This window comes from Semicossyphus pulcher, unplaced genomic scaffold (assembly GCF_022749685.1).
Source record: "Semicossyphus pulcher isolate SPU_LCO1_2020_fin unplaced genomic scaffold, fSemPul1.0.p SCAF_18, whole genome shotgun sequence".
NCBI classification, from domain to species: Eukaryota; Metazoa; Chordata; class Actinopteri; order Labriformes; family Labridae; genus Semicossyphus; species Semicossyphus pulcher.
Window position 1 is genome coordinate 10,322,154 of NW_027211691.1, and position 205,841 is coordinate 10,527,994.

The 205,841-nt window shown below is 43.3% G+C and overlaps 1 protein-coding gene across 2 annotated transcripts; it reads left to right on the plus strand.

Moving 5' to 3' along the window:
* Window positions 1-17,484: 17,484 nt before the first annotated feature.
* On the plus strand, window positions 17,485-163,383 carry sema5a (sema domain, seven thrombospondin repeats (type 1 and type 1-like), transmembrane domain (TM) and short cytoplasmic domain, (semaphorin) 5A). 2 transcript variants are annotated; one of them, XR_011308562.1, is made up of 23 exons: window positions 17,485-17,558; window positions 56,381-56,593; window positions 68,126-68,225; window positions 72,463-72,508; window positions 82,151-82,213; window positions 86,792-86,890; window positions 95,112-95,325; window positions 96,464-96,749; window positions 99,574-99,709; window positions 104,831-105,035; window positions 109,348-109,555; window positions 111,229-111,346; window positions 114,602-114,783; window positions 116,894-117,037; window positions 121,701-121,848; window positions 134,028-134,253; window positions 147,234-147,443; window positions 150,646-150,816; window positions 151,024-151,179; window positions 155,785-155,829; window positions 157,499-157,710; window positions 160,607-160,838; window positions 162,006-162,090. XR_011308562.1 is itself a non-coding variant. In XM_069667533.1 (22 exons), exons 2-22 carry the CDS (start codon window positions 56,446-56,448, stop codon window positions 162,123-162,125), a joined length of 3,237 nt encoding a protein of 1,078 aa, XP_069523634.1. In that variant the 5' UTR covers window positions 17,485-17,558; window positions 56,381-56,445; the 3' UTR covers window positions 162,126-163,383. The 2 variants fall into 2 exon arrangements, 1 of the variants encoding a protein (XP_069523634.1); XM_069667533.1 differs by lacking the exon at window positions 160,607-160,838 and having other exon boundaries at window positions 162,006-163,383.
* Window positions 163,384-205,841: the final 42,458 nt, after the last annotated feature.

Genomic DNA, 205,841 nt, shown 5'->3' on the forward strand with positions numbered 1-205,841 from the left:
ACGGGTAATTTTTTTTTTTTTTTATGAAAAACACACCAATATATGTAGATTTTGCACACTTATAGGCCGACAAGCTCTTTGATAGTAAGTGTGGTTGAAATAAAATCCACAAAAAAATCGCTCAATAACATTACACAGGAAAAAGATAAAGCGAAAATATGATATTGTACAATTATTTCACAAAAGCCATCCTTCAAAATCACTTAATATCACCAAATATTACACAGAAATGTGATTCCTTCCCAGTTTTTTGAGACAATGTAGAGATATAAAAGTTTTTCCTCTCTTGTCCTCTGACTTTAGAAGTTTCCTATATGTATGAGATGTGGATTGCTGTATAGATTTCCAGACTGGCCTTTGTAAGATGCTTCATACGGAAACCCTAAGCGGGCATGCGTCCGTACATTTTGTTTACTCTGTTTTCCGCTGCACCACCGTAACATCAGATGATCATAACTTGTTTTCCCAGAGTTGCAAAAGCACAAAACAAACATAGAAATAGACTTAGCTTACGATGTCAGCATGGCATGTCTTGGTCTGAAATATCACAGTGACCAGCCTGTTGTTTTGTTTTCTAGATCACCAGAAAATTGTCCCGTTATCACAAGCTTTGTTATCTCGAGATAACGAGAAAACTGAGTCGAGATCTTGAAAAAAACCCCTGAAATCAACTCGTTATTTTGCGTGAAAACGTAGAAATAAAATGTGTGGATTCATGTCCGCTTAGGGCTTCCGTAGGTTGACCAGACCTGTTGCCAGAGAGTTTGTCAGCCTATTGGTGTTCAAAGTTTACATAAATAGGTGTGGTCTCCATTTTTTTTACCAAGTTGTAAGAAACGGATGTGATGTAGTATGAAGCAAGTGTTCAAGTGGAAACTTTTCAGGCAAGCTGCTGCACAGTGGTGCAGTGGTTAGCGCTGTCGCCTCACAGCTAAAAGGTCAGGATCCCAGTTTAGACGTTGTGGGCCTGTCTGTGTGGAGTTTGCATGTTCTCCCTGGCATGCGTGGGTTCCCTCTGGGTACTCCGGCTTCCTCCCACAGTCCAAAGACGTGCTCGTTGGTGACTTAATCGCCTGTCTCTCTCTCATTTCAGGGGCTGCATACTTCGAAAGACGTATTTTAAGGCCGATTGCGTCACAATGGTGTGTCGAAGGCTTGTTCTGTTTAGGAGGATCCATCGGGTGCATCCTGCATTATCACAAGATTTATTGCACGGCAATTCAAACGAGATGGCGGGCTCTCAAGCGGCCCAGAAATACACTTTTGATTGTAAAAGTTTAGCTCGAATAGCTCGAAGCTAGCGACACAAATATTAAAAAAACAAAAGGGGCCTTGAAACTTAAAATTATCTACAAATGACGCATCCTTTCAGACGCATCAGCCCTGTGATTGACATGCGACCTGTCCCGGGTGTACCCCGCCTCTCGCCCAATGACAGCTGGGATCAGCTCCCACATCCCCGCAACCCTGAACAGGATAAGCAGTTTACATAATGGATGAATGGAACTTGCTCATCCTGAATGATAAACGGGGAAAGTAGAAATTCAGCCTGTCTCTGCATTTGCCTCAGAAACAAACAACCTCTAACCAACTGCTGTTCCTTCGAAAATCACCTGAGAATTGGTGCAGAAAAAGTTAGAAATATCAACATTTCTTGCGAAAATGTAGTAATTCTTATGTGGAGTCAGTGTTCCAAAGTGTTGCATTTGCCCTTCAGGGTATTGGGTTTGACGTGACTTTTCCTGAATCTGCCACGAGTTGTAGAAGTGTGTCAGCTCCCTGCAAACAACTTCTCTCAGCTTGTACAGTTTGTAGAAAAAACTTCAAAGGTGCAGGTGCAGACCAGATTGAGTTTTTGTGGGAGCTGTCAATATGCCAGACAAAGACGTGCAATAACAGAAGATACGTGATGTGCAGGAAGAGAGAAGTTAGAAAGACTGAAAATCCCTTTGAATGGCCTGAATCCTGCCGACCTCCGACCTTATGTTAATTCCTCCCTCTGCCTGCCGGGCCTCGTCGCTCACCTGCTGTCCGACACAACAACTTCCAAGGCTTTCTGCAGAAAGACGCCTCCTGCCTGGCGCCCCAGGAACTGAGAGCACTGTTGTTCCCCGTTTATCAGCTTAGCGAGAATTTACATTTTAATTGAATCCTGACGTTTGAGCCAAACTATTCTTGCTGAGCAACTGGAGCCCCTTCAGAGAAAACAACTTACAGGCTTGAAGTGTGAGTCCACTGAAGATGACAGGCAGTCAGAGCCGTTCATTGACTATGCAGAATTTAACTTTGTGTGCCAAGATTGCTCATGCTGCCATCACCAGGAATATCCGTCGATTTGTGTGCGTGAAGGGATGTCACACAACTACAGCTGGGCTTTGTGTGTGTGCGTGTTTACACTTCAGCTTCTATGTGTTTTAATGAGTTTTAACGTGCCAACGTTTTTCATGCTGCCATTGCCAGGGAGAAACTTGGAACTTGTGTGTAAATACAGCAGGGAATTACACTCCGGCTCAAGGTGTGTGTGTGCGCGTGCATGTTCTTTTGTCGCGTGTGTTTCCTGTGTTCTTAGATCACACACAGATCAGCGCTCTATCATACTAATTAGGATGGACGCGTCCGCTCCGACACTCTCTTTGATGTGGCATGTTGGCCGACTCTGCTGATGTGAGAGATTTTGTCTAATAAGATGTGAGATAAAAAGAGCTGATTCGTCAGCACCTGTCATTGTTTGGCCGTCCTTTTACATCTATTTAGAATATTACAGCCGACAATATGGGGGCGCATGATCGTTGATTTTGCAATACCTGGTGGATTAGTGGTGTTTACATAATTATCTAGTTCTGTATAAACAGATCTGGTGGGTTAAAACTGAGTTTCGGTGGAGTTAATTAAATTTTGTCAAATGTTGGCGTGTGTTTGTCTTTCATTACTGTCTGAATCTAGAAAAATATCACCTTTAACACACTGAAATATGAAATGCAGTATGCACATCTCCAGCTCCTAATTTCCACACTAAGCTGACAGGCTCAAACAATGATTATTTTCGTTTTATTCTCCTGCAAGTATTTTAGTCGAGAAAATTACAGAGCGTACGGTTTAATCTCCAAATTTCTTTTGTCGTTTCACAACAGACCAAAAGCAAAAATTAATCAGACATTTTTAATTAATCTTCAATTTATGTTCATACGTGACAGGGAGGGGCTGCACAGTGGCGCAGTGGTTAGCGCTGTTGGCTCACAGCTAGAAGGTTCTCAGTTCGAGTCCCGGCTTGGACGAATTGTGGCCTTTCTGTGTGGAGTTTGCATGTTCTCCCCGTGTGTCCATTAGGCGTTCCCTCCGAGTACTTCGGCTTCCTCCCACAGTCCAAAGACATGCTCGTTAGGTTTACTGGTGACTCTAAATTGCCGGTAGGTGTGGATGTGAGCGTGAAAGGTTGTCTGTCTATGTGTCAGCCCTGTGATTGACTGGCGATCAGTCAAGTGTGTACTCTGCCTCTCGCCCAATGACAGCTGAAATGAACACAAAGTACAGTTGAGGCTGACTGTAGTGACTTCTACAGGTATTACCAACAGCTTATTACCCATGGTATTACCCAGTAAATGTCTAGAGTGCTAAATGTCTGCAGAGATTCCAACAAGATTTGAGCTAAATGCTAACCCTACATGCTAACATGCTCAAAATGGCAATGCTAACATTCTAATGTTTGGCAGGTATCATTTTTATGTTCACCATTTTCGTTAAGCTTGTTAGCATGCTGAGGCGCCGGTTTAGGTCAGTGGTTAAAATCGGCAGCCCACGTGCAGAGGCTACAGTCCTCCGTGTGGTGGCCCTGGCTTCGACTCCCACCCTCAGCCCTCTGCCACGTCATCCCCACTCTCTCTTCCCCTGTTTCCGACACTATCCACTGTCTTTATTCTCTGTCAATTAAGGCATAAAAGGCAAAAATAAATGAATTAAAGAGAAGAAAATGTTCTTGTTAGCATGCTTACGCTTGCTAATTAGCACTATACGGTATACTAAGTACCACTGAGGCTTATAGGAATCTTTGGTTATGACCAACTACCTGCAATACGAAACTATTTTGACCAAATGAAGGTGCTAGAGAAAAGGTTTCAGTATCATCACCAGATTGCAACTTTTCCTTGACAAAGTGAGCAAAAGTCAACTTCATGGGAGAATCACATGACAAGTAAGGCGTTTATCTTCCTGTAACCATCAATGTTTGTCTATCCAACCAGCAGACCAACATCCACAAAGCCATGCCTCTTAAAAATGTTTACACTATACAATTTTCTTTTTTTACATTTTCTGTTGATCAACTCATGAATTAATGAATGAATGGCCTTTACTAAGGCTATTATCAAAGGTCAAGTAAAAGAAAGTATGGTCCTTTCTTTGCTCTCTGCTCTGTCTCTTTAAGTCCCCTGGTCTTGCGAGGCCTAACATCAACTGATTTCACAGTCATGAAACAAGTTAATGGTTGGTTTAAAGCTGCTTGAAACTCTCTCAGTTCTTAGATTAAATCAAGCCTGAGTCTTCTGCCTGAAAACGTAAGCTCTTCCCATTTTCTCATTACTATCTCAAAGGGTTTATTCTGTCCCTTCGTCACACAAAGACCCCGGTACTACACCTTCACTATATCTCATTTACCCCGGTATGGACGGAAGCCCAACGCAATTAAAATGCATTAAAATGCTAATTTAACTTGTTATTATTACATAATTTCCACACTGACGCATCTGCAGCTTCCATCCCAGTGCTGTACACTGTAACGAGATAGTGATTAAGTCCTGCAGTATCACACTGATAAAGAGCAACTGAAAAGTCAAGAGCATAAATTGAGCGACAGACTGGCGGCGAAAGAAGTCATTAGGATTCTGACTAATTACATCCAGCCTGACCTTCCACTCTCATTGCTTCAATCCGAACAAATAGACGTTCTTCTCTCTGCTTTTATTTCGTGCATACGGAAACAGAAATAACGTTGGGGTAAAAGATGGTCGTGGCGACATTGTGACTTTAGCAGATTATGTTCAGTGTGTCACAGGAAAGTGTTATTGTCACAGTAAAGCAGATAAGAGTTAATTAACTGATAATGGAGCTCTATTCATGGAGATGAAAGTCTGTGAATGGAAATAAAGGGTAGAAGTCAAAGAGAAAAATGGACATTCTTTAGATCTGAAAGAAAGCAGATAATTTTATTCCTCCTGATTAAGCTTCACGTTTGGATGACGTGAAGTGCTGAGTAATCTTCATCCCAGCTGCCACGTCATCGACCCGAACCGAGGACTTTCATCACGTCTACCTCGATACAAATTGCTCAAAAAAGTTTCGTAGAGGAAACACCACACCTGTCACATCCCAGGCTTTGATCTCTTCATGATGACCTCTTTTCTTCACTCCTGCTCTACTTCCAAGACGCGGCGTAAGACAGCAGAGCAAATCAATACTAACAGCGCCGAGAAACCCAAAGATGTTCTGTTCAGGAGGAAGTAAAAGTTAACAAGAGGGCAAGAAAAACACAATCCTTCCTTCCTGTATGCGCAGCTTTTGATCAACTTTCCAGCCGGGCGAGTCGGGTGGGGTTTATCGGCTCTATCCTCCTCTCTCACAGATGAGAAACAATGTGCTTTATTCCATTACGCTGTAAATCCAATCTCATGCTTCACGCTCTGTAGAAGAGTAGCAGAAAGAGGGAATGAATGAGCCGGCACTGGGAAATGTTGACACAAGTCGCACAATCCCTTCGGCGACACGGGTCGGTCACTGGGGTTCAGTTGAGGGATTCTGAGCAATTAACCAATCAATCAAGGGGTTGATTGAGCCCCATGTAGCTATTACAGTAACACATGTGTTGCTGAAGTGAGACGTGAGCACATGGCTTCACACGACAAATGCCAGCTGTTTATTCGTTTCGTTGCTTTTTCCCACCAAGAGGTCACACTTGGGAAATCAGTTCCCATCCTTCAGGACAGCATTCGAGCACACAATTAAGAAATAATTACAGTTTTTCTGCCTAAAATGTAGATTCAACTCTCCTCTTATCACCATAAAGGGCAATAAAACACATTCTGTCTCATGAAAGCAAATTAAAATCTCCGAACATGATCCGCCTGAAAATGAATGTCTCTACGAGCCCTGCGTTACTGCTGTTGACTCGCTCAGACATCTGACGAATGTCTAAATTAATAATGCATCAGGAGGAAATAAATATTTAATTCTTTAAATCTGTTGCAAACAGCTTGTAATACTCACCGCTCTCTTCTCCTGCATGATTCACGCAGCTCTATAATACCTTTAAAAAGCCCGGAAGCTATATTTCCTTTACCGCTCCTGAAGACCAGAACAGAATTCACCTGCTGGCACCCGTTAACAAAATGTCTCACATATGGAGCCGTCTCCATTAGGTGTTGAGTGCTGAGGAAGCTGAAGGGTGACTAATTGCTGTAGAAGCTGTTATTGCTGAGGAAAAAAAAATCTCGAGATCCAATATTGAATATTATAACAAACAGATCTATTTATTTCAAGGTACAAATAGCATCTCATATAATCGACTTCTCAGGCTTCGCTCCGTGGTTTAAACCAACTTTAAAAAAGGTGTATACTGTGGGATGAAAAGTCGCTATTCTGATGAATCAGAACACTCAATATAAAGTTTGTTTGTCCTTTATTTATTCTGGAAGTCTTGTTGAGTTCAAGATCTTTGAATCCAAGTAGGCGCCAGTGGAGTCGCTCTGTGGCTGCTTGGTCGTCCACGACTTTGGTCCAGACTGAAACATCTCTAACACTTTTTCTTCTCTTACTAATGAAATTTCTTGACACCTTCTGGAATTATTGACACTAAACAGACGTTCATGGTTCCCGGATGATGAATCACAATGAATTTAATTCTACCCTGACTTGTCTTTAGGCTCTACTTTGAGTTTCCATTTTGCGATTTTCCGTGAAATGTCTCAACAAATTGGCATAAAATTTGGTAGAGATGTTCATGCTCCCCTGAGGGTGAATTCTAATAACTAGCGCCAATGTTTGGCCTTAATTTACATTTGCTCAAAACCTTTGTCTTGTTGAGATCAAGATCTTTGAATCTAAGTAGGAGCTAATGAAGTCGCTCTATGGAAGGCAGTCATTCAATTGGTTGGTCGTCCACTACTTGGGTCCTGACTGAAACATCCCAAACAATTATTCTTCTCTTGCCAATAATATATCTTGACATCTTGTGGAATGATTGGCACTAAATCTTGTTAAGACGTTCATGGTTCCCACACGAGTTTTATTATACCCTGACTTTTCCTTAGGCGCGACTTAAAGTTTGACTTTTCCGTGAAATATCTCAACAACTCTTTGATAGATTGGCATAAAATTTGGTAGCGGCGTTCATGCTTCCCTGAGGAGAAATTCCTTTAACTCTAAGGGTTTCTTCACTTTTCATCTCGCGCCAGTGTTTCAGTCTAAATTTGCATTTGCTCAAAACCTTTATCTATGAATAATCAGAATCAGGAATCTGCTTTATTGTCAAGTCCTGGGGGGTTCATTAATGAGGCTTGCAGCAGAGAGGAAGAAACTGTTCTGTTCTTGTTTTGTTTCTGACCACAGCATCTTGCCAAAGGGGAGGGTCTCAAAGAGTCTATGCCCAGGATGGGAAGGGTTGGCCAGAATCTAACCTGCACACCTCAGGGTCCTGGAGGTGTACAGGACCTGCAGAGATGGCACATTACAGCCAATCACCCTCTCTGCAGAGCGGATGATACACTGCAGCCTTCCCTTGTCCTTGGCAGTGACAGCAACATACCATGCCTGGTAAGGATGGACTCAGTGATGGAGGTGTTGAAGTGCACCATCATTATCTTTGGCAGGTTTAATTTTTTCAGCTCCTGCAGGAAGTACATCCTCGGCTGTCCCATTTGGATGAGGACTTGAGGTCCTGGGTGATGATTGTCCCCAGAAGGCGGAAGGACTCTAAATTGGAAACAATGGAGTCACAACCATCTGCACTGTCTTTATAGCATTAAGCTAAGTTGTTGTCATGGCACCAGGTCACCAGATGGTAAACCTCCCACCTGTAGGCGGACTCATCCCCGCCAGAGATGAGTCAGATGAGGGTGGTGTCGTCAGCAAACTTCAGGAGTTGGATGGAATAATGACTGGAGGTGCAGCTGTTGGTAATATACCTTTAGAAGTCATTACAGTCAGCCTCAACTGTACTTACTGTGGTCAGTAAGTGCTAATTAGCAAATGTTAGCATGCTGACATTAGCATTTAGTTCATTGAACCAATACTTGACAACCGTGCCTTCATAAAGTCTGAGTGAGGATTGGGATTCCAGTCTTAGAGACAGAATAATAAGTCTTATGGTTTATCGGTTGGAAAAACACTGAACAACAATTTAAAATGCTTTTGGAGCTACAAAAGTTTTCACAGCGGCTAAAATTTGCATGTGATTAGCCAGTGTTGTGAATGGTTAGATCCTCTTTCTCTGGCTCCCTACCAAGGCCACAGTGGCTCCATGAAAATACATGTGAACAAAGGGACGGAGATGGTGTGAAAGCAGCTTTACAGAGCTGCTAGTATAATTGAAGACGTTACATTTATAGCAAGGCCAAAACGGGTTTTCACTAAAGTCCTATTTATTGATAATTTGGTACAGTATTAATTGGTTTTTTTAAAAGGTTTAACTTTGAGAAAAGGATTTTGAAAAGACTTCACATCTCACAAAGGCTAAATAGTTTGACTACCTTAAAGTATTATCAGTTACCAAAATTGATTAATTACGTGACAATCATGAAGCAGCGCATATTTCTCACTTAACACATCAAACCTGTCTCCTCGCCACAGCATGTTACTTTCAGAAAACCTTCCACCGTCTGATTATACTTTCAATCTAGTGCAGAAGCAGTCCGACCGATACCATTAAACCATTATAAACTGTCGGTAGTCTCTTGTTCTCCTTTGAATTCTTGCTTTTAGAGGCACTTTACTTCACATGAGCTGTCTCCGTATGTAGCGTACCCTGACTGAAGTGTTCAGACGTTTGCTTTCATCTTGTCCAAAGGCTCAGAGATGGGAAAAGGTGAGGAAAAGTGACTTAGGGAGGTGGGTAGAAAAAAGCAAAAATGTTCAAAGCCGAAGCAAAAGTGTTTCTTCCTTTTTTGCCGAGTGGCCTAAATTCCCTGAAAACAAGCAGGTACTTCCATCTCATAATGCTGTTTTGACGGATCCTGTTCCACTCTGTCAAGACAGCTGGACTCTCTCAAACAGCAGGCAGAATATCTCTTAAGACAACTTCAGAGGAAAGTCTGTCTAAATATACTCACAGGTAATTCGTCACCCCAACATGGCCCGCAGTTATGTCTTCTTTGATGCATGGAAGATAAATATCAGACTCTGCTTCCGCCACACAGCCGGGCCCAGCTTTGACTTCTAACCTCCATGGAGAGCGGCAGTAATTGAAATTAATTTGCATGTCCAAAGTGGGGCAAAAACAATTACCTAAGAACCCCCGTGCTTGTCAACAAAGCTTGTTTTTGTGAAAAGAATGGGCTGGGTGTTACAGTTTTTTGCAGTTGGCCCCTGCAGGAGATGTGCAGGGATGATGGATGTCTGTATTTCCAATGGCGCCTTCTTTCTAATGAGTTTCTGTACCATATTGCAGCCTCATTACAAAACAGGACCTGCATTGCTGGGAATAAAAACGATAATATCCCTGTGATGACTATGATTATTATCAGTTGTTGTTTGGTGGCTGCTGCCCGCCTTGCTGGTTATTTTCCTTTCTTCAATGTGCCAGTTTATGAAAGCTACCTAACGGAAGAAAGAAAAATCACCTCCGTGATTTACAAGAACAGCAGTGTGATGCTTTTACAGAGAGCATTCAAATGTAAGTTAAACTTTTCCCCTAAAGCTGTTCGATTTCCTCCGAATGTGTGTATCCGTTAGACTAGCAAGCTGTGAAAGCCCCTCAGATTTTTGACATTTTTCGTGTCCTCTGCGGACTTGAAGAGCAGGCATAAATCAAAGTTTTCAAAACTCTGGAGATAGAAATGCAACGTAGCGAAAAGACCAATCTTGATTTCCTGTGCACACCTGCTTAGAGTGCATCACGGTTCACGAAAATAGGAACTCCCTCTGCGTCAACCGGTCTGCAGATTCAGCTCCGTTTTGGGTTTACAGTTACATGTCGTGCATATCTGAAAATGTATGCATGGTTGTGGATGGCTGCATTTATAAATCTTGTGTATGTGGCCTCCGTCAGTGAGGGCACACACTCGTGCGTGTGTATTGAGAGAGGCGTCGGTAGCGTGTGGCGAGAGGCCAGTGAAGTCACCCTGACACACAGGATGGTGTTGAAAGAAACAAATTGCTTTTGCTGAGTTCGAAATTGGAGGATTTATTCCTGTTTCCTGTCGGACAGCGCAGGCAGAGTTGGTGAAAAATCACTTTGGTCCCTTGTGGCCACGAGGAGCAACGTACGGTTTATTTGTCTACTTAACCTGGGATGTAAACCTCCTCTGAGAGTGAGGAGGGATTGAGACCGCCGTTTAGAAATGCAGGATGATTTTTTTGCAAGTAAGGTTATATTTTAAGGTAAGTACAACTTTTCTTTCCCATTCAAGCACACATAAAATACAAAAAAGGTGGCATCTGTGGTTCATTTGTTTGACAGGACAGTTACAAGCTTCATAAATGAAATATACATGTGTTAATTGAGTGGTATCACCCCTCTAACTAAGGGTCTGCCTATTAGAAGATTACAATGCACTGGAGTCACTAGTGGTTTCTCCACTGTGGCTTCTCCGGATTATTCGTGCCTTGAGCACTTGCATAAGTGGCTTTATTTTTCTATCCATTTAGCCATGGGTAGCTTTTGCCTACTTTATCTCGATTAAATTGCTTCAGGCTTCTCAAACTTACCAACTGGGAATAAAATATCTTCTTAACACAGTGTAAAAATCAGTAGACTGCTCTCTTTACTATGAATGGCAAACACCATGCCCAGCAGTCACATATATAATTGTCCTCCGCAGCCTCACCCTCTCTTCGTTTTTTGACGTTAATTAATCTGAAGCAATCTCCAAACTGCCCATGGGGCCAAGACCTAACGCCTCCGAACCTTCAATTCCCATGATTGAATTTCACAGAGTTCATCTCTCCAGCCCTTAACTTTGCCACTTCGCTAATGGTGATCGAAAAAAAAGAGAGAAGACCCTAAAAAAGAAGAAAAAACTCTCACTATCAGCCTTATTCTTTTTACTATCCATCATGGCCCATAGAGGGGAGGACAAAGACAAATACAGCCAGCCAGAATCTGGGCAGAAAGCAAGAAAGATGAGCCTATTGGACTCTTGTGCTGCATTTCATTATCTCACTCTGTCCATTCGTTCACTACCTATGGACAGACTGTGTCTCAGAAACACTCTATCATACCTCTGCACTGCATTGTAGCTCAGCTGGACCAACAAGAATAAGCCGAAGATGGAGTAAACTTCAGTAATGATCTTTTAAATAGAGAACAGGAAGTTCCAATAAGCGGAGTTCTAATGTTTAATACGTGTTTAAGCAGGAGTGCGACAAGCTAACGGCACGTGAGGCTGTAATCAGACACAGCTAAAAGCTAACAGGCTCATGATCTAACTGCTAACATGATGCTAAGATGATTAGCAGGTTAAATGTAAGCCATGTTCGTCATCTTAGTTGAGCTTAATAGCATGCTAACGTGAGCTACTTGGTACTAAACACAGAGTACAGTTCAGGGCTAATGAAACCTTTGACTAGCATTGTTGCTAAATGAAAGGGGGATTCATCCTGAGAGGAACGATAGTTGTTTAAGTATTTCATTAAAAAGATGTTGCTAGAGGATAAGTCCAGGGATCACCAAAGTCATAAGGGTTCTTCATCTGGGAACCATGAATAGCTTAACAGAAATTATTTGCTAATCCATCTTTTAAATGCTAAAATATTTTACATAGAAAGTGAAGCCTTTAATCACCTGGGGGTGCTACAGGAAACGTTGGGAGATCACCAACGTTGTTACGATTTGTCACACTCTGACCTAGAGTGAGGGTAGTAGGTCGAAAGGCTTACTGAAAAAGGTGTAATTTAACCTCCAAATGTTCAAAAAGGGTAGCAAGACAAAGTCCAATTGATGCAAAAAATTAAGTGGTTTATTGCTCTTCAAAAACAGTCAAGGGACAGCTGAGCAAATGAGACAAAAATGCAGCAGAAAAATGTTTACATCCACAGGCCAGAACCTCCATACAGCACCACAGTCCTTCTCTGACTGCTGAGGCAGTGTAGGTTCCCTCCATTTAAAGGCTAAGCCCCTCCCACTGGACCATACCATCTTTAATTGAACTCAATTAAGTAATCAATTTAACCATACCTGTTATTTTCAACATCAGAACCCATCACAAAGTCTATTTACATTCATTTACCACAAATTAAAGGAGTCATCAAAGCTTTCACATGATATCCAAGCTAAGAATTAATTCACAACTCAATCAAACACTCCCATCAGTTGGTATGGTGCAGTAAGATGGACTGAGCATGCTCCATACTTTTACTCAGGCACTATAAAAGACACCCTCAAACTATGCTCAGGTCCTTTGTCACTGCCCAGCACCAGGAAGCACTGTGGTAAGAAAAGAAAAACATAATTAGATACAAACTCATGATACACCAACTTTGAACAATAAAGATTAAACTCAAAACCCCAACAATGTGTTTAAATTGGTTTCTGTGAAACTTTATGGGGGAAATAGCACAGGCAACTTACTGTGATGTTAAACGTAGTTCAGTGTGTGCACCCACTAAACTATCAGTAGCATGCTACCTGGCTAACATGTGGCATGTGAAATGAGTGATGGTGTGGTGTGCTGGTGTGGTGTGTTACCAGTGGCAGGGGAAACTGCCACACGATTCATCCTCAGAACGATGGTGGCTATCTACAACAAATGTTATGGAAACCCATGGAGATATTTCAGCCTGAACCAAAGTGGTGGACCGACATTGCCGTGAGCCCTGGAGAAAACTGAATGGGGTCAAAGTACAAGTAAGTATCTTTAGCTGCTAATTTGGCACCAACAGAAACTTCACCCTCAATAATTTTGCTGAGCCCATCACCTCCAGAACTGCTGTTCGCCGCTGTCGCAGACATTACTTCCTCTGACTCTGTGACAGTTATAGCATCATTGTCCAATCCTTCCTCCTGTGGTGCGTGGCAGTGAAAGTAGACTTTGTGGAGTCCTGGCTCTACAAGGCCCCTGGATGCTGCTGCTGCTGCTGCATGGGGCACAGCAAGGCTGAGTAAGCCTGAGAAATCGCACGGCGTTGGCCCTGCTGCAGCGTGGGACGGCTCATTGAGTCTGCAGGTATGGAGCTGAGGGTGAGGAATGACTGCAGTCTTTCACAGATGGCCGGCTTTTCTCTCTCTCTTTCTAACCCTTTCTATCTTTTCAAACACTTCCTCCCTCTATCTATATGTGTCTTCTTCTCTTGGGAAATGACCCCTCCTTGTTCTCACTCACCTGTTCTCTCTCACCTTTCTTAGTCACTCAGATATACAGTCATCCTTGCTTGCGTGCGAGCATCAGAGCGTGCACGTATCTCTACCCTTCTGCATGTGAAAATGTTGCATATGCGTGTCAGTGAGCCCTGTGTGTACTTTGCACACCCCGGTGGCTGTCTGTGTTTGCAAGGTGCGAGCTGACCTGGAGGTTGAAACGGCAGAGAAACTGCATGACAGATGGCCTGTTTGAGAGAATGATTCGGGGGCTCGGCTACGGTCAACTGCGGTTTGGCACTGAAGAAAGGGTCTGGCCTGCTGTTAGCATCTCCTCTCTTTTTATCACCGTAGTCTAAACAGGAACAAGCCGTTGCAGAAGCGGCGTTCATAAGCAGAAAACACAACAAAGAAGACATGCCAAGGAGAAACTATTTAATATTTTGTCGCCCCTTGTATTCTCCACATAAAAGTTGCCCTTCAGTTTCTTTCATTTTGACATTACTTTGAAAATATTGTATCGTTGAATAGCAAAGTAGAGGAATAAAAGCCCCATTTTTTCAAATAGCAGCGCGATGAAATGCCACACACACACAAATGCACCCTGCTGAGATCTTATACGACCAGGTGAAATATAGGAGGCTCTGGCTAAAACTGAATTTTTGGCGGTTGCCTGGCAACTTGAGTCCGTTTGCCTGACATCAAAACAGGAATGCTGAGCAACAAAGGTGGCCAGATACACACACACACACACGCACAAGAGGAGATTTGAATGCCAGCCAGAGTGGGTTTGATTCATCTGTCTCCGGCCTCCCATCATGAACTAATGTACTCTAAATCATCCATCATTGAGTGTGGCGGCTCATTCGTAGACGGCGCATTGTTTTTTTTCCCCCTGATGAAACTTGTTCGCTCGGTGCGGCTCAGACAGCCGAAGCCTCGCTCTGAAGTTTATCTTGAGCTCTGTGGGTTTCACTTTTTTGGCCGTGAGCAAGTAAAACATCCATTGTAAGAGAGAGCGAGTAACTCATGCAGAGTTTAAGAGAGTCTGAAGTTCCTGAAGCGCAGAGAAAGAGTTCTTGAGGTCACGGCACTTTCAGTCGATGAAACCGTTTTTTGATGGGCTGATTTTTTAACTAACTTTTTGAAAATGAGTGCAAAGAGAGTTTGTTGGTTGATTGTTTTTTTAGTTCCTTCATTATATTTGTCACCGCCTTTGGCATTTTCTTCAATCTCCAATCTGTTCTGATATTTTTAAGACGGCAGATCTGCTCCCTTTGTCGTCTCCCCGCGCGGGAAGAGAAAGGAAGAGGTTACCCACGCGTTTCTCAGAGTTGCACGGAGGCCACTTGAAATGTAAATCTCAGCTTTACTTCCTCTCCAACGTGGGTAGCTACATTTTTATGAAAATTACCTGATTTGAATTTAGATGTGGGTCTACGGGAGCCGAGGCTTTCACTGGGGGCACGTTCCTGTCGAATGAGGAGGCGTATTAACAGGCTGTTGTTGACTAGGCTTCGTGTCTGTCAAAAAGACAGACACACGCTTGCTGTCAGAGCCCTAAAGCTGTGTACGACACTGTTTGGGCTGTAGGAGCTTGATAGAGGCTGTGTTCATTCACAGGGGGGATAAATAGGTAATTGAACTGGGGATGTCAGTATTAAAACACACAAAGGAACAGAGCCCTGCCACTCTTCTCTCGCTCCCACACAGGCACAATCATATAACGCATTACATAAATTTACTTTCCAAAAAGTTCAATTTTCTCTTTTTAAAAACAGACCTGAAGGAAGCCTTCATTTTTTACTCATTTTCTCTGTTAAAAACTCTTCTTTGCTCTTACTTAACACTTAATCCACTTTATAGGACGGCTGGATCCCAGAAGTTAAAGATATGCATGACAGGGTTCAAGCCCCTCTTTTAGTAAGCGTCCTCTCTGCTGAAGTGTCCTTGAAACTGAATCCTCACCAGCTCTGTCACAGCCAGCTTGGTTTTAAGGATTTGCAGGTGAAAATACTTTAAATGTGAGTATTTAAGAGTCTATGCAAAAGGGTCATATGTACCTTTATCGCTTACTGTCATAAATTTACACAAAATCTACCTGCCAACACTTTAAATGCAGTGGTGGTCAAAGTACTCCTGGTCAAATATTACTCCAAGACAAGTGAAAATTGCTGGAGTACTAGCTTTCAAAAATAAGTAGTAAAACAACTGTTTTGTAGGCTGTGATGAAGTTTGTGCGTGCTAAACAGAGCGAACATTTAAAACGATACGAATCATTCTTCATTTCAAAAACCTCAAACATGGCCTTAAGACATGGAGACTCGTAATCCTTCTCTGCCGTAGCCATCATTACCACCACGTAAATGAACGTTCAACCATGGAGATGCGCGAGGCACAAGTACGGCAACACCACTTAGACAAACCACACGCAGAACTACGCGAACACAGTTTATTGTCTTTCTGATTTTTGAAAAGAAAATTCATCAGCGGACTTCAGAGCAGAAGTAGCGAGAACATTCATAGAAATGTAGTGGAGTCAAAAGTACGACATTTGTCTTTCAAATGTAGTTGAGTAAAAGTTATAAGTTTCCCCCAAAAATAATTCTCAAAAATGTACTTAAGTACAGTACTCAAGTAAATTTACTTAGTTACCCTGCACTTCTTTGTATATGTGATTGGGAGGACCTTCAAACTCTGTGCCCTTCTTTCCTTGATTCCTTCTTCTCTGGCATATTCTATATCCACCTTTTGCCCCGCCCCCTTTTGGATGATTTCCCTGTAGGAGAGCTGTGTTGTTTATTTTGACTAATATATTATCCTAATCCATCCCTTAATAATCATAATTAATATTTTTATTTTCCTCATGTCTACCCAACCTGTCAATATTTCAATGAGCGGACATTGAAAAGTTGTTGTTTTAGGAGCCATTGCTGCTAGCCTAAAGTTATGGCAAACTAAGCTAATATACGGTGTTTTGTATGTGTAGGAGCTGGAGCGGAAGTAGTATTAACATGGAGGTTCTGTTTGACCATTTCTTTAATCAGGTCACTTTCCTGTTGGGAGAGGAGCTCGAGCGGGCAGTCGTATTAACATTCTTTACTTTCTGTTTTAATGTGTGTGTGTTCCAGAATAAAACGGTTGTCAATGGTCAAGACATTCCAATAGGCGATAATGGCGTCGTTACTCTTTAACTAACGCAACGCAGAAGCCGACAGGTTACAACAAGAATTGAGTCCATATGTAGCTAAAAGCGTGATTCACGATGGCGAATATGCACTGTTCAAAAGGTGACTGTTTTTCTAAGGGGGCTGTTCACCTCTGACCTTCCTGTAAGAGTCAAATGGAGAACCATATTGCACTGAGGTGAAGATGTCAAATAGGTCCCACTGTCCAAATCTCAGTCATCCCACTTGTAGCTCCAGCGGTTAGTGGTTTACCATCCTCTCCTCCTCCTCCCACTACTACTCCACCTGCAGGACAGCTGTGCGCCGCTGCCACGTCTCTCCTTGCTGCTGCTGCTGCTGCTGGAGTGGACGCACAAAGTGGGGGCGCACTCCTCAGCCATCAAAACCCAGGCTCGTGCGATACGCAGCTGTGACTGAGAGCAGCATCGCACTGAACCACTCCGCCTGGCTCCTGCATGCTGTAGTTAAAGGACATTATTGTTTTGGTTTTTTTCCACCGCCGTTGCTTTTTGGCACCCGTGTCTCCCCCCCCCGCGCTCAAGAGCGGAGGCGCATTGTCTGTGGCGCAGCGCGACAGTGCGGTGTCCGATTACAACCCCGTGCGCCGAGGAGCCACCGGCACAGAGCGCTTCTCTGAGGGGGCAGAAATAGCTCACTGTGCTCCGGAGGGACGAGAGAGAGCGCTGAGGAATCTGTGCAGACAGAGAGAGAGAAGGAGTTTAACCTGCCGAGGACGATTTCTGACACAGCAGAACTGAGGATTTATCTTCAGCTCATCTTAATTTCTTGTTTCAGCCTGACACTCTTCTCACCGGGACAAGACACGCAGCTCCGCTCTCTGCTAGATGAACGGGAGTTGGGCACCTCACTTGGTAAGTGAAGCGTTTTCTATGACAGATCGTGCACCGGCTTTTGTTATTTAGGTATAACACAGGCTTTTGCAGCCAGTCCGTTTTCAGAACCAAGGTTATGTTTTTCTTCTGGAAATATACCCATCATTTCTACTGCTTGTTTTGAACATTATATTGCAGTCAAATTCCAATTTAAAATATGTTGAAATATGTTGCAGAACTGGAATATGGCAGCGTCTTACACGAGTTATCCAAAAAAAAAATCCAGGACCACGTAACGTAAATAATCAGTTTTAGAAGTTTTGTGTTTTGCTTTGCGGTGTCTGACCACTTGGTGGTGCTGGCAGAGTGCAACCACCACCAGATACCTGAGAGCTCTCATTGTAATCTCATTCTATTGTACCGATTAGGATTAATATTTCAACACATATGACAGTTAAGTTAAGTCATAGGCAGACGATTCAGGTGCAAGTATTCTTATTATTATTTTGGGTGAAGCATGAAAAATATGTAGTTTTAGAAAAAGAACATAGCTGCACAGAAGTCCTGAAAATCAGTGCCTTTGGGAAATGTGCACACTCAGTAATTTCCTGGTTAATTGCGTTCAGTGTAGTAGTTTAATAACAGCAGTGCTTCTTCAGTGGCTGTAGAGTGCTTGTCTCTGCTTTTACATTTGCTGCTATGCTTAGGTAAGTCTAAAAATGTTCATCCTGGTTGCCTTTAATGAAATAACGTCAGAATGTGTGACCTTTATGAGACATGCTGATTGTGTACAGTCTCAAACTTTTATATGACATTTAATGAGAGTTTCTAGAGGTGCACGGTTTCTTTTATTCTGCACATCCCTTTGTTGAGGTTCTCTGACCTTCCAGCCATACTCTTTAAAACTTCAGTTTTTCCACACAATGGTGCTGCCGAGAAAGTGCTGAGTCCTTGAAGTTCTCCGAGTATGCTTTTGTATTATTGAACAGAAAAGTTATTGTACGAGTGGAGAAAGAGCCATTTGAACTTTTCTAAACAAATTTCAGATTCCACGAAGCCTTCATCTCTTCGAAAAGCAGTCCAAAGACGGTGTCTACTATTTGTTAAAGAGGAGCTCACGTTAAAGATGTGAAAAAAACGTGATTGATGCTGTGCAGGAGATAAAATATGTGCTTGAGAGGAGCACTCCTCAGTGAGCCCACAGCTCTGTCCTTGGCTCTATCCGGCCCTGCAGCAGGTTCGGATGAATGTTCATCTCCCAACACTGATTGTGCTGATTAGTCTACAATTAACCGGATATAATTGCTAACTAAGTCGCTTATTCACCAATGTTTCCTCAAGCCTAACAAGGATAACATGCTAATTCGTCTCTCAGCTGTTGGGTCCAGAGTTTAAAGCACCGAGCAGATCGTCTCTTTTTGTTTTCATTTGTATTCACACGGGTTCTTCTGTGGTTGTTTTGGTCGTGCAAGCTTTCGGGACTTGAAAGCAGCAGTTCTGATAAACACAGTCAGCCTCTGATCTTATGGCCTCAGACCCATGAGGATACCGCGGCTCATCCGTCCTGTCACACTGTGCTTACCAATATTAATAAAAAAAAAACGGACCCAAATCCAGATGGTAGAAAATACTTTGGAATCACAACATCCAGGCATTTATTAGATGCCGAATGCTGGAAATCCCTGCAGGAAAGGAGAGGAATAAGATATGAAAAAGATAGAGAGACAGCGAGGGAGAGGGATGATGTGAAAGTGCTGAATCAAGGAATCATGTCACATGATGCCTTTTGGCTAAAGTTGCCAGTTTAGATTGGAGCTGAAGTGCTCGAAAAACCCAACAGAGAGGCAAACACAACAAAAGGGTTGCAAGCATTGGGTGATTTATCAATTTGGACTGAAAATTGGCAAAACAATTTGATTAATGGTATTTATAAAGCTAAGATATTTTCTGGTAGCAGCTTGTCTGTTGTCTTTGGGTTTCAGGCTGCGGTCGCATGAAACAAGAACTAAATATTCCAATGGGGTTAGAGGTTTCTGAGACCCTAAATTGAATGTTAATGGGGAAAATTGTTGGCGGATCAAATGATGAAGAAATAATAGCGTTAACATTTACTCTCCAGTCCTGTGGAGTCGTAACAGAGCTGATGTGCACCAGATACAGCTGTGGTATAAAAACCAGCCACACATTCCAGCTCTTAACAAAGAGCAGCATATGATTAGCATGATTGATATTTGCACCGTTTTGGGAATTTGCCTGCGCGCTGACACGGAACGCCGGCGCAAACACGGCAATTAGTCCCAGCCAGGAGAATTCCATGATGAAAATGACCCCGACGGCCTCGGCGGGCTGTGTGGTCTCCATGGAAACCCTTTGAATGACAGGGCCATTGTCGTCGACCTTTGTGATCCGGCAGCCCCCCCTCTTGGGTCGAGCGCCCTGTTGGGAGTGAAAGTGAAAGGCATTATCATGCACGTGTAAACCAAACAGCCATTACCCTCTGGCCTCTTTGGTTACTTATTTATCTGACAGCGGCACGATGGAGCTTTGAGATGGTTTGTTTGGTACACACTGACACACAAAAGATCCAGGGTTTTATTGGCTGTGAATCCCTGACTTTACAAACTCTCATCTGTGGGTGATTTATTGCTCTTATGCAAGTAAACTTAGAGACGCTAACAGTAGTTGAAGTGGTTTGCTGTTCTTCCCCGCTGTGCTTTGTCCTCTCACCACCGCAGGCTATTTTTACATCACAACCACTTTTGCCATTATCTCATCCCGCCCTTGTTCTTCCTGCTTCTGCTGATTGCAAAAGTGTAGCTCCAGAGAATCATCCCACATGTGAGGAGACACTGACTCAAAATATTTATACTCCTTTTTTTTTTTTTGCCAGAGCTTATTTATTTGTCCTCACAGCACATCCAGATACTTCTCTGACCTGTTCCTGCATAACAAACTAAGTTGCCATGGCGTGAGTAAACATTTTTCCTCCCATCATTCTCGGTTTATGAGATGGTCAGTGTTGCTATGGTTGCTGGAAGGTTGGCTGCAGGGGGATTTGAGCGCCCCGTCAGCCACAAAGGAAATGAAAACATTGGCAGAATGAAAGTTTATCATCCGCACAGCTTCTCTTAAAAGGCCAAAGTGTCACAACGGTTGGCATAGAGATCGTGAGGGAGCTATCAAGTGGTACACAAAATCCCACCTCACAGCATCTGTTGTTTATCCTCGCTAAAGGATGCACGGTAATACATCGCTGCCATGCAGATAGAGCGGCCAAGGTCATATCTGAGAAGAATTGACATGGTGGCATAATTTCATAACGCACACTGTGACTTTATTTTCAGGCTGGAATATTATTCTGAAAAGCCACACAGCTGGAGTCAAAGTGAAGAAACAGACTCAAAGAACTACAGCACAATCAGTGGAGAGAAAAACAGGCACGGTGCGTTAACAGAGACGTTCAGACATACAGAAAAAACACTTATATGATTAACGCAATCACAATTTTGGCCTGTGTCGAAAGTCAAAGTAATTTTCTCCACTCAGCGAAAACAGTTGATGATGTTGATAACGACTTTATAAACCAGTATTTATCTTAAGGCAAAAGTCTTAAGGCAAAGGTTTGCGTCGCTTCTACTGAGACCTTAAGGGACATTTCCAAGTTACAAAACGGTGAAGAGCCAATACGTCATAGTCCAAACTAATGGGGGTAAAAATAAGAATGAATCAGAAGATTTCCGCTGGAAGAGAGCTGAAAATTAAGTGATAAAAAGTGGATGCGCTGCTCGTGCAGAAACACAAACACAGCAGTTTTCTAATGGGACAGACTCTTGTAAAGCAGGAAGTGAGCGGCGTGATAATTTCACTCTGCATGCTAAACAGCAGAAACGGCACAGGGGCAGGTGTACGGAGTAACTTACAGTGCAGTCCTCAAAGCGCTATTATTTCTGCTGCTTGGATCCAAGAGCGAATGTCTGTGGTCTGAGTAACAACATCCAGCCTCATGTCCACGCGTCAAAGGGAATTAGCGCCGCTAATGCATCCTTCACTCTCCGGCACGGCTGCACTACATTAGCTGTGTCCCTCTCAACCTCAAACCCCCGCTCAAATAGCAAAGAGGTCTTTTTTAACCACGATGCCGTTACAGGAGGAAGAGGGAGACTCTATTTGGGTCACGATTAAATAATCCCCAAAGCCTCTTTTTCACTGGGGATCAAGCCGAGAGGATGTTTGAAAGGTTAAAGAGAGACTGATCCAAACTTCGGTGACAACAGGAGAGGCGATTATTGTGAACTCGTTTAAGTTTGTTGTATTGCTAGAGAGAGAAGTGGAGGGAGGGGAGGAGGAAGAAGACGGGGAGTGGAGGAGGAAGAAGACGGGGAGTGGGGGAGAAAGAAGAGGTGTAATGAGTCGGGGAAAAGGAGAAATCGAGGAAGAGTCGTTTTCTGGTCTTTGTTTATTGACTGATTAAGCGCCATAGGGCCTTTCGAAGGGTGAAATGAGTCATGAGTTGTCACCAAACACACACTCTTTTTTTCCCCCACTCTCTGGGCTGTCACCCAGCTGTATTTCTCTGGAAGATGAATGACTTTGAAGCATGAATGAGAGGATCATTTGATAGCGGCGCACCGCTCGTATATTTCTCTTTTACTGGAGTTTCCTTTTCCTCTCTCAGGCTGCGGCTTGTACCTCGGAGGTGAGAGCAGAACTGGACTGCCTCCTGCGAGACTTTGAAACTATGTATAGTTAGTGCTAAATTAGCAGCGCGCACCTATAACTAAAGCAGGTGCTTGTGCGTGCTGGCTGCGTGTGTTTACCATATGTTTTTCATATCAGCAGGAGGTAACGCAGCTGAAGTCTTTCGTGGGTTTGATTTTTGTAACCCCCATGGGAAGTGCGTCCGTCTTATCTTAATAGAACATATCATTAGACGGATAAGGAGCTGTTTTGATGTGATGTGTTTAGAACTATCTGATCTTCATCTATCGCAGCGGCGCAAACAGCCAGAGAAGCTTTAATTTGATCACTGAAAGGATATAAATACAGAAGAGCCTTTAATCTTCTGCAAATGAAAACATTTATCTCTACTTTGAAATCATTACGAGGGGCTAATCAGAGCAATATCCTCGAAAAAAGAAAATATTCGAGTTGCAAAGAGGGATGCTATCCTCAGCAGATGAGAAGGAATTTACAGAGCGCGCTATATTCTTTTTAATCCGACCTTATATGAAAGTTTGCGATAACATCGGAAAAGATAAAGCGTCCCTCTGCTTGTGGCTCGGCCACGCAGGGAAAAACGCGAGCGGAGGAGAGATACAGCGGGAGATTAGAAGAGAGATATAAAGAGAGAGAGGGAGATTGGACGGCGCAGATAGAGTTGAAAAGATAAGAACTTAAGTTAAGCAGACAAAGGAGGGAGGCGTCTGCTTTGTGAGTGGAAAAAGAAAGGGCAAAAGAAAAAGGAGTTATGGAGAGATAGAAGGGGTGATACAAGGATTGACAACCAGACAGGCAGGCGGGCGGGCGGGTTGGGCTGCAGGGAAATTGTTAAATATACAGACTACAGTACAAGGAGGAGTTCCTCTCAAGAGGCGGCGGTCTAGTCGGTCCCGGGAAGCATCAGTCTGCTGGATTCATCTGTCAGCGCGAGACGTCCTGAGAGAAGGACGGACAGAGAGACACACGACAACAGAGAGAGAACAACCAGGCACTGCAGGCAGAAAGAGAAGGGAAGGGGAGATGAAGGGAAGACAGGAGAGGAGAGAGAAGTGACAGAAAACAAGATGAAGAGAGAGAAAATGAAGAGAAGGCGTTCTCTCCGCTGGGCATGAAGGGGACACGTCTCCCTCACTTTTCACAATCCTTAAAATCCTCTCATTTTTCGTTTGCAGTTTCTCTGTTTGCTCACTAAAGCCTGTTTCCAAACAGAGTGGTCTTACTCTCAGCAAACTCCAATTCAAATGTTTTTGCCCACAAAGTCACTTGAGTCACTCTCAATTATCACCTTGCATGCACTGCAGGCACTTTGTTTCCCTGGGTTTCACCTGTCAGGCTCCACACAGAGGTGGAAAGTACATTTCTGTTTGAGAAAAGTTGTACGGTCCTGCTTTTTTTTCTTTACAGCTCATTATCAGTAAAGTTTCAGGTATAAAAAAGGTGAGCTTTGAATATGCAATGCTATATGAAGGACTAAAACAGTGCTTGCCAATCTCTTTACCTTGTGACTACTTAAAAAGAAGCAGCGTCTCGTCGAGGCTCCCTGTCATGTTTAAACGTCTAGCTGTTCCATCAAAGACACATTTCCCCTCAAAGCGATGCTTTCATTTAAATAATTGATCCAGGCACAAAGACGTAGTGCAAATATTTCTCAAAAACAGCAGAGATTAGTAAGAAGGACAAAAATTATATCCATTTTATTCAGCAGAAAACATGTTTTTTTCTTATTTCCTGCCCCATTAAAACCTCTGCAGATTTATTATTTGAAGCTCGACTTCTAGTTCAGAACAAAATGTTATCCAAGTTTTAATTCTCAATTAAAGTGGCAGTGAGCAACGTGAACGTTCCATTGGAAAAAACCCTCCTGTATCACTCCGCTAAGCCCCTCCCACCAAATAACATACCAAACATGTGCGTGCATTTTGCACGCACATGTGTGTGCCACGCAGCCGTTGTGCGGTGCGTCTCTCTGCACCACCAAGGCAAAGAGAGAGAGAGAGTACACTTTATTACTGGCAAGATGTTCAAATACTTCTAAAGTTATCATCATAGTTATGTTTCTTGGTGTGGACCGCCTTTTTACCTCTTGGTGTTGGAGCTTAGTGCTACCGTTAGCTGTTACCGTAAAAGCTACCGCTACCCGACAAGAAGGAACAGGGCAACCTCTGCTTTGCTCTTCAGCCCCTTACACTCCCACTCGTCTGATCCCTCTTTTTATTTTCTCCTTGTAGCTTTTTTCTCCTCCATGCTCTTCCTTCTTTTTGTTTCTTTAGCGGTATATGTCGTTGTCGGCAAAGGAGGGTACAGGAAATTTACACTATGACACAAGTCACATGGAAGCTGGATGGCGCTTGTTTGTTCAGAGTTGCTGTGATTGGCTAGTTACGTGGAAAGCTAAACCCAATTGGTTGTTTGATTCAGGCCATGTCCACATGTACATGGGTATTTGCCTAAAAAGAGTTTTTCCCTCCTTCGTTTCCAAAAAAAACGCGTTCACATATGCACGGTTATAAAAAAAATCCCAGTCTAAACAAAAATGCAAAAACACAACAGAAACGCCGTCATGAGAATGCCACACCAACAGGCAGCGATATAACCCGGTCATGCAAAGAAGAAAAAGAAAATTGCTGCCAATCAAAAGTCTGTAAAAGTCTATTGCCGGAAGACTACCCGTCGGGCGCATAAAGGAAGGGGGACGATATATCAATATAGTGGACAAGTAACCGCACACATATGTGTAAACATGTAAAACGTCCTGTTAGCAAGGTTAGAAGCATCACTGTTTTTGTCACGTCCGTCATTTTGCGAGGAATGACGCCTCATTTGTGACGCCAAAGGAGATAATGGCGCACAGCCTGACGCCAAAAAAACGCTGTTTACCCTGCCAACACGTCTCCGTGGAAACTGAGTTGCTAAAAGTCTTCACCCTGGCTAGAGCTTTACTAAAGATACATTTTCAGTGACCTAAAGTTTTTTTGAGTAAATGAACGGCCAAACGCAGAGAAAAGGCTACGTTTTGAAAAATACCTGTGTACGTGTGGACACGGCTGCAGACTGGATGCAAAGGGGCGGGTGCTCTCAGTTGCAGATCAGCAATCAACATCATTTCAATGTAATATTGGTAGTGAAAATCAATCATCAATCAAATCAAATTGGTTATTTTAAGCAAATTCTTATAAAAAAAAGTTGCCTACTGTAGCTTTAAAATCCCCCTTAAAACATGCGCAAATTGGACATAAATAAAAATAGAGCTGCAAATACCATATTTTTATCAGAAAGTATGAAGTCTCTATCAAGGAAACTAAAAGTGTTCTCAGTCGGGTTGCTGCATTAATAATGCAGTAATTTACATATTTCACTGAAGGACCTCTTACTTCCCTGTGTGCTGAAACCGAACCAGCGCCCTTGAAACGAGAAGTGGGAAAAGAATGTAAGAAAACACAGTAGCGTGATCTTGACCGTAGAGCACTCCTTCACACCCCACTAACTACTGTATTGTTTTCTAAATCCGTGCCTGCAAACGCTGCACACTCTCCACACACTCCAGACATGAGACTCTCATGAGTCATGCCCTTTACCAGTCTGAATGTGTAGTCCGACCCGGCGCAGACACAAAGCTGCCTCAGTTGTGAAGGTGAAACCACGGTGCAGAGGATGTGTGGTCTGATCTAAACCACCAGCAGTGAATAACAAACCACTTATTATTCCTGCTGAATAACATCTCATTCTTCCTTGAATAAACCATCAGTAAGAAAGAGCCCTCAGTTTGCCAGTGGTGAACACACTACTTTGTTGATTGCACACTTACAGAACTCTAAGCTCACTTGACTTTGATTTTTTTTAAAGCTCTTTGCACGAGAGGAAGTCGACATTTGGAGTTTAATTCTGGTGGGAGTTTGGTTACGAGGGGTATTTTGTCATGGAACATTAAGTCTATTAAGAGTCTAGCCAGGTTCTGGGCTGTGGTGATAAGGGTATCAGTTACTGTAAGAGACAATGGAGTAATTCAAGAGGTATTGCCTGGAGTGTCCTTATTTTCATAGACAGTGTTGGTTAGCTAATACAGTGGTCTGATTATGCTGCTCATGAAACAAGAGAGTGTTTCTATTCTCCTGCCCCGGCTCCATTGTGTTACTGGATTCCCCCGAGAGGTGAGCTGCGTTCAAGAGTTGTGCTGACTCGCTGCCTGTGCTTCGCCTGCCCTGTTGGGTTTGAAGTGAGTTGTTTAAAGATTCCACGGGATGAGATGTGTATTTTGTCCCCTTCTTCTTTCTAGGATTGAAAGAGGAAGCTGGAATTAGAAATAAATAACACATTTTCACCCACTTAAAATATGACCATCAAGGTACCCCTCTGAACAGGAATTTCAAAATAAAGCAATCAGTTAAAGTAATATTCTTGAAGATTTTCAAATAAATAAATGTTAAGTTAGTATCGATCGCCGAATGAGGTAACACTACGGTGATTGAGCCTATGGCCCACTGATGAAAGCCTTTGCATTTGCAGCATTACAGACTGGGTGTCTGGTGCAACTTTAGCGGAGAAAAGCAGCGTCCAGTTAGTGGTTGGTCTGCCAGAGAGGGTAGGCGGAGCTAAGTGGCTCCTTTTTCGGTCTCAAACAGTAATCTACTATGGCTGAACAAACAAAGAAAAGATCGATGACTTCAGATACAACTTCAAAAATAAGTGAAAATCCAAAGAAAAAGAAACAAACTCGACGCTCAGATGAAGGCAAACAGTCTGAAAAGGAAAGCGACCATCAGCGAGGAAAATCAAGAGTTACAACGGGAGCCAACCGTGGACGTCATACACGAGACACTGTCTGGATATCTGCGAAGTGTGCTCCCGCAATTACTGTTTATCGCCATAGGTGCCGCCAAAGAGAACGAAACTGAGATCTTCGAGGCGTGCAACCAAATCTACTTAGTTAGGTTTAGGGAAAGACCATGACTTGCCTTAAAATAAGTACTGTACGCCAAGTATGTTCGCTTTATTATGTATCATTATTTTATTTTTTATATAAATTATCGTAGAATCGCTGTATCGTGATATTATCATTAGCGTGGGCTGCGTATTGTATTGTGAGTTACCCTGCGATTCCCACCTCTAAGCTTTAACGTATCTAGTTTTAACTTCACGTTATTTTCCATTTATTTCTCATGTGGATTGAACCTCAGCCTCCTGGGTGAAAGTCATATGTCCCAAGAGAAGATTTGCTCTCTGCAGGCTACATCAACTGCAACAATGCTATATCAAACCACTAAGAAGCAGGACTGGCTCCAGTAAATATGCGAAAGGGGAAACTGCAGCGTCATTACTGAAGTGTCGGGCCACTGACCAAGCTGCCATATTTGATGACCTGGATTTAACAGCAGCTGAAATAGACACCTAAACACATCCCTGTGTCCACACACTTTAAGGAGGCTTAGTTGAGCTTTAATCCCTGCGCAGTCGCATAATGAAGACTGAGATTGGACACAGTCAGACAGACAAAAAGAAAGATGATATCAACAAATAAATCCCCGAGAATAAGCGCACCAGAACGGGTCAGGGCAGGAACAGAAATATCCCAGTGTACAAATCTGAAGAATATTATTAGTTCTGCTGTTAGTTTCACATGCGGCTCAGCTCTCAGGTGCATGTGTCGGGCATGCTCGAGGTCAGCAGGGCGACTGAAAGTGACTGGAAGGAAAGGCTCTGGTTTCACTTTCTCAGAGACCCCACTGGTTGACCTCAGCTTGACCAGAGCCGACCCCGGCACTGACCTCGACCTCACGGCTGCCTTCCAAAGCCCGTGTAAAGACGATGCACAGCTGCTCAAAAACACACACTTTAACACCGCTTAATTGCCTGTTTTCCTGTAATGAGGATAAACGGAGATAAGCTCCATCTAATCATTATAAATGAAGGATGAAATGGAGTTTGTTGCAGGAAACCTTCACAGTTGTTTTTGACTCAAGCTGTTGCAGAACTCTTAGGCCTCCTACGGTACTCCTACGCAGAGGATACATTTCCTCAGGACTCGCCCTGGCAAAACACTTTGTTGCAGCGCTCTTGTTGTCATTAAAAATAGACCTCTGCCCTTCTGAAGCGATGGCCCCCGTAGCATCCTGATCCATTTTATGCTCCATGTTGTTCCCTTAAGGCTTTCTGGTTAGAAAAGTGCTCCCTTCTCTGCAGCAGTTAAGGGCAAAGGGGGATTCTTTCCTGCAGGGTGGACGTCTTTTTATTGACTTTAGAAAAGCTCACAAAAAGGAGTTATATCACACAATGAGAAGAGGAAACTGTTGCTAGAGACCGTCAGGCGGTTGATACTCAGGAGGTAATTGTGCAAGGAAATATAGTAGAATTTTCTCTGCTGTTTAATGTCTCCGCTGCTGTCTGAGAACTACAAATTTGTAGCTGGGGATCTGCAAACAATTCGAATTATTCTAAGAGAAAAGAATGTTTTCCGACTACCCCTGATCCCCATTAAAGCTCCCTACTACCTTTTACTTTGTAAGAAAATCTACCTTTAATGTTTTACTTTGTTCCTTCAGAAATGGAAATAATCTCCTCGCCCGTCCCCCCCCCTCCCGATGCGTGAAGGTCAGAGTGCAGGGTCAGACGGCTCTGGGAGGCATGCAGTAACTTACTGAAGGACACAAACAGCCCTCGTGTTCTGCTTTATGGCCGACGTTGTGTTTTAATAAGCGTGAAACAACAGCACTTTCTGCTTCCTGGAACCAATTCAGCCCCAAAAACAGCCACAGGCGGTGGCAGGTCTCTGTGCACACAAAGGGAAACACTGTAACATGTCACTGTCATCGGTAGAGCTCCGCGGCCTCTCCGCCTCCCCCTCTCTCTCACTCCTTTGGGTACCATATATCATAATTAACACTTTCCAAATAGTTTTTTAGATGACTGCTAATGCAGGTGTGATTTCTCACACTCTTAGATATTCCGGGTTCATCAGTTTTAGCTAAAGCAATTACAGTAATTGTCAGGTTTCAGTCACTTTATTTCATCATTCATTCTCAGCCTTTAGTGCTTCTCCTGCTGTGTTAATCATTGACATTCAGAGTCAAACTTGCTGCTTTTCACTGCCTGCAAACAGCAATTGTACGTGCTGGCATAATAATTAAAAATATCTAAAGCAGCAAAGATTTCTAACACAAATCGTCTGCGTCCATGTTTAGCCGCAGAGAACGATTACCGTGGAGTTAAAGGATGTTAATTGCAGTGTACAGTCACATGATTTACTGGAAGGAGAACACACCTAAAGAAACAATTACACCAATCACTGTTGTTTCTGCCTCCGTGGCTGGACTATAATTTAGCCGCACGTCTGACTTTGCGTCAGGTCCCACACATTGTGTCAATCAGAATTACCCGTTTCCCTCCCTTATTCTCTCCTTCTCTTCCACATTCACACAAATCCACCTCCGTATAAACTCCACTGTGTGCAGAAGAATGCAACCTGACAGGTTGATTTATGCAGATCATCCAGCTGTGCGATTCCCCTCAAGAACAGAACGTTATTGTTCGTATTTGATACATATTTCTGCAGTGGAAGCAACATGACAGAAAGGGTAGAAAAAGATGGACAATGTAAAAGTATTTTTTGCAAGTTGGGAGGTGAAGAAGTAACAGAGATGGAGTTGAGAGCACCTGGAGGCCACATGTGTATAACCCTGCCAGCCCCCAAGCAGGAAAACTCCACCGTCATCATTATAGCAAAAAAAAGGGTGGAGGGGATCATTAAGTCATTATTTATGTGCTTTCTGCTGTTTTATCACCTCCAGACACAGTCTCCCAACGCAGACACCCACACTCGCAGCCCCCTGAAGAATAACATAATTGTATGAGGCAGCCAGGGGGTCCGGTCTAATAGAAAAAGTGCAGACATTAACAGTCTGGGCCAGCTGTGGAGACGACGATCCCACCTTTTTTTTTTTTTTAATCCTTGTTAGGCTCGTTTACACCTCGTGTTGTTTATGTTTATTTACACGCTGCTCCCGCAATGAACCTCCACATCCAGATTTTCTTCGCTTTGAGGGATGAGGAAGTTTTTACAGGCAATTTCCCCCTTTACAAAAGCGGTAGTTTGCAAAAGACGCATGGCAAACAGAGCTCTTTAAGCTCCCTCTCACCTTATTTTTGCTCCTTACAGGGCAACATTTGTAGCCTGTAAAAGCAGCCAGGTTGTTGGAGGTATTTTCTGGTGTAAACTAGATTATTTCTACTTCTTTTATAGCAAATCTGACGTTGGGAAACCTGATCCAAATCACATAAAAATTTGAGTCATTAAAGCCGCTTTCCTACAGGTCAAAAAACCTGCTAACACCTGGGTTTTTTGCTTAGGTCTGAATGCCGATTGTAGCCTTTCCCACTGAGTTTAATGACTCTGCAGTAGACCCGGGTAATCGTCTCAGCTCCAATCGGCAGTGATGGGAACACAAAACTCGTGTCGACACGCTAATCTCCGCCCCCTTTCTGCCGCGATGCCAGCAGAAAAGAGACTGACAGGAGTATACTTCACTGGCAATGGGAAAAGAGACAATCAGCATGTTGAAGTGGGTCTTCCCGGGTCTGAAAAATCTGCGCCAACGCGCATTTCGGTGGGAAACAGGTATAAGTGATGTTTACAGCATGACTTCATAGTAAGTGCAGAAAAAGAACCAGATAGGCTACGTGTTGTTTGAAAGAATTGAGGTACATTTCAAAATAAGAGCCTAGAGGAGCATTTGAAGTTAATGGTTGTTTGTGTATTTTTTTAACAGGTTCTTTTCAGTCAACCTTTCCTTGTCAGGAGTGTTTGAATCTATTTCCCTCATTTTGTCACCAAATCCAACCACAATGGATTATATAAACGCAGCTGACATAAATCGACACCAAAGAGACCCTGGTGTTCTCGTGAAAGCTGGCACACACGGTGTCAAGGAGGGCTAAAGAAATAGAAGACATGGTGAATTGGAGTCGAATTGGATGTTAAAAGGACCTGCACTGTGTTGCACCTGGAGCCGTGTCTCCTGTGAAAGGCCATGCGGAGTCAGCTCTCCAGGCGCCGCGGTCCCACAGACTCCGTCCCCCCCCCCTCCGTGTTTCCTTTTCCTTTCACTTTAAAAGGGGGCGACTGCTGCTTTTCCAGCTGCGTCTGACCACCTCACCCCGAGTCTGTTCCCCTGTTGTTTTCACGTCCTGATTCAATTACCTCTGTGGGACCGGCGCTCCTGACACATGACATACACACCCAGCGCTGGAGAGAAGTGAGGAGTTGCATTTTTACGGCATGTGGTGTTACTTATGGAGATCCCAGGAACTCATCATAGCGAGGCTGCACTTTCCAGCCTTCCTTTCCTTATCTGAAGTGCCTCCAAACTCCAAAGTCCTTTACTTTCTCTCCATCTAAACCCATCTCCTTTAATCCTCTCCCCTTCTCCTCACTCAGCGCCCCTTTTGTTCCTTCCTAACCCTTCCTCCTCTTTCTTTCAACCTCCTCCATCCACCCTTAATTTCATCTCATCCAACCTCTACTCCTCATCTGCTCCTGCATCTCCTTCATCCTTTGTTCCTCTATTCCTCTCATTATTACCCTCCTCTCTCCGGTAATCTACCACAAGTGACCCTAAACGACTTTCTCGCCTCCTCACCCTCTCCAGTCTTGCGTCTCCTCCACTTTACACGTTGTGAAGAGCAGGTCAGCGTGAGTCTGAAAGCCATTTCTACGCTGTGTTTGGAGTCTTTGCAGGCAGCCGAGCAGATCGGTGCCTCCGGGAATTCACCGGCGGACACCGAGATACATTCACTCACATGTTCATATTCACGGGCATGCGTGTATACAATAATATGCACTGCAAGTATAATGCAGGTGTCCAGACGAGCTCGCTGGAGCATAAAGTGGAGCAAAGGTATCAGGCATGGTCACGCACGTACACACTTAAATTTGCTCTGACTTTGAACCTGAGCAATAGAATCATGAGAAAATGCACCTGACACTTTTGAAGCCACCACTAGACTTAAATAAGAAAATCTCCAGACTTCCATCGGCTTGTCTGCGAATATTTTAATGCAAAATGGTATAAAAAATATGGGGGGTAAACAAAGAAGCAGATCTGTGTTACAAGCTTGTAGCTGCTGCTAATCTGCAACTTATGTTAACGTGAAAGAGGGATTCAACAAGCTATAAATTAGGCACACAAGATACTAAAGAGCCTGATTATAATGACTAGCTGGGAGGTTGTTGCCATACACTCAGATGAGCTTGATCTAATTTGTCGTTTTCTTCAACATTAACATAACAGAGATAACAAAACAGAAGTAATGTAGTCAAATCAAAATATCTGCAAGTCACGCAAGGCGATCTGTTGATTCAACATCCTGTGTGGAAGTTTTCTCTTTCACAGTTTAAGACTTCAGCTAACAGCAAGTGATCTTTTAACAAAGCATAGATTTGAATAAATTCCTTTGTTTTGTTGCCCATCTTGTCACTTTATTCATGTTTATAAATGACATCTTTTTCACATTTGTTTACCAAAAGGTATTGATTTGTTTGTGCTGTCACTGGTTGGTAAATGGTTTCTGTTTTCTTTTACATTTTGTCAAATCGTCACTACAATTGATTGAATGCATCCAAGTGGACACATGTATTGCGCACGCATTTTGGCTACCCACAATTAAATAAACATGATTGATGACGATATCCGCTAACCATATGCTTATTAACATTTGCACTCTTAGATGCCATTTGAACCATTTGTATTGTAAAACTTATCAAATACTTCAGACCTGTTTCAAAGGGATAAACAGAAAAACATGTAAATTAGAGTCATGTTAATACCACTTATAGACTTTAAAACATTTTATTCAAAGTGCTTATGGACTTGAAAAGTATAAATGCTACTCCTCGAAAATGTTCAGCAGCAAGACAGTTGCATGAACAGTTCGTTGCGACCTGAGTTAGGTGAGTGATTCATGACAGATGGATGTGATGTGTCACAGCCATATCAGTTTCTATTGGTCCAGACGTGGGTGGGAGTAATGGACACAATATGCTTGTATCATTGGCGCAAACAGTCCTCATCTTCAGACACGCGGTTTTTAATGATAAAGCATAATTTTATAATTTATTATAAATTTATTATAACTATTTCGCAGACCCCACTCCCCCAGGGGGCGATAGAGAGGTTTTGGTTTTAAATTTGAGGGAGCTGGCACGTCATGTCATGAGCGCATACCTTGTTTGTAATTAGAGAGAAGAGTAAACCGATGGGGAGAAACAAAAGTCAAATGTGTGGAACAGAAGACGAAGAGCTGGTCCCCCAGAAACGGTTCGTCATCGCCTGTATTTCAGGTTTAGCGCAAGTGATGTTAGGTAGGAGAAATCATGAGTGTTCAAAGAGTGCATGAAACCTGTGTCTGCACTGCAAAGCAACACAACCAACTGGTTCAACCACCAGAAAAAACACTACAAAGTGCAGTATGATGAGTGTATGAGGGCCAAGAGGGGTAGCGTTGCGTCAAGTCAGACATCCATAACAGCGACGCTGTGCAGCGCGACACCCTGTTCACCCAACTCCCAAAGAGACACACTGAAATTACCAATAATGCACCAATGTAAAGATGCACCAAATTCAGGGAGATAACTTAATTTTATTTATTTATTTTGGCCTTTTATGCCTTTACTAGAGAGAGCATTGGATAGTGTCAGAAACAAGGAGGAGAGATTGGGGATGACACGCGCCAAATAGCCGAGGGTGGGAGTCAAACCTGGGGCCGCTGCATCGAGGACGTGCAGCCTCTGTATATGGGCCGCGTGATTTAACACCTGAGCTAAACCGGCGCCCCGAGAGATCGTAATTTTTAATCTTAGTTTGATGCAAACATTTTTACATGAGCCGAAATGTAGCACAAAATGGAACTAAAAACATTGCTCTGTTTATTTAAATGTGATAGTATAATTAAAAAATGTTCCTAAAATGAATGAATAATTGTCTATACAAGAAGCCTGGAGAAGAAGAAAAACACAACACTGAAGTACGTCAGAACTTACAGATCTCGATCCAAACATATTATGTAATGTAGTGATATGAAAGAGAAGAAGCAGCAAATCATCTCCCCCTCGCATCCCCGGCCCTCGCTCAGAAGTTTAATCTCAGAACATCAAATTGTTTCAGCTCTACAAAACGCTCACACACTCTTTCCTCGGGGATTTAGAAGAATTTGCAAGTGTATTGAAAAAAAACACACAAACAGCACATCCTAAGTCACATACCACGTTTACACTGTTAGGAAACACCAATAAATAGGACCCTGTAAGCGGCTTGTAACAGTGCTCTTAAAAGGGTAATAAAATATCACAAAAATAAACAAAAGGAGGCACAGATACAAACTCTTGCTCACAGAGGAACGCGCAAGTAAACATAAACTGATACAAGTGGGTCAGGTACGCTCACACTGACAAAGAGGCATTTCAGCAGTAATAGATACATCTGGGTCAGGTAGACAGCTGTGTACACACACACACACACACACACACACACACACACACACACACGCTTTTAAAGGTAGTGGAGAAACCATGCACACACAAACACGCATAACCAGGCAGGAACATCTGTTTTTGGCCTACAATCAGGCCCAGATGGACCCCAGGGCTGGTGCGTCAACACCGGTGGAGACCACACATTAAATAGTCCCTGCGTTCTTGCGACTGACTCCTGGGGATTAAGAGCACTGAAGGGGTATTAACCACGACCGCAACCTGTAATTTTTTATTATAATGACACAGGAAGGTATTTCCAAATTAATACACGCTATTGCTTCTGGCAAATCCGACCAAAAGCGCTCGAACGTGGAACTTAGTACGGCTGGAGACTCTAAGGTGTCTTGCACGCTTGCATGAATATGCATAGCGAGGGCAAGTTCACTTTTCATCTTCGCAGCAAAATAGAGGCCTAAACATAGAAAGTGAATTAATATATTGGAGTTAAAAGTGGTGGTATGCAGCTTTGATGTCGAGCCATCAAAGGCATCGCGAATGCATGGTTCAGAGGGGCAGCGTTGCACCGTACTGTATATTTAGCTGTGAGCTTAAATTAGAGCTGCCACAGCTATAGACACATGCCATACGGGGCTCGCGTGTCTCTTCATCTGTAGGGAGGGAGCCTTTGCGGATCACATGGTATTGTTTCCGCCCCTTGGTGGCTGTTTTGAGAGGGGTTTTGGCTGCATTTAAATGTTAAAAGAAAGACTGTGTTTGTGCTTTTGTGTTTTAATGTGTGTGGTATCGACTTGTCCTTGTTGACCCATACCTGCCTAATCAAGTTAGAAGACAAGCCTGCAGCTGCTAAGACTCTAGGATTTAATGCTGCCCCAAATAGAGACTATAACTTTTAACTTTTATCCCGGAAACCTTGGAGTTTCCCCACACAAAACTCATTAAATCTGCACACACACCTACACACCTGCACTATACCTGCTGACACATGCATTCTTCTCCCAATTATACCCCCCTCCACCCGCCTCCTAGCAAGACAGAGGGGTGACTTCTTCTGTATAGTTCTATCTTTGTAGTTTTACCCAGACGAAAAAATGTTTATGAGCCCGTTTGATATGTGATTTGTCCCGACAGAAAGTATCTGCGCACTCACACGCGCTCGCAGACAGACAGGATCTGTTGTCTTACACACTGTAGCCTCTAATCCCTGTCGCTCTGTCTGAGGGAAGTGATGACACATCATCAAAGTGATTTCTGTTTGTTACATGGCTCATTTGGGTCAATTAGAGGTAACTTGTTTTATGTTGTCACTGTTTCGGGGCACGTTGGCGCCGTACCCCAAAGACTTGCAATTAGTTGTCTCACTGTGACGTCCTCGAATGTTCTCAACGAGGCAGATATGACGGGAGCTGGAAGGGTATTGTTGTTTTGAAGACTGCATGCGTTAATGTGTGTCCAGTGTGTGCGCATATGCACTTTACAATAACAGAGGGAATTATTGTTGACATCATTTCGTTCATTAAAGCCATTACCCTAACTTTGCAGTGTCAGGCTTTGGGAATTGTTGTTGCTTTCAGTCATCTTGGTGACAGAATAATTGGATTTATGGTCCTTGTTGGACAGCGTAGACTTCTTATGTGGTCCCCTGAATTAGTCGATGGATTGTCATGAAATTAAGTACAAAAATTCCCTCAACCCTCGAGATGAATTAGGATCACTTTGTTTATCCCCTTCCATTTCATCAGATTTAACAGTTTTTAAATCCTTTGAAATTACTGCTAACTAGCAAAACGGTCTCGGCTCGGATCTCGTCACGCCTTGCCGATATCTCTAAATGGATGAAAGAACGCCACCTTCAGCTCAATACTGAGCTCCTTGTTGTCCCACCCAGTCCCTCGATGCAACCACAGATCAATATCCAGCTTGGACCAGCTGGAATCATGCCGACAAAGACTGACCGGAATCTGATTGACGACCAGGTCCACGTGGCCTCGATTGCTCGGTCATGTCGATTTGCCCTGTACAACATCAGGAAGAACACAACTCCCGGTGAAGACTCTCACAATCTCGGATCCCATCCGGATATATCCTCTGGGGACACGAGTGAACGTCCCGGGCGGTAAGCGATAAATGACTTCCCTCTAAGACTTCCTTCTTCGCATGCTGCATTGTTACAGAAAGAAAAAACGTTTTCTTGTGATTGGCTTGTTATTAACAGGCCTTACCTTTGCCGAAATTTCAACATCACGATGCAGATTTGTAAGAAGTAAAAATTCAAGCTTTGTCAGCTCTGTCATCAAGAGGAGAAGAAAACTTTTAAAATGCTCGTTTGTTGAACGGAGGTCGGATCGATCTGAAGCATTCGAGGAAGTCGGGAAATCTGAAGGCTTGAACGGCTTTTGTGACACAGCGTCAAAGGAATTCATCTGAAGTTAAATTTTAGATCTAGAACAGATTGTTAGCTGAACTTACTTCAGATGTCTGTTTATAGAGATTAATAAGAAGGTAAATCGTCGTCAGATGACGCTTATGGGAGCCGGGATGTCCGCCTGCTTTTGCTCTCCACACGGACTGTTTTTCCCGCGTACGCCGCAGCCTGCTGATACGTGATTGGTCAATATTGGAATAACGGAAACCAGAACACTTGCCTTCCTGGAAATCCACGTCCCTGCCTACAGAGATTAAGACTCACGCATTGACTACAGCAACCCCCTACTGGCAGGCCTTCCTGCATGCACATTCAAACCTCTGGGGTTGGTCGAAGACCAGTCGCACTACTGCGTCCTGGATCATCTGCAAACAGCACACGTCACTCCACTGTTCATATCCCTCCTCTGGCTCCCAGCTGCCGCTCGCATCAAGTTTAAAACCCTTTTGCTCACTTACAAGAACAAAAACAGCTCCTGCCTACCTGAATGCCCTCATCCAGATCTACACTCCGTCCAGCCCACTACGCTCTGCCAATGAAAGGCACTCCCATCACAACAGGGCCCTAAGTCGCTAGCTTCTCCTCTGTAGTCCCTGTAGCTCTGTAATGAGTTACCAAACTCTACGATACAGCTAAAGACCCAGCTCTCTGAACACCTCTGCACTTAGTTCACACCTGGCTGTAGACTCCAAAACCAGCTACAGATTCAAATATGGTACACATCATACCATTAGCTAACCACTAAACGTCAAAACCATTGACATCTCCTTTATTTTTACATTGAAGGGCCACGGTTATTTCAACATTTAGGAAATATAATTTAGTAGTTTCATTTTTTTTCAATAGCTCGCCAATGCAAAAAGATTGAGCGGAATCAAACACTGCATTCTCAACTGTAATTAAACGGATCAGACCGGTGCGTCCCTAGTCTCTTAACACATAGCCGCTTGTGTGTCTCTCTTTAACCTGCACATCTATGATCTAATATTTGCCTGCTTGACATTTCTCCCTCCCGCTCTGTCCATCTAAAGTGGCATGTTGACGATTTGGCAGCACACCACAGGAATGGATTAACTGTGCGGTTCACGCTTTCCGTCTGAAGTTTCATGCTTTTAAAGCAGGGCAGAGTGTCATTGATCAGAGAGAGAGAGAGACAGTGTGGAAACATTATAGTGAGACCTGATTAGTAAGAGTGTAGCGTGACGCGCCGAGGGATCAGCATCAATAATGACACCCGGAGAAAATCTGCTTGAGCCTGAGTTTTCTATTTCCCTTAGAAGTTTGATGTCTCCCCTTCTGTCCTTGTCTACAAAGTGTGGCAGCTTCTCAAACGCATCACCCCGCCACCCCCCGTGCTGCTATGAAAGTGTGTCATTTAATAGGAACTTTATGGATTCCTGTGTAAATGCCACAAAGAGAAATTTCTATTTGACAGCTTTACAGGGATGTTGAAGTTCACCTTCAGGTTGGTTAACTTGTGGGCCATTTTCTGTCTCACCATATATGAGGGCAGAACCCTCATTTAACCAGCTGGTTCCTTCTTGGCTCTTTGTCAACTCTTTGTCTAATTCACTGCTTCTAGTGACCTTCCAATTGGCATTTACAGAGGAAATCTACCTGCACAAAAGCCTTTGTCACAGTGGTTAATGAGCACATGGTGAAGGACAACCTGATCATTAAGCCTTTGGACCTGAGCATGAAGATAATGTCGTCTATTGATGCAGCTGAAATAATGATGGGGCCATTGCAGTGTGGTCTTAAGCCTTTTATGTGCGACATCGGTGCAGTTGTGTTGACTTAAGTGAGCGTTCGTGTTAGATGTTAAATACGGGTGGTTAAAGACGTCACCTATCAGTGCTTTGTAAATAGAGTGTGAGTGGTGAATATTCATGCCGAACTGTCGCGGGTGGTATGAAGGTTCATTTAAACTCTTAAAAGGAACTAACAATGAAGAGGAGAAGTGAGCTGGAGCTATGAGAAAGAATTCGCATTCTGCAGAGGTTATGACAAATACAATGTGTTTGATTGTAGTTTTGTGTGCTATCATTATGGACTGTTAAAGCAGCAATTCAACCCCGGAAAAAGCCACTGTCAGTCAAAGCTGGTGTTCTCTGCAATCGATAGAAACAGTAATATTTGAAATTGGCGCCAAAGCTGTGGAGAAAATTGTACAAACAGCTCGTGGTTTCGCCCATTCTACATTCCTACAACACCCAGCGTGCATTGCTGCAGGCAACGGCTCAGAGCGGTGCAGAATCTGAAATACGACGAGAATATACCAGTGGATCGTCTAAAAAATCTTCAGGTCTGTAGTCTACATTTCAAGCTAATGTCGTCTACCCAGTCTGCCCTGTTTTTGGCCAATTGGTCTTATAAGTCTTACTCTCCTCTGCCACTTACATTTCACAAAGCTACTTTCATTTAGCCTTTATGTAACAAGACTTAGACTTAGACTTAGACTCAACTTTATTGATCCCTTTGGGATGACTCCCTCTGGGAAATTCAGTCTCCAGCAGCTTATACAGTACAATACAATAGGAAAGAATCAGCACACAGAGGGTAAAAAATAAAGATCAAAATATATATATCTATCGATATATATATATATATATATAAAAAAAGTACAAAATTAGATAACAAGGTTTGTCCTTTAAAGTTTGTTCTCTGTAATTGATAAAAGCAATAATATTTGAAATTGGCGCCATAGCTGTGGAGAAATTTGTAGAAACAGCTTGTGGTTTCGTCCATTCTACATACAACACCCAGCTTGCATTGCGCCCCTCCCTCTGAAAGGAATGGTCCAGGGAGAGATGCTGGAGTCAAATACTACCGTTTTCCAGTCACGGACATTGATCACTGCAGGGTTTCATGACTTTATTGCGAGTGCTGACGTCTTTTGTGCTTACTGTGTTATCTTCGAGTTGGCAGCAATATACCTTTTGTAGTTTTTGAGTTGAGCGCGCCAGCTTTCTTCTTAGTTTTGCCATTGATCGCTGCAGGCAATGGCTCAGAGCGGTACAGAATCCGAAATACGATGAAAATATACCGACTCAAAAATCTTTGAGTCTGCAGTCTACTTTTCAAACCTGACGATTCTGAACAAGACATCGGAGGCGGGCGTCCTAGATTGAGGACGTGTAGTTTAGCAAGCTCCTAAAACCTCCGCCAGACTACGTAAAACGCGTCATCTGGTGGAAGTTTTCCAGGGCCCATTGGAGAAGCGGATAGCGTCCTCCAAAGGCACAGAGCCAAATTGCCTTTTTTCTACCATAATGGTATTAGCTCCCCATGATAGCATGATAGGACTGAGGTTGCAAATCAGCAAGCTGGCCATTTAAAGCAGGCTACAGTTATCATCTAATATATTAATATTTGTGATTGTTGCCCCCCGCTCCTCCTCGCTTTCTCTGTTTTTTTACCCCTCCGAGAGCTGTGTTCTGAGATCTGTATGTTGTTGTGCTTCATCAAAAAACAGCCTGGCCCCGACTCTCAGGGGGGAAATACGCTGGATCACACAGAAGGAGATGCAATTACCGCCTCCCAGCAGAATCCTAATCACTGAGCCCTGATGCTAAAAGTTATCCTCTTTAATGTGTTGAATTTCAAAGACGCAGCACAAATCATTTGATTTACTCACTCCCATCTTCGCAGCATGTAAATAAGCCTATTAAGCGGCCATTTTCAATATGGGCATGCCATGACCTCGAGAGGAGCTGCTGACTTTATTCACTGGTGAAATTAAAATGTTTGCAGGGAATATTTTATAACACTAACACTCTTTAAACATTGACTCTAAATATTTGATCAAGAGCAGGTGTTTGAAATATACCATTATCTGTTAGTATGCAAATATGAGCACTGCCTGTAATATATACACTAATGCAGAATCAATAAGTTTCAACTTAACTGCCTCCTAATTGAACCACTGACTAATAAAGTCGTCTTCGGGACTCCAACTGGGAATCAAATGCCCAATTAGAGCCGGTACCCTAAGGCCCTGCTCCAGAAGAAGTGAACGGAAATAAGGAGGAAGAAGAAGAAGAGTTAGTGAAGTAGTACATCCCGTAGTTAGGCTGAACTTTTCGCCTTTACATGGCCTTAATAGATCCGGAGACACAATCTGCCTGGGGCTAAGGTGTGCAGGATGGTTGTAAAAGTGGCTGCAAGTCTCAGGCGTCTCTATTTTTGAGGAGGCTGCCTGTCAGAGTGGACTTCTCTGTGACACACGATCCTTCAGGCTTCTTTCTAGCGCGCAGAAAAAGAAAGAAAGAAAGGAAAGGACAGACAGACAGAGAGAGAGAGAGAGGGAGAGAGAGAGAGAGAGAGAGAGAAAAGATCCAGGCGAGAATAGGCCTACATGTGTTTGCTTGGTCTAGCTGAGACACGATCACATCGCTTGCCTGCAGGCTCCGTCTACGACTCTGCTCCTCTGTTGTTCCACTTCACCCTCAGGAGACATGTTTGGGGAGACGGTAGACTCAGGCAGGCACACACATGCACACACAAATACAGACCGCTTCTGCTTCATCCTCTCTGTGTTGAAACAGCTGCCGTTAACCCAACCCGTCTCTCCCTCTCATTAACGCTATAACTTTCTGCTATTGTGCCTCTCTCTGGTGCTAACGGGACAAATTACAAAGGCCAGGCCACTCAGCAGACACACACAGACACGCACACGCCTGCGTAATTAATTGGTTCCAGTGGAGCCAAGAGCTAATTTACTATCCCTCCTGCCACATTTCTTCAGATACAGTAAGGCAGCGTCCTCATGGCTCCCTCCCCATCTGCAGGTCCTTTTTGTGTGTCGAAGTGCAGAACGTGGGGATTATTTTTTTTACAGCCAAAGAGGTGGTTGTTGTTGTTTTTCAGGCATATAATTACTGAGCTGTAGGAGTTGGCAGCCTGTTAGGCTTGTTATCTTTGAGATGTTGATTGCAAGAAACATGTGGGTAGTACACTTCTCCCTGCCCCCTGCCTCCCTCTGGGTTCGACCGACTGAGACTTTTACCAGAGAAGGGCCGAAATTTTGACAAAATAATAACTGATGACTTCAGCTGTTCGTGTTGCCATGCAGATTATGCCACATGATTCGCCAACTCGGTTACAGCTGGCCAATTAGCTGAAAAAGTTATCAGTGAGCTTGTTTTGTAAAGTAAAACAAGAGAACACACTTTTAACTATCTTAGCCAAAAATGTGCTACATGAAGAGAGGTTTGGTTTTCTTTCTATGGAAGTGCAAGGCTACAGTCAAGTAATGATTAAAGACACAGAACAAGTTCAGCAGAAAGAGAGCGAGAGCTTGTGCACAAGACTAATGATTCATAAATTCAGGGAAAAACTCATCTTTTGAGCAAAAATGTGATCCGTCACATTTTAACCAAAAGTCAAACGCACATACTGCAAAATTTGGTGTGTTAAGCGCACCAGTAAAGGACGCAGCCCACTTTTTAGATTAAAAATAGCATTAAAAGTGTGTCTAATATACCAGTATAAAATGCAGAGGTATTTTACCCTATAATCCAGCTAAAGCTTCGTCACGGACATGCAGCGTTAAGATCGCCAGTGTAGCCGCCATCCTCACAACAATCAACGTTACCGTAGGCTGAACTCAACTACACCGGTAGCTAACAAGACTGCAGACTTGACATGATAATTTGTGTGTTTTGAATGCGTTTCAAATGAAAATAAATTGAAATAGTTGTATACACGTTTTTATTATTAAATATAGAAAACCTTTTGTCTTTTGGGAAACCCCCCAAAAAAGACTGCTACTTCTAGTCCATATTTTAAAGAAGGTGTTCGTTACCTATCTCTAACATTAAAACCCTTCATTCTGCAATAACTGATTTAACTGTGTCACTGTTTTTGGCCACCAGGAATGAGCTGTAACCACAACACTGACGTCGCCTGTAGAGGTGATAATGTACACTTGTAAGCAAACAGTTGTGAATGTACACATCCAGCAACTTCTAGTAATTTGAGGAGAAAAAAAAGAAGATACACTTTAGGCGTATCTTCTTTACTGTTCGTACAAACGTGCTTCACACACAAAGGCCTGAATTACACACATGAACAAACAGGACTCTTTGGACGTGCACTAATGGAGAGATGTCAGAGTGAGGGGGCTGCACATGGACATGTGCCCCGAGCAGAGGGGGGATTCAGTGCCTTGCTCAAGGACACCTCAACAGTGGCACCTCTCCAGCAGTCAGCCCCAATTCCATGGATGGTCCGTACTGGGACTTGAACCGGCCACCCTCTGGTCACTACAAGTCCCTACAGACTGAGCTACCGTCTACCCAGTCTGCTCTAATTGTGGCCAAATGTTCTTATAGTCTTATATATTTACTCTCCTCTCCCCCACTCACATCTCACAAAGCTATTTTCACTTAACCTTTATTGAACCAGGTTTGTCCTTTAGAGGTCAGAGGTCTTTCATACGGGGATACCTGGCCAGGAATAGCAGCAACATAGTATGTCAACCTGAAATCTTTCTTACCCAAACACGTTCATACTTTGGGAACAACACATTTTAGCAATGGTAGGTCTTGCAGTTTTTATAGTATGGGATATATAAAGTAAGTACACAGGAGAAATCGGTACAATTTTTCCACCTTAAATGTAGTAAAGGCCAATGAATTAGTATGAATGTTTCAGGATTGTTCTAAAGTTCAATAACTGAAGGTTCTGTTACAGCTTCTAAAGGAGATGTGGAACGTTAGAAAGTACATTTTTATGCAAAGCTCTGTGCGGCTCCGTAAATGTAAAGTGTAACCAAAGACGCTCGACCTCCCCTGCAGTGGAATCTATCTGAGAGAGATTTCATCCATCACTCCCCCAGTCATCTCCTGTCAGCGCTAAAGCTGATATGATTGATTGCGATATTAGTAATTGGATGATTCAAAACTGCAGTGAGTGCTGTGCAGAACCAAATGAAGAGAAGTCTCCACTCGCTGATTTCACATTTTCAGCCCAATGAGAGGAATTTACCCTTGCATGACTGTCATTTTCTTTTCATTTAGAGACTGGTTAGCATCAAGGTAGCATTTCATTCATCTGTGAGGCGCGTCCGTGCCCTTTAGAAAAGTAACGATCAATGAGCTGCATGGTCCTGTTGTTAGTAGTGGCCCTTAATATTGGCAGAGCAGCAAGTGCCCTCACTTTGCTTCTTCACCTCCGAGGTGCAGAGAGCAGGTGTTTTTGTGTGAATGGCAAGACGGTTTTACACTTGCGTGTGAGCACAGCTGTAGACTGTGATAGTGTAATTTTGCGCCCAGTGAGACAGTCGGCTACCCGTTAGCCATGCATGTAATTAAAGCTTTAAAAATGTCACCATTCCTCCGAGGTGGGTTTTATGCCCCTTATCGTGCAGCCTCAGGTGAGGTGTTAATGTGCAGGGTATAGCCAGGAGTTTAATGTTTGCATTTCCTACACGTGGGGTGGGTTATTATTTAAGTCTTGTGTCCATCTCCGCACTCTTGCCTTGATCAGGCGTCAGATGACACCGCTGCTCTTTAGCGGATTGGCCCTGCTAAAACATCTCACAGAGGATAACGGAGGCTTTGAAGTGCAAGAAATCTTTGAAGCCCGTGAATCACCCAAGAAGTAAAACGTCGAGAAAATGACAGAAAATTCTTCAAACATCCATTAGGGGATTGTTTTGATCATCTCTGGAGTGAAAAAGAACACGATTCCATGCTTACAAATCAGTTTAGGGTTTTGGCACTGTGTTATTCGTCAGTTCTCGCTGTTAAGTCAAAGTCACGGATGACACAGGCATTGAAGAAGTGCCTCCAAACTTTGTACGAGGGACCAAACACTTTGCTTTCCTGTCACAGAGGTAACTTTGTAGTACCTTGCTGCAGCTCTTATGGAAATATTTACTCTCAGTGAGATGTAGTTTTGGGACAGCGCTGACAAACTCTGTTTCTTCTCTGAGATTTAAGACACTCCAGAGCTGCAAGGTTGTTGTGACAATTTTCTCCCTGTGAACAGTGCTCTCTCTCGACGCTGAGATCGGCTCAGACAGTAGCCCGAGGGTCCGGGCTGTGTGTCAGAGCCGCTGTCTTAACAGACGATCAGTGCCTGGGTCGGCCACTGGATCTTTTTTTTCACAAGCTGACAATGTGTTATACAGACATCTCTCAGCACAGCAGGCTGGCGGTAGGACTTGTGGAATAACGTTAATTGGCACTGACAGGCAGAATATGTGCTGTCCACTGATCCTAATGAAGATGATAGTTTCATTCCTCTCTCTACGCTTCACGTAGCTTTGTTTATTTTTTAAAGTCTTTCTGGCTCTTTTTCTTTAAGAAAACTTTAGTTTAACATTTTGAAAAAAAATGTTTGACTTATGCAGAGAATTGGATAAGATTGTCTGAACGCTACATATAAAGGTACAGCCCTGAGGAAAGGCTAAGTTAGCTTAGCATAAAGCATAGAAACAGAAGGAAACAGAAAGCCTGGACCGTCCAAGAACTGTGCTCCAGTTTTTCTTGTGTGAGAACTCTAGCATCCTGGGTATTGATGCCTGCGCTAACCATACCTTTCTTCTTATGTTTACTACTTACTAGCTAGCTAATGAATAAGCCTGGAAAAAATCGATTATTTAGCTTTGAAAGCATTTGCTAAGCCCTTTGTCCTCTACAGCTCCACCCTATTGTCCAAATATGGTCACTTCTTGCTAAAAAATGATACTGATGAAATGCCAAACTCTGGTGGGGTAAGGTAGCTATGTCTTCTAAGGCTTTGAACAGTCCCAGGCTTTCTGTTTCTCACTGTGTCCCAATTCAGGGGCTGCGTCCATCGAAGGATGTATTTCAAAGGCCAATTGCGTCACAGCGGCTTGTTGAAGGCTGTCCCATTTCAAAGGCTCCTTCAGATGGGGCCGACAAATGCGCCCTCCTTTCCCCTGTCCACAAAGGATCCATCGGGTGCGTCCTTCGTGGCCCGACGTATCTTGAGATTCATTGTGCACCAATACAAACCAGATGATGAACTCTCAAGTGGCAGAGGATACATTTCAATGGAATAGCTCACGATACAAATGTAAAGAACACGAAAAGGGGCCTCAAAACTTCAAATTATCTTTAAAATAAAACGTTAAGTTATGTGACATAAGCTATGTTAGCAAGTTAGCCAGCTAGCTACTAGGGCTATCAGTTTACAATCACAACTCGATATATTGTTCTGGTGAAGAAATAGTTTGAACTGTAATGAAGCGATTGAATTGAGCACAGCAGACAGGCTAACGCTTGTCCGCGAACAAACTAGTAATATGCTATCCAGAGTCCCAGAATGCATCAGGTTTACAGTAGCCTTGTATTCCAGCAGATGCCGATAATACGCTGCCTGCTACAAACCAATGGAGGAAATTATGAGCCAAGCCGTGTTGATTTTACTGTTCGATATCATTCACACAAATTCCACATCACATTGAATTCGTTCGTACTTGACTTTGGGGGAAAGTGACAGCCCTACTAGCTACCTCTTGCTAGGCTACAGGAGCAGCGTTTGGTGATGCAAGGGTAAGGGCAGGAACAGCAGATAGACCAGACCGTCTCATTTCAGTTCAGCCTCAGTGGTTGACACAGGCTACGAAGGATGCAGTCCCTGAATTGAGACACACAGCTTCTGTGCTAAGCTAAGTTAGCCAGCTGTGATAGCTAAATATTTAGCTTACAGTTATGGCAGATGCATGAATCCTCTTATCTAACAAGACACAACGACAAGAAAGCTGATCAAACTATTTCCAAGAATGAGGAGAGAGAACTGAGTGCATTTTCTGAAAGAAATTAATAAAAATTAAAAGCTTCCTCAGTGTGTATTATTTTAGTAACCTCTTAAAAGAGAAGAAGCCGAGCAAACTGGCTCCTGGCTCTGCCTTACCTTGACCTAAATTTGGACGTTAACAGTTTGCTCTGTATTCAAAGACATATCCTGCAAGCTTTTCAGTGATAGCTACTTACTGAACTACTTCCAGCAATCATGGAGGCAGCAAGACAGGACCACACTGCTAATCAAGTGGCGTGCGAGAGCATTCACACGGATGTTTCTCTCAGCCTTTCCTCGGCTGCATATTGCATGTTTTTGAAGCCTCTCGTCGTCTAGAAATGATGTTGTGTAGACACACTGGCAGACCGCATTCACACACGTGGTGATGCATCAGCATGAGTGCTATAGGCTAAGCTAGCTGAGTAAAAATAACAGCAGGATTCGGGAACCTCTGGAGAGTTAGGGCGGGACTCGAATGAAATTGCTGGGTGTGTTTTTTTACCAAGACAGTGGAGAGAGTGAGTGTGTGTGTGTTTCTGTGGCAAATGTGTGTGATGTACGTCCCAGATTTAACCGGACCAAAGCTATGGTTGTGGTCGTCAGGGCTCAAGACAGCACAGTGCACAGCCTTTGGTATGTTAAAGATTCATTGTGTTTTTCAGTATGTTCAAGAAAAACAAAAAGAGCAGAAGAAAGCGGAGGTGTTTACAACCATTACTCAAGAGCAGAGGAGGGTGACATTTTCGTAAATTGACCCGAGACTGTTTACTGTAAAAAGTTTCAGCAGAAGTTTCTGGAAACAAACTTTAAACCAAGTTAAGAAGCTGCAATGCGAGTTTCTTGCTGTTTCTTGTCCCCAGCGCCTGCGTTTCATCAGCTGTGTGCCTTCTCTCCATATGCCGAAGGCAGAACATACACAGTAAATCACAGATCTGTTTTTCCAAATCCTTCACGCAATCACAAACCTTACAACAGATTGGAGCGTCAAGGAACGTCATTGCGACAGGGGGGAAACTGAGCCAGTGTTTGTTTGAGTTACTGTTTATTCCAGTATAGAGCTGCTTGTGAAACATACTGGATTTCAGACTCTCAGTCAGATTATGTGAACGCAAATATGTTGTATTTCACTAGAATATGTGTCTACAATGCAAATCCAAACAGTGATTTCTAGAAGACGAAGGAAGCTTTTCTTAGTAACAAACAAACACATCCGCTGGGCCAAGAAGTTCAACTGAAATTCAAAACTTTTAGTGCTACAGTTTTTCAAATTAAGGACAAATACAATAAAATCAGAAACAACTATAAAGACAGTTAAGATTTTTATGGTCTTGCATGCCTCTATTTGAGCGGGAGGACAGTGGATAGTGTGGGAAACATGGGAGGAGGGAGTGTGGACGATGCGTGGCAGTAGACACGCGGTTGAACCCGGGGCCGCCGCATCAAGGACTGTACCTCTATACATGTAAGTGTGATTTAACCGCTAAGCTAAACCAGCGCAAATTTCAAGCTTAACCTCCACAGGTATCACTCGTAGCTTAGCATAATTTACAGTTAAAAAAAGTCCTCTTGTTTCTCACACTGGTGCTCTGTGCAGTGCCCTTATACAGCCTGAAACGTCCCTTTAAGAAACCCCGCACCTACAAGCCCACTTTCTTCTGATTGGCCAGCTTTCAAAAGCCTGCTGAGGCTGCACTTTGTGACGTCACAGTGTGAAACCTGGCGTTCACAGTAGCCTGCAGACTGATCTGAGAAGCCTGGTGATTACTCCAACATACTTTTACCTACAGATTTGAAACTTCACCCACGTTTAATCTGGACATCCAACATTGTAACATTGTATGTCTTATAATGTGAAATAGCATCATACCCCCTCTTTAAGTTTCCTTTCCAATGGGAAAAAGAAGCTAACTAGCTAGGCTAACTTGCTTCTATTCAAATGGTGAAACCTAAAGGCTTAGCTCACAAATAACTTGTCACTAGTTGTTACGCTCTGCCTTCGTAAATGTGGGAAGGGAAGAATGGATGCCCATGTAGGGGATGCTGTCACTGCCGAAGTGAGACTTAAATTTCTTCTTTTTTGTCAGTTTCATTGTGCGGTTTTACTTCACAAAGGAATCCTTAAACCACAGAAAAATGCCAGACTTGTTTAGAGATATGAAAGATAACAATAAGAAAGAGTAATACGAAAGAGGATGTAGCTCAGATAATGTGGTTTAAAGTGCTTTATAATGAAGGAAAACAAGAAATGGATGAGCACTAAGTAAACTCTTTTACAACACCATATAGTAAATATTTCATCTAATACTTAACATGCTCACGTAGGCCTCAGTTTGAGTCTGATTCTGTCTCACACGAACACAAACTGAATGACTAATTCGATCTAATTGCACAGAAGTATTGGTAGAGAGTAAGGAGGCTCGAGTGTGAAATGCATTCAGCAACGTGTTTGTTTGCGTGTAAAGTCTGAGGGGTTGAAAAACAACGTGAAGTAGCGACAAAGACAAACTGCACACTTGCACGTTTGATTTGCGCTTCAGAGGCCTCTCTGTGCATCCCAGATAAGGTTTCGAAACAAACAAGCCGTCGGATCCAAGCGCGCTTTTCAATCCCACTCTTGGGGAGACACAAACATTTCTCCGCGAGGAATTAATCTGCTCGCTGATCCGGGGGTCGTCAGGTGGAAAGGACCCTGCTGTGCCGCGATGAGCCTTTGATGGCGATATCATCGCTCCCTCTCTCCGTCTGTCATCCTCTGCTGAGCCCCCATGAGACGCCCAGCGGACTGAGGTGGACTGGAACAGGGAGGGAAAAGGTCACTGCGAGGTACGAACAGAAAAGGGGATAGATGGCGATAGAAGTTTGAGAAATCTGACACATGGCAGTGAAAAAAAAGATCCTCCTGACAGCCCGAGAGAAAAAAATTCAGTCACTTGGCCACTGGAAGTGTCAATCATGCTGTTTTTTACACCGCAGTCATTCAGTCACTGCGGCGCATCATCAGTCTCTCTGTCAGTCGGTCGTCTGGTTCCTTATTTTGTCGGATCATTTGTCACACAGCCAGACAGTCAGGCGGTCACCTAGTTTGATATTCTGTGAATCAAAAGTTCATTCAGCAACTCTTGAAGTCGGGTTCTGACTTATTTATAAATCAAAAATTTGGTTCAATCAGGAGCGAATCAATCAATCTGACATTCACAAAATGAAGACAGTCAGCTGTCCTTTTCAGACAGTGAAGTAAAGAGCAAACATCGCTGTGTATGCTTCGGTCTAAACACGAGACGCCAGAATCAACAAAAACTGGCAATAACCCGTCTGATAGAACAAGTGATAAACACTCACACACAAACAGGCGTTTAAGTGATCTGCCTGACAGACATGCGGCTATAAAAAGCAGCTCTGTTTTGTCTTTGTGTGTTTTTGTCTAAAGCAAAGTCTGGGTTGGTTTTACTGACGTGTGTGTGTGCGCGTCCTGCCTGAGAGCGAAGTGTGTTGTGACCCCAAACTCCTGCGTCTGTGTTTGGACAGATGGATCATCACGGCACCGCTCAACGTGTTTATATGTAACCTGTGTGTGCGTGTCAGTGTGATGAATACAGAGCTACTCTTATTCAGGAGTGTATTCATTATGTCTGCTGTAATTCAACCATCCTGAAGTCAGACAAAATCAATAGCGGTGTTAAAATGATCCTCTCTACAGTCGTTACTGCAGGAAGACTTCAATTGATTAGCTAGCTGACACTTCGAGTGCCAAAATGCAAAGATGCAGAGGAGTGTGTGTGTGTAATAAAGTCATTATGTAACTCTCCAAAAGCTGTCCGAGCCAAAACATTATTCAACCCGATACGTTTTCCTGCGAGTGGACTTCTGTTCTGCATTAATATTCGTGTGCTTTTTTTGTGGAGGTTCACAAATAACATGCTGTCTTTATTTGGTTTAAAGAGGACACCAGACCACCAGAGCTGCACAGTATCTCAGAGGAATAATAATAATAGGCTTTTGTGCCTCTCTGATGTCCATCTGCTTCATATTCACTCGCCCCTGTTGTTCATCTGTTGTGATTTTTTGATTGCTTAAATTGATGTCAGATGTCTTCAATAATTTGCATGTGATGATTTGATGAACACGTCAGAGAGTCGCTGTTGAGTTCCCCGAAGATGGTCGGGGGATGAGGGGAGTGACAATAAAACAAAACCCAGGACAAAGACGGGAAATTATAAGCAAAAATAATGACTGTTAACAAACTAAGTTAAACTTAATTTAACAGTGAAAACAAGCAACTGTCACAAAAAGAACAAAAGACGATCTATGTGTCCTAAAAGTACAACAATAACGAAACACTAAGGGCGCAGAGGAAAAACCATAAGACTGTATAAAAAGATGGACGGCATGACAGCTCCCTGAAAGTGAAGCCAAACCCTCTCTAGCGCCCCCTGCTGACTAGCTGCAGTATAGGTCATAAAGCCTGCCTTCTCCATGTTAACAGATGGGACGTGAGTCAAACTATAAAATCAAAATACACCTAAAATAAATGTTTCACAAACATGGTTTCTGTCAGTATAGTTAGTTTTTATCATGCTGATTTATGTCCACGTGTTAATTTTTCTAACAAGTTTAGTTTTAATTAGTTATTTAGTGCCGTAAAAAGGATGATTGACAGCTCTGTTGACCAATACGGCTCCTGTTCCCGATTAGCAGAGAAGAGGACGATTGGCGAGAGGAAACGTAACTAAAACAATCACTACAGTCATTGAAGTTTCTGTGAACGTCTGCTTCAGACCAACACATGAAGCTGTTCTGCTGTTAAACACGCTGACATGTGGGATCTTTGCTGTTTTTTTCTACAAGTTAAGTGTGTGTTTGGTTAGCGGAAGTGGCTACGGTGGCTCCACCCGCCGATCTCTACTGTGCAACTCTGGCTCCAAATGACGTCACCATCGCAAGATGGCAGCGCCCGTCACGGCGGCTAATTTGGCTTCAATTTCGTACAATGAGAGCAGATGGAGACGTGTCGTCCAACGTTATACACAGTCACTGGGGAAAAACACCACACTAGCGAGTAGACACCAGACAACCACAGCTGAATGGCCCACTGGCACCGGCTGCCTCCTCTCTGCTGCTCTTTAAACTCCTGCCTTGATTGGGAAGTTGGCACAGGTGAGCTCAATCACCAGCTGCACAGAGTGGAAGAGCAGCACCCGGAGAGAAAAGAGGAGAGAGAGAGAGTGAAAGGCAGGAACACAGCACACAAACTACACACCACTATCGCACACAACAGTGACCAAGTGATTAGTTTAGACTGCAGAGATACTTGTATTCATCAGTTAGGGTTATTAAACCAACCAGATTACAGTCAATATTTTGTGGAAAATGTACCATCCAGATTTAATCACAATGTCTAAATACGCTGGGTTATGAATCATGTTGATGGTGGATAATGTTGAATGCACATTTGAAGGCGCCCTGCTCTCTGTTTCTTTCAAAATTCTACAAAGGACATTTCATTCTGCGTTATCTGCTCTGTACATGCGTTTAAAATGTCAACACGTTTACCCCATGTAACGTTTTGTGTGTGGCTCCGGCTCCCTCTGCTAAGTGCCCAGAATGCACCGGTGTGTTATCCATCACCGGGTCCCAGGGTGATTTCAGTGCGAGTGTGTGCTGTGAATGCTCTGGTACTGCTCCTGTCTCTTTGTGTGTCTGTATTTGTAGAGGTGTGAAAGAGAGATGGAGAAAGAAGAAGTAGGAGTGGGAGCAGGAGGAGGAGGTGGAGGTGGAGGCTTGTACTAATGCCCTGGAGATGATTTAGAGTTTAGAGCGCCGAACTGCTCGGAAAGCTTTCACAGCTTTCTCCCACAGGACCGAGTCGGTGGCTTGTGGTGAGTTAAAGAGAAAACAGGATCCACCAGAGATCAGTGCAGGGAAACGCAGCAACTGTTGGAACAGTCTGGATTTAAATCAAGTCATGGCTGTCTGTCTGCGCTCTGTTACTACAAAGCATGATGCATGTGCATGTGTGGGCATAAATCAGGTTATCTGTGGCTCTTTAAAGTGACACATGCATTTTTTAAATGATGGCTTATAAATATTTACAGTACCTTACGTTTAACAGTTCTTAATTGTTTCAACATGTGAAGACAGGTTTTCATTAGGCTCTATTTCATGTCAATACAGATGAATTAAACCCAGATGTAGAAAGTAAGGCAGGAACAGTCAGAGTTCACTGGCGTTTTGACATTACAGAAAGTAACTTAGATCCTTCATTAGCTTCTTTCATATATGAAAGAAAATATTTTATTTTGAATATATTCTGTAGTTAAACAAAAATTAAAGATACCCTGTTGAATCTTCGACCACCATCAGTGCTGTGGAGCAGATCTTTTATGATGGTGTCCCCGATTTGTGTGTTAAGTAGGGGTAGGACAAAATATCGTCGTCCTGACTCGTGCAGTACAATTATCGTGATCTGTCCTCTATTTCCAACAACCTTCATCCTCCACATGCTGTGAATGAGATGATACAATGCGGTCATATGTCCATATGCTGTGTAGTTCATATATTTCACTGATAGACACAGAGCTGTAGAGGAGCATCAGGCATCACGTCATGGGTTGCGAAGCCAGGGTTGCCAGGTCTGCGGTTTTCCTGCGGAATTAGGCTACTTTTGCAGTGTCTTTAGAGCCGCGAGGCCTTGTGCGGCTGCACACTTCGCACAGCCCACACAACGATTCTGACCCCGCGTATGTTTGGAATGTCACAGACACCTATTGGGTTTGGCAGCCCGGTACTAAACGACTCAAGGACCGCAACCCAGTGGTTGGGATCCCCTGCTGTACAAAATTTTACACAACCTTTTTTGAGCGACTTGGACAAACGCCATCTATTAGCTGAGCGAGCGGTTTGTCTTCTGACATCACTTCTGGTCGATTTCTGTGATAAGACCCAAAATAAAATGTGTAAAAGTTGAGTGATTCTGAAGTAAATTGCCCTAAAATGCTTGTTTCCCACTGCGCATGTGCATTACTATGCTATCAATATGCCTAAGAGAGAATCTACGCATTATCTTTTATACTTAGTGTTTTACTTGTTATTTCGGCTGCTGCACTAGTATAAAAAGGTTGATAAGAGACTGGTTGAGCTCCCTCTCTTTGAGATCAGTAGTGACTAAATTTGTAACAGAGCCTCTGGTTGGTGGAAAGTGAGGTACCAAGTGTCTGATTGGACAATAGCCATTTCTAGATGCCTTGTATCGAGTCTAAGTAGACAGCAAACAGTTTTCAGCACAGACACATGGATGAATGCTCACAAGAGGACATCAAGTAATGGGTGTATTATTATGGTTTTACTGTATAGTGCGGGGGAAATAGCGTGAATGACAAATTCTAAAGTCACAAAAAATGTGACCCCAACATTGTGACTTCCTGGTGGGACTGATGCATGTTCCTGCGTGTGCAGGCATGTAGGAGCTGTCAGGAGGTCGTGTGCGGGGCTGTTACGGAGGGAGCAGGGTCAACAAAGCAGCTCGCTGACCTCGGCTCCTGCTCCTGCTCGGACAGCCCTGTGTGTGTGTCGGAGGCTGACACATAAGCACACAGTAACCAATGCCCCGTCTGTCCACGCACACATGCACAAATCAATAATCTCATTTTCTAACTCAGATTCACCTCTGTTCCCAGCAGATTATGAAATATTATCCCTTTGTAAACGCAGACATAAAGGCGTATCAGCCTGTATGAAAAAAGACAGGAAGAATGTCATATCACTAAACTACCTGGGGAATATGACTCAACAGGTGAAACGGCTTTTTGGTGAGAGGGGAAAAAAACATTAAAGTCTGACAGGGAAACCAGCAGACAAAGAAAAGTGACATGTAAAACGACGGGTTGACTAAAGCACGACTGCAGAACTACAGAAGCTGGCGTGTGAGCCGTCGAGACGAAAGAGAAAGAGGGAGAAGAGAGAGGCAACTTTCACCGGCTGTCACCTGCTTTCCCTCTGCTGCGGATGACAGGTGTTTTACATTACTCTGTGCGGGTGAAAAAAGAAAATCTACTTTACCTCTGCCTGTGCATTTATCACACTGGACTTTGAACGGATTCCATAAAGAAGGTGCCGGGGTCATGGGGCTCATTCAAGTGCACTAACGGCAGAGTAAACTTTCCATTGAAGGGGAAAATGGAATAAAAGCGGCGCACTCACAGCATTAGGGATTTCATTTGAAAGCAGGAAGAGAGAGGTGCCTTCTGTTTTACCCTACAGCTACTCCCAGCTTTCTAACACTGAGAGGGATTCAGACTTCAGAGAGAGGGTTTGTCTGAGGAGAGCAATTCCTTCCTTTGTGGCTCACTTCAGTTTCTATTTTTTTCTACATTTTCCACACGATATTAATAGTTCTTGCTTATTTGCAACCCACCATTCACTCTAAATCAACTCTGTCACGGAGGGAGGCTTGTTCTGTTCTTGCCTTACAAAGCTCCATTTTTCCTCCTCCGACTGGACAGCAGATGAAAAGCCTGTTTAGCATACAATAAAATAATAAGAATGCTCCGCTGGTTTGGCTTCAGAATACATTTCCCCTCATGAGATATTAGCAAAGCAAATGCTTACCCTTACTAGCACTTTAAGGCGTTCTGCATCTCTGCTCGCTCCACACACACACACGCGCTCTCAAAATGTGCTGTACAGCCACACAGAGGCTTATTCTTGTCTCGCGCGCAGCGTGAATCCATCTCGGTAATAGCATTGCATTAATGATTAAAAAGTAATGATGTAAATGGTCGCGACTGCTCATCAATTCACCCCCACAAAGAAAAGAAATCACCAACAATTGAGATGTAAAAGCTGCTTTGTTTTGCTCGCGGCAAATGACTTCTCCGTCCGGGATGCTGCCGTGAGCATTTTATAATAATCACATCCAGCAATTTGAGGGTTTGGTTGTGAATAAAAGCATATCAGATTTACAGCAGCTATAGGATTTAATTGACCCATGAGGAGCGCTGTGCTGAGCAGCTGTGCGCGTATATCACTCACGTATGCAGGCAAACAAATCGACTCTTAATAATGAATAGCACATGAATGCACAAACGCAGCACGCGTTGAACTATTGCTCCTCTGTAGTAGAAACAAAGAAAGCACAAAGGGTTCATATATTAGAGGGCGCACACACACTGACACACATACACATTAGGAGGGGTGAAGTAATGCAGAGCCGTGTCTGATTCATGCACTGGGTGTCAGAGGTGAGAGGTGGGAGGTCTCTGGGTGTCAGTGAGGATCACACAGGCTGGTGTTGCTCAGAAAGCTCCCCAACCTTTTCCTTCCTAAATCTGTCACACTTTTTCTTTGCACCTTCTTTTTTGTACGATTTATTTTTGCTGCTCCCGCAGTGAATCCTTCGTGATGCAGCGAGGTGCTGTACTGTATCAAGCTTTAAGCCTCTGTTTTAACATCCCCTTTCTGTCCTTTCAGGTGTGTCTCTCCACTGCTCTTGGCCCCTGAGGCCTGAGGAGAAGTGAGCCAAGCCCAGGCCCCCAATGGGACGCCCTGTTACCCAGCATGCACTGCTGCTGCTGCAGTGCATGCTGGTCCTGCGGCCTGGAGGCGTGGCCAGTCGGAGAGGGCCGGTGCTGCTGCCTGAATCGCCCTGTCACAAGATGGAGCACCCGCTCGTCCCACACTCAGGTAGGCGTCCACATAAACACATCAGGGTGACATCATCGATACGAATCATTAACTTTTCTATTTTCCTCCATGATAATGTGAACTTCTCTGCATGCTGCAGTTATTTTTATCTTTTCTCTTCACATCCTTCACCAACATCTCCTTCCCTTCCTTAACCCAAGGTTAGATTTGCAGACTGTTCACAGTTTCAGGACTGTTTTAGAAGAACATTTTACTGTTGCTAGGAGACATTCAAATTATAAATGTAAATGTAAATCATGTAAATAAATCTGTTAAGTCACTATCACCGAATGAGGTAACACAATGGTGATTGAGCCTATGGCCCACTGATGAAAGCCTTTGTATTTGCAGTATTACAGACTGGATGTCTGGTGCAACAGTGTTGCGAGTAAACAGTAATCTACTATGGCTGAACAAACAAAGAAAAGATCGATGACTTCAGATACAACTTCAATAATAAGTGAAAATCCAAAGAAAAAGAAACAAATTCGATGCTCAGATGAAGGCAAACAGTCTAAAAAGGAAAGGGACCGTCAGCCAGGAAAATCAAGAGTTACAACCGGAGCCAACCGAGGATGTCACACATGCAACACTGTCTGGATATCTGGGACGTGTGCTCCCGCAATTACGGTTTATCGCCATAGGCGAGAGAACGAAACTGAGATCTTCGAGATTACAACTTTAATAGCCTTTGCAAATTAATGAGATAACAAAAAATAATAAAGAAAAGTACCTTGCTGCTGTCTTTTTAGCCTTCACAAAATGAAAAGCAAACATGTCAGAAATGGATTTTAAAAAGTGTTTTCTGTTCTATTTTAAGATGCAATCATTAGCATGCCCTGCTAACTAGCTTAATACCCACATAATAGTTACCTTCATTTATTCTATTTTGTTTACAACTGGCATTGAGCTCGAGCTTAAAGCTGCAGTGAGGAACTTTTGGTTTGTGTTGATTTTGGCGCCCCCTATGGACAAAGCCGTACCTCTTATCTCTTCGCTGATTTTGTCCTGTACATGCTTAAGTGGTGATTCTGCTGCTTTCTTTAACAGTCATATGTATCACTCACTTTAATGTTTGCTATGGAAAATGTAAACAAAGGCAGCGTGTAGTTAATCGCTTCATCTGTCACCTACCCCCCCGCCAGCAGTTTTAGGCATTAAAACAAACTATGTAAAAATAATTAATCCTGTCGCTGATGCTCTGGTTTGCTTTTGTAGCTCATATAGAGTAATCAGAATTAATTTGAGTCTGTTTCATAACCAGAAAAAAACTCCTCACAGGAGCTTTAAGCCAAATATTACATACATGTATGAAGTCATCATGCGTATGTTTATGTACCACTTTTACGAGATTATGACTCTAAACTTGAAACAATAAAAATCAGACAGTTTCAAACAATTTAGCGTTAGCGTAATTAGCTAGTTGGCTTGCTATTCAATTCTGCCCGTCAGTCGTTATTTAGCTGGAAAAATCAAGTTTTTGCAGACTAAAACTCTGCTGCCTGCTGTTGTACTGACTAAAATCAAGGACCCATTGTTTTAAAAAGTACAAATAATTTTGAGGCGTTAATATCAATGTTAGCTGCAAATGTGCTGCGTGATTGACAAGCTTAGCAACCTAGAGATGGAAGCTTATTACTTTCTTGTATAAAGATTTCAGATTGTGGAGGAAAACTCTCTTTACTCATTGCTTAGTCTTTTTCCCTTTCTCTACTTCCCTTGAGACACAAGGCAGACACAACCTTCCTCCTGCCTTCACTACTTGGCTCTGCAGAGTTAGGTACAATATGTTTCGCTTCAGATTTCATTGTCCTTATCCTTATCTTACATTGCTATTGAACAGCTAACCTGTAATGAAATGCTTGTGAGACTTCAACTACAGAAAGTATCAATAGCGATCGATGCGGTTCTGTCTGCCCCCAGCGAAGCAGCAAAATGTCATTGAGCCGTTTTCAGGCCAGTAGAGTCACAGTCTAATAATCACACAGGATTCTGCGTAGGGCAAAAGTGACTAGAAGTACAAGGTCGCTGCATGTGTCCAAAGATCCACACGCTTGCAAAGGTTCTGTCGACCCTCTCTCTCATTTCATCTAACTCAGTCGTTTGGCGTGCCATTGTTAGCTGAGGTAGCACTCTATCCCTCTGCGCCAATTGAGCGCAATGATGATGACTAACTGCCCGGCTAACGCGATACGTTCCCACCGTGTGCTTTGTGCATGAGGGGGATCAACCAGCAGCCAGCGGGTCAGCTGCGGTCAATGCATTTGTGTTCTCTAATGTACCAGAATGGCCCATTAAGCTCCAGTGGCTTAATGCTTTCTTTAAAATATAGAAGCATTAATAGAAAGGGTCGGCATTACGGTTAGCAATCAGACATGGTTCACCAACACAAAGACCTCCGTGTGGAAGAGAAAAGAAAGAGAGGAAGACGGAGGCTTCACTGTCTTTTGCCTGAGTGATCTGTTGTGATGGCAGTCTCTTAGAAATATTATGTTTAACTCACTCGAGTTATCTAACAACACAGCTACTTTGGGATTTGTTTGCCCAGGTCTTGAAATAATTGTCTCTGAAAGTTATGCTGCAATGCCACGACAACATATTCAACTTGTGGTGCTCGCAGCTTAAAGAATCTCTTATTATCTCTCCAATGGTTACACTGAATAATTCAGAAGCCATGACCTGTTTTAACATCCAACTACTTCCCCACAAAGAAATAGTCCCTTTGAAAATATTTAATCTTAACTTCTTCTAAATGCACGACATTTGGTTTCCATTTCCAGGTGAGGTTTTGTTCTATCACTGGTATTGATGCACTAACACCCTGTTCACACAAAGGGACTATTGACTAACGCTGCAGACCATCTCTGAAGCTTGAAGCCGTTCTGAGCATTGAGCCGGTAATCTACTTACCGATTGGGCAGTTATTTTCTCCCCTTGCTGCTATAATTGTGCACATCAGAGAAGTTAACTTCCCAAAGAATAAGTTCCAATAGATTGTTTTCTCTCTTCAAATCCCAGTAGCTTTTTAAAGTTCATAGAGATTAAGCATCTCCCCGACCAAAATGCTCCTTTTCCCTCCTTAAATTTTTCCTCGATTTTGAAGGAACCTCTACTTAGTTGAGGAGAGAAGAAAACAACTCTGCGTTTCCCAAGGGGAATCAAAATGTGTGCAACTTGTTGACATTCCCACGTTTCAGAATAAGTTCAAAACTTCTCATTTTCCCAAGGTCATTCATGGGCAACGGCTGGGTCTTGAGTTTCACTGGGTGGCACCAGGCTGATATTTCTAGGTTCAATTTAAAGGCCATCCCGTCGTGCCCTTACTGTTTAAATGTGTATAAATGAATGGGGTAGGCTCTGCGATCCTTGTGAGTTCCATGGGAAACCAGATTCAGTGAAAGACATCTGCATTCAGACTTGTAAAAGCTGCAAACATCGTTTACAAGCCAGTAAAATGTACGTGCATACTGTAACTGCATCCGTGCAATTTCTTTTTATTTAGTCTGTCGACCCCTGAAGTTCCCCCAAAGCTAGCAGCAATCAGCTTCGTTGCCTCAGCCCCACAGCTCTAAAACTCTGCAGACTTTAAGGCCTAGAAGTTTTCAAGAAGTTATCTCCGAACACAAGTTTAATCATTGTGCTTTGTTTACCCACATCCGAGTCTTATTTTCAGATTCTTTGAGACTCAGCACCTTCGCAGTGCAGCTGCTAATTCCCATGATCTCAAGCAGACATCCATTAATCTTTGCCTTCACAGTCCTATTTTGCTCAGTTTTTTAATAACTACCCTTTCATGGCTTGATGATAGTCTTTGAGCATCTCAAACACATCTCATTGTTCCTACTTGTACAGTATACAGAGCTCTTTCAGAGACTGTCAAATTACAGCCCTTGTTTTTTTTTGCAATAAACCCACATTCTGACACATATACACTTACGCAGGCAAATGTACACGCACAAAGAAGTGTGACGGAAGAGAAACCTCTCGTAAAACCTATTATCATACTCTTTTGCAAGTCATTGTGCTCCATGTAATGTAGTGTAATCCCTGAGTGTTGAGAATGTGCAGAGCGAGGCTGCCATGGCCTCTGGCTTCAGAAGAGCTGGGAGGACTACAAACACATTCAACATACCCCCTGTGGATCACGACCGCACTCAGGCTCTACTCACGCCAACCTGATCCTGTTTACATACACAGAGCTACGGTTACAGATTGGACTCTTGTTGGTACAGTGGGGCCTAAATGTACAATTGCGCAAATAAATAGTGTGACATTTTTCTAAAAACACTTTAAACACACATGATAATACCAATACCATTTACATTTCTGGACACTAAATATGAAGCTACATAGAGCAGCTTGTTAGCTTAACTTAGCATAAAGACTGGCAAATCGAGGAAACAGCTAGCATGGCTAAAAGTACCGTAAAACTAAAAGACGCACTTTTCGTCAAAAAAGTGGGCGGTGTCCTAGATACCGGTGCAACCAATATACAAGTATAAAATACAGATAGGTGTTTTATTGTGTTACAATCTAGCTAAAGCTTCGTCATGGACATGCGCCGTCCTGGTCGCCAGTAACCATCAACGTTACCCTAGGCTTAGCTCAACTACCGCATCAGTAGCTAGCAGGATTGCAAACTCAACATGGCAAAAACAGATGGTAGGCTATAATTTGTGTGTTTTGAATGTGTTTCAAATGAAAATATATTTAAATCTAAAAACAAATTTTTATGAATAAATAGCTACAGCAAACCTTTTTTTCCCGGTGCGACTTATATTCTGAATTTTACGGTAACTGAATCTACTTACCACGGCCTTAAAAAAGATCTCTTATTCAGACATTAAACCCTCATCTTTTATGAATCCTTTATTTTACTGATTAGCCAAGACAAACTAGCCGTTTTCCTAGCTGTCTCCCCATGTTAACAGTTTTTATGCTAATCTAAGCTAACCAGCAGCTAATGGAATATGTTTCTTCTCAATTTACAGGCAAAAAAGCAAACTCTTCCTTTAAAAGGAAAAGTTACTTTACTACTTAAGTAATTTGTAAGTTACTTAACTACAAAACTAGCGAGCTAAGTAGTCAAAAATGTTGTTCTTAACTTAAAGCTCCTGTGAGGAATTTTAGGTTTGTCTTGATTTTTGGCGCCCCTTGTGGACAAGCCGTACCTCTTATCTCTTTGCTGATCCCCCCGCCAGCAGTTTCAGGCATTAGAAATAACTGTATAGAAATAATCAGTCTTGTTGCTGATGGTCTCCTTTGCTTTTGTTGGCCATATACAGTAATCAGAATTAATTTCAGTCTGTTTCATAACCAGAAAAAAAACTCCTCACAGGAGCTTTAAGTTAATAAATTGAGCAAATACTTCAAAGAATGATCTGGTACAAGCTTCTAAAATGTAAGGATGGCAACAGAGTTTTTATGGGTGTGACAGTAAGAGGGGAAAGGGAAGTAGTAAAATACAAAAATGTAAAAAGGGTTCCTTCAGTAAGTCACTGGACCTGCAGTCTCAGCTTGTCTGCATGGTACAAAAGGAGTTAAACAATAGCAAGCTTAAAGAGAGGTTGTGACCCATCATGAGAAGCCAAGGTCAGGGTTTGTCTCACTGTGTTTCACTGACAGCGTTTCTTTTTTCCCTGTGTGATTGTGGCCTGACCGTGGATGGGTGTGCCTCACATGGTCCTGACCCCACTGGGGATGGTGGTTTTCTGACTTGGCACAACACTTGGCTGACAGAACTGCTACTGTGGCGCGAGGACGCTATAGTCTAAAGACCACTTTCTGCTTTTGTGTGGCGGTTTGAGAAATGGAGGGTTTGAGAAAGAAAGTACACCGTACGTTTCAGCAGCTATATTCAAAATGTTTACCCAAAAAGGTATGCTCGCTATACTTTCACAGAAACACATCTGAATATAGCTTCAGCAGAGGTCCAATGTAAATGTGTGTCAGTTATAAACCTATTTTAGGAGGCGTATTGAAAGACTTAATCCAAATCCTTGTAAAGGAAATATTTTGGTGACGAAATCTTCTACCCGAGCTTTTGCAGTGTTGTTGTAGCTCTAAGCCCTTGAGATATACTGTATTAATAAAGTGTTGTATTTAACAAGTGTTCCTGGGTGTAGGCTTGAAGGCTTTTAAAGGTTATAAACTGTGGTGTAAACAATGCCTTCACAGGCCAAGCTGAGGGCCACGTCTCTGAGGAGTGGAAGCGGCAGACTGGTTTTACAGCCACAGACTGAGCTCGGCTTTTATCATCCCTGAACGGCTAACACATCGTTAGAGAAAGGCGGGTGGGTGGGGAGAAGAAATGTCCAAATAGCATTCATAAATGCGACAGGCTACTACTCGAAGCAGATCTCTTTAATTGGTCATTTGGGGGTGATTCTGTTGATTTTAAAGCTCCTCTGAGGTCTTCCAAAACTCCGCTCTATTCACGTCCAAGGTCGGCTATGTTCTAGTCATGTTTAATTTTAATGGCTGACTGATGGCATGAAGACAGGCCTGCGTATTTTTGGATTAGTATGTCTTTCATTTACCCGCTGCAATAAAAGTCCTACACATCATCGTCCTGCGCATTTCTCTTTGACAAGTGCACCGAAGAGATTTGGCCGTCTTGGCTCTTCTCCTGCAACCCAAGAAGCGAGCGACTCTTGCTTCTAAATACATATTAGATTTAAATAATTTATTGCACACTTACTTGAGGCTTTCGCAGTGGTTTGTTTTGCATGAATCACCGGCTGCCCGAAGGCCGCAGCGCAGCCTGGGTAATATGAGTTGTAGGATTTTAAGCCGTAAAATACTTGTTTTTCTGGCTCAAAATAACAGAATAGGAAGAAACCTTTGAGCGCAGAACCGACCTTGAATTTCTGAGCAGGTGTTTGTTCTTTCCACCGCTCCGCCAAATGGTTTCCTCTCATCGACTTGACCAAATACTTGCCATTCTTCTGCTGCCCGGTACCACAGGGCTGCATTTAGAGCGACTTGGCTCTTCATTTGTGTGAGCGCCTGCTGCCACACTCTATTTGGGCTCCTCGCAGAAAAACCATTCATGTTTCAGAATGGCTTCCACATGTTGCTGTTGTCGCCGGCCTGGCAGCGCCGTAGAGCGCTCAAAACTTTGAGCTCTGGCAGACGGAAGACTGGCGTGGCCTCTGATGTTGGGTGTAAATATTTATACATCCTGTCACTTTGTCTTTGTGTCAACCGCTCCGTGTCAGAGCGAGGAATAACAAAGCGGGGTGTGAGTGAAGGGCTGTTCTATTTCGAGGAGGAGGGAGACAGGGGTTAAGGGGATAAGATGGGACCGAGGAAAAGGGGAGGGTGTGTGTGTAAGTGTGTGTTTTACATGTTGGCTTAGAGCCCTGGCTGCTCTCTGAATTTTCATCCCAATTCGTGTGTGTGTGTGGTGACTCTTCTGTCTCCGTGTGTGTGATTACGCCTTCCTCTCATCGGCAGCCAATCCCCTGATTCATGCAGCTGCCGCACAAGCGCGGCTGTGATGCGATTACATTATCGCGTGCATTTAAAGTGCAGCCGATGTGAACCCATGTAACACGCGGAGCAGGCTTGAAATCAAGGCAGCGAGATTGGGGATCGGGGGTTGTTTATTAGCCGTTTCCTTTTCTGCTGGCTTAACGATAAGGTCGAGTTTATGGGATCGTAAAAATCTCCCCGGGTGGTGTTAAAATTAGCTATTACAACCCATCCCAAAACAAATAAATATCACAACCTAGATCAGAGTTCAAATCGGTTTGATTAGTCTCCATAGTGAGCCTAACACATATCCTAGAGTGTTGTAAAAACCTCTCCAAGTGTGCCACAGTTTGCTTCCTTTACTGTAATCTGCAAAACCCCCCTGACTTTGTCGATCGCTCCACAGCCTTGGGAGGGCCAATCCACGCTGGTTATGAATGTTTATGAATGGTCCTTGGCCTCGTCACAAAAGGCCATAAATCCTTTGAGCGCTGTAGTGTTCAATTAAAACCTTTTGCCCCTTTTGCACACTCCAACAAATATCCTCTCTTCTCTTGTTCTGCCTCACACACACACACACACACACACACACACACACACACACACACACACACACACACGTGCGTGCGCTCCCACACACTCTCCATCACCCCGTTAGCGAGCCTCCCCTGGTGAGTCAGGGAGATTTATGGGGAGAAGCCGGGGTTCGTCAAGCGCCGTCTTCCCCCCGGGGGGGTGTCACAGCTACATTGGTATGCCGGGGATCCTCTCGATGGCGTGAAAAACAAGCCCAGTGGAGCCAAAGGATTGACACATCCAAACTTTGTGTCTCCCTGCTGTATTGGCAGAGCAGCAGCCATTAAGCAGAATTAATTCTTTGGGGTGAAGCTGGTCATGATCTCGCTGATATTTATTTCAGCGCGGCTAATGAAAATGTATTAGCGCTGTGAAAGCAGACGCGGGATGCTTTTCTTTCCTCTTTCAGCCCTCTTGTCGTCGTCGCTGGAGACTTGAAAGACAACAAGAGGAAACGTCTTTGCATACAGTGGCTCTGTCTTGCAGCAGATTGTTGTGATGAGAGCCACAGTTCGGTCCCTTTACGTGAGCTGGCGGAGGCAGATGTTCCTTGGAAGCTCCCGTTTTTTTCCCCCCTGCTCTGTTTGTCCTCGTTTTGAAACCATCAGAAATCCCACGTTTGTCACCGAAACTCAAAAAGAGCTCGCTTTTGATGCAGTGAAGGGAGAGCGTGCTTTCATTTTTTTTTTTTTGAAACGCTGTCTGACAGGTGCGCCTGAAGAAGCAGATAATGTGTTTTTGAGGAGGATATTCAAGCTGTCCTCTCCTTCTGTTCCGGCCCTGATGGAAAGCTCCTTGGTAAATTAAAAAATAAATAAAACCTTTGAATTTTTTTTTAGTCCGGAAATAGCTCACAAATGTAGTGATGAAGGACTTCGAATCACTGTAGGAAACACTGCTGCGAAGTTAGCCTTGCTGGAGTTCTGACACTTTCCTCAAAGATAAACATTTCTCTCTATGTCTCATTTATGACGACGCTTTTTGGAAGTGTAACCCGACCTGTGTGTGTACACTATAACTTATTATGACTCCAGATCGAGCATGTAAAGAGCAATGGAGAGAACACGTCACCATAGTGACAGATTGACCACCCTCGACTGAACCTATCGGGTAACCAGACGGTAGACATGCCGTCCTCATCGCTCAGCAACCGCCGGGGGCCTGTGATTCGATTGGTCAGGGGTTAATGGGTTGGGCGCCACGAGAACAGGCATGTTGTGGATAAGATGTCAGTGTCTGTCTGGGATATCTCTCGCTCAGTCTGGACTCTCTTTATGCCACGCTCAACGAGGTCGAGCTCCATAAAAAGTCATTGCTCTTCACGGTTCATCCACAGTATACATTTACATGAAAGCCGTCAGTCAACAGTAGTGACGGTTAACAGAAATCAAAAGACTTCCCAGTGAGCCGCAAGAAGCCAGATTGATCCGTGAAGAATGATTGAGTGGTCTCATCAGCCAACGACAGCTCCAAACATTTGTCTTCTTTAGTTAATCGCTTCATTTTCTTCAGTAAGACACTTTATTTCTTTCCTGGCGGGACTGAACTCTCCTGGCAATTTAAGTAGTAATTGTGATTTCAAAATAAAACAACCTCAGTCATCGACAACAACAATGGGCAATGCTCCCCTGCTTCCTTCATAGCACAGAGGTATAATGATCTTTAACAGTGTGTCACGCAGAAGGAAATGAAATGGGTTTGGTTAAAAGAATCACTTTAGAAACAAACACTGTGATGAGTCAACAGCTTGTTGCCCAAAATCAACAAAAAATTCAAGATGATATTAAACCCCACTGTCAAGTTGTGTTTGGATCGTATACCTCAGTAAAAGTACTTATACCAAAATGGAAATCACTTACAAGGAAAAGTCCTGCATTAAAACATCTTATAACACGGATGTGTTAAATACTTGATTCTGATTGGTTAATCACAGCATTCTGAGGTCTGTTATTTCTCGATAACAGACTGTTGTTCTGAAGAACAGACCGTTGCTAGGGATGCGGCTCTATTCACACAATCTGGAGGACTAACTGTAATCTTATTAATCCACTGAAAAGTCCTGTAAATTTGACATCAATCTGTTTACAGAGGGAAAAAGAAAAGAGCGGAGAGAAATCAGTAAAGGTTCAAAGATGCTAAAACTGTAAGAAGACGGCACATGAAGTAATCATCAAACGGAACACAGTATGGGATACGGTGGGGTTTAAAGACGGTGAATGGAAAAGAAAATGTCAACAGACTGACAGTGACGAGAAAGAAAACCTTAATCAGGTTCCTGATTGATTCCAGTGGTCCCCTTCAACCTGTTTTACTTCACCATCAGAGGAAATGTTTCCATTTAATGAGAGTAAAAGCAGCTCAGTTAGCTCATTTTAATATGAGTAATATAGGCTCAGTTAGTTGATTTTAAGAAGGCTACAGAGTTAACCGACCGTTGCTTTGGTTCATTGATCCGTGCCCGGGTCCACTTGAAAAGGTGGTCTCGAGTATGACTTGTGTACTCGGGTACAGTGCGCATCAGGTGTGAAAAGCTACCATACCTGAACGCGGAAGTGGACTGCTTTTTAGAACATTTCCAAAGCCGATCTCATCCTCTGAACTGCACGGCCATGGCTGATACTGCAGGAATGTAGGTGAGAGGGTCGTTTATAGGGAGATTAATAATAGGCATAGTGAGAAGGTCGGCTCCATTGTATGGGCTTTGGATCATGTGATTCACATGCTTTTCTACACTGAAAAGACAACATAAACAATGTTCCGTAGTTGATTATCTTCTCTGCCACCTTCTGCTTCGGAGTCCTACCGCAAGTTTACTCGGGAGCGAAATTATTAATGTGAAAGCTGACCTGCGGGGGAGAGCAGAGGGCGGGTAGCCGTACTTGGGTACGGTACGAAGCAATCGTGCCTGATGTGAAAACACCCTTAAATAAACACTGTACAGATGTTCTACAACCTCAAAAAAATTAAACCCAGGAGCTATTTCCTAGCTACTGTTTCTAATGGTTACTGAAATAACTTAATGTTAAGCTGTGTTCAAAGAACACGATTGCATTGACGCACTGCACGCAGAAGATACACAGACATCCCACGCAACTCATTATTTATAATCAGCCCTATACCTCTATAGTCAGCTAATGCAAGCTTTACTGACGTGTGGAAACACCTGCCAATATGCGACATTACTGCGCTATAGAAGAGGCCTGTATCTCAGTAATAGCCTGAAATACGTCTGCAGCTTTGTAACCTTATTTTTCCCTTATATATGCATTCTTGGACTTATTTACTAGACTTATATAGACTTATTATATTATAAACGTGTCCTCTACAGACCCCTCTCTCTCCTCTCTCCGAGCGTCTTCAGAGAAGTTACAGCAGCCCTCTGAACGCAGCTCATCCGTCAGCACAGCTGTCGTCTGCAGTCATAGACCCTCCGCTCTGATTGGCTCACCATTTGTTATGTCCTGTGGTGTCTTTGTGCAGAGATGGAGCCGTGGATGTTCAGGTTCAAGGCGGAGGGCACGGTGGATTACTCACAGCTGACCTTTGACCCCGGCCAGAACGAACTGATCGTCGGTGCCAGGTAATCAGAGTTTGTTTCTCTCCCTCTCTCTCTCCGCCTTCCCTCCTGTCGCTCTCTTTTGTTGCCTGTGCTTTTATTGTCTCGTCCTTCATTCCACTATTTCAGTGTGTGTTGGTGCATTGCATGAGTAATGATCACTTTCTCTATAGATGTCTTCAAACGCAAGAGAAAAATGGCTTTGTTTGTTTCCAAGTCCACTGTCTTTGTCAAGCACAGCCAAGTTTTTGTGTTAAAGGGACACTGAATTTAAAGGGACAGCGCACATTTTATGCTAAACAATCCTGATTTAAATGTAGTCTCTGCTATTTTTAAAGAACACACGTGATAAAACGTGTTTTTAAAATCTGTTTGTGTGTGTGTGTAACGGGGTTTATAAATTCACGCTGTGCGAGTCTCCGGCTGATTCCAGATGAAATGCGCTCTGCACTCCACTTAATGGCTTACTTGTCAATACAATGAAACACTCACTACAACGCGAACAGGAGATAACAGAGGAGCCAGCAGGAAGGAGAGCAGCAAAACAAACACAAACAAAGTGAGCCCAGGGAATTTACTAATGCACCCCGGGAACTAAGATGGAAAAGGCTAATCAGGGAAAGTGTGTATTTGTGGACGGATAAAGAGCAAAAGGTAGTAGAGGGGAGTGAATTAACACAGAATTTCTTATCATAGAAGAAATAACAGCCTTTTTTTTCTGCTGACATTTTTTTTATTTTAAGCTGCAGCTCAGCCAGCCTCATCAACACATGGTATTTGGAGCACTCAAAAAATCAAATATGAGATTTAGTTCTCTGTTAGGTTGTCGAGTGCCCGGCTGTGAAAGGCGATGTGGCTGAATGGATGGCTGCGGGCTGCGTTAGAAGTATGAGTGATAATGGAAGGAAAGGGGGATCGATGCAAATATCAATACAGTAAAACAGGGGGCTGAGGCTGCGCGGAGACCTGGCTGATTGCCACTCTTTGGGAGATTGATAGATCTCTGCAAAAGTGTCTGTAAGTGTGTGTGTGTGTGTGTGTGTGCAATAGTGTGCGTGTGTGTTAAGATGCCTGAAGATTTTCACTCTGAAATGAGTTGTCTACTTTTTATATAAAAAAGAAAACAATGCTTGCTCTTTAAAATTGATTTCTGTTGTGAAAGAAAAACACATTATGGGTTATTGTTAGAGCTTCTGCAAATCTGGGCCTGCATAATAGTTTTTAAGCGAGCAGTACAAGTCTTCAAGGTGATTGTCTGCAGAGGTTTTTTTGCTGTGAGGTTGCAAAAAACGTAACAAATGTTGGAGATAATTGTCTTGTAGCTGCATGGGCCGACAGCGTTCTTGAATCAGGATTGGCCTTATTGAGCAAAAACTCCAAAATATGGATTTTCCTTTTTAATAAAATCACGTTTTGAGTAACTTTAACATTTAAATTAAATAAAATGCCTCTCAGAATTTCAATAAATCATCATAACCATCGAGTGAAGTCTATTTACAGAGCAGTCTTGAAACAGCTGGATGACAGCTCTGGTAACGGGCATACCTTCGTTCCATTTTTCAAACACGCTCTCCTGTTAATCTCTTGGAAGCTAAGACTGTTAGCATTTTTAAGGCGCGGCAGTACGGCGGCCCGTTGCTGGCAAGCTCTGTCCTGGGGGGACTCTCAGGAGCTTTAAAGGAGCAATCCCCTGGAAAAAGCCACTGTCAGTCAAAGCTGGTGTTCTCTGTAATCAATAGAAGCAATAATATTTGAAATTGGCGCCATAGCTGTGGAGAAAGTTGTACAAACAGCTTGTGGTTTCACCCATCGTACATTCTTACAACACCCAGCATGCATTGCAGCACTCCCTCTGAAAGAAACAGCCCAGCAAGAGACGCTTTGGTGAAACACAGAAATACCGAAATACGTCGAGAACATACCGGTGGATCGTCGGTAAATCTTCGGATCTGCAGTCTACATTTCAAACATGACGATTTTGAACGAGACATGACGTCAGAGGCGGGCGTCCTAGATTGAGGAAGTAGGTTTTCCAGGGCCCATTGGTGAAGCGGATAGCGTCCTCCAAAAGCACAAAGCCAAATTGCATTTTTTCTACCATAATAGCGTTAGCTCCCCATGATAGCATGATAGGACTGAGGTCGAAAATCGGTGAACTGGCCCTTTAACCAAGGTGCGGAGGGCTGTAGTTGTGAGTGGGTACACTCACTTTATGGATTAGTGGCACCGTCCACTGTTGTGAACGTACAGTCTATTGGCCTTTAAAATTCTAGTCCCCGAATAAAAGACCACTTTTTCAGCTGTATTTCAAGGGGACAAAAAAAACTCGTCTTATATTTTCACCAATACAGAATTATTTTAGTCCTAATTGTTGGGTTTCATTGTTATTGTGTATAATGGCTTTACTAGACAGCCTGAGACATCAGAAGTCAGTATGCAAAATAATCACCTCAAGATAGAATTCATTATACACTAAAGTTTCCTGACAATCTGGAAATGCCAGTGAGACATTTCTGTTTGTACCATTAAATTTAAAAGCTTCAGGCAAGACAGAATAGGCCCTTATAAGAGTGAGCTTTCACCGCCAGGCTTTGATTTTCTTTCATTCTTTAATTTTCTCTGTCACTCTGTCTCGCTCCCTGTTACACACTACACTAAAAAAGCAGGAGATAGGACTATAAAGGTAACCTTTCAGAAACGCTTTATTGAGTTCTTTTGTTGTAATTACGGGTTGACCCGCAGAGGTTCATCCTTTTGTTGTGGTGGTTGAATTCAATCATACACAGAATTCTGTCCCTATGAGTGCCTTGACTATATAAACTGTTCCATCGATGAAAACATGCCTTCACTTCTAAGTGGAGATAACTGCAGACGCTTCAGATGCAGCAGTTTCAATGGGGACTGCACTGGTTTCACATATCATCTGCATGATTATGGCCATATTTAAACTCTCATATTTAAATAAACACAGCAACGCCATCAGCTCCATTTTGAGCTGCATTCTGGCTCATGCACAAATTTAGCATCAAACTAAGACTTAGCTGGGGTTTTTACCTGGACTTGGTGCCTCATCTGTAGAGGCAAAATAAAATGCAAATTGCGACGGTAATTTCAGTGCGTCTTTGGGAGTTGGGTGGATAGGGTGTCGTGCTGTACAGCATCGCTCGCCCTAAACTCGAAATACCCCCAAACAACCAATGACGAGCCGTTTCAGGGGGACCGGTGTTTTGGTTTAATGAGTGACTTGCTCTCTTCCTGTTTTAGCGCAACAACAAGCAGCGTTAGTAGCCAACATGGCATGTGAGCACAAACACAATTCAAAGATGTAACAGAAAAGTATATTCAGTGATGATAATGAAAAAGAACAGAGAGGCATTAAGGCTTGAGGACAGCTACGTCTTCTCTTCCCGTTTTCAACAGCTGCTGTAACTACGACAACCACAGATGCACTTGGCTTAAAGTCACCAGTTAACATGGTCACTTGTTTAACCGGAACGCCGGCCTCTGTCGTTTACTCCTCCCAAAAGTGAAGCCAGAACCTCTCTATCGTCCCGTGGAGGAGTGGCTGTTAGTTTAGGAGACGCTTTATTTTATACGCAGCAGAGTTTTCTACGGGTGCAGCACGCATTTTAAACATCAGTTAATTATTTAATCATGGGAAGCCAAAATCGTGATCGGGATTAATATTCGATTAGTTGTGCAGCCCTATATCAAAGTGTCTTGGGGTGCATGTAAGAGAAATAGCCTACTTCCTACTCTGGTTGAGGCTATTGTTTTGAAGCCACATTATTTGCTATAAGCATGACACACCAGTGTCTCCAACTGAACAGTTGTCAGTGAGGTGTATTATGGGTAATGTAGGCACCAGTTTCTTTTAAAAGGAAGAGCAATGTATGATTTTTTTGGTTCTGCACTTTTCACCCTGTTGAAGCTACATTTAGCTCTTACGGAGGTGCAATCTGTGGAGTCCTCTTTTAAGTTTGTCAACATCCTCTGAAACGTACCCCAAACTTGCCATTTAAGCACTTTCACTCTGTTTGCTCCCTTTTTGGAGTTTGAAATCCCTTTGTACTGGTGGCACCATGGGTAGTGGAGCGAAGATGAAAGAACTAGAGGGAAAGAGAGAGAACACAGATAAAAACTGTTCAGAGCTTTGGCCTCTGAGCAAAGAGGCTGAACATCCTCTCATCTCTTTTTCCTTTTTTGGGACGGGGGGGGGGGAATGCCTCCCATTAACTCATAAACTTCCCTCTTTTTACAGGAATCACCTCTTCAGGCTCAATCTGGAAGACCTGACACTGATCCAGGTGAGTGCTAATTCTCTCACGCTCTGTCTCTCTCTCATTCTCCCTCCGTTTTCTGGGTGAATGTGTTTACCCGGCCTGCTCCAACTACTCTGGCACAGGCATCCAGAGCGGTACCTGCCTCCAACAAACACTGCGCTATAGCTGCCAGTTTCCACAACTTAAACCTGTTATAGTAAAATGGCTTAGCATCTCACATGTCACAACAACTTCCCATCTGGCGGAGTGACATTGGGCTTGGTCGACAGTGCGTGTTGCTTGATACACACTCGTATAAAGTCCCCCTCGTGCAGCTTCTATAATATGACTTCACCATGTTGGGTAAACTCTCCTGCTCTTTGCATGGCAGCAGCGTCAAAACAGAGGCAGTGAAATTATCTGAAATGCTAAACAGAAATTAAAGAATGCTAACTGCAGGGTTAGATTTTGCCTCCTGCCGGTGATGACATGTTGTAAAATTTGCACGAAACCATGCATAAATAGATGTATGCTCAAGGTGGCAATTATCCTTCTTTTCCAGTCTGTCTTTCATCCCCTTTCTCCCACACGTTGTCACTCTAATTTCCATCTGCATTCTCTCGTTTTCTTAGACTTTTATGAGCCCACTGAACCCCCCTGTGGTGCCAAGCATTTTGCAACCCACCGAGTTGCCGTACAAACATTGACACGCGACGGGTGTTATTTCTAGGTGGTAGCAGCGAGGCTTCTTTGATGGTTGGACAACTCTTGATGTTTGCCATTTACACCGCGGAAAACCAGGGGAGAGGATGAGGAGGGAGAGGAGGAGGCGAGAACGGCAGGATGGGAAAAGACTGGAGGGAGTGGTGTTGTTAGAAATCCTCCTTAAGAAAGACAGTCAGATGAAATAAGCAGCAGACTGATTTTGTTGGATCGGAAGGGCAAAAAAAAAAGAAAAAAGGAATCAGGGAGGAATGAGACGGCATGCAGACAGTGGGAAGAAAGCAGAGAAACCCCCCACGGAGAGAGACGAGGACTCATGCGGCGCCGGCCTTTTGTGGCCGCTCGCTGGGACGCAGATGCTTTTTAAAGATGCTCTGAGCCGTCCGTGCGCCCAATCATCCCTCCTCCTTTATTTCTCCCTCCGCTCGGCTGGTGCTGCAGAATCAGCGAGGGGATTCCAGCGACCCAATCAACCCCTCATCTTTAAGACATCTCCTCCCTCAAAGAATAGGTCCTGGTAATCCCCTCCTTGGCCTGGCAGCAATTTAAGATGACCTGTGCACTAGTCCCCCCTGCTTTGCATTTGACTGGACGCGGGCTGTAGAGTCAAGGGGAAGTTCAACTGCTGGAGTTAAAGGAGCACGGATGCTAATCTAGCATTCATCCTCTTACATCCTTTTCTTTCCACTGCTTCTTTTTCATCCCGGCATGAAACAGGAGATTAATTTGCTTCCCTCCGTGGCTGGGTTTACATATATTTGTCATCCTTATTGTTGTTGGCTGTGAAAGACTTGAATGAATTTCCCTTCTGGCGCCGTTTCTCCGCTCACATTACATGCATTGCCGATTGATCAGATGGATTTACATGAGGAAACGGTGCCAGAGCGAGAAAGGAAAGTTTTCTTTCGGTTGCACTGCTGTTCAAAAGAGTTGCATGAGGGTTCCCCCCCCCCCCCCTCTTCCGCAGAAGCAAAGCGAGCTAAAAGCTACACCTACGCATGTCTTTGTGATTTCACCCCCTTCCCCATGCATCAGCCCTGTCAGATAATGCCCAATGGCAGTGATTTGTTCTTGCATGGCTGGCAGCGCTAAGCAAAGCCTGTGTGGGGCTTGACAGAGCGCAAGGCTTAGAGTCGGTGTAATACAAACAGCTTATGATACTCTAAAGAGGTGGATAGAATTACCATATGATCGATGGCAGTCTGATCTTATCTCGCATGTACATGCATGAAACATTAATGAAAACAAGGTCCTCCAGCTCATGAAGGCAACATGAATCCCACACACTTTTTCCCTGCCCTTGGTTGCAGTATGAAGAGTTGTTTTCAAGCTGGAAAATGAACCCTGAATACTCGCCTCACCGATGCATTACAGAGGGTTTAGAGAGCAGTGACACTGAGGGTGGTAGCAGAACACTGCCGGTCCAACCTGCGCGATTGCACATATCGAGTTGAGACTCAGAGATCGATTGAGCCTGAGCCCAAGCAACCGTAATCTCCTCAGTAAATGCCCTCCTAGCTTGGAGGTAATAAAAAGTAGGGGGGGAAAGCCAAGAACATCTGAAGTTGGAGAAAGAAAAAAAAAGAGAGAGAGGACCTTTGTTAAAAGAGTTGATAAGCCGTCAGAGAACTTGTGCGTTTGAGGCCACCCCCCTGATTTGGCCTTCAATAAGTCTGGGGAGCTGCAGTTGTTCACCACTTTATAGAGATATTTGTCTGATGAAGTCTTTCTACAAAAAAGGAGGGCATCATCAGCATACATGAAGAGTAGAAGTCGAAAATCTACATAAAAGGCAAAGAGAGTCGAGCTCTGAACATGAGTCAGCCCTCCCTACAGCTTTGAGCACCAGATATTAAGTCCAATCAAAGTTTTTTTTCCCTGCAGCGTCTCAACAGCTTGAAGAGGCCTTCCTCTCCCCATCAACCTCTACCCTCATCTTCACTGATCTGGAACGAAATACTGTCAAGAACAAAAAAGGTTGACGCGCCTCCTTTTGCTCCACTTTCAAGCTTGTGCAGCTGAGTCAGACAGAAGAAAAAGGGTTCGACTGAAGCTGGGGACACACTACAAGACAAGTCGGGACGATTTTGAGCCCCGATTCCGCCCTTCAGACAATCGCAAAGTCCTGACTTTTAGATGGTTCTGAAGATTATTCTTGCCAGATGTTCCTGTGGTTTGAGGGTTTCAAATCGTAAACATGTTCAATATTTACGATTCGTTATCCTGTTCTGTTGGGGGGACCCCGATCGTGTAGAACGAAACAATAGCCAACGGGGAAGCAAGCAATGGAATCCGTTAGTGTGTGGTGTGCTGTTTTGGCGTAATCGTTGCTCTCCACACACTATAAGAGCAAAACTGTTAAATGTATGATTATATCATCATGTGTGGGGTCTCTAACATTTTACACATCTGTTAAGATTTGATCTTTTAGTGTGGGTCAGGCATAACTCAAGCTATCCTTCCTCCATCTACAGGTGAATCCTGATTTGTATCACACATCTGTTCGGTATTGTCCCCCCCTGCCCTCCTCTGTCCCTCATTCAGCTCGCTGCCAACCTCGGGCAGGCGAATCAACGCTGGCATAGCCATTATCCACCCTCCATGGCCCACTGCGGAGAGCAGACAAACACTGATGAATTGGCTCGTCTTCATTTGCATTGTGTTCAATTTCCCATTGTGTTGCCCGGCCTGATGAATGGCCAAATCAGCTCCATGTACCACTCAGGCTTGTGCTGCTCGTGAGCTCCCCAAATAATGTCCTTTGACGTCGTTGAATGCCCCAATAGCCCATTTTTGTCTCCATCTTTACCCCTTGCACACCTGGTCTGATAAAGGGCTGGTGCTGAGAGCATGAGTGTCTAATTTGCAGGCGCAGTTAGGGCTTGTTGGTTTCACAATATTATAAGCAAAGGCGCCAACACAAAAAGAAATAGGAGAGAAAAAAACACCACCTTTTAAAAGATCCAATATTAGCTTGATTTCTCGAAATCGAAACAGGATTCAGACACAGAGGCTGAGCTCCAACAGAAACACTGTGCCACAGCATTAGTCAATAAGCACACGAATGAGGAGAATCACCGGCTTTGTTCGCCATTCAATACAGCGCGGACGGAGGAGGAAAAATAGTAGATGGGCACTCCAGCCTCTCCCTCCTCGCTATCCATAACAGCTCCCCTTGGCAACAGACGCCGCGCGGCGTTTAGATGTATATTGTGCCTCCATTTTTCTCCACTTCCCCTCTTATTGTTGTGTCATTAAGAAGGACGAGGACGCCGCACAGAAACAAAAGGCTCCCCGCAGTCACGCGTGTTGTATTTCACGGGCCTGTCTCTTGCAATTACACTTCGTCAGACAGACAATTAGCCCTGCTAATCAGTAGCTAACAGAACGCGTCCTCGGTAGCTCTGGAAGCATTGCTAATTCAATTACTGGAGCCTGCTAACTGGGCCATTTAAATGCATAGAATAAAAAGCATGAATGGAATTTCAGATACAGGATACCAGCAAGTTTAGCGATATATAATGGAGTCTGACGCCATGTTTAAAGCAGAGGGCTGTGAGTTTAAGTAATAAGAGACGCAGCAGGGGGCCTCTACTCCCCTTCTTTACGGTGTTCTGATGATATGCGTAGTGACTCACACCTACACCCTCGCTCAGACATGACATCAAAACTAATTTCATGTGTAAATCTATCTGCAGCTTACATCAGCAGACATCATACTGAATAGTAAATACAGTGCCAGCACATCAAAAGGTAAAATCAGCTATTCATAAGACAGATTAGATTCTCCCCAGCAGGATTTGTCCGGCTCTCACTCTGAACCCACCGTCCCCTCGTAATGAGACACACGGCCAAGCGTTTTATAAAGCCAGACAGCTGTCAGCGCCGAGTGTGTTCTCTGGACCCTCTTTATGCAAAATATATTCAATATCATGTCTGGAAACAGTGCTGTTTTGGAATTCAGCTCCTCGCTCCCCTCCTCCGTCTCTCTGACTACTTCGCTCTGCCCACACTGTCTCCCTTGTTCTGGCTGACTCCTTAGTTGGACTCTCTTTGTTGTTTATTCCGTCTGTTTGTCCCTTTTTTCCCCTGTCCTTTTCTAACTCCCTCCCTGCCTACTCGCTCCCTTGGTATCTCTCTTGCACCCACCTCAGGGTGACAATAGCCCCCTGTGTGAGGGGCTGACAAGAGGCACAATGGTTCATCTCTGAGGATTGCACCCATTACAGGGGACAGTACGGAGGGCGGACACACCGAACACATCGTTTCTTTTGGATTCTTCAGCTTCCCTGAAGCAACAAATGACTGCTGCCAACTGTGCCAAATTCCCCATGCTTCTCCCAGAATTTCTGCATCTTAATCACACTTAATCTTGCTGAAAGGATTATTCTGGTTTGTAACAACTTGGTGCTAAATTTGTAGCTTTGGCAAGTGTGTTTTGGTAATGAAAAGGCTCTACTTAACAAGCTGGGATCTGGGGGGGCGATGGGATTGCCCAAGAAATTGCAGGCATGGCAAGGAGCTGGGTGAATCAGACAACCATTCAGGTTTGAAACAAACACTTGAGCCAAACTGTAAGTAGTAAACATCCATCACAGTTTGCCAAGGATGTCAACAAGATTGGATAACACTTTTCAAGATGGCACCCTGTTAATCCCTTTGAAAGTTGCTCATGCTATACATAAACTGACTTTCTGTTGGCTCCTCGCACACATAAATTGTGCAAAATAAATTGACAGGCTAGAATATATTATAGATTTGCTGAAATGAATTGGGCCGAATAGATCAAATTATGACGATACAAAGTGGTGAGGGGCACTCAGGCTGGCCACTCATTGAGTTTGGTGAGGGAATCATCTCAGTGCAGGGTCAGGTGTGTGTGTCTGATTGCCCCTGATTAACACCAGGTGTGGGAAGCCCACAAAGCTACAAAACAACAAGCTCCTTTCACTAAATAAGGCCGAGATAAGGGGAAACTAAACCACCGCGGCCGAGCAGCGGACTCAAAAATAAACTCTCAGGGAAGCTAAGGACACGCTATGAACCCAAAACACAACGGCCATAAAAGCTGTGGAGAAAGTTGTACAAACAGCTTGTGGTTTCACCCATTCTACATTCCTACAACACCCAGAGTGCATTGCGCCCCTCCCTCTGAAAGGAACAGCCCAGCGATTGAGGCGTGAAATACTTCCGTTTTCGCTGAAGGCAATGGCTCAGAGCGGTACAGAATCTGAAATACGACGGGAATATACCGGTGGATCATCTAAAAAATCTTCAGGTCTGCAGTCTACATTTCAAACCTGATGATTTTGAACGAGACATGACATCGGAGGCGGGCGTCCTAGATTGAGGAAGTGTAGTTTAGCGAGCTCCCTGGCCTCCGCCAGATGAAGCGTTTTACGTAGTCTGGCGGAGGTTTTCCCGGGCCCATTGGAGAAGCGGATAGCATCCTCCAAAGACACAGAGCGAAACTGCATTTTATTTTATAATCATAATGGCATTAGCTCCCCATAATAGCATGATTGGACTGAGGTTAAAAATGAGCAAACTGGCCCTTTAAAAAGTGAAGCCAAAACATCTATCGCCCCCTGCTGACTGACTACAGTATAGGTCATAAAGCCCGCCTCCTCCATGTTAACAGATGGGACATGATTCAAACTATAAAATCAAAATACACGTCAAATAAATGTTTCTCAAACATGGTTTCTGTCATTATAGTTAGTTCTTATCATGCTGATTTACGTCTAACTGTTCATTTTCGTTACATGTTTAGTTTTAATAAGTTATTTGATGCTGCAAAAAGGATGATTGACAGCTCTTTTGACAAGTAACACTTCTGCAGCCGATCTGTTCTGGATTAGGTGGATTGGTGAGAAGAGACGTAACTAAAACAATCACTACAGTCACTGAAGTTTCCATATCTGTGAACGTCTGCTTCAGACCAACAAAAAGAAGTTGTTAAATACGTCGAGCTCTTTGCTTTTTTTCCCACTAATTTAAGTGTATGTATTGGTTAGAGAAAGTGCCGATCTCTTCTGCGCAACTCTGTTAAAAAAAACGTCACCAGTGCAACATGGCAGCGCCCGTCACTGGGCTAGTTTAGCTTCAATTTCATTCAATGAGAGCAGATGGAGACGTGTCGACCATCTATATATACAGTCATTTCTGAGCACCAACAATCTAAGTGAAGCTAGAAACAGTGAGCAAATCACGCAGACGGGTTCTTGTGGTGCTTCTGCAGACTCACACACACCTACTCAGCTAGAGACAGACACAGAGAAGCTCTCACTACCTCTGAAGGTGAGATAATGAGTCAGCACAGAGCACTGGAACACAAGGGCATATATAGGCCTCCCACACCTGGCATTAATCAGGGCCAATCAGACACACACGCCTGACCCTGCTCTGAGATGATTCCAACACCAAACTCACAGAGTGGCCAACATTTCAAGCAGTTTGCGTCACATAATCCTTATGATGCAGAAAAAGATGATGGCAGACTGCTGAGCAAACTAGTGGATGATGTCATGGCGGCTACGTCCAACTCTTACCTCCAATCAAATAGTTTAGATAGCAGTGATGTCAGCCAGATCGTTCCCTCTAACTTTGTCGAGTACGATGTTGTCACACCCGATGAAAGTGACGACCAAAACTATGAAAATAAATAGTTGTAATAAACCATAATTATCCTGTCCCTGCTGTTTATGTCCTCCCTCTCCACAACATCCACCGATGATTACAGTGCCATGATGGATATATTTTTTCTGTTTTGAGCCAATTCACCACCGTGCTCGGCTCTCTAAATTTAATCCCGGTCCCCTGTTATTCTCTCATCTCCTTTGTTTCCCCTCCTAAGTCTCTATTTCCGTTTCTTCTAGGTGACAAAGGCGGCGGGGGGAGAAAAAAAAAGGTCTTTAGTAAAAAGCAGCTTCGTCCGATAAAGCCGAGAATTATTATTTAACGACGGCACATTCTAGACATATTTCCGTAGAAGACAGATTCATCTTCGGAGCGCGGTGGCTCAACAATAGCCCGTTAATGAGCTTTTAATGTGTCTTAATGACGCTGGCCTCTTGCCTTTGCATGGCTGTGATTCTGTTCTTTACTGTGGACCATTTGAGGCAGCGAAGGGCGGCTTAAGTGGTCAACGATGCCAGCACATCCCCCACTTACAGGCTTATGGACATCACCTCCTTCAGTAGCCCTAAAGTTAACGCCTTATAGATGTAATGGGGATATTTATAGTACTCTGAAAACCTGCTTTGGACTATTTTAGATCACGATAAATCACATAATCGCACCCTTAATGATAAAGCAACCACTCTGCGCCCTTTACTCTGATCTCAAGTTGTAATTTTGCATTGTGTTATGATTGATTTTCACAGAGTGAGGGAGGTTTCTGAGCCATTAACAGGTTTTTTCTCCCCCCCCACGCGATTAGCAGAAGCACTTTTCAACGCCCACGTTCGACTCAGCTGGGACGACGCTCGTGCTGATGTGTGTGGTTTGCGTCTGCGGCGCTTCTGCGAGGCCCCCGGAATAGCCTGCTTGGGCCTGGAATGTGAACTGACACACATATTCACAGAGAGGAGGAAAGAGAGAAGCCAGCTCACATTAATACTCCTCATATTATCCTCCCTGAATAGTACCACACACCCCGAGCTCCCTCCTGTTCCTGCTTATGTGTGCACTTACGTGTGTGTGTACATACGGCGGTTTCTGCGCTTCCCAAAGGCCGCTGGGGCGGGAAGCAAACGCCTTGTCATAAAACACACCGAGGAAACTCCAAGAGCCTTCTCAAGAAGGAAATGAAAGAACTTCTAAGTGCTGAGGGGGGCTCAGCTTTCTTTTCCCCTCCTGTCCTGGCATAAAACATCCCTGATACCGAGGTGAAATCTAATATTCCCTTTCAGTTTGGGATATTTACTATATATTCCCACAGAGAGAGAAGGTCTGCACCTCTGGATAACCGCCAGATTATTATTGCAAGAAAGTCGTATCTGTGGCCAAAGAAGAAGTTTCACTTTTGGAGACTTTCAGTGCCTCTGCATTAAGCGTGTTATTCCTCCAGCCAGCCTTTCCTGTAAGGTGTTCTTCTCTCTGCCAGCCACACGGAGCTGGCGTCTAATCCTGCTCGTCTCAAGCGTGAGTGTCTTGGCGGCCCCTCTGCTGTCTGGGGGCCAACACTCATTTCATGAATAGTGAACTTTTATCAATGAGAAAGCCCACCCCCCCCCAGAGGTCGCGCTGAAATTAAACGGTAGAAATCGGAGCACGCCGGTGTCTGCGCCCTCGGAGGAGACGAGCGCGGGCTTTATCTTCTTATTCCTCTCTCTCCTGTATGAAAATGCAGAAGGCATCCCTCTTTCTCTTCCTCACATGTAAATCATGTTGACATCCTACTCAGGGGACTCGCGTGTTATGTCTTGAGATCCCTCCTTTTTCCCTCGCACATAAATCAAATTGGCACTCTCGTTTCTCGAGGTCTCTTCTTGGTATGCACCTTAATTGGATTCTGTGTGTGTATTTAACACAGCGTGTAAAATAGTGTTTACTGTACGGGTGTACGTGTGAATGTGCACATACAGGATTGAGGATGCAGAGGAGATGTGATGTCAGATTCAGCTATCGCTCGCTTCTTTTTTAATCCCTTCCTCCCACTCAAGTCAGAGAATAGTCAGCACCCAGAAATCAATGCTCCAGCCAGCGCATCTATTGCATTTGTGTCTCTGTTTGTGTCTTCTGTGGCGTTTTTATTGCCAAGCTATCTCCGACATCAAGTCACCAGACATCAAATTGACTTCAAAAAAGGTGGGAATTTTGCCACAGTTGAGAGCCAGGCATTGTTTTGTTTGGGTTCCCTGAGTGCTTTTCAAAGTGGCTCATGGTGACAATGTTTCTGATGTTTGCTTCTTCTTGATGGTTTATTGGAAGCCTTACGCTGCTTTTCTCTCTTCCCCGCAGGAGGCTGAGTGGCACTGCGACGAGTTCACCAAGGGAGCCTGCTTCAGCCGCGGAAAATCTGAGGTGAGTTTAAGTGATGCCTTAGCATTTCAGATGTCACACTGTTATATTGCTTTATCAAACACTCGTCACTCTGTGTGGAGAAAAACAAGTGTCAGTGTTGGTATTGTTACAAAAAAATGCATCCTGTCAGGAAAAGTTGTACTCCATGGATGAAGTTCAAGTTTGTTACTCTGCAGCTAACAGAAACTACTGGTTTTAAAGATGTGCATAAAATAGTTCTTGTAGCTATTTACAAGTTTTTGAATGTCTGAGAGACCGTAACCTTTGACCCTACACTTCCCATAATGCAACTCAATAACATCTTCATGTTAGACCCTCTATGTTTGATAAAAGCCAACATACTTTAAACGTCTACAGCCCTGCTTTTCTGTGTGGCTGTAATTAGGCAAAGCAAAGCTTTAAGCTATATGCTAACATCAGAATGCTTACATCAGCACGCTCAATTAGCAGTTGTTTTGACTGATTGACTGATTGACTGATTGTTCTATTGTGGTGTCAAGCCCAAAACAGGCTAACAGGACATTATTATTTAGGAAAAGAGCCCACAAATCACAGAAGAAACATTGATGATACAATGTTTTGGCATTTCTTGTAACCTATAGAAACAAAAATAGATAACTTCTTAACGGTAAAGTTAAACAATCTCTCCATTGTTTTCTTTTCTATCAAATCTAATTTGTATAGCGCCAAATAATAACCAAAGTTATCTCATGACACGTTACAAAAAGAGCAGGTCTAGACCGTACTCTTTTTTTCTAATATTATTGAGAGAGAGACCGAACATGAATCCACTATGAGCAGCACTTAGCAACCTTTGGCAACAGTGGCAAGGAAAGGCAGACAGGCACAAACCTCGAGCAGAACCAGGCTCATGTTGGTTTCAGCCCATCTGCGTATACTGGATGGGCTGAAAAGTGGGACAGAGGGAGATGCAGGATAGAGACAGACAGATAATACAGACTTGTGGTTCCAATGTCAATAATAATGGTAAAAATATGTGACATTAGCAACAGCAGCAAAGTAATGATGAAAGGCTGATAATAATAACTGTTACAGTTGAAGTCAACAGGTCTATTATCACTTATAACTTTAATAATGATAATGGGAAAGATTGATTATATTAATTAAATCAGTCAGCAGATTCACATTTACATTTATAATAATGATAACAAAAGTTGGACTGATATTAACAGTTGTTGCAGTCTGAGTCGAGCAGGTTCACAGCAGCAGGTGGTCTGCAGCGACGATCTCCAGTAACCTACGAGGCAAAACTCCCCTTAGTCGGCAATAACATTTCATGATTTTATCTACATAGATGTTCTAGACTCATCATAATAAGAGCAATACAGAATTATCATGATGTAAAATTGTATTGGCATCTTATTTGAAAAAAAGTAGTATCTTAATGTTTCTTAATTGGCGCTAAGCAACTTGTATATCATTAGTGTTGCAGGTGTTTGGTCATTCCATCGGTGCTGGAGCCTATCCCAGCTGTCATTGGGCGAGAGGCGGGGTTCACCCTGGACTGTCAATCACAGGGCTGACACATAGAGAAAGACAACCTTTCACGCTCACGCAATTTTAGAGTCACCAATGAACCCAACGAGCATGTCTGTGGACTGTGGGAGGAAGCCTGAGTACCCAGAGGGAACCCACACATGCACAGGGAGAACATGCAAACTTCGTCACACTAGGAAACCTTAAAGCTGTGAGGCAACAGCGCTAACCACTGCAGCCCCTGCTGGTTATTAACCAAAAGAAAGTATCAGTCAAATTGCAATTTCAATGGCGCACTGGTTTAGCTCAGTTGGTAGAGGCGCCCCATGTATAGAGGTTACAGTCCTTGTCGCACTGATAGCAGGTTTCGACTTCTGGTCTGCTGATCATTTGGTGCATGTCATCCCCTGCTCCCTACTCTCCATATTTCCTGTCCCTCTTCAGCTGTCCTATTATTAAATGCAAAAATCCCCCCCCAAAAAAAATCTTTAAAAAATTGCTATTTTAAGGGAGTAAGAGGATTGACCAGCCCACCGATCATAATGATTCTTCTGATGGCAAAAAGTCCAAGAGTCCAAGATAACCTTCATGACAGCACAAGTATTATTTCTTCAGACTTGACAGAGCTCCCTTCAGAGCCCTGGAAAACAACTAATAATCTGATTCTGATGTGCAAGCTTTCCCTTTTAACAGCTACTAACTAGAAAGCAAACCTCCACCGCAGCTGAGCACTTTTCCGAATTGCAACGCTGCAGCCTTCAAAACCGGCGATAATGGTTCAACGTCCTCCAGTGGGTTTAGTTATCTACAAAAATAGCAGCATTAATGAAGGCTGTCTACCAGTGGAGCTGAAGGCCCCAGACTTTCCATCAGAGCTGCATAATGGTGAGAGAAAGATGCAATCCTCTCAGGACACAAATCACAGCTCTCCCTGCAGGGAACACATCACAATAACGTATCTCTCTAAAATAAAAAATGTCAAGTTATGATGAAACAAATTGAAGCCTGAAAGCAACACAAAGCTTTCTGCTCATGTGGACTCGCTGGGAATTCCTGCTTTGTGTGTGAGATTTCACTCAAAAAGACTCTAAATCAACTTGTGAAATAAAACGCGTCCCCAACCACAGCCTAAATATTATTTATAGACCTTGTATGAAGGGAGTTCCTTTTTGTGCAGGAGTGTATATTTTTGCGCGGTTAGCCGACCGAACAGCTGGTTTAGAGCTGAACTCGACTTGTAGGTGAACTGCCCGGCCCTGATCCCTGTGTGTGTGTGTGTGTGTGTGTGCACCACTGTGTATTTATCCTCCTGTGAAAGGTGGTTTGGGGCCCATAATAGGCATGCACGGGCGGGCCAGCAAAAGAAAGCTGCTCTGAATTACAGACCAAAGCTGCCTCAGTCCCCCGAAAGTCGCTGCTGCGCGAGACAGTCGAATTGTTTTTCTCGCTGTTCCCTTCGGAGGATCAGCTCCTGTGATGTACACTAAGAATAGCATTAGAAGACTTCATTCTCCCGCAGTTGACAGGGCTTTCAATGGTTTATTACCTAGCTCAGCGCGCAGCAATATACCATCGCTTAAGCTATTACACAGATACCGTGCGTGTGCTTTGAGTGAATTTACAAGTGATTGTATTTTTTTTCCCCCCTAATGCACACGTCCGTTCTTCTCTTGTGTGTTTGATTTATTTCACCCGGGAGAAGAAAGGAGAGTTAAATTGACTTGACAGGACTTGATTGCTGCCTCTGTTTTGTTTTATAACGTGAGAGCCAAGCATAACAGCTTCTGTATTACAGTACGGACGTGGAACATTTGTCAGGAAGTTTTCATAAACAAGTCCAGACTGCGGAGGCTGGGCAAATATTAAATATGCCGTTATTTACAGAAGAAACAAGCTGCAGAGAAGAATTGAATTATGCAGCCTCCAAAGTTCTGCGCGCATAAACACAAGCATACAGTACGCAACGAGCTGTACAAACTGCTCAGATATATGGGCATACATAACAAGTGGTACTACACACACACTCACATAGACATACGCACACTCGGGCCGCGCTTAGCGCAAGGAAACTAGTTTTACGAGCCAACCTCCATCTTGATAGGGGGAAATAAAAGGCCTTCCCCTGCTTTCTCCCTCCATCTCTTCTCTACATCCTAAATCAGACCCTTGAGAGGGGGAGGACAGGGAGGGGGGGGGGGGGTCGCCCTGGGCACCTCGAGTGGCGCAGACAATAGCAGATTTACAAGGTTTTAAAAATCTACGAGGGGCCCTCACCAACCCAGCCGTGGCCCCTTACAGATGGAGGGGACCCTTTCAGTTTATTACCTTGTCCCAGCACAAAAACAAACGGCGCTCTCTGACATGAATACTGACTGCTGTTTTTATATTTGCTTTGAGTTTTCTTGATGGAAATCCCCAGCAAAGCTGCACAAAACCCCCGGCGGCAATGTTGAGGGTTCACAACGTTCAGCAGCAATCAATCATTCAATCAGTCATTCACCGCGTCTGTCTTGCTGTATTTACCGTGTGCTTTTAACCAAGTGCTGAGTGGTTTGCTAGAAACCCCCGGCCAAAGCCGCAGAGATATTGCGAGCCAAGAAAAGAGTGATGAGCGTGTACTTCAACATAATTTAGAGAAAAGTGGTTTGAATTGATTAATGTAGAAAGCGGGCTAAAAAGGAACATGCTCGAATGAAGCATATGAGAGGCTACACTTTCATTTTCGCTTATTTACTAGCCAACAAAGCCGAGGCAATTTTCTAAACTAATCCTGAGAGGTTCTGTCCCATGCCCGCTGCATTTATCTGTTCTCCACCTCATTCAGATCCCTCTCCAAATCTGGTCCCTGCTGAATTAAGATGTGACATGGCTAAGCCGTGCGCGCATTAGCCTTGATTTAACTCTGTCAAGCTTGGCCACGTTTTAGAGGAGCCCTCCCGCCGTTGCAGGTGTTTGTCTCGTTTATTGGCACAAAGTGTAATTTTGTCTCCCTGCCTAATGCTGCTGCTTGTCAATGGACAGATAATGGTGCTGCTGCTAACGGCTAACTGTGATGTGTTTGTGTTTTCTGGTGATCCACAGGAAGAGTGCCAGAACTACATCAGGGTGCTGCTGGTGAATGGGAACAGGCTGTTCACCTGTGGAACCAACGCCTTCACCCCCATCTGCACCAACCGAACGGTACGAACAACAGCAGTTATTTTTAGCCTTTAACTTTCTGCAATGCTACCTAGGCTTCTGTTCCTAAATAAATACCATGTAAACTCCATATTCTGATTCAAATATGACAGCTCATTTTGATATTAAAGAGCCCCTCCAGTTAAAATCAAGTGTTTAACCTTGTAAACATCTCCTTGTGGTGTTTTTTATGTGCTACAAGACATATCTGGGACAACATAACAACAACTGCAGTGTACCAAAGACAGGCTGATTTCTGATTGGCAGCTGTGAGACGTCACAAACCTAAGGAGCCAATCCCGTTAATGGACGGGGCAACGCTATGTATATCATTATGTGCAACCTATGGCAACCACTTCGGCGATGCGCGAGCCAGCTGTAACCGTCATTGTTGTTTTTGCAAACTCACTACTGACTGCTAACATTAATGTTACTACTACTAATTACTACATTTCAAGCTAGCTAAGTTTCAACAAGTTGCCACTAAACGATGGCAGAGTCGTGTTTTGTTTTCGGCTGACATTTTTCGAAAGGAGAAACGTGGTACATAGTGAGCGGGGACGATGCAGATTGGGGAATTTTTAATGAGGGGGAAGAAGGAGATACCTTGGGAGGATTTTTACAAGGTAATTAAATGTATTTTGCAGAAAAATATGTCAGACAATTATTTGAAGCAGAGCATTTTATCTTTTAAAACATGAGTGGAGCTGGTCTTTAATGTTGTCGAGACTCTTGAATGTCAAATAAAACGATGGTCAAGCTAGCACTGCGGCTAGCAAGCTAATCTGCTAACATTTTCGCTGTCGTCCTCGCAGCCTAGGCTATTATTCAAACATTGTCTTTTACAACAACCTGAACAGGGTTGGTGCGAGTCTTTTACTTTGAAGGAGACTGACACATTAATGTAAGACTATTTTTTTAAAGATAATATGACATTCAAATTATTATCAAATGATAAGGCGACTCATAAACAACACAGTTTAGCCTTTTACTGTTCAATACACTCACAGCTTTTGCCAATACTGTATATCTCAATTTAATGTTAGCTACCATAAGCTAATGTTAGCTAACCATAAATAGATATTTCTGTAGAAGTCTTCTCTTTTTTTTTGTGCTACTGTTAAACTAAATTTGCCATCGTAACATAACGGTCACATGTCGCTACAGTTGTTCCTGTTTAGCAAAGTTACAGTCTCACTGTAGATAAAATGCTGAGATAGAGCTTCTTGGTATTGATTAGCCAACATTAAATCCACAGTGCCGAGTTACTACTTTGTCAAAGCAAAGTATAAGTGGCATATAAAGAAGCGTTTTAACCTCAACTGTAGAGTTTTAATATTTATTCAGTGTTATATGGTTCTTAACTGATTAGCTTAGCACTTAGCACAACTAGACAAGCTAAATCAGCTACTAAAAACTAGCTTGAAGACATTTTTGACTGTCTTTGCCAGAGACATGACCCTAGCAGTAAAGCAGTCCCTCGAGTGTCTGCATCCATATTGCTTCACAGAATGAAAGCTGACAGCAGCCATAGTTTATCAGGCTTTTTTTATACGTATTTATTTTCTATAATATGTCACATCTGTTTCTCAGTGTTCACTAAATATCTAAAACAGAAGCCCTATTAACGCAGCAGCACGTCTTAATAAATCACCCTCAGTGATATTTCAGGCTGGATGAGCTTGATAGAAATTGCAAATATCGAGATTGAAGAGCTATTGATTAAAGTGACAATGTCAGAAGCAAAGTTGAAGGTTGATCAGCACATTTAATCACGGTGTAATGAGTCGGGGTCTTGATACCGCAGGAACGACTGTACGATCTCTCATGGCTGCTCTTGTCTCCTTCGTTGTGCAGTCAGGGGTGTAGACTAATTATAAGATGAATCTGATTAAGCTGGGTTATTGAAGAAGTCTTGTTCCCTCAAACTTGTTAGACGCCGTAATCAAAATATTGCCTTAAGCTTATTAGTCCCGGTAATCACGCCGTTTGCCTACAAGCAAATACATCCTTGTGTGCAGCTTTGAGCGTTTTCATGAGACAATGCTGTTTTTTCGCATCTACTCTCAGTGTGATCTTTTCTTCTTTTATATTTCGTTTTCTTTAGTCCTCTCTCAGGCTTCCACTAATTATTTTTAGCTGTCATTACCATGAGTTAAATCAATTAGTTAGACATTTTAGTTTCTTTTGTCCGTCAGCAGGCTCTTAAAGGGCCAGCTTGCCGATTTTGAACCAAGTCCTATCATGCTATTATGGGGAGCTAATGCAATTATGGTAGGAAAAAAATGCATTTGCAGGACGCTATCTACTTCTCCAATGGGCCCTGGAAAACCTCCGCCAGACTACGTAAAACATGTCATCTGGCGGAGGCCAGGGAGCTCGCATAACTACACTTCCTCAATCAATCCTCCAATGTCAAGTGTAGACTGCAGACCTGAAGATTTTTGAGACGGTCCACCGGTACATTCTCGTCGTATTTCAGATTTTGTACCGCTCTGAGCCATTGCCTGCAGTGAATCGGTAGTATTACACTCCAGCGTCTCTTGCTGGGCTGTTCCTTTCAGAGGGAGGGGCGCAATGCACGCTGGGTGTTGTAGGAATGTAGAATGGGTGAAACCACGAGCCGTTTGTACAACTTTCTCCACAGCTATGGCACCAATTTCAAATATTATTGCTTCTATCGACTACAGAGAACACCAGCTTTGACTAACAGTGGCTTTTTCCAGGGGAGAACTGCTCCTTTAACATGTTTCTCAGTAACTAAATAAGAAGAAGAAGCGATACTTTATTAATCCCAGAGGGGAAATAAAAAATTTTCACTCTGTTTTTACAAATATGCTACACAAATATAGGCCCGAAATACACACATGCACAAACAGGACTCATTGGACATGCACTAATGGAGAGATGTCTGCACATGGACATGCAGTCTGAGCGGTGGGGGATACAGTGCCTTGCTCAAGGGCACCTCAACGGAGCCCAGGAAAGGAGCTGGCACCTCTCCAGGGTGATTTATTAAGACGCTACCAGCCTCAGTGCCATGCTTGGTCCATCCCAGGACTTGAACCGGCCACCCTCCGGTTCCAAAGCAAAGTCCCCACAGACTAAGCTACCATTGTAAGCTAAGAAACTTTTTCCACGAAAGCAAAGTCCAACGCTTAAAATGCCAGTGCCCTGTGCCCACCTGAGAACATACCAAACATCTGCGTCGACTTTTTTTTTTGTGATTTCAGACGAGGAGGCGGCAGGAGTTTACCATTATGCTGACATTTGTTTTTGTCCAAAAGCACTGCCTCCAAAGGTCACAGGCTTATAATGACTGTTTACTGCTGTGAAAATACATATAGTGGAAATGTCATGACATTATTATCGCAGTATTTTATCAGACGCTGTCATATTTACCCACTGAACGTCCATTAATGTGAAACACTGGTTGGGCACGGCAACAACTGAGGACTCACGCTCTGACAGGTTTACTATGAGCTGTGATGGATGAACAGAGAAGGAGCAGAATACTCCATGAGTTTAATAAGTGCTCGAGTGTTATAGATCAAACTGCTGTTAATACCTCTGACTTTTAGCCCGGCTGACACTGATGAGGACGCTGATAATGAGAGGGAGCACGGTGATTAGGTTCATAGATGGACCTCATTAGTTATGATTGGTCATGAACAAGAAAATAAGGCAGGGCGATGTCTTTAAATACAAACATGAAAAGAGCAGGTTTAAAGTTTGTCATTTGAACAGGGATGTTGCGTCCATGCTGTGCTGTGGTCACGTTGGGACTCAAACAATAAGGGAGCGGATCCAGATGCAGACTGTGCAGATATTTATTATAACAAAAGGCTCACTTGTAATCCAGGCAAAAGTTCCAACCAAAAAACACAATAAAAGGAAGGAAACAAAAGGAGCCACGAGGAAAAATCATAGGAGTCAAGGAAAGAAACATAACTAGTCCTCAGAAGAAAACATGAGCGCCAAGGGATTGAGAAACAATACACAAAAGGTTTCACTGAGGTAGCCGATGTATCACAAGATGAACTGGCACTGAGACAGGGGAAGACGGGGACTATATACACTGGGAAGGTGAAGGTAATCAGGCACAGGTGAGACAATCAAGGGGCAGGTGAAAACAATAAGGGCAGGGCACATAATCAAACAAGCGGGAAACACACAAAGGCAGGAAATGGAACATCTCGGGAGGCAAGGTGACAAAGTAAAACAGGAAATGATCTAAACACCGAAATACAAAACTAATAACTCATGCCAGTGTTTTCATTGGGGAGTATATTCTTTACTTAATTAATTCCACTCATTAGTTTATGACTTACATTTCTTTTCTCTTTTTTCTGCAAGTAATATAGAAAGAGAAAATTCTCCAAACTAGAAAGTAAAACTCGAGAAACAAGTCTTGCATCATCTTTCAATATTCATGAAGAATAAGAAAAACACCAAATAAATGTGGCAAAGTTTCTGTCTGCAACTGGAAAGAACGGCAAGCTTCACAGTTTCTTATGTTTAAGAATGTTTTCTTTCTTTTTCAGAAAAATGGACTTTACTCCTCATTATTTATTTAACCAAATAGATTTCTATAATCGTCTATTCTGACAAGATAAACTTTTCCAATAAACATCATATGAATAAGAGACTGCTTTACCCTTTTATTTTGTTTCTGCTGTGGTAACATTAAAGGAAATGTTTGACATTAGGGGATATGAAAAGGTTTTTTTTGCCAAAAAGATAAAAATATTGTAGCAAAAATAGCAAAAAAAATGAATATGAAGAAATAGCCTGGCCTTCCCAAAGGCACAACAAATCTGCCTCGACCTTCTGTTTGTTTAATACAGAGGCATGCTGCATTCACTTGAGGTTTCCAGACAACCAGCTGAGACTCCAAGAAAAACTTTGGTTTTTCTATGTATTTAACAAAAAATCTGCCCTGTTTTTTGTGAATTAAAAATGTAATTATCTCAGGAAGTTTTCATTAAAAAAAGTGGGCTCTGTTTTTCTGAATTACCGAGTTAGCAGATCAGAATGTGCTTTCCATTCAAACAACTGTCCTGAGGTTCCTGCGCAGAGTCGACAAACTAACAACAATACCATCTCTAGCCTGCGATCGGTGCGTTGAGGACTGTACCCTCTGTGCTCTACCAACTGAGCTAAACCAGCACTCCAACAGGGCAGATTTTTTTCCTGCAGTCTCCGCTGGTTGTCTGGAAACCTCACAGTAACAGCCAAAGTCCTGAGAGGTATCAAACGTTTCATTTAAGCATTTAATAATTGTAATGTTATTTTGATTCTCAGAACTATAGCTATAATTATGCTGAAAACTTTAATGGTGATAATAAAAGTGGTCATTATAAAGACGAGGATAATGGTTGAAGCACTAATGAGGCAGTGAGTATGTCGGTTGTGACAATGAAGGTGATGACAATGATGATGTTGTATCTTATCATAAGTATGAGAGCTATGTTCAAGAAAAACGTGTTTGAGAAAGCACGACTTCATCGTGTTCACACGTACATGAGACCTGCTGGGATGTGCCATGAACAGCCTTTCAGAGTGGAAGTCTCCTACCAGTTATCAAGTCACGCTTATATATGAAGCATGTGGCTTTATTTCCTGCTATAGTGCGTCTTTAAAGAAGCCCTCAATAGCCACAATGGCGTCTCAGTAGCACCCTACATAGCGCCCAACTTGCTTTCAGAGCAGCCTCTCTAAGCTGTCTCTTTCAGCGAAACGTCGCTATCAGAGGCATTCAAAGTCACTTCAGTGTCCTTCTCGTGCAGCTGCTGGGCGCTCTACAGAGATGACTTTCACTTCCCTTCTTCAAAATGCAACAGACACGCCGCTGTCGAGCTATTTATCACCCTCCTCTTGTTTTTCTAAATGACCCAATTGACCTAAAAACGGTTATCCCGAGTCCCGTCAATACCGGGCTTTCATCTCCGAGACAGGGCCGCTCTGTTTGGTTGTGGTCGTTTGGAGCAGAGGTGGCGGAACCCTTGATCCAAATCGGAAACCTTCAGGAAATTGTATAAAGAAATATCCAGATTCCCCAGCACAAGCGCTGATTGAAATTTAACCTCCTGTCTGCAGATTAATCAGTCAGTAAAACGTTTGAGGAGAGATCAAACTGGAGGTCCTCTGCAGGCAGCAAGGAGTCAAAAAACGTGGAACCCTGATTAACAAAGTCAATTTTTAATTATCATTTATGAAAACCTGAGATTAGTGCGATCTTTATTTTTTTTTACGTCATGCATTCGCCCTCGGAAAGATGAACCTAGCTGGAGGCACAAACCATGAGCTAATCCTCGTTTGTGTTTACTTTTGCACCATAAAATATAATTGCATCGTGGATTTAAAAAATGCATCTCTCCTCCTTTGGTATTCAAGGCTGAGTCACTGAGCTACGGCTTGTAATTTCTTTAACTAGGACCCAGTGCAGTGTGTCAGGGCTGAGCCCGGGTCATGCTGTAAAGTATTTTTAAAAAGCGCGCAGTCGGATTTGGCCTGGTATTCAAAGGCAGAATACGAGGGAAGACTGAGTCTCACATGGAGCCTCTTTAGGGCTCAGAGAGGCTTCTTAAAGATGTGGTGTAATAATGTTACAACCAGACGAGCAGCTGCATGTCCTGTAGAGACATCACAAACCAAACCGAGGAAACACTGCAGCCAAGGCTCACTTTATTTAAGAAGCCTGTTTTATTTCCTTTCTGGCAGGTGGTTTCTGAACATTAGACTGAAAGCAGCTGCTCCATTTGTGCGTTTTTACGCTGCTAATGATTCTAAATGCGTTCTCTGATTATTTTTCCTGCTCCTGAAGGTTTTGCTCATATATATCTTTGTGTGTGTTTGGCAGTATGTAAACCAAACAAAACATAATGAGATGGGCTTTTTCTCACCTGCATTATTTGCATATTGGCAGGAACAAACAAAAACATTATGAGACTTCTGCGGTTTGCATTTTAATGTTGCCCTCTGATGCCCTGTGTTATATTTTTGTGCAGGTTTTCTACAACGAGCCATGATTTAGAAATAAGAAGAAAATGCATGTTTTAGTCTCTTACCTGAAAGGGATATCCTCCATCCATCCATCCATTATCTATACTGCTTATCTGGGTTAAAGGAGCAGTTCTCCCCTGGAAAAAGCCCCCGTCAGTCAAAGCTGGTGTTCTCTGTAATTGATAGAAGCAAATATATTTGAAATTGGCACCATAGCTGTGGAGAAAGTTGTACAAACAGCTCGTGGTTTCGCCCATTCTACATTCCTACAACACCCAGCGTGCATTGCGCCCCTCCCTCTGAAAGGAGTGGCCCAGCGAGAGACGCTGGAGTGATACTTTCCGAAATACGATTTTAAACGAGACATGACATCGGAGGCGGACGTCCTAGATTGAGTAAGTGTAGTTCAACGAGCTCCCTGGAAAACAACGTGTCGTCTGGCAGAGGTTTTCCAGGGCTCATTGGAGAAGCAGATAGCGTCCTCCAAAGGCACAGAGCCAAATTGCATTTTTTTCTGCTATAATGGCATTAGCTCCCCATGATAGCATGATAGGACTGAGGTTGAAAATTAGCAAACTGGCCCTTTAAGGGTCGTGGGGGAGCTGGAGCCTACCCTAGCTATCATTGGACGAAAGGCGGGGCACACCCTGGACTGATCGCCAGTCAATCACAGGGCTGACATATCGAGACAGACAACATTTCATGCTCACATTCACACCTACAAGCAATTTAGAGTCACCAATGAACCTAACGAGCATGTCTCTGGACTGTGGGAGGAAGCCGGGGTACCTGGAGGGAACCCACGTATGCACAGACAGAACATCCACACAGAAAGGCCCCCTATGTCCCAATCTAGAGGATTGCATTGGGATTGAGACCCGATGGGATAAACGTCAGGATTTTCACAGGATGAAAATTGTAGAAATTAGTCCCTTTGTGTATGTCAGTGATCACACTGGCTTAAAATAACCTTGTTTATTAAGAATAAACGCCAGGTGAACAGATTATTCAGTCCTCTTTGCCTGCATGACTGAACTACTGAACCCGAGTACTGGTGTTGCCATGGATACGCATACAAGTACGACAATCATTTAGCAAAATTATATACACAAACTAATTAAACTGTTATGTTTCAATGCAAAGGAGGAGAACACAGTTTTCTCTTAGTAGTGTCTCGGTAATGTCCTCTTAATGCCTGTTTTCTTTTTCTATATTCCAGCTGACAAATTTGACAGAGATCCACGATCAGATCAGCGGTATGGCCCGGTGTCCCTACAACCCCCTCCACAACTCCACAGCCCTCATCACCTCCAGCGGGGAGCTGTACGCCGCCACGGCCATGGACTTCTCTGGAAGAGACCCCGCCATCTACCGCAGCCTGGGCGGCCTGCCTCCGCTGCGTACTGCCCAGTACAACTCCAAGTGGCTGAACGGTAGGGGGCTGCGAAAGTCCTAGATAGAGATGTGAAAATCTTTACATGGAGATAAATGGAATTTTAAAGTCCATCTATCTTTTGCCTCGTCTCTTTTCATATCTATCGAACGTCAGCTCTGCAGGCGGTGAGGATTTAGTGTTTTGCTGAAGGAAATTTGAGCATGGCAGATTTTTATCGAACATGAGAGGAGGTTGGAATCGGTCTCTCCTCCTGCAGTCTTAGAACAATTATGAGGAGAATCTGTAGCTGGTTCTTTTTATCAACAGCATCAATTATTTCTAAAGTTACTAAGCAACAAAAAAATCTTTATATTTATCTCAACCTTTCTTTAAAGTAGCATACGATTGTGAATTCCTCAGAAATCAATGTCGATTTTCCCTCAAAGCTCAAAACCCACTTCAGGCACAAACGTCGCCGGTGCAGATTGGACATCTTCAGATGGCTTACGGTGTCTAGTCAGTCAGTCAGTCAGAGTCTTGTCAGCAAGTGTCTTTAATCTAAATCACATATAAGATAAATTGAAAAAATAAATTAAAAGCCACCACATACATGCCGTTGCGGCAACCTTCTGAGAAAAGGTTTAATAACTAATTTTATGGCAAATTGATTTTTTTCCCTCTGCACCGCCCTCCGAAGGTGCAGAGGAGAAGAGGAGGGGGGAAAACACCCTCATTTAAAGGTGAATTAAATCACTGTCAGCCTGGATAAAGTGTGCGCTTTAGATCCAATAATGTCATACATAAAGATGAACACGTTAGCTGTGACGGTGTCGTGGAGGTCGCGTGTTGCAGATAGGGTGAGAGCTATTACGCTACACCTGTTTTGGTCATTCCTCATCCTAACCTTTAGGTTCTCCGCAGTGAAAAATGAGTTTTCTTATTACAACACCGAGCCATTAATAACATAGCCTGTAGTTATTAATCCTGATCACCTGCTGTTGTGTGGGCCTCACGCTCACACACACTGCGAGTCAATCAGTCATAACACATAACCCGTTCTCTCTCCCACTCGCTCTTACTCCCACAGCCTTAAATATGTGCTTTCACTATTTTTCCTTCTCCCTCTGCACTTCATCTTTCTTAAGGCTCCTTCCATTTATCCATTCCCACTCGCTTTCTGTGTCTCCTCTTGACAGAACCCAACTTCGTCTCCTCTTACGATATCGGCAACTTCACCTACTTCTTCTTCCGGGAAAACGCGGTGGAGCACGACTGCGGCCGGACGGTGTTTTCCCGCGCAGGCCGAGTCTGTAAGAACGACATCGGCGGTCGTTTCCTCCTGGAGGACACGTGGACCACTTTCATGAAGGCCAGACTGAACTGCTCCCGACCAGGAGAAATCCCTTTCAACTACAACGAGCTGCAGGGGACATTTTACCTGCCTGAGCTGGAGCTGCTGTACGGAATTTTCACCACCAATGTGTGAGTAAAAATATATTTTACATAAGAAAATGACGCAGAAGAGGCTACCTTACATCCTTTACACTGCACTTAAAAATGTAAGACGTGTCTCACTGAATTTACATCAACAGTAGTCTATAAGCAAAAAGTTTAAGCACATGAGCGTAGTTAACAAGTTAACAATAATAGTGTTGGTAAAAAAAGAAATTCTGATTTTAGACAAATGTAGTGTCACATTTTGAGTCAGTCGTGAATTATGCCAGATGAAATGACAACTAAACCTTGATTTCACCTTGCTTTCAGTAGCTAGCAAATTAAGCTAACTTTAGCCCCACAGGTTAATTGCAGTTAAAGGTCATCCCTATGTTCCCAGGGTGCTAAGTTCACAAACATAACAATGTCTTCTGTTGGCTATAAGTTGTAAATGGTAAATAAACTGTACTTATATAGAGATTTTCTAGTCTCCCGACCACTCAAAGCGCTTTTCCACTACATGTCACATTTACCCTTTCCCACTCAGATTCACACACTGATAGCAAAGGCCTTAGTTCAGCGTCTTGCCCAGGGACACTTCAGGGATCGAACCCCCAACCTTCTGATTGAGAGATGACCGACTGACACTGGGCCACCCCCGAAAGAGTGAAGCAAACTTTTAAAATTTGATCTGAAGCAGTGATTCCCAAACTTTTGATACAGCTTCTCTTTCCACCAACAAAAGCCCATTAATTATACTCCAAGTGGCCCTAGTTCTTAACCTAAAACCAAAGACCAAAATAACCAAATTTATTTCAGACCAATGTGATTATATATTAATATTATAGCATTGCAATGGTGTAAAAATAGTTGTTTATCTTTTTAATATTCATGAAAAAACTGTTTGCCAGTGCTTATCACTGTATTGTGGATGTAATAGCGAGATAGCGTTAATGTTCGCTAAATACAGTCAGCTCTGGACAATTCAGTCACTGATTTAAGCAGGATTAATGCAATTTTGAAAAGGCTCAAATGTTAAAAAAAAACGAGTGACAACGTGGTGGCAAATGGTTTAAAAAGTTTGGGAACCTTTGATCTAGGGAAAACATTAAAGAACATTTGAAAGAACTCCTAGATATGTCATAATGAAGGGACCAAACACCCTGGTACCGTGGGACCCGAGGAACATAGACACATTTCATCTAAAGCACTGCCTCCAGCTGACTTTCCACAGCTATGGTTTTAATACGAGAAAGTATAGTATAACGTTCTATAGTTCTATAGTATAGAGTATAGAGTCTTAGAATTGCACTGAATGGCTACACACCTGTTATACTGTATGTCTATGGCCGTACTCCATTCAAACACTACCCTGCATAGCTGCTCAGCGAACATACATGAACAAGTGAAACAGATGTTTGATTTATCTTTTATTGTTTTTATTTTTCAATTTCAGTTTTAATGTCATAAATTTAAAGTTATTCAACAAAAATATGTCAACTTTGCAATTACAATTTCTTTTGTTGACAACTTGTTTTTCTTTTCCACCTTTAGTGATTTGTTTTTCACAAATTGTCCTGATTCCCTAAATCCTTATTCTTTCTTTTTGTTTTCAAACTTCTCAACTCTTTGTAAATCAAGTTGTTTATTCAAATTTTAAATCTTTTCTTTTTAAAGTTTTTTCCCCCCACAATCATCCCGTTTCAAATGGCATATTTTATAGTCTGTATAATTTTCCGTGAGAAGGATGAACCAAAGAGAGATCCGGCTCACAGCGAGTTGATTAGACGCATCACATATCATCAGATTTTCTTTCATCCTTTGTTGATTTTAATGCACCCGCAGAATAGCTTAATGTATAATTCACTGTGTTTTTGGCGTCACACTGTCATTTGTGTAAACAAACACACTTTGACTGCTTCTGAATAAACTTGTCATATGACCTCTTCGTACGACGCACTCTGAGTAATACACATAACAATGGTCTTACATGCCAAGTGCATATTTAATTGAATGTCTTGTAGAAATCTCCACCCATAAACACTCAAAGCAGCTACAAACAGGATGAAATATTCCAGTCCCATCTCATATTTAAATCCCTAAAAGAAGCTTATCATCATGTATTAAAAGTGCACACTGGTGTGCACATGGGGGATGTAAGAGATGGGATGCACCCATGGATGAAAACTATAATTTTCTATTTTCACAAACAGGCTTTCCCTTTTTTGTGTTTTTTTTTACTCTCCAACACACACACACATTTGCACACACACAGGCAAACACCATTATTAAAAGCTGAGTAATCTATTCTTTATGGTCAATGCCTTCACATTGCTGAAAAAGAAGTCTTTTGAAGGGTATTGGAAACATTTCCCCCTGCGGGCACGGAGTTTAATGAACAGCCGCATTGGATTATAATTCACATCGCACAAGTCTCACAGTTTGAGTCGAGAGTTAATACTCTCGTTCTTTACTTTCTCTGCCGTGGGAGGGGTCCGGTACTTGTTGAAACTGACAGCTGAAAAAGTCAAAGCTGTATTTCAGATCTGTACAGTTAATCAGACAAGCCCAGCAGCTTAATTGTGTGCTATTGCTGGATTTATAATCCAATAATGACGATCACTTACGCCAGCATCTACGTCTGCCTGTCCACTGTTTGATTTGTGTGTTGAGTTAGAGCAATACAAATATACTGAGGTCAGCAATACAAATACCAACAAAATATTGACAGTTTCTTGTGCTGTGGTGTCCTTTTCTAAACTTCGTGTACTTTCTTCTCTTTCTCCCTCTCTCTCATCCATCATCCCCTCCATCCTCTCATCCCCCTTTCTTGGGTCTCTCTTCCTGTGTTTTTTCTCTTCCTGACATTCAGAAACAGCATCGCTGCATCCGCAGTGTGTGCCTTCAATCTCAGTGCCATATCACAGGTTTTCAACGGGCCCTTCAAGTACCAGGAGAACTCTCGATCAGCATGGCTGCCCTATCCCAACCCCAACCCAGACTTTCAGGTAACAAAACTTTACAGTCGAACTTTGGTCTGCTTTGTTTGGATGTGAACAGCACAAACACACCAGAGAAACTTTAGACAGAGTCTAAAGTCATACTAGTTGCTCTGTGAGGCAATGCAGTGCTTTGTGCTCAAGGCTAACGGCAACATGTTTTCATGCTTAAGATGAATATGGTTAGCAGTTATTATCTAATGATGTTCATAGGCTTGGTTCAGCCATTTTTGGGGTCTTTTATTCCTTTATTTAAAGAGATAGGACTGTAGATAGTGTTGGAAATAGGGGAAGACAGAGTGGGGAAAGACACGCAGCAAAGGGCTGAGGGTGGGAGCTGAACACAGGACCGCAACATCAAGGACTGTAGCCTCTGTGTATGGGCCGCTGATTTAACTGTTAAGCTAAACCGGCGCCATTACTTTAGCATTTTAATATGCCAAAATTAGCTAATTAGCAAAGATTAGAGCTAAGCTAAGCTTGACGCTACTAACATTAGAACATGATTGGCAGGTATAATGCAACAATGGTCACAAGCTTAATTTTGCATTTTAACATGCTTAAATTAAGTAATTAGCTTACGTTTAAGTAAAGCTAAGTTTGACACGACAAGCACAAAAACAAAACTAAGGGTCTAAAGTCATGCTAGTTGCTCTGTGAGGCAGTGCAGTGCTTTAAGCTTAATGCTCACTCCAACATGCTAAAATTTGGTAATTAGCAAATATTAAAGCTAAGCTAAGCTTGACGCCACTAACATTAAAACATAATAAAGAAAGTCAAGTTAAGTCATGCGAGCGGCTCTGTGAAGCAGTGCAGTTATTTGAGCTAAATGCTCAGTCCAACATGCTAACATGCTTTGAATGACATTGCATTTTAATGTGCTAGAATGAAGTAATTAGCTTAAGTTTAAGCTAAGCTAAACACCACAAACAAAGGGTCTTAAGTCATGCTAGTTGCTCTGTGAGGCAGTGCAGTGCTTTGAGCTAAAGGCTAACCCCAACCAGCTAATATGCTTAAAACATATTAAGCAGATACAATGTTGTTCATCGTCTTACTTTAAAATTTCAGCATGTTAACATTTGCTAATTAGCAAAGTTATAAGCTAAGTCAAACTGGTCAAACAGAAATTCTCACATGATAGCAATAGAGGAAAAAGTCAGGTGATCAATAAAGTCTATCACATTTATTCTCTAGGCACCGTGAATGACATTTCAGGCTGTATCCAAATCTGACAATCAAGACCAATCAAAAGACCAACGTTGACATCGCCATAGTAACCACTCGCATGGCTAACAACATGCTCAGTTCACGAAATGTGCATGTGAGTTTAACTTTCGAGCCAGTCCTGAATGCTAATTTGTTCATGCTCGAGGCGTTCTGACCAACACGCTGCCCAATCAGCCAAACAATATGTGTGGCAGGGTGCGTGCCTCAGGAAATGTATGCATGTGATGTTTGTGTGTGTGTGTGTGTGTGTGTGTGCGTCCTGTTTAATAAATGTGTGTTCACCATGATGAGGCTGCCTCAGCGTCCCTGCGAGCTCTTCACTCTCATTAATTTCCTCTCTCTTTCAATCATCCCTCTCTCTACTCATGAACACACACATTACGAGCGCTTGTTATAAAATCCAGTGATTTTTACAACGGAACAATCATTCCTTAAAGATGTTTCACAGCCTCGTTTTGTAAAATAGAGTCTCTTCCTAATAAACTCTCCTTGTTTTGCACAAGTGGCACTTTATGTTTATATTCCCTCCTTAAACCGAGGAGCAAACTGAGCATTGCCTGGACTCCTTAATCCCGTTTTAGGCGCTGCTCTTTACTGATGACACAGAGGGAATGTTTTATTAGCAGAAGTGGCTCTCGGTCGTAGCCGGCTTAGGAGATAGCGAGGGAGCTAATCCAGGCAGCTCTCTATGAGGGATTGAATTCCCTCTGAGGTCTGGCTGCCGATGGGTGACACACGCCTCACTTCCACACATGTTTCCCATCAGGGGCCCCTCCATCATGTCTCCATCAAGCCAGCACATGCATGAGCATTCGCAATGTCTGCTATCAAGATGTGACATTTATACTGACATGCTCATGCGGGGAAAAAAAAGTGCTAGCTGTGACCGTTTGTTAAAAAGAGCACACACACATATGTCATGCCTTTAAATATCCACATGTCTGAATTTCCATTTCCTCGAAAAACAGCTCTGACCACAGATTTATCCTGCTCAGCAAACTATAGGTGCATCACCAGGAGGCTTCTATACACCGTAAGCCTTTACGGCGCTCTGTTCTTCAAGGATAAACCAGGATCAGTTCTTCCTCTCTATCCACAATAGCTGCTCCTCACCGCTGCACCGATGCGCACTTTATCTCGGTTTCACTGACATCTTCATCAAGCATTTGTCAATGTTGGAGGATTAGATTTACGAGCGCAGGATTTATGGCCTGTCTGTTCTTTTCCAGCCCTTTGTGCACACACACCTACACATGCGCATGCACAAATACACACCTACGGGACATTGGAGCCTATAAAAGCCACTGGCCACATGCATATCTACTGTACACCCACCGATATAGTGTTGTAGACGGCTGCCAAATTGGGATAATCACAAGTGTGAACTCATCAGTCAGCACACACACTGGTCATTGATTGAGAGTTTAATTCCCGGTCTGTCTGCTTAGAAAATCCCCCCCGTTTATTTGAACCACACGGATTGATCCTGCTGAGTTTATACAGGCTATGAGTCATGTTCGTCGGGCGTTAGGAGCTAACACCGTCTTTGTTGTATAGGTTTTCTGTCACACTTTAATTGCTTATAAAAAAGGCATCCATTGTTTAGGAAAATATGAGAAGTCAGTCTGAGCAAGGGGGAAACTTTGTTTTCAAAGAGGTGTCACTTTCCTGTTCTTGCCTTTTAACATTATTTATGCTCATTTAGAGCCAAAACTGACAAAATATTATAATCAGATCTTAACGGGATGATGTATATTTAAATAATGCGTGACGCACTTTAAACAAAAGCCCATTTGGCTGCTGTACAGCCATCTTTCTCTGTGGCACTTCTCCTGGCAGAGCACAGTCAGCTAATGATGAGCGGGACAGCCGAGTGTTGGATGGGCCCCTCGCCAAATGATGCTTCTGTCCCTCACCTTGACTGTGCCGAGCAAATCGCCACATTCATCTCCGTGTGCATTCACAGATGTCATATACCGTCAATGGTCAGAGGCTAACTTTGTCTTGCCGTGGCAGAAATACAATCATGCAAACACTGAGACACACGCATGCAAGGACAAGCCACAATAGGAAACCTTAGACATATGTTATTACGTAGACCACACATTCACGGCACACAATCCCACACACACAGGCTTGAGTTTCCTTGTCCTTCGAGGCTTTAATGTCTCATCTCCTGTCGGGCGAGTGCGCTGATCCGTTGCCCATCTCAGGGAAAGCCCACCGTGATTCTCGTCTGTCAGCCCAGGGAAGGCCAGGGATTGATCTGTATAAAGTGTCGGCGCTGTCGCTACCGTAGCTAGTGAGCAGGAACTAATCGCCACCCAAGGTCCAGACTCTGCTAAGTAAGCTGAGGCTGGAGACTTGGGAGGATATTCGTGCAGTGCATCTGCGAAACCACATCCAAAACAAAAACAGTACCAGTCATTTAGGTTAGAGTAATTGTCAAGCTCGGATTATTTTGGGTTTCTCTGCTCTGTCTTTGTGGACGGCGCCTCAATCCACAATCCTGACCCCAGCCTGGGACCTCTTTCACTGGGAAGGACACGCATGGTTAGCCTCACTCACCCAGCTCTGCCTCGGCTGGACTGGCTTCATGCCTCACTTTCTCCCATTCTGCAGAGGCAGTACATTAAAAAGCGGGAATATTATCGCCGCCCTGTTAAAACCATGTACCTTCAAAATGTCAGCTAGGAGAAAAAAAAGCTAATTTTCAGCTTTTTAGGTAATCCAGAGGGTTCTTAAATAGCTTCTTTTGTCTGGGAAGAAGGCAATCCATAACACACACACACACTCAATCCTTCACAGTTATGTTAAAAATCAGAGATACAAGGTTTTTACTCGACAGCAACAATATGCTTCAATAAGATATACTGTGTATTCCTTGCAGTTAGTTTTTAGTATGCCATTAGTGCTACAGTGAGTCGTAATAAACCTGCCTGCCTCTCATAGCAGTGTGTAATATTCTCTATATAGTGCTGCTTCTCAGCTTGGGAGGCAATATTTCATAATAACAAAGCCTTTTTGTTATTTTGTTTCCACGGAAAAAATAATATACTTCAAAGAACGTCATTAAAAGTAAAACCATTTATACTTTTTAAAACACGTATAAACTTCTGCAACCGCAAGTATCACTTTCAACTCCTTAATATGTCTCTTATTCATCCCTTTGTCGAGCTCCTTTTAATAAATAAACTGTGGGAAATATCGTTCATATTAGATGTTTCATGTTATAACAAAGCTCCGCGGCAGCGACTCCGCTCCGGGAGAAAACTCCCGGGACTGTTCGGACACAGACCGAGAGCTTCAGAGTCAACAGCGCCTGATAAAGCCAAATGAATACGAGGTAATGAAATCTGTGTATTTTGTGAGGCACTTTTGTAAACGCGACCGGCTTTCCTGGCGGTTCTTAACATTTTAGGTGCGAGTAATTGGGAGTCCTTGGTTTGAATGACACTGCAGCCTTTACATAACACGCTTCTGCTCTACTATGAAAAGCAATATTGAAGCTCTAAAGATGAAAACATTTGAAAAGATTGGCTTATTTTTGAGGTAGAAAGATGAATAATTAGAAATATTGCTATTGAGCTCCCAATAAAAGTCACCAGCAATATATATGCATATGAGGCAGAATCTAATAAAGGAGATAACTACTTGCTCAGTCAAACATTCATTCATTCAGCGGCGGTGTATTGACGACAAAGCCTTCAGGTTGCAAGATAGCAAACCATCACAACGAGGCGCCAATCGACTTTACAGCCTTGTTCATTTAATCATTCAATCCCTCTCTTTCCCCATCTCGGGTGCTACTTCTGAACAGAAATCTTAAGCTTATTAACGTAGCAAAGAGCTTTGCTCTTATTGATGGAGTCAGTTAAACCTTTCCTTTCCCCACCTCCACAGTGCGGCACCATCGACTCCGGCTCCTACGTGAACCTGACTGAAAGGAACCTGCAGGACGCTCAGAAGTTTCTGCTGATGCACGAGGTGGTCCAACCCGTGGTTCCCGTGCCCTACTTCATGGAGGACAACGTGCGCTTTACTCATGTGGCGGTGGATGTGGTGCAGGGGAAAGACATGCTGTTGCACATCATATACTTGGCGACAGGTAGGTACCTGGCATTGTGTGTTTGCAGTGTGTCTGACTTCCTGTGCATGAGTGTATGCTTTGGTCTGTTCTTATACATGCACAGTATTTGCGTCTTCATGCGGTACATATTTTCATTGGTGCGCTTAGGTTAACAGGTTTAAGGTTGGTTGGTTTAGGAGGGTTTGTTCATCCATGTTGACCCCACTCCAAGAAGTAGATTCGCCTAGCTTGGGACGTGATAAAAATTAATAATACTTTACTTAGCTTCCCAAACATTAGCTTTAATTCATGCTTTTTAATCATGACTTTTGATTTAGATAGATGAATACTTTATATATCAAACGTTTAAAATTTCAGGGGCTTTAAAGGAGCACTTCGCCCCTGGAAAAAGCCACTGTCAGTCAAAGCTGGTGTTCTCTTTAATCGATAGAAGCGATAATATTTGAATTCGGCGACATAGCTGTGGAGAAAGTTGTACAAACAGCTCGTGGTTTCGCCCATTCTGCATTCCTACAACACCCAGCGTGCATTGCGCCCCTCCCTCTGAAAGGAACGACCCAGTGAGAGACGCTGGAGTGAAATGCTACCGTTTTTGCTGCAGGCAACGGCTCAAAGCAGTACAGAATCCGAAATACGACGAGAATATACCGCTGGATTGTCTAAAAAATCATTTCAAACATGACGATTTTGAACGAGACATGACGGAGGCCGGCCTCCTAGATTGAGGAAGTGTAGTTTAGCAAGCTCCCTGGCCTCCAAAGGCACAGAGCGAAATTGCATTTTTTTTACTGTAATGGCTTTAGCTCCCATGATAGCATGATAGGACTGAGGTTGAAAATTGCAGAACTGGCCCTTTAAGCTTGAAGTTCACTTCAAGTCATCCTGAAAGAAGAATAATGAAACCAATAGATGTGTAGCTCTGAGGGGAGATCAAAGCTTCGTCTTCTGACACAAGTCTGATCACTCTTTACCTCCATATGTCCTCCATATGCACTGCCAGAAAACACATATATTGCACCATATATCACTCCAATGCTATCCAGCACTAAGAGATCTCACACAACATGAAACAGCCAGCAGCGATGTGTCAAAAGAAGACAGATGGGTGATTAATAACACACACAACAGCTCTGATTTAACCCTTACATGCTTCCCCTGTCTGAACTGCATGGCACCCCCCTGCTTATCAGTCGACTGTTTGATCAAACCCGGTGTCGGTGTGTGATGTTTGACTTGGCAAAGTGCTAAAAACAGTATCAGCAAGACACCAGACACCAGCGTTCGGTGTCTGTCCTGCATTATGATATAACAGACAATATGGATTATAAATGGCTTTACTGAACAGGATTTGAAGGTAGTGACCCACTTTATTGTGCTAATGTACCATAGGGCCCAATGGGAAATGTCAACATGATCTTCCTGTTGTAGCGCGCTGTGTTATTTTAGGATATCACACATACAAGCACACACTTTCACACACTCGCACAACCTGTTCCAGTTCACTGGCTCTGTGTTTGGCATCCCCCTCTAAAAACTCCCCTTCCATTGTTCGCATGGCGCTGTGATCAATGTAGCGTCCGACCAGAGCTGCCCACACTGCAAGTTCCCCAGACACTAACCAGACGCTAATGAAAACATCTGAAACACTGCCAAGGCCATTGGGTAGCGCACATATTGTACCTAATCACACACTGTTATTAACGCCTAAATGCTCTGCGCTGATTGGGGCCATTGTGGAAAACCTGATAGCTCCAACTGGGGGTTCAAAGATGTCCAGGTGAAGGATTCTTTTATTCTAACATGTGGCTTGCAGCAGATTTTACCTCTTGTTATTCAGCCCTTGTTAGTAATTTCAGCCCTGCGGCAGCATTTTTCTCTGGCGGATAACACGAACAGAATTATTTCAAATGCAAATTCTTTTTTAAACTGTTGTGGAGGTGAGAATTAGTGAATGCTCATGCAGTGCGGGGGAAAATAACTTGTCGAAAGTGTGAGAAAAGTTACTTAAGCTGTGATCTTTAACTTGTTATACATCACTAATGAAATAACATTACTTAGAGTAAATATCTCGAAGATTTTCATGTAAATAAATGTCTGTTCAGTCACTATCGCTGAATGAGATAACACAATAATGATTGAGCCTATGGCCCACTGATGAAAGCATTTGCATTTGCAGTATATAGTATTATTATGGACTGGGTGTCTGTGGCGACATTCACTGAACAAATCACAAGCTGCGCCCAGTTAGTGACGCGTTTCCCATCAGCCAGCAGTGGTTGGTCTGCCAGAGAGGGTAGGCGGAGCTAAGTGGCTGCGTTTCCTGTCTCTACAAGTGTTGTGAGTAAACAGTAATCTACTATGGCTGAACAAACAAAGAAAAGATGGATGACTACAGATACAACTTCAAAAATAAGTGAAAATCCAGATAAAAAGAAACAAATTTGACGCTCAGATGAAGGCAAACAGTCTAAAAAGGAAAGCAGGAGTGACAACCGTAACAAAGGGAGCCAACTGTAGAATTGCAATGCAATTGCCTTTTATCTCCTTAAGGTGCCGCCAAATAGAACGAAACTGAGAACTTGGAGATTATATAATTCAAGAGCCAAAAACATATTTCAGCATGTGTACAAACAGAAAGGAAAACTGATAAGATAAGATAAGCCTGTACTCATCCTTTTGGAGAGGAGAATCTTTGGCGTTGCAGCAGCACAAAGACAAATATGTATGTAGATGTAAAAAAGGGAAAAATGTATGAAAGAAGAAGTGAATTGAAAATGAAATTGAAAGTATTAGTATTTAGAATTACAAGGCAAGATATATACATACCCACAACCAGTACTGCCGTAACGTCTCCAAACGTAGTATGCTAATAATCAGTATTTAGCAGTATATAGAATAATGTTACATTGTATTTATCTGTTAGTGCTAGAGTACTATGATACAAACTGCTATGTGGTTTAACCAATGACTGTATAGAAAAATTGACGACACGTCTCCATCTACTGTCATTGTACAAAATTGAAGCCAAAATACCCACAGTGATAGAAGCCGCCATCTTGTGCTGGTGACGTCTACTCTGCTAATCTGGAAGAGATCGGCTGCAGGAGCCGTATTTGTCAACAGAGCTGAAAATAAACTTTTCAGAAAAATGAACACTTGGACATAAATCAGCATGACAACTATAATGACAGAAACCATGTTTTATTTGGCGTGTATTTTGATTTTATAGTTTGACTCATGTCCCATCTGTTAACATGGAGGAGGCGGGATTTATGACCTATACTGCAGCCAGTCAGCAGGAGGCAATACAGATGTTTTGGCTTCACTTATAGGGCGCTGGCATGTCGTCCATCTTTTTATACAGTCTATGGGTTTAACAAGCATCCTACTATGTTAACTGAGCACCAACAGCTAGCTTAACATTAGCTGCAGTTAGCAAGTTCCATCCATTCTCACTGTGAAGCTTCTAGCCTCACAAACCCTCCAACTGTGGTCCAAACCAGGGGACTAGGCTAGTTACAGCATGCTAGCTATGAAAGCATATTTATATGACAACTTTGGATTAAGCAGGAGCCTATTTGGATTGTAGCTAGTGGCTACACAACTTAAGTTACTGCACCAAGCTAGCACTTCAAATCGCTGCCATCAATTTACCAGTTCAGTCCACCATTAAACACATAAGTAAATAAGCTGTGATATAACTTCTGAATTTCAAGTAACCTACAATCACGTTGTTGTAACACTTCTAAGTAATGCATTCCTGGCCAACACAGCTCGGGGCAGTTCGAAGTTTTTACACTCCTCACTTTGAAACCATCTATTAGCAATTCACCCTTGTTCCTTGGGAACTCTGTGCACCTAATTACTTTTTCTTCACCCAGGGGATTTCATGTATAATAGATGATGTTTGTTTTAGCTCTCCCAAAAGAACAAGCCCCTAGCTTCATCTCACGGGGCATACCTTACATAAAATAAAGGTCAGGACGTATTCACAGTGACATGAATTTCAACACACTTCTCTCTTGAACTACAAAAGGTTTATTTCTTCCCCTGGAAAATCCCCTTAAAGAAAAGTAGGCTAGAAATCATGTATTCAGGTGCCATAACAATTCCCTGGTCGCAACTACAGCGCTGCATGTTGATGGCATAACCAAGCTTGGCACGCCTGCCGCCACCGGTCTTTTTGACAGTCTTATTTCAGAGCCAAGTGATTGTTGTGTGGTTCAAGCTGAGTTCAAATATCATTTTTGTTGTTTTTCCCTTTTCAAACTCTTCCTTTACTCTCCACTACCTTACCTTTCTGTGACCAAATCCTCTCTCTCCCCCTAAGATTACGGTACCATCAGGAAAGTCCTCTCCCCTCTTAATCTGTCCACGGGGAGCTGCCTATTGGAGGAGATCGAGTTGTTCCCGCCCAGGAAGAGGCAGCCAATCCGAAGCCTGCTGATCCTACACAGCCGCAGCGAGCTTTATGTGGGTGTAAGAGACCAGGTCATCAAGATCCCGCTGAAGAGGTGCAGCTACCACAAGAGCAGGGAGTGAGTAAATGCACACAACAACTCTATTAATCTCAATGGGAAGCATCAAAAGCAAATATGCACGCGACAAATTTTAAAGCGACCCCTTTCATAAGATGCTCTTTATCTGAAAAGGCCAGACCTCGTGTTGGTCAGAGGCCTTTGCTGAGATTTAAAACCCTGTAAATCAGCTTTTGTCTGAGCCACTGGAGGTGCCCACGGCTGCCCTCTGTCTCGCTGTCTCCCTCTCGTTGTCATTGAATAGTGTGTTTTCCCCGCACAGCTGTGTGTGTGTGTGCTTAGCAGATATTGAGTTTCTGTCTGTCTGGAAGATGCTCCGTCAAGGCATAAATATTGGCAAAAGAAAACCCGAGACAGAGGCCGGGGTGTGAAGACTCATCACAAGATTGGGATCCCATCCATCATCGCGCGCAGAAAAAGGAGTCACACCTGCATTCCTTATCTCTCCTTACAATGAGCTGTTATTGGAATACAGACAAGCGTTAAGGCTTCATGTTACAGCTGTGGCTCTGTGATATATGCTGCATCCATTATGGCTCTTCATCACCTCTCAAAGCGTTTCCCTTTTTTTTAAACGAGAAAAACAAAACAGGTAAAAGAAATAAAAACGTGCTACAGATTGGGAGAGTGTGTTCGTCACATTTCTTTGGGATTTAGCTGTTTGAAATATAAGACAGCTGTCTCTCTGTTTGCTCTGTGACACCCTAATAGGTAGTGTAAAATGTGCATGGCCCTTAAGGCTCTCAAAAAGACGGGTATTAGCTTGTCTCTGTCTCCCTTTCATTTGCTTTCCTTGCTCCTGATGTCCTTGTCCGAACAGTCTGTAACTTAAAGCTCTTCCGTTAGCCGCCCAGACGCTATGTCAGCCCTTGTGTGTGCAAGCAAGCGCGGACTGTTTGCCTTTTCATATGGATGGATGCATATGATCTTGTGTCCTTGCGTACGTGCGCTTCTGTTTGTGTCTGTGCTCACTTCATTGTTATGAAACCCACGAACAACTTTACTTACATTTCACTCGGGGCATGTCATGCCGCGCTGCTGCTAGCGTCTCACAGATATGTTATTGTGCTGTCACCGCACACTCGTATTTGCATGAGAAGAGTAAAAACCAGGCTTTTTATTGCTCTCAATAAACCATCTGAAGCAGATAGGGAGAAGGCAGATGCAGCTTTCTTTGCTGAAGTCTGAATATTTGCTGGGCTGATAAGCTATTTGAGTCAGAAATGTGTATAATCCTGTGCTTGGCTGGAGATTACCTGAGAAATCAGTCAGCGCTTTGTGTTAAGACAAAATTTTTAGGATGCTGATTTGATGTAAGCATTGTGGAGCACCGCAGTACTCAACATTCATAAGCAGACATTTATCTCCAGCCTTTCTTATTTCTCTCTTTACCTTTTTTCATCCTTTTTTACACTCCTCTCCTTTTCATGTTTCCTCATTTACTCCTCTGACACCTTCCTCTCCAATCTTATCTCCCAGATTCCCCATTTTTCCATCCTTCATTTCTCCCGCCGCCTTATCTTCCAGCATCCTTATAATCTCCTTCTTTTTTGCGTTTAAACCTGATGTTTGATTTCTTGCAGAAATGTCATAATGCAGAGCTCTCTGTAGTCACATATAACATGTTAATAAAAGCCCATTAAAAGTGAAATTAATTCCCTTTGTCCTTGCAGAGCCTGCGTGGGAGCCAGGGACCCGTACTGTGGCTGGGACCTGTTGTTAAAAAAATGCACCACGCTGGAGGAGAGCGTCCGAATGAGCCAATGGGAGCAGAGCATCACAAAATGCCCCGTGAGTATCTGTTGCTGCCTGATTTTGACAGACCTCATTGTATTTTGCTTGCATGTTCACTCGCTTCATTTTCTGTCTCTACTTTGAAACTTCAAAGTTGGTAGAAAACACAATTATTCTTACTCAGCCTCAATGCTCGCTCTCTCTTCTCCAGGTGAGTTTAATACTCAAATTCATCCGTGCACCTCGCCTCTGAAAGCCGCAGCCTGCTCTGTATTCTCTCCGTACACTCACAACTTACAAGCAGCCTCTAAAACCAGCCTGAGAAACATGTCCTCGCCACAGAAAGGACTGAACAACTTGACTCTAAGGGAGCGACGTGTTCCCAGAGTGCTGCCTCAATCATTCGTTGCTGACAGACTGTTCATTAGCAAAACAGCTTTTCCATTTATTTTAACGCACACCAAATTTGGGAGCAGTATTAGATGGCCGGTGCGCCTATCAAGTTCAGCGTGGCTCTGCTTTTACTCAGGCATTATTGCTGTGTGCGTCTGTACCCTTTCATGAGGCTTCTTCATGTTCAGAGGAATATGGCACAAAAGCTACGGATAAACCAGTGGGATCTATCAGCAGAGTGCTGGCAGAAACTCGGACACTGTATCCACTACTTCATGACTCCTCGCTGTGGTGCTTTTACATGAGTGAGGGTAACGGGAACAGAAATTAATTGGCTGGAGAAGAAGTTAATCAGATATCGTGTTGTATCATTATGTGGTTATCTTGCAATATATCAATTATAGCAGAATCGCTGTATCATGATATTATCGTTATTGAGGACCACGTATCGCGTATTGTGTCGTACCGTACCGTATCGTACCGTATCGTACCGTATCGCACCGTATCGTACCGTATCGTACTGTGGCGTATCGTACTGTGTTGTATCGTACTGTATCGTATCGTGTTGTACTGTATCGTATTGTGCCATACCATACCATACCTTACCATACTATATTGTACTGTATCGTATCGTATCGTATCGTATCGTATCGTACAGTACTGTACCGTATCGTATCATATCTTAGTGTATTGTATAATATCGTACTGTCTTGTATCATATCGTATTGTACTGCATCGTATCGTACTGTACTGTATCGTACCATACTGCATCGTATCGTATCGTATCATGACTTACCCTATGACTCCCACCCAATATCTGAATGGATGGAAAATATCTAAAATCCAACATTTATTTTTAATGCTAAAGTCTTAGTTTCATCATTACTATGTCAAACATTGTCATACCTTTGAAATATCTTAAACTGAAACTAGTTAGCTTAACTGTTCTTCTTAACATACATATTTCACAGGAATATTTTAACTTTAAGGCGAATATGCTCAAAGGTTTTCTTTCAATAGATTAGAAGGCAATAGAAAGACTGATACCATCCTCATGTCTGTTCAGTAAATATGAAACTTGGTCCAGGGGATATGTCCTTAGCTTAGCATAAAGACCTGAAAACCTCCTACCAGCCTACCAGCACATCTAATTTATATTTAGTTACATGATGTTTGTCTCACATGAAACTCATTATATGATACACTAAGCAAAAATGTGTAAATGAGTGAGCTGTAGAGGTTCTGTTAGGTGTTTAACCCTTTATGCTATGCTAAGCTAACTGTCTTTAAAGGAATGAAATATTAAATGCAGCATCTGAGCAATGTTTCAAGCAGCAGTGTAACCACCTATCCTGTAGTTGTTATGTATTTTTACTGGGCCACATACCGCTTCCCACACAAGTAATGGACTATGTATTTACTCACTTAACCCTGGTCTAACCAGGTCCAATCCATTAAGAGGGAGCATGAATTAACTTTGACAGTAATAGCTTTGTATGCTGGGAGATGCATACAATTTGGGGAAACTATCTGCTTCCAACATTTGATGCCGAGACAAGAAACCTGTGTTTTTTTGTCACAGTTATGTGCCCATTAACAGTTTTGGAAAAAGGCAAAACTGGCTGCACGTCTGGAAGTGTGGAGCTTGAGGCCAGTCGAGGGCGTGCACACTGTGCTACTTTTTGTAGGCAGAGACAGGAGATACGCTTTACCAACCTATTCACAAACGCCATCTGGCACCACAGTCTCAAGTCTATACGGAAACGAGCACAAATTAGTTTCTGTGCGGTTTTAGGGAAAGGAACAAGTCGCTCTTCCATATGTTTTGTCGAAGTTTCCACTCAGGTGAAATGGAAATGTCTACTCCATAAACGTTTTTGTAGGGAGCCCGCTTTGCCTTAATCAACCCCCACTTTAAAAACATGATGTTACTGTGCTCTTTAGATAAAAAAGAGAGAGACAGCTGTTGTTATTTCAGTCTGTGAAAAATAAATTATTTCTCTTTTAATCCACATAAAACATGAGGGCTTTTCATCATTCCGTCCCTGGAGTCCTCTCCTGCTTCTCTCCCTATTCTAATAAAGAAAATTACATGTTTTTCTCACCAGTAAAATCATTTTTTATATATTTGTATTTATCTTAGCGACAAATACACACCCAGAGAAAACTATCATGAATTGTCTCAGCTGTGAATGAGTTTGGATAGTTTCTGTTGTTTGCTTTCGAGGCAGCCTCACTGATGCAAATGTTGTCTGTCTTAGCCAAGCGTCCCCCATTAAGGCCCACGGCCGAGTTCAATTACCAAGAAGAGCGGAGGGCAGACCTTATTTCTGCCTCTGCCAAAGCAGCTGATGATCACACTCTCTTTTTTCCCCTGTATGAAAGTGCATTTTTAAATCACCCTGTAATGTACAATCGACATGGCTCATATCATCTGCAGCTCTGAATCTCACGCCTGTGCCTTTTTTGTATTTAGCTCCTATGCCCGGGACGTAATTCATAGCTCCTGTAATATCCGAGCCTTCCTGTTTCATTCTGTTTTGCTTCAGAGATCTATTTACGCTGCCACTTTTATTTCCTCGTATCGCTGTCCTTCGAATGTGTCCATTCACGGCACTAATTGGCCTTTTCTGAATCTCTCTTTTTGCTATACTCTTGAAGCTCATCATATCCTGAGACAATTTTCATACATCCTCCTCGTGTTTACAGCCCATTTCTGTCCATATAACGGCGCAATTTTTGGACGCTGCAGATGATTCAATGCAGTTATTTCTGCATCCATTTGTTGAAAATTGATTTCTGTTTGCATGAGGGCTGCGTCTCCCAGAGCAACACATTCCTGAGTGCATCGCTCTAATGCAATGACCGCTGTCTGAGAAAAGCCATTACTCTTAAACGTTGTATTTTCGGCCCTAACAGATCCGTAATGTGACCGTGGATGGAGGCTTCGGCGCCTGGTCGGGCTGGTCCACGTGTAGTCATAACGACGGAGGCAGCGCCGGGTCCTGTTTGTGTCGAACACGAGCCTGCGACAGCCCCGCCCCTCAGTGTGGAGGACAGCTGTGTTACGGCATCAGTGTGGAGGTCGCAAACTGCTCCAGGTACATTAAAGCATGTTTCTGTGAATCTGTATACAGAGCCTCTGAAGGCTAGGATATAAATGTTGTTAATTTATTCCTTGCATCCTCACACCTTCTCATCAGGAATAAACACTGTTAATTTTTCCTGTTACTTATTCAGTGTCAGTCATTTGGGGCTAACGGGCGGGGTGTTTGTTTCTCACTCATTCACCCGACATGTTACAGCTTTTAACACTCAGATTTAAAATTAATTGGGATGTTTGCCCCTGTGTATCAATCCTCTGCCTGATAAACACAGCTTGTAGACACATAACCGCATGAAAGATTCAACATGTGATTCTAAAACTGGGATAAACATGGCATTGTTTTCATTTCACAAGTCACCAGAGCCCAAGGTGCTACATATACAATGAAACAGGAGAAACAGAGACGCTTTGATAATTCTCTTTATTCATCTCTTGGAGTGTTGATTATTCATCAAAATAGTCATTGATTAATTCTCCATTGATCAGATAATCAATTAATCCACTCTACTGTATATTTCCGCACTGGGTTCATGAAAATAACCCCTTGATTAGTTCACTCGGAGCAAGTCACATGACGTAGCTACAGTGTGACAAACAGTGTTTAGCGCTGTCGCCTCACGGCTAATTAGGGCTGACCCCATGTTTCAAAGCTTCAATCGTTGCCATGGTAATTATTTTTTTTTTCCTTTTTAAACACAGACGTTAGGAGATGAGATATAACACAGATCTGTGTGTTTCTCATGCTCAATGAGGTCACGATCTGTCCGTATTTCCGCGCACAGTTACTATAAACTCCGTCTCCACAGGCTGTGAACGACACAAGCAGGAGCTGTAACCTGCGATCAGTGCGTCATCCGTTCAAATACAGTCGGGTAATTGCTGCTGAAGCTTCAAAGCTCAAAAAAAGGTATTCGGGACAGCCCTAGATTAAATCCATTAGAACAAAGAGGACCTTTCTGTGTGGAGTTTGCATGTTATCTCGTGCATACATGGGTTCCCTCCGGGTACTCCAGCTTCCTCAGTCCAAAGACATGCTCATTAGGTTCATTGGTGACTCTAAATTGCCTGTAGGTGTGAGTGTCAAAGTGTCCGAAACCGCATACTAACGTACTGCCTACTACATACTCAAACAGTATGTACTGCATACTGCCTACTAACCTGACTATTAGGATGCCGGTGGCATCATACTCAGAGCCGTCTTCTCCGTATCACGTGACTTAATCGTTAACATATGTCCGGTCTGATCTCCGGTCCATCTCCGCCATAGAAGCTGAATAGCCGCAATGCATTTTGGGGTGGTTGAGTACAACCCGTGAGCTCCCGTCTCATACTCAAATATCCGGGCCGATCTAGTATACATCCAGGCATACATTTCTCGCATACACAAAATTGCATACTATGACATGGGAACGCATGACATACTCAATTTTACGTCACGGTTAGTATGATTAGTATGATTAGAATGATTAGAATGATAGTATGCGGTTTTGGACACACCGTAAGTGTCAGCCCTGTGATTGAGTGGCAATCAGTCCAGGTTGCACCCCGCCTCTTGCCCAATGACAGCTGGGATAGGCTCCAGCCCCCTCGCGACCCTTAACAGGATCAGCGGAACAGATTCCCTCCTTCTATGCCATTTCTGATTTCATCTCATAATTCAATTCCTATTTTTTTCTTATCCTGTAAATGAGCATGCATTTTCAATTATTCATCATTTGCGACCAAGTTTCGTGTAAGAGCTATATCCAGAGCTCTCGCCCCTTAATCTGTGAAGGCGATGATGAGGAAACAGTTCCCTCTCCATGCTTTTATTTCATGCCGAATAATAAAGATAACAGAATCTGGCAGAGAGAAGACCAAAAACATCTTTTGTGAGTCAGAAGATGTACAGTGTTTCTTCTGTGTCATTATGTGTTCTTAATAATTTATTTACAGTCTCAAAATCTGAAACTTTTTACATACATTTCTTCAAAACCATAAACCTCCTACACGGAAAAGAAAGACATTGCTCGTGGTGTGATCTCTTCCTGCTATGACCTTGCTAACATCACTTCCCTCTGTGGCTGTAGTATCTCAGACTGATGTCACTATGTGTGTCTCCATAGAAACGGAGCGTGGACTCCCTGGACTTCCTGGTCTCCCTGCAGCACCAGCTGTGGCATCGGCTTCCAGGTCCGCCAGCGCTCCTGCAGCAACCCGACCCCTCGCCACGGCGGGCGAGTGTGCGTCGGCCAAAACCGCGAGGAGAGGTATACACACACACAGCCTCGTGTTCATACCCTCATTCGCATGTACTGATTAAAGCAAATACAGGCTGTTAACGTGTGATTGGGTTCCTGTGCAAGTTTAACGGCATGTTGTTCAATAATCTGCGACCTGCAGTTAAGAAGTATGACTTTGACTGTGACTTTTTCTTTTGGTTTTTTCGCACTTCTGTCCAACTTTGTGACAGCCAATTAAGGAATGAGTGGGGTAGAGGCCTGAGCTCGGGTAATTATCTGGCTTTCACACACAGGCAGAGTCTGCGTTTTGAAGCTTTGGAGGCTTTGGCGTAGAATAATCGCCTTTTTAAAGATGTTTGTGTGGTTTCTAAGCAACCTTCAAGGCCAGGGAAAAAAAAAAATCTGTTTTTCAAGGAGAGCGACTGTGAAGCAGCACAAAGCAGCCCAGGTAGAAAAGGTCAACAGATGAGCGTTCTCACAGTGAAACTTTTCTCTATTTGCTCGGTTATCTTAAACTTTAGTTCAGTTGCCAAATCAGAAAACGACTTAGGGAAATCTGCGACAGCTTCCGTGGTGTTTGCGAATTAGACGACTGGCTTTATTACATTATAATTCCAGCTTAATAGAGAGTCTGTGTTTGGTAATGAGCTGAGGCATTCTTCTTCTGTGTCCAGTGCTACCCAGCGACGCGCCGTGCTGATGTTTTTCATCTATCTCCCGCCGCTAACCAGCGGTGGAGGCAGAAAAAGTGCAAATAAATACAGTTCAGAGGGTACAGGGAAGGGAAAGGGAGAAATAAATTGTTGCCAAGCGTTGCCCCGGCAACGAAAGCAGCATTGCGATGGACAAGTAATTGGATATGGCCTTCAAGGATGAACCTTATATTACATCCTTCTTTTTTCACCTTTTTCTGCACTTTTTCATTTCCTCTCTCCACCCTCCCGCTTCTTACTCACTGATGCTCCTGGTGGAGGTGTCCTTTTCTGAAGGACTGCTCCACCAGGAGCTCCTGGGAAAAAAGATGGAGTGGCCGGCAAAGCTCAGTTACTCACTAACCCACACCACAAAAAAAACAAACGCTTCTGCTAGTAGAAAAGGCGACGGGAGGCCAGCAGGGCAGGTTGTTTCCACCCCCTCTCTCTTTCTCTCCGAGCTGTAATCTACGTTGTTTCATCTCCCCTTCCCGCTCTCACTGCTCGCTCTGTTCAGCTATTAAAAACACCTTAGGCCAGTTAGAGGCCAGCTGTGAGGGCTGGAAGAGGAGCTTTGTGAAGGAGGAGTGAGGGGAGAGGAGTTTGCGAGGATATGTGTAAGAGATGGAAAGAGAACATGTGTTAACAGATGAATTATGCTGTGTCAGTTTGTGTCCGCCTGAGGGAGAAAAAGAGAGATGATGGGGATGCTAGAAAATGTGTGTGCGTTCAATATGAGGATATCCAGGTGAGTCGGGCATCTATATAACCGATGCTTGAAAAAAAGTTTGCATTTGATGCTCAACAAGCGCGACGGTGTCCAAAAACTTCCACCACATCTGTTGTTTATACTCAGCCATGTGTGAAATAGGTAAAGTCTTCTGTTCAGGCTTTAATCCGCACAGCATGAAAAGGGCTGACACTTTTTTCTCACTGAACGATTCTTTTAATGCCGTGAAAGGCTTTTATTTTTAAGGGGCGCAGGCCTCCTTTCAGAGGTGTCGGACGGTCTGCAATAAGCCTCCTAACTCACTTTGTTCCTCGAGGACCCTGTTAGGATTAATGCACATTTATGTTCCAACATGCGTGCATACGGCGTGAGCTCACGTGCACAGGGCAGCACATTTGCAAAATGACGCTCACCTCTTTTCTGTCTCTTTTAGCCAACAGGCGTCCAATAAGTTTGGCCCTGATTGTTTGCAGCAGGCTGAGCTTTTAAAGATCAGGCAAATGTTCCGAAACCGGGGCCTGTGCACGGCAGTGCTACGGGCTTAAATCTGGCTGGTTAATGCCTGCGTTTATGCACCTTCTGTTAGCATTTCCCTTAGCATACTGACATCGTCCACACTGCTTACTCAGCCTTTAGCGGGTAATTAGCAGCACTTTAGTCTGATAAGCTCAGCATGATTTTTAGAAAGAAAAAAAAAGGAATAAGATGGAGGAAAGCCAGACACCTTGTCTGAAATGATTAGAGTGTGTATGATGATGATTTTAAAGCTTTAAATCTTCGTATTGCAGTGTGTATGGCTTGTGCCAGACGGGATCAACACTCTCCCTGGCTGTATCAACCCACTACAAGTGTGCAGATTAGCACAAGTGGAAAAGAACACTCTACTCTTAGGATTTTTAACAACCAGGGTGCACTGAGTGTAGCGTTTGATTTGCCTTGATAACAGCAGAGTGTTTTGGGGGGAGCAGTACAAAGGAAAAATCCAGCCTGTGCCTCTCTAGAGGAAGGGTATAAAAGTTAAAGCTATTTTAACGCAAGAAGACTCAATTTTCCTCAAAAGGCAGCCATGTGCCAAAACACAACAAAACAGCAATGAAAGCACTTTTATAGTATGCGACAAAGTTATAAAATAAATTATATGGCTCTAATAAGGCTGGCAATCGTCTGTCGCTATTGTATAATGAGGACTGAGTAATTAAGTATTTCAGACGTCGCAGTAATCCTGCCTTGTAAAGCGATGCAATTACACATGATGCATGCATCTTTGCGGCCGTTTTAATAGGCTGCTTCAATTAATGCATATGCAGGTTTGTTTAGATTTCTTCCATGTTCGTTTCATGCATAGAAACGTACCACAGGCCGGTCTCGATCAGACGTTCTGGTCCGCAGTGCGCCCGTGTTCCCTGCACTCCACGGCCACATCAAAGTCAAACGTTGGGGTTTGTTTAAAGCGAAGTTTACACGCCTTTTCAGACATCACTTTCTTGTGGTTTTGAACTCTTTGTAGCTATTTCAGCTCAGTGGCAAGGTTTCAGTAGTGTGGTGACGTCTGCAGTGCCCTTCGCATTTTAATTTTAGTGCTCTGTCAGATAAAGTGGCTATTCAGTTTTCCACAGGCGGCTCAAAAGACACAGTTATGTATGCATCCAGTGTAGATGAAGCTCTAACCCTTCAAACCTTACAATGACACGGTCCAATATTAACTGCAGTCGTCTTTTTGTATTGGATTGAATGAGTAACGTGGAAGGGTTTACTCTTTCAGCTCATTGTTTTGTGCTGTACACCACCCACCCTGCACCAAACAGCAGATGGACAAAGTCAGCATGTAGCTGGTGAACAGTGTGAAGCATTTATCAGCTAAAAGGCCACATACTTCCCTCTGGAGTTAACAGAGACAAGAGCAGAGAGAAAGACGAAGAATATCTGACTTATTAATGTTGCATGTTAATTATGCTAACTTCTTTGTCCTTATAATCTTGTGAGGTGATCCAGAGAAACCACTGCAAAATACGTTTTTCTAATTCTCACGTAGGTCTTTTATTGGCTGAAAATGACGGCTGGTTAAGATCACAAAGAGATAACCTTGGTGACGTCAGGTGCGGCTCAGCTTTGTTCGATGTCTTGTCACCTTCCATCTTCCTCTTGATCACATTCAGGAGGTTTTCAGTGGGTGTAGGAGCCAATTTGCGCTCCGAGGTATATAAGTAGGAACCAATCTTTGCGTGGGCAGGTGTTCCACCCGGAAACTCAATAGTTTTTGACATGAATGTAGAGGCTAAGCCAACGCTTTAAGCCACTGAGGTGCTACACCACGCGCGACCTTGTCAGGTCTGATGCATTGCTGTTGAATTAAAGTCCAAACTTTTACATTGGACACTTTTTATTTTCTCCTTTTTGTGTCCATTGAAACTCGAACATGCAAATACAAACAACGATCCAACGCGAGTACTGCCACCAGTTACTGCAGCTCGTGTGTGTGTGTGGTCAAAAACTATTGAGCCTCCAGGCGGAACACCTGCCCACACAAAGATTGCTTCCTTCATATATTCCTCGGAGCGCAAATTGGCTCCTACAATGGAGTTCACGTCTGGGTTGGGCCATGACATGAAGAGAGAGATGCTGATTTAAGGAACATTTGGAGTGGTCTCGTAATTTTTTCCAGAGCTGTATATACACTGTTTTTATGTCTTCAAATTGTTTATGATGGTGTTTCCTTATATATCCCATACTGGCTACATCTTTGCAGGCAGTGCAGCGCTGTGCTTCTGTTAAATGGAATAAGTTTTAATTAATTCTTTAATGACGGCTGGTTTTCTGACTTTATAATTGTCGTTTCTTGAGTGGTTGCCCGACTGTAAAAGATGTTTGTTTACAGGTGGCAGAAAGCAGGTTCTCACTAAGCCTCGTAGGAAACACTTTAACGCTTAAACCCCCCTATATAGCTTTTCTTTAGCAGTGTATAAACTTTTATTATCTTTTTTAAAGCATGCTAAAGCAAAGTAATGTAAACTGAAATCTAATTATTGTGAAAAATTATAACTTCTATTATTAAGATATATTGTATTTTCTATTCTTATAGCTGTATTTACTTAATGGTTAAAGCCTGAACTCTACTTCTGAGTGCCTACACGAGGCTGTTATATTGTGTCATAAATTACTTAATCACTCCGTATATTTGCTCTTAATGCTAAACAATGGCCTTGGAAATAAAGACTTATCTTACTGAATAGAATAACATCCTGCTCCTCTTCTCTTCCCTCCTTCTCAGGTACTGTAACGAACACCTGCCCTGCCCTCCGCACGTCTACTGGTCAGCCTGGTCCGCATGGGAACGCTGCAACGTGCCTTGCGGCGGAGGCATCCAATCACGACGCAGGACCTGTGAGAACGGCAACGACTGTCCCGGGTGTGGCCAGGTATGTCACGCGAAACAATAACCCTCGCACGCATCATCTTTACACCCGTCTTTCTCTCCGTCTGCTCTTTGTTTGAGGTCTCAGCCTGAGCCGTTCTGACGCACCGAACAAGCAGTGGTGATGAAATTGGAACATCTAACACGACCAAATCCCCTGGCTATATTTATACAGTGGCAGTAGACATCAGATTTATTACCAAGACCTATTTAATACCACACACACACACACACACACACACACACACACACACACACAGTAATCACTCCACATATGAATAGGCTTATTTTCTGCCACAAAGCTTTTCTCCAAAGCACGGATGATGCAAGGATGTGTTGAAATACAAGCGCTCTCCTTGTTGACAGAATTATGTGATGCTGGTGTTATTTCTGGTGTTATTTTCACAAACACACACACACACACACAGGCAGAGTCTTGGTAGAAAAGAGAGAGAATGAACATGATAGCTGTAGCCTCTCATGTCCCTCTTGTGTATGGATTAAAGAATATGGGTCAGGGTCTTGTGGATGCATGGGATCCTTAAAGTGTGTTTGTTTGTGGTGGTTTCTTTGCGAAAAGCAGATCAAGTTTCGGAGGGTTTAAAGAAAGCCGATGCTTAAATCTTTTATTAAGGGCCGGTTTAGATTAAGGGTTTAGACCAATGACTGTATATAAAGATGGACGACAGGTCTCCATCTACTCTCATTGTACAAACTTGAAGCCAAATTACCTCCAAGGCGGGAGCTGCCATCTTGCACTGGGGACGTTCTTTGGAGCCAGAGTTGTACAATAGCGATCAGTGGTTGGAGTAGCTGTAGCCACTTCCGCTAACCAAAACACACCCTTAACTTACCGGTAAAACGTTAGAGACTTCTGATATCAACTTTGTCAATAACAGCGGCGGAGGAGAAGCATATCGTTTCGTTTTTTTGAGGGTACAATTTCCAGGTGTAGAGGTGCTGCTAACGCCTTTTCTTTGTACATTTTCCATATATAAAAGCAATTATTAAGCATACAGAGCACTTTAAAACAGACTTAACGGTCACTACCAAGGGAAGAGGAAGTGCCGCCAGACAACTTTCGTTACCTAGCAACAGTAACCGCCGGCAAGAAGCGCCCTGAATTGGAGGTTGTGCTCCCTGCCAAAAAGCAGCATTAGTGGACACAGGCCCTTATCTGCGTTTCCTCTCGCCATTCCTCCTCTACGCTGCTAATCCGGAACAGATCGGCCGTGCAGGTGCCGTGTTTGTCAACAGAGCTGTCAATCATCCTTTTTACAGCATCAAATAACTCATTGAAACTAAACTTGTAAAAAAAATGAACACTTGGACGTAAATCAGCATGATAAGAACTAACTATAATGACAGAAAAAGAATTTGTTTTAAAATGTTATAGTTTGACTCATGTCCCATCTGTTAACATGGAGGAGGCGGGCTTTATGACCTATACTGCAGCCAGTCAGCAGGGGGCGACGGAGATGATTCGGCTTCACTTTTAGGGAGCTGTCATGTCCTTCATCTTTTTATACAGTCTATGGTTTAGACCCAAGCGGCATCCTCTGGTGTTGAAAAATTAAGCCAGCGGGGAAGTGCAAAAAACTGGCTGACTCGAGAAACCAAGAAATAACATTACAGCAGATGGAAAATGCCCATTTTTACATCAGAAATAAACCTGGTACAAAAAACTGTTTTGTTACGAATAGCTAATACTGTTCAAGATCATGTACGCAGGGTGAATTTTTTTGTAACACACACTTAATTATATTAAGCCTTAAATTATAGGGGCCGGCTCACTTGATTGACAGGTGGATACCGCTGGCTGTCTGCAGGACGTCAACACAGACACACAGTCACTGAACTTAACTTCACCTGTCCTTTTGGGATTTTTTCACTCAAAGTTTGGACAAATAATCTGTCTCTCTGTGGGATTTATGTCTGAGCTCCAGCTTTTCGGTGAGTTAAATCTAGTGTTATTGTATTGATATATTTTTAGCACTAAGTAGCAGGTATACTGTGCAAACATGTATTTATTTAATCGTAGGTCAGTAGATAGGAGTCAGAAGTTGTTGGCTTTTCCCCGGAGCAACTACAGCGAACCGTAGTGATGAGAAGATGGGTCATTATAAGTTTCCCGTTATGTGTCGACTCGCCGCTATCTCACCTGGCGATCGAGCAGCGAGTCCACTACTTGTTTACTCGCATAAAAAACAAAAACCTGCAGACAGTCACCATCACAAACAGAATCTCCTCTGTGGGAAACACAAAGTCAAACTAGCTCATTCATTATTTATACAGTCTATGGCTTTTAACCGCTAGCTACGCTGAGGAGCATATAGCCTAGCTTCATAGCCGTAGCTGACTTTGTCATGCGGGCCGCCCATAGAGCTCAGCCATGGGCTTCAGCTCGGTCGCACTCAGCCTCTTTGCCTGCCTCTGGATACGCCGGCCCTGGCATTTCCAATATGGCCAGCTCCGGCGCAATTCTGGCCTGTTTGGGCTCGGGCATGTGCATTTATGTCATGTTTGATTGACAGTATCTTTCTCTTGGGGGCAACATCAGTCTAACTGGTGTCTGTTTATTCATTTTTAAAACATTTATCTGTTTGTAAATGGACCTCTTAATATATGTCATACATTATTGGACACAGGCCTTCACTCTTTTAAAATTTAAAAGGTCTGTTTGATAAAAAATGAATAAAAATCGAGCCAAACGTTTTTAAAAATACATTCAACGACCTGAATCACACTTAGCTGAAAAAGCTCAGCCCACAGGTTGTGTAATGGCCCGCTGTGCTAAATTATCCACTGCCCGCATTATGAAACATCCCACATAAGACCTTCCAACCTCAGGAGCATATATCGGATAATTGGCTGTGACACATTAGTCATTGCAGAATAACCAAATGAAAAGACTGACCTCCCATTAAGGAACAATTTTGCAGTCACACCAGATAATCTACTGCTACATGTAACTCTCTCCCTCACTCACATGCACGCATATTCCCATCAGATGGCAGCTGTCTTAGTTCTGTCATTGCGCAGCGGCCATTATCCTCGCCAAAGCATCCTGGGAATGCGGCGGCATTCCTTCAGGAGCCCCGTTCAGAGGAGGAGACCGACGACGCGCACGAGGGAACACGAGTACACCGTCGCTGCTGTTTCCAAGAGGGAGAGCCTGTCTCTGACTGTCTGCAGTTGTTGCTGTGTTTTGACGCGTGGAGCCGAGCTCGCTGAAGGAGGAGATGCGAGAGATAGTTTGTTTTGTTGTCAGGGGAGCGGGGGGCAGTTTTGTAGCGATGACAGACAAGGAAGAGAGACAAGACGGGTCAGCGGGAAAGAGCAGCATGTTCAAACTCTTTTTCCTTTTTACTTCTGCTCTGTTTTTCTTTTGTTTCCTCACCGAACATCATTGTCTCCGAACATTAAAACGTGGACTTAATTGGGGCCGCCTCAGCCACCGGGGTTGTAATTACATGCAGATTTCACAAACACCTTCTCCTTCCAGAGGAGGACTTTGTTTTGACAGCTTCGCTAACTCGTATTAAAGCTGCATATTTACCCGGATCACAGAAACATTTGCTGCCGTTCATTTACAGCTCTGATCAGGTGCTTTATGGCCCAGCTGCGAATGTAATGCAACAACTGCTTCGACGCGCTCTAAGCTCCTACAAAGTAAAAGCTCAAGTGTTGAAGACAGGAAACAGTAACGCCTTGCACCTCGCCAATAAAAACAGTGATATCAATTTGTATTCAGCACTTGAAGATCAAGGATGATGAGAATGCGTGCATTTAATTCCATCAAGGACCCCCCCTCCTCAAAAACGCTGAAAAGTGTGATTGAGTTTTTTTATGTGCCATCTGTCTGTGTTCTCGTCCCCCGGACAGATCTGCGTTTTAATTAAACAGAAGGAGACCACACACACACATAATCACACACACGTTGCAGCTTCTGTCAGCACAGCTACTTTTTTTGTAGCCCATACGCCTGACTGAGACCTGAGAAGATGAGCGGCGCGTACGTCTTTAGACGCGGGTGCACGTTAAACGTGTGCGCTTCATGTTTCGCTATCAGGTTTGATATTGCAACTGCCACCTGCGGTCAGCTCCGAGCGTTTGCCAGACATTAATCGACGACGATGAACTAACATCTGCTTGGTGTTTCACAGAGATGTCTCTAATTTTTTGCAGCTTGTTTTGAAAGTATACAAAGCTGGGCTGAAGTTATAGATAGCGGTCTCAGGTCAGCGCGCCCAACTAGTTGTAAAGTGAATCGCTGAGCAAAACATCGATTCAATTTTGTGTTACTTTCTTCTGATTCTTTATTGATCCCTGGAGCAAAATTCTCCAAGCTTATACCCCCTCCGCAGGGAGCTCGCAGCACAAAGTCAGACAGAGTAGCTCAAGTGAAGCTAGAAGCGATTCAGGTCAAGGACACTTCAGTTTAAACAAAAGCCTCTGCTCAATATTCAACCGAACGTCGCCACATGCATGATTAAAAGAGCAAACTCTGCAGGTGCTTTCTTTCCATCCCACCTGCCCTACTGTCGCCCCTGCGTGTCATTGCCTCAAGCCCTGAGCAGTCTTATCATCGTAAAAGTATTTAGTCCTGAGGTGCCTCATTCTGCTGATGCAAAAGGCCACACGACTGCAGCTTCATCAGTCTGAGCACAGGTCCGTCTCTCTCCTCCCACCGTATCTGCATTACAGGTTTGAACCCCCAGAGGAGCAGGGCACAAAAAAAAAATCTGGGCTGGAAATAAATAAGCGAGGCTCCGGTGGCACAGCGGTGATGCACAGCACCACGAGTGCAGCATTTAACCCCATCGTCTCCTGACTGAGGAGCGCGTGCTCCGTCAGCCAGCCTTAGATAAATGTGATTAAATAAACGGATTTCTCTTCAGACAAAGTAGCAACAACCTTCATTGAAGGTTAGCTGTTCTGTAAAAGAAGTTAATAATACAGGGAGTCAAGAGGGGAAATTTGAGTGTTGCTTAAAAGAAAATAATTCACTATTTCAACCCTTTTGATGCAGCTCACGCACCATGTAGAACCCGCATGCTGTTTATCAAGGCTGGCCGAGGTTTTAATGCCAGGTTGATGAGGAAAGACTTATTGTTCATGAGCATAAAAGAGAGAAAGGATCTATGTATTCTATTATTCATGTTGGCTTACTTATCAGCCATGAGGACTCACACTTTCTTGACCTTTCAGAGCAGAAATGAACGAAGAAAAACTTCCAAGAAAATAATTAATCACAGCAAACATGCATTCTCAATTTGGCTCCTCGGAGTCTTTCCTCAGTTTAGACGTCCGACTGCGAGTCACCTGACATCTAAGGAACAAATGTACAGGAAATACATCTGTGAACAAAAGACCAATCAGGGCTGTTGTGAATTACATTATCTCATAATAACAGCAGCAAGTGAACATTTTCAAAGTTGATGTGTTGGAAGCAGGAAAAATGGGCAAGCATAAGGATGTGAGCGACTTTAACAAGGGCATCTCCAAAACTGCAGCTCTTGTGGGGTGTTCACGGTCTGCAGGGGTCAGGACCGACCAAAAGTGGTCCAAGGAAGGACAACCTGTGAACCAGCGACAGGGTCGTGGACTGCATTAGGTTAGTGAAGGCTGGCCCATGTGGTCTGATACAACATAAGAGCTACTGTAGCTCAAACTGCTGAAAAAGTTCATGCTGGTTCTGATAGAAAGATGTCACACAGTGCATCGAAGTTGCATATGGGGCCGGTCAGGGGTGCCCATGCTGACCCCTGCCCACCACCAAAAGTGCTTACAATGGGCACGTGAGCATCAGAACCACAGAGCAATGGAAGAAGGTGGCCTGGTCTGATGAATCACATTTTCTTTTACATCATGTGGACGGCCGGGTGCGTGTGCGTCTCTAACCTGGGGAAGACACGTCAACAGGATGCACTATGGGAATAAGGCGAGCCGGCGGAGGCAGTGTGATGCTTTAGGCAATGTTCTGCTGGGAAACCTTGGGTCCTGCCATTCATGTGGATGTTACTTTGACTAGTACCAGCGACCTGAACATTGTTGCAGACCAAGTACACCCCTTCATGGAACTGCCACACTGCAAACATGGTTCAGGAGCGATTTGAGGAACTCGACAACAAGCTCAAGGTGTTGACTTGGCCTCAAACTTCCCCAGATCTTAATCCAATCGAGCATCTGTGGGTGGAAGAACAAGTCCGATCCATGGAGGCGCCACCTCGCAACTTACAGGACTTAAAGGATCTGCTGCTAATGCCTTTGTGCCTCAGCACACCTTCAGGGGTCTAGTGGAGTCCATGCCTCAATGGGTCAGGGTCGTTTTAGCGACAAAGGGACACATAATGTTATGGCTGATTGGTGTATGTTAAATATTCAATAATGCCGGGATATAAACAACAAAACTTTGCAAAATTCCGCAAAATTTGGTCCCCTAACAGTCACCTTCATGTCTTTTCTGTGCTGTTATCAACGGCTCCCAATGTGAAGTTCTACTTTGGATAAGAAAATCTTCATTAAATCCTCACGTTTTGCTTTCTAAATGGAACGACAACAAGGACTAATTAAGGGCTTATAAATAGAGAACGTTCTGCCGCCACCTTCTTGATACGACTTCATTTAGTGTTGTATGTTCACACATTTACTTCACAGTAACAGTTTGTTTGTTCCTGTAGCAAATTCTGAACTGGTGCTTAGAGACTAAATACCTTTTGCTTTCACGCTACCTTCATCCGTCAGTCACTACTTTCTATTCAACGTCACATACGTGTCGTCTGCAATGTTTTGCATATTTGATGGTAGTTTAGGCCGAGCTAAATGTATCAGAGAGAAACTGAGATGATCAAGGAGTAAATGGCGTGCTGGTATTCTCTTTTAATTCCTAGCTGTAGATGAAAGAAGCCTTGCTTCCGAGATGTGCGGTCTTCAAACGGATATCATTCACTGTGCTTTCTCTTACTCTGTACACTAAAGTACATCAGATATCTCTCACATCGCGGGATCAAAAAGGAGGGCTTCTTCTCGGCTGAACTGCACGTCTCGACTCCTCTCTCAGAGTTAGATAAGTTAAATATGGGCCATGCAGAGCTGACGATGCGCAGAGCTGCTTAATGACACTGAGGGCTGTTCTATTTACCTGCGAGAAATTCAGTTGTGCAGCCAGGCTGTGAAATGAAAGTTAAGTACCCAGTGTAGTGTGGGCAGAGTGATGTGCCAACACATTTGTGTGTTGTTGTGTTGTGCGGTGTTTTTCGTCGGTTGTGTGTGCGCGTGCATGCGTGTGTGCACTGACGTGTAACCGCGAGCCCTGCTCCTGGCCGACTTCATTACGGAGTCAGACTGGTGGGGAGGCAGAGAGAGAGAGAGAGAGAGAAGTCGCTGTTTGACAAAGTGTGTTTTGGTCGGCGCTGCTAATTGAACTGATGTGTCACGGAGACTTGAGGAACATTAGGCCTCCGTCTCGGCGGACTCGACCACAATAGATAAAGACGTCGGCGCTGCAGAGGATTAGTCACTCTCACATCTGGACCACTCGCGTAAACGTCGGGGTACTAGTGTGTATACTTCCTTATACACCCCGACGCACACACTTCACCTCACTTCCTCTCCCTCACACACACGCTCTCCCAGCCCAATAAGAAGTATAATGAGTGTAATGATGGTAGGAAGCTGGAGAGGCACGACTCCTTATTATTCACCACCCACAGCTGGCCACACACCACCGAGAACCTTTTGTACGTACACACTCTCTTCCGTCCAAACACACACACACACACACACAGAAGCAAAGATATACTATGTTTTTCACCCTCCACTCTACATTCATACATTCTGCAATAAAAATACGGAATGAGGCACTCAGGCTCTCTCTCCTGCTTCTTTTGCCCTGCTTCCTCCTCAGCTTGTATCCCCTCCACACCTGAAAAATAAGCAGAAAGGTCTGCGGATGGAGACTGAATGAGATAGGAGCTGCCTGAATCCCAAACTCAGCCATGCATAAAGTTATAAGCATGCACGCGCTTCACACACACACACACACACACACACACACACACATTTCAGAGCCGGAGTGGCAGCCTCAAGTCAAACTTTCACTCTGTAGTCATCTTGATACACGCCTGCACAAAAACAGCCTGACCACTGCTTCCATACTGACCAGCTTGTTTGTGCGAGGCAGTAAAGATACTATCAGGCCCCTCTCCCACACCGGCTCTCCTGAGCTGCGGCCAGAACCACATTACCGTGCCGCCCGTCTCCGAGCAGCTGCCTGTTAAAGGTGTTGCACAGCATAAAATCGCTGCTCTCCATTTGCCCATAATGCATATCGCCTCTCTCGCCGGGGGGGGAGAGTAGATATGAGTCGAAATCAGCAGACTAATTGAATCCAATTTTGTGTTCCACATGCCACTTGTCACATTCGACTGCTTTCCGCTATGTTTTCACTTTCGGTTAATTCCTCCGAAATTGAGATGTGAGCGTGGCTGAGTGAAGAGTGCAGGAAGTGTTTCCTGTTTTTCTCTTGTTTTCTTGTACTTTTATTACTCTGTTTTATTAGCTCAGCATATCGAGTGGAAAGAATGAGATGAAACATTTAAATAGCTCATTTGATCAGCGTCTTTAGCCGAAATATTTCATCAAAGTTTAATTAAAATACACCACAGCTGCTTCTTTTTGTTCACAGGCGCATTTAAATGGCAAACATGTAATATATGCCCAAGATGACCTATTCACTGCTCTGGCTCTGTGAATGTCTCTAAATGTCATTTGAATGGACTCTTTTTATTTGTATGTGTGTGCTGGGGTTAAGAATTTTATGGGCACAGCTATACTGATATTTATTTCACATCCTCAGGTCCATTTCTAATGCATAATTCATAATCCCTATAAAACATTCCTCTCTTAAAGCGGGGAGACTGTTTTTGATATTAAACCAGAAGATGCCAGGAAGGGAATATAAACTGGCCACTGTCCTTCAACATCTGTTATTGAATGCAATGCTGAGCTGTAGGGGTGGGACAAAATATCGATATGGGAATAATCGCCATCCTGACTCGTGCAATAAAATTATCAATAGGCTGGCGCCAAATTGGAGTTGATAAATACAATAATCCTGCGCTTCACCTTTTTAGGGGTCATTTTGTGTTCTTCAGTTAATCATATGTTGTGGTGTATCATTATATGATTCTCTTGCAAAATATCAATTATCACAGAATCGCGATATTATCATTACCATGGGCCAAGTATCGCGTATGGTATCACATATCATATCGCGTGTCGCCTGTGTATCATATCGCGTATCGTCTGCGTATCATTTCGCATATCGTCTGCGTATCATTTTGCGTATCATCTGTGTATCATATCGCGTATCATCTGCGTATCATATCGCATATCATATCGCATATCGTCTGTGTATCATATCGCATATCGTCTGCGTATCATATCGCAAATTGTCTGCGTATCATATCGCAAATTGTCTGGATATTGTATCGTGTATCGCATCGCGTGTCATCTGCGTGTCGTATAGTGTATTGCATCGCGTATTGTCTGTGTATCATATCGCGTATCGTCTGCATATCGCGTATCGCATCGCGTATCGTCTGCGTATCGTCTGTGTATCGTATCGCTTATCGTCTGTGTATCATATCACGTATCGTCTGCGTATCGTATCGCATATCTTCTTCTCAATCAGATTAAGCTGTACCACTTCTCATCAGGTGGTTTCTGGCCAGTTTTGGCCACATGTCCTCCCGGCGTTCCCCTGCGGTTGTATTTTTAAATATCAAAAGTGTTCAAATCAGATCAATTTTAGTCACATAAATAAAGCAAACTCTTTAGCTAAACCGTCATGTTGCTGCCTATATCTGGAGCTTAATCCTTACACAGTTGGAATTGCAAATATTTAACTACCAGAACTATGTTATGAAGTGTTATGGAACAGCAGAGAGAGCAACCGGATACAGGTAGTCCTCATATCATCATTAGTGTGTTAATTATCAAATTGGTAAAAACTGCAGCCTCTAAGTTTACATCAAACAGATCAAACTCGTGAAATAAAGATCCTTTAATTTTACCTATTATCTGGTTTGCCACCTAATTTCACAGATCGCCTACAAATCCACCACAGCTCCTTAGAGTGACCCCATTAAATGAATTGTCAAGTCACGGCTTAAATGTGTTTGTGAGTTTAAAGCAGCTCAACTAAATTAAAGTATTTTCTCCTTAAGGCTGTTTCATTTAAAAGTCTTTGGAGTCCTGCGGAGGTGACATTTTTTCGCTGCGTCACAACAAAAAGAAACATTTAAAACTCAGCAAATATTTATGTAAAGTCAGGGGGGGCGTCTTTGTTACACACACTGACCACCTTTTGCTTTCAACCGCAGATAAGCAGCAGCTGATGTGGATGCCTTTGGAGACCTTGAATGAGGTTTAGCTTTAAACCCGGTAATTATCTCCTTAGCCCTGTGCATCGACACTAATCCTACGAGAGTACAGGAAAAAAACGCTTACCAGACAAGCCTCATTAAATATTTACTGTGTTTGGCCACCATCAACAACTCACACAGCAAACACCCACAGATCGTTCGCCTCTTTCCCCCCAATCCATGCCATGTGTTGATGTCTGTCGCTGCGGGCGGCGGCGAGACGCTGAGGCCGACTTTTCTTCTCTTTTTCACTTCCTCTCCGTTATTGGCTGATAATCACAGATTGAGGGCCGGCCCGCGATGCGTGATGATGTTAAATATTAATGTCCGGAGATGATTACTGCGCTAGATGGAGAGAGGCAGGAAGTGCGGTGGAGGTGACACCCTCATTCATCACGGGGCTCTAACAGAATCTAAATCCTCCCTGTGTTTTTAACCTTGGTACCTCTGGGAGGAGCGAAAGAGGGAGAGGGGGAGACAGAAACAAGGGTGGATGTGGAGCGACGGAGAGAGATGAAGCAGAGATACAGAGGGAAAAAGAAACAAGAGCGAGCCGACGGGAAACGAGTTGTGAACGGTGTGTGAATAAGAAGGTGAAAGGAATATAAAGATAGATCGATGGGCGGAGAGAGGGAGCACAAAAGAGGAGGGAACCTGGTGAAAAATAGAGCCGCATACTGTATAATGTACCGCGCAGCTCCCCTCAGCTGACCTGTCAGCCCGTCCCATGTGACAGGCTGACGGATGTGCAGAAAGGAACTCTTATCTTATTTTGTCAAGGTCTGGCAGTCACTCAAGGCCCATTCAGCGTAAATAAACAAGTGTGAGGAAAATGGCAGCCGTCTCACCTTCTCTTCTGCGGTGTCATTTCCTCCACGCGTATCACCACCTCCGCCTCTTTATTTATTTATCCGGGGCACAAAAGGGGGTCTGGCCTGCCTATTACCCACCTATTATCTCCGTGAATCATATCGTCGGATATAGCACCGCGGAAGACGCGGACTATTTTTTTCCATCCGCTACTGCAAATAGAAGTCGGCTGAGAGAAGTGGAGGCAAAATATATACTCATAGCGCTTCTGAATGAGCCTCACATATCAAACTGTTGGAGCTCCAGCGCTGTGTTATTCATTTTTACTGCCCGGCTCTCAAAGCCACATGCAGATGCTTGAAAGAGTTGCCTTCTTTTCTCCACTTTCTCTGTCAACTTCTCCGTAAGCCCTCCGTCCTTTCCCCCTTGGTTATAAATTAAACTTGATCAATGACCTTCTCTGCCTGGCTTGTTCGCCCCTCTTGTTCCGCAAATGGTCTAATGGGAATGTATCTTCAGTAGGCGACAGTGGGCAGAGTGGACGGCTGTGTTTGGGACAGGTAGACGGGGCTTGGTCGGTTTGTACGGGTTATTTTAGAGGGGGGGGATGAGCGTTGGATCTGGCAACTTTCAGCGTAGTTAAGCAGCCAAAACTGGAATCAAGAGGCTTTCAAGGATGAGTGATGATGAAAGCTTGGAAAAGGCGGTTTATTTCCTCGTAAAATACGCTCTTTAATTTCATATTAGTCACTGCTGAGAATTTCAAAAGCCATTGTCCTGCCTATTTTTATGCTTTGGAAATGAATTTCTGACTGAGCTTGTCATGTTTAATTATTGCTTTAATGATTTGTGATTATCTCCTCCTACGCTAGACGTGGCGCATTCACCTGCCTGCAGACGTGCCTGCCATAAAATAATGTTTTTTCCGTCTCTGTGATTGCAGGAGTACCAGTCGTGCAACACCCTGCCTTGTCCTGACCTGAAGAAGACCACGCCCTGGACTCCCTGGACGCCTGTCAACATCTCCGACAACGGCGGCCACTACGAGCAGCGTTTCCGCTACACTTGCAAAGCTCGCATCCCAGACCCCAGCCTGCTAGAGGTTGGCAGGCAGCGGATCGAGATGCGCTACTGCTCCAGCGACGGATCCACAGGCTGCTCCACTGATGGTGAGTACAGACGCAGAGACAGATGGTCCCTTTCTCCTGCTATCTTAGCCGCTGGATGTTTCTCTGTTATCGTGCTCCAACTGGCTTCCTGCGTCTCAGCAGGCCTCTCTTATTGGCCTCCTCGCCTTAAGCCATCCCTTCTTTGTGTGTGCCTGTTGTTCATTAGATCTTTCTTTCCTCTCTGTCCTGCAAATGTTAAAGGAGCGCCATCTTAATCAGCTCTCGTGTTTACTCTCTCGTCCTCCTCGACTTTATCAGCTCATCAAAGCATCAGACATGTTAATGAACTTCCAATCCACAAATCCGATCAGCAGTTTACAACTAAATTTAGCTCTCCCAAGCCATCTCCCACACTCACACACACACTCGTGTGCACAAACTCAAATTACAGTCTTGCAAAGAAGCACTCCTTATCCTTCGTCCCAGCTAGCACCACACAGCCTCAGTCAGCCGCTCCCCTGGTGAATTAAACGCTGTAAATGTTTGTACAAACAGGCTGCTAATTGACAAGTTGTTTATGTTGTCAAGTGGAAGCATCCATATTAGAGGGGAGACAGGCAGGGTGGCGCGGCACCACAGCAAAGAGGCTTCAGATACAGATGCAGTAGTTAAAGTTTGTTTATGGCGCTGCTCTTTGCCTCAGAGGGAAAAGCGGATTTTTTTTTTTAGGGCTTTGGAGTTAGCGCCTGGCTAAGCTGCGGCGGCCTCCCATCACTTTGCTGTGTCTCCGGGTGGTCTCCCGCTAAAACACTCACATGCTGCACGCTGCGGTAACCACCAGGGTTAGCCCTAATGTACTCTATCAGTGGGGTTTTCTCTCCTTTGATCCCTCTCTTCCTCCTCATTTTTGATTATTAATCTCCGTCTTCCCTCCGGTGCAGTCGCTGGTACAAGTTGTTCTCTCCGCACTTTGAAGCCGACGCTTAAATGTTCCTGAAGGGTTTTAAGCGAGCACCGTCAGGCATAAAGGAAACCTTACGGCAGACTCAAAGCCTTCAGAAGAGTGACAGCCGCACATTCAAGACATTAGCGAACAAAGACTTGAGCTTTGTAGGTCTGTCTTGTTCCTGATTAGCGAGAGGAAGTAACAGACACTATGTGTTTCATTAGAGGTTGTCACCAGAAGCCTGACATGAGTGTTAATTATACCAATTGAAAAGCAAAGGTTGTGGGTTCAGCAGACACTTCTGCGATGTGTCAGTCTGCTGTGTGGAATATAAGCACATACATGCGACAGCAGGTGATGTATAAGCAGCTTCAGCAACAGGTGTACAAACGTCTTGTTTTCATTAATCAACACTGTTAACTCGGCTTATTAAGGTGCGAATGATGCACCTGTAATGCTGCAGGTCACATTTAGACCTATTTTGTTTCTCTGTTTTTGTAAGGGAAGTTATAATTTCCCTGCTAATAGAAGACTTCATGAAACAGCAGGCGTTTGTCATGATGCTTTATATTCCATCTATACTGGCTTTAAGCAGTAAGTTATTTACATGACTGCAGGCAGTGCTGCTGGTCTACATTACCTCAAATCAAATTGAATTCAACTTTTACATGAAATCAAAAATATATTTACTCAAAATGTGTCCAGTGAATCAAGTTTCTTCCCTACTACAAACAGTTTTCTCAAGGATGTCGCTCTTTTATTGAATATGAAACAGTTTCTTCTTTCAGCTCGAGTGAAAACACGCAGCCCGGCTGAGGTGTACTTGGCCTCTGTGTGCTCCTCTTCTCTTGTCCCACGTTGATTTTTCATCTCCAGACTTTCAAAATGATTAATTTCTAGTAGGAGTGTCAAAAAAGATGACAAACTCCGCTGATCCACTCCTTCATTTCAACCATTATCAAACATGCCATCCATCTGGAGAGCACTGGTGTGTGTGTGTGTGTTTGTGGGTGTGGGGGTGTGTGTGGGCAGCTTGACGTGCGTTTTGGCTAGTTTTGCCTGTGGGTGGATTTGTGCATCTGTTTGTGTGTGTGTGAGTGTGTACATGACTTTTTTCCAATATGTCCTCCTACATCCACCTCTCATAAATACATGTGGTGCCTGAGTCCCTGGCACATCAGTTTACTTTGCTTAAAGCGAGAGGCCATAGCAGGATAATAACAGCCAACGGTGCTGCTGTTTATTGATGTCCAGTACCGGGGGCAAAGGACGCCGAGATGCCTCTGAGATGATGAGCACCCAAATGCAAAGGTGTGTCGACAGATAAAGATTTACTGTTGGCATCAGGCTGCAGTTTTCAGTTAAACAAATACAACAATTTCCATAATAATACGACACACAACCCTGGCTTCTGTCCTAAAAGGCTGCTGAATAACTGTCGCCTCGCAGCTAGAAGGTTCCTGGTTCGAATCTCAGCTCAGACTGACTCTAAAATTGCCCCCCACAACCCTGAACAGGATAAGCGGTATAGATGATGGATGGCTGGAAAACATTAGTTTACTAAATAGCCCAAAGTTTAGGTAGTTAATGACATCACTTGTTATCCAACTTCACTCTCTCCTCCCAACTTTTACTGCAGCCAACCATTAGCTTACCCAGCTAGCAGGGAATGTTCCCATAACGTTGGCCAACATGATCTACTAATCTACATTATCTACTACTATTAAGAGGAACATTCTGGGAACCAAATAAAAAACTTCCCGCTCAAAACATTACCCAAACATCGCACGTAACATCCTCAGAACGTTCTTAGAACAACAAATTTCTAGCTGGGTAACCAGCATGACTGACAGGATGAGCAATCGAGAACGTTCTCACTCACTCAGTTAAAGTAGGCAAAGCTAACTGTTGCTAACAGGAAGCTAAAAACACACAAAACATGAAAAATCCAACTATACAGTTCATTGCCACTGCTTAGCTTTTGTGCTAACAGTCTGCAGCAGTCTGTCCTTTCACAAACAGAGCAGAAATTTAATCAATCAGTTATATTTATAGAGTTCCAAATAATAACAAAAGTTATACATGACACCAGAAGATCCAGGCCGTACCCTTGATGATATTATGTACTGTCTTTAACAGGGAGAAACCTGAAACAGCACTGGAGTCATTTGTGGATGGCCACCTGCCTTGTTCTGATTTGGCAGAGAGAGAGAGAGAGAGAGAGAGAGAGCGAGAGACAGTAAGAGAGAAATATCATGGCTAGATTAAATTCCCGGTAACACAGCAAACAAGTCAAACTCCAAAGGTGTGTGTGTGTTTCACTGTCTGCTTTGTATCAAACAGGGCTTCCACGTTTCTACTTTCCCTCTCACCGTTCAGGTGTTTATTTATTCATTTATTTATTTATTTTTGGCTTTTTGCCTTTATTACATAGGACAGCTGAAGAGATACAGGAAATGTGGGGAGTAGAGAGTGGGGGATGCCTCTGTACATGGGGCGCCTGCTCTACCAACTGAGCTAAAGCAGTGCCGCTCAACCGTTAATTTAATAGGAATCGGTTACTTCATGTTAGCAACTTTATTATGTTGTATGTTTACTCACTTATATTTTACAAACTCCCTTTCATAGCGCTCTGCAGGGTCCAAAAACTGAAGACATAATCCAAAAAAGAAATCTCACCGTTTGTTGTTTTGCTGTGAGTCACACCTGTGCTGCAGGTGAAGCAGTTAAGAAAGCACACAAATCCACTGAATGAACGGTGTGATTTATGTGTTCACTGCAGACACACTGCTGTGTTTTTGTCGATCACACAACAGAAGGATCTTTGTTTTGTGCGTGTAATTTTTTATGTTCTGAGATGGGTCACACATTTTCTGGGATTGAAATTAACAGCTTTTCATATTAAAGGCTGTTTTTTTAAAAGCACTTTCAAAATAAAAGAAAGTTCAGCTCGGTCGTCTCTCAATTGAAAGGTCGCAGGTTTGATCCCTAACTGCTACAGTCACATGTCGAGTGTCCTTGGGCAAGACAACCCCAAATTGCAGTGTATGAATGCATAGATCCTGATTGGAAAAAGTCTCTGCCATCAGTGTGTGAATGAATCGGTGAATGTGACATGTATTGTAGGAGCGCCCTGACTGGTCGGAAGACTAGAAAAGCGTTGTATAAGTACAGTCCATTTACCATTTACACTCATCCATAGCTGAAGAGGGGAAAACGTTTTTACAAATACCTTTTTATTTTTGGTGATCCATCTGAACTGTGAGTTTTGTGATCTGTGGCACTCCTAAAATTCAGTAATAATGATTACCAAATTTATTTTGTAAAATTGTACCCACTGATGCTTTTAATAACTGGAAAAATATAATATATATACAGCAAAAATATACAGCAAACATCTTTAGCGTTCAGGAGACTATAAAAGTGAATGTACTCTCTCGCTACAGCTAAAACAGTCCGTCTTTTTGTTCTCTCTCTGAAACTGCTGCATGAACTTTTACAGAATACATCGCTGTCTCGCTGTCACACGGATGCCGCTTCCCCTGCTACTCAATAAAAAGCCCACACTGCTATATTGTGTGAGATCTTCATCGTCTCCCCCTGCTCGGGCAGAATGTCACCATGTTTGTAGCTCAGGGCTTCAGAGCTATCAGATAAAGCTGACATTTGACGATTTGAGATAGTATTCAGCGCCAGGTATTGACACGCACCTGGAAGCCTCATCTGTGACTTGCAGATATGGAGAATAAATCCCCTCCATCAATAGGAAGAATACATCATTGTTCCAAATATGTTCGTGATTTCCTCTCCAGCTTCTCCTTTTCTTCTTCTCTGGTCGTCCCCAACATTAATATCTTTATCTGTCTTTATTATGAGAGATAAATGATCAATACATGATTTAACCAAGCATTTACAATGAGCTTTTATATAACATACTGACTGGTTTCGTTTCAGTGATCATAGCTAAATGATAGCCATGAGTTAATTACTTAAGATCTGTAGTGATTTAAGGGCCGCTCTTGTCATGTACGCCCAGTGATTAGTCTTGTAGCGTTTGTAGCCATTTTTCCTTTTTATCCCGTTTCACACGCCTGAATGAAAAAGCAAACATTTGATCATTTGCATAATTGACTGTATAGACATTTATTTTTTAACATCCATGAATGGGGATCCTACAGGCAATTTATAAAACATGGATTTCCCTTTAGTTTACATTATGTGATTTCTCTTTCTTCAATAATACATTGCACATTTATATAATGCTTATGCATTAATACACCATTAATAATACAAGGTGGTCCTTTTTTTTTCATCATTTATGCCCTAATCACATCATGTGTTTCTGTATGGATTGCAGCACAGCTTAGCACCTAAGCAGAATTACAGTTATTATGGATGCCAGTAATTTGCTAAGCCCTGCAAGCATAAGAGACTGTTGCTATGCCTGTAAAGCCTGCAGGTCTAATACAGCACATATGCAGCTAATGGAGATAATGTTATGAAACAATTACTCCTATATTTAATAGGTAGACAAAACCATTCACTGACACATTTTATCTGCTGTAGCTAAATAGCTAATTTAGCTAATGTTAGCTTAACTAGTTTAAAACATCAGATTAAGTTTGTTAAAAATGCTATATGTGGATGATTGTTCATGTTTCTGCGTAGCCCGTATTAAAACAACAATACTTTGTCTTTGTAGACTATGCTACTTGATGGCTACATGAAAGCGTGCTAAATGAGTGATGCTAGTGCATGTCAGGGAAAAGTTAGCATCCGCAGTGACTTTTTTATTGCCGTGTAAAGAGTGAAATTGTAAGAGAGTATCAAGACAAAGAGATGAATTAGGCTGACTTAACACAAACTCAAGTTACAATGGTTTAGTACAAATATAAAGAGGTAGGCTAGGCTTATTGAACAACAACAAGCTAATGTTGTTAGTTAATTAACTCATGAGTACTACTGCATCTACCAATGTTCGCTAATGTGTGCTACTACTAAGGCAGTTAGTTAAAACATTACTAACTAATGTGCATCCTGGCTTTGGAAGTAGCTCCTGATAACTACTGTGGTTGGTAAGCTAGTAGCAGGACATGCTAACAATGGCGGCTAACTTTAGAGCAGATAACTGTTAAATCAGTTCCTTACTCTTCTACTGTTGTTTTGGGGGCTTGAAAAGTACAAAAGAAATATTCCAAACATATACATATATATTTTAAGATTTTCTTCTTGCCTTTTATGCGTTATCGATAGAGAGAGGACAGTGGATATTGTCAGAAACGGGAGGAAAGAGTGGGGATGATATGGGGCCGAGGGTGGGAGTTTAACCGGGCCACCGCATTGAGGACTGAGCCTCTGCACACGGGACTCACAATTTAAGCGCCGAGCTAAACCGGCACCCAACAAACTTCAAAGTCTTTAAGTTACAAGTATTACTCTTACTGCAGGCCTCTGCACACTTTGAGCATGTTAAGAAATCCAAAGCTTGACAGGCCTTTCATGCATACTTCAGGTTGCTAAGCTATGACTGTGGCTGTTCAGGGGATGGCTTCTGAGAACAGTCTATTACTAGCCTGCGTGCCATTGTGTGCATACAGCTGGAATTCACACACTGTTTTCATGACTGAAAGCAGCTACCTGTCTGTCATTACTCAGCCTCTAACTGTCTCAGTTATTACTCTCTCTGCAGCCATCGGCCAGCCCACCTCAAAAACCGACAACTCAAGTGATGATTCCTGTGAAGCCATACGTCTATGAAATAGATACTCCTGCCTGTTTTAATCAATATCTGCTCATAAAAGAAATGAGTTTAAAGTTCAGTCACGCTTGTTTTATGATGCAGCAGTTGAAATATTAATATTAAAAGGCTTTAAAATCAGGCATTTTTTTGTCCATTTGCATCCAACAAAGACAGCAGCGGGCACAGTGAGGTAAAAGAAAGCACTGAGAAGATTAGAGACGTTTCTGTAGAAGGTGAGTTTGTAATTTTACCGGCTTGTGACGGTGAGTGATGGCTTCATTTTTTTTTCCCCAGAGAGGAACGGTGGCGTGTCAGCAGCCTGATGTGTTTCACTTCAGCTGATCTGATATCGAGGCCAGGGCCTTCTCACGGGCGACAGATTAGTTTCTCCTGCTCGGGTGTCATGAGCAGACACTGAGTAGACACAGGACAGAGCTGAGGGACGCCTCTGACGGATGACAGCCATTCCAGTGTCCTTATTGTCTCTCTGTTTTTCTGTCCAGATCTGCCTCGCTACAGTCAGCACTCTCTTTTCCTGTCGACGACTCGCTGTTTATCAAGAGAGAAACGAGACTAGTGGAGCCATGAAGTGAACACACAGTTGAGTCAAGTTGTACAACACAGAATTTTGTTTGGCAGTCTAAACCTCGGAGGCATAACTGTTCACTTTTCTCCTAACTTTTGTATAACGTCTTAAATAATAAGGAGAGATCAACTAGAAATGTTATGTATTTATTCACTTAGAGAAAGATTTGATCAGATCTTAGAATAAAGGCCTGTGAAGTGAGAAGGTGGGATCGTTCCCCTGGAGTCTAGACAGTGTTGATGGCGGAGGTGGAGTGAAGTCAGTGGGCGGAAAATGGAAGCTCTCCGAAAAAGGGAGGCAGCGGTAGGTTGCATAATAAACAGTCTGAAAGACATCCAAAGAATTACAATGTTTAAAAAAGAAAGAGTCTTATTTGTCAAGCCTCTGCCAGGCATTGATTTATAGTGGGCGTGCAGGATCCCTTTGGTTCATTTTGCAAAGAAAAATTTCTATTTCAATCCATGATCTGCATTTGACTTTTGATTTTAAGGTCAAAATTAAGTTGAATTTTTTGTTTCAACATTTTTCTTTAAAAACTGCCAGAGTTCATGCCAGGGAACAGAGTTAATTGTTCACTAATTTGCCACTATTATCATCAATATAACAATATTTGTTGCAGGTAGTGCTGCATGATATTGGGAAAAAAATGACAATAACATACAGGAAGTGTGTTTTTATGTCCATATAAACGCTAAACAATTATACTTATTATTATTCGGGACTTTTGAGTCTATTTGCTTCTAACAGAACAACCCCCCCCCCCCCCCCTACTTTTAACACACTTGGTTCAGACTCTGGCACCCGCATGTGAAACTAGAGAGAGTTCAGGTGGAGCGACACGTTTCCTTATAAAATAAATACAAACAGACTTGTGGGCTGCAGTTGCGTTCCTCATACTGTATCTCATCTTCCATTTCTGTACCCGTTAACAGCGGCGCCTCGTCCCGGTGCTCGTTACCGCTGCGGCTCCATAAACAGACCGCTCATGGAGCAGAGTGTTTACTTTTAGCAGCTACACCTGCAGCGCACACACGGCATGAGGTTGTGTGTGTGACAGGAAGCAGGAGATGAGACGTCAAACTCTGCAGCTCTGCGGTCTGTTAAAGAGCTGCACTAATGTGAAATCAGGCCGACTTTTTCTGTGGATTAGTCATTAAAAACGAGAAACTGGTGAGTTTTCGTTTTGCACTAAGCAACAAAAAAGAAGCAGCTTGGCGTATTCCACTTAATTTGCTTCACTGTTGCTCGCCTGCGATGTTACTACTGCACATGGACACATTGTTAAAGGATATATCGTGCAGCCCTAGTTGCGGGTGTTTATTCGTCACATTATTTCTCAGGGACAGTGCATATTATAAACATTATGGTAAATACCCAGGGTACTACAGATGTTAAATAGTAACAATGGTTCCTTTGGCCTTTCTTGCCCCGTCGCTCGTTCCCCGCTAACTGCTTTAAGATATTGAATGACCTACACTTTGACATTACTGCATCTCTTATAGTACAAGGACATTATTATTAAGCTGTTGATTTAAATATCTCCTCTTATATTTCCCTCTCTCTGTCTGTTATGCTTCAGTTAAGTACATAACCCCTGCCTTCTCCAAGATTACTGTCAGATGGAGTTCACAACCTCGTTGCAATTATCCTCAACGCCAAATGTACTGAGTACCGTTGGACTGCCAGTGACACACTGCCTGTTTCACATTTGCCTCTAGTATGACTCTCGCGGAGTGGCACAGATTGTGAAGACGAAGAGTCAACAAATTAGCAAACCAGCGTGGGCGTTGAAAGAACACAAGTGCCAGTCAGAAAAAAATCGACTTTGTTGGCATAAAGACACGCTGGCATGAAATCATGAGCTCTTAAAAACATCATAATAAAGGGTTTTGACAGCAACTTCTATTTACTTCAATGTTTAATTTCCAGGTCTCACACATTCTGACTTTGTCGTGAGTTTGTCTTCGCCTGTCTTCTCCTACATGGTTACCCTCCCACCTTGTTTTTTTTTTTTTACCAATCAGACTGGATGCTAGCTCAGACCGGAGAGCAGTTCTGTGGTACTTCAAATTACCAAGGAGAAGGAAATGGCTGCTGTCTTTGATGGAAGCAAGTTTTCTTAGGTGGAGGAAAATCAATTCTGTTTGTACTGTTTGTTTGCAATTTCAGGCGGTTGGAGTTGGCACAGTCTTTTGAAAGCACCCACAATTACGAAACACACGCACTCGAAGCTCGCCACTGCAGCCAGCAGTACCAGCTGGTATTTTGTGTTACCTGTGACTGTATTGGAAAGAGGGATAAATGGAGAGAAGCTGGCGTTGTATTTCCTCTCGAGATGTTTGCTTTTTCTGCCGCTCTCACTTAAACAAAAACCAACAAAAAGTCGGCGCCGAGAGCTTCCCTGCGAGCGCTCGACAGCGGCGAATTCATGCAGAGGAATCTACGCACTTACACGTTTATCTCAGATGTTTCGGCTTAATGAATTACTTTAATCACCACTGCTGTGCATATTTAAACCCATTAATGTCACACTGTATAAATCGCTTAGTTTTTGTTGTTTTTCCACCTTCCAAATAGTTTCAGTTCATTTTACCGCAGCATAAAAATCAGCTGAAAAACTGCATTTGGAAGGCAATCCATCACAGCACACATTTAGTCCCCTAAATGTTCTTGTCAGAGTCGTGTTATTGTTGCAGTTCAAAGCAGCAGGGACTATTGACAATGCTTTCCTTTGTGTGCGTTCAAGGGCAAACTGTCAGTCAGAAGCTGAAAATCAAAAGGCGGACAAACGTTGGCAGAAAATCAAACTGATAAATGAAAAGAAATAAGAAAATACTGATTTTTTTCAAACAATAACGTGACTTAGTTCCTTTCTGCTGCCTTTTAGGTAGCTGTTTGAGAGCTGAGCAAACTCTGCATCTCAGACGTCAGACGTTGGCTTTGATTGAAGCCGTGCGTTTGGAGTTAATGGTGTGGAAATGCAACCATAAACTGTGAGTTTTTCTTTTTTTTAAATGTAGCCCTGCACCAAAAAGCAAACACATACGCCTCATGCTCGTAGCAGGTCTAATAAAAGCACAACCAGCGAAAGTCTGGCCTTTATCCTCGTTTTAAGATCAAACTCACGAGCTCGTCCTTGAGTGAATTCATGAAACATCCCTGAACATTCAATAACTCGCTCCGTTTTCTTGCCCGTTTGTGCACCTGTGTTTGTGTACATGTGCACTGCTCTTCAGGGTTGGGGGTTTTAATTGCGCCCTAACAAACTTTTAATCAGCTCCTCCACAAGGATATCCCTCTGGAGGGTTTCTAGGTTGACCATCTCTTGGCAGACCTCAGGACCGCAGTCATACTGTGACACCACAAGAGACCCGTTTTATGGTCGTGTATGACATGCGCAAAAACAGCCCATAGATTTTTTAGATGTAAACATGGAGTGTAGGAAAACATAGTTAGAGAAATGCTTTCTCCACAGGGAGACGGATCTGATAGGGAAAGTAAAGGAGGAGGGAGGAGGGGTAAACGTGCTGCTCTGAATCTAGGACAGTCTGGAAGCTGCAGTTTTCCTCTCTCAGTGTGGTCCAGCGTTACTCTGATGGAGATAAAACTTTTGCTCACATATGCTCGTTCATCTCTCTTCCCCCCTCTCCGCTGTGTGTCTGTCTGTCTTGAGGCAGAGTTGCAAAAGTCATCCCGTCTCTGCCTCCGTCTCTTCTCTTACTTCCTCTCTTCTCACAGTTTTGTTGCCTTTACAGTTGCCTATACAGTACATCAGATTGCACAGCGTTGCGTGTCTGCATGGCCTCAAAGTCCCTCTCGTTCCCACACACGCGTACGCCTATACTCCCCCGCGCGCACACACACACAGAAGTTTGTTTACAGCCTGTTTTGCCTTTGAGCGGGGTGTAAGGTTGAGCGATGGGAGGGAGAGGAGGGAACTTCTTTCATGTCCTAGTTTCTGTGCAGCGGGGACTATTGGAAGGCGCGCTGGGTCCTTGTGAGTTTTCGGCTCGGGCAGGCTCGTCAGGAGAGCGAGGATTAATTCTCTCCGGCTGTGTGTGGTTCTTGTGCGGATCGATACACCCAGTCGCTACCTATTTGAGAGGGAGGGCAACACGCTGTTTGTTTTGGCGGCGGGAGGGCAGCCCCTGTGGAATAGCATTAACAATACACACACACAGTACCTCAGAGGAGTCTCGGGCCAAAGCTTGAGCAAGCAAAGTGCACAAAGTGCCGTGTGTGTCGAGTGGGCGCTGGAATAATTGAGCGTCCATGTTTGCATTGGTACATACCAATATTAGATGTCAGATAAGGCTCTTATAATGAGTACGTGCATGTTTGCATGTATGAGAGGGATGATTATAAAGCTCTTCATCGTCAGGCAGAGAGAAGTCCAGTCTCTTGAGCTACACAGAGTCTGATAAAGACTACGGGTCACAGCGGCAGGAGAAGACTGTCCATGCCACTGCCTGCTCAGAATCGATAACGAGCCCGAGCCTCGACGGGGCCTGTCAGCGCTCGCGCCAGCTTTACGCCGGGGTGAGCCGGCCTGTGCACTGCCAAGGTCGGACGTAGTTATGAAGAGGTCGAGGATTTGGGGCTAGGTAAACACACGCTGTCCTCTCCCTGGGAATACAAAGCAGCCGCAGCGCGCTAACTGCCAGTGAAAAGAGCACGCTGACAAATCAGCGAGGCCAGGCTGGAGGACGGAGAGAGACAAAAAACAAGAGAAGGTTAATGGGAAAGATAGACGGAAGAGGAAGAGAGGAAAAATAGATGAGATAGCGATAATAAAAAAAGGTAAATCGAGAGATTAGACGAGACAAAAAGGAAGGTTGCTGTGACACGGTCGATTGGTGGAGACTCGGGATCCAGATGTGACTCTTCTGTCTGTCTGCCTGCTCTCCAATCTCCCCTTTAAAGTCTGTCGCAGAATGAGACACAAAATGAAGTCACAAAGTAGATAATAACCCCGTTTGTTGAACGAGTGAATCATCAGAGAAGCGCTTGGACAGTGACGGTAATTTCATCCGAGGTGATTATCATTCACTCAAACAGATGAGTTCACTCTTTTCATTCAAAAAGGGCCAGAAGCTTTTTTTTTCTCGCTCATGCCGCTCATGCCGCTCATTTCCGCGAGGGCTGATTAATGCGAGCAGTAATTATAACGCGATAGAAATTACGGTTTCATATTTCATTAGGAATCCTCTGTTAGACTCATTCCAGATGGGGGTACACAGATTAGTCGAGTGATGTTTGGCGAGGAGGGGCGTTGAGGTGTTGATAGGAGAAACGACGGGAAGTCTGACGAATTAAATGATGGATCACGTTTCTGGGATGATTTCTGCCGCCATTATTTTGGTATCTATCTTGGACTTTTCTTTGCTCCGTGGCAGTATTACTACTTGAAAGATTTCTGAAATACCACCCGCTCTCTCTCTTAACTGTATTGACGTGATGTTCCAGCAGTTAATGAAATCTTGAATAACTTCAAAACAACCTACCAAAGACACACAACACAATGTGGGCACAGCGCTCTCTTTCAGCACATAAGTCAAAGCTTGTAGACACACTCCAAAGGCTTAAGTGTGAGGAGGTGTTAGCAAGAGATGTTCTTGACTCTCTGCCCTCTTCTTGCTCTTCAGAATACATCCATACAGTGATTCCAGGAAAGACAAGTATCATCAGCTTTTTCACAGAAAAGTGCAAGGTTTCATTGGTCATCTTAAAGCTTACAAAGGTAAACATGTAAGTGTACTCCATTGCAGGAGAGGTGCTTCGTCTCGGGAGGATCTCGGGCCACACGTTGAACGGCGGCTGGTCATCCTGGAGCTCCTGGTCCCAGTGCAGCAGAGACTGCAGCCGGGGGATCCGCAGCAGGAAGAGGACCTGCAGCAACCCGGAGCCCAAGTACGGAGGTCAGACCTGCCTGGGGCCACCACAGGAGTACCAGGAGTGTAATATCACCCCTTGTCCAGGTGAGAACAAATACACAAGCCGGTTTTAGTTCTAAATAGGGATGCAACATATTATTGCCACGTTATCGGTATCTGCAGATTATGTCATTTTTCTGCCAACATTTTCCACCGATAAACAACGCTTTAATTATTCCTAATTGCTCGATGATTCCTGTTACGCCCCACCCTAAGGCGGCCCTATGGGGCTAACATCTCTCCACATCTGACCCTACAAAATCACATGAAACACCTTAAAAACCAAGGGATTTATTAAATGACAATTAAACAATCAAATCATTAACCGAAGTCCATTGAAAAGCAACCAGAACACAACAACACAAAATCCCAGGCAGAGAGGCAGAACCACAGCAGTCCCCACTCCAGAAGCCTCTCTCTCTTCAGATCTCATGTCTGGGGCTTTTAAGCATCATCGACCAGTAATCACCTGGGAAGAGCTGGGGAGACACAACAAAAGGGGACGAGGGACAAACAGTGCAGGGAGCACATACAGCCGTAACGATTCCCTAAAAAAGCTTGACGTAATGTTACGGCATTAACTCGGTGCGAGTGTGCACACGCACTGCATACACAAAGTTATCAACAAAATACAAATAAAGACAAAGAAGTCACAGAAACTCGAGCCAGTGAATAGAAGTTAAACAACTTTCACAACTCTTAACTCACATTCTCTCAATTTACCGGACTTAACAACATCAATCACGCCGAAAATACACTCGCAGCCAAAGCCGACGCTAACAGAGAGCAACATAAACATCAGTGCAAAACTAACTTACATATTCATGGACGCACACATGATAAAAAGAGTCCGTCAGCAATCGCTGATGTCTCTGTAGTAGGTGCAGTAAACAAGTTCGGGCATGTCTCCCTTACTGCTGTGTTTGGGGGGATGCTGCATTCAGGTGCGCTCAGAAATGGAAGTGATCAGACACTTCTGTACACCTCTTCCGTCAAGCATGAAGAAGGGTGCAATATGTCTTTTGGTCATTACAATAAGAGTAGGTATGATATCAATTCCATTACAGGGGAGACTTGATGTTTTCTGCAATTAGGTGGGAACAAACACGTGCCTAATATATCGGTATCGAAATCGGCAAAAAGGGTTGGAAAACATCGGCATATCGGATATCGGGAAAAATCCAATATCGTGCGTCCCTAGTTCTAAAGTAAAATACTGAACTTCAGTGAGCAGAGAAAACACAGATTGAAGAACATCTCCAAGAGCAGAAGTCAATTACTGTACCGGCTTTCTTTTCCCCTCACACACAGATAAAAACACACTAATCCACACCGCTCTCAAGCTATGTTTTCCTTGATTAATGGATAAAGCATTACAGTGACAAAACGACTTACCAAATCATCAGGAACCACAAAAAGAAATCAGTTGCAGATAAGAGGTGTGACGAGGACCCCAATTTACACCAGGAATCAGAGACGATCCCTGTGGCGCTGCATTATGTAATTACATTGCCGGGTAATTATGCTGCCAGCTATGGGAGGCCTTACTCTGTTGTGAGAGGCCCTGAGACAATGCATTTTCAACACTCCTCCAGCGGAAGAGGAGAGGAAGCTTTCTAATTAAAAGAATGCTCCGTCTGACAAGGGAAGTAAGCTGTCTAAATGGAAATCCAGTGCTTAGTTTGGCAGAAAGCGCACCTGGAATCCTGCGCAGGCACCAAAACAGACAAGCGGGCGCTTTGTCTCACATGATTATTAATCAAGCCCCCTGGAGTAGAGCTTAGGTAGCCCACTAAAAGCCTGGATCTGCGTGTCATCTTCAGCCGCCGCAATCTGTCTTCATATCTGCTGTAAGCAAGCACAAGAGACAAGACTCTGAACGGCCATCGATACTATTTTTACAGCCTGTTAATTCATCCGGCGATAGTGCACGCCGTTCAGCTGGCAGCAGCTTGAGCGCTAATAGGGTAAGCTGTTATCAGCTGCAAGCTCTGATGGAGACTTCGGGTGGATCTAAGAGAGTCAGATTTGCGTGTTTGGTTGCCACAAGTGTTCCCCCAGAGTAAAACGTCGAGTGAGTGTGCTTTGATACCTCTATGCTAATACATGTAGTACACCTATTCTGTGGAGTGTAATAATACCAGAGCTACAATATGTTGATGAACAACTCCGCACTCCTGTCCCCCAAAGGAACCGACTTAACACAGCCTGAGTAGCAATGAATACTAATGCATACTCAATTAGCACCCCTCTGGAAGTGAGATATTATTTCCAGGCATACTGTGCGACCGATCGCAATCCTCCTATGGCTAATCCGGTGCTTTTTAAATGCATTCGCGCACTGTAAGGAAGAAGGAGAAGAAAAGGTGTTATGGCTGCCATCCGTCTGCTTTGGAAACAAATGAATCTGTGTTTTTCCTGCGTCTGCGCCCGAGATGAGACGATTCGTCATCGAGGGCCGGGGATCGACTTCTGTGTCACTTTGTGATAGAGAAATTACACCGAGATGACAAAAAGCTTCGGCAACTTCAATTACCTGCACTGTGCTGCCAGCCATCATCAGGTCTTTAAAAGCAATTCTCAAGTGGCTCCGAAGGGGGAATATCTCTCTGCCACGATGAAGTGAAGTTTTATCCGGATGATTGGCGAAGCATATTTACCTCTGTTGTGATTCATGGCAAAAGATTTCCCCCGTTTCATCGCTCTTATTCCTCCTCACTTTCCTTCCACTACTTTCGTCCTCTATTTCTGTGTGCTGATGCTGAATTTCCAGGTGTTTTAGCGGTCTGTTGTTTGCCACTTGGCACCACATGAAGAGATGGAACAACAGCGGCGGATTGCGACGCCTCATTTATCTTTATTAATCAGAGGAGAGATGGTTGAGTTCGGGGGGGGTCAGGCGTTTGCTGTAACAGCTGGGTGAAGCACGCTTCCTGTTACTTCAAAACACTCACACACACACATTCAAATTGCATCACATTTCCGCGTCACGCCTCGCCGTTTGAAATGGCTCGGAATGACTTCCAATCGCTTGATGTTCAGAGGAAATTTTCTTTTGAAATGAACTGGAACCAAAATCCTGGAAAACATGACGAGACAAATTCAAGGGAATATCTTCCTAGAAAACAAGCAACTGTGAGATTTAATGACTACATCCTGTATCAATTACACACGTTCTAGATGTTTGAACTGATGTAATCATGCAGTTTTTTACATAAACAATGTGACACTGATATCCTGTGTTCAGTGGACGGCAGCTGGTCGTGCTGGTCTTCATGGTCCAAGTGCTCGGTGACGTGCGGAGGGGGACACTACATGAGGACGCGAACCTGCAGCAACCCCCCGCCAGCTTACGGAGGGGACATCTGCCTGGGCCTGCACACTGAGGAGGCGCTGTGCAACACACAGGCCTGTCCAGGTACACACACGCAGACACACACACACCTCAGTGATAAGCAGCTTAGGGCTCCGACTTGGCCACCAATCCATCTCAGGTTCATTGCTTATTTTCTTTAGTCCCTCTCGGGCCCTCAGAGCGCACTCAAGCATGTCTAATACGCAGTTGAGGGCACACACACACACACACTTGACGACCTGTGCGATACACTGTCATTTCCGCTTCCAGAGAGTTGGTCCAGCTGGTCCGAGTGGTCCCACTGCGACTCCAACGGGGCCCAGATGCGCGTGCGCCACTGCGACGTCCTGTTCCCCACTGGAAACCAGTGCTCAGGAAACAACAGCGAGACCAGGCCGTGCTCTCCTGACTCCAATTTTATACCAGGTGAGCGCACACACACCTGCATGCACACACACACAAGCTTCTCCTCAGGAAAAGTCTTGAGCACTCATGCATGACTAAACACACAACTTTGAGCACACACACACTCACTGCACACCACCCACCACCATATGCCCACAGCGGTAATTCAGTTCATTTCCAAGACTCCTGTGATAATGAAATACGTTATTGATCCCTCTAAGGGACTCGTGTCCGGGTCAGAGGTCAGGTTCAGCGACAGGGCAGCACTTTTGGGGATGGTTGGGATTAGTGTCTTGCTCAAGGACTCCAGAGTGCGGCAGGTGATTACACGGGGGCGTGAACCCGGGTGCTACACTTAAGGGCTGTCTCCCTACTCATTCCAACAACCCTGCTGCTATATTAGTTTCATTATGAGCCTCGGAGTCTTGTCAGGCCGTGCAAAAAGCACTTACAGCAGCAGTTTAACTTCTTTTTCAAATGTTGCAAGGATAGGAAGAAATGGCTGCTGTGTGCTGTTTTGTCTACACGCGCGGTCGTTCAAGCTATCGTATTCTCCCTTTATTCTTCTGTGGCTTACATGTTTAAGTGATTAATTCTTTTAATAAAACAACCTTTTTTCCGTATGAGGGTAATTACAGTGTTAAGTAGATAGTTAATGGGCTATTATAGGACTTAAAACACTGAGGCTATAAAGCTGCATGTCTGCGGCAAAGAGTCAGCATCCTCTTCAGTAGAGGATCTTTGTAGAAGACATACAAAACATATTAAAGTAACAAGATTGTTCTTGTAAAGCTAGTTAGTGCGTGCTAAGAGAAATGTAAGATCAGACTCTTATTTTGTTCAAGCATAACTCATTTTAGCTGCTTTGCCTTTATGTATCAGGCAAACATGCAGTTGTCTCAGGTAACAAAAGCTACAAAAGAGAGTAGAACAGAGCTGCTAACATTAGCCTAAACTCTCATAAACTCAAGGATTGGCTTCCAAATTGTGGGGAATAACAAAACAGCAGATCAGCTAGTTGTGGATAGGGCAGTAATTTAGCACAAACCCAAAGCTTGGACTCCCTAAAAGCACAATATTTCACCCGGATGTGCCCGGCTTTGAAGGACGTAACTCCGAGCTCCGTGACCGTCAGCCGTCTCAGCGCTAACTGTTAGTAAGCTAACTTTATACTTACTTTAACAGGTTTCCTTTGAAACAAGCGTCAAGTGCGGAGCGCTTGGTAAGAATGAAGCTACCTGAGTCTGTTGTTAACGTGGGTTAAATGCTATAACCTCAACGTCAGCACTTTGTCAGCACATTTAAAGTGACTTGCACCTCATGTATGTACACGGAAGCTTAATGCCCTGTAAGCTCATTTGGGCTGGGCATCTATTGATGCAAGATACAACATTGATACCAGAGTACAGACCCCCATCTCAGTTTATTTTTGTTGTTGGACAAAGTTTAGTCCATCTAAATGTCAATATATTTTAGCACTCATTCGAGAGGAGCCGAATGCGAGCAGTCGAGAACGCACATCAGGCACACAACACTGTGTGACGCAGGACGTAAGGCTCCGCCTCCGGGTGACATACGGTGTTTTTAGGGATAGCCATGATGTGTTCCTTGGCCTCGGAAGTAATGAGAAGTTAGGATTGTAGGTAAGGTAAAAAGCTAGTTAGCGTCACATGCTAACAGTTGCAGCTGAAGCAAATAGGGGACAGTATGAAATGTTTTGGGTGGTATTGAATCAGTTGAAGGTCTCCAACTTTTATCCAAAGATTTATTTCATCTTTTTTTGGAAAAGATACAAAATATGAGTTTAATGTCTTATGTCAGGAAATCAACTGGTAACTGATGTGTGCAGGTTTAAATGAAAACTAGGCCACTAGGTTAAGTTCCTGAGCTATGAAAGTTGTACTTCAGTCTGCTCCCTGTGAGAACATTCTTCCTTGGCAGCAACATTTGGGATATGTTCAATTTTAAATGGGTTTATGTAAGTGTACTGCCTGGGCTGAGGGCATTTTCCACACAGCATCATCCGCTATGGGACATTTTATTTGCACAAATCCAGTTACCAAATTGAATATTTTTGAATAATGTTGGTAATCTGGGCTCGCTGAACCTCGGCACAGGCACCACCTGGCTTCTGAGGGGCTCCAGCATTGTTCTTACTTTTGCCTCAACCTCATATTCCAAATAGTTAAAGTTCACATGAATCAGATCTGATGGTGCTGTCTAAAGGCAGGTGTCTTACTGTCTGTGTATTTAAATCAATCAAGCTACATGACAAAATATCAAACATACCAAACATCTAAACACGGTTAATCACTGTCAGTAAACGGTTAAACTCACTGCTCACCGATGCACAGCGGAGAGGGAGGCTGCTGCGTGCGGTGATTGCTCTCATGCTGTGTCACCTTTTAGCTCCCTGTTGGCACACATTTAACTGTACTGCAGCTTTCTGTTGTGATGCTGAATAAAGGAGCCACTGTATGAAGCACTTTACTGGAGATGTTAGATCAGCAACTTAAACTAATAACATCCACTTGTATTATGTTTTTCAAAATGGGCCTTAGCTGTTTATTTGAAGGTGATGAGGAACACAAAACCCTGACAAAAAGACACAATTGATCCTGTACACGTAAGATGCACCTTGGTGACTCACGGTGCACATGAAAGCCTTCTTTTTGATTCTATCTATTTGATCTTGTTTTATAAATCTTGCATTGCGAACCTGAAAAAAAAGACTTGGAGTTGAGTAAAAAAAAAATAATACCCCCAGGGGTCAGACTACTTTTCCTTCAGCGAAAAAAATAATCACAAAAATAACAGTTGCTATACACAATTATCCAGTGCATGTGGTTTAATAATTGAGCAATTGCTCTTACTGCAGCCATATGGTTAGTCAGTTGTTTAAAGGGGGGGGGGGGGTATTTTGCTAATTTCAAGCTTCATATTTCACTCTGTGATACCTGTGGAGTAGCTTTACATGATTTACAGTTAATAAACTCCTCATTTTTCTCACACTGGTGCTCTGTACAGCCTCATACAGCCTCTGCCTGAAACGACTCAGTCAGCTCTGTCATTTTAAGACCCCGCCCCTCCAAGACCACTTTGCCAGGGGGCAGAACTCAGTGTTTGAGGCACGCCTCCAACCCTGTGGCCGTGTTACAGAGTTGTCAACAAAGTGTAAACTTCACTTTTCCGATTTGAAATGAACGTCTTCTGCTCTTCACAGCCAAAAAAACACTTTCCTCAAGACATTCTTAGTCAACTGCACGAGCAGAGCGGTTGATCACAAAAAGCACCAAAAAATGTCCGAGGCAGGCTGAGCTGCTGGGTGGGCGTGTCCTACACTTTGTGACATCACAAAGTGAAGCGTCTGGAGAAGTCTTTCTGAAAGCAAGCGTTCACAGCAGCCTGCAGACTGAGACTTTTTTTCGGCTCTTAAAGAGGGGGTATTATGCTGTTACACATTTTAAGACATACAATGTTACCATGTTGGATGTCCAGACTAAACTTGGTGAAGTTTCAAATCTGTAGGTAAAACTATGTCGGAGTAATCCCCAGGCTTCTGAGCTCAGTCTGCAGGCTGCTGTGAACGCCAGACAGTTTTTTCTAGAACAGGCTTCAGAGAGCTGGCCAATCAGAGAAAGCGGGCTTGTAGGGGCGGGGTTTCTTAAAGGGACAGAGCTGACCGAGTCGTTTCAGGTGGAGGCTGTATGAGGGCCTGCACAGAGCACCAGCGTGAGAAACATGAGGAGTTTTTTAAACTGTAAATTATGTAGAGCTCCTCCACAGGTATCACAGAGTGAAATATGAAGCTTGAAATTAGCATGATACCCCCCCTTTAAAATATGAACCGGCATAATACCCCCTCTTTAAATGCCAAGAATTGCTCTTACTAAAGCCTCATGTTTAATCAGATGATTAAATGAACTCTTCCTGAAAGACTGAAAGTTCAGAAAGTCCTAAAAAGCCTATAAATACACACACACAACCTTTGTATTGATATCTGCTCAGACAGGCATCTCCGTATTGACAGCCGGTAATGCGAGACACCCCAGAGCATTGATCCGCGCAACACAGAGATCATTAAAACTCCTCCCTTTAACAAAGGAGGCTCATGTTATTCACATTGTATTAATGCTGTATTGCTACGTATGTAGAGAAAGTTAAATACCTCACAGAAGAGTCCTTCAAGTTGAGTAATAATTAATTATCAGGCAGTATAAACATTTGATTGAAACACAAATGTGTAACCTTTTCCGTATTAATTAGCAGGGTTATAATAGTGTTGAAAAGCCTTCACAGACCTTATAGAATCACCCATTTACCTTTATACCTTATCATCCATCCCCTTTAATGGGAACAGTAGTCCATTAAGGTTCATTAGCAACGTCTTGTACTTCATTTCCTTTAATGAGAGCTGATTCTTGTCATAAACCACTCCAGGTGCCACAGCCATGATTAGCTGCTGGATGTTTTTTACGATAATCTGGATCATATTGAGAAAAGCTTTCATCTCCACTCTCACCTTCAAGGGTACAATCTGTCTCGCTAACAGGGCCGTACGTCTGTGGATATGGTTTTTGGCCCTAATTCTGCTGCCTTGTGCTCTTTCTCCTTCTCCTTTGTCAGAAGTCTCGATTGCACGCTCCAGCCAGGAGGAGATGCGATGTGGAGGTAATTTACAGTGTGTGTGCGTGTGTGTGAGCTTAACACCTGGAACTGCACATATACAGCATCCCTGGAAACAAGATAGCTTCCCAATCCTGCTAAACAGCGTATAAATCCAGCTGTAAACGTACCTGAGATATATAAAAGAAATGATCATATCTGTAGGTAGTCACAGATGCAGTGTGTGAAATGTTTTAAGCCTTCTCAAGCCATAAATATCACTCCCTCCCAAAACGCCGTCATATTACAGGCAGCAGAGTCGACAACATCTCTGCTTACGCTGCTGTATTCGTCAATTCAGTAAAATCCTGAAAAACCAAAACACTGCAGTTTCCACTGTTACAGTGGGACTTTGAGAGCATCAATAAAATCACTTCTATCAGTGTCGTCTTACTGCCCTGCTGCAGTAATCCAGATATGAGGATGCTCTGAGTTGATCAAAATGCAGATAGGTTGCTGCCTTAAACAAGCACCCTGCCTCCACAGCCAGAGCGAGGCTTCAGGGGCCTTTTGCAGCCTGAGTCTTGCCTCGTACACAGGCTACAGGATGCTCTTAAGCCGCTTTCCCACTGGTCAAAAAACCTGCTAACACCCGGCTGTTTTGCTTAGTGGGGAAAGGTTACAATCGGCATTCAGACCCGAGTCAAATGACTCTGCAGTAGACCCAGGTAATTATCACATCGGTATAGATGGGAACACAAAACCTGTGTCGACACGCTTATCTCTGGTGCGATGCTATGCTCCGTCGGAAACTTCTGCAACTCCTCGCCATCTCAACTAAAAATTCTGCCTGTCTCCGACCGAGCAGCGCTCGAACATCGTTCTAAATTTGCCGGCACCAAGTTTGGTACACAGACTGGATGAGTAATTGATACAATGATACAAAGACCTAACCACCATAACATCTTCACTTCTTACTAAGCCCATCTCCGGTGCGTTTGTGACATTGGCGAGACGGTGACGCAGCAGAAAAGAGACCGACAGGAGAATACTTCACTGGCAATGGGAACATTTATTAGCGGGTCTTCCCGGGTCTGAAAACCTGTGTCAACGCGCTAATATCGGTGGGAAAGGGGTATTACTGTCATTATTCAGCTTGTTACAGGCTGTATGCAGTGTGAGAGGAAGTCATGCAGCATGCTGACAGAGCCGAGGGCAAAAAAAACCCCACTATTGTTCTCTCTTACATGTTTTTTTGAGCAGAGATAAAGGCCAGTAGAGGACAGGACTTTTGATTAAATAGTTTAAAGTTTTACTGGGATAATCCTTTAATAATACTGAAACCAGTTCAGCATATCAATGTGTAAAATTACTGATTTAATCATGTATTAATTGCTTTATCTGTTGCTTATTTCAGAGGAAATATGTGAGTACAAAAAGAAAATAATGTAATTATGTGTATTATATAATAATGTGTATAATATCCAGATAAAAGTTGCATCTTTATATCCGATATAAACAGCTTCCTTTCTCTGTGTGTAAGGTCTCAGTAATAACACAAAAAACTGCAGACAAAGAGAGAAAATATTCTTTATTTCCCTCCACAGTCCAAAGGGCTTTCCTTTATAGCAGAACACTCCATCATTACCATATGAATTGCGGTTTCAATTACCTCTTCCACTTGTGTGAATTGACAGAGAATTACCCCGGTCCTCTCTTCCCTTTCTTCTCCCAGACTTCAATCTCTTCCACATGATCGCCGTGGGGCTCAGCAGCTCCATCCTCGGCTGCCTGGTCACCCTGCTGGTCTACTCGTACTGCCAGCGCTACCAGCAGCAGGCGCACGACGCCACAGTCATCCACCCCATATCAGCCGCCCCGCTCAACACCAGCATCACCAACCACATCAACAAACTGGACAAGTACGACTCGGTGGAAGCCATCAAGGTCTGTGGACGGGGGGGGGTTGACTTGGGGTCGTGCTTGACAGATGTCTTAATGTGTAACATTTCCTTACTGTTCGGTTTAATCAATCGATGCCACACTCTGATTTCCGAGTCACTGAGCGACGGTTTCCTCAAGTGTCAGATGTGATCAAAGACTCTTCTTACTGCATGACTCTCACTGTCACACCTCTCCTGTCGTGCACTGACACTCTCCAGTCGTGTAACAGATAGGCAGCGTACATCTTCCCTCCGTGTGCTCCTCTGCTGTGTGTCTCAGTGTGTGACTTTGTTCTGTGTCAGTGGTCATACACTGCTTTCTCATAACATACTAATGCAATTACTTATCAGCGCGTGGGAAGGTAATGAGCGAGGACACTCTGCCTCTGCACAGCTCCCTGCTCAGACAGGTTCTTTGTGTCATTATTGCATCCTAAATTGCAGACAGTCGGTGATCCAGAGATCCAGCTACTCTCATGGTACAAACAGCCTCTTATCCTCTGATACATCAGACCTGTAGTGCCAGACGGAGCCGGTGATTAGTGCTCGTCCACAGATACTCCAGGCTCCAGCTGGGCTGTTTTCAAGGATTCCCACTGCTCTGTATTAAGCAACCACTTTAACACCTTGTGAATGTTTCACCATAAAAAGGAGCTTCAGAAGCAACAAATGTGGTATCATGGTTTGATGCCAATACAGAACTTGACTCAGAATAGGCTTAAATTTGTAAGATTGTGTGGAACTAGCTGCCCACTTGAAACCTATTGGTCTTCCTGTTGATGAGCAGCTAATGGGTTTCCGAGACCTAATGGTGTGAGTCATAGTTGTAGTTGACAGTTTCTATTGCTACACCTGTCAGATATGCAGTTTACTAGATTAATGTGCCAAATTTGTGATTTGAAGAGACCTTGATTTCAAACACATGTAGACAAGAGAAAGTGTCTTATTTCTAACTGGCAGATTTATTAAATGTAACTTCTGTAGCTAGCGAATCAAATGAATGTTAGCTTAACATGCTGTTTGTTTCTCTGGCTGACTTTTAAAGGTTTCAAGCTGCATCATTTGAAAACAAGTCTTACATTAGCAAGCAAATGCTGCACACATTGTATTGTACCAAAAGACTGAGGCTAAAGCTACATGTCCCAGGCAAAAGGTCCATAATTGTTGCTTCTTGTAAGTGACGTGAAAAACCTTTTTAAGCTGCTTTGTACGACAGAGTATTAGGGCCACATTTAAGGAAAACTAAACTCTTAATTTTACAACAATAAAGTCGTAATTTATGAGATTAAAGTCGTAATTTTATGAGAATATAGTTGTAATTTTACAAGAATAAAGTCTTAATTTATGGGATTACATTTTTGATTAGATTTTATGCTATGGTTAGCCTATATGTTATTATGAATAATATCAGCGGAGCAGCCAGCCGCCTTCGTTAAAATGCGGAATGTGTGAAGTTAAACCTCACAGTGAGCATCTTGTGAAGTTATAAATGATCGCACAGGAGGCTTAATTCAATTTAAGTCGGGCTATATGACAATACTTTAGTAAAGGTTTTTACAAATGCGATCTTTTGGCACATCAGCACCACTTTGTCAAAATTATCAGGTCTCTAAAATGTGATTATATTACGTTATTCTTGTAAAATTCCGACTCTATTCTCGTAATCTCTGAGGTTTTTTTTTTTCTTTAATGTGGCCCCTAATACTCCGCCGAAGCTTTACATATAGTTTTATCCAGTATGGGGGAAATGCAAAGAGGAAAGACTAACCAATGTATTAGTTCAACATAAAGTTGGAAGGGTTTGCTGGTGTGTAAACTTGCACAGGAGAGCGCAACAGAGACGTTAATGTTAGCTTAAACTTTGATAGCATCCAGAAATGGATTACACACTTTAGGATGTCGCTCATTGTAAATAAGGGTTTTTTTAATTAAACATTTACCTGATAGTCTGATATAGTTAGTTAATGAAATGTAAATTTGGCAGTAAGGCTCAGTTACCGCTGTAGGTAGCTAACTTATAGCAAACAAGCTAACGTTTAAAGCTAACATAAAAGCAGATAAACACTTTCATTTGTGCCCTTTTGTTTTTGGCTTTGGACAGGACAGAAAAACAACAACACCCTCTAAGATTTTGCAATGCAGTTACTCTCCTCTACAACCTCACACCACTTAATGTAAAGAAATTCAAAGCTTGACAGACCAGCCGCTCATGAGAGATGGTTATTGAACGGTCAAATGGAAATCTCTGAGTTTAACACTGTAACTCAAACTCATCTTAAAATTGTTGATTGAATTCACCGTAGTGCTGACAAATTTCATCCCTTTTGTATTTAATATCTTCTATTCTGTCAGGAGAAGGCTTCAATATCAGATATATTTTATAGACTAAGTGAAAACCTGGTTCTCTGTTTGCTGAACGACTCCACAGATATGAGAGTGTTTTGTTAAAACTGCCACAGAGGGAGCAGATCTTCGGGGCCTGGAGCAAATGTCTCCGAATGTAATTTCATTCTGGGATAAAGGTGTGAGGAGCGTTCATCTGTCATACAATTAGAGTCAGGGGCGTGGAGCATAATTCAGTTAGTTCTTTTGCAGATCGAGGCGGATATGAATATAGACAGACGTGTGAAAATACAAAAGTAGCAGCATGACAAATGAACACCGTCTAATTTTCTCAGTCTGGCTCCAACCCTCACTCACTGAGCCTGAACAGTTTGGATGTCAGAGGGAATTTTCAACCATCAGAATGGGTTTTCTATATTTGTAGTTTTTGTCGACATGTTGCTGTAGTGTTAATAGTTTTATATAGAGTTAACACATTTCCAGGCTTCGTCTTAGACAGGGTATGGCCTCAGGGTTTCTGTGAGGATGACTCTTGCCCCTTCCTCTCCCCCTTGCAGCCAGACGTGTCGGTTCTCTTGCCCTTGGATGACCCCGCCATGCACCAGCCTCTCTCTGCTAACATGGGGGTGTCCATGCGCGGCCTGGAGATTTTCTACTAACCACTGACCTCTGACCTCTACAACATCCCCACCCCACCCCCAACAACTCTTTGACCCCATCCACTACTACTTCCTCTTCCCCACCGTGCCCCGCCCTTCCACTTCCTGTGGCACTTCCTGTGTGTGGCAGGTTGGATTACAGACTGTAGTTTCTCTTTCTCCGCTCAGACCCCTTCATCCCTCCATCACAGCATCCCCCTCCCCTCTTCTCCCTCCCAGCTTGTGAGAAGGCAGTGTATCCCTTCCTTTATTCGTTGCCTCCATTTGCATGTTTTTTTCATGTTTGTCTTTTTGTTTTGTCCTCTTAAACGGTTTTAATTTGTTGCATTTAGAGAGAAAACGCTGTTTTATTGTGCTCCTTTGTTACATCTCTGTCACTAATGCCACTCCATACTTTGAGCAAATTTTCTTTACCGCACCAAAAACTCAAATGTAATCATTCTTCGGCTAATTAAAGAGGTTTAAGGCAACAAGACAAGTAGATGATGCTAACAAGCAGCATAGCACAGCTGTTTAAAAGCAGCCACGGGGCCACCTGCAGAGACGCATAACCGTCTCCGGGGCTGCGGGAGCGTTGATTGCGTTCCCTCTGAGTGCAAATCACATAATGGGAAAGAAGCAAAATATATGAGTTTTTTGTCCAGCTCGCTCGTTCCCTATCAGTGTCAGTCGGAAAACATCCATCAACTGCAAATGCAGCATCATCAAGTGTTCAATTACAGCGCCCTGAGGGACTCCCAGCACGCATATTCTCTGCAACAGACGGGATATGAATGCATCCATTTGCCAAATTGCTGATGTTGTATTGAGCACCGCATCAGAAGCTCATTCCGTGTTTACTATGTCACGCAGGGACAGGGAAGATGCCCCCATGGCTCTTCCTTATTGTTTAACAGAAAAACGGCCCCCTTTTGATCGATTTTTATGGCTCAGATTGTCCTAGAGGGCCAACAATCCGAGGGCCGTAAAATCTGCTGATGCCGGGTATTAGCGATGACAGAGGTGGACATACGGAAGCGCTTCAAAATAATTTAGCCCCATGGTGGCTTATCACTTCCCCAGCCTGTTTTGCAAATGCTTTGACCTTGCTCTGTGAAAGGTATGTTTCATTCACAGAGCAGCGTCCCATTGATTTATGTTGCTTTTTTCCTTCCTTTTTTTTTGGAGTTGGATGGATTTGCTTTTTACCCTGCCATCTGGGCTGAATAATCACTTGATCCATGTGTCGCACACAAGTCCACGCTGACTCCTCTCCCCTTTTCTCCTCTCCCTTTCCCCTCTCCATTTTTATCCACAGGCCTTCAACAAAAACAATCTGATCCTGGAGGAAAGAAATAAGTACTTCAACCCACAGCTTGCCGGGAAGACCTACACCAACGCATACTTCACCGACCTCAACACCTATGATGACTATTAGCCCTCAATTCGGAAGTTTAGACTCCACAACAGCGGGGACGCCAACTCTATCATCCATTTTGACTGTACTTTTTTTTTTGTGCTTTGTATTGAGATTCTTGACACCCTGCGTGTCCCACTCTGAGACTCTATGGCAGCTGGTATGTAATGAAAACACAGACACACAGTGTTGCCTACGGAGGGAAACGCCCACTCTCTCTCTCAGGTGCCTTGGGGTACACTTGGAAAGCTCAATCTTTGACTCTCGCTGAGAAACTGGATTTCCAAACGTGGACAGAAAAAAGGGAAAAATAAGAACTCAAATGAAGAGACTTTTGGGAGATGTGATCCCTTTTAACTTTCCTGTGACGCCTCTAAAACAGATTATGTATTTGTAATGATGGGAAATAACCACAGAACCGCTTTGCATGACTTCATCTGATGTGTTTTCTCTGTTTCCTTTTGCATGGTTTATCGCATTCCAGGGTTCGGGGATTCGAGAAGATTTTTTTTTGCAGGTTCTGGTTCAGGACTGGTCATAAAATCAAAGACTGCGGGGGTGCCTGGTGGCTTTTACCATTTTCTGCTGCAGCCTCTCCTGGTGGATCCATATCGACGCCCAGTCCTAGAATCAGGATGTAGATATATGAAGTCCGTGGTCCTCCATTTTTTTGTTTTGATTTGGATTTTTTTATGTTAAAGCTTTTGCAGCAGTGATTGAACTTTCAGTGTACATTTTTTTTTTTGCTTTTAAATATACTTTAGTTTTGTACAGGAAGTTAAGTTTGAAGCGTATATCTGTTGTTTTTTTCTAAATACATTTATCAGTGTCTCGAGTGTTTAAAGAATAAAACATTTCCGTTAAAAATAAAAGTTTATGTGCATTCTGAAAAGGTATCATATCAGCCTGCATCAAGCTCAGTCTGTCACCGTACTTTTTATATTTTTTGTAAAAAAAAAAAATAATGTTTTTGAATTTTGATAGTGTTCGCTCTTCCTTTGGCTTCTGAGTTGAAAATGTGTTTGTGAGAGCGGGATGTTAAAGGCATTTACTGTACAGACGGAGCGTGGCAATCACTATCCTCCTGAAGCCCGACTGGAGCGCTGCACATATACTATTAGATGAAATCCATTCATCAGTTTGAAATATTCCTGTTCAGAGTGTATAACCAGATATTAGGTTATTCAATGGTTCAGTTGCAACTAACTCTTTTTACATGTTTGCTTGTGTTACTGTGCATAAATTAAAAACTGCTTCGTACACAACAGATGAACAGACATCTCGTTTGTAAAGCCTCATCATTTTGATCGTCTCTGCAGCTCTTATGAAAGATGGCGTCAACTGGAGTGAGAGCAGTTTCATGTATATGACACATCTTCCCGTTTAAAGGAGCAGTTCGCCGCTGGAAAAAGCCACTGTCAGTCAAAGCTGGTGTTCTCTGTAATCGAAAGAAACAGTAATATTTGAAATTGGCGCCATAGCTGTGGAGAAAGTTGTACAAACAGCTTGTGGTTTCCCATTCTACATTCCTACAACACCCAGCGTGCATTGCGCCCCTCCCTCTGAAAGGATCGCCTGGAGTAAAATACCACCGTTTCGCTGCAGGCAATGGCTCAGAGCGGTACAGAATCCGAAATACGACGTGTACATACTGGTGGATCGCCTAAAAAATCTTCAGGTCTGCAGTCTACATTTCAAACCTGACGATTTTGAACGAGACATGACATCAGAGGCGGGCGTGGTAGATTGAGGAAGTGTAGTTTAGCAAGCTTTCTGGCCTCCACCAGATGGCGTGTTTTACGTAGTCTGGCCGAGGTTTTCCAGGGCCCATATGTGTCCTCCAAAGGCACAGAGAGAAATTGCATTTTTTCCTACCATAATGGCATTAGCTCCCCATAATAGCATGATAGGACTGAGGTTGAAAATCAGCTAACTGGCCCTTTAAGTACTTTGACGTTCCCAAAGTAAACACAGTAAAAACAGAGCATCATAAGCACCCGTGTACTTAATCACTCAAAACAAGTGTAGAAGACCCCTCCACCTGTTTATTAAAGGAGTCCTCAGCAGAGCCCTGCAGTGACGAATGGCATGAGCAGCAGTGGAAGGATACCTGAAGGGTACAAATCGCACGAGGTAGCAGGGTAAAGGTGTGTGGGGGGGGGTTGAAGTCTGAAGTCCAAACTCTAATCTGTATGATGGGGTGTAACACCACACACCACGCTGTTCTCCATCAACCTTCAACCTGACGTCCCATCTGTGTGCAGAGGGTAATGGAGGGGGTGTTATTAATCACCCCGCTGTTTGGTTGGTTGGAGGTGGAAGGAGGGTGGGGGGTGCTGATGCAGCCCAATGTGCAGCTCCAGAGAATCAACCTCTCTACCTTTAGTTCAGTCTTACTACCTGAGAAAGACGTGGCTGAAGTTTCTTTTCATTCTGCGAATTTGCAAGCAGTAAAGTGATGCAGGTCGCAGACAGTCAGACACGTGTGACATTCCACTTGGACAGCACAGCCGAGGACAATAAATGACTTTCCCAAAGTGGCATTTAGGGGCTGCTAAAGGTCACATCTAAAGGTCACAGGAGTACGGTTTGTGCATGTCAGAGAAACTGGCTGTGAGGGCCTGCATGTGTATAAAGAAGTCAAAGTGTCATGAGATGTGACCAGCATGATGAGACGGACCAAAACCTGCATCTGGTTAAAGAAGGTTTCATTGAAATGGCAGTAAGCACTCTGCTCCAGGCTCAAATGAAACAACAATAACTAGAGGATGAATCCTGCAGGCAACTAACAGGTCACTTACCTGGTGAAATATCTCAACATTTAAAGGATGGATTGGTAAAAAATGTGGTGAGACGATCATGGTTCCCTGACAGTGTTTGACTCAAGACATATGAGATTTACTTTTAGAGACAATTGGATGAAACACTATAAAATTTGGTCGAAACATTCATGTTTACCTCAAGATTAATTAGAATTTACTAGAATTTTCTATTGGTCTAAATCATACACTGTTTTAAAAGATGGATGACACGTCTCCACCAACTCTCATACTTATTTAAAGCCAAAATACCCCCAAGGCAGGCTCTGCCATCTTGCATTAGGGACGTTTTTTGAAGCTAGAGTTGAGCAGTAGAGATCGGTTGGTGGAGCCACTGTAGCCGCTTGTGCTAACCAAAACACACACACTTAACTTACTGAAAAGAGAAACAGCAAGGATCCTGCACGTCTGTGTTTTTAACTTAGGGACAGGGAACTTAGCTTCTTGTGTTGTTCTGAAGTTAAACTTCAATGACTGTCGTGAATGTGTTAGTTACGTCTCCTCTCGTCGTTCCTCCTCTACTCTGCTAATCCGGAACAGATCGGCTGCAGGAGCCGTATTTGTCAACAGAGCTGTCAATCATCCTTTTTACAGCATCAAATAACTAATTCAAACTAAACTTGTCAGAAAAATAAACACTTGTAAATCAGCATGATAAGAACTAACTATAATGACAGAAACCATGTTTGAGAAACATTTATTTGGCGTGGAATTGGATTTTATAGTTTGACTCATGTCCCATCTGTTAACATGGAGGAGGCGGGCTTTATGACCTATACTGTAGCCAGTCAGCAGGGGGCGATAGAGAGGGTTTGGCTTCACTTTTAGGGAGCTGTCATGTCGTCCATGTTTTTAAACAGTCTGCAAAACTAATGACATCCCCCTAATCATCAACTATACTACATGTTAGCATGCTAACCTGCTGAACTAAGACTGTGTACATGCTAAACAATATACCTGCTAAACATTACTATGCTGAAGCATCTACAGAATGAGTAGGCTGTTCTTCTGTCCCTACCATCTCCTGACTTAAGTCGGAAACTTTTTTAACTCAAAAAGTGTCTCTTTTACTTTCATAAAAATGTTTTAGAATGAGCTCTTTGTTGGGTACGGTAACGGAATTTTACAAAAGGCAACAACGTTGTTACGTTTTGTCAAATTTTGTGTTTTGTGAAATTGCCCTTCAAGGCCACCATAGTCCAGATTAAAGCACCAGTAAATGAACATGTTGGTCAGATAAAACATGTTAAAATATATTAAGCACTACTGGAAACACTCCATCAAGAATAACGAGACATTAATGAACTAATGATCCGAATTTTAAAGACTCTAAATATCATCACCAGTATGCACCAATATTATATTATAATATCGACCCTTGAACATCCCATCCAGACTGTGAAATCTCTTCATGGAAATTTTCTGACTACCTCTTTGACTGACACCTTTCTGATGTGACTGGAATATAAAATTAATAAAGTATAAATATCTTCCTCTAAATAGGAGCCAGACTTCTCTGCATGTTCCCGTTTTGCTCGTGAAGCATTCAGCTGCTCTGTTAATTAGCAGCCTGTATACAGAGGCCTCTGAGTGGCAAACAAGGTGAGTGAGTGAGATTGTTCCTGTCAGGCAGGTAACAGAGCGTGAACATCCCATTAAACACCTTTTTTTTTATTTTCCCCTCTCGAGAACCGACTCTCTCTCATTCACATGGATCACTGTGCTTTGGACTGGCCTCCAGCACCTCTGTTCCTCTCTGTCTGGGACGAAGACTGGCTCAAAAAAAAGACGCGTGTGATCTCCGGAGCCAAGCTATTTATCCTCATTTATTGCGGAGAGAATCAGAAGTTGTAGCTAAGTGTGGGATGAGACCTCATGCAGGCAGGCAGGCAGGCAGCGCTGTAACTTTTAAGGGGGAAAAAATAGTGATGAATGTACTGTAGAGTTATGTTTGTGTGAGCGGGGAGAAGCGATGGGAGTGGATATAAACTAAACAGCCCCAGGGAAGACGGAACAATTTATGAGCTGTCATGAAATGTGTTGTTTTTTTCAGGAGGGAAAATAACAGTGATTACTGACGCCTGTCATGCAGAGGAATCCTTGAGCAGCGGGGTTACATTAAGTACATGTTTATCTGTGTATAAAAGCAAACACTGACACTTTAAATTAGATATTTGTCACAGCATAGAATATACTCGCTCTGTATCTGTCTCCACCTGAGGCCGAGGTGAAGCCCTGCGGATTTACATCTTCATGTGTTATTTTGAGGCTTTAAAAAGGAAGACAGAAGATTCTTTAACTATCCCATGATGCATTAGAGCTTCCCTTAAGTGTATTTTTTCTCTGTTGTGAAGCAAAAGCTTCTTTAGTCCAGATTAGCATTGCTGTGTACTCAAAGCAGACATCTTTCAAAGCAGCTCTAATCTCCATAACACCCTTTATTTCATTGATTTCCTCCAGCTGAATGGTGTTTTTGACGATTTTATTCCACTATTCAATACATTAGCGTCTGTTGTTGTCTGTGTAAAGTTTCTCGATTCACAGCAGCCCTGCAAAACTCTTCTTTTCTTCATCCCAGACAGACTAAAGCTTCCTGCAGCGCTCGCTCAGACAGATATGTGTGGGTTGATAGGAAGCTGGCTCGACGCTGCCGCTTCCTCCCGTCATGCCAGAGTGAAGGATGAATGTCACCGTCGGCGCTAATGCCAGCCGAGGGATGCCACCATAGATTCAACCCCAAGACATCTGGAATCCCAGGTGCCCGTCGCACAGATCCAGGTCTCAGCTGCAGGAAGCCAAGAGTCCTCGTCGATGCCAAGCCACACTGAAGCTTATCGGCTCCACCACAACCCCTTTATGGGCCTATTCACCTCAATCAAAGCTGTTACTTAGGTAACGAGCCAAGATGGCGGATATCGCTGCGCTCCAATTACCCGCTATGTCTCCTCCATCTCTCCCTGCCAGCTTCCCCACAAGCCCTGATTCTCCTCAGCGAGCCCAGCTGCTCTGGCGCTGCTCCTCTTCCTCGACGTCTGCGCGGAGGGAGACCTTTCAGAACAGACGGGCTCTGTCAGCGCTGGATTCACTCACAGGGGCTATTGATGTCTGCCATGGTGGTTGGTACAGCAGGGCTTATCAATAGCAGGAAGGTGTCTTTAAAAAGTGCAATGTCAAATACTGATGTCCTCTGACCATCTCTGACTTTTGAGACAGTTTAAGACAACAAAAATGGTTACAGAAATATAAAAACACAGCTTCAATTTCCTGCTCACGTCTCATCTGAGGAGTATTATTATTGCCATCTGTTATTAGAGTAAATAATTACTTTAACAGGCAGTAACCTCGAGCAGAGCCAGACTCATCTGAACAGTCATCTGCTGCGACCGGATGGGCCGACAAAGCAGGAGACTGTAATCACAAAGTCCACGAAAGGAGCCAGTTGAGGTGGTTCGTGCATCTGATTAGGATGCCTCCTGGACGCCTCCCTGTGGAGGTTTTCGTTCACGTCCAACTGGACAGGAGACCCCGGGGTACACCCAGAACCCACTCGAGGGGTTATACATCCCACCTGGCCTGGGAACGCCTCAGGATCCCCCAGAAGGAGCTGGAAAATAGTGCTAAGGAAAGGGACGTCTGGGCTAACTTGCTTAGCCGGCTGCCACCGCGACACGACCCCGGATAAGTGGAGGAAAATGGATGGACGAATTATCTCAACAGCTACAGAATGAATTGGCACAAAAATTAGTCTCACGCAGCCAAGCTTTAATCAGCATTTCAAATGGCAGCAAATAATTATGTAAGCAGCCTTTACACATAATTCCTAAAATACTCCGTGCAGCTGCACTATTTATGCACACTATGGCAGTGCAGGCGACAGGCCAGAGACTAACTCTAACTCACTGGTGTTCATTATTTTAGGTGGACCTCAGGAGCACCACTTTAAATACTTATGCGAGTATAAGTACAAACCAATGGTAGGTTATAGAAGGTAAATCTTAATATAAAAAGAATAAGAAAAGTTTATCCGTCAGATTAAAGTAGTTGATTATGTTGTACAAAACTTCTCTGCAGGCTGGTGCAGTGGTTAGCGATGTCGCCCCAAAACTAGCGTCTCAGTTCGAATCCCAGTTCCTGGTCCCTGTGGCCCTTTCTGTGCGGAGTTTGCATGTTCTCCACGTGCATGCGTGGATTCCTTCCAGGTACTCTGGCTTCCTCAGTCCAAATACATGCTTGTTAGGTTGTAAGGACTCTAAAGTGCGTGTGTGAAAAGTTGTCTGCCTCTGTGATTGACTGGCGATCAGTGCAGGGTGTAACCCGCCTCTCGCCCATCAGCTGGGATGGGCTCCAGCCCCCCCTGTGACCCTGAACAGGATAAGGCTTACTTTCTGTTTTAATCTCTCTGCTGATACATTCAATTTTCATCAGGCAACATCTAAACTTCAGTTTGACCAAAACTTTAGTTTAAGAATGAATATCTGCAACATAATATCGTTCCCATCACCATTCTCCTTTGCGGCAGTGCTAATTAACTAATCTTTTAGCATGCTAACATGCTAAAATAAGATAGTGAACATGGATAACAGCATTTTTTGCTTTCATGTGATCACACAGTATAAAAGTATAATCTGTAGAGCATCGGTTTAGCTCGGAGGTTAAATCAGCGGCCCATATACAGAGGCTACAGTCCTCGACGCGGCGGCCCTGAGCTCGACTTGCATCCTCGGCCCTTCGCCGCATGTCATGCCCCATCCTCTCTTCCCCTGTTTCCAACACTATCCACTGTCTTCTTGATCAATAAAGGCATAAAAGGCCAAACAGAAAAGGAAGTATAATCTGTCTTTGATCAGTGGTGCTTACAACAGTGTTTTACATGGAGAGGACTGCATGAAGGTAATTAAAGATCGATGGAGCCCAAACAAAGCAATCCATTCAGTTGTCTCTTTTTTGCTAACAGAAAAAGACAGAAGGATTTGTCTTTTTATCAACTTGTTGTTTGTAAGATTTAGATAAAACCCGTCACTTTAGGTGTGACACAAGAAAAAAATATATTAACATTCACTTAATAATTTGGACAAACTTCAGGACTTAGCGACTCATTAGATATTTATTCACAAACAAGCAGCTTAATGAAACGGCCACATGACCATCAGCTACACGCTGAACAGCAGGAAGCCGCTGAAAGTGTTGTGATTATTTTGGTCATCATTAAGAGTGAACTCTGAGGGCAGCTGCATGTACACCAAATCTCCCTCATTTAGCTGAATAGTTAAAGCGTTGGACAGGTACAGATGACCTTCAGCATTGTTGTGTTCCCAGTTTGCCATCACTCTCTGGTTGTTGCGGTACAGGTGGAGACCAAAGAGCTTCCCGTGGCGGTCTTCGAATGCAGTGAATCTGAAGTAGTAGACTCCTCTGACCGGTGCGATGAACTTACCTGCAGGAGAATCATGAGGTGAATAAAGCAGAAATGTGGACTGTGACATAAGTGCTTGTTACTTGAACTGTACCTAATGTAGGATTGTAAGCGTTGCCGATGTTGGTAAAGATTTTGTTGTACTTGAGTTGGGTTGCCGTGTTGAACGGTCCCAGCTGACCGGTCAGGCCCACAGAGAAAGCGATCTTACCTGTGAAAAAAAGATTTGTTATCATTGATGAGTGATTTAATGTCCAGGTAAACTTAACATGAGCAATCATTTGTATTTTTTATTTCTATTTATAGTGTGAACATTGAATATTTCAAAGAGTGAACTGCAATGAATAGAGTATATTGTGCCTCCTGTTGTCAGCCTGATAAGCTGCTTCAGTAACTTTACCATTGTTTTATAATTCTATGGGTATTTGGACGCACTGCTTTAAAGTAATAATCTGTTTATCAGTATCTATCACTGAATGAGGTGATTGAGCCTATGGTCCACTGATGAAAGCCTTTGCATTTGCAGTATATAGTATTATTTTGGATTGGATGTCACAAGCGACGCCCAGTTAGTGTCGCGTTTTCCATACCCCAGCAGTGGTTGGTCTGCCAGAGAGGGTAGGCGGAGGTAAGCTGCTGTTTTTCCGCTCTCTGCAAGTGTTAAGAGTAAACAGTAATCTACTATGGCCGAACAAACAAAGAAAAGATCAATGACTACAGATACAACTTCAAAAATAATCCAAAGAAAAAGAAACAAATTTGACGCTCAGGTGAAGGCAAACAAGGTCTAAAAAGGAAAGCTACCGTCCGCGAGGAAAATCAAGAGATACAACCGGAGTCAACCATGGACGTCACACATGCAACACTGTCTGGATATCTGGGAAGCGTGCTCCCGCAATTATTGTTTATCGCCATAGGTGCTGTCAAAGAGAACGAAACTGAATCTTCGAGATTACAACTGCCAACATGACTCACTGAAGTATGATATGCCAGCCTGTACAATAACAACTACAGAAGCCCGTTTTGAGGTATGATCTGAATCATTTTTCCTCCAGTCTTTATGACTTAAGAAACCAGGAATAGAAAAAGGTTTTCCAGAATCTTCTTTCCAAGTTCCTTAACTTTTTTCTTCGTCTGTGAAACAGGTGGGAAATGAAAGTTTTGCTGGTTGAAAAGTTATTCTAAGTTACTTGAAAGAAAAAAATAGGTTCTGGTAGGTTTTTTGTTCTTGTGTGAAACCGGTGGAAAAAAAGTTTTTGGTGTTCATTTGAAGTCTGAAAACAAACCTGCCACAACTTCTTGAAAGCCGGTGAAAAAAACGACAATAATAAAGTAATTTTGGAAAAATAATCCAAGAAATGTTTCATGGATGAAAAATATAATGGAAGTCAGAGAGATTATTCTGCAAAAACAGTCCAACCTGTTCTTCAGTAAACACAGGAGTGAAAACATTTTAGATCCCTCTTGCCAATACTTACAATATAATACAATTGTGTGCACTTACAACATTGGCTTATGCAACTATACAAATAAGGCTACTTTTTTTCGAATGCGACTTACTCAGGCTTCCTTTAAGAAAAAGGAATAAATTCTCCGTCATTCATCTGCTCGTCTCACCTGAAGTCTCTCTCTGCAGATTCTCGATGTGATTGTTTTGGAGCTGCAGCTCAGTCATGGTGCCGTTCAGGTCGGCTCTCAGAGTCCTCACATCCATCTTCTGCTCCTCTGCTTCTTTTTCACCCTCTGTAAGTCTGAAGTCCACAGCGTCTAATCTGCTTTCCTGCTCTGAGAGAGCAGACAGAAAAGAAAGGCCTTTTATTATTATTTTATAAGTAATTAAAGGTATAATAAGTCGGAAACTGGGCCCCTCTCCTGGGCGCTTTGTCACCAAAAGCTCACTCACCCTCTCGTGCGAGAACAAGCCCACCCCGTCGAGCTAACACCAACAGCATCGCGGTCACTTTTGCGCTAGCATGCTAACTGCCGGTTAGCTTGTCCTACCCAGTTTGAGGCACCTACCTTTCCAACAGAAAGAAGGCCGACTCGCCATGTTTGCCAGTCTGAATGGGGCCCAGTTGCTAATTTGAACCACTCCGATGCTCACCTATGCGCTGTGACTGGCTCAGGGAACCACAACAGCACCCCCTCCTGAAAACGTCCAGCGCAAAGCAAAACAACAGAATAGATGCAGAGGGAAGGGTCTCACAAGGGTCTGCACTCACACTCACCAACACACATGTATAGAGGCCCATAAGGGATGATTTATATTATATTTGTTAAAGTCTATATTTTATGTTTTTTAGGAAAATCCTACTTATTATACCTTTAAGCTCAGTAATTATTCATTATAGAAGAACTATTCATCAATTTATGGTGATGTTTTTAAGAGAAAAGAAAAAAAATCCACATTCATGTATTTTGAAGGACAAGGTTGGCAGGTTCTACTTCCTGCTGCTTTATGTGTGACGCACTTGTGTAATTTTAGATAAAACAGTGAATTAATATAATTCAGAGAATTCCACTCAAATTGGAGGAGCTAATTAAGCGATGTCCTTACAGAAATATTAGATATTTTATCTCTCACTTTTAGCATAGGCCACGGAAGCACACAGTGAAATTAAGGGGTCTTGTCTGCTGTCCCACCTGTGTTTGCCGTCTCCAGGTCCTCCACAATTATCCCCTGCAGCTGCACTTGAGTCTCAGTTGTGCTTAGCGCTCCTCTCAGAGCAGCAACCTCTCCGCTCTGAATGTCCAGGTCTCTCTCGCTGGCTGCCACTCTGTGTCCAACACCTGACAGCTCTGCTGATAGCACTAGAATCATAAACAGAGGGAAGCATTAGCTGCTGCAGTGAGTTCGAAATATGTATTCAAGACAACCTCAACCTACACTGTTGTAACAAATCAAATTAAACTATTGAAAGCATTGCCATGAGCGAGATTTATTTATGGCTTCTGTGGAAGTAAAATAATTGAATCAATAGTGGAAAAAATGATAATGATGAAAGTCATTAAAAAGACAAAGCAATTATTCGACGCGGTTATGAATGATAATAAATGTTTCTAATGTTTGTGGCAGAGTGTGAGGTTTTTCTTTGTGTGCTTTTACTTTGAAAGTCACTGTTTATATACTTTTTAAGGCCATATGTCCCAGATAACCTGAGGTCCACGGTTGGCTCCGGTTGTAACTCTTGTTTTTCCCGGCTCACAGTCGCTTTTTGAAGTTGTATTTGTAGTCATCGATCTTTTCTTTGTTTGTTCAGCCATAGTAGATTACTGTTTACTCGCAACACTTGCAGAGACCGGAAAAGCAGCCGCTTAGCTCCGCCTACCCTCTCTGGCAGACCAACCACTGCTGGCTGATGGAAAACGTGTCACTAACTGGGCGCTGCTTGTAATTTTTTCCGCGAATGTCACCACCGACACCCAGTCCATAATATTACGATATACTGCAAATGCTTTCATCAGTGGGCCATAGGCTCAATCACCATAGTGTTGCCTCTTTCCTGCCTCTCCTGCAGCTCGCTGTCGTCACTGTTAGGAGAAGATCCTGACTGCTCAGTCATGTTCCTTCACATATAAAATCTTCTTGGGTCTCTTTCAGATCTACTATAGATATTTATAAAATAGAAATAAATTAATCTTCAAACCTGCGTTTTCCTTCTCCAGCTCAGTCATCTTGTTCTTAATGAGCACCACCTCTGCCCTCTGCTCCTCCACCTTCTCCTCCATGCTCCCCACTTCACTTGTCAGAAGTAAAACTTTCCTCCTCTCCTCCTTGGCCTTCACCTCGCTCTCTCTCACTCGGGTCTCTAAGCTCCTAAGCTCGACCCTCTGCTCCACCACCGTGGTCCCCAGGTCGTGCACCATGTCTCTCAGCATTTTCAGTTCCTTCCAGATGGAGGAATCGGACGTTTGAGCCGTCCCTGATGACAGGACGAGTAGCAGGACTATGTGAGCCACTGAGCCCTTCATTCTGAACACATGAGGGAAATGGTTCAGTGCTATCTGAGCCGCTCTCTTGCCTTATATACAATCAGCATAACAGGGTGGGAATGTAACAGGTGTCCAGCAAATAATTTACTTTTCATGCCAACAGAGCCGCTTATAAAAACTGTTCGTGAGTTTAATCTGACCGGCCATGGGAAGAGCAATCTGGTTAAATCTGTGTTATCATGGACAGTTTGATCTGCAAGAGAGAAATTTGACAAAGGGTACAATCCACCATCTCCATGATCTACTGTATACCGCTTATCCTGTTCAGGGTCACGGTGGGGGCTGGAGCCAATCCCAGCTGTCATCAGGCGAGAGGCGGTGTACACCCTGGACTGGTCGCCAGTCAATCACAGGGCTGACACATAGAAACAGACAACCTTTCCCGCTCACATTCGCACCTACAGGCAGTTTTGGTGTCACCAGTTAACCTAACGAGTCTTTGGACTGTGGGAGGAAGCTTGAGTACCCGGAGGGAACCCACGCATGCACTGGGAGAACATGCAGACTCCACACAGAAAGGCCCTTGCTAGCCTCTTGCTGTGAGGCTGGTAAACTCAACAAATGGTATTCTTAAGTAACTTTTGCTTTGGAGAAGACGTTTAATTCAAAATAGTATATATTATAAATAATCAAATGTAATTGATGTTATGCTAAGTTTGATACAACTCATTTCTGTGCGGGGACCATGAAGCTACAGCTACAGTTAGCAGCCAGTTAGCCTACCTTAACACAAAGACTGTAGTCCAAGGGCTTTTTAACATTAGGTACGATTGCTTCGTACCGTACCCGAGTACGGTTGCCCCCCCTCTCCTCTCCCGCACCGGTCAGCTATTACAATAATAATTTCGGAACGTACCCGAGTACACTTGCAGTAGGACTCCGAAGCAGAAGGGAGAATGCACCTCAAAAAGAAGGAGAAGAAGAAGAATAGTATCATCAACTACGCAAAAAATTTTATGTTGACGTTCCGGTGTAGAAAAGCGTATGAATCGCATGAACCCAAGTCCATACAATGGAGTCGACCTTCTCACTATGCCTACTATTAATCTCCCTATAGACGACCCTCTCACCTACATTCCTACGGTATCAGCCATGGCCGTGCAGTTCAGAGGATGAGATCGGAGGTGCTGCACACAGGAGACATTACAAAAAGCAGTCCACTTCCGTGGTTTGGTACGGTTAGCTTTCACACCTAATGCGTACCGTACCCGGGTACACATGAACCGTACTCGAGACCAGCTTTTCAAGTGGACCCAAGTACAGTTCACACTAATCAAACAAACTCGACTTTGGGGTCAAGTATACTCAGATCCAGGCCCAGGTCTCTAATTTGGTGGCCCCCTAAGAAACAACCAGCCTGGCTCTGTCCAAAGATAACAAAATTAGCCAACCACCAGCATTTATTTTGGTACAACTGAGGTGTAAAACATACACAGATTTAGGCATATTTTGTTACCTTTGGATGAGGCCAGGCTAGCCGTTTCCTCCTACTCAAATAAGCTAACTTGCTGCTAGTTGTAGCTTCAAGCTGACTGTACAGACCCAAGAGTGTCAATGTTCTCATCTAACTCTTAGCAAGAAAGCTAAGCGTATTTCCTAAACTGGAAAGCTACCCCTCTTTAATTTGCTCTTTTACAGGCTGATTCTAACTTGTACAAACGGTTTCAAGCCCTGAGCCCAAAAACTACGTTAGCAAGTTAACAGTAAATCCTTTCAATTCAAGTGCTGTGTGAACGTCTGGGAGTATGTACTGTCCCTGCCAACTCTTGTCCAAACAAAGCTTACAGTATACTTAGAGCGCTCGGCTGTAACTAAATCCTGCTCATTGCCACGGGTGAAAAATAGCTGATTACATACTTCATGCTCTTTGTTTATGTGCGTCTGCAAATGTGATGTCATTTAAAATTTCCAGGAGTCACCTTACCTGAACCGGACCTCGCCCTCAACATTTAATTTACCACCAGTTGAGCTTAGAAAGACATACCAATAGCAATCCTTCTTACAAGTGAAGTTTTGTCATTAGAATATGAATTATAGTATTATCATGTAAAAACAAAACGACACAGACAAAGGGGTTGCTTGTAGCTTCATATTGTTGCTTCAGGTTGCAGTGGACAAGTATTATAGGCTTAAAAGTTCTAAAAGCACACTGTACACTATATTTGCCAAGCTTCAAATTGCAGAGATATACAGTTAAAGACTATTTTGTGAACATTTAGGAACATTTAGCAACTAATGAGCCGGAAATTTCCATCAGGAATTGGTGGAGACCAAAAACAAAGCTAAAAGGAGAGTGAATATTGGACTTACATCAGATGGACACAAACTCAACGTTGTGTCATTTTCATAAATGTCTCTTAAGTCACTATCTGTCGCCGAATGAGGTAACACAATGGTGAGTGAGCCTATGGCCCACTGATGAAAGCCTTTGCATTTGCAGTATTACTGTCTGAGTGTCTATGGGGACTTTCTCGGAAACAATCACAAGCGGAGCCCAGTTAGTGACGAGTTTTCCATCACCCAGCAGTGGTTGGTCTGCCAGAGAGGGCAGGCGGAGCTAAGTGGCCGCTTTTCGGTCTCTGCTAGTGTTGCAAGTAAACACCCGACCTCCGAAACTGCACCACCCTCCCCATCTTTAAATCGAATCTCAAAACTAATCTGTTCCGCCTCACCTACTCTCCCCAACTCTAAGCACTGTCCCTCACCCACTCTTAATGTATTTTATCTGGTTTGTTTTACTCTTGTTGGTGTTTTTACTCGTGTGTGTTTTTTGTACAGCTACCTTGAGTGTCCTGAAAGGCGCTTATAAATAAGATTTATTATTATTATTATTATTAAACAGCAATCTACTATGGCTGAACAAACAAAGAAAAGATTGATGACTACAGACACAACTTCAAAAATAATCCAAAGAAAAATAAACAAATTGGATGGTCAGATGAAGGCAAACAGTCTAAAACAGAAAGTGACCGTCAGCGAGGAAAATCGAGAGTAACAACAGGAGCCAACCGTTGACGTCACACACGCAACTTTGTCTGGATATCTGGCAAGTGTGCTCCCGCAATTACCGTTTATCACCATAGGAGTTGCCAAAGAGAACGAAACTGAGATCTACGAGATTACCACTTTAAATGTTGAATTATAACTGCTGGATGTGAAAATAGCAGAATGTTAACTAAAACGTTTACCATAATGTTGCAATTAGTTTGTGCTGCCCCCTAGTGGTCAAAAAAAGTCAGTTAGATGCAGGCGTTTCTAATAGTAGAGGTATAACGTATCTGACACAAGTACAACCACAAGTGTAGTGCTTGGTTATGAAGTTATTTTCCAGCCCTGCAGACGTGATATTTGCTTTCATGACATCATTCTTGGCATCAAGAACTTTTCTGTTTTAGGGATGACTTCATTTCAACCCTAGAGGTGTAAGTGATTAACATGTTCACAAGTAAGTATTTGGAGGTTGGATTTCACCTGGCATTTTCCCAGAATCCTCTATCACTGACCTACATTGTTCAATGCCAGTAGGACCTCTTTCAATACAGTCTTATCCTGCTTTTCACAAGTCTTACAAAGGACACAGTGGGATTTTTTTTTTTACATATATTAACATATACCTGCAAATTTACGATGTATTCATTATAAAGTAAAAGCAACTGGATGCTTTTATTTTAGCGGGGTGCTCCTATTAATTTCTCATTCTATTACAGCATCAACCAACCTGCTGGTTTGCTTTTTGCTGCTACCGGTCAAACAGAGCCAAGAAAGGCTCACACAGTGACACGTTAGGTAAGACTTTTAACAAAAGATCTGACGCGTGTCAGAAAATAAAGTCTGACTGTGAAGGCTCTTGAGGTGTGATAAAGTTTTTTCAGCTTACAGACGTACGTATCGACGCTGATGGAGGGGTGATATGTGTGGGTGGTGGATTGATGCATGTTCAGTAGCTGATATTACATAAATGACAAACTTTTATAATCTGTTGATGCAACTTGAATCGAGTTCTATCTCCAAATGTCATTCTTTGTGTGTGTTGTCACCTGTTTGGCTCACCAGATGGCTGCAGTTTATTGCATTAAGATCACGTGTCAATCAGACTAATTAATTTCCTTTTATATGCCTGACTGTCTGGGTGACAGCCTTTAAAGTTTGCCGTTCATTACATTCTCCCATGTGGAAAATCCGTCACATCTGGTGCCTCAGAAGCCTTAAAGTAATAGAAATAGTGTTTTCAGATATGATTTGACCCAGGCCTCAGCCCTGGTTATGGCAGCATGAAGCAGCATAGCTGATATCTCATTAGCGACAGTAATAGAGGTCAGGGTGAAAAACATTGCACTCATCACCTGCTGGATGACAAATGAAGCCCTTCATGAGCCACGGGAAGGGAGGAGAGAGGAAAGTTCGACGGGAAGAGGAGATGGATACTGGCAGGAGAGAAAGCACGACAGAGGGAGTCACTTGTGTTATTACCTTTTCTGCGGCTGGAACATCTTTCATTTTTACACATTATGAAGTTTTTTGTTATAACTGCCTTTTTCTGAATTTACAAGAGAGGAGCGAGCATCCCTCCAAGGTATGGTTTGTCTCTTTGATTAATGAAAGCACTCAACATAGGCAGAGGAACACTTAAGGGATTCACGCTCATAAGAAAATTGATTACCTTTAACTAGAAAACAATGGAAAATGGGGAAGTGTAATGACTGGGCACCTATTTTACTTCACGATCATTACGGGGTCCAGGAAAGCAATCACCGTGTTCTGTAAAACTCTGCTGTTAATGACTCTAAAACATTGCTTAAAAAACACTCCTCCGAAGACTGATTACCTGCATCATACGACGAAATGAAACATTAATAACACAAAGACAAGAGTCTGGTCTTGTTTGGGTAAAATACAGCCGTCTTGCTCACAGCTATAATTTTCTTTTAAACTTTGCAATCACATAAAAAAAAGGACTCTGAAGTTGAGTCAGTCAAAGCTGTGGAGGAGATTAATCAGAGTTAATTTGAAACTTATTTTAAAAACAACCAAAAACCTATCCCTCTCCACTTCTTTACAACTCACAATTAGAATCAGGCTTTACCGCTCCGGATTAAACCAACTCCTCATTTCACCTCCCTATTAGATTCATCCCCCCTGCTAATGGGCCTTGTGATGAGCTATTGATCTACAGCAAGGTGTCTCAGGAAGTGAGGGAGAACCAAAAAACACCTAAAAAAGGAATAAAAAGAACCACTAAAGACTGAGTCAAAGTTTCAATATTCAGGTTTGAGTTGAAGTTATAATTGGCTAAGCTCCAAACAACACTCACTTTTGTCACACCTGTCGAGCTTTTCAGTCTAGCACGGCACATCATGCAGTGATGCTAACTTTAGCAGCCTAAAAACTCACTTAAAACAACGGGTCTCAGACTTCACAAAAAAAGTCATAAATAGCACACCTCTCATTTCTCGCCAACAAGGGATTTGGTCGTCTGAAACTGGTGCTAGTATAAGCTACTGCTAATGCTTAACCTTAGTGTGCTAGATCTTCAGCTTTGGTGACTTTCTTATATTTTTTGCTGCTATACGCCAATCAGCCATAACATTATGACCCAATATTGTGTAGGTCTAACCCTAACCCTGACCCATCGAGGTATGGACTCTACTAGACCTCTGAAGGTGTGCTGAGGTATCTGGCACAAAGGCGTTAGCAGCAGATCCTTTAAGTCCTGTAAGTTGCGAGGTGAGGCTTCCATGGATCAGACTTGTTTGTCCAGCTCATCCCACAGATGGATTGAGATCTGGGGAGTTTGGAGGCCAAGTCAACACCTTTAACTTGTTGTTGAGTTCCTCAAACCATTCCTGAAGCATGTTAGCAGTGTGGCAGGCCAAATTATCCTGCTGAAAGAGGCCACGGCCATTAGGGAATACTGTTTCCATGAAGGGGTATACGTGGTCTGCAACAATGTTTAGGTAGGTGGTACGTGTCAAAGTAACATCCACATGAATGGCAGGACCCAAGGTTTCCCAGCAGAACATTGCCCAAAGCATCACACTGCCTCCGCCGGCTTGCCTTTTTCCCATAATGCATCCTGGTTCCGTGTCTTCCCCAGGTAAGAGACACACAAGCACCCGGCCATTCACATGATGCAAAAGAAAACGTGATTCATCAGACCAGGCCGCCTTCTTCCATTGCTCTGTGGTTCTGATGCTCACGTGCCCATTGTAGGCGCTATCGGTGATGGACAGGGGTCAGCATGGGCACCCTGACCGGTCTGCGTTAACTCAGCCCCATACGCAACAAACTGCGATGCACTGTGTGTTCTGACACCTTTCTATTAGAACCAGCTTTCACTTTTTCACAGATTTTAGCTTCACCGGTTCACTGGTTTTCCTTCCTTGGACCACTTTTGGTAGGTACTGACCCCTGCAGACCGGGAACACCCCGCAAGAGCGTCAGTTTTGGAGATGCTCTGACCCAGTCGTCTAGCCATCACAATTTGACCCTAGTCGCTCACATTGCCCATTTTTCCTTTGTCAAATCCCACCCACTGACAACTGCCATTTTAAGGAGTTACACCGTTTCACTGTTATGAGGAAATGCCAAATGTTGGTAATATGGTGCTACATGCTGTTAACTACATTATTCTGTGGGTATACATGTATCCCTCCGTTCCTGTTCAAGCATCTTTTTCAAAAGTTAAGTCTTTATATCCTCTTTCCTTTGTAAATAATAAAAAATAATGTGGGTAATAAACAAGTCACCCACTTGTGATGCTAAAGTTCGCAGGTTTGGTTAGAGAGGCCTCTAAATTCCTTTGAGTGTCCCCTGCTGAGAGCAGCTTTCCCATTTCTGGTTCCATTAAAATAAAACTATTCAACACCACACCGGCCGAGTGAAAGCAAAGGCTGCAGAACAGCTCACCTTTTTAAATCGATGTTAACTGATCATTAACCCTTGTAATTTCAGTGGCAGTTTATCCACATGACCTTTCCTTTCTCAAATAAGTGACAATTTATTCCACGTCTGACCACCTCGGAGGAGAAAAAACACAATGAGATGTCAGCAAAAAAAAACTGGAAAACTCCTCCTCAGCTGTTTGATATCAGTTATTAGTGATGAGGTTTTTTATTTCAGGAAGAAGAGTATCAGATACATTAGGGCCGAGGGTGAGTGATGACTGTAATTAGGACAGAGTTGTCCTTTCTCAACCTCTGCTCTTCAACTTTCTGCAGACCTTTAAGGACTTTTATTCTTCTCTGTTTCTGATTCTGAATGAAAGATTAATAACGTCTATCAGAAGGATGTGATTATTCATGAGCCTTCGCACTAGAAGGAGACTTTAGTGTACACCTATAGAGCTTGAACTTTCATCTACAAAAACATGCTTATTTTATATGCAGCCTGTAATTACCCTGCCTCTTATTGATTCCCCTCCACATCCAGATCCTCCAGACTCCCCACAGATAGTTTATAGATACAGATATCCTGGCTTCGATTGGATTCTAGTGGTTCAAACACAGCTCTATTATATTTCCTACGGTTCTCCATTTATTCACTGTGAGCTTCGCCTGCCGCTCGCTGAGATTTGCAAGGCGGTAGAATTTGATCCCTCCCGGAACAAATTGAAATGTACTGTACTTGCAGCGCTCAGCAGTAGGGCTATCCAGCAGCTCGGAGAGGCCATGTTGTGCTGACTAGACTCGGGTGCTCACCTCGCCGCACACAACTGCACGCTGGAGCTTTATTCCCGTGCGCTGCGGAGAAAACCGAGGCATCTGCAAGCTTCCTTGAGCTTGTTTGGTGCATGTGCGGGTGTGATTCTGGGTGCATAAAAGGCAGCGGATAAAAGTGTGGGTCTGTTTGAGTGCTCCTTTGTAGACGCAGGTACTATATGCAAAAATAAGGGCGCCCATATTTCAGTGCAACAAAACAGAAGGTTTAAAAGTGGACTGAGAGGGAGGAGGTAGCAGCCTCTTTCGCAGTTTTTCTCTCAGACAGCAGGAGCGGCAGACAGGATGATTCTGGGTTTTAGACACATAAACACCTCTGTGAGCCAGCCAGGGGCCTCCGAGTTCATAGGATTGATGTTTTAAAGCCCTATCTCCCTGTCGCTCTGCCTCACGCACAGGCGCACACATATACGGCTCCATCTCAGCCTGCCTCCATCTCCCTCTTTCTCCCGCCCTCCGCTCACTTACCTTTCCTCGTGATTAGATTGACTGGCTTTGTTTTGGGACCAGCAGCTCAGGGCTCGAGAAGCACTGCGAAGGGGGAATTGCCTTTAACCGAGATGATGTTTGTCTCGGCTTGCCGTTTTAGGCCACAGGGTATTCAGCGTGCATCACGGCACGCTGTGGACGTTATCCCCGGCCCGCCTGACCAGGCGAGGCCGATCACTTCTCTCAAGTTGACGATATTCATTTATTTGTATTGGGTTCTTCTTTTTAAGATCATCACTCAGAGCTGCAGAGCTCGGAAAAGAAAGCCTGCAGCTTTTAACACTGATGGCGAATTCAAAATCAAAGAGCATGAGTGTGTGAAGCAGGTTTGACATTGGGTTGTCCTAGAAGTTCTTCCTTTGTGACCGTTATGGGCATCATAATGAGGGATGGATGCACTTACAGAGCGAGCGCCGCAGCAGTATATCAGTGGATTTATGCTTACAGTTGCCTTGCAGGCGGCTGCTGCTACCTTTTTTTACCCCCTCGCTCCTTTCCTCGGGATTCACATCAATTTGTCCTCATTTTGCCTCATCCTGTGGTTGCGGCGTGAAAGCCGAGATGCAGACAAGGGGAGAAAATGAGTGTGAGCACGAGTGTGTGTGTGTTTATTTTTGTCAGACAAAGTGAGAGAGAGAGGAAGGCGAAAGAAAAGCACAGAGGTAGTTGGTGGAGGAGGAGGAGGAGGAGGAGGAGGGTAGTCTGGGTTGCTTTCGGTGTCACAGGAAGAGTGTCTGGCCCGTAACGAAATGCCAACCAAATGAGGACGGATCAGGGGGCCGAGCGTAAGCCACACTGAGCCCCCATTACTGAGTGCGGAAGACGGATGGGACCGTTCGTCCTGAGAGAGAGGAGAGAAACACACACTCGCATTAATACACATCCTCACATTTACACCCCAGTCACAGGCCTCAAGGACAGCGTCACACACACACAAACATAAATACTTCATACAAACGCACGAGATGGGAAGAAGTACCGCAGGCCTCGAGAGGGAACATGTCTGTATACGCTCCATTCATACTGACTGTCTGCATTCAAAATAAAGCTCTCCACTGAGGATCTTTAGATATAATGTTGCAAGTAAAAGCTCAGACACTGACTCACAGGCTGCGCACACTTAACACAACAAATGTCTCACTGCTAACAGAAGCTGGCTATGCTAATTTGCAGATGGCAAACGATCAAACACGCAGCCAGCAACACGTACTGTACGCGATCATGATGGAAGATGAAAGATAATGTGATAAATTTCCGTCTCCAAACCAAATTTCAAACGTCTATTTCGCTTCCAAGAGCGCTCAAGAGCCCAAAATGTTTGCTTTGCTTTCAGTCGACTTGTGTGTCGTCTTCCCAACAATCCACATCAAAAACAGGACAAATGATTTCCTCCCAGTGTTCTTTAATGACTGTAAAGTGTAACTTTATGGGGCGTGACTAAAGCTCTTCGTATTATTAATGTTTCTGGTCGATGGCCTCCATCAAAAGGAGAGCAGAGGATCAGAGCAGCGCGAGCAGCTGAACGAGGGGAATTTATGGAGCCACTCTGGCGGTAGAAGACCCACATCAAACTGCACGACAGCAATCAAGCTTTTTATAATGGCCAGGCATCCGGCAGTTCTCGCAGTGTAATACAATACTAATATCACCCCCGCTGAGAGGGAAGGAGGGTGGAGGGCTTTCGTCTTATTCAGTGACTATTCAAGAGCACTTACGCCAACTGTTTGTGAAGTTTAAATGGACACACACACAAAGCCTTTTATAGCAAGTTGGAGCTATTCTTAATAAAAAGGTTACATACCGTTTCCTTGATTCCACATGAACATTACTCTAAGTGGTATAACCATTCAGGAATTTGGCTCTTGAATGGCAAATTAAAGGCATAAATATAACCTCCTACTGCATATTACAAAGCATTTTTAGTCCCCACTCGTTGCGGTCGTGCAGAGTAAGTATACTAAAAAATGACCCTTTCAAAAACAAGATTACAAACGCAAAATTGTAAGGCATGGATCAAGCTCCGTGCTTTTGGCATGTCCTGCTGACTAGCTTATTAGCTCAAGTGGTCACCAAGATTTCGCCGCAAGTTCAAGGAGCTTTTTACACATATTATCCTCATCTTAAAAGCCTTTTGTCGTGTAACGTTAAAAAGTGGAACATACAGTTTAGAAATGTGAACAATGATGCTTTAATCTCACCTCTCTCTAGCTTGTGTGAGTATTTAAGCTAGGCTACATTTCCCAGAATACTGGGACTACAAACTGTAAAATCCAGAATATAAGACACAGTCTGTTTTGGGGATATCCCAGAGGGAAAACTTTTTTCTATAGCTATTTATTAATAAAAACGTCTTATTTCAATTTCCATTTCAATCAGGAGACACTCATTAAGATTGAACAATTGTTTATTTACAAGTTTGGAAAGAATCCCCGAGTCTAGACACTGGTGGTAGATAAGCTGAGGAGCTGGATTCGGACACTGACGAGATGCATTGGAGGTGAACGGAGTGGAGAAGGGTCGCAATGATCGAGCTGAAACGACAAACTGTCTACAGAAGAGAGGAGGACAGCTTTAAAATTTGACAGCTGAGGGAAGATTGGTCGACAGGCGTCGAGGCTAACTCTGGTTGGTTTAGTACTTAAATAGTATACGCCCATAATCAGCTGATCACCAGACAGGAAGGACAGAGAGGAAGAGATAGAAAGAGAGAGAACGTGACACGATGAATGATGGCTAATGAATGATGGCTTCCTTCTTGAACTTATGCTGAGCTACATTTATTTTCATTTGAAACATTCAAAACACAAATTACAGCCTACCATCTGTTTTCCCCATGTTGAGTTTGCAATCCTGCTAGCTACCACATCGGTAGCCAGCAGCCTACACTAGTGTTGATTGTTGTGAGGGCAGCGGCTGCACTGTCGGTCATGATGTTACACACGTCTCTGATGGCGCATGTCCGGGACGAAGCATTAGCTAGCCTATAGCGCCATCATCTGGGTAAAATACAGTAACAAAATAAAATATATTTTGTATATTGGTATATTGGTCGCACTGGTATGTGGGACGCAGCCCACTTTTTAGTTGAAAAAAACTGTGTTGAAAATGTGTGTTGTAGGGGTACTGGTTTAGCTCAGTTGGTAGAGCAGGCGCCCCGTATGCAGAAGCTACAGTTGTTGACGCACTGATTGCAGGTTCAACTCTCGGCCTGCTGATCCTTAAAGTGCATGTCAACCCCCACATTTCCTGTCTCACTTCATCTGTCCTCTAATAAAGGCAAAAGATTAAAAAAAAGAAAGTGCATCTTATATAGTACACCGAATTTTACGCTAGCTCAACCCTGCGATAAAGAACAACACCGTTTCTTCTTCATTAGCTGACTTTATCAGCTATTTGCCTCAGTATTTTGGCACATCATGTATATAGCCTTCTAGCACATATTTAAAACTGTAATCAAAGTGGTTTACAAGTTAGCTATTGGCAGCGTCTTCAACAAACTCACGGAGCGAACGTTAGCTTAGTTAGCTAGCAATAGCTGTCATTATTTGAGCCAACAAAGTCAATGATCACGCTGCATCTCGGAACCAACCGGCTACCGTGAGACAACACTATAGCCTATGAAAGCGACGGACAACTTTTTGAGGTTTAATATGTCGCCAGCTGTTATTCATAAATGCGACTAAGGATTTATGGGCCAAGACTTCCTTTTCCTTGTGCTTCTCATTGTTTAGAGTCCGACTATAAAACTTCACATGCAAGAATTGAGTTTGAATAAAGAGACGACGTCTTTGACCAGGTTGGCTCCTCAACAAAAACCAGAGCGATTCCAATGCAATAATCTACAGATTCTGTATTTATATATGCAGAATGTGTTGGTAGAGAATAACGGTCACAGACTACAACTGAAGCACTTCATTACTTCTGTCTGAAATCAAAGGCCCCTTGTCTAAAAAATAAACTTTTTCACTAAATCTTTCCCGTTTTCATCAGCTTTGTTTAGAGCCGAAGATAACCTACAGCTCTATTATTCCTGCTGAGGTCAGGCTCGCTATATAAAAGAGATAAATAAACATACAAACATTGAAGTCAGCAAAATGTAGGATATTTTAAGCAGGCCAGCAGCATGTTTATTAGTATGAGTAATTAGCATGGATATGCATGCGCGTTGTTTTGTTCTTCCACCTTTGATGAGAGGGTATCAGGGCGGGATAGCCAAAGCAAAGATAACAATACAAGCAGACAGGGAGGGCGGTGAAGTGTGTGTGGGAAGCCTTGTTATTTCCACTCCTTTCCCAGGGGGCTTGGTTCCTATTTCAATTAATCCCTAATCAAACTGGGAGCAGCTAACATGATCTGATTTGGCCTCTTCACACCGGGACGCTCTAATCAGTTTCCCCATCCAAATAGGATTTGGAGGCAGGCCAGAGGACACACACCTCCTGTGTCGCTGAGATTGTCCTCAGAGATATTATCACACTCTGTGACACGTCCTACCCGGCGACTCCCTGTGTGTCTTACTGAGGGCGGTGTCACCATGAATAGTTAGACAACTCTAAAACTTGAATGCAGGGTGATAGAGAGCACTGGTAGTATTCTGGCTGTGTTATCTGTCCTCAGGTGAGTCGGTGGCTCTGGAGTTTGTGCAGCGCCAGATAGCGGGGGCCTGGTGCTGACTGCATAATGTCGGAGAAACGAGCCCGCAAACAAAATCTGATGTATTATTCACACCTTGGCAAAAAAAGTGTACACCGGTGCCTGATGCTGTGATGTACGCTGACACCTCACATCTGCTAGCTAATGAGTCTGACTGCAACAGGGCCCGCTCATCAAGGGCATCAGTCGTCGCCCAACTGTGGGACAACAGAGGAAAGTACAGCGCCTTAAGGCCGGGCTTCTGTTGCAATAAAGAACAACAAGCAGCTGCAAAGCACCGGGAGAGCACTTACATCAATCCATTAAGAGGCTGAGACGCAGCACGGGCGAGGAAATAAACACAGTGCGTGGAGGAAAGTGGTGTACAAGACGGAATTAGAAGAAAACTGAAAGAGACACACAGGAGGAGAACAGGAAGCAGTGAAGATATGCCTACGAGGCAAAACAGGTACGAAGGAGCGAGTCAAAGAGAGGGCTAAAAGTAGATTTGTTCAAAAAAGACCCAGAATGTTAAGTGACCTACACCAGCTCACATTCTCAAAGTTTACAAAGCAACCGCTAATATTTCTTCAGTATGCAAGGACACAGAGAGAAAGGACACAGGAGGGGCTTTATTTTGTCGCTGAAAAATATGAAACCTTGGCAAGATGTGCATTGAAAAGACACACGAGCGTCTGCAGGAATCTGTCTCTTAAATTAGGTTGACCTGAGGTTAATTTGGTAGTTTACTGCCCCCTAGAGGTCACTGTCATATTTAAGCTGTTTAATACAGAGGTTTGCGTTCACAATTCTACAATATTAATTACTTTAGAGGATACACATTTTAACAGATATGTAACTGCACTTTATCAGGCCAGAAAGAAACCCAATCTTAAAGGGCCAGTTCGTCAATTTTCAACCTCAGTTCGATCATGCTATTATGGGGAGCTAATGCCATTATGGTAGTAATAAATGTACTTTCGCTCTGTGCCTTTGGAGGATGGTATCCTCTTCTCCAACGGGCCCTGGAAAACCTCCACCAGGCGCCAGGGAGCTCGCTAAACTACACTTCCTTGATCTAGGACGCCGCCTCCGATGTCAGGTCTCGTTCAAAATTTGTCAGGTTTGAAATGTAGACTGCAGACCTCAAGATTTTTTTGACGATCCACCGGTATATTCTCGTCGTATTTCAGATTCTGTTCCATTGCCTGCAGCAATCAATGTCCTTGACTGGAAAACGGTAGTATTTCACTCCAACTTCTCTGGTTGGGCCGTTTCTTTCGGAGGGACTGGCGCAATGCACGCAGGGTGTTGTAGGAATGTAGCTGTTTGTACAACTTTCTCCACAGCTATGGCGCCACTTTCAAATATTATTGCTTCTATCGATTACAGAGAACACCAGCTTTGACAGTGGCTTTTTCCAGGGGCTCCTTTAAGGATGTACAGGACAAAATCTGCAAAGAGATAAGAGGTGTGGTTTTGTCCACAGGGGGCCCAAAAAATCTAAAGTTCCTCACAGGAGCTTCAAGGTTTTGAGAAAGAAGCATTTTAAGGCGTTATTCATCATCCCCCTGCTGCTTTATCAGGAGAGTGTGGATGCCAGCGCTGCTATCAAGAGCAAACAACCCCACAGATGTAATCACATTCGGATTTAATCATTGCTTAATCCTGATTGGTGGACAGAAGTAGATGACATCTCATTTTCCCAACTGAGTCTTGTCTGATTCAAACAGACGCTGAAAATCTGTTCAAACTTTGGCATAAAATGATGCTGGATCCATTACTCACATTGGGAAGCTGATTGGGATTGTAGAGTGTCTGTGCCTTCTTTTACACGTTTCCCATAATGCAACATGACAAATCCCATAGAGCAAAGACACAAAGTGTTAAAGGCTGGTCATTGTTGGAGGAGAAACTGTTATGTCAGCTTCTTTTGTGATGGACTCGTCCTTGTTTCATTGTTGGAAAAGTGCAAATTGTAGGCCCTGGAAAAGAACACAATATGTGACACTGATGGTTTATGTAACTGTGAAAAAATCTGCAATCAAACTTGGATGATTAAATAGTCTGTAAGTCTGACCCGTTAAGATCAGAGTAAAACAGGGCTCACACACACACACAAGCAAACATCGTTCACCCTGCGGTTCTCACCAGTGCTCGTGTGCACCAAAGCGTACTTGGCCTTTCACAAAGTGCGGTGGAAAAACAAACACCCACTTCACTCAACTCTCAAAACATGAAGCATGGAGGGAGCGCGAGTAAAGTGAGCACCTCATTTATCAAACCCCAGTTGGCCACCGGTGGGTGGGCATCACTGTCAAAAGGCCAATTAACAAGAAGCCCATTGTGAGCACCATGGAGCAGCGCAGGAGAGAGCAACCATTAGCGGAGATTCATCATTAGGAGATAATGGGACCAGAACAGGAAACGTGTACAACGCCTCAAATACGTCAGACAGGAAGGCTATTTCTGGCTGGAGATGAGGTGTGAGGACGGCGTGAAAACGCCTTAATCCTTCTCACTCACTTTTAAAAAATGCTGTTTTGTTGCATTGCGTCTGAAAAATACTCGAAAACTTCTCAGAAATCAGGCCGAGCAGCTGCCTGATGGAGCCGGAGTTACGGGGTGTCCATCATCGCCGCTTGGAAGAAAGATCCTAAAGCTCCGACATGAATACAGGCAGGAGGAGATTTCTTACAGCGAGCGATCAATAAAGCACGGAGAATATCTGAGGAGAACAGAGATGAGCAGAGATGGGCTCTGGTGTTGGAGGAGCGGACGGGGATTTCGAGTGTTTTGGGAGACTGTTCTTTTCATACAATGTGTCTTTTGTTAGATTAGTTTGTCCAGTGTGAAAAAATAATGATTCCTGGAGGCCTCAGGCAGAGCTGGAGTCTTTTATGTGTACAGTCCAATTCGTTACGATGCGTAGTGGATGTACTTTCAGATGAAGCTGTCTGAGAAAAACAGAGTTTGGGAACTTATTCTGAGAACTTTTCTTATTATTTTGATTTTATCACTTTAACACTGATTGTAGAAAACATTGACGCATATACCCTCTTTTTCCTCCATCAACCAACAAACAAATCAAACAGGTATAATCAAAAACATCATAGTATGCAAGAAGACAGACTTGGGCACCATCCTTGATGACAAATTGACCTTTGACACTAACACTGATGCCATCTGCAAAAAGGCCAAAGAGGCTGTTCTTCTTGAGAAAGTTGACAAGTTGTTTTGAAATATATTTTATTCAGTCCATTTTAACCTTTGTGATAAACTGTTGGCTTGGCAACCTCAGCATTGTTAATATAGCCATTGATCTGGCTATATTATATTTATTACCATGTGCAATAATACTTTTCTATATCTGGCTATATTGTATTCATTATGTGCAATAATATTTTCCTGGTCATATTTAGAATTGTGTTCATGTTGATATTTATAGAACGCATAATCTTGTGCAATACTTCTGCCTATTTATTAGTACCATGTGCAGTATCAGGAGCAATATAATCTTTTCTTAATAATGCAATCTTATGCAAGAGAAGCTTTTACTAATATTACTGTCAATTTATCTGCCACCATTACGTCCTGCCTACTTTTATAGATGGCTATTGTTAGATTAATATTGTTTATTTCTGTCTCTTTCGCATTAACCCACATATTTGATGTTTTCACTTATATTTGAGTTGCCATCTGGCACTGTAATTTCCTTCAGGATTAATAAAGTTTGATCTTATTTTATCTAAAAACAGGCTGGGAAACATTGTTAAACTTTGGCAAAAGATTGTTGGCTTTAACTTAAATGATCTTAGCCTTTTTTATCAAATAGGAGCCACTCAGAAGGCAAAGGCCATCCTGGAAGACCCTCGCCACCCTCTTCATACAGAGTTTAGACTTCTGCTAACAAGGAGGTGGTTTACTTGCACTCGGAGGGCCAAATCAAACAGATATCTAAGGTCACTTGTTCCATCAGCAGTTGGGTTCTTAATGCTTTTGGTTTGTTTTGATTTAAGCGACCCCTGTGGACGAAAGGTATGTCTTATCTCTTTGCTGATTTTGTCAATTATCATCCTGCTTTCTTTAACAGTCTGTCTTTAACTGTAAAATGTCAACAAAGGCAGCGTGCAGTTAATCGCTTCATCTGACACCTACCCCCCCGCCAGCGGTCTCAGGCATTAAAAATAACTATATAGAAATAATCTTGTTGCTGATGGTCTGTTTGCTTTGTAGCTCATATAGAGACATCACAATTTATTCTGTCTGTTTCATAACCAGTGAAAAACTGCTCACAGGCGCTTTAAACAAGCTGTAGGCACCATCGCCACTGCACATATACAAAGGACTGTTGGCCTTGTGATGATCATGATGGCATTCATGTGAGTATGTATTATAGTATATGTGTGTATTTATGTCTCCTGTTCTTGTATTTATGTCTTTTATGATGTGTATTGTGTGGGCTACTGTTGCAAACCAAACTGCCCCTTGGGGACAATAAAGATTAAAGACATCAAAAACATTTTTAATAAAAATACAAAACTAAAAAAAAATTGGGATCAAAAAACAATACACTTCCAACTAGAACTTCCACCCATCTTTCCATTATCTTAACCGCTTATCCTGTTAGGGGTCGCTGGAGGCTATCCTAGCTGTGATTGGGTGAGAGGCGGGGTACACCCGGGATTGACTGCCAGTCAATCACAGGGCTAATACAGAGACAGACAACCTTTCACACTCACACCCACGCCTACGTGCAATTCAGAGTCACCAATGAACCTGCTGATGTCTTTGGACGATGGGAGGAAACCAGAGTACCCAGAGGGAACCTTCGCATGTCAAGGGAGAACATGCAAACTCCACACACAAAGGCCCACTATGTCCGAACTGGGTTTGAACCAGGAACCTTCTAGCTGTGAGGCGACAGGGCTAACCACTGCACCCCTGAACCAGAACTTGAAACACTAAAACCAGAAGTATAAACATAAGAAGGAGAAATACAAACCTCAACCAGGGACATAGGAAGCAGAATTACGTTTACAAGGGAACTTAAAGTGTTATAGAGGGAACAGCAAAGATAAAATGGAGTAACAGTGACTCAATATGAACTGGCAATAAAAAGGGAAGTAAAAGCATGCAAAGTGCATTAGAAACATGATAAAGGCAGCATTCATACTGCAGCTAAAAGTGTCCCAATCCCATTTTTCTGATGTAAAAAGTTGCATGATGTCTGGACCTGGGCTTCTTGAATATGTGGTACTAAATCGGAATCCAAAACATGCAACCTGCATGCGACCTGTATTTGAACACTCAAATCAGAATTGGTCCGCGTTGCCTTGGTAATATGCACATTTCCAGGAGAAGAATGAGAAGATTTCCTTTTTCTTCTTGACCATGGAGGACAATGACTCAGCAGTGGAGAGACGGCGAAATAGCAGATTTAATTGCTAATTGTGGAGATGCCTCTATCCGATCAAAAGCTGAAGGCTCACACCGCAACGGAAGTGTTCGAAAATATTTTGAGAGAAAGTTTTTGCACATCAAAAGTCCCATTGCCCGAGAGGCATCAAGGTTTCACGGAAAGTGAATGTGACGTCTTTTCTTATTGTTGTTTGTGCATGAATGTCTTTTTTAAAATCAGCTTTTAAATCAAATGGAAAGACAGATCAGCAGTGCGTGTGTGTTTGTATGTGAAGCTTGCGCTTATTTACACCTTGTGCCTCTTCAGGTACTGTAACGCAGGAACACTGTGTGAAAAACACACACTGGGGCAGCTTTACGGCTCAATGTAAAAAGGCAAAGGTGGCGTAACGGCGGAGCTTCCTGACGGAAAGGGCTAGAGATAAAACTGTAATCAATCATCTCAGAAACTTGGGATTTAGTCTCTGCAGCAGCTTGTTCCAAGGGCCTGATCCCTCACTGACTTCCCACCTCCATACACATGCTTATCGAAGAAGTGAGGGATCTTTTAACTGCACTTGTGACTCGCAGTACGGTTATGGATGCCGTTGCGGTGGGAATATGTTAAAGTGGAAATGAAAAGAAAACAGGGGGGGGTAGATTTCACAAAGGGTCTTACAAATCCCTGAAATCATTTTGTCACCTTTTGTATCCAATGGTTTCAGATCCCAAGGTGATAAAAGTGCTCACCATGTGTACTCGAAAAACTCTTAATAATTCATTCAACAAAAAATGTTAACGTAAATGTCAAGCGCTCGGCCTCACAGCCCTGAACAGAAGGGACAAAAAAACTTTGTCCTTCCAAACTTTCAGCTCTCTCAACTTGATTCAAGCACACAGACTTTTCTTTGGGTTCACATTGAAAATTAGCTTTTCAGGTGGTGAGTGGGTGCATGTGTGTTTGTGTGTCTGTGACCTGGCTTTGCAGGCACTCCAGGTCGAGGTTGCATGTTTTGTCCCCCGGAGACGTGGGCTGATTAAGAGGCTTTGTAACATTTAATGGCTCTGTGGGCCGGCGGCTTCACACACCGACTATTCAACCGGGGGACAACAGACGCTCCGTTCTCTTCTGCTCCGAGGAGACACACTCGTGAAACAGCAGCTCTTGTACCTCCACTGCACCAAGCCAACGCACACAACTTTAAATTCACCACACACACGGCAGCCGGCGCAGTCTTTACAATGCACACTCAATTCTCTCCGTCTCGCTTTTTATCTCACACTCTGTACTTCTGTCTCCTCTTTCCGTCTCTCACAGTCTACCCTCATGTTCGTGCTGCTCCTCTCTGCATCTTTTTCCTCATTTGTGATTCGTTCTCAGGTCGTATCTGTCTCTAATATACACGTACACACTGCTCTCTGTATCTCTCTAGGTTTCTGTCAGACCTTGTCAGCAATATAGCCTGTCAAAGTCAGTCACAGTGATCAGCTGTCATTCAACCTGACGTGGGCCGGGGCGGGACGCATGCCATGAATCAAGAGGAGGAGGCAAGCGTGCATACGGTAGGCCCCTGAAGATAAAAAACAAAATTAATTTTCACACATTATAATTTGAACATCAAGACATGTACAGAGAGCAGAAGCACACACCCAATACATAAATAATATTCACAAGAGTAAAATAATCACAAGAGTAAAAGTACTGTGTATCCTTAGCGACAACTGTACACGGATGCTGGTTAGGTGTGTGAAGACAAAAGCAATCAATCTCAGGCTATCAGATTAAGACCACTTTGCGGATTAAAGATCATCTTTCTTGCAGTATAAACCACGGACTGTATAAAAAGATGGGCGACATGATAGCTCACTAAAAAGTGATGCCAAAACATTTTGAGCGTCCCCTGCTGACTGGCTGCAGTATAGGTCATAAAGCCCGCCTCCTCCATGTTAACAGATGGGACATGAGTCAAACTATAAAATCAAATTACACGGCAATTTTCTCAAACATGATTTCTGTCATTACAGTTAGTTCTTATCAAGCTGATTTACGTCCAAGTGTTCATTTTTCTGTCAAGTTTAGTTTTAATTAGTTATTTGATGCTGTAAAAAGGATGATTGACAGCTCTGTTGACAAATCCGGCTCCTGCGGCCAATCTGTTCCGGATTAGCAGAGCAGAGGAGGAAACGTAACTCTTCAGACCAACACAAGAAGCTGTTCTGCTGTTAAATACACCAACATGCATTTTTTCTGCAAGTTAAATGTGTGTTTTGGTTAGCGGAAGGGGCGGGACATCAATACCGCGGCTCCACCAGTTGCTGATCTCTACTGCGCAGAGTCTGGCTCCAAATGAGCAAGATGGCAGCGCCTGCCTCTGGGATATTTTGGCTTCATTTTTGTACGAGGGAAGGTGGAGATGTGTCATCCATCTCTTTGTACAGTCAATGATAAAAATGTAACAATAATGAAAAAAATAAACACCTTTCTAGCATTTGAACCATTTTCAAGCTTGTTGTAAGTGATGTAATCAGTGCTCATGAATGTTGATCCTTTTGACCTTGTCACAAATTTTAACATCATTACTGACCATGAATTTAGCATGCCTTTTAACTTGTTAGAGAATATGAGTGTATTATCTTTTAACTTGGCACAAATAAATGATTGTGTGTGGTTCAGATTTTTTTGCTGTGTAAGGGCCTGATCAGAGCGCACGGCACTGCCTTTTCTGTTGAAGCTTACTGTTAAAAAAAGAACTGCTCACTGCGCCTTTTTTTCCTACTGTTGTTAAGGCCCACCTCTCCTTTCACCCGATTGGACAATCAGAAAAAATGCCCATGACACTGGGCGCTTTTCTGCTTTGAGTTGAATTTTTTCAACTCAACAGAGCGTTTCCTCAAAAACGTGAGGCGCACAGAGCGGAAAAACACGATGCGCTCTGCAACGCAACAGCAGCATGTAAAGAGCGTCCCTCTCATTGAAAACAATGACAAAAAAGACGCCCCCAGCTGCTAAAACGCGTTCTGTCTGATCGGGCCTTAAGGGTGGAGGTCTGCCAGTGAGAGGCCTAACGAGACACATAAAGGTGGTGCTAATTCTGGCAGCAACATCTGAGTGGCTGTGAAGTAGAAAAAGCAGCGACAGACAGTGAGCACAGAAGTGTGGGATGTTTGCAACAAAAAGACTCTCACAGCTGAAAGTTTGGGGAAAGTTTTTGCCTGGTAACTTCTCAGAAGCAACTCCCATGTGGAGAGATGATAACCATAAAAACACTCCTGCAACACAAACACAAATGGATATGATGGTGTAGTCACGAGAAATCAATCAAAATCAGCTCCATAAACCCAGCTACACGCTATGCTAAAAGAGCAGCATTTCTGTGCATAATCCCGAGTGTAAAATAAAACAGACCCTCTAAAAGTCAATTATGAGTCGGTTCGCAGCACTCTTCATTGTTTGGCCCACACTCGCTTTTAATTGAAAGGAGGCTCATCGCTTTTCATGTAATGTATTTCCAATGCAATGGAGTTTAAAATGAAGTCAGAGGCGGCTCAAGAGGCGCAAATTAGCCTCTCTCTCTCTCAGACACACACATCCAGAGTCACCTCATTACCGTTTGTTTGGCTTTATTGCATTCAGGCCTCCATGGGATATACACACCATGTTATACGAAGGGAAGAAAGCTCTTTATCTCCTTCCAACACACACACATATACACACACACAAAGAGAAATCAGTCGTCAAGGGGCGTTACAGTGGATATCAGTGTTAACACAAGTAATTGCCTTCCTGCTCGGGAGCTTGCGCATGTTAATCCAGCTCGACAAAGTTTGCTCTCCAGCGCGTGACTCAAAGAGCGATACTTTATCTGCACTCCTGCTTGCACTGCTTCTGCCAGGTCTTCTTTAGATGGCGTGTGCCGCGTTCGTCTCACAGCCGATTGGGCTAAAGATGGCAGCTCGCTCTTAAAATGAAGTGAGTTTATTGCCTGTGGGAACGGAGGCATAAAAAGTAAAAAAAACTGCTGATTATGTTGAGACAAATTCCTCTTCCAGCAGAGATAAAGAGTGTTAGAGAAGCTTTTTAAAAACCCAAATCTCATCAAATAAATACATTATCACATTTCTCTGTCAGAAGCGGACAATGTTGGAATAACTATGCCTACAGCAGCTGCGGGGTCTCTTATCTTCCATCCTCACGATAAGATAAAGCATTTTCTCATTTCCTTTGTTTTACATTTCACACGTTGGAGACAAGGTGATCTCTCCCGGAGGTGTGAGCTCCCATGTTAAGCAGCCTGTTATCGACAGGAGGAGATGTCATTCATTATGAAAAATGCTTAATGAGATCTTCCCCCCGATACCACCCTGTGATTTGAAACTCGACTATCCCGCCTTTGAATTTTTAATGCCGATATTAAATATTTAAGATATGAATAAAGACTGAGTTGACAAAGCAATTAGATATTGACTGACCTTTTCAGTGTGTTTGGTATTCTGGATCACTCACTCAAGATTCATTTTACGGCCGCGGTGAGGAGAGGAAGCGTGTGGTAAAAGTGCCACAGATCTTTTTCAATCAATCAGCGCCGGAGGGGGACCGTCTGGAAGTTTTCCACACGTAAGGGGAAAGCTTATGCAACAAGGTAAAAGGTGAGTAGTTTAGATTCAGTTAATCTTAGCTTGTTACTTTTTCTGTTTTATTTTGAAAGTCTAACATCTCCTGTCATTTCAGTTCCTGACCTTTATGTGACCCAGTCCCTTGATTACCTGCAGCTGCTGTCGTTACACAGCTGCTCCTGATTACGTCATCAGCAACACAGCTCGTACACTCCTTTAATTTCCCTCCTTTTTTGCTGGATTGTCTTCTACTGTGTTTAACTTTGCCTGGTTTCTAGATATTTGGATTTTGTCTGTTCCCTCAGTGGATTTGTTACATATCAGACTGACCTAATGTGTATGACTGCCTTTGTGCCAGTGAAGTGTTGGCCTTTGTAAGCTGCACCTCATGTCCTGTACTTCTTTCTGTTCGAGTCTCAGATTTGTCCAGATTTGACCATAACATCGGGTCGTCCTTAAGAACACTCTTTAACATAAATTACAAAGTATTATAGGCTGGAGGGAAAATGTCAGGCTCATTATTCAAGATGTTTTAATCATGTCATTTTTGCTCAGAATTAAGCTCTACATCCGCACTAAAAGGCTGCAGCATCAAGAGAGTGGAAATGATACATCCTGTCATGAATTACCCCTGTTAATTTATGTATTCCATTCATTTTAGTGTTCGGTTATTATTTCCTGTTTTGCTATGTCACCCTCCCTTCCCCTGGCCCTGTCCCACTCTCCACACTCACAGACTTTGAGGCGCGTTCCTGCTTAGTGTGAGCGTTTAGTGCTGTCCTACTGTTGGATCACGAAGCGTGTGATGGCCAAATTGCACCCTTTCCGTGAGCCTGCATATCTGCAGACTGTCATGTGGGACTTGCCCAGAGTTCATTGCAAACTTGGTGACATTAAAAACCGTTATTGTCCAGCCCCCGCCTAAATGTGAACAAATGTTTGGATATTGAATTTATTTTATTTGATAGGGACGCAATTTAACACATTTCTAGTACAGAGCACGAAATCGATGAGAGTTTATAGCTTTCGCTACTTTTCAACAATTGGGCCTTTAGATACACAATGTAATAAAAAACAAAGCAGTCAGTATCATAAAACCACAGATAACTACAGATTTGAAAGTACAGTTAAAATATGCCATAATATAACAACACACATACTATACAATGATACAAATATGTCAATAAAGAGCAGATGGAGGGCTGCATGGGTGAGACAAAAGGTGTCACTCTGTGGCTCTTCAGTGTGAGGATACAGGTTTAAATTCTTTATTCTGCAAATGTTTTATTTCCTCTGTTTAAATGTGCTTATGTAACTTTACCTATTTACAGTGATCATGTAATCCATGATCATGTGACTGCTTGCAAACCTTTACAGGAAGCAGCTTGGTGACCATTTTTAACATGCCCTGGTGAAGGCCGAATGACTGGAGCACGTAGGCATGTTTTTACCATGAGAGTGCAGCCCTGAAGAAATAAAAGCCTTTTATTAATTACCCCTCTGAGTGCCTCAGATCTTTTCAATAACTTTATTAATTTAATAAAGTTTTTTTAAAACTAAACAAAGCAAGCATGGATGAAAAAATAAGCAGATAAGTGTATCTTGTAGTTAATCACTGTGGTCATTTATTGCACGTTTGTAGAGTTGTTGTGTTTTATAGTCAAAAATCAATTGACGTTCATGGCTTCTAACCCCTAACCCTTTTGATAGTTTGTCAAATGGATGAACACTAAGGTAAAAAAAAACCTACAATAACACACTGGAGGTCGGCTTTTTTTCTTATTTAAAGGCCCATCTTGTTTCCAGGCAACGTGTGATGTCATGATAATTCATCCCATGTCTCATTTTTACACTATTTCAAGCCCTCGTTCAGTGCTCATGCTCAAGGGTGGAGAATGATTGTGCTTCTCTCATCTGTGCAGAGTTACTTCCTGCTTTTATGCATTTCCTGCCTGTGATTCTGGCCCCGCCCTTATTGTTTTCACCTGCTCCTGATTAGTCTCACCTGGGCCTGATTACTCTCACCTTCCCAGTGTTGTCTTCTCCTGTTTCTGTGCCAGTTTGTCTTTAAACCTTGTTTCTGGTGTGGGTGTCTTCCTGTCAGTTCTCCTACTTTTTTCACTTTGTTTTAGGTCCTCTCTCTGCGTGTACGTGATACATCCATGCAGGGGGAAAAAGAAACATTTATGGCTTTAAACCACAGAACTTATATCAACTGATTGCAGTAAAACCCTCTTATATATGCAAGGTTTAAATCCGACTACTTTACAGCAGCCTTCTTTAAGTATGATGAATGTTGGAAAGCATGTATTACCTTGCAGCTGACATAATAGACAAACCTTTTAGCCAAACAAAGGTAAACCCAGTCAAGGCCATCGAGCGCTTTTTCAACCACTCACTTATGACTTCGTAGACATGGGAACCTGTCCAATTTTCTCTTCTATAAGCAATTACAGTACAGTCTCATCATCTTCTCAAGATAAGGAGCTGAAGGGGAAAATGGCAAAGCCAGAGCGAACTGTCTGAAGGTCCTTCCTCACTCAGTCTGCTTCTCCTGCACCCGAGGCTTCTCAGGGAGAGGACCGACACTGGTATACTTGACCTGGGCTTGAGATGGGTGACAAAGTGGAGCAGGGGGCAAACCTATTAGCACCCACATGAAGTAGACACATTCAGGCCTGAGTAATCGCCCATGACTCAAGCTGACACCAAAGCTGAAGTTTCTCACACTAAGTGCCAACTCGCCAAGTATGTTTCAACTTGGCACTTTCGTTTTTATGCGGCAACATCGACTGTGACTCACATCCAGCATAAAGGCATGGGCATAAATGCGCTCACACACCCAGTGGGGAAGGAGACACTTTCAGCCAGTTGGAATTCTCCCTGATGATTAAAAAGCATCCAAGTGGACCGTCTGGAACTTTAAAGAGCTACAAAAGCCTTTAGGCGCCACCTCATGCTGATTCAGGTGTAGTCAGCCCATTAAATGTCCAGAGTTGGTTATCACCAGGGGCAAAGGTAAAAGTTAAAAGGCCCTTATCAATGACTTTATATAAAGATGGACGACACGTCTCCAGCTCCTCTTGTTCTACAGAAGTGAAACCAAAATACCCCCCGAAACGGGCGCTACCATTTTTCGCATTTGTCACCAGACGGAGGCACAGTAGGTCCCACCCCTTCCTCTAACCAAAACACACATTTAACTTACAGAAAAACGGCAAAGATCCCTCATGTCTGCGTGTTTAACAGCAGAACAGCTTCTTGTGTTGGTCTGAAGCTGGTAGTCACAGTTATATAAAGTTCAGTGACTGTTTTAGTTACGTCTTGTCTCGTCGTTCCTCCTCTACTCTGCTAATCCAGATCAGATTAGCTGCAGGAGCTGTATTTGTCAACAGAGCTGCCAATCGTCCTTTTTACAGCATGAAATAACTAATTAAAACTAAACTTGTCAGAAAAATGAACACTTGGACGTAAATCAGTATGACAAGAACTAACTATAACAACAGAAACCATGTTTGAGAAAAACATATTTAGTGTGTGTTTGGATTTTATAGTTTGACTCATGTCCCATCTGTTAACATGGAAGAGGCGGGCTTTATGACCTATACTATGGCCAGTCAGCAGGGGGCGACAGAGATGATTCGGCTTCACTTTTGGGGAGCTGTCATGTCGTCCATCTTTTTATACAGCCTATGGGCCTTGTAGAAGGTGGCCTGTTGGCTGTGGTTATTATGACATGAGTGAAGCACAGGAGGAAGTCAGGGTATGAGCAAGAAAGTCTGCATCAGGAGGTGGTTGGGAAGATGTGTGAGATTTACATCAAAGATTCAGATAACTAAATATCGAATACCCTTCCCATTATGGTGCGAATAAAAGTAGACAACATTTCACTCTCCTGACTGTTGTTGTTTGTTATTATTATACGATAATTTACCTAACTCAAGTTGATTTTTGAGGAGGCTAATTTGTTATAGTATTGGAACAGTGCATCCTGGCTTCTCGCGGATAATTTAGGAAGTATAGGAAGCCGATCGAGCAACTGCAGTTAGTTTCACAGACTAAAGTTATGTAAGTCCATAATGTGACTTCACTTCCTGCTTTTAAGGTTTCCCTAAAGTACATAATCTTTTTTTCTTAACCTTACTAAGTAGTTTTAGTGCCTTAACCTGACCAAACTGCGACTGTTATACAACACTTATCATGTGTACTTTTAATGTTGTTACAAGGACCTGCTCTGATACCATCCAGGGTGCCACATCAGTATAGTTTGTGTTGTCCTCTCTGAGCATACTGTGTAGAAGCTAATGGACTCTTAGCTGACGTTGAGGCGAGCAGGATAGAGCTGTCTTCAGCTGTCTATCCGAGCTGTCTTGCGGCGGATTTGGTTTGAAAGGCTCCTCGGGGAGCACCTCAAGGACCGCAAGTAGCTCCCACTTGGGGGCGACTGCGCGTGTCACTGATCCTAAACACCTGAACCCAGGCGGGAAGAGTTTCAGGAGAGAGAGGCTTGCGTAAAGCTGAGAATAAATGGCTGAAGTTTGGAGCCTTTTCTGTGTGACATGATTGATTTACATAAGGAGAGACAAACCACACCTGCACATTTAAAAACCAGCTGAATGCAAGAATGACACTACTGATAGTACTGGAAGCAATGCCTCATACAGCCTGATTCCAGTGTGTCATGGTGGAGAAAGGATTAATTCGCAATAATCTTTGTCATTTGCAGCTCCATAGAGACCTGTGTCAGAATGTGAGACATGCCTCAGGAATTCATGCTGCTCTTCTATTAACCGTAAATAAGGCATTTTTGCATCATTAGATGCTGTTTATGAATGCAAACTAACAGGTCTTAATTAGTTTGGACTCTTTCTTTCTTAAATTAATGATAAAAATTCACACCTGCTGAAAACATGTAGGCAAAACTCTTCATCTCCCCGTGCCTCTATCACACACACACACACACGCACACGCCCACACACTTGCTATGACATGTGAGAGTAGAAAGGCCAGTGACACCAGTGGCTAATTAGTGACTCGCCTCATTAGTCGCCTCGTCTCCATCTCTGGCCCCCGCAATTATCCCTCTCAGGACCACACCAAGGTTGAGCCTCCCTGTCTTCATCTCTCTCCTGCAGACCCCCCTCGCTCACTCTATTCCCCTCTTCATTTATGATTAGAAATGTGTGTGCAGGGGTGTGATGTCAAGGTTTCTTAGGTTTTTCTAATTTGAGGCCCATTTTCAAAATAATTTTAAAATGTATTTGGTTGCAAAAGTTATGTCTGTAAGCGTTAAAAACAACTTTAATGTATTTGTCATAGGTCTACTAGCCAATGTTTAGTTACTTTAATAGTGAGTGCAGTTTGTGTGTATTGCTGTAACAATGTTTATGCTGCGCTCTTAGCAACATCATTCCTGAAAAATAGATTTCAATCTCACAAGATGATTAATAGGTTTTTATAAAGGAGATATATATATATATATATATTAATATGTATACCTCAGTTAGCGACCAAATTGACATGGATTTATCTGTGGAAGGTTCACAGCCAGCTGGGGCCTTCATCTGATTGGCCAATCGGTGTGAAATACACGGCCTATGTATCCAAGCTCGATCTGATTGATCAAATGTTCTCATGCTGAGAATGTCTGGTACATGCACATAAAATGTTTGGTTTAATTCGGTCTTTCGCGATGTGTTTATTGCACATGCTCATATTGCAATAAAGATGAACATGTAATTCATCCTGCAGCCGTAATTGCTATTTCATTTAATGAAGGCAGTTGTGGTCTCCAGAGACTGAATCCTACTTACGTTTATTAACTGACATTTCAACTAGGACCACGCTATGGTTGACACTTGGTTTTGAGTGACATATGCTAATAACGATAAGCTTGTGGAGTAACGGAATACAAGTAACGGCATTACATAATTAGGATACATTAAAAAAAGGAGTAAGTAGATTACAGTTACATTTATTAAAAGTGGGGATTACAGGCAGGATTACAATGATAATACGATACGATATAATACCAAAGATCTCATTTCTAAACGACCAGTCTGACCGTCGCTGATAACACCATACACCTGAGCGCACACGTTATGACACTTCACGACACACAACAACACCGCTCCTAAAAGTTGTCAGGAGCCACATCGCACGGCAGTGCAGTTATGCCTTCAGCCTGTGAAATGCTGTCATCATCCAAGGATTAGGTTACTGATTACATTTTTTTAACAGGTAATTAGTAACTGTATCGGATTACATTTTTTTAAAGTAACCCTCCCAACCCTGCCAATATCTATCTTACAGATCGCCATGAAACTCACTACACACATTCATGTTCTTTCCAGAATGAGATAACCTTGGTGATCCTTTTACATCTTGCGACGTCACCAGGCCAACATTTGTGTTAGCTAAATGCTAACACTGAATATGTGTTAGCATATGTGTTAGCTGTGCCTTCAAGAGACGGTAAGGAGGCATAAAACATTTTGACATTCTGAGAAACAGAAAAAAAGAGAATAACTGTGATCATATTTTGAGGATAGGGACTTGGTGCTGTGGGGTAAAGGCACCTAGCAAAATTAACCCAAGAGTTACCTACTTGAATTGCAATATTAGCAAAACAGTTAGCTCACTGCACTTTAGCCTTTTTAGCATGTAAATATTACTCCTATAACACGTCTCCACATAGTCAGCAAGTAATGCAAATAATAATTACATCAATAAGACAAGACAAAATATTGCATTAACAGCAATGAATAAGACTGGGATATATGTAAATGCTGCAAATTGACAACGGTTGGTCTAATTTACTTCCAGTGGACTGCTAAAGGATTTGTTAGAGTAGTGAAGTTGTTTTGGTGCAGATAAAGTACTGAGCATACACTGGAACACTGCCAACATTTTATTCCACATTATGCAGCGGTGTCCAAACAACCATTAGACCCAAACGAAACATGTTTTTTATTCCCTGTGAAAAGTGGAAAGTCTAGTTTCAGCTGTCTGCTGCCCTCTTTCTCCCTAGTGATCATAGTAAAGCTGAATTTTAAACTGGACCAGTAAACAGGCCGCTGGGGAGGTCCAAGCTTCAGGTATCTGGGTGGCTTTATATTTGGATATCACTGTTTGCATATCCGCCCTCCCATCTCATCTTCTGCACCATTCGGAGGAATACATTACCAGCTGCTTCTGCTCTGCATGCCTCATGGTGCAGCAGGACCCACTCACACAGGGTTAGATTAGGTAAATCTGTTCAGGCCAGGTCCGAGCCCAAGGTGACTACTAATACCTCAAAGCCCACCCTCGGCGTTACACACCGAGCAGTGAAATCGCTGTAGTATTCAACCCAACTTCCCCCTCCTGATGCTTGACTGCTTCACATATCGTGTTAAGTACAACTGCTGAAAATGTGAGCTTTTTCTCAGGTAGCAGACCTTATATCTTCTTAAACTCCTCATCAGTCACGAGTGCATGCTAGTGTGTCAGCATTCAAAGTTCTTCAAACATTAGCTCCCAGATATTTAACATACGTACTAAAAGTTATGATAAGTATATTTTGAAAAGTCTGGATGTAGACATACTCTCAGTGCCCTGCTGTTAGACTTCTATTCCTGTCGGTGAAATCAAAAGAAAAGTGATACGACAAACATGGACAGGAGCCGGGTGTTTGTTAGCAGTGGGAAGCCAGAAGACAGATCAAAGCTCCAGGTGTGTGTGAGTCCAATCAAGAAATGAGACGTACTGCTGGCTCGTGTCATGCAGAGTCAGGTGGAGCAATTTTTCTCGCTGCTGTGTCACTACAGAGTTAGCAGCGAGGGAAAAAACAGACTTTTGCGTGTGTTTTCAAAAGTTTTGCTTTGCCAAAAAAAACTGCAGAGACGCAGAGAAGATCGAGCAGGTAAAGCAACGGCCTCCTATCGATGTGCTCTGATGACTGATGGGGGCCAGTGAACAAGCTGCTGCTGCTCCTGCTAGCAACTCGGAGTACGTAAGCAAATGAAATATGGAAAGAATTGTGATGCGTGTGATACAAGGATAATGGACTGTGTAGCTATGAATTAAGTATAGCCCTAAAGGAATCATGAGCTGTGAATAACACTTGAGAAGCTTCTGGAAATTTGGCTTGAAATGAAAGCTGAGAGTCTCATTCAGCATCCGCAAAAATCGTAAGAACAGTCATAACTATTAGAAAACCTAGATCAAAAAACTGTTAATTTAGCTGTTTAGACCATTTCTCAAGGTCATGGAGGCGTGGCCAATCATTTTAATTAACATCTGCCAGGCTGAACAGCGAGTTATACTATAGTTAGCAGTTAGCATACCATGCAACGTTAGCCACAAGACCCATATTTGTTCTAAAAGCTCTGAATGCAACGCAAAAAGATAGCTCTGTAGCGTTAGCTGGTGCTATATTAGCACTTCTTGCTGTGATTGATTTGTGGGATTTAATGATTAATTTTAGTAAATATATACCAAATCGTAGGCTGCATGTGTAGAAGTTTCCTGATTTAAATCCCGGTTTGAACGTAGGGGGCCTTCCTGCGTGGAGTTTGCATGTTCTCTCCGTGCATGTGTTGATTAACACCTGGTACTCCTCCTTCCTCCCAAAGACATACTCATACATACGATTAATTGGTGACTAAAATTGCTCGTAGGT

Excerpts from the sequence above, each read along its gene's own strand:
- sema5a (XM_069667533.1), top strand. The coding sequence starts at position 56,446 with ATGGGACGCCCTGTTACCCAGCATGCACTGCTGCTGCTGCAGTGCATG. Across the intron at positions 72,509-82,150 it reads AAGACCTGACACTGATCCAG|GAGGCTGAGTGGCACTGCGA; the intron begins GTGAGTGCTAAT and ends TCTTCCCCGCAG. Across the intron at positions 157,711-162,005 it reads ACTCGGTGGAAGCCATCAAG|GCCTTCAACAAAAACAATCT; the intron begins GTCTGTGGACGG and ends TTTTATCCACAG.